The following is a 283,866-nucleotide window of genomic DNA, read 5'->3' on the forward strand; positions in this document are numbered from 1 at the left end:
CCCCAAAGCCCGGGGACAGGTGTTCTAAGTTATGCCGGGGGGGCATATAAGATTTCTGCGGAAGGAGTGATCGTATTGACTCTTTAGGAGGTTCATTTGATTGGAAATTGGAAGTTCTAGGCCCTTTTTAAGAGTCAAACGTGACCGGAAGGCATCTAGCCCTCGGAAGGCTCCATGCCCTCTTTTCCCAAAATGTATCCGATCGAAATTTTGACACAAAAATTTTATTCAAAATAGTTCAAAATCAGATAACAATAAATGTGGGGTTTACATCCCCCCCCCAGAGCACGGGTGAAAGAATTGTAAGTTATGCCCTGGGCCATATAAGGTTTTTATTGAAGGGATGGTAGTATAAACTTTCAAGCTCATGAGGGGAGGACTCACACTCACTTACTTAGACTCACTCACTCACACCGACTCACTAACTCACACTTAATCACTCACTCACACTCACTCACACTGACACTCCCGCTGATAATCACACCCAGATAGAAGAAGTGGACGTTTAAAGTTCGGAGAGGGCTCATTCGATTGGATATCAGAATTTCAAGGGGCCTTTTAAGAGTAAGAAATCGGAGGAAAACAAGGAACCACTATGTCTTCTTTCCCCAAATGTATCCTATAGAAATTTTTTGATAGCCCTTTTGTTCCAAATAGTAAAAAGATCAGGTAACTATATTTTGGGGTCGACAAAACCCCTCAGAGCCAGGGGGAAAGTGTCGTAAATTATGCCCCGGGGGCAAATAATTTTCTTATGGAAGGGATGGTCGTATAAAGTTTGGAGTAGGTTAATTTGATTGGTAATTGAATTTTTTAGTTCTCTTTTAAAGAGTCAAAAATGATCAGACAGCAACTATCCCCCCCCCCCAATCCTTCTTTTCATTAAATAAGTCCGATCAAAATTTTAAGATAGCCATTTTGTTCAAAATAGTTTGAAGATCATACAACAAAATAAGTGGGGCTGAAGTGCGGTGCATTCTGAAGAAGAGAACATAACTTGTACTTTACTGAAAACAATCCTTATTTCGAGCTTTATGTTCCTATTGGACGCAACATTATAGCTTTGCCTATAGTAAAGGCCATAAGGCTTTAATGTTTTATTATTTATCCATTATTTATCCAAGATCATAAGGAAGGGTAGTAGTGTAAACTTCGGAGAGGACTCCTTCGATTAGAAATCAGAAGTTCTAGATCCTTTTTAAGAGTGAAAGTTATTGGGGAGGGGGCACTAGACCCCCCACGCCCTATGTTTCTCAAATGCATCTGATTGAAATTTTGACATGCCCATTTTGTTTTTGATCAGAATATTCCGAAGACCATATACCAATGCGTTCAGGATTGACACAACCCCATAGAGCCCATGGGTAAGGGTTAGCCTATAAGTTCTACCCTGGGGGCACATAAGGTTTTTATGGAAGGGGTGGTCGCATAAACTTTGGAGGACACTCATTTGAATGGAAAATAAAATTTCTAGTTCCCTTTTAAGAATCAAAAGTGATCGGAGGACAACTATCCTCCCCAATTAATTCGTTCAAAATAGTCCAAGTATCATATAACAATGCCTTTGTGGTTACACATTGTCCAGAGCCCGGGGGCAAGGGTTTTGAGTTATGCCCGGGACATAGAGCCTAAGGTTTTTAATGAAGGGTAACTGTATAAAATCTGAAGGAGGCTTATTTGGTTGGAAATTGAAAGTTTTGGTTATCTTTTTTAAAAGTTAAACGTAATCAGAAGGCAAGCAGCTCCCATTGTCCTCTTTTCCCCAGATGAAACTGGTCGAAATTTTGAGATAACGATTCTGTTCAAAATGCCCCAAAATCACATAACAATGCCTCCGGAGTTGACACAACCCCGCAGATCCTGGGGACAAGGGATGTAAGTAATAACCTTGAGCATGTAATGTTTTATGGAAGGGGTGGTCCAATACACTTTGGAGGAGGCTCAATTAATTGGAAATTACAAATTCTAGTTCCCTTTCTAAGAACCAAAAGGGATCAGAGGGTAACTAGCCCCCTCCCCACACCCTCTTTTCCCCAAATGCATCAAGATGACTAATTCGTTCAAAATAACTCAAAGACCATGTAGCAATACCACTGGGGTTGGCACAACCCCTCAGAGCCCGATGGCAAAGATTATAAGTTATGTCCCGACGGTATATAAGTTTTTTTATGGAAAGGGTGGTCGTATAAAATTTGGAGGGTGCTAATTTGATTGGATATTGAAATTTATAGTTCGCTTTTTGAATTTCAAAACCGATCAGTGAGCAACTATCCCCTTCACGCCTTCTTTTCCCTAAATCCGCCCGAACGAAATTTTGAGATAGCCATTTCGTTTAAAATAGTCCAAATATCATATAACACTGCCTCCGGGACTGACACAGCCCCCAAAGCTCGGTGGCAAGGATTGTTATGTCCGGGGTATGTGAGGTTCTTATGGAAGGTTGGTCGTGAGTAGTGTAGCTATAACAGTTAAGAGCGGGCAGTCCCCCCGCAACACAACAAGACAGTCCCCCCACCATACAACAAGACAAGCATTGTGTTAATTAAAGGTATTTATGTTAATGTTATTTGATGGTTACTGTTATTATGTTATGTTGATGTTGTTATATGGTTATTGTTGGTTATGTTATGTTAATGTTGTTTGGTGGCTATTGTTGACATGTTATGATGTTGTTGTTTTATGGTTATTGTTGTTGTGTTATGTTGATGTTATGTTATGTTGATGTTATTTATTTTTTTTATATTATGTTGTTTGATGGTTATTTTATGATGATATTGTTTCACGGTTATTTTGATGTTAAGTTATGTTGTTTCATGGTTATGTTATGTTGATGTTATGTTGGTTATGTTATGTTAATGTTATTTGATGGTTATTGTTATTAAGTTATGTTGATATTATTTCATGGTTATGTTATGTTATGGTGGCTATGTTATGTTAATGTTGTTTGATGGCTATTGTTGTTATGTTATGTTGATGTTATTTCATGGTTGTTATAATGTTATGTTATGTTATGTAATATTTCTATTTGGGCGATTCTCAACTGTGTTCGGTATAATACACAACTACCATTTGAACAGTGTTGTAAGGTCCCCTACCCCAACCCCAAGGACCCCTCCCCCCAACTTTTTGCCCCCCAACTCCTGCCCCTAACCCCCTCCCAAACCCCCTGCTAATCCCCCCTCCAACCCCCTCCCTCCGACCCCCCTCCTCCCTCAGGCCCCCCCACTTTTTTTTAACATGATATATTTTTTCAACTTTTTTTACATCTCTTAGAATGACATGTAGCATACTCACTACATAAAAAAAATCACATTTATCATATTTATTATTTTCCGAACTCAAAATGTGAATCATATAGAAATGTTAGTCGTGACTTTTATTAATAGAAAAATAATGTTTGTATTGACCATTCTTTTTTTGACAGTTTTTTTTACAGTTTTTTCAACTTTTTTGCATGACTAAAAATCAGCACTCAACATGTTCCATCTACAAATTGTTTTCACGAGGAAAAAATAAAAAAAATCAATGCACAAAATTCACGAAGAAAAATAACAACATGCAATATGTTTCACGAATAAAAAAAATTAACAAGCAACAAGTTCCATGAACAAATCCAGTTTCATTTGGGTAAAAATCAATGTATAGGTTTGACAAAGATTAAAATCAACATGTAACAAGGTTCATGAAGAAAAACCAGCATGCAGCAAGTCACACATACAAAACAATCAGCGCGCAACAAGTTCCATGGAGAAAACCAGCTTCAAGAGGAGAGAAATCAATGTGCAAGTTTCTCAATGAGAAAAGTAAACATGAAACAAGTTACACGAACCAAAAAAAATATACAACAAGTTCCATTAACAAAATCAGCACGCAACAAGTTCCTTGAACAAAATCAGTTTTACGACGAGAAAAATCAGTGTACGAGTTTTGCAAAGAGAAAAAATCAACATACAACAAGTTTCACGCACAAAAAAAAACAGTCAGAAAACAAAAAATATCCACGATCAAAAAAATATGCATGCAGTATGTTCCATGAACAGAATTAGTTTCATAGGAGAAAAAAAATCAATGTACATGTTTCACGAAAAGAAAAAATCAACCTGCAACAAGTTTCACGAATAAAAGAAACAACAGCAAGCAACAAGTTCCACGAACAAAAAAAACAATCAGCACGCAACAACTTCCATTAATAAAATCAGTTTCCCGAAGAGAAAAATCAATGTACAAGTTTCGAGAAGAAAATAAACAAAATCACACGGCAACACGTTTTACGAACAAAAAATCATCACTCAACAAGTTCCACGAACATAAATCAGCGTGCAACAAGCTCCATGAACAAAATCAGTTTTATCAATGAGGAAAATCATTGTAAAAGTTTCATGAAGAGAAAAATCAACATTTCACATGGATAACGAACAATGAAATATGCATGCAATAAGTTCCATGAACAAAATTAGTTTCACTAGGGAGAAAAAAAATCAATGTACTTATTTCACGAAGAGAAAAAATAAACATGCAACAAGTTCCAGAAATAAAAAATCAGCACGCAACAAGTTCCACGAACAAAATCGGTTTAACTGGGAGAAAAATCATTGTTTAAGTTTCGCGAAGAGAAAAAAAATCAGCATGTAACAATTTGCACAAAGCAAAATCAGTACTCAAAAAGTTCTACAGGCATGAATTAGCACGGTCAGGTCCCATGAACGGAATTGGCTTCAAGAGAAGAAGAAAAAAAAATCAGTGAGCAGTTTCCACGAAGAGAAAAATCAACATGCAACAAGTTTCACGAACAGAAAACCATCATGCAACAAGTTCCTTGAACAAAATGAGTTTCACGAGGAGAAAAATCAATGTAAAAATTTCGCGAAGAGAAAAAAAGCAACATTCAACAAGTCTCACGAACGAAAAAAAAAATCAGCATGAAATAAGTTCCTTGAACAAAATCATTTTCACGAGGAGAAAAGTAAGTATACGGGTTTCGCAAAGAGAAAAAAATCAACATGCAACAAGTTTCACGAACAAAAAAAACTGTCAGCACACAAAAAATCCACGATTAAAAAAATGTGCATGCAGTATGTTCCATGAACAAAATTGGTTTCAGGAGGATAAAAAAGTCAACGTACATGTTTCACGAAGAGAAAAAATCAATCTGCAACAAGTTTCACGAATAAAAAAACAGAAATCAACAAGTTCCACGAACCAAAAACAATACGCAAGCAACAACTTCCATTAATAAAATCAGTTTCACGAAGAGAAAAATCAATATACAAGTTTCAAGAAGACAATAAACAAAATCACACTGCAGCACGTTTCCCGAACAAAATATCATCACTCAACAAGTTCGAAGAACATAAATAAGCGTGTAACAAGTACCATGAACAAAACCAGTGTTCTCAATGAGGAAAGTTATTATGGAAGTTTCACGATGAGAAATTCGACATTTAACATGGATCACGAACAAAGAAATATGCATGCAATAAGTTCAATGAACAAAATCAGTTTAACTGGGTAGATAAAAATCAATGTACTTGTTTCAAGAAGAGAAAAAAATAAACATGCAACAAGTTTCAGGAATAAAAAATCAGCACGCAACAAGTTCCACGAACAAAATCAGTTTAACGGAGACAAAATCATTGTTTAAGTTTCACGAAGAGAGAAAAATCAGCATGAAACAAGTTTCACGAAGAAAAATCAGCACTCAACAAGTTCCACAGGCATAAATCAGCATGGTCAAGTTCCATGAACAAAATTGGCTTCAAGAGAAGAAGAAAAAAATCAATGTGCAAGTTTCAAGAAGAGAAACATCAACATGCAACAAGTTTCATGAACAGAAAACCATCATGCAACAAGTTCATTGAACAAAACCAGTTTCACCAGGAGAAAAATCAGTGTACAAATTTCGCGAAGAGAAAAAAGCAGCATGCAACAAGTTTCACGAACAAAAAAAATCAGCACGCAACAAGCTCCATAACAACAAAAACATGCATGCAGCATGTTCCATGGACAAAACTAGTGTTAGGAGGAGAAAAAAAAATCAGTGTACATGTTTTACGAAGAGAAAAAATCAACATGCATCAAGTTTTACGAATAAAAAAAAGCATGCAACAAGTTCTACGAACTAAAAAAAAACAATCAGCACGCAACTAGTTCAATTAACAAAATCAGTTTCACGAGGTAAAAAATCAATGTACAAGTTTCGCGAAGAGAAAAAAAACAGGCTGCAACAAGTTTCACAAACCAAAAAAAAAATCATCCCTCAACAAGTTCCACGAACATAAATAAGCACGCAACAATTTCCATGAACAAAACCAGTTTTCTCAATGAGAAAAATCGTTGTAGATGTTTCACGAAGAGAAAAATCAACATGTAACATGAAACACGATCATAGAATATGCACGCAATAAGTTCCACGAACAAAATCCGTTTCACTATGTGGAAAAAAAATCAAGTTTAATGAACAAAAAACCATCATGCAACAACTTCTATGAAAAACAATCAGCACGCAACAAGTTCCTTGAACAAAACCAGTTTCACGAGGAGAATAATCAGTGTACGAGTTTCGCGAATAGAAAAAAAATCAACATGCAACAAGTTTCACGAATAAAAAAACAGCAAGCAACAAGTTCCATGAACAAAAAAAAACAAACAGCACGCAACAAGTTCCATTAACAAAATCAGTTTCACGAGGTGAAAAATCAATGCACAAGTTTTGCGAAGAGAAAAAAAAACAGGCTGCAACAAGTTTAAAAAAAAATCATCACTCAACAAGTTCCACGAACATAAATCAGCATGCAACAAGTTTCAAGAGCAAAACAAGTTTTCTCAATGATAAAAATCATTGTAGATGTTTCACGAAGAGAAAAATCAACATGTAACATGAATCACGAGAATAGAATTTGCATGCAATAAGTTCCATGAACAAAATTAGTTTCACTATGGGGAAGAAATCAAGTTTCATGAACAAAAAAAACATCATCCAAAAAGTTCTTTGAACAACAATCAGCACGCAACAAGTTCCTTGAACAAAATCAGTTTCACGAGTAGAAAAATCAGTTTGCAAGTTTCGCGAAGAGAAAAAAAGCAACATGCAACAAGTTTCAAGAACAAAAAAGATCAGTACGCAACAAGCTCCAGAATCAGAAAAATATGCATGCAGTATGTTGCATGGACAAAATTAGTTTTAGGAGGAGAGAAAACAATCAATGTACATGTTTTAAAAAGAGAAAAAGTCAACATGCAACAAGTTTCATTAATAAAAAACTGCAGGCCACAAGTTCCACAAACTAAAAAACACAATCAACACGCAACAAGTTCAATTAATAAAATTAGTTTCACGAGGTGAAAAATCAATATACAAGTTTTGCGAAAAGATAAAAAACAGGCTACAACAAGTTTCACGAAAAAAATCATCACTCAACAAGTTCCACGAATATAAATCAACATGCAACAAGTTCCATGAACAAAACAAGTTTTCTCAATGATAAAAATCATTGTGGCTATTTTACGAAGAGAAAAATCAACATGTAGCATGAATCACGAGAATAGAATATGTATGAAATTAGTTCCATGAATAAAATTAGTTTCACTATGTGGAAAAAAAAACAAGTTTCATGAATGAAAAAACCATCATGCAACAAGTTCCTTGAACATCAATCAGTACGCAGCAAGTTCCTTGAACAAAATCAGTTTTACGTGTGGAAAAATCAGTGTACAAGTTTCACGAAGAGAAAAAAAGCAACATGCAACAAGTTTCACGAACATAAAGAAAATCAGCACGCAACAAGTTCCGGAATCAGAAAAATATGCAAGCAGTATGTTTCATGGACAAAATTACTTTTAGGAGGAGAAAAAACAATCAATGTACATGTTTCACAAAAAGAAAAAATCAATATGCAACAATTTTCACGAATAAAAAACAGCATGCCACAAGTACACGAACTAAAAAAAACAGCACGCAACAAGTTCCATTAACAAAATCAGTTTCACGAGGTGAAAAATCAATGTACAAGTTTCGTGAAGAGAAAAAAAAACAGGCTACAACAAATTTCACAAACAGAAAAAATTATCACTCAACAACTTCCACGAACATAAATCAGCATGCAAGAAGTTCCATGAACAAAACCAGCTTTCTCAATGATAAAAATCATTGTAGATGTTTCACGAAGAGAAAAATCAACATGTAGCATTAATCTTGAGCACAGAATATGCACGTAATAAGTTCCATGAACAAAATTAAATTCACTCTGTGGAAAAAAAATCAAGTTTCATGAACAAATAAAAGATCACGTAACAAGTTCCATGAACAACAATCAGTACGCAACAAGTTCCTTGAACAAAATCAGTTTCACGTGGAGAAAAATCAGTGTACAAGTTTCACGAAGAGAAAAAAAGCAACATGCACCAAGTTTCACGAACAAAAGAAAATCAGCACGAAACAAGTTCCAGAATCAGAACAATATGCATGCGATATGTTCCATGGACAAAATTAGTTTTAGGAGGAGAAAAAACAATCAATGCACATGTTTCACAAAGAGAAAAAATCAACATGCAACAAGTTTCACGAATAAAAAACAGCATGCCACAAGTTCCATTAACAAAATCAGTTCCACGAGGTGAAAAATCAATGTGCAAGTTTCGCGAAGAGAAAAAAAGACAGGCTACAAAAAATTTCACAAACAGAAAAAATCATCACTCAACAACTTCCACGAACATAAATCAGAGTGCAACAAGTTCCATGAACAAAACCAGTTTTCTCAATGATAAAAATCATTTTAGATGTTTCACCAAGAGAAAAATCAACATGTAACATGAATCATGAGCATAGAATATGCATGTAATAAGTTCCATGAACAAAATTAAATTCACTCTGTGGAAAAAAAAATCAAGTTTCATGAACAAAAAAAGATCATGTAACAAGTTCCATGAACAACAATCAGTACGCAACAAGTTCATTGAACAAAATCAGTTTCACGAGGAGAAACATCAGTGTACAAGTTTCGCGAAAAGATTTTTTTGTGTGAAACTTGTTGTAGCCTGTTTTTTTTCTCTTCGTAAAACTTGTATATTGATTTTTCACCTCGTGAAACTGATTTTGTTAATGGAACTTGTTGCGTGTTGATTGTTTTTTTAAAGATCACGTAACAAGTTCCATGAACAACAATCAGTACGCAACAAGTTCCTTGAACAAAATAAGTTTCACGTGGAGAAAAATCAGTGTACAAGTTTCACGAAGAGAAAAAAAGCAACATGCACCAAGTTTCACGAACAAAAGAAAATCAGCACGAAACAAGTTCCAGAATCAGAACAATATGCGTGCGATATGTTCCATGGACAAAATTAGTTTTAGGAGGAGAAAAAACAATCAATGCACATGTTTCACAAAGAGAAAAAATCAACATGCAACAAGTTTCACGAATAAAAAACAGCATGCCACAAGTTCCATTAACAAAATCAGTTCCACGAGGTGAAAAATCAATGTGCAAGTTTCGCGAAGAGAAAAAAACAGGCTTGATGTTCCTTGAACATCAATCAGTACGCAGCAAGTTCCTTGAACAAAATCAGTTTTACGAGTAGAAAAATCAGTGTACAAGTTTCGCGAAGAGAAAAAAAGCAACATGCAACAAGTTTCACGAACAAAAGAAAATCAGCACGCAACAAGTTCCGGAATCAGAAAAATATGCAAGCAGTATGTTTCATGGACAAAATTACTTTTAGGAGGAGAAAAAAAAATCAATGTGCATGTTTCACAAAAAGAAAAAATCAATATGCAACAATTTTCACGAATAAAAAACAGCATGCCACAAGTACACGAACTAAAAAAAACAGCACGCAACAAGTTCCATTAACAAAATCAGTTTCACGAGGTTAAAAATCAATGTACAAGTTTCGTGAAGAGAAAAAAAACAGGCTACAACAAATTTCACAAACAAAAAAAATCATCACTCAACAACTTCCACGAACATAAATCAGCATGCAACAAGTTCCATGAACAAAACCAGTTTTCTCAATGATAAAAAGCATTGTAGATGTTTCACGAAGAGAAAAATCAACATGTAGCATTAATCTTGAGCACAGAATATGCACGTAATAAGTTCCATGAACAAAATTAAATTCACTCTGTGGAAAAAAAATCAAGTTTCATGAACAAATAAAAGATCATGTAACAAGTTCCATGAACAACAATCAGTACGCAACAAGTTCCTTGAACAAAATCAGTTTCACGTGGAGAAAAATCAGTGTACAAGTTTCACGAAGAGAAAAAAAGCAACATGCACCAAGTTTCACGAACAAAAGAAAATCAGCACGAAACAAGTTCCAGAATCAGAACAATATGCATGCGATATGTTCCATGGACAAAATTAGTTTTAGGAGGAGAAAAAACAACCAATGCACATGTTTCACAAAGAGAAAAAATCAACATGCAACAAGTTTCACGAATAAAAAACAGCATGCCACAAGTTCCATTAACAAAATCAGTTTCACGAGGTGAAAAATCAATGTGCAAGTTTCGCGAAGAGAAAAAAAAACAGGCTACAAAAAATTTCACAAACAGAAAAAATCATCACTCAACAACTTCCACGAACATAAATCAGAGTGCAACAAGTTCCATGAACAAAACCAGTTTTCTCAATGATAAAAATCATTTTAGATGTTTCACCAAGAGAAAAATCAACATGTAACATGAATCATGAGCATAGAATATGCATGTAATAAGTTCCATGAACAAAATTAAATTCACTCTGTGGAAAAAAAAATCAAGTTTCATGAACAAAAAAAGATCATGTAACAAGTTCCATGAACAACAATCAGTACGCAACAAGTTCATTGAACAAAATCAGTTTCACGAGGAGAAACATCAGTGTACAAGTTTCGCGAAAAGATTTTTTTTGTGTGAAACTTGTTGTAGCCTGTTTTTTTTCTCTTCGTAAAACTTGTATATTGATTTTTCACCTCGTGAAACTGATTTTGTTAATGGAACTTGTTGCGTGTTGATTGTTTTTTTTTAAAGATCACGTAACAAGTTCCATGAACAAAAATCAGTACGCAACAAGTTCCTTGAACAAAATCAGTTTCACGTGGAGAAAAATCAGTGTACAAGTTTCACGAAGAGAAAAAAAGCAACATGCACCAAGTTTCACGAACAAAAGAAAATCAGCACGAAACAAGTTCCAGAATCAGAACAATATGCATGCGATATGTTCCATGGACAAAATTAGTTTTAGGAGGAGAAAAAACAATCAATGCACATGTTTCACAAAGAGAAAAAATCAACATGCAACAAGTTTCACGAATAAAAAACAGCATGCCACAAGTTCCATTAACAAAATCAGTTCCACGAGGTGAAAAATCAATGTGCAAGTTTAGCGAAGAGAAAAAAAACAGGCTAAAAATAATTTCATAAACATAAAAAATCATCACTCAACAACTTCCACGAACATAAATCAGAGTGCAACAAATTCCATAAACAAAACCAGTTTTCTCAATGATAAAAATCATTTTAGATGTTTCACGAAGAGAAAAATCCACATGTAACATGAATCATGAGCATAGAATATGCATGTAATAAAGTTCCATGAACAAAATTAAATTCACTCTGTGGAAAAAAAATCAAGTTTCATGAACAAAAAAAGATCATGTAACAAGTTCCATGAACAACAATCAGTACGCAACAAGTTCATTGAACAAAATCAGTTTCACGAGGAGAACATCAGTGTACAAGTTTCGCGAAAAGATTTTTTTTGTGTGAAACTTGTTGTAGCCTGTTTTTTTTCTCTTCGTAAAACTTGTATATTGATTTTTCACCTCGTGAAACTGATTTTGTTAATGGAACTTGTTGCGTGTTGATTGTTTTTTTTAGTTCGTGGAACTTGTGGCATGCTGTTTTTTATTCGTGAAACTTGTTGTATGTTGATTTTTTCTCTTTGTGAAACATGTACATTGATTGTTTTTTCTCCTCCTAAAACTAATTTGTCCATGGATCATACAGCATGAATACTTTTCTAATTTTGGAACTTTTAGCGTGCTGATTTTTTTTTGTTCCTGAAACTTCTTGTATGTTGCTTTTTTTTCTCTTCCCGAAACTTGTGCACTGTTTTTTTTACCCGTGAAACTGATTCTTTTCAAGGAACTTGTTGCAAGCTTATTGTTCTTCAAAGAACTTGTTAAATGATGGTTTTTTTTGTTCATGAAACTTGATTTTTTTTCCACATATTGAAACTAATTTCGTTCATAGAACTTATTGCTTGCATATTCTATTCTCGTGATTCATGTTACATGTTGATTTTTCTCTTCGTGAAAAATCTACAATGGTTTTTGTCATTGAGAAAAATTGTTTTGTTCATGGAACTTGTTGCATGCTGATTTATGTTCTTGGAAATTGTTGAGTGATGATTTTTTTGGTGAAACTTGTTGCAGCTTTTTTTTTCTCTTCGCTAAACTTGTACATTGATTTTTCACCTCGTGAAACTGATTTTTTTAATGGAACTTTTTGCGTGCTGATTGTTTTTTTTTGTTCGTGGAACTTGTTGCTTGCTGTTTTTTTATTCGTGAAACTTGTTGCGTGTTGATTTTTTTCTCTTCACGAAACTCGTACACTGATTTTTCTCCTCGTGAAACTGGTTTTGTTCAAGGAACTTGTTGCGTGCTGATTATTGTTCATAGATCTTGTTGCATGATGGCTTCTTGTTCATGAAACTTGATTGTTTTTCCACATAGTGAAACTGATTTTGTACATGGAACTTATTGCATGCATATTCTATGCTCGTGTTTCATGTTATATGCTTTTTTTGCTCTTCGTGAAACATCTACAACTATTTTTCTCATTGAGAAAACTGATTTTGTTCACGGAAATTGTTGCATGCTTATTTATGTTCGTGGAACTTGTTGAGGGATGATTTTTTTTTGGTTTGTGAAACTTGTTGCAGCCTGTTTTTTTCTCTTCGCGAAACTTGTACATTGATTTTTTACCTCGTGAAACTGATTTCTTTAGTGGAACTTGTTGCGTGCTGATTTTTTTTTAGTTCGTAGAACTTGTTGTATGCTGTTTTTATTCGTAAAACTTGATGCATGTTGATTTTTTCTCTTCATAAGAATGTACATTGATTTTTTTTTCTCCTCCTAAAACTAATTTTGTCAGTGGAACATACTGCATGCATATTTTTCTGATTCTGGAACTTGTTGCTTAATGATTTTTTTTGTTCGTGAAACTTGTTGCATGTTGCTTGTTTTCACTTCGCGAAATTTGTACACTGATTTTTCTCCTCGTGAAACTGATTTTGTTCAATGAACTTGTTGCATGATGTTTTTCTGTTCATGAACCTTGTTGCATGTTGATTTTTCTCTTCATGAAACTTGCACATTGATTTTTTTCTTCTTCTCTTGAAGCCAATTTTGTTCATAGAACTTGACCATTCTGATTTATGCCTGTGAAACTTGTTAAGTGCTGATTTTTCTTCGTGAAACTTGTTTCATGCTGATTTTTTTTTCTCTTCGTTAAACTTAAACGATGATCTTCTCCCCGTTAAACTGATTTTGTTCGTGGAACTTGTTGCGTGCTGATTTTTTATTCCTTAAACTTGTTGCATGTTTATTTTTCTCTTCGTGAAACAAGTACATTGATTTTTTTCTACCCAGTGAAACTGATTTTGTTCATTGAACTAATAAGTTCAATGAACGAAATGTCGATTTTTCTCATCTTGAAACTTCCATAATAACTTTCCTCATTGAGAAAACTGATTTTGTTCATGGAACTTGTTGCAACCTTATTTATGCTCTTGGAACTTGTTGAGTGATGATCTTTTGTTCGGGAAACGTGTTGCAGTGTGATTTTGTTTATTCTCTTCTCGAAACTTGTACATTTATTTTTCTCTTCGTGAAACTGATTTTATTAATGGAAGTTGTTGCTTGCGTATTTTTTTTGGTTCGTGGAACTTGTTGATCGCTGTTTTTTTATTGGTGAAACTTGTTGCAGGTTGATTTTTTCTCTTCGTGAAACATGTACATTGATTTTTTTATCCTCCTGAAACCAATTTTGTTCATGGAACATAATGCATGCATATGTTTTTAATCGTGGATTTTTTTGCGTGCTGACTGTTCTTTTTTTGTTCGTGAAACTTGTTGCATGTTGATTTTTTTTTTCTCTTCCCGAAATTTGTACACTGATTTTTCTCCTCGTGAAACTGACTTTGTTCAAGGAACTTGTTGCATGATAGTTTTCTGTTCGTGAAATTTGTTGCATGTTGATTTTTCTCTTCGTGGAACTTGCTCATTGATTTTTTTCTTCTTCTTTTGAAGCCAATTTTGTTCGTGGAACTTGACCTTGCTTATTTATGCCTGTGGAACTTGTTGAGTGCTGATTTTTCTTCGTGAAACTTGTTGCATTCTGATTTTTTTTTCTCTTCGCGAAACTTAAACAATGATTTTTCTCCCAGTTAAACTGATTTTGTTCGTGGAAGTTGTTGCGTGCTGATTTTTATTCCTGGATTTTGTTGCATGTTTATTTTTTTATCTTCGTGAAACAAGTACATTTTTTTTCTACCTAGTGAAACTAATTTTGTTCATGGAACTTATTATATGCATATTCATTGTTCGTGATCCATGTTAAATGTTGATTTTTCTCTTCATGAAACTTCTACAATGATTTTCCTCATTGATAAAACTGGTTTTGTTCATGGAGCTTGTTGCACACTGATTTATGTTCGTGGAACTTGTTGGGTGGTGATCTTTTCTCCGTGAAACGTGTTGCAGTGTGATTTTGTTTATTCTCTTCTCGAAACTTGTAAATTAATTTTTCTCTTCGTGAAACTGATTTTATTAATGGAAGTTGTTGCGTGCTGATTGTTTTTTTTTATTCGTGAAACTTGTTGCAGGTTGATTTTTTCTCTTCGTGAAACATGTACATTAATTTTTTTCTCCTCATGAAACTAATTTTGTTCATGGAATATACTGCATGTATATTTTTTGATCGTGGATATTTTGTGTGTGCTGATTGTTTTTTTTGTTCGTGCAACTTGTTGCATGTTGATTTTTTTTTCTCTTCTAAAAACCTGTAGACTGATTTTTTTAATCGTGAAGATCTTTTTATTCAAGTAACTTCTCGCGTGCTTATTTTGTTCTTGAAACTTGTTGCATATTTTTTTTGGTTCGTGAAACTTGTTGCATGTTGACTTTTCTCATTGAGAAACTTCCACATTGATTTCTTTCCTCTTGAAGCTGATTTTCTCCATGGAAGTTGTTGCGCACTGATTTTTTTGTATGTGTAACTTGTTGCATGCTGGTTTTTCTTCATGAACCTTGTTACATGTTGATTTTAATCTTTGTGAAACCTATACATTGATTTTTATCCAAATGAAACTGGATTTGTTCATGGAACTCGTTGCATGTTAATTTTTTTTATTCGTGAAACATATTGCATGTTGTTCCCATTGCATGTTGTTTTTTTATTCGTGAAACTTATTGCATGTTGTCCCCTCCGACCACCCTCCCTCCGGGGGGGGGGGGCAGAGGTATGGTGGTTGAAGGGTGGGGGGTAGCATGGGGTTTGGGAGGGGGGTTAGGGGCAGGAGTTGGAGGGGGGTAAAAAGTTGGGGGGATGGGTTCCTTGGGGTTGGGGTAGGGGACCTCACAACACTGTTCAAATGGTAGTTGTGTATTATACCGAACACAGTTGAAAATCTCCCAAATAAAAATATTACATAAAATAACATCAAAACAACCATGAAATAAAATCAATATAACATAACGGCAATAGCCGCCAAACAATATTAAGATATCATCGCCACCATAACATAACATAACCATGAAACAATATCAACATCATATAATAGAAATAAACATCACATAGAATTAACATAACACAAACAACATAACATAACATCAACATAACATAACCATGAAACAACATAACTTAACATCAAAATAACCATGAAACAACATCATCATAACATAACCATCAAACAACATAACATAACCAACATAAAATAACACCAACATAACATAACATCAACATAACATAACAACAATAACCATGAAACAACATCAACATAACATGTCAACAATAGCCATCAAACAACATTAATATAACATAACCAACAATAACCATATAACAACATCAACATAACATAATAACAATAACCATCAAATAACATTAGCATAGCATACCTTTAATTAACACAATGCTTGTCTTGTTGTATGGTGGGGGGACTGTCTTGTTGTGTGGCGGGGGGACTGCCCGCTCTTAACTGTTATAGCTACACTACTGTCGTGGAAACTTCGTATAAATATCGGAGGAGGTTCGTTTAATTAGAAATTAAAATTTCTAGTTCCCTTCTTAAGATTCAAAAGGGATCGGAGGGCACCTAGCCCCCTCCCCAAGCCCTTGTTTCTCTGAATGTGATCGAGATTTTGAGATGGCCAATTTGTTTAAAATAGTCCAAAGAGCATGTAACAATGGCGTATGGAAGGAGTGGTTGTATAAACTTTGGAGGAGGTTCATTTGATTGGAAATTGAACATTCTAGTTCCCTTTTTAAGAGTCGAAAGTGATCGGAGGGTAACCAACAACAAATTTATTACATCAAAATTTTTAAATAGCCATTTTGTTCAAATTAGTCCAAAAGTCAAATTTTTTCCCAGAATTCATCCGGTCAGGATTTTGAGATAGTCATTTTGTTAAAAATAGTCCAAAGATCAAATAATTATGCTTCCAGGGTTTAACCCTACCCTCTCCAGCCCCCGGGGAAACGGCTACAAGTTATGCAAGTTTCTTATTGTTACTTTGGCACTTTGTTTACTTTGATGCTTTGGTTTACTGATTTATGGGCCAACTTTGATTTACGTGGCAAGGACTGTAGATTATGCATGCTGCTTTTTGTTACTTTGACACTTGGCTAGCTTTCTTATTTTGATATTGTTACTTGGATACCAGTTTTCATACTTTGAAAAAACTTTAATGTTAAAAAGAAATTGAAATGGGGAATGTTGAAAAACTTGAAACTTCGGCAATCAAAACCGATCAGAGATTAATTTAAAAAAAAAACTTTCCAAAAAAGAAGTTTTTCAAAAAAAAGTAAAGGCCATATTAAACTTAAGATCAGCAGAAATAAAAACCTATTATAATTCAAACTCAAAACAACCAGAAATTACTATCAAAGAATAAATGAAACCCAAAACGAACAGAAATTACTGCCCCCTTCCTAATTGGAAAAGTCTAAAGCCTACTGCTTCATTGGTGTTTTACTGAAAACTATGCGCATGTGTCTTAAACGATCTTGCCAAGAACTAACAAATTTAAACTTAAGATTTGATATATAATTATATTATATAAATATATTGATATATTCTTGAATATATCAACACATATTCAGCAACATATATAGAATATATTAATATACAAATATATTATATACAGCAATATAGCAACATATATAAATATATTTTATATAAATATATTGCTGAAAGCTCATCCGTTCAAGATTTTATATCAATGTAATTTTATTGTATTTTCAATGTTAAAATAAGAACAAAAGAAAATATTTGTAATATAATTCACTTTCAACAAAGCGCCAATTACGCAATAGGCTTCAGACTTTTACGGTTAGAGAAGTAGGCAGCAGCCAAACTCTTGTTTGTAGTGAAAACTATATGTGTCTTGAACAGTCTTGGAAAGAAATATCAAATTAAAATTAGCATTTGATAGATAATGATATTAATTGCCGAAAGTTCATCAGTTCAAGATTTTATTTTGCTGTAATTTTGTTTTTTATTTTTAATGTTGTAATAACTACATAAAAAATTATTTGTAATATAATTCGTTTTTAGTAAAGCGCCAATGACGCGGTAGGCTTTAGACTTTTGCAAATAGGGAAGGAACAGTAGCCAGACTCTTCTTTATCATTCATTCTTTAATAGTAAAATATTTTTGTTCGTTCTAAGCTTGGTTTGTATCTTTAATTTAAGTTTTACTCGTTTTAAGATCCATCTATTCATTTATATTAGTACCTGGTGTCTGTTTGTTTGCTATGATTGTTTGCTTATATCTGTTAGTTATAATAATGATAATAAATATTTTATTACCCACTATGAACAATAAGAAGTGGAGATCATCAAGAACAAAACAACAAAAAAGTAAACTCACACACTTAACAATTATCAGAGGCAACGCTATAGCGATGCCTATAGTAAAGACCATACGGCTCCAATGTTTTATTATTATTACTATTATTATTATTATTTTTTCCAGAGGCACTTCATATGGAAGGGGTCGTCGTAGAAACTTCAAAGGGGGCTCAATCGATTGGAAATCGAGAGTTCTAGTGCCCTTTTTAAGGATCAAAAGTGATTGGAGGGCTACTAGCCCCCCCCCACACACCCATCATACCCCCAACACATCCAATCAAAATTTTAAGATAGCCATTTTGTTCTGCGTAGTTGATTTCCAGATAGAAAATATTTTTTTGAGGAGGACACTCCCCCACAGCCTTCAAGGCAAGGGTTGTAATTTATGCCCTGGGGGGATATAAGGTTTTTTATAGAAAGTGTTTATTGAAAGACTAATTGTATTGGAAATTCAAAGGGCTAGTGCCTCTTTTAATAGTCGAAAGTGATTGGAGGGCAACTAGCCCCCCCCCACGCCCATCATTTCCCCAAACACATCCAATTAAAATTATGAGATATCTATTTTGTTCAGCGTAGTTGATTTCCAGATAGAAAATATGTTTTTGAGGAGGACACTCCCCCATAACCCTCAGGGCAAGGGTTTTAAGTTATGCCCTGGGGGTATATAAGGTTTTTGTAAAAGGCGTTGTCATAGAAACTTTAAAACAGGCTCATTTGATTGGAAATTCAAAGGGCTAGTGCCCTTTTTAATAGTGGAAAGTGATTGGAGGGCAACTAGCCCCCCCCCCACGCCCATCATTCCCCCAACAACATCCAATCAAATTTTTGAGATAGACATTTTGTTCAGCGTAGTTGATTTCTAAATAGGAAATATGTTTTTAAGGAGGACACTCCCCCACAACCCTCAGGGCAAGGGTTTTAAGTTATGCCCCGGGGGAATATAAGGTTTTTATAGAAGGCGTTGTCGTAGAAATTTCAAAAAAGGCTCATGCGATTGTTAATTCAAAGGGCTAGCGCCCTTTTTAATAGTCGAAAGTGATTGAAGGGCAACTACCCACCCCCCCCCCCCCGTCACGCCCACCTTTTCCCTAAACACATCCCATCAACATTTTGAGATAGCCATTTTATTGAACGTAGTTTTAACTTCTGGAAATTAGGTCTTTGAGGATGACCACCCCCCCACAGCCCTCAGGGCAAGGGTTTTAAGTTATGCCCGGGGGGCATATAGGATTTTGTATAGACAACTTTTTTGTAGAAACTTCAGAAAGGGCTCATTCATTTGGAAATTTAAATGTCTAGATCCCTTTTTAAGAGTCGAAAGTGATTCAAAGACAACTGATACCCCTTCCACGCCCACCATTTCTTCAAACACGTCCAATAAAAACTTTAATATAGCCATTTTGTTCAACGTAGTTGAAATTTCCGGAAATTATGTGTTTGAGCAGGACATTCCCCCTCCAATCTTTAGGGGTAAGGGTTATTACCTGGGGGCATATATGGGTCTTATGGAAGGAATGCTCGTATAAACTCCAGAGAGGGCTAATTTGATGGGAAATTGAAAGTTCTAGTTCATTTTTTAAGCGTCAAAAGATATTGGAGGGTAACCAGCTCCCCCCCCCCCAAAAAAAAAAGACCTTTTTTCCTAAATGCATCCAATAAAAATTTTAAGATAGCTATTTTGTTAAAAATAGTTCAAAGACCATATAACAAAAGTTCCGGTGTCGACACAACCCACCAGGGCCCGGTGGCAGACGTCGTAAGTTATGCTCTGGGGACAATGGATCTTATGGAAGGGATGCTTGTATTAATTTCAAAAAGATATCATTTGATTTGAAAATGAAATTTCTAGTTCAGTTTTTTAGAGTCAAAAGAGATTGGAGGGCAACTACGCCCCTTTTCCTCCAAATGCATCCAATATCAATTTTGAGATAGCCATTAAGTTAAAAATGCCTCAAAAGTCAGATAAGAAAAACACAGGTGTCGTCACAACCCCCCAGGACCTGGGGGTAGGCGTTGTAAGTTATGTTCTGGGGCATATATTGTTTGTATGAAAGGGGTGCTCGTGTAAACTTCAAATAGGGCTCATTTGACTGGATATTGAAATTTGGAGTTCACTTTTTAATAGTCAAAAGAGATCCCAGTGCAGCTCCCCCCCCCCCTCCCCACGCGTTCTTTTTCAAACCCCATCTGATGACAATTTTGAGATAGACATTTCCTTAAAAATAGTTCAAAGGTCGGATAAGGAAAAACTTGGTGTCAGTAGAACCGCCCCGGACACATCAGAAGGCGTTCTAAGTTGTCTCCTCCGGGCATATATGGTTCTTATGAATTGCGTGCTCGTATAAACTTCACCGAGGGCTCATTTGATTGGAAATTGAAAGTTCTAATTCACTTTTTTAAGAGTCAAGGGAGTTAAACTAGCCCCCCCCCACGCTTTTTTTCCCCAAACCCATCCGCTACAAATTTTGAGATATCCAGTGTTTTGGAAATTGTTCAAAATTAGATAACAAAAACGCCCCTAAAGCCCGAGGGTTAGGCATTGTAAGTGTTGTCCTGGGGGTTTATATGGTTCTTATGAAAGGAATGCTCGTATAAACTTCAGAGGGGGATCATTTGAATGGAAATAGAAAGTTCTAGTTCAATTTTTAAGAGTCAAAACATATCCGAGGGCAACTAGCCCCCCCACACACACACCTTTTTCCCCAAGCCCATCCGACAAAATTTTTATAAAAGCCATTTCATTAAAAATAGTTCAAAGGTCAGATAAGAAAAATTACTGTGTCGACAGAATCCGCCAGGGCCCGGAGGCAGGCGTTATAAGTAATGCTCTGGGGACATACATAGTTCTTATGGAACGGAATGCTCGTATAAACTTCGGAGAGGGGTCATTTGATTGGAAATTGAAAGTTATTGTTCAATTTTTAAGAGTCAAGAGAGATCGGAGGGCAACTAGCCCCCCTCCTCCACGCCCTAAATGCACTAGATAAAAATTTTGAGATAGACATTTTGTTAAAAATAGTTCAAACTTCTGATAACAAAAAACTCAGGTTTCGACACAGCCCCCAGGGCCCGGGGGTAGACGTTGTAAGTTATGCCCTGGGGGCATATACGGTTGTTATGGAAGGGATGCTCGTATAAACTTCCTAGAGGGCTCATTTGATTGGAAATTGAAAGTTGTAATTCACTTTTTAAGAGTCAAAAGTGATTGGAGGGCAGCTAGACTCCCCCCACACTCCATTTATTTTTTTCCCAGAGCCACTTCATATAGAGGGGGTCGTCGTATAAACTTAAAAGGGGGCTCGATCGATTGGAAATCGAGAGTTCTAGTGCCCTTTTTAAGAGTCAAAAGTGATCAGAGGGCAACTGGCCCCCCAAGCCCTTATTCCCCAAATACATCTGATAAAAATTTGAGGTAGCCATTTTTTTTTAAATAGTTTAAAGATCATGTAACAAAAACTCCTTTACGTATGGTCAATTCGTTAAAAATAGTTCAAAGGTCAGATAAGAAAAACTCCTGCGTCGACACAACCCCCCCCTAGGGCCGGGGCAGGCGTTTGAAGTATTGCTCTGGGGGCATATATGGTTCTTATGGAAGGTATGCCCGTATAAACTTCAGAGAGGGTTCATTTGAATCGAAATTAAAAGTTGTAGTTCATTTTCTCAGAGTGAAAAAATATCGGAGGGCAACTAGCCCCTCCCGCCCTCCACGCCTTCAGGTGTATCGGATGAATAAACCCATCCGATAAAAATTTCAGGTGACCATTTTGTTAAAAATAGTTCAACCATCAGACATTAAAACTCCAGGGTTGACACAACACCCCAGGGTCCAGGGACAGGCGTTGTAAGTTTTACTCTGGAGATATACATGGTTCGTATAGAAGGGATACTCGTATAAACTTCAGAGAAAATTCATTTGATTGAAAATAGAAAGCTGTGGTTCACTTTTAAAGAGTCAAAAGAGACCGAAGCTTAATCTAGTCCATCCGATAATTATTTTGAGATAACAATTTTGTTGAAAAAAATTCAAACATCAGATAATAAAAACTCCGAGATTGACACAAACCCACTTTTCACTTTGATATTGTTACTTTGATATCAGTTTTGATACTTTGATGAATATTTTGATGAATTAAATAAACAATCATAGCAAAAACATATAACAAGTAATAATATTGATGAATAAATAGATCTTAAAGCGTGTAATGCATAGATTGAATGTTAAAATCAAGCTTAACACGAAAAAAAATTCCTATTGAAGTATAAATGAAACTTAAAACGAACAGAAATTAAATAAACAATCAATGCAAACAAACATGCAATAGATATTAATGTAACTTAATAAATAAATGAAACTTAAATTGTTTCATTTATTGAAACTTAAATACAATGACGCATTAGGTTTTAGACTTTTACAGTGAGAGAAGGAGGTCATACCCAAACTCTTGCTTGTGGTGGTTTTTGTTCGTGTCAAGCTTGATTTGCATATTCAGTATAAGTTTCATTCGTTTTAAGATTTATTTGTTAATTTACATTAGTATCTATTGTTTGTTTGCTTGCATTGATTGTTTATTTAATTTCTGTTCGTTTTAAGTTTCATTTATACTTAAGTAGGAAAATTGTTTTTTCGTTTTAAGCTTGATTTTAACATTCAATCTAAGCATTACTATTTATTTAAGATCTATTTATTCATTTATAGTATTACTTGTTGTATGTTTTTGCTATGATCGATTATTTAATTACTATCCATTTCGTATTTCATCTAGTCTTTACCAAAAGTTTCCAGTTGCTTCGATTTTGAATTTTAACAGTAGTGTAAATAATTTTTGCTTAAGTTTAAAACGATGACTACCTCTATTTGGAAAAAATATTTTTCGTAAAGTTTTGATTTAATTAGTTCACATAAAACGACATAAATTATGGTGCGCAGTAAGACCTGCAGATAACGACAGCTTCGCAAGGACAGTCACTTTTTCCCGTAAATCAGGGAGGCCGAATCGCGATATTAGATGCCGGTTCCGGAACCACGGAGGGAGGCACAAAAGGTACCAAGAAAATTTAAAATAATAAGTCCGGATAGATTTCAGATCTTTAGTCTTCAGAATTGGAAGAAAACCAGATAAAAAAAAGAATAGAATGATTGCAAAATGAAGAATACAATTTTCCAAGTGCTTTCCTATTGTACCTCCCTCTATTTACAACAATTTTTGAATATCGTATCTGATTTTTTTTTTTTTTTTTTTTTTTTTTTGCATTAAAACTGTCAGAGCCCGAAGTGTTTTTAGATTATTAGTAATGTTAAGACCAAGCCACCGAAAAGAAGAGACACAGGGAATAGATAAAAAAACACAGTTAAGAGGGAGACTCACACTCGACTTAAATGAAGTATATTCGCACTTATCAACGTTCAACATAAGCCCAGTCCGTCTGAACTGGTCTGAGATCCAGCTGACAGAATGTGAGAGCCCAGCCCTAGAACGACTGACAAGGAGAAAATCGTCCGCATAAGCGAGATACTAGACAGCAATTCCATCAGAAATAAAAGTTGAAAGCAAAGATGAAAGGTTCGGAGTAGTACATAACTTAAAAATTGTTGGAGAAAGCACACCACCTTGACAGACCGCACATCAAACAAAGACCTTTTATTCAAAAACTACTCCGTCATATTTTACCTGAAAAAAGAGTTAGAATACCAGTACCGTAACAAAACAACAATAGAAAGGTTAATATTATTGGAAAAAAGTGAATAGAGTACATGTGAGTGGACTATACTATCAAAAGCTTTTGAAAGATCAAGAGCACAGATATGAAGAGGAGATTTATTATTAACAGATTACAACAGGAGGGAAGCTAGAACACGATGTGCGTGCTGACATCCCAGCCTTTTTTTAAAGCCAAATTGGTTTTTACCAAAATTAACATTTTCTGAAATGAAAGGGAGAAGAATGTATTCAAAAATTTTGCTAAGATTGCACGAAACAGTAATTGGTTGATAAGAACTACACTCTGACGAAGTTTTTCCACGCTTCAAAACCGAGGTGACTGTGCCACAGAGAAAACTGTCGGGAATCATAGAAGTAGATACTGAAAACATCTGAAACAGTAGCTGAAGGTGATCTATCAAAGTTGGGCAAACTACTTTCAAATGATAAGAAGAAATTCCGTCTTAATCAACAGAGCTAGATTGCATGTTCTTAATAGCTTGACCAATATCAACAGTAGAAACTGGTAATACATTACTCAGAGAAATACGATTAGGCAAACACGACTCAAGAAGATTACCAAAAAGCTTTTCAACTTCCCGGTTCACCTTGACGAAAATATCATTATAATACGACACCCAAGTATGAACTGCTATAGGACTTTCAGAAAACTCACTACTAAGCTTATCTGAATTCAGAACATGAGACCACTCCTTTCTCGACGCAGGAAAATCTAAACCAGATACCGTAGACTGCCGTAAACGTTTTTTATAAGCACGCTTGGTACTTTGCTTCAGATCAAAGACAACTCCTCGATTTGGCCGACCGCAAGACACCCATATATGTAGCCAAAACTTAGCTTTATTCTTTACAACTTTTAATTCTGGGTCCAAAACCCATTCTGATTTTTTAGTTTTAACTTTAATCTTTTCTAGAGGAACAGCATTCGCCTCTGCTTGTTTTAAGCACCAAATCATTTTATCATAATATTCATTTAGAGACTGCTTATCATTTGAAAAACGGTCAGTAGCTTGAAGCAAATGGTAAGGAACTTTAATAGAACCCAATAACGCGGACAACGTAGTAATATAAAGTGCAAAATTAGCTCTACTCCAGTTATTCCTGTAAAACCGCTTAGAACTTTGTGTAAATGGTCTAGTAGAACGGAAAGCGACTAGTGAAGCAGAGATAGAAATCGGGAGGTGGTCAATATCACAATCGTCTTCATGAACAAGAACAGTCGATACATTAATATTTGGCGAGGAAACTACATGGTCAATATTAGACAAACTTCCAGATTGATGAATACATGAATAATTAGCACTTTTCTTTACTATTTTATAAGCAGAAAAAGCATCAAGTACTATATCGGATCGAACTGACTTATTTGTAATATCTGTGTTGAAGTCACCAACCACTATGAAATCATAACCAGTCGATACAACAGAAGGAAGAATAGTCTTAAAATTTGCCGAGGCTTTCATATACGCGTTTAAAGGGGAAATATTTTTTTTGTTATACGGGAGATACACATTTATCAGCTCAGTATTGCCAAACCGAACCGCAAGGATCAATTTATCACTATGAAAACACACTGGAGAGAACAAACTCAGGTTAATCTTAACAATGCACGCGAGGCCTCCAGAAGGTCTACCAAAAGTGACCTCAGCATTAGTTGTAAAAACGGAATGATTACGACTCCTTTTTAACACGTTAATGCTAGTACAAGTCAGGAGGTGTTCTTGAAGGCATACTATGTCAAACCGGTCACACAATTCATCAATCATGTATTCACAATTCATAATCATTTATGGGTTTCTTTAATAGTAATTTCTGGTCGTTTTGAGTTTAAATTATTATAAGTTTTTATTTCTGCTGATCTTAAGTTTAATTTAGACTTAACTTTTCTTTGAAAAACTTCTTTTTCGGAAAGTTTGTTTAATTAATTATGCAGAAAAAAATTGTGCCCGTGCAAAGTGGTACTTTCGACCATTTTGCAGTGCGAAACGAGAATTTGGTCCCAAAGAGTGCCAAAAAGCCATCTAGTGAAAATTCAAAGACAATCAATCGATTTAAAATTATCAAAATACTAAATATTCATATTTCCAGTTTTAATCAACTAAAGCCGTTGGACGGCACATTCGCAACAAAAGATGAACGTAGTCCACACAAATAAACCGTTAAGATATGCGTTTGTTTTTAAAGTTCATTTAATTAACTTGATTAATATGAACTGTGATAAAATTATGGTCAGTGGTATATAATTGTGCATCAACTATTATGGATAAGGGCTGGTGGATCTTCGTGTAGGTTGGGAATCGTGCTTGAAGCCTCAAAAAATTAGTTTTTATGCCCAAACTACCTAAGTCTCAGTGAGCCTTCTGGTAAATTTAGAAGAAGGTCTCTTTTTTTGGACAGAGGGGAATCCAGTAGCCATTTATAACTGTTTCCCTTGCTTTGCAGTAATTTTTCATGACTACATCTCTTATGTTTGTATTGCTGTGTGATAGCCAGGGGCGTAGTTTGGGAGGAGGGGGCATGGGGAGCAGTATCCCCAATAATATTAAGGAAAAATTATTATATTGCCCATGCCCCTTGACTATCCAGATATGGACCCCTCTTTCCCCCCAATAAAAATGCTGGAGTGACGCCCCTGATGATACCTACCTTTTTACTGCAGACAATATTTTTCTGGGCAATATAAAAGATTATATTCACATATTTAGCGACAGAAAAGGCGGAGAGGTGACGGTAGTTGTCGAGAGTATCGCCCTATGGTTTCCTGCTGGCCTCCATCGGGAGTATGGCTGCATGTACGCACCAACAAAATCTACTATAATACATTATACGGCGCGAATAATTATTAGCTCCGGTTCTAAATAAACGGAATATTAACTGGTTTTGTATTTTTTTTTTTCATCGCATTACTTAAGCGCATTAATTAAATTAACATTGAGATGTTTCGCTTATTTTGAATCGGAGCGAATAATCTATTATATTACGTTTGGTTGGTTCATATATTGTAGACAAAATATCGTATTTCAGAGTGTTATTTTCTATTAACAAGATTTACTCTTTACTTACTGTTTGTTCCTACGAGCGGTTTGATCCAAGGTATACTGTTAAATATGAAGGAGGCTGCTACTCCCTCTTTCAACCCCGTTTACGTCATTTAAGTTTAATTTGTGTATAACTATGGTTTGGTAATGAAAATAATCGCCCCAGAAAAGATACACCTTTCCAAATATTGATTGGGGAGGATGGGTCTGAAATATCAAAAATTGATAATAGGGTCATCATTTCCAGGGTCTTCAAGATGAGTCCTCCGATCCAATATTATTTTTTATACAGGGGTGTGCCTCATGGGCACTAGCATTGCACCTGGGGGTCATACTTCCGGAAAACAAAAGACATTAAGCAATGCGTAAAAATAGAAACATGAGAGATATTTCAATTTAAAACTCAGTGCAAACAAAGCTCCAGTGAAAACAAAAAAGGTGTGTTATTCAAGCCCATATATTGGACTCTTTGCAAATTCTATCTAATTAATTTTCGGCTGCATTTTTTATTGAGTGAGGAGAGGTAGGCTGCAATTGGAAGCTTTTCGGGAATACTTGGTGATCAATTAAATATTGATAATATTTTATTTATATCTCGGAATTAAGAAAAAACTGGCAAAACAAATCCCCTTTTACTTTTTACACTCTTATACCTCTTCATAAAAAGGGAAATGACGATTTCAAATAAAAAGGATTTGTATATCTCAAGCAAAATTTGTTCGATTAGAAATACACCATTAAGTTTTAAGCTAAACATTAAGTTGCATCCGCAATAGGCTACTTTTCCATTTCCCTCTCCATTTTCTGGACACTTGTCTATGAATAAAAATCTGTCTTGGTTTTATTTTCTATATAACGGCTTTTTACGAACTTTCATTTTGAACGGGAAAGGTTGGGAGCTTTCAATTTTTTTTTTTTTCGGTTGATTCCTCCCATATCCTTCATCTGTACATAAACCAAACAATTAACCAGTTTAAGTAGTCTCCCTGGGCGTCATGAGCTAACTGGAGAAGGAAAAGAAAAGGAGATAGATAGGGGAGGCCTTTTTTTTATCTAAGACAAATAAGTGCAAAATCATTCTTCACTTTGTAAAATTACTTCCATATCAAATTTCTAGGAAAGGAAACAAACTGGGAAACATTTAATAGGGCGAGCTAATTGAAACAAATTCCTTGCAAAAAAAGCGTCGTGTTTTCCAAATATTAACAAATTATATACTTGCTGGTTTTCATGGGGAGAATGGCTTTAGACTCTTCCCCTCCCCCCTTGAATGGACTTTTGTCCCTTGATGAAAAAACAATATTGTGTGTCTTAAGCACAATTTGTTACGGAGGAATTCTCGCCGTTTGATAACTGAACATCAACTTGCGTCTACATTACCTAGCGCATCCTTTTTACCCTATCTTAACGATATTTCCCTTATCTATAGAAACTCATATGCTACATTTTCGAGAAAAAAAAGAAGAAACTTGGGATTGGCCAACCAAACCATTTCCATAGAATGGGTTATAGCTCCTCCCCTAATAGCGGGCCGTATTTTCAGATTCGACGATTCCGGGAATCTTCTGCGCCGCGTCATGTTTTTTTTTTTTCGGCGGTACGGAGGTTTCTACACTGTTTCTGAGTTGATGACACAGTCACTGTTCAAAAACAGAAAATGGTGTGAATATAAGATAGAAAGAACTAATAAGGAATTATAAAACTAGCAACAACTACAAATGTTTTTTTCAACACAATTGTAAGTGTAAGACATATTTATATGATGTTGATAAGTATTGAATACAATTTGTACCTCACCTTGATGTTGGGGTTATACCATGGGTGCCCATAAGCTGAGTTTTAGGGGGGGGCTTACCTTGTCAAATCGGGGTAAATATCTACCAAATCATATTATTGACTTACGCATAAAGTGAATATACCACTCGATGCCTTTTTTTATGCTGATTGCAAATATAATAATCATTTCTATCGGAAATGAATTTCAGCCCCTCCCCCTATATATTCCAATTCAGGGTATATATTTCTACATTAGGGGGGTAGGGGAAAATTTTGTTTCTTATGTAAATGAGAGGTAAGTTTAAACTTTACCCCCACCCCCCCCCCCCTAAAGTATAAATATATACTCTGAATTGGCATATATAGGGGGGGGGCTGACAGTAGTGTCCGATATACATTCTTACTATCTACGTAATCAGCATAAAAAAGGCAACAAGTAGTATATTCACTTTATGAATAAGTCAATAATATTATTTCGTAGATATTTACCCAAATCAGTACTTTCAATGATGTATAATAGAAATCTCAAAACAAAATATGAAAATATAAGGTAGCACCATTCACACTGGGGGGAGCCCCTCAGGTTAATATATACCAAATCATATTATTGAGTTTCAAATAAAGTGAATACACCATTCGATGCCTTTTTTTATGCTGATTACGAATATAATAAGCATTTCTATCGGAAATGAATTTCAGTCCCCCCCCCCCTATATAGGCTATACCTAACCTAACCTAACCCTGAATTGGCATATATAGGGGGGGGGCTGAAATTAATTTCCGATAGAAATGATTATTATATTCGTAATCAGCATAAAAAAGGCATCGAATGGTGTAGGCCTATTCACTTTAATCCTAACTCAATAATATGATTTGGTATATATTGACCGCCCCTCATATGGGCGTCCATGGGTTACACGCATATGCTTCCTAAAAATATCCAGGCGTATAAGCCTGAAAATTGTTTTGAGGGTAAGAGGGGGTAAGGTTTTGGGAAAATATTATTTTTCCAGAAAAGTGCCATAATTTTCCCATATTATATTAATTTGTCATTTTTGTATTTATTGGCCTCCTAAGGTGAAGGGGAGGGTGGTGAAACTCAAGATTTGACCACTTGCAGATGAATACTTGCAGTTGCGCCATTTATTTTCCAAATTCATGGATTGTATTTGAAAACTAGGTTTTGCTATGAAAGAAAGACTGGAAAGTCCACTTTTCACTAAAAACATGTTTTTATATTATTTTTGAAGCCTTACAAGTTGGTAATGAGTAAGTATGGGAGTTTACAAATACTCTGCCTTACCTTAATTATCAGGCCCATTCCTGAAAGTTTTCAATAACACCTTGCAGAAAATTTTCCAGATTCGCGAGAAACACTATTCTGAAAATATAAGGGCTAAGGTTCGCTGGTGAAAATGCCGTCTTATCTCTAAGTTGGGATTTAGATTCTATTTTGGCGCAGTAGTGTCAATTTACAGGAGGGGGCGCAATTTGTTTTTCATAATGTAGGGGGTGAATTTGCCGTATTTTCAATTTTGCCGATAGAAATACGAAAAAGAAACAATTTTTCAATGAAAACATCTCGCAAAAGAGTTTTTTTTTCAAAATCTAGTTGGGAGGGGGAAACTTTTGGGTGCATGCTCCTCCTTTTTTTTTCCAACCCTGAAGCATTTTTTTCCAACATTGAATTTTGAATTTTTGTGTTTTGTTCAAGTGGATATAAAATATGACTTATCCGATGCGTAAAAAAGCGGTGCCCGGAACGCTGTTTTTTCAAATGTTGCAAAATCCGTTATCTATAAAATAAATTTTGTTTTGATATTGCATTAATATTAATTGTATTGATAAAATATTTCATTAATATAAAGTTACTATCCTCGATATTGCCTTATAAACTTGATATCCAAACTGTAGAAAACGGAATTTTGATACCAATAGATGCATCAAAAGAATCAGATTTTAATGCTGATTTCAAATATATAAGTTTCATCAAGTTTAGTCCTAGCAATCAAAAGTTACGCACCTGAGAAAATTTGGCTGATTTTCGAAAAAAGGGGAAAAGACCCCCTAAAAATTATAGAACCTTAATTAAAATCACACCATCATATTCAGCGTATCAGAGAACCCTACTGCGGAGATTTCAAGCTCCTATCTACAAAAATGTGGAATTTTGCATTTTTTGCCAGAAGAAAGATCATGGATGCGTGTTTATTTGTTTGTTTGTTTATTTTGTTTTTTTTTCCCAGGGGTGATCGTATTGACCCAGTGGTCCTACAATATCATGGGAGGGCTCATTAGAACGGAAGGTAAAAGTTCTAGTGCCCTTTTTAAGTGACAAAAAAAAATGGAGGGCAACTAGGCCCCCTCCCACGCTTATTTTTTCCCAAAGTCACCCGATCAAAATTTTGAGATAGCCATTTTGTTCAGCATGTTCGAAAATATAATAAATATGTCTTTTAGGATGACTTAATCCCCGAAGTCCCCGGGGGGAGGGCTGAAAGTTATGAACTTTACCCAATGTTAACATATAGTATTGGTTATTGGGAAGTATACAGACGTTTTCAGAGGGGATTTTTTCTGGTAGTGGGGGGGAGTGGGTCGGGGGTTATGTGGGAGGATCTTACCATGAAGGAAGTTTTCATGGGAGAAGAGACATTGCTATGAAGGGGGCGCCGGATTTCCCAGCATTATTTAAATAAAGATCAGAAATTATATATAAAAAAAACAAGTTTTCCAACTGAAAATGAGGAGTAACATCAAAACTTAAAACGAACAGAAAATATTACGTGTATGATTGGGTTCACCCCTTAGTCAATACCTCGCTCTTTAAGCAAAATACTTTTTATTACTTTCATGATATCTATTTATTATCAATAACGGCCCTTGTGATTAAGGGCTAATTTTTAAAGTAATGGACCAAAATTCAAGCTTTAGATTTAAGAGCGACGTATTGACTAGGGGGCGAGCCCTCTAATATACGTCTTGAAGACATATGGATATATAAGTTCGTTACGTAAGTTAATTCGTAAGTTACGTATATTTATTAATAATAAAAACGATCGTAAACAAAATTAAAACTTTCGAGAAAGCCATTTAACCAAAAAAAGTAAAATCAATATGCACATTTTTTTTTAATTTTTCATGTACGGGGAGCCAAAATCAAAACCTGTATTAATTCAAAAACGTTCAAAAATTAAATAAAAAAAGCAAGTTTTTTTTAACTGAAAGTAAGGAACGACGTTAAAACTTAAAACGAACAGAAATTATCCCGTATATAGATAGATAGATAGATAGATTTATTTTCCATATATCAGTAAAATAATTACATAACAATCTACAAATCCCCACAAAGGCTCCATGGCCTGTAGGAGGGGGATTATGAAAACATCAAATAAACATTAAACATTTAAACGCTTAAAATTTAAACAATATAAACATAACATTAATATTTAAACATATAAACATAATCATTTGAACTTTTAACATGTAAAGCATTTGCTTAATAAAACGAAAAAAGAAAAAAAAGAAAAAAAGAAAAAAAGAAAGAAAAAGAGAGTTCACTAAATAAGCTTTATCAAACTACAGTGAATCACAACATATATAAAAAAAAAGGAGAGTTCACTAAATAAGCTTTATCAAACTACATTGAATCACAACATCTATATATATAAAAAAAATAATAAAAAAAAAAAAAAAAAAAATTAAATGAATAAAACTATTGGCAGCAGACAAAAGTAAAGAAAATTAATCACATGAAAACAAATATTTTTTTACTAGTCTTTTGAAGGTGCCAAACGAGTGGCATTCTCGAGCCGAATCGGGAAGGGTGTTCCATGTCAAATGACACGCAACAAGAGGATTAAAATCGGATCTTATTGTTGGTGTATGGGGAATTTGGATATTTAGAGAACTACGGAAATTTTTTTTTTTCTTTTTCCCAGGGGTGATCGTATCGACCCAGTGGTCCTAGAATATCGTGGGAGGACTCATTGGAATGGAAATTAAAAGTTCTAGTGCCCTTTTTAACTGACCGAAAAAAATTGAGGGCAACTAGGCACCCTTCCACGCTCATTTTTTTCCCAAAGTCACCCGATCAAAATTTTGAGATAGGCTAGTCATTTTGTTCAGCATGGTCGAAAATATTATAACTATGTCTTTTAGGATGACTTAATCCCTCAAAGTCCTCAGGGGGAGGGCTGAAAGTTATGAACTTTACCCAATGTTAACATAGTATTGGTTATTTGGAAGTATACAGACGTTTTCAGGGGGAATTTTTTCTGGTAGTGGGGGGTGGGGGTGGGTCGGGGGTTATATGGGAGGATCTTTTCATAAAGGAAGTTTTCATGGGGGAAGGGCAAGGGCGGATCCAGGATTTTTTTTTTCGGTGGGGGGGGCTTACTAATTTTTGACTTTTTCGGGGGGGGATTTACTAATTTTTGACTCAGTTTTCGACTAATTTTACTGATTTTTACCTAGGTTTTACTAATTTTCGACTTATTTTATACTCGGCCAAAAATTCCGGGGGGGGGGGTCAAACCGGGTACCTTAAGCTTAAGGTACGTTAATTTGACGTCATAAACGTCCCTATTAATTTGTGAATATTCATTGAAACAATCAGGAAGTGATTTTAATAAATTACCAAATAATACTGTGGACTATATTACCACAAGTACTGTGGTCTGGTTGTGGTTATTTATATTTGATGCATTAACAATTTGTGGTAGCTAATTACATCATCATGGTACAAAATATTGAAGCGAGCGTTTATTAAAATGTTTCAATCATGGAACCGGGATTATAAGTCAATGCATAGAAGCATATTATATTAAAGAAAAAAAAATCTCAAATAAGAAACGTTGTTGTAATTGATTCGAAGTAAATCATGATCTATGAATATGGGCCTAAGAGCCTTACTTCGGGCCCTCAATCAAACATATTCAAAACCCTTACGTGACACTAATTTCAACAAATATTAACATGCACACCTTTATTTTAACACAAAAATGCATTTGTGCCTCTAACACAAAAATATTTTTATATTGCATGGTTTTGGGCCCGTGCCCCCGGCGCTCCCCTTATCATGTTGCCCCCTTGCTACAGTGTCTAGAATTTTCATCCGTTTTAATTGGTTCTGAGGGTATATGTTTGATACATTTGGGTTCTTTAAGAGAACATTCGGCTGCTCTCCAATCGGTTTTGGCTCTTAATATTAGATAAAAACTTTCATATAAGAAATTTGGTTACACGTGATTGATTTGGAATTAATCATAGGCTATATCTCTAGTTTATTTCGCAAACTAAAAATTCTTCCCAATTAAAGGAAAACTAATAGAGCTATAACGAGGAAATTAATTAAGGAAAACAATACCTGATACTTATCTAAAATACTGAAAGCACAAAAATGCATGTTAAGGCAATTCAGCTTTTCCATTTATTATTTTCTTCATTTATCATAATTAGTAGGCATGAAAGTACACCTGACAATAGAGGAACATAATGATCCCCCCTCCCTCCAAAAGAACTCAGTTTCTGTATCAAATTTCTTTGCGTGAAAATTCAAATATTTCAGCATAATGGGTCAGATCCTGACCTTCTTTAGGTCCCTCGATGTCCTCTTTAAGTTCTTTAGTGTTCACAACTAAGCACAATATTTTTTTTCTCCGTTTTCAAACAGTTCATGGCAACGAACTGTAAGTAAGGAGCGATGCAGCTCAATATTAACCGAAACTCTAAGAAATAGACTCTTGATAACAATATATGCACCAGAAGAATCAAATTTTGATGCTTATTCAAAATATGTAATATTTATCAAGTTTAATGTTACTCATGAAAAGCTACGAGCCTGAGAAAATTTGCCCAATTTTATAAAAGGTAAAAACATCCCCCAAACTCAATTGATCTTAATGAAAATCACATAATCAGATTCAACATATCAGAGAGCCCTACTATAGAGGTTTCAAGCTCCTATATACAAAAATGTGAAATTTTGCATTTTTTGCCAGTTTATTTGATGATGGATGCGTGTTTATTTGTTTGTTTTTTTCCGGGGTGATCATATCAAACCAGTAATCCTAGGAGATTGGCAGAAGGCTCATTTGATCAGAAATCAAAAGTTCATGAGACATTTTCAAGTGACCAAAAAGATTGGAAGGCAGTAAGCCCCCATCCCACGCCCCTTTTTTCCCCAAAGTCCTCCAAAAGAATTTGGCGATAGTCATTTTGTTCAACATAATCAAAAGATCTAATAACGGTGTCTTTGAGGATGACTTGATTCTCAACAGCCCCCAGGGGAAGGACTGCAAGCTATTAACTTTGCCCGTTTTTTACCTACAGTATTTTTGTGCAATTACGGTCAACGTTACATAAAGTTTTTAAATAAATCACGGAATTTAGGAAAAAAAAATCTCGTCATCTGTTTTTACGTTGTGTTCAAAATTTTTATTTTTCTGTGGAAAAAGGATAAGTTGATCGTCTCAAATAATTCATATCATCTTCGATTGTATTAGATCAATCTAGACACTCAACTTTCGAAAAGCAAATAAAATTGGAAAAAAAATCGTCAAAATTAACCCACAGCTTATTGACCTTAGTGGCCTGCGCTAAATTTAAAAATCTAATTTTTGAAAACATTCTGTTTCAAGCAAGAGCTTGAAACATTGCGTCTTTGGAAAAAATGAAAACACCTTGTTATTGTAACAGTCGTTCGTTTTAACGGTTTAAGAATCAAAGTTGCAATAGTAGAGTTTCACCAATCAAAATTTTTGGAAGTGCCATTTTATGAATATCCTGTTGAAATGCTTATATTTCAGATGTAGCTGAATCGAAATATTCGATAATCGTCTTCATTCTTTTAAGTTGTTGATCTGTTTTGTTGGTCAATAATAGTAGAACTTTCGTCAATAAGTAAAAACTTTGTAAAAATTATTGGAAATTCTGCTTTAAACCAGCATGTCTGCAGTAAGTTGATCTACCTAAACAGATGTTGTCATCGGCAAAAATTAGCCTTAAATAGTTGAATCTGTACCGTCTGTCACACACACTTGTGCCGCAGAAAGCGTCAAAATTTTATCGTCAGTGCTAATGGAATCTAGATGCTTGTAATTTTTCAAGTTCAAATAATTACGGATGTAACTATGGAAATTAGCTTTTTTAATTTGCGGCCATGTGAGACGGTACGTACTAGCGCGAAAAAGGTCCCAGAAACTTATAAAACCTAACGTTACAAAATTGCCTTGACGTAACAAACAGAAAGAGTAAAACAGAGGCAGTGAAACGTCAAAAGTATGGATTTCCTTAGGAATTGTTCAAGGAGAGGATAGAGTCAGGCACTTACGCAGGATTTTGTTTTTTTTTTGGGAGGGGGGCACAACAAGGGCGGATCCAGGATTTTTTTCCGGGGGGGGGGTTTACTAATTTTTGACTCAGTTTTCGATTAATTTTACTGATTTTTACCTAGGTTTTACTAATTTTCGACTTATTTTCGACTCGATCAAAAATTTCGGGGGGGGGGGGTTAAACCGGGTAACCCCCCCCTCCCCAGGATACGGCCTTGGGGGCAAATCCTTCAAATCCCTTATTCTGTGAGAAGTATCAGAAAATTATTGGGAAAAAAATCGTGAGATTTTGGGGGCGGGGGGCCTCCGTACGTGCCAGGAGTCAGCCGTCAGGATGGCACATAAGAAAGTGCAGTTTAAGGAAGTCAGGGGAAAATCGCGTGATTTTGAAACAACCCCCTCTCACATATTAAATACTTTACGTTCGTTTTAAGTTTAATGTTGCTCCTTATATTCAGTTTTAAAACTTCGACTAAAACTAAACCGACGACTAGTCCAAGCAATTTCAAATTCAAGTAGTAATTCTTCTAACCTGTGAAGTCATTTACGTGTCATCAGTTGCTATAATAAGCAATTGACCTTATCGGACTGAAAAAAATAATAATAAAAAAAACAACAAACTGCTTTCCATGCAAATAACTGCTTTCCATGCGAAAAAGTAATTTTTCTTGTTCCTCAAGATGGGGGACTTTAATTCTCATAAAATGTGTCTTTTGCTGTGGTAATTCCATTGGTGGTCTTTTAGTTTCAATCCGACACAATTTTAGGCTATTTTTTTTAATTCCCATAAATTTCGGTTTTGCAATACACTTTACAGTTAAGAATAATCAGCTTCGAATGGGGATTCCTCCTCACTTGATAGCGCGGTGGATGCCACAACCACGAAGCGATCTTGGGATGCTCGAAGGCACTAAAAGAAACTAGAACGGCTTTACGTTGCCCTGGCTTCAAGAGGTTTCGTAATGCGGTAGGTTGTTACTAGCAGTAGCAGTAATATTCTATAAAATGTATCCTACAGGACGAAAAGGTTGTCTGAATCAAAACAATGAAAATTTATATACTTAGCTTAAATCTGGTAAGGCAGTATGCAGCAGCACAAATAGAGGCACTGGTACGAGTTGCCAAGCTCCTTATTCTTGTCTTTGATTACTTTTGCTGCAACAGGTTTCTTAGTTGTTGGTGTTTTATTTTAATCAAGATATTCAAAATATGTTTTTAGCTTGATTTAGTGAAACACAGTGGCGGATCCAGGAATTATTTAGGGGGGGGGCAAAATAGGTTGATCCAACAAACTTGCGTTACGAGCAAGTTTAATTTACGCAAAGTTGCGTTAATTAAATTACACTACTTTAGACAATTTTAGGGGGCACGCGCCCCCCTCGCCTCTCTCCTGGATTCGCCACTGGTGAAACATTGGCTGACTTTGTATTTGAATCCTTAGATCAACCTAAAGGAGTTTGAGAATAACAAAGGAGATTTCAGATCTTTTTAGAATTTTGTTTTGCCCAAATAAATAATTCACGAACAACTATTTATGCATTGTGTTTAATTAAGCAGTTTTAACAATATTAATGGCATGTCATTCTAGTCAATACTCATGCTTGTTGTAGACAATCCTGTTCAAAAGTGTCATAAATTAGGATAGTAGTTTCTCAATCTTAAAATTAGCCAATAGGATAATCATATGATGCAAATATAGTAGATACAAAATGACTCCGACTGAAATTGTCCATCATTGAGTTTAATTTAAAACTACCAAAAAGGAAGCGAGAAAAAGGCCTTTCGTTGGACTTGTTGAGTGACTGAGACTGATCATTGTGGTCTGCCAGTAAGTTTATTTGGCCACACACTTCAGAATCTTGTCACATCTAGAGTGTTAAACAAAGGAAGTGGAATCGCTTAGCAAAGGTGGTATAATTATGAAAAAATATTCATATTCCAATTGAAGTGGAATATAGGTTTGTCAAGAAAAAAAAATTTACTGTGTCTTGCGCAGCTGGGATTGTCAACGACATAAAAAAAATTGTGCAAGACATTGTTTTTTCGAGAAAAGGGTTCTTTTACACCAATCTGAGGAGTAATATCAGTTTTCAATTACCCTACAATAATCTGAAAATTAAATCTCAAATTTGTATGCTGATTTGCTTTTTTTTTATTTTCATTCATAGATATAACGAAATCCAGACTTCACTCTGAGGGGGGGGGTCTCAATTTCCAGTTCTGATTTCCATAAGTATTAGCGGTAACACAAAATGTGCTAAGTTTTAAGATGAATTTTAAAAAAGAAAGAAGGGTCAAAAATGACAAATGATAGTTTGATGTGGATGCTACCAGATGTACAAATATCTTATCGTATTAAACGGACAGTAATTGTATATATGTACATTTGTTTATTTATCTGTAAATTTTTCTCGAAAAAAGCACTATAATTTTTTCTAAAGATTGGCACACTACCATTTTCCGGTGGGAAAACAATTTAGGTAGGTCAGGACTTTGAGAAAATTCGTTTAGGACCTCAAATTTTAGAAAAACAATTTTTTTATGAATGACGTCACAAATACATTGAATAGTTCCAGTAGATTTTGATAAAAATGAGTGTATGCTAGATATTTTAAAATCCACATTACTATTTAGTTTGTTTATCCATAGAATAGAATAACTTATCGGTTTAAATATGTAAAAAGTTTTGCCGGATGAAAAAAGTGAAAATAAAAATTTTCAGTTGAAAAAAAAAACAAACAAGTATATGTGTGTGTGAGTACGTATGCTGTGTATATGTTATAGGCTATATCTATTGCTTACTCTCTGACGAAAAAACTGCAAATACATCAAATAGAAGGTATGCAGTTTAGGTATCTAGGTAAAAGTCTAAATTGGAAAAAACATATCCCCAGACGGTTTTTGAAAAAAAAACGTGGGTAGCCTACTTATGCATTAGATGATCACTTCTATATACTGCTAAAGAAGTCAAGTTTGTTTAATGCTAATGAAATAAAATAGTATGAATACATAAAAGTCTATAAACAAATTTTGGCTATATATTTGCACATTAGAGGGGTTGAGGGAAAATTTTACCATAGATTATAAACATATCCTAATCTTGGTACCTTTCCCCCCCCCCCCCTAAACCCCAAAAATCAACAGTTTAAATATCGTAAACGCAATGAAAACCACTCTTTGCATTGCATTTCCCTATAGCGGTCTCTTGCAGTTAACTCGTCTTGCGGGTTTTTCGTGACTGGTTTCCTTCCACAATATATAAAAGTGACCATGTAATGCATAAGTACCAAAACGTGTGTCTATGATGCCGCGGACAGGCATAACTTTTTTTTTGTCTTACCAGATATGTACCTGTGGAAGAGTGTACTTTTTTTCAACATAAGTACAGTGGTAGGTACTAAAAGAGCAATTATCAAACAGTTCGTGGTAACGAACTGTAAATAAGGAGCGACCCGGCTCAATAGCAACCGAAACTCTAGAAAACGGGATTTTGATACCAAAAGATACATCAAAAGAATCAAATTTTAATGCTGATTTCAAATATATAAATTTCATCGAGGTTAGTCCTACCCATCAAAAGTTACGCGCCTGAGAAAATTTGGCTGATTTTCAAAAAAAGGGGAAAGACCCCCTAAAAGTTATATAACCTTAAGGAAATTCACACCATCATATTCAGCGTATCAGAGAACCCTACTGTAGAGGTTTCAAGATCCTATCTACAAAAACGTGGAATTTTGCAGTTTTTGCCAGAAGAAAGATCACGGATGCGTGTTTATTTGTTTGTTTGTTTTTTCCCCAGGGGTGATCGTATTGACCCAGTGGTCCTAGAATATCGTGGGTGGGCTCATTGGAACGGAAATTAAAAGTTCTAGTGCCCTTTTTAAGTGACCAAAAAAATGGAGGGCAACTAGGCCCCCTCCAACGCCCATTTTTTTCCCAAAGTCACGCGATCAAAATTTTGAGATATCCATTTGTTCAGCATGATTTAAAATATGCTAACTATATACTTTAGGATGACCCACTACCTCAAAGACCCCGGGAGGAGTGCTTAAATTTGTGAACTTACCCAGTGTTAACATATAGTATGGATTATTGGGAAATATACAGACGTTTTCAAGGGGGATTTTTTCTGGTAGTGGGAGGAGGGGCATGGGTTGGGGGTTATGTGGGAGGATCTTTCCATGAAGGAAGTTTCATGGGGGAAGGACATTGCTATGAAGGAAGGTGGCGCCAAATTTTCCAGCATTCTTTAAATAAAAACAATAAAAAAAATTGTTTATTGTTTTAAAAAATAAAGTTGTAAGACAGAGTCAAACTTTAGCGTAAAGAGCGAGGCGTTGAGGAGGATTATTTTGATTAAGACGGTTTTTAGTCATGTAGCTAAAGTATTCGCTTAGTTTGTATTTTAGTAACTGTCGTCTAGGGGCGTAATTTCCTATAGGGAAGGGGAACTGCCCCCTCCATGATCCAAGTTCCCCCCTCCTCAAGTTGAAATTTAGTTTATTCAAAAATGTTTGCAAAACTGAGACAAGCGTTCATAATTCAACTATCCACAGAAACGGGTCAGTTTTCTTTATTATATCTTTGCCTTTATGGTACTATATGACTCACTTTTCAGTTTTTACTGTCATTTTCTCTTGATTTGGGAAAATTGACTCCAACTTTGATCCCCTCTCGGGGTTTTAACAAAATTACGCCACTGCTGTATACAGAACACTCTTATATTTTGTGCTATCTAAAATTATGCACATTAAACATAAAACTACACGTCAATCCTAGTTTTCTAGACATTTAAGGACCTGTCGTTCTTTAAAAAAAACGTCTTCTTAGTGTTTTTATTTTATTGAACACATTTTTTTTTGTTTATACATTTCACTCCCTTGCCCTATTGAAAGAGTGAATATAATTCCGTTAGTGCTGCGCAAGGCCGTACCTCGAACAGGGTTAGGGGGGTTTGAACCCCTCCCGAAATGTTTTTTTAGTCGTGAAAACGCAAAAAAAAATGGATACAAACAAATTGTGTATGCTTTTTTGAGGTTTTTTCATGTAAACCCCCTCCCCTGAAAAAATGTTCGTGTAAAACCCCCTCCGAAAAAAAATCCTGGGTACGGCCTTGGTGCTGCGTGAAAACAAATTTGTTGCCACATTAATGTACAGTCCAGACGTTGAGTTTCTAGCCCCTTAAAAGTTTACGAGCGAAACAAGGAAACGAGTGAAAAGCTTGAGTTGAATAAAAATCAACACGAGATTAAATGCATTAAACATTGTTTCCCTAAATTATTATCTTGAGTAGAAAAGGCTTCCTTTAGTAAATATTAGCAGGTGTTCGTTTTTTTGAAATGTCTAAAAAAATAAGTTAAATCCAGAAGTTGTGTCTCTTGGATTGTGTTTTGATTTTGAAAAGGCGGAAAGTTTGAAGATCTGTTTGATTTACTAAATGCAACTATGCTAGGAGTGACATTAAGAAGATTTAAAAGATATAAATTCTGGAAAGGAAGGTAGATTCAGACAGGAAAAATGTCGGTAAGAAAAATATTTCCGAAAAAAAAGTGTTTGGAGTGCAGTATCTAAGCAACTTTTAAGCATCTATCATAATTCATCAGATTTCTGGTAAAAATAATTATGATGGGAATTTTCATTAAGAATTCGAATTCCAGACAAGTAATTTCGCCAGGCCAAGGGAGATGTGTTAGGTTTTAAAAGTCCAGTAAGTCCAGAGAACTCAAAGAAAAGCATTCTTTTAAATATCCGCTGTGAAGTGTGGCCGAACAGGAAACAGGACAAGGTGGAAGTTTAACTTCAGGTCACTGCTGGCTCTAGATGAAAAACAAAGAGAAGTCATTTTTTTTTACCTCGAGTAAAAATTATATGCAGCTTTCAAAAATATAATGATATTTATTGGCGGGACTTTCACACTTTTCGTAATAACAGCAGAGTTGAAATCATTACCACTTTCTAGCAATGAATCAAAAATAGGAGCATAAGGAAAAAGAAGAAAGAAATGTACCTAAGTATAATGAAAATATAATACTTTAGGGTACTTGTCTGTTAAACGGAACGCACTCAAGAATTTCGCTTCGTAAAATTTGACAGAAACCGTTTTCCCTACCTGGATCGGTTATGATTTGCTTATTTTGAGTGAGAAAACTTCGATGCACGTAGATTTTATTAAATATTTAATATATAGAGGTGGTTAGGGGTTAGCTTAGGTTTGGTGGGACTTATCTGTTATAGCGCTTATGTTAAGTTTTTCATATTCTTCATCGATTGATTCACTGTAAAATCGGTTTCTTCGTTGGTTTCTTTCAGCTTAGCGTAAGACAAGACAAGGAGAAGTAAGAGAATAGATGGGAAATATATAATTTGGGCTATATATATGCACACTAGAGGGGGGGTAAAGTATTTGGACAGTATGAAGTTAGAAAGCAATTCTTACTTCATAATATGCAGAATAATTGTGTCTAACACATTTTGCATGCAAACCCGCTATAATTTACCCTCACCATCCCTAGTGTGCAAATATAGGCCTATAGCCCAAATTCGTTTCTAAAGTATTATATTTTCATCATATTTTGTGACATTTCATTAAGACTAGACAGAGAAACAGGTTTTACTTTGATGAAAAACTTAATATAGGCGCTATAACAAATAAATACCGGTTTGGTATTTAATATAATGTGTTTTGCATGGCCTATATTAAATACCTAAACTAACTAACTCTATATATTAAATATTTAATCAAAATATACCTGCCTAGTAGTTTATCTCACTCTGACTAAGCTGATTATCTGAGAGTGCAAAGAGAAAAACCGGTTTTAAAGAGATCAAACTTCTTGATTGTGGTTGGGATAACACGTAAGTACCAAAAACAATACTCCCGAAACATAACTAGTGGCTTTCATTTGCCATGTTTGATTTTTACCAAAGAGTTATGAATTAAATAGTTTTTTTTTTAATTAGGAGTACCGAGGGGGGTGTGGAATAAATGACAGACTTAGAAGTGAAACCCCTAACACGTGACAACACAGGGATGTAGGCATCCAATCACATTAACCCCCACCAGATAATCCCCATCTTTTTTATTATGTTCTGCAAGGCAGCACCGGAGGACATCTTTGTAGAATTTTAATCCCTCCCTCCAAAATATAAGAAGTTAAGTAGAATTGCACACTTCACGGCTGGGTAATGGCTTTCAAACCTTTCCTATTGTTGAGCCGTCGCCTCTGAATCGACTTGACTACCTCCTCCCCCTATATCAAATTTGAGTATTGGCTTGGTATCTGATCAAAATAAGCCACCAAGTTATGTATTTGATCGTCGTTTCGCTGCTTCTATATGATTCTTTTGTAGCAAAAGAAGAAATAAATTAATAAGCTGTATGTCTTAATAATGTATATAATTTCAGAAGGACAGGAGGAAGAGATGAAAACCAAGGTCAAAGGCACTAAATCAGATATATATCCATGAAACAGGTCATAAGATAAGATTTATATATCATGAAATACGCATACAATATTACCTTTTACTATTTCCCCAAAAGCTCATTGATCTGTTATACCTTATTGAATTACGCAGTATTAGTGCCTTTTCAGCTTTTATACAATTTTTTTCGGATAAGGAGTATCTAACCCTTGGTTTCTCTTTTTTTGTAAGATGTAACAATGTCAAGAATTATTTTCCGCCCTTTCCTGCATTTCAAAATCCCATTTTTGACATGTCGGAAACAGACAATTTTGCCAGATTAAGAGAGAATCTCAAGTTATTTTTTCTCTCTTTTTGATTGCTGTTTTAAACTAATCATATTCCGTGTGCTAAAAGGAAGTTGAAGATTATAAGCTATCTTGCATTTTATCAGCTAAAATATGCTATGCTGCTAACTGCTGATCCTTTAAACAAATTAAAGTATTTCCCATCCCTCAAATATTCCGACTAGACAATTTCGAGTTGCCTTTTTTTTTCGAATAAATGCTTCAACCTTTGTTGTCGCTATTACGCCTGAAAGTCCTTTGTAACACTTTCACATTACCAAATCCGTTTCCTAAGATGTTCTCATAGGGAAGATCAGCAGGGCAGTCTATCGCTGCACTGGAATGAAACTATTCTACTTTCAAATACTATCCGATTGAAACTATCCTACGCCCAAAAATGGCGTAATGGTCGTATGGCGCTGAATCTGAATTTGCAGTCAGAATTGGCACCACGTCGTCAGATGTCTCCCAAATCGCCTTTTTCTTTCTTATCCCATGTTGCAAAGAAGCCTTTGTCACACCCTGAAACTTTTCAGGGTTTGAGTCATTATTTGGACTAGGGATAGTTCCATAGTTACATAGCCAACTATAACAAAAGAAACTCTATAGTTCGATCGTTCCCCTTAAACCTCTTTTTGAAGTACGGTACTAGAAAAACAATCTTAAAAACTTCAAAAGCTCTCTTGAAAAGTAACGGTTTTGGACATAGGATAGTTTCAATCAGAGCACATTAAACCGAGCTCTCCTCAAAACTGAAATTACCCTGTTGTTAATGTTACAAATATCAACCCCCCAAAAATAAGCAAAAAAATTTGTGCATGAGCTTAGTGGTGAACTTAAATCTCCAGATTTATGAGGGTATACTTCAGTTGAAAAAAAGAATAAAAATGTATTGGCTGAGTTACGCCTGCACCAAATAAAAGAACTGTACTGAAAATGCTTAGAGCACAAATGAGACATGACAGAAAAGGTATTTTTGGCGTAAAAGAGTAACGATGCATGCTTCTCCTCCAACTAATGTATATTATTTCTCCATTATTTTGTTTTTCAGATACAGCACAAAAGCTATGCAAAGTGTGAGACACACCTATGCATTGTACTAGACATGAATAATAATGAGCTTTAAACTTGGATTCCTTCGTCTATGTTGCGTTTATCGAAACCATTTCTAGTTACACATGCAAATGACCGCGCCTTTAAATTTTTTGTATTTAAGATTTCTCTTATTTGTATTTTTAAGGAAACTCTATCTGTAGGCAGTCAGATCTGATAAAAAAAAGAAAAAAAAAATATTCTGTCTGCGTGAGAGCTTTACCAAGTTCATCGAGATTGTGACAAGTTTTTAATGACACATAAAAATCGAAATGGGGATTATTTAGTTAGACATATAATGGAGATTTTCTTCCGTCATTAAATAATAAAAAACAAGTTTTTTTTTCAATTGAAAGTAAGAAGCAACAATAATAATAAAAAAGTAACATAAATTATTCCGTATATGAGCCCCCTTCCTCCTCAATTCACAGAATAATTTCATTTCGTTTTAATGTTTAATATTTCTCCTTACTTACGGTTGAAAAAATAATTTTTTTAATTGAATTTATGATCGTTTTCAAAATCTTGTCGGAAAATCTGCCTTCCACCTCCGTTGAAAATTTCTCCCAAAAAATCCCCTGATGATGAAAAATTCTCCCCTTGGAAAATTCTATAGTAGAAAAATTTTCCTTTTGAAATTTCCCCTGGGATAATTCTTTCCTGCCTGAAAACTCCCCCCAGGAAATTTCCTACAGAAAATTTTCCCTGGAAAATTCTTCTTACTTTCATCTGAAAAAAAACTAGTTTTTTTATTTAATATCTGATAATTAAATAAAAAATGCTGGAAATCTCTCCCCTCTGTTTAAAATTCCACCTGACCCCCCCCCCTCAAGGAAAGTTTATCCTGCAGAAAATTCCCCCACAGAAAATTCCTCCCGAAAAAATCCCCCACGAAAAAATCCACCCAGACAATTTCTTCCCCGCTGAAGAATTTCACGGGACAATAGTAGAGTAGTAGGTACCATTTCTAACATGCGTATAGGAATTACCATGCTATTCTAACAGACGTATAGGAATTACCATGTCATTTGCTTGAAGCTATAGGAAAACATTTCAATGGAATCTATACACCTTTTCAAAGAGAGTGAGTACTCCCTCACATGGCCTTATACTTCTAACAGACGTATAGGAATTCCCATACTATTTGCTTGATGCTCTACACCTTTTCAAAGAGAGTGAGTATCCTCTCACAAGAATATACACTACAGTTTCACGTGCACATTGCAAAAAGTGATTAATCCTTTACCTATAAAGTGGTCAAACACGTTTTGAAACTATAATTGTGATTGTATAACACAACCAGACTGGTTTTTTGCTATTGATTGAAAGTACACAAGGAATTTCACAAGAATATTACAATCAGAATTGTTTGATTGGCATTTGCAAAAAGGGATAAGGGATTTGCCAATCGGACTGCACGAAAAATCTTATTTGAATAATAGGGAAAAAAACAGAGCTAGATAACATTTGTGAATTGGATCGTATGAAGGTGGAGAAAAAAAAGGGTTAAACTGATTAGCAGTTAAGGTAACCCCGAAGGGCTTGTTAACTCAGACAATTTGTTATAAATTTGAGACCACATCAATCTATGAAAATGGTTAATGATGATAGAATGACATTGTGAGTTGACCTAGCTTTACCTCTCCGATGTGTTCTGTGTAATACACAAGTGGTGTTTGAACAGTGTTGTCAATTTTAAATAGGATCTAACGTTATATTATACTAAAAAGTTGATACTAAGAGAGATGTAGATGGCAAGAAAAGAATTTTAATAATGAAATACAGAACAAACCTTAGAAATACTTGCAAATCAAGTAGTAAGATGTATGTGAGTACGAACCATCAAGGATCATAAGCACCAACGCCCCTAACCAGCAGAGACATCAACCCCCCAAAGGTCCCCTATCCCCAAACTCGAAGGGCGGCCCCCCCCCCCCCAACTTTTTGGCCCCCTCCCCCCGTTTTTTTTTTTTTTTTTTTTTTTATTTTAAAATATTTGTTTAACGTGATATATTTTTTCAATTTTTTTTTTACATGTCTTTGAATGAGATGACACACTTAAACAAAAAAAAAAATCAAATTTAGTATTTTCTTAAGTCAATGTAAGAATGGTAGTCTTTTGTTATGCATGACCTTTACAATCAGAAAAGCAATATTTGTAGCAGCACTTTTTTTTATTGGGCTAGAAAATTTTTGGAGTTAAAAATCATACAACTTTTTTTTTAAGCATCTTAAAATGACATAAAATATGCTTACGGCTCTAACAGTTGTACTCTATGCTTGCTCAGAGACACGATGCAGCTTTCCCACTGGTGCTTTATGGCGGGTTATCGACACTACCTAGTTTATTGCATGTATTAAATCATTGTTTTTCTACGCGATGGAAAGATAAATACATAAGTCATATCTTAAAAAAAATAGTGAAGATGGAGCATTTTAATAAAGTGTGTTCACATGACAATGTTATTGTAGCATTGAATGCCGACAAGGAGAAGTATTTAAACTATGAAACAAGTACAAGTGGTAGCACTATTGAAAATGTATGCATGCATTGTCATGACAGCGAGGAATTAAATTTCTTTGGAGTACCGAAAAAATTCAACTCTTATGTTGGTGGATGTTCAAGATTGAGATCTCCAGAGATGATTTCACTCAAAGAGAATGCCAACATAAAAATAATTATTGATGTTAGATGACAACTCCTTCCTATTGTTGCAGGTAACACATTACCTGCTGATACATCCTATCATCAACTTTCGGGTATTAGCATTCAACGGAAGATCAAAAACAGAAAGGCCTACTCTTCTACTAATATCATAAACCATATCTTGTCTACAGGCCGAAACTGTTGCATGTGTAAAAATAATGTGATAATAGACAGTGAAATTGCCAGAAAAATAAAAAGGGCATTGGTAGAAAATATCACTATGGAATATAAAGATGAATCGATGAAAAACAAAGTACCAGCAAACGTTACTGCCATTGATCAAACAGTCAATGAACCAAATAATACCAAAGAAGAAAAACATATTGAGTCTTTCGATGACACACCAGTAAAAATTGTGTATGACTCAAAATAGTATAATGATTATTCTACTGATTACGAAGTAAGAGAAGACAATAACTACAATATTAATAGAGAAAATGCTAAACTATTTTATGGAACGGATTCAAAATGTGCATCCTTTGACGGATATGCTGGATAAAATTGACAAAATCTAAGTATCAGATTGAATAAGTGCTTTATCAACATCATTTGTCAGATATGACGGATAAAATTGACAAAATCTAAGTATCAGAGTGATTAAATGCTTTATCAGCATCCTTTGTTGAATATCTCGGATAAAATCTAAGTATCAGAGTGATTAAACTCTATATCAACATCCCTTTCTCGAATATATGGGATAAAATTTATAAAATCTAAGTATCAGAGTGAATAAATGCTTTATCAACATCCTCTAAATGCATTATCAACATCATTTGTCGGGTATATTGGATAAAATTGACAAAATCTAAGTATCAGATTGATTAAATTCTATATCAACAACCCTTTCTCGAATCCATGGGATAAAATTGACAAATCTAAGTATCGGTTTGATTAAATTCTATATCAAAAACCCTTTCTCGAATACATGGGATAAAATTGAAAAAAAATCTAAGCGTCAGAGTGAATAATTTTTTTTTATATCAACATCTATTGTCAGATACATCGAATATAATTGACAAAATCTAAGTATCAGAGTGAATAAATGGTTTATCAGCATCATTTGTCGAATATATCAAATAAAAGTGAAAAAATCTAAGTACCAGAGTGAATAAATGCATTATCAACATCATTTGTCGGATATGTCAGTTAAAATTCACATGTCGGATAAAATTTACAAAATCTTAGTGTCAGAGTGAATAATTTTTTTTCAACATCTTTTGTCAGATATATCGGATAAAATTGAAAAAATCTAAGTATCAGACTGAATAAATGCTTTATCAACATCATTTGTCGGATATGTCGGACAAAATATTTTTTATCAAGGAAATATGTGAATGCGTTTAAGGTATATTACGAATGGCTTGGAAAAAACACGAAAATACTATCAGAATGATTAAATTCTTTATCAACATCCGTTACGTAAGTAAGTAATTAAGTAAGTAAGTAACAAACTCTTTCTTGAATTCACCTCTTGGATACACAATACAGAAATTTAATTCAGGAAATTATGAAAAAAAAATTGAACAAATTCTTTATTAACATTCATTATCGACTGATGTCGATTCCTAGACAGACAATACAGTAATTTCACAAAATCTAAGTATAGGAGTGATTAAATTCTATATCAACATCCATTTCTCGGATACATAGGAAAAAGCTGACAAAATCTAAGTGTCAGAGTGAATAATTTTTTTATCAACATCTTTTGTCAAATACATCGAATATAATTGACAAAATCTAAGTGTTAGAGCGAATAATTCTTTTGTTTCATCAACATACTCTGTCAGATACATCGGATAAAATTGACAAAATTTAAGTATCAGACTGAATAAATGCTTTATCAACATCATTTGTCGGATATGTCGGACAAATTTTTTTTATCAAGGAAATATATGAATGCTTTTAAGGTATAGTACGAATGGCTTACAAAAACACGAAAATACTATCAGAATGAATACATTCTTTATCAACATCCGTTGTTGGATATTTCATTATGAAAAAAAATGTAAGTAAGTAAGTAAGTAATTATGTAACTAACAAACTCTTTCTTGAATTCACCTCTTGGATACACAATACAGAAATTTAATTCAGGAAATTTTGAAAAAAAAAAATTGAAAAAATTCGTTATTAACATTCATTATAGATTAATTTCACTTCCTAGACAGACAATAAAGGGATTTCACAAAATCTTAGTAAAGGAGTGATTAAATTCTATATCAACATCCATTTCTCGGATACATAGGAAGAAGTTGACAAAATCAAAGTGTTAGAGTGAATAAATTTTTTTTCTCAAAATCTTTTGTCAGATACATCGGATAAAATTGACAGGATCTAGGTATAAGAGTGAAAAATTTTTTGTATAAAAAACCTTTGTCATAGACATCAAATAAAACTGACAAAATCTAAATTTCAGAATGAATAAATGCTTTAACAACATCGTTTATCGGATATCTCGGATAAAATTGACAAAATCTAAGCATTAGAGTGGTTAAATTCTATATCAACAACGCCTTCTCGAATATATGGAATAAAATTGAAAAACTCTAAGCGTCAGAGTGAATAAATTTTTTTAAACCAACATCTATTGTCAGATACATCGAATATAATTGACAAAATATAATTATCAGAGTGAATAAATGCTTTATCAGCATCCTTTGTCGAATATACTGGATAAAAGTGACAAAATCTAAGTATCAGAGTGAATAAATGCATTATCAACATCATTTGTCGGATATGTCAGTTAAAATTGACATGTCTGATAAAATTGACAAAATCTAAGTGTCAGAGTGAAAAATTTTTTTCTCAACATCTTTTGTCAGATACATCGAATATTATTGACAAAATCTAAGTGTTAGGCTGAATAATTTTTTTTATCAACATCCTCTGTCAGATACATCGGATAAAATTGACAAAATCTAAGTATCAGACTCAATAAAAGCTTTATCAACATCATTTGTCGGATATGTCGGACAAATTTTTTTTATAAAAACCAAAAAAGAGAAAAATCTAAAAAAAAACAAACAAACGAGGCTGTGACTAGTGGAGAGAAAAGAAAACACAAATGCAAAACAACGCGGATATTTCTTCACCATCCAAACAAGGCGTCTTCAGCACGAAAGAAACACAAAAAGAACAGGATGAAAAAAAACAAGATCAAACTAAAAATATTGAACAAATTCCTTATTAACATTGATTATCGATTGATGTCCCTTCCTAGACAGACAATACAGCAATTTCACAAAATATCAGTATAGGAGTGATTAAATTCTATATCAACATCCATTTCTCGGATACATAAGAAAAAGTTGACAAAATCTAAGTGTTAGAGCGAATAAATTTTTTTATCAACATCTTTTGTCAGATACATCGGATAAAATTGACAGAATCTAAATATCAGGGTGAATAATTTTTTTAATCAACATCCTTTGTCAGATACATCAAATAATAATGACAAAATTTTGGATATGTCATTATGAAAAAAAAATTGTAAGGAAGTAAGTATGTAAGTAACAAACTCTTTCTTGAATTCACCTCTTGGATACACAATACAGAAATTTAATTCAGGAAATTATGAAAAAAAATTGAACAAATTCTTTATTAACATTCATTATCGATTGATGTCGCTTCCTAGACAGACAATACAGCAATTTCACAAAATCTAAGTATAGGAGTAATTAAATGCTATATCAACATCCATTTCTCAGATACATAGGAAAAAGTTGACAAAATCTAAGTGTTAGAGTGAATAAATTTTTTTTATCAACATCTTTTGTCAGATACATAGAATAAAATTGACAGAATCTAAGTGTCAGAGGGAATAATTTTTTTATCAATATCCTTTGTCAGATATATCCAAAAAATTGAAAAAATCTAAATTCCAGAATGAATAAATACTTTAATAACATGCTTAACTGGATATGTTGGATAAAATAGATAAAATCTGAGTATCAGAGTGACTAAATTTTATATCTCCATCCTTTTCTCGGATACATAGGATAAAATTGACAAATTCTAAGTGTTAGAGTGAATAATTTTTTTTTATCAACATCCTTTGCCAGATACATCGAATAAAATTGATAAAATATAAGTGTCAGTGTGAATAAATTCATTATCAACATCCTTTGTCGGATATGTCGGATAAAATTGACAAAATCTAAGTATCGGAGTGAATTTTTTTTAACAACATCCTTTGCCAGATACATCGAATAAAATTGATAAAATATAAGTGTAGGAGTAAATAAATATTTTTAACAACATCCTTTGTCAAATACATCAAATAAAATTGACAAAATCTAAATTTCAGATGAATAAATGCTTTAACAACATCCTTTATCGGATATGTCGGATAAAATTGACAAAATCTGAGTATCAGAGGGACTAAATTCTATTACTTGTGCGCACGTAAGCTAACCTAACCTAACGTATGGTTTAGATATTTCCGAGGTGCTTTCCCAGTGGCACTGCTGCCATCTATAACCGGTCTAACCTCAATTCAACGTAACGACGCATGAAGTCAAAATGAATAGAACTTGGATTTTATGACTGTTATCTGATGTATCCGATAAAAACTTTGAAAACAAATTTATTCTTTCTGGAGCTTAGATTTTGTACTTTCATCCAATGTTTCTGACATTTGATGTTGATAATGCATTTAAGGGATATTGATAAAGCATTTATTCACTCTGATACTTAGATTTTGTCAATTTTATCCCATGTATCCGAGAAAGGGATGTTGATATGGAATTTAATCACTCTGATACTTAGATTATGTCAGTTTTATCCGACATATCCGACAAAGGATGTTGATAATGAATTTAGATTTTGTCAATTTTATTCAACATATCCGACAAAGGATGCTGAAAAAGCATTTATTCACTCTGATATTTAGATTTTGTTAATTATAATTGTTGTAACTGATAAAAGATGTTGATAAAAAAATAGATTATTCACTCTGATACTTAGATTTTGTAAATTTTATCCCATGTACTCAAGAAAGGGATGTTGATATAGATTTTAATCAATCTGATACTTAGATTTTGTCAATTTTATCCCATGTACCCGAGAAAGGGATGTTGATATAGAATTTAATCAATCTGATACTTAGATTTTGTCAATTTTATCCGATATAGCCGACAAATGATGTTGATAATGCATTTAAAGGATGTTGATAAAGCATTTATTCACTCTGATACTTAGATTTTGTCAATTTTATCCCATGTATCCGAGAAAATGATGTTGATATGGAATTTAATCACTCTGATACTTAGATTTTATCAATTTTATCCGACATATCTGACAAGGGATGTTGATAAAGAATGTATTCATTCTGAAATTTAGATTTTGTCAATTTTATTTGATGTATCTGACAAAGGATGTTGATAAAAAAAAATTATTCTTTCTGACACTTAGATTCTGTCAATTTTATGCTATGTATCCGAGAAAAGGATGTTGATATAGAATTTAGTCACTCTGATGCTTAGATTTTGTCAATTTTATCCGACATATCTGGTAAAGGATGTTGTTAAAGCAATTATTCATCTGAAATTTAGATTTTGTCAATTTTATTTGATGTATTTGTCATAGGATGTTGATAAAAAAATGTATTCACTCTGACACTTATATTTTATTAATTTTATTCGATGTATCTGGCAAAGGATGTTTTTAAAAAAAAAATTCACTCTGAAACTTAGATTTTGTCAATTTATCTGACATATTTGACAAAGGATGTTGATAATGAATTTATTCACTCTGATGCTTAGATTTTGTCAGTTTTATCCGATGTATCTTGCAAAGGATATTGATAAAAAAATTATTCACTCTAACACTTAGAATTTGTCAATTTTATCCTATGTATCCGAGAAAAGGATGTTGATATAGAATTTAGTCACTCTCATACTTAGATTTTGTCAATTTTATCCGACATATCCGATAAAAGATGTTGTTAAAGCATTTATTCTTCTGAAATTTAGATTTTATCAATTTTATTTGATGTATTTGATAAAGGATGTTGATAAAAAAATTTATTCACTCTGACACTTATATTTTATCAATTTTATTCGAAGTATCTGGCAAAGGATGTTGTTAAAAAAAATTCACTCTAATACTTAGATTTTGTCAATTTTATCCGACATATCCGACAAAGGATGTTGATAATGAATTTATTCACTCTGATACTTAGATTTTGTCAGTTTTATCCAATGTATCTGGAAAAGGACGTTGATAAAAAAAATTATTCACTCTAACACTTAGAATTTGTCAATTTTATCCTATGAATCCGAGAAAAGGATGTTGATATAGCATTTAGTCACTCTGATACTTAGATTTTGTCAATTTTATCCGACATATCCGATAAAGGATGTTGTTAAAGCATTTATTCATTCTGAAATTTGGATTGTGCCAATTTTATTCGATGTATCTGACAAAGAATGTTGATAAAAAAAATTATACACTTTGACACTTAGATTTTGTCAACTTCATCCGAAGTATCTGGCAAAAGATGTTGATTAAAAAAAAAATTATTCACTCTAACACTTTGATTTTATTTACTTTTTCCTATGTATCTAAGAAATGGAAGTTAATATAGAATTTAATCACTCCTTTACTTAGATTTTTTAAAATTGCTGTATTGTCTGTCTAGGAAGAGATATCAATCGATAATGTATGTTAATAAAGAATTTGTTCAATTTGTTTTCATAATTTCCTGAATTAAATTTCTGTATTGTTTATCCAAGAGGTGAATTAAAGAAAGAGTTTGTTACTTACTTACTCACTTGCAATTTTTTTCATAATGAAATATTCAACAAAGGATGTTGATTAAGAATTTATTCATTCTGATAGTATTTTCGTGTTTTTTGCAAGCCATTCGTACTATACCTTAAACGCATTCAGATATTTCCTTGATAAAAAAAATTTCACCGACATATCCGACAAATGATGTTGATAAAGCATTTATTCAGTCTGATACATCAATTTTGTCAATTTTATTGAAAATATCCGACAAAGAATGCTGAAAAAGCATTTATTCACTCTGATATTTAGATGTTTTTAATTATAATTGTTGTAACTGATGAAAGATGTTGATAAAAATAAATTATTCACTCTGATACTTAGATTTTGTCAATTTTATCCCATGTATCTGAGAAAGGGATGTTGATATGGAATTTAATCACTCTGATACTTAGATTATGTCAGTTTTATTTGACATATCCGACAAAGGATGTTGATAATGAATTTAGATTTTTTCAATTTTATTCAACATATCCGACAGAGGATGCTGAAAAAGCATTTATTCAATCTGATATTTTTATTTTCTTAAATATAATTGTTGTAACTGATAAGAGATGTTTATAAAAAAATAATTTATTCTTTTTCAACTTAGATTTTTCTAATTTTATCCCATTTACCCGAGAAATGGACGCTTATAAAGAATTTGATCAGTCTTATAATCAGAGTTTTTCAATTCTGTCCCATTTACCTGAGACAGAGGCGTTGATATAAAAATTAATCTACCTTATACTTAGATGTTTTCAATTTTATCTGATATAGCCGACAAATGATGTTGATAATGCATTTAAAGGATGTTGATAAAGAATTTATTCAATCTGATACTTAGATTTTGTCAATTTTATCCCATGTATCCGAGAAAATAATGTTGATATGGAATTTAATCACTCTGATACTTATATTTTATGAATTTTATCCGACATATCCGACAAGGGATGTTGATAATGAATTTATTCATTCTGAAATTTAGATTTTGTCAACCTTATTTGATGTATCTGACAAAGGATGTTGATAAAAAAAATTATTCACTCTGATACTTAGATTTTGTCAATTTTATCCAATGTATCTGGCAAAGGATGTTGATAAAAAAATTATTCACTCTAACACTTAGAATTTGTCAATTTTATCCTATGTATCCGAGAAAAGGATGTTGATATAGAATTTAGTCACCCTGATAATTAGATTTTGTCAATTTTATCCGACATATCCGATAAAAGCTATTGTTGAAGTATTTAGTCTTCATAAATTTATTCTCTTTCGTTTATGTTTGACTTTTCGGAAACAAAATGCTTATAAATCAAATTTCATTAAGAAGATACTGTTATGTCAATTTTATTTTATATGTTTAGTAATGATTGCCGTTAAAAAAAATATTTAACTCTATACTTTTATTTTGTAGATATTATCCGACATAACTGACAAAGGAAGATGATTAATAATTTATTCATCCTAATACTTAGATTCTGTCAATTTTATCCTATGTATCCGAGAAGAGGATGTTGATATAGAATTTATTCACTCTGATACATAGATTTTGTCAATTTTATCTGACGTATCCGATAAAGGATGTTGTTAAAGCATTTATTCATTCTGAAATTTGGATTTTGTCAATTTTATTTGATGTATCTGACAAAGGATGTTGATAAAAAAAATTATTCACTCTGACACTTAGATTCTGTCAATTTTATCCGATGTATCTGACAAAAGATGTTGATGAAAAAAATTTATTCAATCTAACACTTAGATTTTGTCAACTTTTTCCTATGTATCCGAGAAATGAATGTTCATATAGAATTTAATCACTCCTATACTTAGATTTTGTGAAATTGCTGTATTGTCTGTCTAGGAAGCGACATCAATCGATAATGAATGTTAATTAAGAATTTGTTCAATTTTTTGTTTTCATACTTTCCTGAATTAAATTTCTGTATTGTGTATCCAAGAGGTGAATTCAAGAAAGAGTTTGCTACTTACTTACTCTTTTACTTACTTACAACTTTTTTTTATAATGACATATCCAACAACGGATGTTGATAAAGAATTTATTCATTCTGATAGTATTTTCGTGTTTTTTGCAAGCCATTCGTACTATACCTGAAACGCATTCAGATATTTCCTTGATAAAACAAATTTGTCCGACATATCCGACAAATGATGTTGATAAAGCATTTATTCAGTCTGATACCTAGATTTTGTAAATTTTTTCCGATGTATCTGACAGAGGATGTTGATAAGAAAATTATTCACTCTAACACTTAGATTTTGTCAATTATATTCGATGTATCTGACAAAAGATGTTTAGAAAAAAAAATTATTCACTCTGACACTTAGATTTTGTCAATTTTATCTGACATGTCAATTTTATCTGACATATCCGACAAATGATGTTGATAATGCATTTATTCACTCTGGTACTTAGATTTTTTCACTTTTATCCGATATATTCGACAAAGGATGCTGATAAAGCATTTATTCACTCTGATACTTAGATTTTGTCAATTATATTCGATGTATCTGACAATAGATGTTGATATAAAAAATATTTATTCACTCTGACGCTTAGATTTTTTCAATTTTATCCTATGTATTCGAGAAAGGGTTGCTGATATAGAATTTAATCACTCTGATACTTAGATTTTGCCAATTTTTTCTAATGTATCCGATAAAGGATGTTATTAGAGCATATTCTGAAATTTAGATTTTGTCAATTTTATTTGATGTATATGACAAAGGATGTTGATAAAAAAAAATTTTCACTCTGACACTTAGATTCTGTCAATTTTATCCTATGTATCTGACAAAAGATGTTGATAAAAAAAATTTATTCACTCTAACACTTAGATTTTGTCAACTTGTTCCTATGTATCTGAGAAATGGATGTTGATATAAAATTTAATCACTCCTATACTTAGATTTTGTTAAATTACTGTATAGTCTGTCTTGGAAGCGACATCAATCGATAATGAATGTTAATAAAGAATTTGTTCAATTTTTTTTTCATAATTTCCTTAATTAAATTTCTGTATTGTGTATCCAAGAGGTGAATTCAAGAAATAGTTTTTAACTTACATACTTAGTAACTAACTTACTTACAATTTTTTTTTTCATAATGACATATCCAAAAACGGATGTTGATAAAGAATTTATTCATTCTAATTGTATTTTCATGTTTTTGCAAGCCATTCGTACTATACCTTAAACGCATTTAGATATTTCATTGATAAAAAAAAATTTGTCCGACATATCCGACAAATGATGTTGATAAAGCTTTTATTGAGTCTGATACTTAGATTTGGTTAATTTTATCCAATGTATTTGACAGAGGATGTTGATAAAAAAAAATTATTCACTCTAACAATTAGATTTTGTCAATTATATTCGATGTATCTGACAAAAGATGTTGATAAAAAAATTATTCACTCTAACACTTAGATTTTGTCAACTTTTTCCTATGTATCCGAGAAATGGATGTTGATATAGAATTTAATTACTCCTATACTTAGATTTTGTGAAATTGCTGTATTGTCTGTCTAGGAAGCGACATCAATCGATAAAGAATGTTAAAAAAGAATTTGTTCAATTTTTTTTTCATAATTTCCTGAATTAAATTTCTGTTTTGTGTATCCAAGAGGTGAATTCAAGAAAGAGTTTGTAACTTACTTACTTACTTACAATTTTTTTTTTCATAATGATATATCCAACAACGGATGTTGATAAAGAATTTATTCATTCTGATAGTGCTTTCATGTTTTTTGCAAACCATTCGTACTATACCTTAAACATATTCAGATATTTCCTTGATAAAAAAATTTTTGTCCGACATATCCGACAAATGATGTTGATAAAGCATTTATTCAGTCTGATACTTAGATTTTGTCAATTTTATCTGATGTATCTGACAAAAGATGTTGAAAAAAAAATTATTCACTCTGACACTTAGATTTTGTCAATTTTATCCGACATGTCAATTTTAACTGACATATCCGACAAATGATGTTGATAATGCATTTATTCACTCTGGTACTTAGATTTTGTCACTTTTATCTTATTTATTCGACAAAGGATGCTAATAAAACATTTATTCACTCTGATACTTAGATTTTATCAATTTTATCCCATGTATCCGAAAAAGGGATGTTGATATAGAATTTAATTACTCTGATACTTAGATTTTATCCGAGATACCCAACAAAGGATGCTGATAAAGCATTTAATCACTCTGATACTTAGATTTTGTCAATTTTATCCGTCATATCCGACAAATGATGTTGAAATAAGCATTTATTCAATCCGATACTTAGATTTTGTCAATTTTATCCAGCATATCCGTCAAAGGATGCAGTAGGATAATCATTATTCCATTTTGAGTCATACACAATTTTTACTGGTGTGTCATCGACAGGCTCAATATGCTTTTAGTCTTTGTTATTATCTGGTTCATTGACTGTTTGATCAATGACAGTAAAATTTGCTGGTACTTTGTTTTTCATCGATTCATCTTTATATTCCATAGTGATATTTTTTGCCAATGCCTTTTTTATTTTTTTGTCAATTTCACTGTCTATTATCATATTATTTTTACACAGGTTACAGTTTCGGCAAGTAGACAAGATATGGTTTATGATATCAGTAGAAGAGTAGGCCTTTCTGTTTTTGATCTTCCGTTGAATGCTAATACCCGAAAGCTGACGATAGGATGTATCAGCAGGTAATGTGTTACCTGCAACAGTAGCAAGGAGTTGTCATCTAACATCAACGATTATTTTTATGTTTGCATTCTCTTTGAGTGCAATCATCTCTGGAGATCTCAATCTTTCATATCCACCAACATAAGAGATGAATTTTTTCGGTACTCCAAAGAAATTTAATTCCTTACTGTCATGACAATGCTTGCATACAATTTCCAATAGTGCTACCACTTGTACTTGTTTCATAGTTTAAATACTTCTCCTTGTCGGCATTCACTGCTACAATAACATTGTCATGTGAACACACTTTATTAAAATGCTCCATCTTCACTTTTTTTAAAGATATGACTTATGTGTTTATCGTTTTATCGCGTAGAAAAACAATGATTTAATACATGCAATAAACTAGGTTGTGTCGATAACCCGCCATAAAGTACCAGTGGGTAGCTGCATCGTATCTCTGAGCAAGCATAGAGTACAATTATTAGAGCCGTAAGCATATTTTATGTCATTTTAAGATACGTAAAAAAAAAGTTGAATAATTTCGAAGTCCAAATTTTTTTTAGTCCAATAAAAAAAAGTGCTACTACATACATTATTTTTCCAATAATACAGGTCATGTATAATAATACTAACATGTCTATACCATTTTCATTTTGAGTTTGTAAAATATTAAATGTGATTTTTTTTTTTTAAGTATGTTTTATCTCATTCGAAGACACGTAAAAAAAAAGTTTAAAAAATATATCATGTTAAAAAAAATAATAAAAAAGTTTAAAAATTCAAAAAAAAATTCAAAAAAAATGGGGGGAGGGGGCCAAAAATTTGGAGGGAATGGGGGCGCCCGTCGAGTTTGGGGATAGGGGACCTTTGGGGAGTTGATTTCTCTGCTGGTTAGGGTCGTTGGTGCTTATGATCCTTGATAGTTCGTACTCACATACACCTTACTACTTGATTTGCAAGGAATTCTAAGGTTTGTTCTGAATTTCATTATTAAAATTTTTTTCTTGCCATCTACATCTCTCTTAGTATCAACTTTTTAGTATACTATAACGTTAGACTCTATTTTAAATTGACAACACTGTTCAAAAACCACTTGTGTATTATACAGAACACATCGGAGAGGTAAAGCTAGGTCAACTCACAATGTCATTCTATCATCATTAACCATTTTCATAGATTGACGTTGTCTCAAATTTATAACAAATTGACTGAGTTAACAAGCCCTTCGGGGTTACCTTAACTGCTAATCAGTTTAACCCTTTTTTTTCTCCACCTTCATACGATCCAATTCACAAATGTTATCTAGCTCTGTTTTTTTTCCTATTATTCAAATAAGATTGTTCGTACAGTCCAATTCGCGAATCCCTTATCCCTTTTTGCAAATGTCAATCAAACAATTCTGATTGTAATATTCTTGTGAAATTCCATGTGTACTTTCAATCAATAGCAAAAAACCAGTCTGATTGTGTTATACAATCACAATTATACTCTCAAAACGTGTTTGACCACTTTATAGATAAAGGTTTAATCACTTTTTACAATGTGCACGTCAAACTGTAGTGTATATTCTTGTGAGAGGATACTCACTCTCTTTGAAAAGGTGTAGAGCTTCAAGCAAATAGCATGGTAATTCCTATACGTCTGTTAGAAGTATAAGGCCATGTGATGGAGTACGTAACTTCTTCAAAAAGGTGTATAGTTTCCATAGAAATTTTTTCCTATAGCTTCAAGGAAATAGCATGGTAATTCCTATACGTCTGTTAGAAATGGTACCTACTACTGTACTGACAATTCCACTGGAATATTCTCTCCACGCGTAAAATTGAGCAGCCAATGGGAAAGTAACACACATAAAAAATATTTTCGTATATGAATTCCAAAAAATTATCCCCGTGGAAAATCCCCCCCCCCAAAAAAATCAATATATTTCCCAATAATAAACACTATATCTAAACAATGGACAAATTGAATAGCTTACAGCTTTTTCCCAAATGGCCGTGGGGGTTGTATCATCCCCCGAGGCATAATCGTTGGATCTTTCAACTATGCTGAACCAAATGGCCATCTCAAAATTTTGATCGGATGTCTTTGGAGAAAAAGGAGCATGGGAGGAGGATAGTTGCCCTCCAATCCTTTTGGTCACTTAAAAAGGACACTAGAACTTTTAATTTCCGTTCAAATGAGCCCTCTCCTGATCTTTTAGGACCATTAAGTCAATACGATCACCCCTAGGAAAAAATAAAAATAAAACACGCTTTCGTGATTTTCCTTCTTGCAAAAAATATAAAATGCCACATTTTTGTGGATAGGAGATTGAAACCTATGCAGCAGTGTTCTCCGATATGGTGAATGGGATTTTCCAGCCCCTAAGATGAGTTTACCTGTTTCGTTTGATAATGATCAGACTATCCTTAAATTAGCTCATAACAAATTCATTCGAAAAACATTAGCGTGCAGAATAATTTTAGAATCCTTCAGCATTGATGAATAATGTTGCTGTGACTCATCAATATTGATTCGTTTCTTCTATATACTGACGGGGTAATTTTTAAAACTTAAAGAATTTTTGCACTGTCATTCTCCTCAAGATGTTTTTTTTTTCTTTTACATGTGTAATTTCAAAAACTCAAAACGCGTTTTCAAACGAGTGCATTATCTTACAATAAAAGGAATTCGGCCAATAAATGTCTATTTAAAGGACGTTTCGAAAAACCAAAGAGTTGGACAATGTATTTGAATCAGAAAAAAAGTTGGGTACGCAAGGGGGGATCCGCTCCCCCCCCCCCCGAAATTAGAATTTTTTTTGAATGTCTGGACACTTTTTATTCTAATTTTCAAATAAGATTATTTGTTTCTAGAATTCCTCCCCCCCCCCTCCCTAAAAAAATCCTTAATACGTTCCTGATTTGAATGTCTCCTCAGTGTCACACAGATAAATGAACGAATAAATCAATAAATTAATTAATGTATTATTCTACATACGATAAAATCATGGGTACTTCAGTAACGTTTGCGTTGCAAGTTATAGACAAAATTTTGGAAACTTTTAATCACCACAAGAATCTTGATATATTGGGGTAGGTCTGAGTGCTCCCTTCTTCCTGGATATACTTTCAGCTGCGGGTATCCAGCAATTCGGATTACAAATCAATCTGACAAAAAAAATCCCTGGAAATTGTTTGGCAATAATGAACATATATTCGGCAAGCAAATCCCTCTTTGAACAAACATAATTGCCATCATGGTGTGTAAGGTCGTATCCTCGTTTGACTCTATTCGCAGAATTCTCCGCCAATTTCCAGTTTTTCTTTTAAATTTTCGGTGGATCATTGAAATGTTTCCATTTCTGGAAACAAATTTGACTTTCTTGAACTTTGAGTTTGAAAGTTCAAGTGCAAGATTGAAGTTTCTAATAACTTTCAACTAAATTTGAAATTCATATTTAGACGACTTTTGCGGTTATCACACAGTTCATGGTAACGAACTGTAGGTATGGAGCGCATCGGCCCAATAGTAACCGAAAATCTAAACACGGAATTTGGATATCAATTTTTACATCAAAAGAATTGAATTTTTATGATTCCAAATATATAAAATTCTATACGTTCAATGTTATCTATCAAGTGCTTCGAGTCGAGGAAATTTGCCTGATTTTCAAAAAAGGAGGGAAAGACACCCAAAATGTAAATTAATGGAATCACAATATCAGATTGATAATGGAAATCACAATATCAGATTCAGCATATCATAGAAACTTGCTATAGAGGTTTCAATCTATTATCTACAAAAATGTGGAATTTTGTATTTTTTTTTTTGCATGAAAAAAATCACGTATGCGTGTTTTGTTTTCCAGGGGTGATCGAAACGAACTAGTAGTTGTGGAAGATCAGGAAAGGGCCCATTCGTACAAAAATTAGAAGTTCTTGCGTCGTTTTAAGTGACCAAAAATACTGGAGGGTAACTTGCCCCCCTCCCACGCCCCTTTTTCCCATTGGCATCTAATAGAAATGTAGAGATAACCATTTGATTCACCATTGTTGAAAGATCCAACAGCTATACCTCGGGGGATGCAAAGCCACTCCAAGATCCCTGGGGAAGGGGCTGTAAGTTATGCATGTTGCCCATTGTTTACGCATAGTGTTTGTTATTCGGAAACATACGGAAAAATTTCGGGAGGAATTTTGAAAGGGGGATTTATTCTAGGGGTAATTTTACGCAAGGGGGAAGAAGATATCCTGGCATGATTTGAAAAACGATCTGAAATTAAATATATAAAAACTTCAACTGAAAGCAAGGAGAAACATTAAAACTTAAAACGCCCAGAAATTATTCCATATATTTGGGGGGCTTCTCATGGGCGTAGGGAGGGGGGCAGGGGGGCAGCTGCCCCCTCCCCCCCTAGACCTTCAAATTTACATTAAATATGGCTGAAAAAGCAAATGGTTTGGAAAAAGCAGTTGATAAAACTCCATCACACTCTCGACTGCCCCCCCTAGACAATATCTGACCCCCCCCCATAGACAATATCTGCCCCCCCCCCCTAGACAATATGCTGCCTACGCCCATGGGGCTGCTCCATCTTCATCCCTCGCTTCTCACGCTAAAGTTTGACTTTGTGTCCCTATTCTTTAAGAATGACCCTTGAAACAAAAGGGTGTTGAATTTGAAAGATAAGTATTTTTAAAGAAATTAGACTTTAGCGCAAAGAGCGAGGGTTGAGGAAGGGGCGGACACCCTTATATACGGAACAATTTCTATTCATTTTTAGTTTCAATCTTGCTCCTTACTTCGAGCTGAATTTTGTTTCTATTTATTTATTACTTGTCAGAGATCCTTTCTTTTCGACTTATCCTAATGAAAAATTGAAAATCCATTAATACATGAAAAAATAGGTCTCATTTTGGATTCTTTTGAACTTCTGGGCAAGCAAAACGGATGTTGTTCAGTCCCTACGAATAGCCACTTGAAGACCCAAAACTTGGAGCCCCGTCTTGCGTAGGTCTATCAATTTCTATGATACCAATTGTCTTGGCCACGTGCCGACGACTACCTGTTACTTGGGTAAGCTCTTAAGGGCGATTTTATTATTCATTGCTCATTCTCAAAGTGCCTCTGTATCGGTAGCAATAAGGATACCCTCTTATTCTATTCACTTGACACCCTCATTTTTGGGTGAATTAAGGATTCCGACCCAATCAACCTGTTGTGGGAAATTGTCAAACAGGTTGCCCATATATTTGGAGCTCGATTGGAAATAAGTACGTGACAATTCGAATAAGATTAAAGCTTGGATGCCACTGGAATTCTTATCACCAGCAAGAAAGACAAAAATTTAACATATTATTGACTTTTTGTCGAGTTGGCAAAAAATGTTCCAATTATTGTTTTTATTTGACTTTTTACGAAGCAAAAAATAACTGCAAAACTGAGTTTTCTTTTATAATTATAGGATTGTTATATATATATATAACAATATAGTATATATTATATTAACTTATATATTAAGTACAGTATATTTTTTAAGATTTATTAAGATTTAAGGTTTAAGTATATATTAACAATATATTATAACAATAATAACAATATATAACAATCCTATATTATAAATATAGGATTGAGTTTTCTTTTATAATAAAGTGGGTCGTTGAATGTTTGCAGCAGCATCAATCTACAAAATTCAAACGAAGAGATACATTCAACTATTGTTCAGAACAGTTTCTACTGTGGGTGGCAGCAATGTCATAATTCTTTTGCAATTGAAGTTTACCTTCGATTGCTGTATATCAACAAAATCCAAAATTGTCTCTGACATTTTACACAGAAATTTTACATTTAACAAATCATGTATCTGCATAGCTGGGGAGAATACCTCTTCCTAAAAAAAAAACATTTTCATTAGAAAAATCCTCCAATGCGAAAGTACTGCTAAACTCTGTAAGAGGATGGTAAATTTGCCTTTTCCCCTTATAAAAAAACTTTAGCTAATACCTTTACAATCATGAGCTCCATGAAACTCTAAGTAAGGCCTAATTTAGTCTGCGGTAGCTGCATGATATAAACTAAAGAATGAACAGGCTAAATATTTTGAAAACTTTTGTCACTATTTTATTGTTCAAATGCGTAGTTCATCGGACGGTCAAAATGACAAAACCGTATATACTAGAACATGTTTTCTATTCTCTTTTATTGAGGCAAGTAAGGAAGCCGCTTCTTGAGTCCAGAACAGATCCTGACACCTAGACCGTTGAATTGTCTTCCCCGCGTGACGCTCCGATATGCACACCAGTGATGCAAAGTGGGTGATGCACTCGGAAATCGCTATTATAAAAAATCCTTGACTGCAGGTTCACAGTTCTCTGCAGGTTTACAGTACAGCATCAAAAATCACGTTTTTGCATTTGTTGCACCGATATGTCTCCGTTTATACCGTTTCCCCCCGGGTTGTTTTACTCTAAAGCCAAATTACACATCATAAAGGTCCAAAAAAGAACAATCCACAATTTTGCACAGTAAAAGGCGTCCTTGGCTTGAAAATAATGACCCTAAAGTTCAAGTTAAATTGCCGATTTTCCAAATTTGAGGAAGAATTTTTAACTAATTTGTTTGCAGGTGAAGCATAATGAAAAGGTGAGCTATTTAAAGATGTCTGAGGTTTTGGCTAACGGTGTGACAGGTGGAATGAGCCATCCGACTTTGTTGCCGATCCGTAGTGGAGCCATTATCATGAAAGGAGCTGACAATGATGACCCACGCATACCTCCAATAAATGGTATTGCCCTTTTCTATTTTACTTCTTTCAGTTTTACACATTTTAATGTTGTTGGTTAGATTATTGAAATAAAAAATCTCTATTAAAAGTATTAAAAATCCCGATGCTCAGTCTAGCTATAATTTTTATAGCCAAAATAATCGTAACAAAAAGGTAAAAATTTATGCATGCATGCATGTTAAGCAAAAATAAATCATTTTGATGCCAAATCTAAGTAAAATGCTCGTAAATAAATTGGTCAATACGTATTATAAACTCATAAGTAAAGACCACGTGATTTCTTTTTTTTAATATCTAATTTTGGACAAATTCCAAAACTAATGTTAGTTGAAATTACTCTCGGCAGGAATGTATTTTCTATTATATGGCGTTCAATTCGAGTCTGTTACGTGTCTAGACACGTGTGTGTCTTAAAATCGTAAAATTCGGAGCTTGGCTGCAACAACTTACTTAGAATCTAGAATTACCGTATCTAAAGTTTGAGGCACAACCAATAAGGAGGCACCTTTTGTTACTATCTATACTGTACATCTTTGTCACTGGCTGTGCTGGCTGCATGTCTAGCCGTGCTGGTTTGTGTAATCGCGGCAACGCCAGACATATAAGTCTTTAGTCATGGAACTTGATGAAAGTCCTGCTTGACCTAGATGTGATCACAGCTTTAGCGAAGTCTTGAAAAATTCTTAAATTTTTATATAATCCTTTTTAATATTTTTATTTAAAACTTTAAAATTCAACTATTTTGAATAACGTGAATCTGGTTTATGCAAGAGTAAGAGTCATTTGCCTTTCAGACCAGAACACTCACTGAGAATTAAACAATATGCCGGTATTGCCTTGTAAACAATTTTAAGGCTTAAAAACAATACGTTAAATAATAATAATATATATACTTATAGTATCCTTTTTGAGGTTTTTATTTAATATTCGTACTTTTCCCATGATCCCCAGACCAAGAATGAAATCCCAAGGAGTAGCAGTCCTAAAACAGACCGTTGTCATTGTATATGCAAGGAAAAGACAGTCTCTGTTTTGGTATGCGTGTCGAATACTCGAGTATGATTTTGTCACATATATATTCTACGATACTCAGTTGTTCCAAACAATTCATTGTAAAAGGGGACAAAGAGCAAACTCATTCTCTCCTTTAGAGAGGAGAGGAAGGTTTTTAATACATTATTTTCTATTAATTTTTCGGCTAAAAAAATAGAATAATGAAATACCAAATAGTTATAAATTTGGTTTAAATAGTATCAAATTTGCAATCTACGGGTATTTCTTTTCACTAAAAGTGGAGTTGTTATTAGTAGACGGCGAGTAAAGAAAAAATATTGTCAATAATTACTGAAACTCCAAAAAGAGGAGTGCCACAATTGACCGCTTTTGGCCCTTTTGGCAACGAAAAACAACAGTTTTGGCCTGCAAAGGATAAAATACAATGTATTCAAAGTTCTGATGCTATAAATCGACATAAATTGTCGAATATCTATGCACAAAACCGGTCATTTCTGAGCATATGCTGCAGCTCAATGGCAAGTTCGTCTATAAACAAATATGCAGTCCATTGAAAAGGAGCGGCAATTACAGGCAATTTGCTATAAACTTCATTTGGACAGAGCATACTTACTAATCTGAGCCTTCAATAATTGATTTATACTATTACATTGTTTCAGGGGATCACAGGATCAGTGATCCTCTGATGGCGAGAAGATGGCCTCTTATGGCCTGAAGTATTTTCAACTGTTTTTTGAATTGTATATGAAAGGATGGAATTATTTACATTTCGATTGAAGAAGTATGTTTGGACTAAGTACTCAATATGGGTAATAATGGGGTGACTGCTTCCTGACATTCCAAAATATGTTGAGCGGGACATGAATGATTGTATTTAAACGCTTACTTTCATAAAGAAAGGGGCTGAGACATACACCAGGAACAAACTTTTCTGAAAAATCCCCATCTTTGCAAAATTAGATAATGATGATCTGATTATTAATTCTGAGTATTTTAGTCCCCTTGGTTGCATAATCTTTCTATGCGATGATTATTCTACAGGTTGTTTCTATCGACCTGTAGGTTGTGGAACATAGATAGAAGGCTCATTCAAATGAAATCCTTTTAATTCCAGAACCCTCTTTAAGTTGCAGAAAGGGCTAAAAGTCTTTTTAAATCAATTACGTTTCCTCGTAATGACACGGTATTCAATGCTAAAATATAATGATAGAAAAGTTTAGCTTGTGCGCAAAGGGTGGCGGAATGGAACCGAGGCATCCTTCCTTATTTACCCAAAATTTATATGCCTAATATATCAAAACGAACAAAAATTGAATATATTTGAACTTCTTCTGTGGCATACAAAAAAAGAGCAGCATTAAGACATAAAATAAACACAAATTATCTTATACAAGTGAGGGGGTTAATACCACCCTCCTTAACTCTCTAATATCTAAGCCCGAAAGTTAATTTTTAATTTGTCGAAACCATGTTAAAGTGCTACAAATATAGCCAGTTTAATTGCTACTAACTACTACTGTAATTATTAAACAGCAATTGCAACTTTTTTTTTGTTACCGATTGCTTTCCGAAACACATTAGAGCCGAAAATCTTATAGAAATAAGAATTTTATAATTTATGTTCATTTTATTGTTTATTGCGACTTTCTGATTATTGCGACAAGTCTATGGCTTTCTCCTGTATTGAATAAAATAAAATACATAAAATAAATAAATTTTAAGTTTATGCGACACCCTTTATTTTTATTTGTATTTTTTTTTTTTTTTTTTGCACCAATTACAAAACCAACTACGACTTATGCGGATGGAAGAGACGCTTTTGATCAAAATACAGAGAAAAAATGAAGTCGAAAAAAAGTTCCCAGGGACTACAAGAGACTACTAGTTGTTAGCAGGTGTCATCGCATAAAAAGCAAAGATGGTTGTCATTCTCGACAATCCCTAATTTGATTGCAATTAATTATTTATTTCCGTTATTTTTTAGTCTAACGTTTTACGTGGATATGTATTTTCTTTTCTTTTTTTTTATAGATGAAACCTCAGTTTGGTTCTTTTTTAAAATAATGCAGTCGGTAATTTCACTTTTGCTGCTTCATTTTCATTCGCGGGTTAAAAAGGGTAATATATCTGTGATCCCTCTGAACAAAGGATGGCACAAGGGCTCTTTATTCAACGTGGAAATGCACTGTCAGTGTCATATCTTATTATTGTATATTTTCAACAAAATTTCGCTATTTATTAATCACGGCTATTTTGTCTCCGAGGGGACGAATTTTGCGACTATCATTATGTTTTGGGGTCAAACCTATTTTTTGACATAGGGAGAATATGCCCTTAATTATTTTCTTTACATTCGTTATTTAGAATATAAATATTAATTATAAATTTTTTGTAGGGTCTGGGGAAACTGAACACTGTGGCCCTGGTGGATCCCAAACTGCCATGAACTGGACTCTTTGGGGTCCCAGCTCCTTACAACAGTCAAAACGTCTAGCATTGGATGATTGTGAACGGAGACCGAATAAACGGAAAAATTTTAGGCCTCGAAACATCCGTGTTGCCGAGTTACCCGAGTGCGACAGTGACCAAGAGATAAATGACCATTTTAGACGGACACTTCTGCCCCCAAAGCCGTTAGAGAGGTCAAATGATTCTGACCCTGTCGACCTGTCAATCAAAAACGGCATCGGGAATGATTCTGACGATGAATCGTCCGTTAGTTCCCCCCCTCAGTGGATGGATACAAATGAATGGTTGAATAATGATTCCAATGATGAGAATCAGAACAAACACGGTGCAAATTCTGACTATGATCAATATGTGAATGAAAATTGTCCAAAAAGTGGAATGAGTGACCTTTTGAATATGTACGGATTACAAAGGCATGAAATTAGTCAAATAAGCGAATCTCTCAATAGAGAAGAAGGTAGGCTTTCAACCTTGATTCCAAAAAAGAATGTTTTTTCCTTCCATAAAAATTTTACTATGGAGATATAATTTTCTCCTTTTTACTGGGACTTATAGAAGTGTAAGGCATTGATACGTATGGGGCTAAACTATTAGGTGGGCAAGGGGTCAAAGAATTCTTTCAGGAGAAGGGGCTCAAGATGTGAAAAAAGCGCGTTTTCAGGCCATCATCTTTCTTAAGGAGAGTCCTCACATTTATATGACCTTGCATGCTATATGATATGCGGCATAACATGTATATTTAATTTATATGATGTCCAAGTTCGTACATGAAAAAAAAAACAGTATTAAAACATTTGAGTAAATCCATCACGATTCGACAGCTTTATTTCTGCTTGATAATGCTCAGGATTTTTTGGCATAAGACAAAAAATTAGAATATTGCTGGGAAAGCAAAGGATGCCCTTGACAATACACACCAAGGAATTTTTCTTTTGTGAAGGAGGGCTAATTAGTAAAAATAGTTGAACTAAATGGTTTAAATCGAAATTTTTGGCAATCTTGGGAATATTTTGTGAAAGACCTAATATTTTCGGGAGTCTAGAACTATATTAAGCTGTATCATAGGGATACACAGGTCCATTCGCTAGGAGTTCGTTAAAGGCTTTTCTGATGGGAAAATACAGCGTTCGGTTGCAGAGGTGTATCATATTAAATCTTTTATACAGAGATTAATAAAAAAAACTTGTTCCATAAAAAAACGTTTTTCAAAGAAAAGTAAAGAACTCCATCAAACCAAAAATGAGCAAAAATAAAATCAAATGCGCTTTGACTCCCGGGCTTCAGGTTTGTTCTCTTTTTAATATTGTATGTTATTTGGCTATTGTTCTCTTTTTTTTGGTTGTTGCGTATATTGTGTAATTTTTTCCCTTGTATCCCTGGCCATGGTGCCCTTCGAGGGGCATAAAGGTATTATATTTCCATTTTGTATTTGTTGGTGAATAAAAACTGAATTCTAAACTCATCTGAAATAATCTACCAAGCGTGAAACTACCACAAATCAGCATCGATAAATAAATGAAACCCAAAACTAACGGAAATTACAATAAATAACCGAGTCAAACTCAAAACGAGCAGAAATTAACATGAGTAGGGCTAAAAACTCCTATGTCATCCCAAGGCAATAAAACTGAAAAATAAGCCATTTGGTACGCCCCTGATTCAAGGGAGGATCAGGTTGAAAACTTTAAATTTAGAGAATTTTCTAGGGAACAAAGACGTATTATTCTGAGTCTAGAAGAATGAGGCAAATCTTTTCTCCAACTCTTACAAATTAATATGTCTGTTCTCCGATTGGAATTTTCGGGCTAGTTTTAAGAGGCCTAAATAAATAGTAAACCGGTTGGTATATATCTTATTTATTGAGCTGTTTTTTTCCTTCATCCAATTTATTGATTTTTTCCGTTTCGAATTTTTCTCCTTATAAAAAAATTTCCATCGAAGTAGAAGCAATTTTTTTATAAACTGCAAAGTATGCCCTGTCTTCCGATTTCTATTTATTTTTTTTCTCTCTCTCGGATGTGGAACTAATTCCCTTTTACTAAAGCCACGATTGTTTTCCCATAATTTTCAACAAATTCATTTAATTGACTTGTGTTTTACTGTTGTGACGATGTAGCTCTCTCTGGAGGCGTGGGCTGAGCCGAAATAAAATTCCGTATACATGTTTGCGTCGGAAAACCCTTCCTCTGGGATTGATAGGAAAAGCAAGCAAAAATATACACAAACTTGAATGATTGGGCTTAAAACACCCATTTTTAGGTATTAGAGCCACTCCTGGATTTTCTGATCATCCCTGAAATTTGGTATAATTTGGTAACTTAAACAAGAAGTTCATAGAAATTCAAGAAAGTTTGCCCCCTCCGCCTCACGTACGTCACTGGGTAGATCATAGAAGCGTTTGGAAAGATAGGAAAAAACATCAAACTTCGAAGGCACCTGACTTGGAACACATTCCACATTTCACGAGCCTGATATGCGTCTTTAAAACCATAGCCATCTCTTATATACTGACAAGTGTTCATTTAAATTTCTTCCAGTTAATAGGTAGCATTATTCAAATTTCGGAATAAGGCTTTTACAATTTCGCCATCTAGCAATTTACCGTGAAAAGGAAACAATGTATTTTTTAAACGCTTTAATTTTGTTTTGTAATGAAGTAAGTTTTATATCATTTACCTGCTGAACAATGCTGTTATATGCATATACGTTGAGGACCATCTGGGAGTTTTAATTAATCGCCGTTTCTAAATTATTATTATTCTTTTTTTTGTTCTTTCAAAGAATTCATCGGCTCAACAATGTTTGAGTCTGCCAATCCAAGAAGAATAAAGTATTTGATGACTGGTTCCTCAATTAACTGTTTTTCAAGCGAGGGGTCGCTCCCTCTAAAAAATCACGTGCACCAGGTGGTGCGTGCCACGCATGTCAGAACTATGTCCAAGCGATTCGGGAAGTGTGCCAAGCCTTTTTGGGACTGTTCCAAGCGCGTTTGATATGTGAGGCTCACATGGCCTCCCGAGATCTACACCAGGTGGCGGGACGTCAGTGGACCTCATTTTTAAGTGGATAGGTTGGGGTGGACAAATGGGGTTTATTTACCAAGATCACCGAAAAATGAAGGGTATAGGATCATGTTTCAGTTTCATTCTGCTCCTCCACGGCAAGATGACTCACAAAGACCTATTATGTTTCTACGTAGCATAAATGCAGGTGCCAAGATATTGGGCCGTCTATGAACTGAAGAAAGAAAAAATCGTGATTTTTTGCTGCGGCATGTTTAATTGTTTACGAAAAAAAAATGTGTCTCTTTTCCTCAGCCAACAACCCAGGATTTTGGGGTTTGGGGGATGGTGCTTACAGGGGAGGTTAATTTCAAGAGGATGGGTTTTGGTTTTTCTGTGTAGTACATACAGACAAATTATAGGCTATAAAATAAGCATTGGAAAAATTCTTAGTAACACTAATGTTTTGGAGGGTGTCGGACCTGGAAATCCCTTTTGGCGTGTACTTATGCCTTCTCAATATATTGACAAATAGATCGCGCTTGTATACCTTTGACACATGTTCTTTGTCTGACTTATTTGATATTACTTATCAATCCTAGCAATAGAAAAATTTTGCTGGATTGTTCTTTTTTTCCTACTTACGCTTATTCTTTTTCTTTTATTTATAGAACTATAACAACAACGTTAGGCATGAACTCAGGGATGGATCTAAAACAGAATCTGGAGGGGGGGGGGGCAATATGACAAGGGCGCCAATAATGACCAAATTGACAAATTTATTTAAAAAAAAGTGAAAAAAAAGTGAAGAGAAAAAAAGAACAAGGAGTGAGGGGGGCCAGAAAAGACCTTGGGAGGATCCCCCGGCCCTCTGGATCCGCCAGTGCATGAAATAGCAATATCAAACGCTTATTAATTTCTTAAAGTATCATCTTCTGTAAAGTGCATCCTTTATAAGCAGCAGTCAGATCAATTCTAGTTTTTAGCATAACTACTCCTGAGCTTATTTGCCTTATTTGTGCTAAAACAGGTAAGGGCTTAACTATATTTAAGTGAAAACGCGGACTTTCCCTGAAATTGGTCTCACTCCTTCCGCAGGAAAAATGCACGATTGTTTGTTGAAATTTAAAAATTTGAAAAGTCGGGTCCGGGCCGAAGATTCTGTTTGTGTACAATTCTGGGTTTCCGCTTTCATTAATTGAAATCCCTAGCGACTCCGCTAGAATCTATTTATGTCTTAAAATTTCTTAATTTGCCAGGTTAAGCAGGCTCCTACACTAAAATCTATTTTAAGGAGTGGATAATATTTCGAAATTACTCAAAGTAAAAAAAAAAAAACACAGAAAATAAGGTTGTATAGGCCTAAATAATGTGGTAAATTATAGAAAAATTTGAAAACAAATTACCGTACTTTTCCTGGAAACAAAAAGAGATATGGTGTTAAAAAACAAAATTTTTGAGGGGTAAAATTTCCTTTAAGCCATCGGGCTTACATAGCCCCTACGTGAAACATTATTTCAAGGAGGGACTGCAATTTAAAACGCCAAAAAGGATACAACATGGATCTGGATACAACATGCTAAATTATTGGAAAAGCCCATTTTTTTGGGGGGGGGAGGGGCAAGTGAAAGCATTTTTGCGTAAGTATCTTGATACCATTAAACTTAAGGGTTGTCAAACAGTTCGTGGGAACGAACTGTAAGTAAGGAGCGACCCGGCTCAATAGTAACCAAAACTCTATTAGACTGAATTTTGATACCAGTAGATCCATAAAAAAAATGGACTTTTATGCTGATTTCAAATATATAAGTTTCATCAAGTTTAGTCTTACCCATCCAAAAGTAAAGAGTCTGAAAAAATTTGTCTTGTTTTCGAAAAAAGGGGATAAACTCCCCTTAAAAGTAATAGAATAAAACCATCATATTCAACGTATCAGAGAACCCTATTGTAGAGGTTTCAAGCTCCTATCTGCAAAAATGAGGAATTTTGCATTTTTTTTGCCAGAAGAAAGATCACTAATGCGTGTTTTTTTGTTTTTTTTGTTTTTTTTTAGGGGTGATCGTATCGATCCGGTGGTCATAAAATATCGCAAGAGGGTTCATTCGAACGGAAATTAAAAGTTCTAGTGCCCTTTTTAAGTGACCAAAAAAATTGGAGGGCAACTAGGCCTCCTCCCACGGTCATGTTTCCCCAAGGTCACCTGATCAAAATTTTTAGATAGCCATTTTGTTCAGCACAGTCGAAAATCTAATAAATATATCCTTGAGGATGACTTAATCCCCCACAGTCCCCAGGGGAAGGGCTGCAAGTCATGATCTTTTCCCATTTTCTACATATAGCCTAGTATTTGTTATTTGGAAGTATGCAGACGCTTTCAGGAGGGATTTTTTCCGGTAGGGGGGGGGTCGGAGGAGAGGGCTACGTAGGAGGATCTTTCCATGTAGGATATTGTCATAGGGGAAGGGACATTTCTACGAGGGGGAGGTGGATTTCTAGACATTATTTAAAAAAAAGATCAGAAATTAAATAAAAAAACTAATTTTACAACTGAAAGTATGGAGAAACATTAAAAATTAAAACGAACAGAAATTATTACGTATATGAGGGGTTTTCCCCCTACTCAATACCCCGCTCTTTGCACTGAAGTTTTCGTTTAATAGTTTCAATGGAGCTATCTATTCTAATGAAACGGCCTTTGTTATTCAAGGGTCATTCTTAAAGAATTTGAACAAAATACGAACTTTAGCGTAAAGAGCGAGGTATTGACTAGGGGGAGAACCCCTCATTTACGTAATAAAAATATACAAATATGGAAGTTTGTTACGTAAGTTATTTCGTAAGTTACGTCAGATCAAAATTTCGAAAAAGTCATTTAGCCAAAAACAGAAAATCAATATGCAAATTTCATTTTAATTATTCATATACGGTGAGCCAAAATCAAAGCTGCGTTAATTTAAAAAACGTTCAAAAATTAAATAATAAAAACAAACAAGTTTTTTTTAACTGAAAGTAAGGAGCGACATTAAAACTTAAAACGAAAAGGAAATTATTCCGTACATGAAAGGGGTTGTCCCCTACTCAACGCCTCGCTCTTTACGCTAAAGTTTTTTATTGTTTAAAAAAATAAAGTTGTAAGACAGATTAAAACTTTAGCTTAACGAGCGCGGCGTTGAGGAGGGGACAGCCCCTTTCATATACGGAATAATTTCTGTTCGTTTTAAGTTTTAATGTCGCTCCTTCCTTTCAGTTAAAAAACTTGTTTTTTTTTATATTTAATTACTTAAAAGGCTATAGAAGAAAAATAGGTGTTATAATGGGATAAAAAAAGGGTATGAATTTATAGTTAAAATGCAATGAAAATGCTGAAAAGCAGATACAATTTTTAATACTATAGGAACCTTGAAAAAAATTGCTTGAAATTGCTTGTATAAATGATACTAAAAGTCTAAATATTTCGGCTTCACATCCGGAAGCCTTTTTCAACGGCAAAAAAGAAAAGGGGGAAATTAGAAGAAATTTTTGCCTAGGCTAAAAAAATTATACACATATATAAAAGAAGATAAAACTATGTTATTTAAAAAATAGCATCTTAGTTATAGACTGTTTAGAGCTTTAAATGCTTAAAATCTTAATTAAAATATGCTGCTTCTCAAATAAAAATGACTGTAAACTTAGTATCTTTTGATTTTGGACAGCTGATAAGTATGCCCTAATTACTTGTCCATATTTGGTAGAAGAAATTCCGGATTGAGTAAGAAGTCCTACTAAAGTGGACAAATCCCTGAAATTGCAAATCTTTTTGTGTACGCTATTCATTTGGTTTTAGCACTGAATATTCAGAAAGTACTCGGGTCGGGTCTGTGAACCAGACCAAACATTAAGTTTAAAGCTCATTGCCACCGTCTAAAAAAGTTATTTTTCCGCCATGTTTGGATTTTCTCTGGCGAAGGCATCTAGTAAGCGGGGTGAGTTATAAAGATAGTACTTGTAAAACCTTGACCCAAGGATTTTTAAATATTTTTTAGTAAAGATAGAAAAAATACTTTTCAAAACCTAGCGGAGGGAGGGGGTAACTTCTTTTCAAGGACAATACCAGAAAATGTATTTTTCAAAATATTTCCAAAGGTCTGCCCCATATGTGCGTTTTTTTATTGAAAAGCGCAGTTATGATTATAGATGGTAGATGGTACAAAGTGTAAGCAATAGTGAATGCTGGTTCGACGACTTTCTTCGCATTTTGTTCTACGCCCTACAAGGAGTATTCAAGATTTGCAATTTCGCAATTACTCTTTCTGCAATGATAGCTATTGGCCAGTTTAACTGGCTTCGTGTTTTTCTATTTAAATGTTGACCAATAGCTACCTTCAACATTTTTATTAGACAATAAACAGTTAGTATTTTGCAAGTAAAATAAGCATAATTTCAAAGTGTTGCTCAAATCGGCACAAAATTATCATCAATTTGGAGTGTAATTGTTTTCTTGTACACACTCAGGTTTTAGTAAATTTCGTTCGACTAATTTTCTACTGGCCACTCTAACGCCAGCGTGATCTTTTGACCGTTGGGTATTCAAAAAACGAATATTCGTCGTAATTGCATATTCTCTCTGAGATAGTGGTGAATTTGGCTAAAGGGCTGTTTTTAACTATTCAAAGATAATTAAAGTTTTGTTCTCGAATTTTAGTTATGTGACGGACAAACATAAATTTTGTTCAAAATTTTCTTTGCTTTGTTTTGTGTAAGTACTGACTTTTTGCCAAACTTTTTAGGTCACTGGTAGTGTTGCTATCTCCTCTTATTATACAGCTTCTTGATTGCTGGCTCATTTTCTTGACTTTTTAAGTATAATTAACATTACCTAGAAATCCAGTTGAAACTCAACTTTGTAATTATCTCTAGCATTATCAACTTGAGATAAATGAATGAATAACAGAGACCAGTTGAAGAAGTCTGTTTTACTTGTAATTAGGGAGAAAACAGATTTACTTCTGAAGCTGTGGTCGATATTTCAGATTCTGAAGTAAGACGAAAAGTCATCCCAAGGCTGAGGCTTGCCTATTCGAGTTATAAGGCCATTCATACGTTATCTTGGACCATTGTCGTTTCCACGGGGGGGGGGCTACCGGATTTGAACCTTCCTCTAAATTTCGCTTGATTCGTAATAAAGCAACAAAAATGGATATAAATAATTTTTCGTGCGTTTTTTAAGTTTTTTTGTAACCTTAACACCCCTCCAATAGAAAAATCCTGGATAGGTCCTGTTCTTGGACTAATGTAGCTGCCCAATATCCTTTAAATTGAGTTAATAGCATTAATATATTCTAGAGGCCAAATTTTAAATTGATAAACTTTTTATTTTTAAAGTCAGTATAAATAGTGATGCCTGTTGATGAATTTATTGTCAGAAAAGCTTCGTATTTTATAGCTTCGGTTTTTATTGACAAGGATTGCTTTTTACCTACAGTTTTTTTTTTTTTACAAAAGTCTTTTGATAGGCAGCACTTGAGAGAGGCCGCCGCTTGATAGCCAGGTATATGTCCTAGATTTTGTTCCAGTAGTGTGAAAGGTGGAAGGGGGGGAATCCAAAAAGGATTAAAAAAATTGGCGAATCGGTAAAAAGGTGTTTGGATAGTTAAACTGGAAGTGACTATTAAAATGTGATAAATCGAAAATTTCTGAATGTATTTAAGTAAGATTTTCGTTATTACAGTATTTAGTTCGGAAAGATACATAAACTAGACTTCAACCTATCCAACAGGTCGTTTGAACCTATTTGATCCTGAAAAAAGGAATTTGACAACAATTAATACATCAAAAAAATTGTTTTATGCCTATTTCGAATATATAAGATTTGTTAAGTTAATGTTACCCATCTAAACCTACGCGCCTGAGAAAACTTGACTGATTTTCGAAAAAGGGGAGAAAATTCCCCAAAAAGACAAACATCTAAAAGAAAGTAACACCATTAGATGCATATCAGAACCGTACCGTGAAATCAATACAACCTACCCCTGCAATCAATAGAACTAGAAGGTCGGTTGAGGGCTCATGTGAAAGGAAGTTTAAAAGTTCTGGTGCCCTTTTTAAGTGACCAAAAAACTGTAGGCTACCGCCGAGAAGTGGTGTTCTTGCATTTTGTTTTTGTTTTTCCCCCCAGAGGTTCCTAATTAAATTAGCACTAGCGAAATCTTGGCATTTGTAAAATCTCATTACGAATATAGTCCTTTAAAACAACGAAAAAAAAGGCCAAACCTTAGCATTTGAGCAACCAAAATGTTTTTGGCCCCAAAATGTTCAGAAAAATCTGCTTAATAAAACATAAAAAAATTGGTCACAATTGACCGTGGAGAAATACCTCTTTTTTTCAGGGAACAGAGGAAAAATATATAGCCTATATAAGACATACTTATGTCTTATAGCCTAAGTTAGGTTAATCCTAATGAAATACACCTAAATATGATGAAAATAACGTACTTTAGTAACAAAATTATGGGAACTATACAACAGAGAATTGTGGAAATCAGGCCGCCCAGAACACATTATATTAAACGGTATTTAAATGGTTTCTAACCTAACCTAACCAAAATACCAACTCACAATATAAAATATTTAGTGGAAATATACCTATATTTCAGTTTCTCTCTCTCACGCTAAGCTGATTATCACGGAGTACATACTGAAATACAGAAAGAAACCGGTTCTACTCAGACCAAGAACTTGAGTGTGGTGGCTAATAAGACATAAGTACAAAAAAATACCTTTTACTCCTTCCCTACTGCAACATCATGAATTGGCCACCCTGTGTCTGAGGAGTCCTAGAACTTCGTATGAAATATAAGAAGTGAGCCATTATTTAATATCTGCTATAGCACCCTCCAAAAATTGAAAGTCGTTTGGATTCGTTCATTTTTGGTAAGTTATTAATTTAGGGGAAAGAAGTTAAATTGTCGACATGTTATTTTCAATAGCACAATTCCTGATAAAGCAACTGATAAGCAACGAAGTGACAAGTTTTATCCATCCGGCTTTTCTGGTCTCAACGTAATTTCAGCTTTGCAAATAAGCCCTCTAATTTATTATTCAAAGCCTACACATTTCAGGGATTATCATTTTAGTTCTTAAAATAATTTGATGCTATCTGAAATGTGCTGATGAATTTCGTTGACGTGTATAGTATTAGTGCTGAACTTTTCGTTTCCTGATATTTTCATTTAGTAGTATACTTCTATAGATAGATAGATAGATCGTGTATTTCCAAAGCCCAAGAGCCATATACACACTAAATTTATGAAAAATAAAGAAATCACAACAGAACAAATTACGAAACACACATTAACATGATACATAGCAAAAAATACCTTATGGTAATTCATCGAGAAAATAAATGTAATTCTATATAATTAATAATAAATAATTGTAAATACTTTTCCTTCTTTCTAATCCCTTCTCTATGTACGCACCAATATGAAATATTGTGGTTGGATTACTACTTTGTAGAATATCAGGAAGCAGCAAAACAATCCCATGTAAGTAAATTTCCCTTAAATCAGAGAGCACCGGGCACTTTCGGAGAAAATGGCCCAAATCTTCGTCATCATCTCTACAAAGGGGACACACATACCGACCATCAGGATGTACTATCCCCCCTGTTGAACACCATTTGCCTGCTCTGGATTGGAAGGCAATTCGCCCTAAGCTGAATCCATCGACATAAAATCATAGCCGGTAAATTAAATTTAAAATAAATTTCCTCTCCAAAACTAGGTTTAGCCTGATTAAAATGATTCAATGTGGCAGGATTTAAAACCAGCCCTTGCCAATACTGAATTTCTTAACCCTCTAAGATAAATCGTACCTGGCTTACTAAATTTGTTGGTAGATCACGGGAACCAAGACCGTCATTCCATAAGTAAGGCATTCGCACTCTTTCTAGTAATGACATAATTTGGAATGGCCACGACGTTTTCGAACCATAACTCAACATCTTATAATAAGCTGCTCTTACTAGTCTATCTTCATTACACCTAATGAGCTTCAACCAAAATCTAAGCATCAAAATAGACCTACGTAATTTTAACGAATACAGGCCCATATCACCTTTCAGAATCTGTGAATGAGTTGGCTGATGTAATCCAAACAGTCTTTTATAATACTGGAGCTGGAGGGACTCCAACTTCTGTGCTGCTTCTCCGCCCCAAATCTCTGCTCCATATTCTATTACTGGTAAAATTTTTGTATTAAATATTCTTTTATGCATTTTTAGGTTTTTAATTCCCATTATCGTCAGATTTCTAAAAATTGCAGACATGGCCACTTTGCCTCTATTAATTATTTCATCAACAGGACTCTTGAAACTTCCATTTTCCGATAAAACAAATCCTAAATATTTTATTATTTTACTTACTTTCACTTCCTTATAATTAATTTTAAATCTATAATTATCTTCTCCACTTGTTTTCCTTTTTTTAAAAAAAATAACTCTCCTCTTTTCAACGTTTAGTCTTAATTTTTTCATCTACAAATATTCTTCTATGTGACTCAAAAGTGTCCACAGATCTTGCGATGTAATAGACACCAAAGAAATATCATCTGTAAATAATAAAATTGATAGTTTATGGGTCCCTAGACTAACTTTTGGAGCCCATCTATTCTCTTGAAAACCAACAAAATCATTTATAAAAATATTAAACAATTTAGGAGAAAGAGTACTGCCCTGTTATACTCCAAGCTTAGTATTAAAAACCTATAAAACCTTATACCAACTAACACGATTCCACTCACACAAATATACATACTCACTATCAGTCTCACAAACAAATGAGGGAGGCCAATTCTAAACAGGGCATCCTTCAATAGCTCTCTGTCGACACTGTCGAACGCCTTGTGGAGGTCCAGAAATCCCACATAAAGATAAGTTTTTCCCTTTCCATATTTATCAATTAATGCCTTTAAAGTGAATATTGTATCTACCGTCCCGTAACCTGTCCTAAAATCTACTAGATCTTCATGTATTATATTATTTTTCTGTAACCATTTAGAAAGCCTGGTATCTAATATTTTCTCCATTACCTTACTTAAAGCAGGGACAAGCGCTATTAAACGATAATTCATGTGCAACTTAGGGTTTCCTCTCTTAAAAAGTGGCATAAGTAATGATCTCTTCTACTCATTTGGCCATTGTCCTGAAGTTAACACCTTATTACAAACAAAAACAATTATCGACATAAAAATTGAAAGAAAATTCTGAAATAACGTTATTGGTACACCATCAACACCCGTAGCCAAACCTCCTTTTAAATTCTTAAATACAAACTTAATGTCATAATTACTCACTTCCCATACTAACTCATAATCATGTTCCTTCATAGGATAAACAGCTATCTCTGTCGTACGTGTTACTTCTTGTATTTCTGCACAATCGCCTTCCAAGCTTTCTAGCTTTATATTACCTGTAGAGCAATTACAGAAGCCGGATATATTCACAAGACAAAATAGAAAAATAATGAATAGCAGGGCATCAAAAGCTCAGACTGTGAGGATGTGCTACTTACAAAATATAGCTATTGGTATGTTAGATACAAAAAAACAAAGATTTAAAATGATGATATAGATATGAGAAAATTAACAATAATGAACGTAGACTCCCCCCCCCTCGATAACACATCATATGGATTATTTTGATGGACTTTGTCTTAAGGAGCACAGGAAAGGCAATGGGAGACCACGGAATCAAATGGGTAGGAAAAAGTCTCCTTGACTTAGATTATGCTGATGATTTAAGCATCCTAGATGAAAGTGTCAGCAAAATGAATGAAGTTTCAGAGGTTTTGCGAGTTCAGGGTGCTAGAATTGGTTTGAAAATTAATGTTAAGAAGACTAATTCATTGAGGCTAGGAATAAGTGAAGGTGAAAAGGTGAAGTTGGGTAATGAAAAGATTGATCAGGTGGACAGTTTCACTTACATTGGTAATATTATTGGTAAAGATGGTGGGAGCAGTGAAGATGTCAAAAGTAGAATAGCCAAGGCTAAGGGTGTTTTTCTTAAGTTAAAAAAAAGTTTGGAAGAACAGGAAGATAAGTCTGCAAACCAAGATTAGAATATTAGAAGCTACAGTGATGACAGTGGTCAAATATGGCTCTGAAGCATGGGTGCTCCGAAAAGCGGTTCAAGATTTGCTAGTTGTTTTCCAGAGAAATTGCTTAAGGATTGTTCTGGGTACCCGGCTGACTAACCGTATTTCAAACAATAGGCTATACGAAAAATGTGGTTCAATTCAATACCGCTCTCTAGGGCTATAATAAAAGAAAGGTTGAGGTGGCTAGGGCACGTTCTGTGGATGAAGGATGACAGATTGCATAAGATTTTCCTTTTCGGCCAACCGTCTAGGGCTAAACAAAAAGCAGATCGTCCTCGTCTGGGGTGGGAGGACGTCATAAAGAAAGATTTAATGAAAATGGGAACTTCAGGGGCGGGTGTAAAAAGGGAGGCTTTGAATAGATTGAGACGGAGGAGGAGCGTGCGTAGCTGTGTTAGCCTCAGGCGGCTTGGTGCTGCGGTGATTTGTTATTAGTAGTAGTAGTAGTAGTAGTATATTTAAATACAGCATTAGGAAAAATCATCCGTTTCTTCCTTGAGGAAAGAAAATGCCAACTATTTGTTCGCTAAGAAGTTCTTTATGTTCAGTACACTTAATCTTCATTTAATCAATTCGATATTTAACACTACTATTTAGCATTTACCAGGTAAATCTGCCTTGAAAAAACAAGTTTTGGAAAGGGCGGTTTTGTTGAAACAGCAGAAACAAATGAACGGTACAAGCATTAAATGTAAACACTTGTTATTAAATTTTTGAGAGGGGGGGGGAGGTCTCACCCCTCCTGCAAACTATCGTCTCTTGGCTCATTTCAAAGAATGGATAGTTTTCCAAACTATTAGGGTATTGAGATTATTTGAAGGGAATTACAATATACTAATAAGGAGTTTAGTTCGAGCATTTACTTCTAAGTAAATGATTTATGACGATCAGGGGCATGGAACTTGATGGTGATTATCCTCTTGGATCCTGAACGTGTGACATTGAATACAACAAAGTTAAGAGCAAGCATAGAAAAGAGAGAAATTGAATTGGATGAATTTCATGCTCTATTATTGGAACCAATCTAGTCCTTGTAAGCAGTATTTTGAACGTAACCGTCATTGTCACGGGCTGTAGAATGTCTTCTTAGAAAATGAAAATATTGAGTTGCCGTGTGGATGAAAAATACTAGTAGAAGCACTTTTTTCTAAGCACCTTGTGAACGTCGCTAGAATATAATAAGTACATGTATGTAAATATTTTCAGATTCCCGATGTTCATCTCCTACTCCAAGTCAGCCTCCCACACCTCCGGAAACTCCCAAAGATGTGTCGTTTCAACCAAATTATAGAGATGCAGCACCTCCTGTGCTGAATTCTGAAAACACTCTTGCAGCTCTTCACGCACATATGCAATCAGTGTTGAAGTCTGTTGGGGCTCCAAGGAGTCCAAGTCCCACCTCAAGCTTATCAAACTCAGAAGCATCAGATTTTCTTAAGCGACCAGGCTCACATATTCCTCCAAATTCAACCGTAAGTATGTCTACCGTTTTATCTGCAGTTGTAATTTAAATTTTATTTCAAGGAATTAACCTTTTTTAGAGATAACCTGCAATTTCGTATGTAAATTTTTCGTGTTTTACAGGAAATCTATGGGGGTTAGTTTTTCATCAAATTTTTTTCCAATTTTTCGAAATTTTTCAATTTCTGGCACAGGGGCAGATTCAGGATTCTTTTTTGGGGGGTGGGAGGAGTTGGCGCAAAATAGGTTGATCCGATAAACTTGCGTTAGGAGCAAGTTTATTTAACGCAAACTTGCGTTAATTAAGTAAATTACACTACTTTAGACTACGTCAAATGGGCGCCCCCTCGCCCCCTGGATCCGCCACTGTTATGGCAAGGTACAAAAGTGATATTGTACAAAAGGTACAAAAGCATAAATTTAATTGCCAATTTTTTATATCAGTGTGTATTAATTTTGGGTAATTCGAGTTTTGGATTTTCATTCCTAAACCACGCTGCTGCTGTGTTAAATGAAAATATTGGCTATACCTAGATTGTTTTTGCTGAAAATTCAGATTGTTGTTTCTGATTAGAATTGGCTCATAGACAATATATTGTCAAGAAAAACTGCAACCAGAAACAAATTCGGGTTATAATTTTGAATTTTATTTCCGTATCATTTATGTTTGGGGGGCTGGATGACTTGTATTTCTGCTACCAGCTTGTGATTGCTCACCAACGCAAACAGTAGACAGTTCAGCCGAGGCAATCCCACAGGCGTTATATTGCAACAGATAAATTTTACTACAGATAAATTACCAATCGATATAACGCACTGATTTAGAAATATTGGCTATAATCTTGCTTCAACAAAGAAATTCACATAGAGTTTTTTGGATTGTGCAATCAATTTTTTTCTATATATTTACGTTTGGGCGTGCTTGCCTGCGAGAGGGGTCGTGCAGTTACCCCTTGTTGTCATTATTTATGTGTATTCAAATATAATAGGCTTTCATGTGTACATTTCATTTTTTCTAGTCAAGTAATGGATCTGATATGCTGGCATATTTGCAAAGTCTTTCAATGTCGACTTCATTTCACTCCTCGAGTCAATTCAGGTCTGAGCTGAGTAATTCTAATCACCGAATACGTGAAGGTATGTTCAGTTTTCTCGTCTTCGGTTCTACTGTCAATAATTAATTTATTTCTTTTTTTTATGTAGGCCATCCAATGACCTACAATTTGGCCTTTTCAAGCCCGACTAGATACAAACCATAAATGGTTTTATGACCAAGACAAAATATAATAACAAACAAAACATAAGCTAGTCCTTAGGATTTTGAAGGTTCAGGAACTTATGGTTTATCTCCATGGCCGTGATTCTCACCTTACTATCCAGGCGGCAACCCTTCTCTTTCATTTTGTTTCTGATTAGCAGTAAGAGGAGAGGGTATACAGTCTAAAAGTTTTCTCCTGAACCAGGAAAAATAATTTTCCGTGGTATTAATATTCTACTTTTTACCATGTAATATGATCTACCTTTCGTGTGTTTTTTACTGATTAGTGCTGGTTAGGCTAGAACGGGAAAAGGCCTGAGGTTCAGACCACCTAAGACGTAAAATCGTATTATGGTCGTATAATTATTTTATGAAGGTTTTTCTTAGCTAAAGTCCCCCCCCCTCCAAAAAAATGAGTTGAAAATCTTCGTAAATGGGATTTTTATTATGTAGGACTCTGACTGTGGTTTCACATTAATGAAGTAGGCTTATCACACTGGTTTTACTAGCTATTGGTTTTACTAGACTGTTTAAAAAAAAGAAGAATTGTCTGACTCGTAAAAACGTATCAAAACAGCATATAAACACATTTTTGATGCGTTCTTTGAAGCGTTTTTTTGCAACCATCCACCCCCATCCGAAAAAATACCCCCTGGACATAATCCTGAATAGGTCCTATTGTTAGGGAGAGATAGATCCTGTGGCATGACCTTTACGTTTAGTTTTTGTCCTACCTCATAAGTAGACACTCATTAAATATTATCAGTTACAACAAAACACTTTAAAGAACCGAGAGTATAGGACACAGTAGACAGAATATACTAATTATATAAACTGTGGTATAGGAGAAGAAGGCATGTCTAAAACTAGCATTCAAAGTAAACTATACTTATTACATTGTTGCGGATTGTATGAAATTACTGCAAAAAAATTATATAGTTTTGATTAATTTCCTTTTGAGAATGTTAACTGCTAGAAACATTTCTAAAGAACTATCCCTACTACTACTAATTGTAGTAGAAAACGGGGCACGTTGTAAATTTGATTACGACAAAGAATTTTTGTTTCATTTCATGTTCGATTAAGCATTTGTATCAAATTTTTTACTGTTTATAATAACTTAGAAACATGTTTAAAAGAGCGGGTGGCATCCCCACTACTATTAATGATAGTAGAAAATGTCCTGTTAATTTTAATTGTTTCCCTTCTCCATTGCAAACCCACATAATTCTGTCATTTTTTGAATTCCTACAAAAAAAAATGTTTAACATGCCGTTATTTCTACCAAAATAGAAAGGATGAGTGACATATTCTTGATGGAACATTTTGATAGGAACTTCCGGCTATCCATAGATGACACAATTGTTCACATATTTATGGATCTTTAATCATTGCAAGAAAAATGTCAGCTGTAACTGAAATCACCGTTAAACGTTTTTTCTACGAAAAATGAAAGGTTTAAAATTATCTATTTTAACATTTAATTGTATGTTTATTATAGCAGCTTGTAATGTCCATAATTTTTGTGTAATTGTAAATTCATTCCCCCTCCCAAGAAAATTATCTACATTTTTAGAAGTTAGCTTTACGAAGACAGCTCTCTGTCACTTCACCTTCAACTAATTTATATGATTTTTGAAATAAGAAAATAAAATGAAATCTCACTCCCCTCCTCAAAGTTCAGGTTTGATCTACGGCTACCAAATGGAAAATCTTTGAGAATGCCTGTCTCGTGGAATTTTGTGGGTAGAATTTCCTCCTTCCCTATTCTTGAGGCCCTTTCCCCCGCAAATTTTAACATTTTTTGAAATTTTAGCCGTGATTTCAGTTATTTGAAATATAATCTGCCTGTTTTCGGTATTTTTGGAATTCGTCAAAAATTAAAAATATGTTCTCATTTCGAGTTTCTCAAGTTTGTAAATTATCAAAGAATTTAGCTTTAGATTTTTGGTTCATGATTTACAGCAAGTAAATAAAAAAAAATAAAAAAATAAAAAATAAAAATGGCCTGCGCGCGAGGATGGAAACAGAAAAAAATTTCTCAAACATCTCTTCTGTCTTCCTACTTCAAAGCGATAGCAACATTCAAAATTGCTTTAAGTGGGTAAATAAAAACGAATCTGTTTCAATACTCCAATCACCCCCTCCTTCCCAATGAAAGGATCAACGATCTGTAAGGCGGGGAAAGACAAGTGATATTTTAATACACAATTATAAAGAAAAGAAGAAAATCAAAATGAAAACCAAGCTAAAACCTCACATTTATAAAAAAAAAAAAAATTATGCAATAGGTTAAACTGAAGGAGAGAGGGAAATAAGGAAAGAAACATTAAACGAATTCACCGAAATAATTCAAAAACTGAACATCTGAAAAGAAAAAAGAATCAAGCAAATCGAAATAATTTTTCATTGATTCTTTGAAGATCCCTAGTGAGTTTCAATCCTTAACGTACCTAAGGCAAGGAAAGCGAAATCTGATTTCCTTTTCTAATTTTTTTTTTTTTTTTTTTTTTTTTTTTTTTTTTTTAATTGGCTAAGTGAAAAATTACCCTGCTAAAGTTTTTAAATTAATTTAAAATAAAGAATTCAATTTTTGATGAAAAGCAACTCTGTATACAGCTATGCAGTTTTTGGTCGTAGCTGACGACCGGTAAAAAAACGAAAAAAAAGGTAAAACCACTAAAAAATAACGGGTAACATGGGGCACTAAACAGTTTAAGAAGCTGTGGTTTTCATTGGTAGGCGTAGTTGCCTTGGGTAATCAACAGATTAAACAAGAATATTATGATATTAATAATAACAATTACGGCCTTCAAAAGCGTTGGCACATTTGATTCAATTTGGTGATACTGTCGCGATTGTGGGACTGCCCTACAAATTTCACAATTCTGTAACAACTAAGAGTAAAATCTTTGACAACCGTGGTTTTGAATATGAATCCAGGTTTTGAGGATGGGTCCAGGAATCTAAAAATGAAATTATTTTAATGTTCTTGGTACTTAAATATTGAAAGGCAGTGATTTCCAGACCTTACTGTACGAATATAGAAGAACAGAAAAAAAATCGACGGTCTTTTAAACTAGAATAAATTCGGGTCGCAGAGGATTGGAATATTTTCTAAGTCTAAAAAAATAGACTTAAAAAATTATAACAGGATAGTAAATAAAAAATCTGGAGCCAAAGAGGTTGTACCAGTGATTTATTCGACTTTATGCCTAACTAAATAGAGTTTAAATAAACTAGAGAGATGCTTTACCAATCAAGAGGATTGTATAACACAATAAATAAAAGTTTATATAGACTTGAATAAGAGAGCCATAAAGAAGCTTAATATATGACTTTGCAATACATGCATAAGTTCACACATTATGACTAAATTCATAGATAGTTTTATTTAGAGGAGAAAACCTGTGGTTTAAAAAAGAAAATATTCATTTACAGTATTTAATCTTTGTCTTCCCATAAATATCTATCCATATATTTATATTTCTCTCCACAAAATTTAGTTGTGAAAAACCAAGGGAACGTGCATGTGGGCTATTTTGTGATATCTAGGTTTCCAACTTGCATTGTTCTTTTTTTAAGCTCGGTTAGGAAATTTATTGAAGTATTCTTCACCCTTTTTGAAAAACCGGAAAAGCCCGCATATATGCTTTCTCAGAGTAAAAGGGGTAAAAAAAACTAACCCCCTTCATTTCAAAGAATAGAATTTAAAATTTAATTCACGATGAACTATAGCGCTTGCAGCTGGTCAAAGGATTTTTAGCTAAAAGGGTTAGTGGAAGGGGGAAAATCGTATATAACCGATTTTGTGTCATTCTTTTCAAAAGGGTGGTACTTTGGATGCTTTTAAATCCTCAGATTTGAAATTTGACAAAAAATCGATTTTCCGAGTTTGAAAAAGCTAAGAGGGATTATGTATTGAATTCTAGGTTGTTAGTGTCGGGTGGAACATAGGCTTATCACAATTCAATTGATTACAGCTCGCAAATCTAAATTTTCTCTTGTTGTTAGGAAACGTCATTTTGAAGAGTTGATCGATTTGAAATAAATCCATAAGGATAAGTCAAAATTGCAGTTAGTTCTGTCTATAGAAATTCAGCTAATTAACGAAATTTGTAACTCGTGCACTTAAAATGAAAATGTGACAGTTATTGCGGGTAGGAAAGTTTCAACGAGCCAGAAAATAGCCAATAATAAATCCAAACTTAAAAGATGGTATTCGCCTATTTTCGTTATAAGTTCATATCAGAAGCCTAAGGATAATATTTCACATGTCCTTTATACAAACATAACTATATCGGAAGAGAGCGAGGGAATGCATTCATTCCCAAAATTCCCAAATTGAAAAATTCCCAAAATTCCCAAAATTGAAAAATACTCTTACATTTCAGCTATTCGAACCTATAAAGATTTTTAAACAACCAGTGAAGTCATTCCACGAAAATATAGGAGTGCGGACAAGGTCTGTTTTAAATCTTTAAAACTGAAGATGCAAAAGAAAGGCATCTTTCAAAATATACGGGGTATATACTCCTCTTTTCCCGTTCTTTCTAGTCAGTGCCTATACGGCCTTTTCAACTATCAAACTCCCTTTTCCGCTTTACTGGTCCAATCACCCCTCGATTAAAATACTGGGTACAGTCTTACCTTAAACCCAAAAATAGCTGATTTGTTTACTTTCAGTTTTATCAAAGAACTATTATTGCTAAGCTTTAATTTCCTGAAAGACGACTGCAGTTCGAACAGTTTATTCAGTTGGAACTTTAGTTTCATCTCTTACCATGGACGCCCATATGGGGGGGCAGGGGGGGCTCCCCCCCCTGGCTGATTGATGCTGCCTTATTTTTATATTTTTGTTCTGAGATTTCTATTATATAGCATTAAAAGTGTCAATTAGATGAGGTTTGCCCCCCCCTGGAATTCAGCTTATGGGCACCCATGGCTCTTACTCTGATGCTGGTTTAATTTATATCGGTGAATATTGGGAAGTAATAATTGATGTGACCCAGTTACTTAATTTTTGGGTCTATAAATTAGTAGGCTGCTGTTTCAAGGCCGTATTAAGCCAGAAATTTTTTCTGACTCGCAAAACAAAAATGCATATAAACAAATGTATTATATATTTTCGAAGTATTTTATGTAACCCCCCCCCCTGAACAAAACTACTAGATACGCTGTTACTGTATGTATATTTATACGATGAACAGGGTTCCTGGCAGCAGGAGAGCTAATTAATGCAAATTTAGGAGGGTCTAAGGCTTCCTGTCCAATTTTTAATGAATATGCACAAAAAGATATTTTTCAAAATCTAGGAGAGCAATTTTTTCATTGAGAATAAAGAAAAATTGTTTAAAATCTATGGAGACAAAAATCCAGAGGTAAGATTTCCCCTCCTAATTTAGCACCCCATGCCTGGCTGTATGTTATTACAATAATTACGACTACTATAAGCTTAACTATTGTCTATAAAGTACCCCACACCTGTCAACCAAAACTGAAGTGACATTACTTTTTTTAGTAATATGCTTGATTTCTCTAACTCTTATTTGGACATAAAGACTTCGTTCTTGCTTCATTTTCATGCCATTTTCAAACTCGGTTAAGACCAGTGTAAAGAAAAAACAAAAAATGGAGATTCAATATGATAATTTCTTTCCAATCGGCTTTTTACTCGGGTACCCTAATAACGTGTAAAAACTGCTGTCGTGCATGAAATCTATCACCAATTTCCAGGTATTTTAATTCTTTCCAGGTTTTTCGTATTTAGTACGTTTTTAGTGTTTCGGTTTCGTAGTCTGTTTGTTGTGCGCATAAAATTTCATTTCAGAAATAAAATTTTCAACTTTTTTAAAGTGCTTCCGTGAAGAAAAAAAAGGATACAGGATTTAAAAGGGAATATTAAAAAAAAACAAAGGTTTTTTGTTTAGTATGAAAGGGGTAATGTTTACCCCTACTATAACCTTAATTATTACCTGGAAAATTCACCCCAGTCCCCTTCTATGGGCCAGAATTTGAATAAATTTCTTAAAAAACAAAATAAATAGAAATTTAAAAAAGTCTGGAAAATTTCAGAGTCTCATTTCGACATGAAAATTCCGTTCTTGTTTGTTTGTTCCTTTCGAAAGCATTATAAATCCGTTCTCGAAATTCTTGAATTGTACTTTGACTTTATAATTTTGATTCCAGGCTCCTCAATATCATGCAGTGTCAAATTTCTTGAATTTTATCTAACGCCAAGGTTTTTGCTGATTAAAACCAGATCACAAAATAGAATATTTAATTAGAGTGATTGATTTATTTGCACATATGTGAGAACCGGAGGAATGTGGTTTATGATTGACCTGCTAAGCCTGTAACTTGATATGACTAAAGATTTTTATGCTATAGTCTGTGATTATATTAATGTTTTTTAAGAATATTTTTTCATATGAAATTCTATTCGTCGCAACATAAATAAATCAACAGTTATGGGGCTGTTTAGGCTTTGAAGCTTTATTTAAGACATTTGACTTTCGCAAAAATATCTTAAGACTAAAGTCTACCTTAGTAGAGTATTATTGATTACTAGTAGCTAACATAAAATTATGCGAGTTAGCATAAAATCTACCTTGCACGGTAGATTTGTATGTGGCTTTCACACTACCTACGTAATTGTCTTTGCTAAGCGGTATTACGTTAAGTAAGATGTTTTATATTTAAGTAAGTCCGTTCAAACTTGAATAACGTAACATTTTATTAAAAAAAACAGCATAATAATCGTTAAAATCATCACATGCAAACTGTTAAAAAATTGAAATGCCGGATTGAGATTCAAACTTTGATCAAGCGCGCAAGGAAAAATTTGCCAATTTAATTGATAAATTTTTAATTGTTTGTCCCGAATTCACATTTTGTTGCTACTATTAACTTTCCCAAAATATAACATAAACTGATGTATCGTAAAATTCTAAGTAGAGTCTACTTAGCAATGCAATACGGACAAAGTTCGCTCAATAAGATCAAACAGTTCGTGGTAACGAACTGCAAGTAAGGAGCGATCCGGCTCAATAGTAACAGAAACTCTAAAAAACGAAACTTTGATTTCAAATATATAAGTTTCATCAATTTTAGATTTATTCATCAAAAGGTACGTGCCTGAGAAAATTTGCCTTATTTTCAAAAATGGGGGAAACAACCTCTAAAAGTCATAGAACTTTAATGAAACTCGCCCCATCAGATTCAGCGTATCAGGGAACCCTACTTTAGAAGTTTCAAGGTTCCTCTCTGCAAAAATGTGGAATTTGTATTTTTTTTTGCCAGAAGAAAGATCACGGATCCGTGTTTATTTAATTTTTTTTTCCAGGGGTGATCATATCGATCCAGTAGTCCTAAAATATCGTTAGAGGGTTTATTCAAACAGAAACTAAAAGGCCTAGTGCACTTTTTAAGTGACCAAAAACCTGTAGGGCAACTTGGCCCCCTCCCACGCTCATTTTTTTTCTCGAGGTCACCCAACCAAAATTTTTAGATAGCCATTTTGTTCAGCAAAGTCGAAAGTCTAATAAATGTGTCTTTAGGGATGACTTAATCCAACACAGTTCCCGCGGGAAGGGCTGCAAGTTATGAACTTTGCCCATTGTTTGCCTATGGTATTGGTTGATGGGAAGTATACAGACGTTTTAGGAGGGATTTTTTTCTAGTGGGGGCGGGGGGTCGGAGGAGGGGTTTACGGGGGAAGATCTTTTCATGGAGGATATTTTCTTGGTGGAAGGGGCATTTTTATGAAGGGAGCGCTGGATTTTCCAGCGCTATTTAAAAAACGATCAGATATTAAATAAAAAAAATAATTTTTTTCAACTGAAAATAAGGAGCAACATTGAAACTCAAAACGAACAGAAATTATTATGTATATGAGGGGGTTCGCTCCCAAGTCAATACCTCGCTCTTTACGCGAGGCATTGTATTTAAAGTTTTTTTTTAGTAATTTCAAAAGAGCTAGCAATTCTAATTAACCGGCCTTTGTGATTCAGGGGTTTGGGATTTGAACAAAATTCGAACTTTAGCGTAAATGGCGAGGTATTGACTAGGGGGCAAAATCCCTGATATATGTAGTAAAAACATACGAATATAAAAGTTCGTTACGTAATTTAATTCGTAAGTTACGTCAGAACAAAATTTTAAGAAAGCCATTTAGCCAAAAAAAGTAAAATTAATATGCAAAATTCATTTTAATTATTCATGTACGGTGAGCCAAAATCAAAGGTGCATTAATTCAGAAACGTTCAGAAATTAAATAAAAGAAAACAATTTTTTTAACTGAAAGCAGGGAGCGATATTAAAACTTAAAACGAACAGAAATTATTCTGTACATGAAGGGGCTGTCTCCTCCTCAAAACCTCGCTCTTTACGTTAAAGTTTGACTCTGTCTCACAACTTTGTTTTTCAAAACAATAAGAAACTTTAGTGTAAAGAGCGAGGCGGTGAGGAGGGGACAGCCCCTTTCATATACGGAATAATTTCTTTTCGTTTTAAGTTTTAATGTCGCTCCTTACTTTCAGTTACAAAAACTTGTTTTTTTTTATTTAATTACCTAAAATACTCGACATGTATTTGGTTAGGTAATGTGAACGGTTCCACGGCGTAGTGTGAAAGAACCATTAAGAGTTATGGAGGCCATGACAAAATATTTCGTTAAAACTTCCTTTCAATGCCATTGTGGTAATGTTATTAGTTAGCTGTTATTTTGTCGCTTTTCTTGTTCTATGGATGGTTTGTTACAGAACATAAAAAAGCTGCGATGTTATGGTTTCTTTTTGTTACATTCTCTGTAATGTCCGTAGAGGGTACTTAAGAAACACCGATATTTGGGCTGCATAGAGATAGTGTTGCACGGGGAAAAGGTTGAAGTTCATCATCCTCTCAAATTAAAAAAAAAACTGAAAAAACCTACTTTTTATATTGTATAATGAACATAAAAGTGACCCCCCCCTACCGGTACATATTCTCCGTATAGTCCACCTACATCAGTTGGTTTTTATTCGAAATCACCCCCACCCCTCTGGCTCTCAAGAAGAAATACATGAGTATGCACCTTCACCTATTTACAGATCCCTACCGCCGAATGAGCTTGAAATCCAGAACAAAATTATGGCTATGTCTCCTCATGTATAGACTCGTTAATAAGTAAATCTATTAAGTGTGAATCACCAGAATTTTTGTTTTCAAAACCCTATTTTATGTGTCATTCCTAATACTCTCAATTTTAATTAAGAGCATTTATAGCACAAAAGCGAAAATGAGGCAGACCGTCCAATTCATCCTTTCCAACCGTCCCGAGCTCATCGTCCAACTTCGATCTTTCGAGAATTGCATTTGTTAACACTCGTCAATATCCTCTACAAAAGTTTTGATTTCCCAGCGCAAGTAAAACTAAATTCTTGGCAAATTCATAAACTCAACAAATCCATTTTTAAGTGGCAAAAACCGTTGAAAAGCAAAATAATCTGTGGGTGACATGATTAAAACATTTTCCAATTGATTGGAGAATGTCTCCAGTGATATGTTTGTAGACCAAAATTCAAGAAATGGGAACAACTGGAAACGGATCTGTATCATGAATAAATTTGAAAGACTTCTTGACACAATTAAAAATATAAAGGAAGTCGAATAAATAAATAAAAAAATTTATCTAGTAAAAACTGTGAGCCTCGACTGAAAGTATAATTAACTTGGAACTTAAATGTTTAACTGAATCATGCACTTTAATTAACTGGAGTTAAATAATTTAAAAGAAAATATATTCCAGCAACTTATGTTTCAAGTGGCAATGACAAGAAGATAAAACATAATTACTGGAACTGGTTTAGATGATTCCACTGACATAATTCAAAAAGTGATGACATATTTTGTTACTAATTTATAAATTAGGCTCTTATTGTTTTTATCTTGTTTTATCTTTCTATTAGTTTATTCCCTGTTCTTCTAAAGTCCAGAATTAGCATCCTAAAACCCCAAATGAATGTGAAATCCAAAGAAAAGTGGGTATATAGTAAAATGGGTATAAAGAAAAGTGGGCTTATAGGCAATAGTTTTTACAAACATGTTTTTACAAATTAGGAAAAGAAGCATATCTACGCTCAAAGTCGGGTAGAGTGTATCTAGAGTTCACAGGTCTTCTACCAAATATTGCTCAGTCTAAAATATAGGCCTATACTTTTATATTTTATCATGCCCTAAAAATTCAATATCCACAGAAGCAACAGACCCCCACACATCCGCCAAATATGGTCCTGGCCACACCTATGAATATATTGATTTAAATAGTTCCAGTCCCTCCTTACCGAGAAATATCAACCTCAGATTTTTTTTTCATTTTTATATATTTTAACCCCTTTATTATAGCTGTACCCGTCTACTCTGCCACTAAAATTCTTCATTTATTTCTGTCATTTCAGTTGTAAGTGACAAAGATACGTTCTTACCCAAGAAACTTGGTTTTCAAAAAAAAATTATCTGATTATGCTTCTAAACCCTTTCAATGTAACTCCACCCGTCAATTTCGATATCCTCTTGCTACCTCAAGTTTTCCGTTAGAATTATAATTGAATTCTCGTGTACATTTTATCAGTTTTCCAAAGAATTCAAAAGAACATGCGGATTATCATTAAGAGCAAAAAATGCTGAAACCACGAATTCTTGTTCGATTTACCCTTTCTTGAGTTGTATCATCTGCCGGATTTTGTTGAAAAAACCCTTTGAGTTACCCCCTTCCTGCCGTGGGAGAAAATCTTTTCTGAAAGAAGAGTAAAAAAGAAAGAAAAAACGCTCGCCTCTTACAAGAGAGAAATTTACCTCTTTATTTCCTCGGATGAGATAAGATCACGGGCAGCTGTTTGTGCTACGGCAAGGGTTTAAAAAATGTGAATAATTGGTCGAAAATACGGGCATATCATGTGAAAATTCACACGGGGCTGTTGATAGAGGGTGTTGCTCAGTAAGTGATTGATAGTGTATTTTGGGAAGGTCATAAGGTTATTGTAATTCTAGCGGAAAAAAAAATTGTTCAGTGTTGTAACCAATAGCTTTAAAATGCATATAAACCTAAACGGGAAAAAAAGAAATTGAATAAAATTGTTATTTAGGGTAGCAATTTATCTTTTAATTCAATTTCTAAAGCTGTTAGCGCTAAATCAAGTAAAAAAAAATCTATGCAAAATGGTTTAAATGTTTAAATTATGTACAATGCTGGTTATTTGAAACTGCGGTGGAATCACCCATTCTTTCTGCAAAATCGCAGGAATAGCTTACAAGATTTTCTTTTTTGAGACATTTTCGTGGTAAAAGAAATATTTTCATAAAGAAATCAGATTTTTAAGCATTTTATATTGTCTAAAGTCCAAGTTTAGTAATTAATGATGGAACAAAAAGTCATATTCGACTTTTAGCAAGCTGTTCACGAGTATTTTCAACTTCTGTAGTGAGACGGACAATTCAGGAAACCTGCATAGAAACAAACTTGAGAGATATAATTGTTGGCTTAAATACGAAGAAAACTGAAATAAAAACAAATACTTTTTACCCTTGATCCGTTGTTAGATCTATTCCTGCCTGGAAACTACAATTTTTTTAGTGTTTTTCTTTTGGCTGTTTCAAATTATGAAGTTTTTAGGATATAACCACATTTTCGGTGGTGATATCAAATTGTTTCGTGAAAATGAGTAATTTAAACCTATCAGTTAAATTTGACAATGCTTTTGTCCTTAAAAAGTTTGTTGCCACACGTTCCGCCCATTTTTTTGGCTGATTTTTCACCCATTTTTTTTTTTTTTTTTTTTTTTTTTTTTTTTTTTTTTTTTTTTTTTAGTTTGAACCCGCTAATACCTAGAATTGTATAGCTGCAATTGAATTTATTTTTCATGAAAGTTTGATTTTCTAAATTTTGAAAAAGAATATGCATCTACGAGTTTCTGCTTAGCCCACTCAAACAATCAGATTTCCTTTTCACTGTCCTTGGTAATTTCGGGAAATTGGATAAAAATACTAGATTTTATTTACAAAAAGGAAACTCCTCTACATAACAAGAATCGTGTTTTCAACCTTGTCGGTTGACAGCGCCGTTATAAATGAACGTTAATCCTCGAGTTTCAAAGAGCACAGGAGGCTTATATGGCCGAATGTGAGGCTTATAAGCAGAGAAAGAGACATTGCTAAGTAAGCAATGAGGCCAAGTTTCTCATTCTCTTTGTCTAAGTTTTCAAAATAAATTTTATTATATCGGTCCTTTTTTCGCTTTGAAATTATTTTCAAAAAGTGTACAATATTAGGTACAATTAAATGGGAAAGCTCTTCCATTCTAGGTATATAGCCTACTCTAATTACCTGTGATTTTAGTACAAATACTATTTTTTATACAATTCACACTTCGCCACTCAGGACCTTTTTTTTGCAAATTTCGGTACTGGTGCATTATGTGGGCATCGCTATATACTATATCAAAGAAACCAGTCACGAAACCCGTCAAATTGCTATTTCATTAGCAGACAACGGGTGATTTGCTAGATAAATTGATGGCAAAGCGTGGTTTCTCATTATTTAAACGATTTTTTTTTGGGGGGGGAGGGGTTTAGGAGGGAGAGAGGTACCTAGCTTAGGTTAGGCTAGGCTACGTATTTAATATATGCTATGCTTTACCCCCCATCCCTCCCTAATGTGCAAATTTATTGCCCAAATTTGTTTCTAAAATATATATATATATATATATATTCATCCTATTTTATTTTATTTCATTAGCATTAACCAAACTTGACTTCTTCGCGGTGTCTGCATAATGCATCAGTACCCAAATTTCTTTCGAAAGAATATTCCTACAGGATATAAGAGTACATTCCTTGCAGGAGAGAGGAAGATAAAAAATCTGGCAAAAAGTATAAATCTTCAAGCCTCAATCAATTAGGTCCTTTGAGCCGTTCCATGTTCTTCGAGCAGATGCACTATCCCCCAATGCGAGAGTACATACAGTGTCTACTTGACTTCTTTGTGGTGCCCGCATAATGCACCAGTACCCAAATTTCCTTCAAAATAATACTCCTACAGGATATAAGAGTATATTCCTTGCAGGAGAGAGGAAGATAAAAAATCTGGCAAAAAGTATAAATCTCCAAGCCTCAATCTATTAGGTCCTTTGAGCCATTCCATGTTCTTCGAGCAGACCCACTATCCCCCAATGCGAGACTACATACAGTGTCTATACAAAGTCAGTATTTACAAATCCAGCTAAAATAGATCTTCTCGACAAGGACTAGACTATTCTCAAACCTTGTAATGTCAAAGTGTGTTTAAATTTCGAGATAAGTCGCATAAAAAAGGAAAAGATCTTTTGGAGCCATCCAATACGAGTCTGAATTTGGATAAGCTTCTTTTCGATGTCCCTCTTTTTAAATTCATTCACAAAAAAACAGAAACTTTGTCATGATTTAAGATAGTGTGCGATTCAAGAAGAATTTGATATGCGTACAGGACTTTTCTATTTAATAGGCTGTATGAAAAACACACACAAAAACGAAAAATAACAGGGTATGCTTACCAAACCGGGGTCGGGCGTAGGGGAGAGGAATCCTCGGGTCCCAGGTCCTTTCTCTCCCAAAATCCTTAGTTTCCCGGAGTTCATAGACACATCTTATTCAAATCATCAAACTTTTTTTTAATTTTAGGCACCCCCTCTTTTCCAAAAAAAAAAAAAAAAAAATGAAGAGCCTGTATTATATATGCTACGGCTCAAAATCGCATTATTTCTGTTAAACAACCGCTTACCGTTTTTTATTGTTTTGTTTTACCATGCGAATTAGTCATGCTTTAGGTCAATTAAATAAAAAAAAAGTTTTTTTAACTGAAAGTAAGGAGCAACATTAAAACTTAAAACGAACAGAAATTATTCCGTATATGAAAGGGGCTGTTCCCTCCTCAACGCCTCGCTCTTTAAGCTAAAGTTTTTTATTGTTTTGAAACATAGAGTTCTGAGAAAGAGTCAAACTTTAGCTTAAAGAGCGAGGCATTAAGGTGGGGACAGCCCCCTTCATATCCGTGGAATAATTTCTGTTCGTTTTAAGTTTTAATGTTGCTCCTTACTTTCAGTTTAAAAAGCTTGTTTTTTTTATTTAATTTCTGAACGTTTTTGAATTAATGTAGGTTTTTATTTTGGCTCACCGTACATGAATAATTAAAACGAAATTTGCATATTAATTTTACTTTTATTTCTTTAAATGGCTTTCTCGAAAGTTGTTTAATTTTATTTACGAACGTTTTTATTAGTAATAAACATACGTAACTTACGAATTAACTTCCGTAACGAACTTCTATATTCATATATTTTTAATACGGATATTAGAGGGTCTGCCCCTTAGTCAATACCTCCCTGTTTACGCTAAAGTTCGAATTTTGTTCCAAATCTTTAAAAATGAACCCTTAATCACAAAGGCCGTTAATTAGAATAAATAGCTCTTATAAAAGTACTAAAAAAAACTTTAGCGTGAAGAGCGAGGTATTGACGACAGAGCGAACTCCCTAATATTTCTGTTCGTTTTAAGTTTTGGTGTTGCTCCTTACTTTCAGTTGAAAAACTTATTTTTAAAGTTTAGTTTATGATCGTTTTTTTAAATAATGTTGGGAAATCCGGGGAATCCTTCATAGCAATATCCCTTCCCCCATGAAAACATCCTTCATGGAAAGATCCTCCCACGTAACTTACGTCCCCCCCTCCCACTATCAGCAAAAATCCCCCGTAAAAAAAATTAGCGCAAAATACAAAATTCCTCATTTTTGCATATAGGAGCTTGAAACCTCTACCGTAGCGTTCTCTGATACGCTGGATCTGATGGTGTGATTTTCATTAAGGTTCTATAAATTTTAGGGGGTCTTTCCCCCTTTTTTCGAAAATCAGCCAAATTTTCTCAGGGCTAAACTTTCTCGCGTAACTTTTGATGGGTAGGACTAAACTTGATGAAACTTATACATTTGAAATCAGCATAAAAAACCGATGCTTTTGATGTATCTATTGGTATCAAAATTCCGTTTTTTAGAGTTTGGTTATTATTGAGCCGGGTCGGTCCTTACTTTCAGTTCGTTACCAAGAACTGTTTGAAAACTACCAATACCAATGGAGCTAGGGGTTTTTAAATAGCTACGTAAATACAAACATATGGTGTCAGACAGTTTAAGAAGATGTAACTTTCCTTTGAAGGTGTTGTTGCCTTTTTGATTCAGCGGATTGTTGCTCTTAGAGTTTTAATGAATGAAAGCGTTGTCAAAATTAAATCACTAGTTTTACCTGGAAACGCTGACAAAAATGTGATAATGCCCAAAAAAATCCATAACTTCGAAACAACCAAAAAAGACGATCTTAGGAAATTGTTTTTTTTTTCAGGTGCAAATCGACTTAATATCAGTCCTATTTTCTAACTTAAATCGCCTTCCACTTTCCACTATAAGTAAAAAAAAAATAGTTTAAAATGTTCACTGAAAGCAAGGGTTAAAGAATTTACTGTATTCTTCATTCCTCCAAGCACAAACTGTCTTTTTTAAATTAGTAATGCATCATGATGGTTCTGGCCTCTTTTGCGAATAAAATAACAAATAAAATAACTAATATACATCAATTTCGAGTGCTTAATTTTTTCCCACAGTTTTTATTAGCTTATATAATATCTTTGAATTCTTAATGTGTCAAATCCAGAACAGCTATAAAAAAAAAACTTGATTATAACCCTTGGGGCTTTCTATAAACTTAAAATATCTCGTCCTTAATTGCTTCAACATCCTTTTATCAACGTAAATAATTCTTTGTTATTCAGACATAAGAATATAGCAACACCTAAATTCCAAAATTAGGGGACCACCTCCTAATTTTTGACATTATACATCAGCCGTATCGCTCTGGAATTTCTGATTTACGGCATTATTTTACGACAAAAAACAGGCTGTTCTTCTCGTATGCACAACATTGATCAGAGCTTAAAGCGCATATATGGGATGGAGCTAAACAATTTATTTTTCTGCCAAAACTTTTTTTTGTTCTTTTTTATCTTGACCGCAGGTTACAAACTTATCTCATTTGCATATGAGTTTTTAGCTAGTTATAGTGTATAAGACTGGTTAAAGAATTTATGAACATAAATTCGTATGAGCTTTGATGTAAATTGCATGCTATTATTCATGCTATGTTTAACGTCTGCTGAATTGGAGAATATTTTAGGCTGAATACTTTTAATGGGACTGATTTTTTTTCTCAGTACAGAATCGCAATTTTTTATGAAAGTTATAAATAAGCCTGCGAGGGATTGGGTACATCTGCAGATAGTTTTCATGCTAAATTATTTTAGTTGACTTATATTTAGCAAAAATAAATTGCAACATTTAGGACAGTTTCTTAATATGTATTGGCACAAACAGCCTAAAAATGGGTGTCAAAGGGTTTTTACAAGCATGTAAATTCCGAAGCCGAAGAAAACCTTTCGGCCTATTTTTTTGACATGGCTTAGCCGGATCCTTGCCCCCTCCCGCCAACACAAAAATGACAGACTTTACTGTTAGTTCTAAATGAGCTGGATAAAGGTTGTTAGAAAAGTAAAGTGTACAGGATAAAAAATACTTGCTCTTTAGGATGGCTTCAGGTACCTGTTGTATCTCGTCAAATGCTTTTTTAGAGCTAAAAGTTATATAAGACAAAACAAAATATATAAGACTAGTCGGGATGTAAGAGCTAGTGTCCCACTTGTGATTTCTCGAAGTCATAGAGCCGGTCCAACTTTTCTAGGTAATGGAGAAGGGAGACAGTATAAATTCTTGTAATTAGGATATCTTCCCGAGTTGGTAGTTGGATTTCAAAAAAATTTTGAAAATGAGAGCTGGTTTCCAAGGCCGTACCCAGGATTTTTCTTCTGAGGGGGTTTTACTCAAAGATGTTTTTTCGGGGGGGGGGGTCAAACCCCCTAACCCTCCTCTGGGTACGGCCTTGCAGGTTTCTATGTTGTTTATTTTTTAGTCCGAATGCTATCCTGTCCCTGTAGGGGAAATTCTTTAATTCATGCAACCAGGATATTTTCATCACGACCAAACTTAAGGAGGAATAAAAACTGATGTTCAACGTTTGCTTCTTAGGGTTTGGGGCCAATGTGAAGATGGTGGACAGTTGGGGGGGTGGCTGGTACCTAAACTTTAGTCATGGTATCTGCCAAAATGGGTTGTTTGATGTCAACTAAAGTTAGTTAGAAGAAACAGTTGGTGCCCTGGATTTTCCTTTTTAGAGTCCACTTGTTGCTGCAAAAGGGGAAGGGATACCGAAATGTCGTTCTGTTGGCCTAAATACTTGTCAGACTGGTAGAATTTCGATCCACAGCCGCAGTATCGGTTGTCGGTGCTCGATATTGGACCTGTGTTTGGGAGGGGTTAAGCCCAAGCCACACATGTTAATATAAGATTTGTGAATGATCTGTATTATTTGTTGATTTCAACGTCAAACCCCGTTTTGAAAAATTAAATGGTAAAACATTGGTTTGAAAAAACTTATATCAAATTAAAATGTTCCCAAGTACTGTCTACAAATATTTGTTGGCATAGCCATCAAACGTTCGTGGTAAAGAACTTAAGTAAGGAGCGACTCGACCCGGTAGTAATCGAAACTCCAAAAAACGGAATTTTGATTACAATATATACATAAAAAGAATTGATTTTTTATGCTGATTTTAAATATACAGAATTTATTATGTTTAACGTTACCTATAAAAAGCTATGGGTCTGAAAAAATTTGCCTGATTTTTGAAAAAAAAGAGTCACGGAATCTTAATGAAAATTGCACCATCAGATTCAGTGTATCTGAGAAGCCTGCAGTGGTTTCAAGCTCCCATCTGAAAAAATTGGAAATTTTGAAATGTTTGCCAGAAGATTTATTTTTATTTATTTATTTTTTCTTTGTTCTTGCAAAGGGTGATTTTATCGAACAAATGGTCATAGAAGATCGAGAGAGGGCTCAATTGGACGGAAATTGAAAGTTTTAGTACCCTTTTTAAATGATAAGAAATGTTGGAGGGCAACTAGTCGGCCCCTGACGCCTTCTTTTCCCCCAAAGTCTTCCGATCAAAATTTGAGAAAGCCATTTAGTTCAGCATAGCTGAAACGTCCAAAACTATGCCTCTGGGTATGACATTACCCCCCACAGTCCCCGGGGGGGCTGCAAGTTATGAAATTTGCCCATTGTTTGCATATAGTATTCTTTATAAGGAAGTTGACAATTTTCGTAGGGGGTGGTTCTTCTGGGGAAGTATTTTCTACGTCTTGATCTTTCCATTTTGATCATTCTGGGGAAGTTTTTTCTACGCTTTGATCTTTCCATTAGGAGGGAAATACCGGGGGGGGGGTAAACTTTCCAGAAGAAGTTCTACACGGGAAAATATTCCAGAATTCATGTTTTATTTGTCTTGCTTTCTTGTTGGTGACTCCATTTAACCTGTGGACATTTTCTGGGGGGATTGTCCGGGGGGAATTTTCAGCGAAGCTGGAATTGTATGGGGGACTTTTGAGGGGGATTTCCCTCGGTAACAATTCTCCACGGGGGAATTATCAGCAGGAGAAGTTTTTCCATGAGGCAATTTTCCACGGGAGGAAATTTATATTGGGGGGAAGGAGGAATTCTAGGAAACATTTTCCACATACATTGGATTCTGCTATGACCGTCAAAACGATCAGAAATTAAACAAAAAGAAGTTTCTTTTTCAAAAGTAGAAGTGACCCTATTGACACTGTCCCTCACCCCTGCTGCCATCTACAATTTAGTCTAACTCTGTCAGTACACCAAATAAGGGCATAGAGTCCCTGGGGAGAACACGTGGTTAATGGGGTCAATGACCTAAATTTCCAAGTCAACAACAACAACAACGACCTTGACATTCGCTGAAAGTGTGCACTTACAACAACAACAACATCGACCTTGGAACACCTGTGCTGTCGACCTCAATTCACCTATCGTGAATCAATAATTCCCCTTAGAAACAACAAATTAATTCCCCTTTCTTGACAGATCAATCAACCAATGACATCATCTGTCAGACTTTAAAAATTTTCGCATAGAAACGATTCTCCAGGAATAGATCCAAGTCATTAATTTCATTGCCTCGGAAACAACTCTTTTGGTCGAACTCCAAAGGATATTAATAGCCAAAGGCCAAGGAAACAATTCTCCAAGAAACATCTTAGCGATGAATTGTTTTAGCGCGGGAATCAGGTTTCTTATTAATTTGAAATGCATTAGCGCAGAGATGCCAAAAACAAAAGGAACACGCTGAATTACGTTTAGGGATTATTTGGGCGAAGCTGTTTTAGACAGGTTATGGAACTATTTCGGCGAAACAGTTAGAGACATTTTAAAAGATGATTTTTGAAGAGATTTTAGAAGAGAATTTGAGGGTGAAACTCTGTGGTCGTTATAATACACAAGTTCCATTTGAACAGTGTTGTGAGGTCCTCTAACCCAACCCAAAGGGTTCCAATCCTCCTACCCCAACCCCGAAGGAAGCCCCCGGTCCTCAAAGGCCCCCCAAGCTCCCAAAGGGCCACAGGCGCCCCCAAAGGCCCACCCAGACCCCCAAAGGCCATCCCCGGGCCTCCCAAAGGCCCATCGAGCTCCCAAAGGACCAACGGGGTCCCAAAGGCCCTCCACCGGTCCCCAAATGTCCCCCCGGCCCCCAACTGCCCCCCCGGACCCCCAAAGGCCCTCCCTGTGCCCCAAAGGCCCCCCCTGTGCCCCAAAGGCCCACCCTATGCCCCAAAGGGCCGCCCCCGGCCCCCAAAGGACCCCCCGACCCGAGAAGTGCTGCCCGGCTGTGCCGGGGGCCAGGAAAGCGCCGCAGGATGCGCCGCAGGGATGCGCCGCGGGTCAGGAACGCACCGCAGGGGATGCGCCACCGGGATGCGCCGCAGGAACGCGCCGCAGGATGCGCCGCAGGGGTGCGCCGAAAAAAAAAGTAAACTAAAAAGTAAAAATTTCGAAATGTTATCCTCCAAACGCCCTCCTCAGACCCCCAAAGGCCCTCCCCTGATCCTCAAAGGTCCCCCGGGCTCCCAAAGGGCCAACCGGCCCCCAAGGGTCCCCCGGGCCCCCAAGGGTCCTCTCCCGGTCCCCAAAGGTCCACAGGGCTCCCAAAGGCACTCCCCCGGTCCCCAAAGGTCCCCGGACCCCCAAACGCCCTCCCAGGGCCCCCAAGGCCCACCCCCGGTCCCCATACATTCACCCAAAAAATTACACACACACAAAAACATACACACACACACAAAAACTTACACACACAAAAGAAAACATAAACACACACACACGAAAAAATACACACACACGCAAAAACTTACACACACACACACACAAAAAATTACACACACACACACACAAAAACTTACACATGCACACTAAAACTTACATGCACACAAAAACTTACATGCACACGAAAACTTACACACCCAAACATACAAAAAACATAAACACACACACACACACGAAAACTCACACACACGCAAAAACTTACACACACAAAAAAAATTAAACAAACACAAACACACACAAAAACTTACAAATGAACAAAAAAAAAACTCACACACACACAGAAACATACACACACACACACACACACACAAAACTGACACACACACACACACTAAAACATACACACACACTCCAAAAATTACACACAAAAAAACTTACACACACACACACAAACACACACACAAACTTATACACACACACACACACAAAAAACTTACACACACAAAAACTTACACACACACACAAACAAACTTACACACACACACACAAAACTTACATCCACATACAAAATCTTGGACACACAAAAACTTACACACACACACACAAAAAAACTTAGACCCACACGCAAAAACTTACATGCACACAAAAACTTACATGCACACAAAAACTTACACACACAAAAACTTACAAACACGCACAAAAACTTACACAAACACGCAAAAACTTACACACACACACACATGAAAACTTACACACACAAGCCAAAACTCACACACACACACGCCAAAACTTACACACACACACACACACAAAAACTTACACACACACACACAAAAACTAACACATGCACACGAAAACTGACAACCACAAAAAAACTTACATCCACACAAACACTTACACACACACACACAAAAATAACACACACACACACACACGAAAACTTACACACACACGCAAAAACAAAAACAAACACAAAAACATACACACACACACACACACACACAAACTAACAAATGAACACAAAAAAAACACAAACACACACGCACAAAAAAAAGAACAAACACAAACACACAAACAAAAAATACACACACACACACGAAAAAATACACACACACTCCAAAAAATACACACACAAAAACAAACACACACACACACACACAAAAACTTACACATTCACACTAAAAATTATATTCACACAAACACTGACATTCACACAAAAACATAAACACACACACACACACACAAACAAAACTTACACACACAAACACACGAAAACTCACACACACAAACGCAAAAAATAACACACAAACAAAAGATTAGACACACACACACACACACACAAAAACTTACACATTAACACAAAAAAAACGCACACACACAAGTACAAAAAATTACACACACACACACTCACAAAAAAAAAAAAAACAAACACGAACAAATAAACAAACACGCCAAAACTGAAACACACACAAACTAACACACACAGGTTAAGTGGCGCGCCACTTAACCTGGTGTAAGTTAACCTAGAAATGTTAGGTAACTTAACCTAATCTAACCTAACCTGACCTTGGTGGTGAGGGTCCTCCCCGTGTCAGGCTTTCGGTCCCGTGGCCCCGGGGGTGTGGGGGGGGTCACCTTGAAATGTTAGGTAAACTAACCTTGGTGGTGGGGGTCCCACTCGTGGTAGGCTTTCAGGCCCCGGGGCCCCCGGGGAGGGGGGGGGGGGGGCCGTACGTAGGCTAAGCTAGTCTAACCTAAATTAACCTAACCTAACATAATCTAACCTAACCTAACCATACACCTAACTTTTTGTTGAGGGGGCGGGAGCCCCCCCCTCCAAAATAAAAAACCTTAACAATAGAGGCTGCCGTTAATTAACCTAACCTAACATAATCTAACCTACCCCGACCCCGACCTTGGGGTCGGTAACTTCCATCCGGCCAGGTTTTTCACGAGTTAGAGGTGAGGGAGGGGGGGAGGGGGGGATAATTAGGCTAAGCTAGTCTAAACTAAATTAACCTAACATAACATAATCTAACCTAAACTAACCATACACCTAACTTTTTGTCAGTCTCTAACCTAATTCAAGGGATTTCAGGAGCGATGGTTGAGGCGGTGGGGGAGCTCCACACCTAAGAACTTTTCTGTCTCGCACGTAGTCTAAGCTAGTCTACCCTAAATTAACCTAACCTAACATAATCTAACCTAGCCTAACCATACACCTAACTTTTTCTCTGTTTCTTACCTAATCTAATCTAACCTAAGTGATGCATACGTAGGTAAATATTTAAATATGTTGAAAATACGTTCCTAGAAATTTTCACGCCCCATCCTGTGAATTGAGTGCTAGTCACTTTAATTCCCAATCAAATGAGTCCTTTTCAATGTTTCCGTGACGAGTCCTTCTGTGAGTACTTAGAAAATATAAAATGATATATCCAGGATATTCTTAAACCTGATTCCCCCTCCCCTCGTGTCATTTAAGTTGTAATAGCTATGATTTTGGAACATATTTCAAAATAACTTTGATCAATTTTTCTTCTTTTTTTTCTGATTATACAAGAAGTGTGAAATCAAAGAGTTGATCAATCTTTGATAGTTTTACAGAAATTCTCACTTCCCATTGATGCTCTCCTATGTCCAAAACAAAATCGAACGTAACAATTAATTAATCTGCATTGAAGATGTCTCTTTTGACACAATTAGTCTATGCAATGTAAGAAGTATTGTTTTGAAACCATTCTCCGCGAGTGAAAAGTGGCAATTCTAGTGAGTGTTAATTGATATATAGAAAGGTAATTATTGTTCTAAATCAACAGTTTGCACGATTTCGTAAATAAATAACCGTTAGGTTAGTATATTTAAGAGCTTTGAAAAGCTTTAAAAGTCAGTATATGCTTAAATAGAGGACAAGATAGAAAATAATGGAAGGTTCTTCAAATGCAAGCACGGCAATGTTTGATGTGAGTTCAATAATATGTCTTTTAAGTGTGTTTTCCAAAGAAAATAAGCAAAATATGACAATTTTTTCCTGAAATTGAAACCTCTTAGTTTAACTCAGGTATTGAACCTTTGGTAGATATAATGGTTCGAAAATGAACTATTCCCGTAATACAGAAAATTTAAATTTGAACAATTATTGGTTATTATTTCATCATATCTTTGGTTTAGTCTGGTAGCTCTTTACTTTTACTCGAAATGTGTCCTTTTGTGGGAAATGCAAAATACGATGAAATTATGTTCCCATGGTTCTAATTCATATACTTCAATTAGGGGGGTGAGGACTTGGTGTTAAAAGTAAGTTTTCATTCAAAGACTCTTAAATATATCTCTTAATATGGTTTTTCAGTGTTTTTTTCTAACGAAAATAAGCAAAATAAGACGAAATTACGTTCCCATGGTTCTAATTCATATCCTTCAATTAGGGGGGTCAGGACATGGTTCTGAAAATGTGTATGAATTCTTCATTTCTAGTCGTATTGCAGATGTAATACTTGAATATTTTGTATTTTTTATAGCTTTTTTTTTTTTTCTAAACAGAATTTCTCATCAATAATAAAATAAAAATTAGATATACTTATTTGTGTATTAAATATAATGATTTAGAAGTATTTAATTGGTAATAAAGTACAATTTTTTATTTTTTATAACTTTTGTGTGTTTTCTCAATATAATGGCTCATATTTAAAACACTTACCCTTTAGCTAGTTGAAAATGTGTATGAATTCTTCATTTTTAGCCGTATTGCAGAGGTAAAAAAGGAACATTTTGCATTTTTTATAAATTTTTTGTGTTTTCGCAACAGAATGGATAAAATTTAAATAACTTAAAATTAGCTAGTTGATAATTTTTAATTATAATTCAATTTTATAAATATTTATTTTGTAATAAATGTACTTATTGGCATTTTTTCTAAGTGTTGTGTGTTTTTGCAACAGAATGGCACATATTTAAAACATTTACCTTTAGCTAGTTGAAAATGTGTATGAATTTTTCATTTTTAGCCGTAATGCAGAGGTAATAAAGGAATATTTTGCATTTTTCTAAATTTTGTGTGTTTTAGCAATAGAATGGCTCATATTTAAAAAATTTACAATTAGCTAGTTGAAAATGTGTATGAATTCTTCATTTTTAGCCGTATTGCAGAGGTAATAAACGAACATTTTGCATTTTTTCTAACTTTTGTGTGTTTTCGCAATAGAATGGCTCATATTTAAAAAATTTACACTTACCTAGTTGAAAATGTGTATGAATTCTTCATTTTTAGCTATTTTGCAGAGGTAATAAAGGAACATTTTGCATTTTTTCTAACCTTTGTGTGTTTACACAAAAGAATTGCTCATATTTAAAACACTTACCCTTAGCTAGTTGAAAATGTGTATGAATTATTCATTTTTAGCCATTTTGCAGAGGTAATAAAGGAATATTTTGTATTTTTTCTAACTTTTGTGTGTTTTCGCAATAGAATGGCTCATATTTAAAACACTTACCCTTAGCTAGTTGAAAATGTGTATGAATTCTTCATTTTTAGCCGTTTTGCAGAGGTAATAAAGGAATATTTTGTATTTTTTCTAACTTTTGTGCGTTTTCGCAACAGAATGGCTCATATTTAAAACACTTACCCTTAGCTAGTTGAAAATGTGTATGAATTCTTCATTTTTAGCCGTATTGCAGAGGTAATAAAGGAACATTTTGTATTTTTTCTAACTTTTGTGTGTTTTAGCAATAGAATGGCTCATATTTAAAACATTTACCCTTTAGCTAGTTGAAAATGTGTATGAATTCTTCATTTTTAGCTGTATTGCAGAGGTAATATAGGAATATTTTGTATTTTTTCTAACTTATGTGTGTTTTCGCAACAGAATGGCTCATATTTAAATCTCTTACCCTTAGGTTGTTGAATATGTTTATGAATTCTTCATTTTTACCCGTATTTCATAGGTAATAAAGGATTATTTTGTATTTTTTCTAACTTTGTGTGTTTTCGGAACAGAAAGTCTCATATTTAAAACACTTACCCTTAGCTAGTCGAAAATGTGTATGAATTCTTCATTTTTAGCCGTATTGCAGAGGTAATAAGGGAATATTTTGTATTTTTTCTAACTTTTGAGTGTTTTCGCAAAATAATGGATCATATTTAAAACACTTACCCTTAGCTAGTTGAAAATGAGTATTAATTCTTCATTTTTACCCGTATTGCAGATGTAATAAAGGACTATTTTGTATTTTTTATAACTTTTGAGTGTTTTCGCAACAGAGTTTGTGTGTAAGTTTTCGTGCGCCTGTGTATGTTTTTATGTGTGCAAGTTGTGGCGTGTGTGATTAAGTTTTCGTGTGTGTGTGTGTGTATGATTTTTGAGTGGGTGTGTGTTTTATATTATTTGTGGGGGTTTGTTTGAGTTTTTTTTTTGTTGATGTGTAAGTTTTTGTGTGTTTGTGTGTGTGTAAGTTTTTTTGTGTGTGTTAGTTTTTGGGTGTGTGTGTGTGTTTTGGTGTGTGTGTGTGTGTTATTTTTGTGTGTGTGTGTGTGTTTAATTTTTTGTTTTAATTTAAGTTTTTGTCTGATTTTTAGTTTTCGTGTGGATGTTTTAGTTTTTGTGTGTGTGTGTGTGTGTGTGTGTGTAAGTCTTGTGCGTGTGTGTGTGTGTAAGTGTGTGTGTGTGTGTGTGTGTGTGTGTGCAATTTTTTGTGCGTGTGTGTGTGAGTTTTTTTTGTGTTCATGTGTAAGTTTTTGTGTGTGTGTGTGTTTGTGTGTGTAAGTTTTTGTGTGTGTGTAAGTTTTGGCGTGTTTGTGTGAGTGTTCGTGTGTGTGTGTGTGTAAGTTTTGTGTGTGTGTGTGTGTGTGTAAGTTTTTGTGTTCATGTAATTTTTTGTGTGAATGTTAGTTTTCTTGTGCATGTGTAAGTTTTTTTGTGTGTGTGTGTGTGTGTTTAAGTTTTTGTGTGTGTGTAAGTTTTGGAGTGTGTGTGTGTAAGTTTTGGCGTGTGTGCTTTAGTTTTCATGTGTGTGTGTGTAAGTTTTTGTGTGTATGTGTAAGTTTTTGTGCGTGTTTGTAAGTTTTTGTGTGTGTGTAAGTTTTTGTGTGAATGTGAGTTTTTGTGTGCATGTAAGTTTTTGTGTGCATGTAAGTTTTTGAGTGTGGGTCTAAGTTTTTGTGTGTGTGTGTGTTTAAGTTTTTGTGTTTCTTAGCTTTTGTGTGTTAATTTTATTTTTGTGTGTGTGTGTGTATGTTTGTGTGTGTGTGTGTGTGTGTAAGTTTTTGTGTTTTTAAGTTTTTTGTGTGTGTGTGTGTATTTGTTTGTGTGTGTGTGTGTAAGTTTTTGTGTGTGTAAGTTTTGGCGTGTGTGTGTAAGTTTTCGTGTGTGTGTGTGTGTGTAAGTTTTGTGTATATGTGTGTGTGTGTGTGTAAGTTTTTGTGTGTTTTTGTGGGAGTTTTTTTTGTGGTCATTTGTATGTTTTTGTGTGGGTGTGTGTGTGTAAGTTTTTGTGTGTGTGTAAGTTTTTGCGTGTGTGTGTGAGTTTTCGTGTTTGTGTGTGTGTGTAATTTTTGTTTTTTTGTTTTGGTTTTAGTTTTTTTTTTAAGTTTAGATTTTTTCTGCGTTTAATTTTTATTTTTCTTTTTTGATTTTTTTTTTGTTTGTGTGTGTGTAAGTTTTTGTGTGTGTGTAAGTTTTGGCGTGCGTGTGTAAGTTTTCGTGTGTGTGTGTGTAAGTTTTAGTGTGTGTGTGTGTGTTTTTGTGTGTGTGTGTAAGTTTTTGTGTGTGTGTAAGTTTTTGTGTGTATGTATGGGGACCGGGGGAGGGCCTTTGGGGCCCAGGGAGGGCGTTTGTGGGTCCGGGGACCTTTGGGGACCGGGGGAGTGCCTTTGGGAGCCCAGTGGACCTTTGGGGACCGGGGGAGGACCTTTGGGGGCCTGGGGGACCCTTGGGGGTCGGTTGGCCCTTTGGGAGCCCGGGGGACCTTTGAGGATCAGGGGAGGGCCTTTGGGGGTCTGAGGAGGGCGTTTGGGGGATAACATTTCGAAATTTTTACTGTTTAGCTTACTTTTTTTTTTCGGCGCACCCCAGCGGCGCATCCTGCGGTACGTTTCAGCGGCGCATCCCTGTGGCGCATCCCCAGCGGCGCTTTCCTGACCCACGGCGCATCCCTGCGGCCCATCCCGCGGCGCTTTCCTGGCCCACGGCGCATCCCGGCGGCGCTTCTCTGGTCCGGGGGACCTTTGTGGGCCGGGGGAGGGTTTTTGGGGCACAGGGAGGGCCTTTGGGGCACAGGGAGGGCCTTTGGGGGTCCGGGGGGCAGTTGGGGGCCTGGGGGACATTTGGGGACCGGTGGAGGGCCTTTGGGACCCCGTTGGTCCTTTGGGAGCTCGATGGGCCTTTGGGGGGCCCGGGGGGGGCCCTGGTGGGTGGGGGTGGCGCGGGGGGGGCGCCGGGGGCCCTTGGGGCGCTGGGGGGGCCTGTGCGGCCCGGGGGCTTCCTTCGGGGTTGGGGTAGGAGGATTGGAACCCTTTGGGTTGGGTTAGAGGACCTCACAACACTGTTCAAATGAAACTTGTGTATTATAACGACCACAGAGTTTCACCCTCAAATTCTCTTCTAAAATCTCTTCAAAAATCATCTTTTAAAATGTCTCTAAATGTTTCGCCGAAATAATTCAATAACCTGTCTAAAACAGTTTCGCCCAAATAATCCCTAAACGTATTTCAGCGTGTTCCTTTTGTTTTTGGCATCTCTGCGCTAATGCATTTCAAATTAATAAGAAACCTGATTCCCGCGCTAAAACAATTCATCGCTAAGATGTTTCTTGGAGAATTGTTTCCATGGCCTTTGGCTATTAATATCCTTTGGAGTTCGATCAAAAGAGTTGTTTCCGAGGCAATGACATTAATGACTTGGATCTATTCCTGGAGAATCGTTTCTATGCGAAAATTTTTTAAGTCTGACAGATCATGTCATTGGTTGATTGATCTGTCAAGAAAGGGGAATTAATTTGTTGTTTCTAAGGGGAATTATTGATTCACGATAGGTGAATTGAGGTCGACAGCACAGGTGTTCCAAGGTCGATGTTGTTGTTGTTGTAAGTGCACGCTCTCAGCGAATGTCAAGGTCGTTGTTGTTGTTGTTGACTTGGAAATTTAGGTCATTGACCCCATTAACCACGTGTTCTCCCCAGGGACTCTATGCCCTTATTTGGTGTACTGACAGAGTTAGACTAAATTGTAGATGGCAGCAGGGGTGAGGGACAGTGTCAATAGGGTCACTTCTACTTTCAAATTATGTTCTAAGGAGAATTTTTTAGGTGGAATCGTCCGCAAGCAATTTTCTGGGGGAGATTTGCAGCGAGAATTGACCAGGGGAATGATTCTGCTCGTGAGGAATTTTTTATGGAGGAATACTTCGAGGGGGAGGGGGAATTTTGGTTGAAAGGGGAAGGTGGATTTCCAGGGATTATCTGAAAGACGATCAGAAATTAAATAAAAAAAGTTGTTTCTACAGAAAGTAAGGAGCAGCATTAAAACTTAAGACGAACTGAAAATATTCTGTATATGTGGGGAGGGGATGCTCCATTTTCAATACTCTGCTCTTTAACGCTGAAGTTCGACTTTCTGTCTTAGTTATTTAAGAACTATTCTCGAAATGGAAGGACCGTTTAATTAGAATCAGAAGGTTTTTTTAAGTACTAAGGATTTTCAGCGTGAAGAGCAGGGTATTGAGGAGGCCTCCCTCATATAAGGAATAATGTTTAGTCATTTTAAATTTTAATATTGCTCCTTATTTTCAGTAGATGAAACTTTTATTTTATTTAATAGATAGATAGATTGACCTTTTAAGCTAATGTTTTTTCTGATTTCAAACAGTTATACCTCAAATATTCACTCCAATTGACAAGGGCGGATCCAGGATTTTTTTTTGGAGGGGGGGGGTTACTAATTTTTTACTCAGTTTTCGAATAATTTTACTGATTTTTACCTAGGCTTTACTAATTTTCGACTTATTTTCGACTCGGTCAAAAATTTCGGGGGGGGGGGGGGGTTCAAACCGGGTAACCCCCCCCCCTCTCCTGGATATGGCCTTGCCAATTGATCAATCGGAGACATTTCACTCGAAGGTTGAATATAGTGCAACTTTTCAAATTAAGCACTAGAAGGGACACATTATTGGCAATATATTTTTCCCCGATGTTTATGGTTTATGGTAAGTATTCGAACTATGTATTGACTCTGCTCATTTTCATCCCATAAGAATGGGATTTTAGTTAAATAGCAGGTTTAGTTGTGCTGTTTTTTTAGAGGATTCAAGTCCAATGTTATATGCATTGTCGTTTGTGTTGCTTTGCAACTGTAAATCATGGATACCTTTGCAACAACGTTTTATGGGGTCATGGCACGGGAGTTCTAGTTTAAGCTGACTTTTGACTTCAAGAATTCTGCAACTCCTTGCAGTATATACCCAGCTAAAGTATAATCATGATTTCAAAAGGAAGATTGTAAAACAAAACCAATTAACGACCTGTATATGCAAATCATGTACAACTTTAACGCTTTTGTACATAGGGCCTACTGAGCGTAAAACACTGTTCAACCTAAAAAGGCATAAATCAGGCGGTTTTTAGGCTCGACATAAACTAAGAATCATGTAAGTAATGTAAATTGATTTTTTTTTCATACAATGATGGAAAAAATAGGGCCATACATTTGACAGGCGGAAAGAAACCGGATTGTTTTTTGATTTATCGGTCGATACTTAAAATGAACGAATTCAAAATTGAGTGCTGCTATCTGTTGTGCAACAGTGTCTAATTTGCATCCAATTTTAAGCTTGAAACTAAGAATATCAGATACAAAACAGGATGTCATGCTATGAAACCTTAAAACTTTTTGACGATGAACCACTCCCAGATTTCAAGAACTGATCGTTTTTTAAAGCCATCGAACGAAAATGACGAAGGCAAGTAGATAATTATTAAAAGCATCTGTTTTACAACATTCCAATCGAAAACTAACAAAAAGACGTGATAATTGAGGAAAGGCGTTGGCAAACAGTGGTTAAACAGAATTCAAATTTAAGCTTAAAAGATATAGCGCAGCTTGATTGGCATTTTAAATTTAATTAGGAAACTTTTTTCAAAACAACAATTGAGTGGTTCAGAGACCAAATCGACTAACTCTATCCTTGCCATTTTTGAAAACTCTGACTTGAGCAACTCATTGACTCTAAGTCTTATTAAGTTCACATGAAAGTTCTCTATGGTTAGGCCAGAAATAATACCCTAAGCACATTCTTTATATAAACAAACCCATTTTTTCCCATCAGATGGTTGATATATTACAATCGAACTAGCAATGTGACTCATCTGTCAATTTTTTTAGATGCTTTTTTACGAAACCAGTTGATTTAGGATCTGATCTGACATGTAAGCTTTGCAATATTTGGGTGTGGGGGTGAATTATTTAAAAAAATAAGAACTTATGGGAAAATCATGAGATTTCATACGAGTGTGGTTCCTTTGGTCAAACGACCACCCCAGGACTTGTTTCCAACCAGTGTCAATCAATTGTCTTATGGTGTAAAAAGAAATAAAATGTGTATTATAATCTTGTCCAGTTCAGATCATTCTCATTTCAATATTGTAATTTTTTGCTAAATGTAAAAAAAAGTATGGTAATTATGCATTATACACCCAACACTCAAGTTAACGCTTGTAAAACTCGAGAGCAAACTGGTTTTATCTGTCTGTATTAAGAAACAATTAGCTTACGCTCAATGGGAAACAAGGGGGTGGGGGTCAGGTTAGGTTATCCCCACCCCCTAATTTGCAAGTATGTAGTTCAAATTTGTTTCTAAAGTACTATATTTTCATCATGTTTTGGTATTTTTCATTGGGATTAATCGTACTTAAATTCTTGAGTGTTGGTTGTATAATACATAAGTAGCCTACCAAAAGGATTTTTGCGCCGAAATTTTAGGCATCTGAGTAGTTACTATTAAGCAACATATTAAACTATCAAATTGCCGTGCTTGAAGTCATATCAATTGGGGTATGGGAGCTAATAGCCCCCTTAATAATTGCCCCCTTCGCCAAATAATGCGTTTTGATATTTTTATAGAAAAAAAAAGAAAATACAACAAACGTTACCCCCTGTCATAGATTTTGAATACTATATTTTCTGTCAATTGACGCCACCGTGTGTTTGTACTATGGAGTATGCAAACAAAACGACATAGTTTAATGTTTTTATGCAAGGTTTTTTTTTTTTTTTTTTTTTTTTTTTTTTTTTTTTTTTTTTTTAACTGACTCGAAAAAAAGCCATAGATCTCATTTTAGGCTTGTTACTAGTTTAATCTTAAAATAAAAACTTTTGAAAAAGAAAAATGGAACAGCTGAATATGCTGGCAAACTCAAATTTTCAGTATATTAGAATTAGTTTCAATTTTAAAATCGACTTCAGTTTGAAAATCATAGTGATGGCAATCTTATCAATGCACTGAATAAATCCAATATGGCCAATGTTTTTCTTTACGAGTAAAAGAAAAACACAATAGGTTTATGTCGTCCCAAATACATACGCCCAACTTGATGTTATTTGAACGATTCTTATCCATGATGTTTTTCTCGGTGCAGTACCAAAATCTACCTTACAGTACCAAAAACATCAAATTTTTTTTTTCCTCCTGAACCCAGCTTTTGTGAATTCATAACTGACAACCGCCGATATTCCAAAGTGTTTCTTTTGGTTGTTTAAAAATAGCCATGTTCTTATGGCACTACCTTACTTTTGTCAGCGTTGCCAGTTGAACATTGAAAATAAATACGGGAAACTAATTAGTTAAAATTAGCAACGCTTTTCGTCCGTAAAAAATTAGATATAATCGGTTTATTGATCCCCAAAGACAACTGCACCCTCAAAGCTAAACCTTTTTAAGCTGTTTGATGCAATATGTTTTTGGCTGATTTTTGCTGATTTCTCATCCACGTTCCTTGTTTTTAAATTTGACACTCGCCATTACCAAAATCTGTCTTACTGCATTTTAAGGACTTTCTGCTGAAAATTGAAGCTGCAATTTGCTTAGTTTTTCTTCTGAAATTTTTTAAAGAAATCACATTTCATTCTCACTGTCCTTGGTACTCAAAATAGACATCAAATTGTTTTTAATTGACGGCTCTATTTTTTAGCACCTGTAAGAAGCTCCTTTGGAGTGCCTGAATCAACCAAACCTTCAATTTCTAGTCAAACATCTGTCGGATCGTCTATAGGAAATAGAATAGGAAGCTCAACAAATAAGCAAAATGGGCCCGTAGATTATACACGATATGTTAAGCGGTTTTCAAGTGCTTTAGACTGTGGTAACAGTCACTGTAAAGATCTCAATTATAGGTAAGTCTCTTTATACTGGATTTAATGAAAATAAAACAACATTTTTTTTCAACTGAAAGTAAGGAGTGACATTAAAACCTAAAACGAAAAGAAGTTTTTCCATATATGAGGGGTTTCACCTCTCCTCAATACCTCGCTCTTTATGCTAAAGTTTGAATTTTTGTCCCAGTTCTTTAAGAACGACTCCTGAAACAGAAGGGCGTTTTAATTATAATACGAAGAAGTTTTTCAAAAGTAAAAAAAAAACAAAAAAAACATTAGCGTAAGAACGAGACATTGATGAGGGGAAAATTCTCTCATGTACAGATTAATTTCTGTACGTTTTAAGTTTTAATGTTGCTCCTTACTTTCAGTTAATTTTTTTATTTAATTTCTGATTGTTTTTCCAATGATGCCGGAAAATCTGTCCTCCCCCCGTCATGATAAATTCCATCCCCTCATGGGAAACTCCTCCTTTGAAAGCTGCGACGTAAAATGCTCCCCCCCTGTAAAATTTCCTCCGGACCATTCCATCCTCGTTGACAATTCCCCCCATAAAAAATTCTTGTGGACGATCCCACCCAAAAAATTCTCTCTAGCACGCTTTCATTTGATAAATACTTTAATTTCTGATCGTTTTTCAAATAATGTCAGAAGTCCCCCTTCCATAGAAATTTTTTAACAGAACTCCCCCCATTCCTTCCCAGTGGGAAGTTGCCCCCACTGGAAATCCCCGATCCAGAATTTATCCTGTACAAAATCCCCACGACAACAGAAAAATCCTCCAGAGAATTCTAACCGCGTTGAAAATTCTAACCCCGGGGACAATTCTAACCCTGGAACATCTCCCCATGAAAAATTGGGTTCTAGGAGTTTACCTCTTCTCCCAGAAAATACCCCCTCAAAATATCCCTCGCGGGAAATACTCCCGGAAAATTGAACTGTCTAGAGGATATTTCCATGGGGAGGAGGATTTCTCCGTGAAGGTGGGGCCAGATTTCCTGGCATTATTAAAAAAAAAGATCAGAAATTATTACGCATATGAAGGGGATGCCCCTTCCTCATCACCTCGCTCTTTACGCTAAAGTCTGGATTTTGTCCCAATTCTTTAAGAACGACTCCTGAAACACAATGGCCGTTTAATTAGAACAATAAAAAGCTTTTTTAAAGTTCCTAAAAACTTCAGCGTAAAGAGCGAGGTCTTGAGGAGGAGTCAATACCCTTCATATACGCAATAATTTCTGTTCGTTTTAAGTTTTAATGTTGCACCTTACTTTTGTTTGAAACATATTGTGTTTTTTTTTGTTTTTGTTTTTTGTTTTTAATAGCAATGAGAAGCGATTAAAAATTAATACCTTATCTAGAATAGAATTTTTGACTCAACACATTCTTGGTTAGTAATTAAATAAAAAAACAGGTTTTTTTTAACTGAAAGTAAGGAGCGACATTAAAACTTAAAACGAACAGAAATTATTCCGTATATGAAAGGGGCTGTCCCCTCCTCAACGCCTCGCTCTTTGAGCTAAAGTTTTTTTATTTTTAAAAAAAGTAGAGATGTGAGAAAGAGTCAAACTTTAGCGTAAAGAGTGAGGCGTTGAGGAGAAGACAGCTCCTTTCATATGCAGAATAATTTCTGTTCGTTTTAAGTTTTAAGGTCGCTCCTTACTTTCAGTTAAAAAAAACTTGCTTTTTTTTATTTAATTTCTGAACGTTTTTGAATTATTGCAGGTCTTGAAGATTGTTTGCCGTACGTGAATAATTAAAACGAATTTGCATATTAATTTTGCCTTTTTTTAAACTAATATTCTGTAGTAACCTAAGTTTGATTTTTGTTCCAGTTATTTAAGAACGACTCCTGAATCGCAAAGGCTGTTTAATTAGAATAATAACCTCTTTTAAAAGTTAAAAATACTTTAGCGTAAGAGCGAGCTATTGAGGAGAGGCAATCCCCCTCACATACGTGATATTTTCTGTTCGTTTTAAGTTTTAATGTTGCTCCTTACTTTCAGTTGAAAAACGTTTTTTTATTGAATTTCTGATCGTCTTTTAAATAATGTTGGGAAATCCGGCACCCCTTTCATGGAAAATTCCCTTCTCCTATGAAAAATTCCTCCATGGAAAGATTTTCCCACGTAACCTTCTCCCCCCACCTCGACACCCTCGCCACCAGAAAAAATTACCCTGAAAACGTCTGTACATTTCCCAACAACCAATACTATATGTTAACAATGGGCATAGTTCACAACTTTTAGCCCTTCCCCAGGACTTTGGCACTTCTCTCCGGGACTTTGGGGATCACGTCATCCTCAGAGACATACTTATTAGATTTTTCGACTATGCTGGACAAAATGGCTATCTCAAAATTTCTATCTGGTGACTTTGGGAAAAAAATTAGCGTTGGAGGGGGCCTAGTTGCCCACCAATTTTGATCACTTAAAAAGGGCACTAGAACTTTTTATTTCCATTCGAATGAGCCCTCTTGCGAAATTCCAGGACCATTGGGTCGATACGATTACCCCTAGGAAAAAAAAAAAATAAAAAAAAAAAAAAATAAACACGCATCCGTGATCTTTCTTCTGGCAAAAAATTCAAAATTCCACATTTTTGAAGATATGAACTTGGAACCACTACAGTAAGGTTTTCTGATACGCTGAATACGATAGTGTTATTTTCATTAAGATTATATGGCTTTTAAGGGATGCTCTTCCCTTTTTTCGAAAATAAGGCAAATATTTTCAGGCTCGTAACTTTTGATGAGTAAGACTCAACTTGATGAAACCTCTATATTTTAAATCAGCATAAAAATCCCACTCTTTTAATGCATCTATTGGTATCAAAATTCTGTTTTTTAGAATTTTGGTTACTATTGAGCCGGGTTGCTTCTTACTAAATATATATACAGTTCGTTATCACGAACGTTTGATTCATGGTAACATCGTTAACAAGATGTTTGATTCTTATTTGTGCATTATTTAAATCTGTATGGATATTTTACCTTTTAATATATCTTTTATATACTATCCATTCGCAAGTTAAATAAAATATTTGTTGACTGAAAGCAATAAACACTTGGATAGTCTAAAGCTTAGAATGGCATTAGTAATATTTAGAGTAACAAAAATAATGAATTATAAAAGAAACTTGAAAAACTAAAATAGATCCCTCAATATGACTTGTGCATCTTTGGCAGGTGTCAGAAAGTGAATTACTTTTTGTTCCCAGACAAAAGTTAATGATGTTAGGAATTGGAAGAGTTTCTACCTGTTGTTTCTTAGTATCCCCTCTACTGGAAATGTTCTTAGAAAAATAAGAGAGGAGGCTTTTATGAGTGACAAAAGAAAAAGACAAACAAGTCATCTATGCTTTGCTTTTCCAAAATTAAAGCTAAAATTTGTTCAGGTTTATACCTGAATGTAGGGCTTGCCTAAATTAAAGAGAGCAATTCAAATCTTTTCATTCGTCGAAGATCCAACTCTTGTTTATTTCTTATTCTCTTGGCATTATAGTTGCACGTTATTGTATTTCTTTTTGCTTGTGGCAATCAAACAAAGTATGTTAGTTACAAAAATACCTTAAATATTTTTTTTTTACTCAATTTAGTTACATCTGGATTTTATTCCAGTTTTTCTTTCGGAGGTCAACACTCGAGAATTCTTGAGTGAGGACCTCCAAAAGTTGTGTCATGACATTGTCCTAAATTTTAGGCCCAATTTTTAGCAAATTTAAAACCTTAAAAATGGGGAGCATTTTCAAATCTACAAATATGAAATAATTTTTTAGTCTGCGGGATAGGATATCAAACAGAAAAGCACTGGGATATTGAGAAAATTTGCGAGAAATCGTAGATTTGTTCTCGTTCCAAGATTTCGGAAAGAGTCGGTTCCACGGGTTCACCCCACTGCACAAGCGTCTCGTCATGCTAATTCCGATCCCCCTCTCCCACCCTCGAAATGATGTCCCTGGTTGCATGCGTTTATGTAATTCTTCGGGCTCTGAAGCTATAGAATTACGATCACTTAACAAATGCATATATCTGTTTTTTGTTGTTTTTTTTAGTCGGGTTGGATAGGTCTGACTATAGGACTTTGGAAGTATAGGAAAGCTATTTTCGTAACCTGCAAAAATTTTCCTTATACATTTAATTATAATGAACAACATATTTAATAGTCAGGACTTAGCTCAAATTGAAAAGCAAATGCACAAGCGGCCTTCAGATAACAAATAACATTTCAGTTAAAATTTCTGTTCGACATACTGATCTCTCTTAGAGTAACAATGAAAAGAGATTGATGGATTAACTTTTTTTTTCGTCTTTTCTTTTTAGAGAGCATTTTCATTGTGTTGATTGTAACCCCAGAGTATTTGTGAAAAAAGAAGAGATGATACGTCATTTCAAATGGCATAAGAAAAGGGACGAATCTTTACAACATGGATTTATGCGATATTCGCCAATGGATGATTGTTCGGATATGTTTTCTCAATGTACTCATAATAGAAAGCAGACGCATTATCATTGTTTAAAGGCAAGACTTTTGTTTGCTTGTTATTTTGGGTAAACCAAGTTGTTAAAATAAAGGTGCTGGTGCATAATACGGACACTTCTAAAAAGTCAAGTTTGGTTAATGCCAATGAAATAAAATAGGATAAATATATAATAGTTTATAAACAAATTTGGGCTATATATTTGCATATTAGGGGGGGGAGGTAAAGCATAGCATACATTAAATAAATCCAACCTAACCTAGGTACCTTCTCCCCCCTTAAACCCCAAAACAATCGTTTAAATATTATAACTCATTGAGAAACCACGGCTTTGCAGTCATTTAGGTATAGCGGTCTCTAGAGAATAGCCTGTTTGATGGGTTTTTCGTGACTGGTTTCTTTGTACAATATACAAAAGTGTCTTTATTACGCACCAGTACCAAAATAAATTTATACTGGGAAGTTGCAGGTGAGTTGTTGCTGATTCTGAGTTTGGATTTCTGGCCCCTTATGAGCGTAGGTTTAGATTGATTTGCGAAGTTGCCCAATTACTGTTCACCTGTGAAATACATATTACCGCTATTATTACCAAAATAGTGTAAGCAAAATAAAAACCGAAGATGGATCAATACTACTGCTACTAACAACTAACCACAGCATCAAGCCGCCTGAGGCCAATACAGCTACGTACGCTCCTCCTTTATCACAATCTGTGTTCAAAGTCTCCCTCTGTACACCTCCTATGAAGTTCCCATTTCAAATAAATCTTTTCTTGCAATATCCACCCACCCCAACCGAGGACGACCTGCTTTTTGTTTAGGTCTAGCGGTTGGCCAAAAAGTACCTATTTGTACTCTCCTCCCTGATCAACTCCAGTTTAAAGCGGAAGATCTATTCTTGTGCCACATGTAACCTTACGTCGCATGATATGCTAAATTCCCCGGTACGCGTACTGAATAGCGCCTAACTTCTATTTTTAATTCTAATTATAAGAAGGAATTGTCCGTTTGCTTTATTTCTGTTTTTTATGTAGTTTTTAAGAAGAAAGAAACAAAAAGAAAGCAAAAAATAGAATAATTCAGCGGTGCCCTTGGGTTCGCTAAACTTAAAATATGTCTTTTTTAGTTAGAGCTTTTACTCTTAACTTATTTCTATTTAAAGGATATGGCTCACCTAATAACTTATGCGATGTTAACGGGCATTGCCTAGAATTTCTCCTTAAAGGGTTAAGAGCTTTTTTAGAAATGAAAAGCTACTTTTAAGTGTTCTCGGAACTATAGGTTTTATAGGTGAGTTCCAAGGGGCTATAAAAAGGGAATCTCTTTGCTTTTACTCATAGAACTTGAAGATTTAAGAGTCCAACTCTAATTCAGACATTTCCCTAGTTTTCAGAGGAAATCATAAATTTCAGCCGAGCGCGAAAATTACAACATAAACTTCTCGAAAACGATACGACATAAAAAATTTAAACCCTTGCTTTCAAATTAGGGGAAAGGCAATAACATTTTTTATTGTTTTTCATAAAATCCTAGAACAGAACAGCCATACTGGCTAAGAGAGAAAACTTCTAATGCTTATCCGTCCGTATCCAAATAGAAACCCATTAAATGTTTCATTTTCCTATACGAATAAAGCTATTATGTGTTTACCAGTCTCTCAGAATTTTGGTGCAAAAAACACAGACAATTCGTTTTCTATTTTTTTGCTGTAGGACACAATGTATTTAAATTTTGACGTAAAGAAAATGAATCACCTTGAAAAACTAGGGAACGGTAGATTAGTCGAACAATGTTTAAATTAGTGTTTCGGTAGGGATTATTATCTCGCGTTTTTGGTGTTACAATCCATGAGAAAAAAAAACAGGATTAAAACGATTATTTCCGAAAATAACTTGACTATAATCTTATTTTTGAAGCCGAAAAAATATGAAATAAAGTATAACTTTCCAAGCTTTGGAGGAAAGAGGAAATACGTTGTTCAAGAATAAACACAGAATAAACTTTTAATTACAGAATAAACAATTCAGGCATTTTCCCAAGAGTAGGGTCTTTGTACCCTGCCCGCCCTCCTGATACCTCGATGTTGTTAAGATTTTCCCTAATTTTTTATTGCGCTGTTAAGTTCTCTCGGTGATTTTTTTTTCTCTGCAAAACTACTCTAAAAGAAGTGATATTTTGAATATTGAGCCTAAATAAGTTCTGCTTCTAAGCAGTAGACCTTCGCATCCTTCAAAACAAATTAGTTCAATCAATCAATCAATCAATTTATTCAACCAATAAATTTACGACAAAAACAATTCAACATAGAATCCTCCGTAAGGCTCTATGACCAGGAAAAAAAAAACAGGGGAAAAAGAGAACTGACACAAATACTAAAAAAAAAGGAGAAGAAAAGTATTTTCAATATAATATATGTCAACCTTTCAAACTCAACACACACACACACACACACACACACAAAACAAAACAAAGAAAAAAAACAGTATTTAAAAGATCCAAACAATATGGGATTTTAAGAGACCCCCCCGCCCCCAAAAAAAGGATATAGGATTATCCAGTGAATTTAACAAAATTCCGAATATAGATTTGAAACCAAGCCACAAGAAATGTTAAACAAACTCAACACCCCTCACAACAAACATTTCTAATCCAAGCTAGGGTCAACCGTCCCCCCTTCAAAAAATATTAAAGAAGAATTTTAAACATAAAACATCAAGACATTAAAAAATTTCTTAAAATTCTTTTGAAACTACCAAACGAGTGACATTCTTGAGCTGACTCAAGTAGGCTGTTCCAAACAATATGACAAGCAGTTAAGGGATTAAAGTCAAATCTCACCGATGGAGTAAATAAAATATTTATATTCCTTGAATTGCGAAGAGGATGCGTAGACCTATCAGTGACGAAAGAAGGAGTAGTTGAATGGTTGTGGGAACATCACATAAAATTTGACATCAGTTGACCCTTAACCGCCCGTAAAATGTTCTCTACATTAGTCTATGATCGTAAGTGCATGAATAGGAATTAAGAAATGCCCCCTTTCTTATTGACACCCAAGAAAATTTGACTTAAAAATATATCGGGCTTAAAAAGTCATTTGTTTCGTTTTTAGTCTATACAAATAAGCAAACCTTCATATAGAGGGAGAGAAGAAAGCTACACCCAGCCCCTCTTCTGTAGAGATAAATAGTTAATCACTAGAAAGGAAATCACTTAAAAGTAAAAACACTGTTTATTGGGAATACGTGGATATTGTCAAACCAAAGAGAGTATAATTGTGATCGAAATTTTTATGACCAAATTGTTGTCACATTCTGTGATAAATCTTATTTCAAAGTGGCTTGTGTTCAGAAACTGAGAGGCTTTATGAAGGGCTTTCACAGAGCTTTGAGTTCGTTGGGCTCCTCAAAATTGTCGACTTATAGCAATTTTTTTTCGATTTGAGCCAATTTTATTTATTTATTTTAGACACAGAATGGTCAAACGTGGGACTTTGTTGGGGCAAAATCTGTTTTATTAATAGAAAACAGCACAAAACTCTACTTCCATTTGAATGAGCCCTCTAATGATATTTTACAATGATATTTCCACAAAAACACCAACAAAAGAAGCAAAAAAAACGTATCCATAATAATCATTCTTAGAAAGAATATGCAACTTTGTATTTTGTCGATTGAAGGGTGAGACCTTCTCTCTGGGGTTTTTCATCAAAAATACACCAATTTTAGGGATTTTTCTCCTTTCCTTCTTCCTCAAAGATTATGCAGATTTATTATATATCAGTAACTGCTCATGTAACCTTAAAACTTGTTGAAGCTTAAATTCAAGATAGAAATTGAGTTCTTTTGATGTAAGTATTCATTTTAAACTTCAGTTTTACTGTTTCAATTGCTTTTGAAAAAAAGAATAATTCTGAACTCGCTATTGACGTTGAATTAAATAAAAAAAACAAGTTTTTTAAACTAAAAGTAAGGAGCGACATTAAAACTAAAACGAACAGAAATTATTCTGTATATGAAAGGGGCTGTCCCCTCCTCAACGCCTCGCTCTTTATGGTAAAGTTGTTTATTATTTTAAAAAATAAAGTTTTGAGACGGAGTCAAACTTTAGCGTAAAGAGCGAGGCGTTGAGGAGGGGACAGCCCCTTTCATATACGGAATAATTTGTGTTCGTTTTAAGTTTTAATGTCGCTCCTTACTTTCAGTTTAAAAAACTTGTTTTTTTTATTTAATTTCTGATCGTTTTTTAGTTAATGCAGCTTTTATTTGCATAAAAATTTTACTTTTCTTTTGCTAAATGGATGTCTTTACAAATTAACTTACGTAACTAACTTCTATATTCGTATATTTTTCTTCTGGCAAAAAATACAAAGTTGCAGATTTTTGCAGATATGAGCTTGAAACCTATGTAATATGGTTTTCTGATACGCTGAATCTGACGGTGTGATTTTCATTAAAATTCTTTCACTTGTAGGGGATGTTTCCCCCTCTTTAAAAAATCGAGTAAATTTTCTCAGGCTCGTAGCCTTTGATGAGTAATACTAAACTTAATAAAATTTATATATTTAGGATCAGCATTATAAACACATTCTTTTGATACATTTACTGACATCAAAATTTTGTTTTTAAAATTTTCGATTACTATTGAGCCGTATCGCTTGTTTTTTTATTGTTTTTTTTTATTACGTATATGTTATTACTTATATGAAGGGGTTCTCCCCTTAGTCAATACCACGCTCTTTACGTTAAAAGTTAAAACAAATTTTGATTCACAAACCCCTGAATCACAAAGGCCGTTTAATTAGAATAGATAGCTCTTTTGAAAGCACTAAAAAAAAAAAACTGTAGCGTAAAGAGCGAGGTATTGACTTGGGGGAGAACCCCCTCACATACGTTATAATTTTTGTTTGTTTTAAGTTCTAATATTCCTTCTTACATTTCAGTTGAAAAAACTTATTTTTTTTTAATTTAATTTCTGAATGTTTCTTAAATAATGCTTGGAAATCCGGCGCCCCCTTCATAGAAATGTCCCTTACCCCAAAGAAACATCCTCCACGGAAATATTATCCAGAGTAACCCCCTCCTCTAGCCCCTTCCCCCTCCCGAAAAAATCCTTCCTGAAAATGGTTGTATACTTCCCCATAACCAATAAATAATGCTGGCAAGTCCGGCGCCCCCTTCATGGCAATTTCCCTTCCCCCATGAAAACTTCCTTCATGAACAGATCCTCCAACATAACCACCGACCCACCCTTACCTCCCACTACCAGAAAAAAAAACTCCAGAAAAATTATGTATAATTACCAAAAACCAATACTATATGTTAACATTTGGTAAAGTTCATAACTTTTAGCCCTTCCTCTGGGAACTTCGGGGGATTAAGTCATCCTAAAAGACATATTTATCATATTTTCGACCATGCTGAACAAAATGGCTATCTTAAAATTTTGATCGGGTGACTTTGGGAATAAAATAAGCGTGGGAGGGGCCTAGTTGCCCTCCATTTTTTTTGTCATTTAAAAAGGGCACTAGAAATTTTAATTTTCGTTCCAATGAGCCCTCCAACGATATTCTAGGACCATTGGGGCAATACGATCACCCATGGAAAAAAAAAAAAAAAAAAAAAAAAAAAATAAACACACATCCATGATCTTTCTCCTGGCAAAAAATGCAAAATTCCACAGTTTTGTAGATAGGTGCTTGAAACCTCGACAGTAGGGTTCTCTGATACGCTTAATATGATGGTGTGATTTTCATTAAGGCTCTATAGCTTTTAGGGGGTCTTTCCCCTTTTTTTGAAAATCAGCCAAATTTTCTCAGGCGCGTAACTTTTGATGGGTAGCACTAAACTTGATGAAAGTTATATATTTGAAATCAAAATTGAAATCTGATTCTTTTGATATATCTATTGGTATCAAAAACCCGTTTTCTAGAGTTTCGGTTACCATTGAGCCGGGTCGCTCCTTACTTACAGTTCGTTACCACGAACTGTTTGATATTTTGATCAGTTCTAGGAAAACATTTTTTGCCTTTGCATTTCTTCCATGGTTTTTATTTGATTGATACACTGTTTTGGTAATAGTCAAACGTTTTTTTTATCACTATTCTATTTCTTTGTACATGCAACACGTGCACTGCTGAGTAAATAATTAAAAATAAAGCTTCCTCGCGGAATTAAGCATCGCAGTTGAAACTGCAAACGAACCAAATTAATGCTTTGTAATTTTTCATTATTCAATATTTATCTTTAAAACCGACTCTGGTGATTTCTTTTTCTATGTTTGTATAATTTGAAAGCCAGCAGCGTTATAGGGATGAGGAAATTAACGCTTTGCAGCCCAAAATGACAGATAGCTAAATCCATCACAAGAATTATAATGGATGTGATTATCTCCTTCAAAGTTAGGTTTTGATGAGGAAAGAAATTTGGCGCGTCCTAATCCTGTGTTTTTTAATTATTTGTTTGTAAGTCTAAAATTCGTCTCAAATTGGAAAACTCAGGGTGTCCCTGAACTTTAGATAACAAATTTGGTATGAAACTTGATAGCTTCTCAAATAGTATATTATAATTCAACCAAGCTTGTTACATCAAAGTAAGAGTTTTTTTGTAACTATAATACTTTGTATGCAATCTTGATATGGCCGTCATTTCTGACACGCTGTTTATTTTTAAACAAGCCCCTGCTTTGCATTTCAGGTATCTTGAATATTTTGTTTCTCGCTTTCCCTCTACTTTATAATAAAGAAAACATTTTAATTTTTTTTATTAAAAATAAAAGAAGCTCTATCACCCGGTGGCTCAATCGCTCAGTATGTCCCTACGCATCCGAACGGAGTCGCTCAAATTGAAGGTTTACTTAGGCTATAGTCTGAGAAATTTAATTGAGTCGGTGTGCGCTGGTGTAAAATATCATAGAGGCAAACCTGTACTCAGAGGGGGAATTGAAGATTACCCACCCCTCTCCCCAATAAAATAAGGAATAGCAATTTTAAGATGGTTGGTTTGAAATGGCAAGCAGGCTAGCATAAACCTATTGAACTAAAAAAAAAAATAATAAAAAAGGCAGCTTAGGGATTGTTGCAGCTTTTTTACGGCAACTTACAAATAAAAACTTCCTATCAGTTATTTGCGTACTCAGAAGGCCCGGACCTCCCATAATCTTACTAACTTACTATAATGTTTATCCATTCGTGTTTTTTTTGTCAGTGCAATATTATTTTGGTAGGACTTCGTGTGCAATCTTGGTATGAAAGTCAGTTTACAGACCGAGTTTTAAATTAATCAAGTCTTTCTATAAATCCCATCAGGAAATCTCCTAAGGGGAGGGAGTGGGAGGGGATTCTACTGTGAGCAAGTGCTTACAAAACCTGACCAATCAAAATGAAAATAAATGTAATATTTCAACAGCACGTAACGACAGACTCTTACCCAAAGGTTATAAGCTCTTTAAAAAGGACGATAGGCTTCTCAAAATTGCCAGATATATTAAAAAATAATCATGATCAAACAGTTCGTGGTAACGAACTGTAAGTAAGGAGCGACCCGGCTCAATGGTAACCGAAGCTCTAGAAAACGGGTTTTTGATACCTATAGATACATCAAAAGGATCAGATTTCAATGCTGAATTCAAATATATAACTTTCATCAAGTTTAGTCCAACCCATCATATTCAGCGTATCAGAGAACCCTACTGTAGAGGCTTCAAGCTCCTATCTGCAAAAATGTGGAATTTCGCATTTTTTGCCAGAAGAAAGATCACAGATGCGTGTTTATTTGTTTTTTTTGTTTTTTTTTCCAGGGGTGATCGTATCGATCCAGTGGTCCTAGAATATCGTGGGAGGACTCATTGGAATGGAAATTAAAAGTTCCATTGTCCTTTTTAACTGACCAAAAAAATGGAGGGCAACTAGGCCCCCTCCCACGATCATTTTTTCCCCAAAGTCATCTGATCAAAATTTTGAGATAGCCATTTTGTTCAGCATGGTTGAAAATATGATAAGTATGTCCTTTAGGATGACTTAATCCCCCAAAGTCCCCGGGGGGAGGGCTGAAAGTTATGAACTTTACCCAATGTTAACATATAGTATTGGTTATTTGGAAGTATACAGACGTTTTCAGGGGGGATTTTTTCTGGTAGTTGGGGGGTGGGTGGGTCGGGGTTATGTGGGAAGATCTTTCTATGAAGGAAGTTTTCATGGGAGAAGGGACATTGCTATGAAGGGGGCGCCGGATTTCCCAGTATTATTTAAAAAAAGATCAGAAATTAAATATATAAAAAAACAAGTTTTCCAACTGAAAATAAGGATTAAAATCAAAACTTAAAACGAACAGGAAATATTACGTGCATGATTGGGTTCACCCCCTAGTCAATAACTCGCTTTTTAAACCAAAGATTTTTTAGTACTTTCATAAGAGCTATTTATTCTAAATAACGGCCTTTGTGATTAAGAGGTCATTTTTAAAGAATTGGAACAAAATTCGAACTTCAGCTTAAACGGCGAGGTATTGTCTAGGGGGCGAGCCCCCTAATATACGTATTAAAAAATTTGAATATAGAAGTTCGTTACGTAAGTTAATTTGTAAGTTACGTATATTTATTACTAATAAAAATGTTTGTAAATAAAATTAAACAAGTTTCGAGAAAGCAATTTAAAAAAATAACAGTAAAATTTTTACGCAACTTTTTTTTTGATTATTCATTTTCGGTGAGCCAAAATCAAAATCCGTATTAGTTCAAAACGTTCAAAAATTAAATAAAAAAAAACAAGTTTTTTTTAACTGAAAGTAAAAAACGACGTTGAAACTTAAAACGAACAGAAATCATTCCGTATATGAAAGGGACTGTCCTCTCCTCAACGCCTCGCTCTTTACGCTAAAGTTTGACTTTCTCACAACTCTTTTTTTTAAACAATAAAAGACTCTAGCGTAAAGAGCGAGGCATTGAGGAGAGGATAGCCCCTTTCATATACGGAATAATTTCTGTTCGTTTTAAGTTTTAACGTCGTTCCTTACTTCCAGTTAAAAAAACTAGTTTTTTCTATTTAATCTTTTTAAGTAGACTTCATTTTACAATCAGTTGGCTTAATATACGTTTAAAGAACGCAAAAAATAATGCTACGAGACCCTGAGATCGAGAAATAGAGTTTTACTGTTAACAGGTCAGAGACACTACAGGTTTTGAAAAATAAAATAACTTTTTAAAAAAAGAGTTTTACTTTGATTTTGAGCTTCCGGGAAAAATACTAAAAAAGTTGGATAAATTCCGTGCTAATTGAAAAAATGAAGCAAAGAATGGATACACATATAGGCACTTAGATTCTCGCCCGTGTGGTAATGATATTGCCGATGTGTATCATTGAATCCTTGCCTTGAAACTTGTGAAAATTGTGAAAAGAGGGACCGAAAAATAAGTGCTGATTCCGATTCCGAAAAGCTTACCGCTCTAGCTCTTTCACAAATTTTAGTTTTTGAGGTTGAATTCAAGGTTGAGGCAAAAAATGTTGATTGAGTAAATACCAGCTAATGTGATTAGATATGTCATTTCTACACTCTGTTTTTGATGATGAACATGAAACTAAATTTTTAAAGTCAAAAGAATTGTTTGGGGCTTAAAGCTTTGAGATAGAGTGAGGTTGGAGGGGGGAGGTTCTAGGAAAATTGTGAAAAAAAGGGGTCAACCTCAAACAAATTGCTATACAAATGATTCTTTCACTACCCGACCCAAAAATATGTGCTGACTCCAAATCCGAATAGTTTGCCGGTCTAGCTCTTTCACAAGTTTGAGTTTTTGAGGTTGAATTTGAGGTTGAGGCAAAAAATGTTGATTGATTGACCAGCAAATTTCATTATATATGTCATTTCTACGCTTTTTTGTTGATGAACATGAAATTAAATAATTAAAGTCAAAATAATTGTTTGGAGCTTAAAGCTTTAAGAGAGAGTAAGGTTGGGGGAGAGGTTCAGCCTGCAGGTTATATTAATCTTGGCCTATGGCAAAATATTTGCAGCCTCGAGCCTTGGTAATAATCAAGACTGGGTCTAGGTAAAGTCCGGTATGCCTGGAACCTCAGCTTTGTGAAAGTGAGTAAGAATGAGGAGGAGGGGGGAAGTTGAAACGCATATTTGGCAAAAACAAAAAAACATTCTCTCATAGAGCTTCCCTTAGCTGAGACAAAACTAGTTCCAAAAAAGAGATTAATATACTCAGATATAATGCAACACAGAGATCACTTACATAAGGCAGTCAAAAAATCACAGTAACACAGAGATTCATTGGATAGTGGCAATGCTATTCAAAAATTTGGCCTTCTTCTTCACTACCATCGTCTTCAAACCACATTTGAGGTCAAGCCACACTTTTACTAGACTATTACACTCTTTTTAATATCATATACAGTGTAAGCTAAATATTAGTGGAAGGGAATGATCATGAATTTACTTATAGCATTTTAGTTAAGCTTAGATTAACTCTAGACTACTCTAGCTTGCATTAACTCTAGCTTGTATTAACTCTAGACTGGCCAGTCCGGGCTATAGGTTATTGTAGCTCAATAGTTTTATGGAATACAAAATTTGGGAATTCAAATGTCAAAACACAGACCTAGTTTCTGGGTCTCATTTTCCAACAGCTAATCATTTATGTTAAAGTGAGATTTCAGTAAAAATTGGCGGAAGAAGTGATTACAGTGTTTTAGAAATGTCTCCAGTAGTTGAATCTGTTTTAAGCAAAACAAAATAAACCAAAACTGGTAATTTGACATTCCGCGTCTTCAGCTTGTTTTTTGGCAAACATAAAAAGCAGACGAAACTTGAGCCGAATCTGCGGCTTGTCCTGCAGTTTTTCTTGAATCCCACTCGTGAATTTTCTTTGATTTTGAATGTAATTTGGCTCCAACTTTTCTTTTGTCGTTTTGAAATGATTAAATAAAAAAACAAGTTTTTTTTAACTGAAAGTAAGGAACGACGTTAAAACTTAAAACGAACAGAAATTATTCCATACATGAAAGGGGCTGTCCACTCCTCAAATCTTCGCTTCTTAGGCTAAAGTTTTTTATTGTTTAAAAAAAATAAGAGTTGTGAGGAAGTCAAAATTTAGAGTAAAGAGCCAGGCATTGAGGTGGGGACAGCCCCTTTCATATACGGAATAATTTCTGTTCGTTTTAAGTTTTAACGTCGTTCCTTACTTTCAGTTAAAAAAACTTGATTTTTTATTTAATTTTGAACGTTTTTGTATTGATACAGGTTTTGATTTTGGCTCACCGTACACGAATAATTAAAACAAAAATTGTATATTAATTTTACTTTTATTTGGTTAAATGGCTTTCTCGAAACTTGTTTAATTTTATTTACGAACGTTTTTATTAGTAATAAATATGCGTAACTTACGAATTAACTTACGTAACGAACTTCTATATTCATATATTTTTAATAAGTATATCAGGGGGCTCGCCTACTAGTCAATACGTCGCTCTTTAAGCTAAAGTTCTAATTTTGTTCCAATTCTTTAAAAATGACCCCTTAATCACAAAGGCCGTTATTTAGAATAAATAGATCTTATGAAAGTACTAAAAAATCTTTGGCTTAAAGAGCGAAGTACTGACTAGGGGGTGAATCCAATCATACACGTAATATTTTCTGTTCATTTTAAGTTTTGATATTACTCCTTATTTTCAGTCGGAAAACTTGTTTTTTTTATATGTAATTTCTGATCTTTTTTTTAAATAATGCTGGGAAAACCGGCACCTCCTTCATAGCAATATCCCTTCCCCCATGAAGACGTCCTTCATGGAATGATCCTCCCACATAACCCCCCAACCCACTCATCCTCCTACTGCCATAAAAAATCCCCCCTGAGAACTTCTGTATACTTCCTAATAACCAATACTGTATGTTAACATTGGGCAAAGTTCATAACTTTCAGCCCTCTCCCCGAGGACTTCGGGGGATTAAGTCATCTTAAAGGACATATTTATCATATTTTCAACCATGCTGAACAAAATGGCTATCTCAAAATTTTGATCAGGTGAATTTGGGAAAAAAATGAGCGTGGGAGGGGGCCTAGTTGCCCTCCATTTTTTGTGTCACTTAAAAAGGGCACTAGAACTTTTAATTTCCGATCCAATGAGTCCTATTATGATATTCTAGGACCACTGGGTCGATACAATCACCCCTGGGAAAAAAAAACAAAAACAAATAAACACACATTCGTGATCTTTCTTCAGGCAAAAAATACAAAATTCCACATTTTTGCAGATAGGAGCTTGAAATCTCTACAATAGGGTTCTTTGATACGCTGAATCTGATGGTGCGATTTTCATCAAGGTTCCATAGCTTTTAGGGGGTCTTTACCCCTTTTTACGAAAATCAGCAAAATTTTCTCAGGCGCGTAACTTTTGATGGGTAGGACTAAACTTGATGAAAGTTATATACTTGAAATCATCATTGAAATCTGATTCTTTTGGTGTATCTATTGGTATCAAAAACCCATTTTCTAGAGTTTCGGTTACCATTGAGCCGGGTCGCTCCTTATTTACAGTTCGTTACGACGAACTGTTTGATTTAATGTAAGTACACCATAGCATAAAGTCGTATGTCTATGCTTTGTTACATTTATTCTTCTTTATTTTGATAACCGAATTGGTGCGGAACTTTCAAACAGTTCGTGGTAACGAACTGTAAATAAGGAGCGACATGGCTCAATAGTAACCAAAACTCTAAAAGAAACAGAGTCTTGATAACAGTAGATACATCAAAAGAATTGTATTTTCATGCGGATTTCAAATATTTAAGTTTCATTAAGTTTAGTCTTATTTATCAAAAGTTACGAGCCTGAAAAATTTGCCTTATCTTAGAAAAAAGGGGGAAACTCCCCCTAAAGTGATAGAGTCTTAATGAAAATCAAACCATCATATTCAGCATATCAGAGAACCCTACAGTAGAGGTTTCAAGCTCCTACCTGCAAAAATGTGGAATTTTGCATTTTTTTGCGAGAAGAAAGATCACGGATGCGTGTTTATTTGTTTGTTTGTTTGTTTTTTTTTACCGAGGGGTGATTGTATCGATCCAGTTGTAATAAAAAATCGGGAGAGGGCTCATTCGAACTGAAATTAAAAGTTCTAGTTCCCTTTTTAAGTGACCAAAAAGATGGAGGGCAACTAGGCCCCCTTCCACGCTTATTTTTTTCCCAAAGTCACCCGATACAAATTTTGAGATAGCCATTTTTTTCACATAGTCGAAAATCTAATAAATATGTCTTTGAGGATGACTTAATCCCCCCCGTCCCTGGGGGTAGGGCTCAAAGTTATGAACTCTGCCGATTATTTACATATAGTTTTTGCTACTTGGAAGTATGCAGACGTTTTCAGGAAGGATTCTTTCTGGTGGGGGGGGGGTTCGGAGGAGGAGGAGGTTACGTGGGAGGATCTTTTCATGGAGGATATTGTCATGGGGGAAGGGACATTTCTATGACGGGGACCGCCGGATTTCCCAACATTATTTAAAAAAATATGATCAGAAACTAAATAAAAAAAAACAAGTTTTTTCAACTGAAAGTATGGAGTAACATTAAAACTTAAAACGAACAGAAACTATTACATATATGAAGGGTTCTCCCCCTAGTCAATACCTCGTTCTTTAAGCTAAAGTTTTGTTAGTACTTTCAAAAAAGCTATCTATTCTAATTAAACGGCCTTTGTGATTCAGGGGTCATTCTTAAAGAATTGGAACAAAATTCGAGATTTAACGTAAAGAGCGAGGTTTTAACTAGGGGGAAAACCCCTCATCTGCGTAATAAAAATATACGAATCTAGAAGTTCGTTACGTAAGTTTATTTCGTAAGTTACGTCAGACAAAAATCTTGAGAAAGCCATTTAGCCAAAAAAAGTTAAATTAAAATACAAGTTTCGTCTTAATTATTCATGTATGGTTAGCCAAAATCAAAGCTGCATTAATTCAAAAACGTTCAGAAATTAAATAAAAAAATAAGTTTTTTTTTAACTGAAAGTAAGGAGCGACATTACAACTTAAAACGAACAGAAATTATTTCACTTATGGAAGGAAATGTCCCCTCCTCAACACCTTGCTCTTTACGCTAAATTTTTTATTGTTTTAACAAATAGAGTTGTGAGAAAGAGTCAAATTTTAGCGTAAAGAGCAAGGCGTTGAGGAGGGGACAGCCCATTCCATAAACGAAATAATTTCTGTTCGTTTTAAGTTTTAATGTCGCTCCTTACTTTCAGTTAAAAAAAAACTTGTTTTTTTTATTTAATCTATACCTATAACGATGTGCCGTTGAAAGTTCAATACCACAACAAGAAATTATTAATTAAACATTCTATTGCCAAAAAAAACAAAAAAAAAAAACAAAAAAAAAAACAACAGAAAGTTGACGAGAGTTGTAAGGATTTTTTCCCCCTATACGTTGTTGCCAAAGGTACATAAGTATTTTCCATGGATATTCAGTTTGTATTTGAAATATTGACTAAAAACATTTTGAAGTGTTTTTTATTCGTTCGGCTATAACAATTTTTATTGTTATTATAGTCTTCACTTTTCCCCTTTTTTTGTACAAAAATATGGTAGTTCAGAGGCTTGTCGACAGTCAGAAGAATATCTTTTTTGGTACTTGGGCATTTTATGGGCAGAAATGAGGAAACCAGTCACGAAAAACCCGTTTTTGACGGGTTAATTCAAGACACCGCTATAAAGTACTGGAATGCATAGCGTGGTTTTCATTGCGTATACGATTTTTAAACTGTTGTTTTTTGGGGTTTAGGGTGGGGGGGGGAAGGTACATAGGTTAGGTTAGGTTACGTATTTCGCTAAATATTTTGCTAGATTCAAGGTGCTTTTGCATGTAAATTTACAACAACTTACATTTATTGATGACGAATTTTCATGGATTTGGACATTTCTATTTGGTTGATGGTTTGGTTACACTGTTTGGTCCTAGGTAGTTGGATTGATGAGTAAGGTTAAAACCTTGGTCAAGTGCACATTTGTCTCAATTGCTGGTTTAGGATTACAGTCTTTTTCTTCTTCTTCTCTCTCTCTCTCTCTTTTTTTTTTTTTTTTTTTTTTTTTTTTTTTTTCTTGCCAAGTAATTACCTCTAAAACATTATAAGAAATAACGGTGGCCGGCGTTCACCCCCGGAAAATACCCCCACAGCGGAAAAATACCCTCCGGAAAATCCTCCCCCCCTGCGGAAAATTTTCCTCGTGGAAAATCCTCCCTCGGAAAGTACCCCCTGGAAAATCCCCCCCCCCCGCGCGGCTGGTTAATCTTTAATGAGGTTCTTCCGTGAGGCTAAAAAAGGTATTTTGGCTTGAAATTTAAAGAAGCTGAAGGAAACCCATTGAAGACCTGGCAAACAATAAGTAGCGTTATAAGTCAGAGCCCTAGTATACTACCATCTGAAGTGATAGTAAATGAGGCCATAGCTACAGACGATTTTACGATTTGTTATGAGTTTCACAATCATTTTATTTCAGTAGTTTAAAAAGTAGCCGATATGATTTCTTCATTTGCGGAAGATCCACCTTTTGGATCCACTTTACCGTCCCCTATTTATGTATCGTTGCATCTAAAGAGGATTACCGTGGACGAGCTAAAAGATATCATGTATGCCATGAAAAATAGTTCGTCTGGTAATGACTTGATGAGTTTAAAAATTCGAAAATGTATTTTTCCATCTATATCTAGCATTCTAACATCATTAACTAATGACTATTTTAGACAAGGTAAGTTTCTAGATTGTTTAAAGCATGCAAGAGTGACACGGGTTTATAAAGGGGGTGTCGGAAATGATCTTAGTAATTATCGCCAAATATCAGTTTTGCCAATTATTTCTCGTCTTATTGAAAAATGTTTTAGTTCTCGGTTAAGCACATTTCTTGAGAAGTTTAATCTTTTTAATATGAATCAGTTTGGATTCTGGAAGAATAGGAAGACGGAGGATGAATTGGTATTTTTGACAAGTATTATTAATGTGGCTTTAGACAAAGGAGTTAACGGTGGTGCAGTATTTCTAGACCTAATGAAGGCTTTTGATACAGTTGACCATGGTCAACTCTTGAAAAAGTGTGAAGTCTATGGGATTCGAGGTAAATTTCTCGATCTTATACGGAGTTTCCTCAGTAACCGGTGCCAGATTGTAGAGATGAATTGTTTAAAATATGAATTGCACCCAGTCAGTTGTGGTGCCCCACAGGGATCTATCATTGGCCTGATTCTTTTCCTTTTGTTTATTAACGATATGCCTAGTTGTATCCATAATTGTTGTTCTGGCGTTTGTGATATAACAACATGTCTCTGGAATAAGACTGTGTGATTGTTTGCAGATAACACAGTCGCTATCAGCGCTGCAAAGACGGAAGAACTTCTTGTGAAATTGATAAAAAACAACTTAAATAATTTACGTTTCTGGTTAAGAGTAAATAGGCTTAAGATTAATCTTGGTAAGTCAAAATTCGTCATTTTTTCCCGATCTCCTGTTTTTTATCCTTGGATGTAATGAAATTGTAACACACGGTGGAGTTTTATGGCGTGTTTTATCGATTAAGTACCGGAGGGGGGTATATTGATGAGATTTTTTCATTCAAGTGTCATGCACAGTCTATGAATACAATTTTGTCTCATAACCAAAGTATAATGAGCAAACTTAAGCATTTATTCCCTACATATGTCCTAAGCCTCCTTTATATGTAGCTTGTCCATCCATATATTCTGTATTATATAGTAGCGTTTGGCTTGGTACATTTGCTTCCGTTGTCCGGCCCGTACGTGTTCTTCAAAACAATGCTGTTCGTTTGTTGGTCGGCCTGCAAGCCCGGGATTCGATGCGGAACATCTACGAGCGAATAAGGATACTACCGCCTCTGGACTACGAGAGTTATATACACTTTTGTTTTGTTTTTAGGCTACATCATGGTAAAAATTTTTCATGTTTTGACAGTTTAGTTAATTTGATATCCATGATCCACAATTATGACACTCGTTCGTCTGAGAGATTAATATTCCATTGATTAGAACTTGAAATCATCTAGATCAGAGTTTTAAAAATAATAGTGATATTTCTTTTTTCAAAAGAGAAATAAAAGAAATCCTTTTTACTAAACATGAATTTTAGTTCTTTTGTTCTTGCTTTTTTTTCGGGAGGGGGGGGGTGGATGTAAGTATATAATTGAGTACCTTATTTTGGTTTCTCAGGTATGATTTTAATAGTATTGTTGAATCTGTTTGTTGTAAGGTCTGTGCTGCCGATCAGGTCGTACTGTTGGTTTTAATTTGTTTTTTCTTTGTTCTGTATTATTTTCTAATGTATTTTTGCCACCCCCTCGGACAAGTTATTTTACTTCTCGGGGTGGCTGTTATTACTGTTTGTTTTTTTTTGGGGGGGGGGGGTATATATATATATCTTTCTCTCTCTCTAAAAAAAAATAAAGTCACTTACGACTTGTAAGAAAAGGATTTGAACTCTCAATTTCTGATCTAATGAGGACCTTTAGAAGTTTCTGCAACCATGAGATGAAGGTGTGGATAAAGAAGGGACAGTCCCCATCCTGTACGGAATAAATTCTGCTCATTTTTGGGGTTTAATATTACTCTTTACTTTTATAATAACAGCGTAGACCAGAAATATTCCCAGAAATCATAAGGGAATAGATATCCATTTCATATTTTTTATGCGTTTTTTAAAGTTCCTTTTATACCCCCCCCCTACTCCCCAGAAAAAAAATCCTGGTTACGGCCCTGGGGATCATACATCAATTTCTACCTCCATCCTCCCCTCGTCTCTCCCTTACAACTAATTCTATATTTATCTGATGGCTCAACGAGAGCTGGGGTGTTTTGGCATTAACATGCACACGTTGAGGTATCTCCAACCCTCCCAAACTAAAAAACAATCAGAGAAAATCATTGTAGAAGTTTGAGTGCCTTTTAAGTTTTGTAATTTGTCCATTGCTTATTTGTTATTGGGAAACATACGGATATTTTTTGCGGGGGAGTTTTCTGCAGGGGGGGCGGGATTGTCTGGGGGAATTTTCAGTGGGGATTAAATTTTGCCAATAATTTCCTTTCAGCGAGGATGCATTTTTCGGGGATTATTTTCCACGGGGGGTGTTTTCCGGGGGTATTTTCTGTGGGAAGTATTTTCCGCTGAGGGAGTATTTTCCGTGGGGAGATATTTTCCGGGGGAGGTTTTTTTGGGGTGGGGAGGGGGTATTTTCGGTGGGGCCATTTTACGCAGGGCTTATTTTTCATGGGGGAGGGGGTTAAACGCCTAGAACCGAAATATCATTTAAATAAACAGAAATCGAACGAAGCAATATTTATATTTCAACGTGGAACAACTTAATCCTTACACATCTTCCATATAACTGAGCCATATAGCTGGGAATTGGGGGGGGTAGGGGGTTTAATTATGTCTTAGATTTCAAAAAATTCCTTTATTTTAAGTTTTATTGAAAATATTTTTAGTTTTTTCAAAAAAAGTGACAAAATCACCCCCCCTCCTAAATTTCCAAAAATGCATTGAGTCCCACCTACATTTTTTACATGAGTCCCTTTGACATGAGTCCGAAAAAACACCCCAAATATATGATTATTTACACTTGTAGTTGCACCAGGACCGAGCATTTTGCCCCTCACCTGCCATCTGAATTAAGATGTTACCTCGGAATTGTTTAAATAGTAAGTTCCCCAGACTCACAACAATCATAAACTTACCTACGACACAACTTCCCTCAATGGAATTCGCCGTTATATTCCTTGTCATTTTACTGAATATCAATATAACTTATTAGCCTTTTTTTTTTACAAGATCAAGACTTTGGGGTGGGTATTTGTGATTTATTTGGAGTCACCTACACACCATGCAATGTCAGGCGAATATTTTCACATTTTTATAGGAGTAATCTGGCGTGGTGAGAGGTGTGAGAAGTATCCCCTATATTCATTTACTGATGCGTCCATAAACTTTATAGTACAACTTGAATATCTATTTGCTTCTGGAATAAAAGGTTAGCCTTTTTTAAAATGTGAACAACACCACGAAATAAACTGGCCAAGAAAAAAAAATCCTGCGCTAGAAGTGGGCATGATTCATAACCGGTCACTTTTTTTCATTTTTTTCAATGCAAAAGAAATGTAGTTGGCTCAATTTACTGAGATATATTTAACTAAGGGTCTGGATGTTTGTATTTTTGAATTGTTTGTCCAGCACGCTTTTTTTTTTTTTTTTTTTCGTTCTTCTAAATTTCATAATTTTTTCTGTTTGGAAGAAGGGGACAAAATATGCGTTTCTGGTCATCACAAAAAAGTAGATGCTGCGCTATTTTAAATAATAGCTTAAATAAACTTGGGAACTTACGATGAAATTTTGTTTTTCTGTCAAAGTTTCTTGAAAATTACCTCTTTTCTATTCCCGTTGTTGTATTTAAAGGATACATAAGGGGTCATATGTGATATATAATGAAACAGGAGATGGTATAGAATGCATTTTTCTTTCAAAAGCCCTCGTTAGAAGGAATATTTAGCCGTTTTTAATAAGCGAATATAAGACAAAGCTATATAGGCGATTGGACACTAACGAAAACGGTGCATTTCTAATACTATGCTTAGCAAATTATGATAGACCGTATTCAATACAATATTTAGCTCCTTTTTTAAACTGAATTTGTTTTCAAACTGCTTGACTAATAAACGGAAAATGCTGGCTTTGAAAAAACCGCAGAGAAGATAGAAAAACCAGTAAAAGTTTTGTAGACTCAAAGATGATGATTTACTGTCAAAGTCTGGGATGCCAAATGGACACTTTTAGTGGCTTTTGGACACCTTTTCACTCTGAGAGGCACGGGAACACTATTGGGTCAAAAAGGCAGCTTTTTGACAAAAAGGACACTCTTCCAAATCAAAAACCAAATGTCTTTATTTTCTTCTGTTTTTATAAATACGACTGCTTTTAATTTGTACTTAACTTTTAAGCTTTGGTAACGTCTTGGGGATTTTTCTTATAGATGTTTTCGCGCGTATTTTTCGGCACTTTTTTCACAGGCTTTGAAATTTCATATTGGCAACCCTGTATATTGGTTAATTTTCTAGAGGGACACAAAAATGTCCCTTTTTGGTCGATTTGGACACTTTGTCCCTAAAAGTTTTGGCAGCCCTGGTCAAAGTATTCATACTTCCATGAATTAGGGTGAACGTTCTACTCTGGGAAAATAAAAATATATAATCATTAATCTAGTATATTTAAAATGCTGAAAATACATATGGCACATTTACAATATACCTTATTTTTTGATAGTTTCGCATTTATTGTGGGAACCGCAGAAATTGTTTTAGTCACTGTTAGAAGTGGCTTTCTCCAACGACAGAGAAACAATAAAAATGCTACACAATGTCTTGCAATTGTACACCAGAGGTGCAAAGGGTAAAAGCTACTGGCAAAGGTTGCAGAACAGGGGCAAATGTGGCTATCCTCCCTCGAGAAAAGAGTTTACCAACCTCTTTGGTGGTTGTTTCGAAGCTGCCATTGGCTTTGACTGACAGCTTTCCTTATCATAGTTGTTTGCCTAACTTTAACTTTGCCTATACTCTTAAAAATCAAGCAGCGACATCAATTCACAAAAATTGAGGGGGGGGGGGACAAAGAATATTTTTCATGTTTCGTTGATTTTTTTCAATTAAAATACATAGAAAAGAAACGTTTTTTCCAGTTTGAAGAAATACCAAACAACGGTATTATTCAAAAACGAAGAGGGGGGGGGTTAGGCAAGGGAAGTTCTGGCCAAATATGGCACTTTTAAAATGTAGATGTAAATTGGCTTTATGCTGGAACAATCATTACTTTTAGAAAAAATAAAAAACATATTAAAAACCTGTATATTCGTGTTAAAAAGTGTGTTTTAATTGAATTAGTTTATTTTTGCGACATCCATAGTCTCTTTTTTTGGCCGTACATGTTTTTCGTTAAGCATTTATTGGAAAGGGAAACCAAATAACTCATCCTTTTAGCCTGTTGCTTCATTTACACCTACTTCTTTTAACATGCTTTATTTGATTGCTGCTTCTTTTAAACGGCTGCTCCATGTTGCAATGTCAAATTTTGAGCAAGTAAAATCAACACAAGTTTCGGTAGTTTTTTTTTAATGAGATTTAAGCTAGTAAATAGAAAAAAATTGTTTTGGGTCACAACATTTTTTAAAGTGATCTCTCTGGTTCTCTGTGGTCTTACTTTGTACTATGAATTTAAATGCTATTTTGAAATGTCTTTTTCATGGAAGTTATGATATGATATTGTTTAGCAATAAGTTATGATGCACACCCAATTAAAGGAGGGATACGTGCCAGGAGAGTTAAAGAGAATAAGAATTTTTCTAATTCTTCTAAAGTAAAGTTTTAAGATAAAGGCAAAGAACAAAAACAATACTTAGGCAATAAGCATCCGACCTCTAGAATACAACGTTTTAAGTATAAACTTTCAAGACGACAGGTACCTACGAAGGGTCGCCGACTTTCATGTATTACGTCCACCATGTGGCGCATTCTAAGTGTTGTGTTTGCAAACACATTTTATGTTGTCCAAGAGTGGCAGAACTTTGCCAAACGTAGCGAGGATTGCGCCATGCGTTGCAGAACAGTATCACGCCTGGCGGAACTGTTTGGCACACATAAAAAAAAAAATCAAGGTTCGATAAAAAAAACTATCAAATTGACGAACTGTAGTAAAATAGTGGTGCTCTGTGTCATACTTTTGTGGGCTCAATTTTTGTTTAACCAGTTATATACAATGGGGAGAGGTAAAACTCCCATCCTTCAAGAAATTATCGGCTAGTTCTTAACAAAACAAGAAAACCAAAAGCTCAGGGTTATACAACTGTGATAAATCGATTCTCTTTTTCGTCCTTATTTCAATTTAATTCTGTATTTCTTCTTTTCATCATCTTTATATTTACGATTGTCAATAAATTCATTAACTATTTTTAGATTACCATTTTTTTTTACTATTGTACTACTCTGTCCCATTAAACCCAAATTCAAAGTTTTAAATAACAAAAGAATATTAGATAAGAAAAAATATTACTCAACAGTATTGAAATCTTCGATGAAGACCAGCTTGTTTTGAAGACACAGCGTTGCCATTAATATTTACATACATTTGATTCAAATGTCTTGTCTTGGTCTATGTTTCAAAATATATTATTTATTTCCATGACTAATGAACGAATACAAAGAATTTTTGTGTTGTTCATGCCAACTGTTTTGCATAAACCAAAAAACGCCTGATTAACGCTTGATTAAAGCTGAATAGCCCCTAGCATTATGGGTGTACTTAGTGCTTTTTCTGAAATATGAGATTCTTTTCAAGATTCGTTTTTTCTCTCTGACTGCGATAACGCAACATGTATACTACATTATTCAAAAATATGCTTCGGCATACTCAAATGGGCTTGTTAATATCTCAAATTCTGCGACGGGAAGTTGCTCAAATTGGTAGCTTAAATCGTGTAGCTTTATGGAAATGTTAAGTACGGACAGAGTTTTTCCTTAATTAACCGGATTTTTAACACTTTTTTGAATCTGCGGAAAGAAAAAAAAAGTTAAATTATGTATGCAAAAAAAAAAAAAATGGCAGCAAGCATGATGCATGTTCCACACTGAGTTGCATTTAAATGGCAACTTTTCATGTTTTTTTCGTATCTTCCTCCTGCTGTTAAAATTTAGAAATATCGGCTTCGTAGTTGCCGAGCTTTTTATTTTCAAATAATGGTTCTTCGCCATTCATTTTCTCTTTGGCCAGCTGAGCCATGGGGGACAATTGGGAAGGGAGACATTTTCCACCTTCCAAGATCCCCCATAGATTTTGAAAAGTAGTACTTTTTGATGCTTCATCAAAAAGGTGCTTTTTTGCATTCATTGGACAAAAAATTTTGCACATCCTTTCTACATTTTCGTGAAGTGACGTCCCTGCGCTCAGTAAATAATTGAATACGTCAGAGAGTTGTATCTGCTGAGCCGTATTAAGCTCCACTCAGTTTGCGTGCGATTTTTTTGCAAAATATCAAAGAATTGGAAAAAAACATTGTCTAAAGAAAGTAAAATATACTAGCCTTTCTGATTTTTCAATAGTGTTTTTTAGATATAAAAATTAAATGTCAATGTTAAAATTGGACCGAAACTTCAGTGTGTGTCCCCCGAATTTCGGCACAGGCTACATAAATGAAAAATATGACAATTACTATGTGTTTCTTTAAAATGTTTCTGTTACCGTGAATGTCCGAAACCTGGTCAATGTCGACATTCACAGGTGAATGTCAAAATTCCTTTTTCTCTACAGAGGTTCAAATAGCTTTGTGAGTCAGATTTTCCAGTCCCGGGCAACCAATGATGGTAAAAGGTGAAGTTAGGTTAGATTGTGTTATCTTTGGATAGGTTAGTTTAGGTTAAATCTGATTCTAATTATCAGAAATGGGTTATAAATTTAACCTAAGGTAACCAAACCAAACCTAATCTAACATAATCTGTCATCATCAAACCGTGCATTAAATTAAAAAAAATTCACTGGCAACGCTGACTAAATCCAAGGAGAAGAAAAAAAAGGTATTTGGGACATTCACTAGTGAATGTCCACATTCACGAATTTCGCAGAGTCACCGTATCATTTCCATTGATTACAGTAGTTGATATTAAGAACTCAGCAATACCACCTTTATTGGCCCAGTGAGGCTTCATCGGCTTATCAATTTTATTTTCGATTTGATATCAATTTAGTTTTGCTTGGCTCCGCAACATTCGGTCACAATTGGTTAACAGGGAACTAATGAATTGTATTCAATTTTGGGATATATTGTTAAGTTCAGTCAAATTTCATTGAAACACATTTTATATTCTTTAATCTATGGCCAAGCCCATCAAATCTCCTGACGAGGGTGGGCTGGGCAGAAGGCTGGATTTGCCTCATTGGTGTGCCCCAGGGTGGCACAAAGACTCTTTCAACCGGAAGTCCAGGGATTTCTTGTCATTGAATAGCAAGCTGGCTTAAAAACTTTGTAGACTGGAGAAGGCGCTATGGATCCCTGGCCTGCAACTAAGGGAACCACTATTTTCTTGGGGCCCTAACACTTTAAATTTGTATGAGAATTGAGACATTGAATGTTGGGACGTTGGAAGACAGCTGCCTTTGACTGTTCTGACTGACGAACTTAGTTAACTATAACTATGCTAGTGAAAAGTTTTTGAAACTCATCTCTCAGTCTAAAATAGAAATGCTAAAATATGTAAAAGTAATATAATGGTATTAGCTTGATTTCACTGAAAAGCAAATTGCTTAGCTTAGATAGATAGATACTTTATTAGTAACTGAACCAGAAACTTGGTATTTCACATCTACAACTGCAAAAAAGAGTAAATAGGCACTAAAAGATACGAGAAATAAATGGAATAAGATACAGAAAAGAAAAATAGCTACGAAAAAAGACTATAAACTAAATAATAAACATATCACTTTTGAAATCAATTTCTAACATTGAGCAAATTTGGCCCTATCAGCGAGAAATTCGATCACTAAGGACCGAGTAAATTTACAAACACTAAGTAGATACAAGTTAAAGGAAGGAAGATTAACAGCTCATGTGAACGTTTCACCAAAACCGAGCGAGGAATAGAATAATTAGCACATTCAAAGAGGAGGTGGTAACAATTTTCAACACCACCATATGGGCAACGTGGAGTATCAATTTTTCCCCTTCTATTTATTAAGTAATTTAGGTGGTTGTAACCAGGGTTAAGTGAGGAGACGGGTTAAAATTTTCGAAAGACACAAGGTCATTCTTATTACGAAAAAAGTTCATGGTCCAGCTACTGACATAATTCTCAAACCTAGCATACCAATTGTGATATGATGCATGCGTCGAAATTGTACGGGGGATAGCAAGAGAGGGACTGGTATTTTTTGTATTATAATATTCGTGCCCAGAAATTTAGCAGCTACTACTTTAGTAAAGGAGCTATGATCAGCAGAATGGCAAAATAATGGAAAAACGGAGTAAAAATTTGACCAGGCACTAGGCCAGTTTTTTGTTAAAATGACATAACAAGGATATTCCAATAGCCCTATAATAAATTGGGAGCACGTCAGAAATGGCGACTATAACATCATTTGAAGCAGTATTAAAAGACGTGGGAATCAAAATCAGCGAAGAGTTGAGCTGAAAATAGGGATATCCTTATATGCGTTTTCTTGATTGTACTAATCCATATGGGAGCAGCATACAGAATAGTGCTTTTATCGCTTAGCATGCTACTATAGTAGGCTACTTATTATATTAAAAGATGCTCTGAATAAAGTTTTAAGACTAAGAACAATGCGGTTATAGGAACGGAAGAGGATTCGTTCACTAAATTTAAAAAAGTTAAAATGGTTAGGTCACATTTTATTACGGAAGGATGATGGGGCTGCCACCAATCGCACTTTATGACTCCTGTTTAAGAGCCTGGCACAATGAGGTTACCTAAATCATCTTTTCTAACAATTTGCAGTCATGATATAAATAGACTACTTATAGGCCTACTCTTTGAAACCCGGTTTTTTCCTTAAGTATTTCTGATTTTTAATTATAATAGTTAAACATTAATAACAACAAGAATCTTTAACACATAATAGCATTTAATATGATAGTAGTCATATACTTTTTTAATCATACATGGGCGTAGGGAGGGAGAGGCAGGGGGGGGGGGGGCAGCTGCCCCCCCCCCTAGACCTTCACTTTACTTGCAGAAGCAGAATCAATATTTTGATCTTCGTTATATTTTGGTCCTCACAAATGCCTTCATTCAGGCTAATAACTCCATAGGCCAAATTGCATTTACATTTATGTATAATGGAAATAATATAAATGCATCAATAATGGGTAGGGAGCAACGGCCTCCGCCCCAAGGCCCGAAGCTATATACACCTATGCTGACACACCTTCATCTCCCCCCTCCATCACACTATGGACTGTCCCCCCTAGACAATATGCTGCCTACGCCCATGTAATCATACGAGCTAACAATAATGCTCGTATAACAATAATGCTAACAATTTCATAAAATTTAAAACGATAATGGTCCAAACCGAATATAGCAAAGTTACGAGATACGTTGCGCAATGTTTACCCGTCAAAAAAATATCTGAAAGCAAGACAAATGGTTTTATCCCCAGTTCACTGTGTAGACATTAATACTAAGTCAAGTGAGGCAGCCACTATGTAAATCAGCATAAAAAAAGAAGAAAAATAAAATATGCAATTGTTTACGGAAAGGATTGTAAAATAAGTAACATTTTTTATTGCTTGAAAGCTTGTGAGACAAAGATTTTTCAGTATAGCTATTATCTAAGTTGAAACGGTACTTGCTTTTGATTCATCATTATGGCTACCCAGGGCAATATTAGCTACCCTAGAAAGTGCCATCTCTGGTAATCTCGCAAATGGAAAAGAACTTATTTCTGGGGAGGATATGCATATTGTGATTTCAACGGAAATAATAGAGGAAATAATCAACCAAACTGTAAAGTTTTGGTTTCAGGCCTGGATGCCCTCTTTATATTTGCCTGCGTTTAATAGTTTAAGAAAATGCTACATTTTCTCAGACCACACATTTTCATGAAAAGGATTAACTTGTTAAAGAGCCTTTGATCCCGTTCCCTCTAGTTTAAGTCTGACCAGAATTCGTTCAGCTGGTTTTGTTTTTACATAGCACCACAGGAACAGATCCTGCTAAGATTTTGCGCATTAACATACATTTAACTTAAAAAATGAATTAAAAAAAATGGAATAGAAGTGTGGCTGTGAAGAGTGAGGCTGAAATTAAAATTGCGAAAAAAATTATCACTTCGTCGCTTATAACTTATGATTATAGCCAACCAGCGAGTGGTATATCCTTGTAATTACACCAATTTTGAAAATTAGCACTTTACTGAAAACACAAATCAATGTAGAAAAGCGGGATATCTTTTTGGGAGTATAAAAATCCTTAAAACGCCAAGAACATCAAAACGAAAACATTTTTGCCCCCCAAGCTCTTCTTAGGTCTATTCATACTGAAAACTAAGATTTTTCTTGGTTGTTACAAAATTATGAAGATTTTTACTTTGTGCTGAGTTTCACCATTTTACCACACTGAAATGTGAAGAAAAGGAAACTAATTCGGTGATTTGACAATACTTTTTCGGTTTACAGAACAGGCTAGTCTATCCCCCAACGGGGTAGTTCATCCATAAAGCGATCAGTTTATCCTTCACTAGAAAATAAAGTTTAAACGCATCATGTCTGATTGGGTTCTCTCTCTTGAAGCCAAAAATTGACTTTAATACCTCTGTTTTACCCGGTACAAATTGATTAATAAAAGTAATACTTTCGGAATCAGGAGAAGATAAGGATTCTATTGATATGTGAACAAAGTCGAAATTCTAGAGGGATAAATATAACAAAATAGAATGAGTAATCTTTCCAAAAAGATGTTCTTGCAGGTAAGTCATTAACTAATAGTTAGAAGTGTTTAATCTCTAATAAATTTACTAATAAAGATATTAATCCATAGTTTAGATTTTTAGCTAGTCATTAATATATATATTTCTTTTCAATTCTATTTGGTAGCAAGATGTTAGGGTTATGTTCTTACATTAGTTTAATCATTCAGTAACTCTTTTTTAACCAGTTCACTGCCAATTAATGGCACTGTTTGTCTATTGCTACATCAATCAGGAATGTTACACATTCTGGACTACCATGATGATTTATTTATTTTTGCTCATTTTTTGCACATTTTCCTTATTTCAAACTTGGCACTCGCTAGACGTTAAAACTGCACAGAAACGGAGTGTTTTTTCACTGAAAATTGAGGTCCTAGGTTGACCCAATTTTCAAGATACGGCTGTATAAGTTCCCACTGTACCGATCTAAAGAATTAGGTTTTATTTTTACAGTCCTTGGTAAGTAACCTGCATTAAACAGAAGACCAATTTACAAGGCTCTCAAGGTTCTCTCACTAATCATGATATCGGTAACTTTTCCAATGTTAAAATATTCGTAAGTACTTAGGCAAGGTCAGTTTACAGTAAAGCGCTTGATTACCTAGCTTCTGCAAATATAGGTAAGCCCTGGAAGGTTGTAGGAAAACCAGACCTTAAGACTGCTATGAAACCATTTTTTTTTCAAAAACAAGGTAGATCTCACAAACCTTATATTCACATTGAAAACATCTTCTTGGTCCTTAATTTGGCTGTTTAAGAGTGTTTTATTCACCTTGCACGGATGCTTCTAAATTTAGTGAAAAGCTGCCTTTCTCCCCTTTTGCCGTTATTTCTTTCGCCTTTCTCCCGCCTTTCTTTCGCCTTTTGCCCTTTTGCCTTTCTCCCCTTTTGCCGTTATTTTTGCCGTTATTTTGCCGTTACTTATGCACAAACAAAATCAGATGCAAAATGATGCTTTTGAGGGCGTAAGTAAAATACTTTGGTGACTATCGTTGACCTAAGCTCTTTTTATTCAGCATTTTTATTACTATTATTATTAAGAAGAATTTAGTCAAAGTTTAAGAAATAAATAAGTTTAGGATGATTACCACTTTGGTTACAGGATGGCTGTGATAAAGTATATATAAGCACTTCAGACGTACAGATGCATGCTAATTATCATCGAAAAGATTCAGCAATCATGCAGGAGGGCTTTCAACGCTATCGAGGCTCAGAAGACTGTAGACAGCAACACTGCCCCTTTGCTGGGCAACATACAACCCATTTCCATTGCAGAAGAACTGGGTGCTTGTTCACCTTTAAGAATAAGGCAGATATGGGTAATTTTTCATATTTTATTACTTTTTTCCTGTATTTGTATGTAACTTTTTTTTAGCTGAGAGTCTCATAAGGCGTGTATGATTATTTTACAGTGATCTTGGATCCTATCCTCCTTGGATGAAGGTTTTTCAGGGAGTTTTTTATTTGCAAATTGCTTTTAAATTAGTAAGTTATTTTACTAAATTGTTAATTACTATTTGTTTGTTTATTATTATTTTATTAAAATAACTAATATTATTTTTAGTATTCTTCTTATTATTGCTATTATTGTTAATATTATTTACAACTATTGTAGTGATTAACTACTAAGTTTAATTACTTATAAAATGTATTATTTCAAGTTATTTTTATTGCCATTTATTTGCAAAACTAAATTGTGAAAATGGCGTTGATGGAGCATCCACAAAACTCCAGAACCTGTTTTCTTTTTGTTTTTGTTTTTTTGTCTAGAATACATCGGTAATAATAATTCATTGTCAGTTTAAAAATTTCGCAAGTAGCAAGATTTACATGGTGAATTTCTGTAAGGCCTGATTTCTGGGTAGTTCCTAGGGTTTCATATAAGTCGAAGAGATCCGTGCCATATGGAGTCTTTGCGCGTTAATTAATGGATTAAAATGTTTCTATATCGTATTTAGTCCTCGGGAGATGGGAGGGTGTACACAATAGACCTCGATCCACGAGTGGTATTATTTCATTTCTCCCAAATAAACTCCAATTGAATCTAGTAATCAAATATGCTGTATTAAAAAAGAAATGTATTTCTGAACTAACAAAGAAATTTTAGCCAAAACTTATACTACTTTTTATGCTGTAGTGCATAAACAGGAACTTTTTTCTTCAACTCTTCAAAATCCAGCTTTTCAATTACTTAAAAAAAATGTCGTTTTTTTAAATTATAGCTAAAATATCACATTGAGCAAAAATTAGGAATCAAAAATTTTTATATGGGTATGTCTTTATATAAATATATATCTAGAAACATAGAATATTATGGCGATGTTCGTTCCTATTTTGCTTATGTTTTGCCTCTAGATACTTTAAATTGTGGCGTTTAGTGTAATAAATTTAGTGATTTGACTCATTTTTTTAAATTTTATTGATAAAAATCCAGAAAATTCCATCTTTATTGTTGCAATCAAATTGTCATTTTTATGCCGGATTGCATGAAATAGGGACTTTTTTTTCTTGAACTGCTAAAAACCCAGCTTCGCAATTCCTTTAAAATAATGTCTTTTTCTTTTAAATCCTGGCATGAAATATCACATTGAGCAAAAATTAGGAAAATTTATATGATACTTCTTTATCTTTGTAACGCCAAATTTTAGGATGTTGGATATGGGTATGCCTTTAGATAAATAAATGTCTAGAAACATATAATATTATGGCAATGTTCGTTTCTCTTTTGCTCATATTTTGCCTCTTGTGGCGCTTAGTGCAATAAATTTTGTGATTTGGCTCATTCTTTTGAATTTTTATTGATAAAAAGCCAGAAAATTCCATCTTTATTGTTGCCAATCAAATTGCCATGGAAAATTTTTGGACTTAATTATTACCTTCCAGAAAATCGTAACATTAATATTCGGTCACCATGATTCCTTTATGTCTTATTTTAAAAGTAAAAATCAACAGACATATATAAAGATACTGAACAGATGCACGAGTCTTTGAGGCCATTGTCATTTGTTTCACTTATTCTATTCCAAAACTGTCGTTCTGATAAATGAGTGCTATCATAAATCCTTCCTCTACTTCTAGAGAAACATAAAACATACCACGTGAAAGACGAACAACTGAGTCGAGATGGATTCAAAAAATTTATGAAAACAGAAAGCTGTAATTATGAGGCGTGCAGATTCTCTAGGGTTTGTAATCATATTCACTGCATAAGACCAGGTTGCAATTACGTGCTGCACTCCAGTGGGCAGCTCTATTCTCACAAGAGAAAGCATGAAAGAAGAGACACGGAGATAGCTTATAGGAACTACAGAATGACACATGGTGGAATGGCTCGACTAGGAGATGGCGAGTGTATTCAGGCAGTGGATCAGGTAAACATATATTACTAAGTTGAATTATCTGATGTTAAATTAACCCTTTTTTCTTAGGGTTACATTTAACATCGAGCCAGTAGGACATCTATAAAAAGAGTTTGTTGGACCTTAACCAAAATTTATTATAGGCAAGTCCGTACCGAAGACTTTTTTTCGGAGGGGGTTTCACTCAAAGATTTTTTTCGGGGGGGGGGGGAGGTGTTCACACAAAACACTCAAAAAACGCATGCAAAATTTGTTTATATCCATTTTTGTTACGTTTTTACCAGTCAAACAAACATTTCGGGGGGTGGGGGTTAAACCCTCCTAACCCCCCCCCCCTCCCCTCTGGTGACGGCCTTGATTAGAGGTAATAACTAGTTACCTGGTTATATCTTTTAAAGGCACGGGAGCAAACTGAACTCTCAAGGGGAGAAGGAAGATGAGAGATAAATAAACTTTTAGTGACGAGGATATCTACCGAAATGTGTTTGTTCGAAGTAACAATTATTGTGCTAGTTTTGCCTTTTCATAGTCCGAAATCTATTTGACCACTGTGTAGGAGGAGTAAGAGGGGTTGCTAATTTTTTTTTTCGAGGCCCAAATTACCAGAAGGGTATTCTATATCCTTAAATAACCTGGCGGGAGTAAGAGCTTGGCTCCTAAATATGTGACTTTGAGGGTTTTCACCTGTACAAGCCTCTTGAAAGGCGGGAAAGGGAGTCAAAATTTCTTGTCATTTGCCTAATGTCTACTTGTTTGGTGGAATTCATCTACCCAAGCATGGTCTCTAGCTACAGATACAGATGGCACTGGTTCTTTTTGATTGAACAGCCCTCTGTGAGGGAAAGGATAGATTCTTATTATTCTCATTCATCAGACAGATTTGGTTGCTCCATCTCTATCAAATTTGTAGGAACTAGGAGCTATTGTTTAGCTGCATCCTTATGGGGCTTTAAGTCAAGTTCTAAAGCTTAAATGTCATACGAAATTTTAGATCTTGTTTGATTTTTGCTTAAGTCGTCACACATTTAAAGGTGCGTCTTCACATCCATAAGCTGACTTTTTTTTTACAGACTGTCTATAACATGAGAAGTGATCCAGGCCTCTTGGAACACAATTGTAAAAGCTAGTCTTCTGTGTATATATTTTATCTTTGACTGTTGCGCATAAAACTTGCTTTTGGAGATGTCTAACTCCATGTCTAACGTGAGACCGAAATTTCAAGTCCCCCCTTCTCATGGAACATAACCCATGTACTGCTGTGTAGTAGTGACCCATGCGTCACTGTTGCTGCAACTCTTCACGGGGCATAGGCTTGAGAAGTTTAGTTTTTTCTGTTCCTAAAGGCTGTGCAGAGGCCTCCTGTGTAGTTGCATCAATTTGTGCTCAAGGTGAACTAGATTATTTAAGATATTTTGTATTCTGAAACACATAAAGACGAACGTCAAGCGTCTTTATTATATTTCAGCTCCCGTTTTCTCCCGAGACAGATTTACCCCCTGGTCTTTCAGCAACAGTAATACACCAGGCAGCCATGGCTGCAAGTTTACATGCCAACTTCGAACACCAGATGGCCCTTGGTATGGGTGTGCTAGGTAGTGACCAAAATACGTTTCAGCTGCCTATGGGATTAAATACTCATCAACTTGCTCTTTTAGAAGCACAGAGAACTGCTTTAGAAGAGGTGAGTTTTTTCACTTTATGTCCTTGTCTTACTCTTTTTTGGTTAGGGTTGGAAGAACCCATAGCAGTCCTTAGATTTCCAATACCCTAAAATGACAAAAACAGCTAGTTAAGCAGCTCAAAAACCATATTACATCCCTGCCATAAGCGTGGTACAAAGTCACTGCTGGACAATGCTGTTACCAAGCACCAAGATCTAGATAATGAAGGCTGTCATTGTCCAGCAATCTTGACAATAGTTTAAATTAAAAATCTGTAATCTCATGGTCCTCCCTTAGATACACCCTCTTGAACTCTTTTTGTCTGTTAGTTGCCTATTTCATAGTTTTATAAAAAAAGAATCCATTTCAGATTTTTTTTTATCCTCTGGAGAGGATCGTTTATGATCTAAAATATCAAACTTTAAAAATTAAGGAAATTAAGTTACTAGCAAGATGGATGAACGACAAACCAAAATTTCTTTTTTCCAGAAATTAAGAGTCATTCTCCAAAAATGTTGTCGTTTGCATATTTTTAGAAAAAAGAGACGATTCCCAGAATGTAGACAGTTTCAAAATGCAAACCAGGCAATTTGATATGATAACAGAATTCAACTCTAAAATACTGTAAAACTTGCCGTTTTCAATTGCCGAATTTTACTCAGAATTTAGCCAAATTTTACTTTTGTGGGTGAGGGTTCAATAAATTAAACAATTGTCAGTACAAAATCAGTAAATATTAAATGCTTAATTTATAAATTCTTATTGAGAGGGGAGGATTTTTCAGAGAATGAACTTAACCCTTGGGGGAGGGGGATGTATTTCCCACACATGATTAGGCGACGGGTCACGAAATATGTTTACATATTCACGATTGTACTTTTCGTACTTATTAACTTAACTGTTTGGATGATTTAGCCTTATTAAAGATATCTCCGAAGTTGCTGTGTCATTTTGAATTGCTTGAAATTCAGAAAATTATAGTATTTTGGTTCTCCCAAGCCCAAAATCTACGTTTAATGTTTTTCTCTCTGCTATTTGTGGAGGTTTCTACCGGTACTATCATTGATAAATCAATAATTTATTGTTTGTTAAAGGTGCTACTAATGCTAAAGTAATTTTTTCCCTGTGCAAAACGATGAGTGAAAAGTATTCTTTGGTGTATACATTCGTCATTACTTCTTGTACATGAAAAATATTTCTGGAGATGTGTAATTCCATATCAAACATGAAATAGACACTTGACTTTTGTCCCCTGATACATATTTTGGTGTAATCCGTTTATTTTTCCGTAGCTGTGCATCCAGAAGGGATATTACATGGTTTTGAACCCCCCCCCCTCCGCCCCGAAAAAAAATTCTTTGGCCCGACTCGTAAAAGCGTAACAATAGTGTATATAAACAAATTTTTGATACGTTTTTTATATATTTTTCGTGCATGTTGTCTGTGACCCATGAATCGCAGTTCCTGCAACATTTTCTGGACCTTGGTTCCTGAATTCCAGTTTTCTTGGTTGTGGTAGGCTTTGTCCGGATTGTACGCCTCCTGTTTTTTTAAGTTAAGATATCTTAAAGTTAAACCGCAATATTGAAGATATTTTGTATATTTAAACCATTGAGGACGAGTATGTACCATTTTCATTATATTTCAGTTCCCGTTTTCTCCTGAGACAGATTTACTCCTGGTAATTCAACAACAGCAAAACACAAGGCAGCCACGGCTGCGAGTTTACATCTCATCTTTAAATATAAAACGGCTCTTGGTGTGGGTATGTTACGTAGTCACCAAATCTTGTCCAATGTTTGCAATTCTTAACCTTCCTGATGCCAATACAATGGTACAATTCCATCTCTATCCTACCTTGCTCAAAGACATAGTTCTTATATTTTCAACACAGCTTTTTATTTATTACCTTGCGGCCTGTCAGTAGAACTATTCTTGGCATGATGATCCTTCAGATTGAATTTGGTTTTGCTTTCTTCCCTTCACACTGACTGTCTTAACGTTAAATACCTATGCGCGATACCTTACAATAAACAAAAACTAATAAGTAGAACAATAGGAAATTTGTTTTCCGTAAGACGTGGAATTAAACTTTAAATGAATATTTCGACCCTATGCCCAAGGGCCGTCCTCAGCATAGCACAAATAATAATATAAAAGAGAAACTTACATTAAAATACGACCATTAAAACTATAAAAAAAAAAAATTAAAACAGCCCTAACATTCCCACTTCAACGAAGTTCAACCAGGACTGGTTTATTCTTTTACTTAATATTTTTATTCTATGATTGAAAGGCCGCGTGGTTCCTCGTCACTATTTACGTGATGCCACACGTAAACCCAACCTTAAGAACCAAGTGTTAGACCTTTGATGGAAGAACTACGCAGAATTCAACTTACTTCATATGTTAATTTGTGAAGAATGGACATAATTGATGAAAAAAGAGTCTGTGGAAGTTAGAGATTTTCTTGTGCACAATTCCCCTCGCCTTGAAGTTTCTTCGGATGATAGGGATCGCTGTCGACGATAACTTTGAGCTTAATTCAAAACAAAATTACCATTTAATTGTGAAAGGAACCGTTTCAATGTAAATGGAGGTAGCAACAAGAGCCACAACATGGAATTTAGTGACTTAAGCATTTAAAATAATGTAAAAGTTTGTAATTCCTTTATTCCTGAAATTCTCCTTAAACATTTTTTCGGCTAATCATTTGGTCTATAAGTAAACTTCTGGTACGAGTAAGTAAACCAGTGAAGAAGGAATTATTTATATAAAGACGCCATTTCTAAGCTATTTTTTCGTTTCTTATTTTTTATTTTGTGTCGATCATTTTTGGACACTTTCAAATATCAACCTACGACAATTAGGGGAATAAAGCCATTAAAAAGATGAAGGACGCATAAAACAAAATTTCTATTTTTCAAAAAGAAATCTCTTTCAGAAAATCACTGTCAACTCATTATGCTTATTTTTCAGTTTAATTATAAAAAGAACTTTTTTCTTCTGCTGAGAGGGTCATTTATGGACTTACTTCTGAACGACCTCAAAAGAGAATGTCTATTTTCCAGAAATTAAGAGTCATGTTCATAAAATGCTGTCGTATGCATCTTTCTATTGAAAAATAGACGATTCCCAGAACGTAGACAGTTTCAAAAAGCAAACCGGCAATTTGACCTGCATATGTAATTTACTTTTTGAATATTTGAAAAATATGCTGTTTAAAGTGCCAAACTGTATTTAAGAACGTAAGAATATTTTTTACTTAGGTTGGGGGGGGGGGGTATTAAAAGCCAATATCAGTGCCAAATGAATAAGTTTTAAATAATAAGTTTATTTATTCTGATCTATCGGGGGGGGGGGTGAAAAACCGCATGGGAAATGTGGTTTTTGAAAAGTTTAACAAAAATAAAAATGTTTAGCGCTTTACGATGTAAAATAGAAAACATTTTTTTTAAAATGTTATTCCTGGCGGACTGCTGGAGAAAAGAATAAAAGAAACGTCTTTGAAATCAATAAGCCTTATTTAGTGATGCCTGACGGCGCATCCAGGATTTTTTTTTTGGAGGGGGGGATGGATTGCGATAAAAACTTGAAAAAACGCATCATAAATTGTTTATACTGATTTTGTTATTTTTTATATTTTTTTGTCGGAGAAAAATTTCGTGGAGGGCGGAGGGGTCAAACCCCATAATCTTTGGATACGGCCTTGGTGATGCCATTCATTATTTGCTTGTAATTTAAATTCGCACGGATCTTATACTGTATGGGTACATTTCTTCAGCCTTTGTTCAATTTTACAGGTAATTAATTAAAAAAAAAACTTTTTCCACAAAAAAAGTTTTTCAAAGAAACGTAAAGAACTCCATTAAACAAAAAATGAGCAAAAACAGAATCAAATAATCTACCAAGCATACAACTACCTCAAATCAGTATTAACCGAGTCAAACTCAAAACGAGCAGAAATTAACATAAGTTGGGCGCAAAACCCCTATGCCTTCCCAAGGCCAGAACAAAATTTGCACTTTACTGAAAAAATATAAATGATTTTACTTTTATAACTTTAATAAATCGAATAATATTAATATTTTGATTACTATATATCAGTATATGTATATTAAACTGACAATGCACATTCGTTTGTATTTTTTTCAGTAAAGTGCAAATTTTGTTTCTACGACAAAGATTTCAATAAAAACCTTATATGCCCCCAGGGCATAACTTATAATCCTTGCCCTGAGGGTTGTGGGGGAGTGTCCTTCTCAAAAATATATTTTCTATTTGGAAATCAACTACGCTGAACAAAATAGCTATCGCAAAATTTTATTGGATGTGTTTGGGGGAATGATGGGCGGGGGGGGGGGCTAGTTGCCCTCCAATCGCTTTTGACTATTAAAAAGGGCACTAGCCTTTTGAATTTCAAATCGAATGAGCTTTTTTTGAAGTTTCTACGACAACGCCTTCTATAAAAACCTTATATGCCCCCAGGGCATAACTTAAAACCCTTGCCCTGAGGGTTTTCGGGGAGTGTCCTCCTCAAAAACATATTTTCTATCTGGAAATCAACTACGCTGAACAAAATGGCTATATCAAAATTTTGATTGGATATATTTGGGGGAATTATGGGCGTGAGAGGGAGCTTGTTTCCCTCCAATCACTTTCGACTATTAAAAAGGGCACTAGAACTCTCAATTTCCAATCGAATGAGCCCCTTTTGAAGTTTCTACGAAGACCCCTTCCATATGAAGTGCCCTGCTCTGAAGGAAAAAAAATAAATGGTACATTGTGCCAAAATCGTTCTTAATGATCCTCAGGGCATAATGTAAAACCCTAGCACAAAGGGTTTAGGGGGGGGTTTCTTCTCAAAAACAAATCTTCTATCCATAAATCACCAACGCTAAACAAACTGTCTAGGTAAAAATTTTGACTGGATGTGTTGGGGGGAATGATGGGCGTGGGGGGGGAGGGCTAGTTGCCCTCAAATCACTTTCAACTATTGAAAAGGGCACTAGCCCTTTTAATTTCCAATCGAATGTGCCTTTTTTGAAGTTACTACAACACCTTCTATAAAAACCTTAAATGCCCCAGGGCATAACTTAAAACCCTTGCCCTGAGGATTGTGGGGGAGTGTCCTCCTCGAAAACAAATTTTCTATCTGGAAATCAACTACGCTGAACAAAATGGCTATCTCTATATTTTGATTGGATGTGTTTGGGGGAATGATGGGCGTTGGGGGGGGGGCTAGTTTCCCTCCAATCATTTCCGACTATTAAAAAGGACACTAGAACTCTCAATTTCTAATTGAATGAGCCCCTTTTGAAGTTTCTACGACGACCCCTTCCATATGAAGTGCCCTGCTCGAAGTTTCTACGACAACTCCTTCGATACGAAGTGCCCGGGTGGAGAAAAAAAAACACATTGTGCCCACATCGTTCTTAACTTAGGCAGCGCTAGCGCGCTGCCTATGATTTAGAATTTGTGGTGTTTCACAGCACCCGCTTTTTATTGGAAATAGAGACAAAACTTTTACTTTCAAACTAAGTGATACGCAAAGGAAATTTTTATTGTATAACTAATTGGGATTATATTTTTTCTCTAAAGCCAAAATTTCCTTTGTGCCTACTTCATTCTCTATTATTTGGTGATTAATCTGGTCAGAGGACTGGTCATTAATCTGGCCATATGTGACCAACTGTCATAGGAGTTAGAAATGAGGTTGTTTCTCTTTTTTTGCAGTCGATAATTTACAAATTATAAACGAGATGAAACATAGAGAAAAAAAGTTGTATAGAATGAAAGTGAAAAGTGAAAATTTCACATTGGTGAAATTTCTAACCCCTCCACCCCTACTCTCTAAGCACGGTTTAATTAACGCTTTACTGAAGCTCATTTAGGAAGGGTGAAAAAATATCCTGAGCTCCATATTGATGGAACTCAATAAAAAGATTCGATGGTAAACACTTGAAAATGTTAGTGCACATTTTCAAGTCGCTCTGTAGATTTACTGGCAAAAATGTTGTTAACCACAGCTGCCTGAATGTTTCAATTTTGTTTTCTATCTTGTTTTCTCCTTTTTCAGTCCTACGCCACAGCGTATATGAGAAACCCCTTGTTTCTAGGACAAAACTAATTTTTTTTATTTTTAGTGTTAAAAATTGTCAGTCTGTAATAGAAAAGTAGTGGATTTTCAAACGTCTTTTTAATTGAATAATCAAAACTTACATAGGAAATGTGCCTTTAATTAGATCTCCAAATTTTCTCAAAATAGCTCATGTGTTCAATTAACTTTTGTATGTAATGTCTTAAGATTCTGGAAATAATACTTTAAATTTTTTTGTTTAATAATTCAACTAAACATTGCACCCTTCAAAATACTCCCCCTGGACTGTATTGTACTCCTGTATTTGGCTTTTTCAGCCTTCGAGGTCTAGCGAAATTGTTCCTCTGTTATCCCCGATCAGGCCCGTATCCAAGTGTTTTGTTCAAAGGCGAAGGATACCAAACGAATTTTTTTTCTAAGGGGGTTACCAAAATCACGAAGAAGAAGGGGTTGAACTCCCGTGGAATTTGTCTAACGGTCTCAAATAAGAGTGTTTTTTACCCCACTTTTTAAAGTAGTTTAAGAGGCTGAGGAATATTTTTTTCTAAGGACTGTAGTTTTTTCACCTGAATTTTTATCACCAATTAACCAGTCTAGAAAATATTTCTTTGGTGGAGAGGTATTATGGACTGGAACCCCTAGATACAGCCCTGCCCCTGACAACGCCTCTAATGTTGATTATTGAATGGCATCCAAAGCCTGAAGAGGGCTGTATCTGGTAAATATAGGGGGGTGGGTAAACTATTTTTTTGCCGTTTCGGCTAAAAACAATTGATGATGATAGATTTGAGAGAGGGTGTATTGGTGGAGCAAAGCATCTACGACTGATTTTGCCACATATCGGGCCCCTTTCTGCAAATTCTTTCGCACAGAAGCTTCATTACTCTCAGGTAATAAGCAGAATAACCGCCCTGTTCTGAGGAGCCCATTCTTGGAGCAAAATTCTGTACGAGTCAAAAGAAAACCATCAGTATGGCCTGGATTTATTATTTTAACATCTTCTTTTTTTAAATCCATGGCTCATCTGTTTTTTTTGTTTTTTTCATTCCATAGTATGATTCTTGGTCTCAAGACTCTTTTCGTAAATCTAAGTTTCGCTTCCCGTTATCATGTTTTGGAAGATATCTGAACTCTCCAACCAATCTTGACAAACACGCAAACGCTTTTCCTTTTGTTCAAAAGACAAGTTTTTGGGAACGATCTTCGCAAAAATCTTTGACATTCCTAACTCTTGTGTGAAGATGAGATACGCTTTTTCTTGGTTGATTATGGAGACTTTAGCAAAATCTCTGATCTTGAGGCGATATTCCTTGCTATAATAATAAAATAAAAATAAAATAATAAATATATATATAATAAATAAAAATATGTAATAAATAAAAAACTTTAATATGTAATAAATAAAAAACTTTAATAAAAAACTATAATAAATAAAAAACATGACGAACAGTGGAAAGGAGCCCCGAAAAGATTCTGACCTCTCTGAGCAATCCCAATCATGTGAACTTTTTTTCAGAAGTCAGTCATCGTAAACTGATTTCATCATCTCAACAATTTCTTGTTTTCACCGCTTTCAAACAACGTTCTGTCGATACTCTTAAAAATCACGATCGACTTCCTTCGTCATAATAGCAAAATACAAGTGCTCATGAACAGAGCTACTTCCAAGACGACTCGGTCAAAAGGACTGAAAATACATGCCTCGCTGCGTGAAATCATAGGCAGTGCAATTGCGCTGACCGATTAACCGATTGCGCTGAAGTAAAGACCGATGCTGGCACAATGTATTATTTATTTTTGTTTTCTTTTTCCGTACCAGGGCACTTCGTATCGAAGGAGTTGTCTTAGAAACTTGGAAAAGGGCTCATTCGATTGGAAATTGGAATGGATAAGCCCAAAACGAACAGAAATTACAACAAATAACCAAGTCAAACTCAAAACGAGCAGAAATTAACATGAGTTGGGCTCAAAACCCCTATGCCTTCCCAAGGCCACAACATAATTTGCACTTTAGTGAAAAAAAAAACAAATGTATGCGCATTGTCAGTTTAATATACATATACTGATATTTAGTAATCAAAATGTTAATATTATTTGATTTATTAAAGTTACAAAAGTAAAAACATGTATATGTTTTCAGTAAAGTGCAAATTATGTTCAGGCCTTGGGAAGGCATTGGGGTTTTGAGCCCAACTCATGTTAATTTCTGCTCGTTTTGAGTTTGACTCGGTTATTTGTTGTAATTTCTGTTCGTTTTAGGTTTCATCTTTTTATTGATGCTGATTTGTTTTAGTTTCACGCTTGGTAGATTATTTGATTTTATTTTTGCTCATTATTGGTTTAATGGAATTCTTTACTTTTCTTTGAAGAACTAATTTTGTGGAATTTTTTTTTTAATTAATGTAAATAAACATTAGGTCACTGCTATCACTCATCAAATTTGCAGTCACTCTCATAACAAAACAATTTTGCAGATTTATTGTAAAACTTTGACAATAAAACAAATTCTCCATTCGAAAAAAAGAATTTTCACGCTTCCAAACATTTTATTTCAAAATGTAGAAAATATGTCTTTCATAAGCATCACCACTTTTGTCCAAAATTTCAAATTTGACAAAATAATTGATGGGCTGCGGTTTTAAAATACATTGGCTCTCCTTTTTTATTTAGATATAAAGGATAAGGATCTGACAGAAAGGAAAAAGATCAAAAGTTACATCTGCACATGGAAACACATTACCGCCACTTTGACGAAAAAAATAAATACAAATTAACACAAAAGAATCTGCCTACTGCACGCACATACTGCTTCTCAAATTTATTTTTACCTTATAATGCATCAGTGTTTCATAAATGCTAGTTCAGTCTTGGTTTTCTTATTTTATCTTGGAAGTATGAGTGCAAATTAATTGGAATTTATTCTTGATTACGACATTTTTTTTTATAAAAAAATGATTCTGAAATAGGGTTTAGGGTTGGGACAGAGGGGACCCTTACCCCGGGGGCAGAAATTCTAGGGGTGCAAAATTTTAAATGAATAATCTAACGGTTATAATTATTTACAATTTTTGAAATTTTAAGTTTATTACAATACATTAGAGGGCGCAGTTAATAAATGAGATAATTAATAAATTAATAATTAATTAATAAAATAGAAAAAGTTTAAAAATGAGAATAATCAAACAATAATAATTAGATTAAAATAATAAATGATAATTAAATAATTTAAATAATGAATAAAAACTATGAAAAAATAAATTATTGATTAATTAATGAATTGAAAATAATTTTGTTAATAAATAAAAATTTTGTGGGAGACAAGGGAGGATGCTAATCAGATTCTTGTCTCGAGACCAACAGAGGCCAGAACCACCACTGCCTCCCCCCCCTCCCCCAAAGAAGAATTTACGCAGGGTCTCTGAACACCGTTTCAGTATGAGCTATACCAAGCGATTAAAAGTATTTAAGCATCTTCTGGTTCATGTCAAGCCTTGTTTGTGTTTTGGTTTTGTCATTTGTGCATTTTCAGAGAAAACACTTCAGATCAGAAGCAGATGATCCAACTGAGTCTCCAGAACCAAAAGTTGAAAGCGCCGGAGAATATCCAAATGAAATTCATCAAATTGAGCGTCCAGGTAAGAAATGTCATTATTGTGGAATTTGACTTATTGTTCTTTGGAAGAAAAATGTCGATTTTGATGAGCAGTGAATGTTTTTCATAGTACCTTAAAAAAGCTGTTAAAATTCCATTCTAATTCCCCAATGGATTGAATAATTACATATAAAACCATTATATTGTTGAATATGTTTTTATCGTTGTAGATGAAAGAGTTCATGTCGTTGCATAGGTGCATATTTATATTGATTTATAAATGTCGAAATGGGAATTTTACTACCTCCTAGTTTAAGAAAACAGACTTTTGCGCAGTCGCGTATTTGTCCCTAAAAAGAGTACGTAGTCAATATAACCAACAAGGGTTATCATATACCGTTTATTATACGTACAAAAAAAAATAGTTGGCATCCAATTCTTAGAAGAGAGTATACGTTTTTTATACCTGTCCCCCGAGGCTATTTGCTCTTATATTTCAGTTTCGTTGGCTTAATCCAGCTTTCAGAAACTCTAATTGGTAATAATACCAAAAATTACCACAAGGCAGCAAAACGAGCAGAAATTACCGTATATAAGAGTGAACCTGCTCTTGTTTTTTCCCATTCATACCCTTTATTATTTTTGTAGTTTATAAATTGATGTTTTCCTGCGTCTCCAGCTGTAATATAGGCTACATTTGACAACGAATGATTAGCTAACGTAACGGGCTTTTAGAGCCCTAGCTGGTATAAGCTATCTTCAAACTGGCAAAAGCTCCCTTAATAATAATAAAAAAAAATTGTTTCTGATGAATAAATTTGACTTTATCTCATTCGAAATTGTGCTTTTGCTTTGAAATTACCAATTTTTTATATGGCGGAAAGAAGATCTGAAATACTTGGCAGAGAAAATTTTCAAAATGTCATCAAATACCATTAGATTTGAATTTTAAATGACCGATAAAAATAAAAAAGAAAATGCATATAATTTTTTTGGCATTATGAAACAAAGTTATTGTTTTGGGCTAAGTAGGTAAGTGAATGTACTTTTTCTTACTGCTTTTTTTTCTTCATAACACAACTTTTGGTAGTTTTTGGATGAGAAGAGTTGCATTTGTAAGGATTTGAGCGTTTAATAATTGAACCTGGTAATCCATAACGCTACCGACAAATAATTTGAAAATGTTTAACTCTTTTTTAGTGCGATTATAGTGCAATATTAGCATTTAATTTGGAAAAAATTCGTGTAAAATAAGTCTTTAGTTATAAATAAGTACTGTAAGTGTAGAATGCACCGTTTTGTGAACGCTTGTGGCTGCAGATTTTGCAGATGTCAACCACATATTGTTTACACGGCCAGATCTTATTATCAGAGCTCAAAATTGACTCCAAAGTCATTCATGTTTTTTCAAGAAGAAATCTCTAGATGTCCAGATAATTGCTAAATTCTTTGGAAGGTCTATAATATAGAAGACCAGCAGACAAGAAAACAAGTTTTGGAAGACCCAGGACAGATCTTAAAACCTTTCGTAGATGTTCTGAAGAATCTTTGTCTATAACTCAACAAAGCGGAGCAAGACTGAGTAGACCCTAATAGAGTCAGTTTCACATTCCTGCATGTAAAGAAGAAGAGTCATAGCAAAGCCTTAGTCTTACAATTACTATTATTTTTTTTTTTTACTTCGATTTTAAAGCATTATAAAGTGACCGTGTTAAATTTTATCATTAAATTCCAACTTATGAACGTTTTTTATCGGTAAAAAGCAAAAGCATTTCTACTACTTTTATATTACTCCATAATAATGGAAAGTAGGGTCACTTTTGATATGACGCTGCCCGTTGGGGCTGCTACCATTTCGAACAACCGTCACAAGTACTAAACGTCATTTCGCCGACAAGGGAAATCCGTCAGAACCACTAACCGTCAGAACGTCGACAGTCATAACATCGACAGTCACAATTGTTACCCATCAGAACGTCGACAGTCATAACATCGGCATGTTATAACATCTAAAAATTTTTAGATGTTATGACATGTCGATGTTATGACGGTCGATGTTCTGACGGGTATCGATTGTGACTGTCTATGAACTGACGTGTCGATGTTACGACTTCAGATGTTGTGACGGTTAGAGGTTCTGACGGATATTTTGTCGATGTTATGACAGATTTTGTCGAAGTTCTGACGTCTGACGGTTAGATGTTATGACGTCATCTCTGCCCGTAGAGGGTAGATTTTCACTTGAAAACTTCATAACTTTGCTTGTTTTCATTTGCCGAAAGATATAGTCATTTATTCGTCAACGTGGGGTGTAATGAAATCTTACTCTGATAAGACCCAGTCTTTTCAGTGAGTCTTAACATACCAACGACAATTAAAATAAAATTTGATTGCTTGAAATAGTGGAAACTTATACAATTAAATATATCTTACAAAGTTAGGACACTTCGGAAGATTTATTTTTCATGAAAAATATCCCCTTTTTGCAGTTCTGCATTTTTAGGTTGCATTTGGCGCCAAAAGCAACAGAAAAAGAACCATATGTGAAAAACCAGCAAAAAATAGGCTGAAAATGCTTGACATCAAACAGCTTAAGAAGGCGTAATTTCGCGTTGAAGGTGTAGCTGTCTTTTGGAATCAACAGATTATAAATGTTTTGATTTTTCCTGGAAAACCCCTGTAGAAATCTACCAATTAGTTTTGCCTATTTAGTGTTTCGGCTCAGCCTAGCAACACTGACGAAAATGTTATACTGCCCTCAAAACTTCATAATTAAGAACAATCAAAAGAAAAAAACTTAGAAATTATGGTTTTCCGGTGTGAATAGATAGGTCCAGGGGGTAGTTTTTTTTTATTCTGATGTCCCTTGCATTTCATGAATTTCTGAGGAAACTTATACTTTCAGAGGATTAAACAGTCTATTTGTTAGAGCTGTGGCAAAACGATAAGCGATGAGGCTACGACTCTACCTCATATGTGGTATCTAAAAACTTGTGTCCTCTTCCCTCTTTGAGATTACTTACAATCGACTTGCCAAAGCTTCGGTTCATATAATAAGAGCGAATCTCTTGGCACCCATATTTCAAACTTTTCGTTTTGCTGATTATATTTATCTTTTATATATTTATATATTATATATTTATCTGGAAAAGCCATAATGAGATGGTTATGATCTCTGCATCCATTAGTAATAGCATAAGAAATGGAGGATTTGTTAGTTTCCAGATCTCCGTATAATTGTCAACAAACCTTTGGACAAAAAAATCAGATAAACTATCTTCTACACCCATTTCCTTCTTAGAAAAAAAATGGCAAAGTGAAATTTTTACGTAATATTTTCCATTATCATTTTCCTCTTCAGACCGAAAACAAAAATTCTAATGCAGTGAAATAGATGATCCATAACTAGGATTAGATGTTGAGAGAGGGGGCGGGTCACAGCCCATATGTAGTTATGTGGTGGCGGGTTCGTCCTAAAGGAAAACAATAAATTAAAAATGGCAACTATTGGTGGTATTTTTGCACCTACCTTTTCTATAAACCAGTGCCGTGCTCAGGATTTTGTTCAAGAGGGAGGGGGAAGGTTATCAAAATATATCATTGGAGGGGGTTAAGGGTATTTTTATCTTTATTTTAAAACCGAACCACGAGTTGGAGAAATATCTTTTAACCTTTCAGAGAAATAGTCTTTACTTTATTTTTACAACCATTCTACGAGTCAGAAAAACATCTCCGGGGAGGAGGGTAAACTCGTAACTATTCTCCTGACTGCACCCCAGCTATACACTGTAACACTATTTGTTATATTTTCGTACTCTTTTTCTGTTTTTTTTTTTTTTTTTTTTTTTTTTTGTAAACAACATTTCATGGCACATCTTATCCAACTTTTTACGCCTAATCTGAAAATTAATTATTTTCTTTTGCAAATTTGAGCGTTTCATTTTTTTAGTTTTAGATTTGTGAAAATTATGCTTAAGAAGGTCATCTAATATGTTTTGTTAAGCTAAACACAGAATTCTATTAAGATTATTTTCTAGTTTTTATATTTATATATAGATATCTAGTTTTGTATTTTTTATATTTCTCTATGATTTGGAATTTTTTTGTTAGTGGGTATTATATTGAGTAAACTTATAAATCACTACATAGAACTGCAAACAAGAGAAACGTTCTTAGTAAATTTTAAAATCTAGAATAATATTTAAATTTGTTTTCTTTTTTTTTTTTCGTTTTTTTTTTTTTTGTTTTTTTTTTTAACAGAAATATTTAATCCTGATGCTAGCTGTATGTAAGAGTTTTATTAGTACATATGATTTTTCCAGATTTTTTTTTTGAAATTTTTGTGTTTAAGACGGGAATATTGCCAGTTTTGGAATTTCAAATGTACTCCCCCCCATTCTCCTGTGAAATTTTGCATACTTGAAGTCTGCAAGGAAAAACAATTAGATTTTGTCTATAAAACATCGTAAAAGTAATTTTGACTCTTAAGATTTCATAATTTTTTATAATTATTCTCCTAATTTTGAATGTAAAACGTACTGTTTGAATTTTTTGATTTTAATAATCGAGCATTTTAAATAAGTCAGAAGGTGCCATGTGAAATTCTGAAGCTATCCCTTCCCCTTCCTCCTGAATTTTAGGTTCTTTTCTGAAGAATGAATGCCCGCCTTTCGTAAGGTTCGAAGAATTTAGGGAAACTTTTGGCCTTTTAAGACTGAAAAAATCTTGGAAAGTTTTTAAGCTAGGTGAATGAAACTTTGAGGAATAGGTCTACGTCATATTCGAGTATGAAGTACACTGTGCTTTCATAATTTTTCTTTCTCTAGGCCTTGATAAAAAAAAGAGAAAACAGCAACAACTTTATGTTTGACCAAGTGACTGCTTTTCTCAAGTGACTGTGACATATACAAGAGAAAGGAAACCCTTTTGACTTTATCGATTTTTAAAATTCTAGATCCTCCTTATTAACTATGGTAACACACATTTTTAAAATTTATTCTTAGCTTTTATGGCACTATTTCGTTATAATGGTTAAATACAATGAAGACTGGTTTTTTCACCCGACCATAAAACCCAAAAACATGATGAGAAACATGAATTATTTTGTTATAAAAGCCTTTACAAAAACCGCATCCAGATGTGAGTGAGATAGCTGCTCTTTGCATAATTACAAGTCAAAAATCAGCAGGGTAAAATAATAAAAATACTTTTTGAAAATTTGCAACTTAAGAATAGATTCAAAATTCTTGGTTAGACATTTTTTTTACGATTAATTGTTTCGAAATTCGTTTATTGCAAAGTAGCTTTTTGAATTACTATCTTGGAAGTTGATTTAAGCCGGATATAAAATTAAGACATGCGAGGCTACAGATGGACCAGACATTCGGCTACACCCTATGAAATTTCTGGAAGGAGCTGAGGAAGGCCAATTTTATGGATATTAAAGTGGGAATTTTACCCCTTGATTTTTTGCCCCACCCCTAGGTATTGAAAAATATTTTTTTGGTATTTGTAATAAAAATGTCGTTTTTTAGTATTTTTGTTAAAGACAAAAAAAAAGTAAAATGGACCCTCTGATATTTTGAAGATTTTTTTCTGGCCCCAACGCCCCTATGTTCTTGTAAATTGGCGCCTCTGTGGCTGATGCAACGAAAATAGAGTCAAACAGAAAATAAATCAAATATTTTAGAGTGAATTTCTAAACAAAATATAAAGCATCGAACATGCCTTTTTCAAGCATGATTCCAAACATATAAATATATTAGGTCACCCATCAAAAGTTATTAGCATGGGAAATATCGAATGACTTTGTACAGACAGAAAACAAGACACTATACTGAAAAAGTTGTCAAACATTAAGGATTAAGATACTGTCGTGGAAAGCGTATTAATCCCGAGTTGGATGATCATAGATGTGTGTTAATTCGTTTTCTGTTTTTTTTTTAGCTTGTTTTATTATTCTTTTTTTAGTTGGGGAAATCACGTCAAACGAATTTTGGGAGTGGAATAATTCAAACAAAAATTTTAAGTTTTGGTGGCAAAGCAGTAGTCTTGGTCTAAATAAGGCCAAAACACTATCGAGCCAAGATTGGAAGCACAGTTCATATAATTATCCAGTAAGCTTATCGCAGATCATTTCTGGTCTTTGTTCTCGGTGCGAACAAAAAGCTCCTCCCACTTCTTTCTGCATTAGCGGGTTAGTCTGTTTCCGATTGTTTCCAACAAACTGCATTATTCGTAATAGTGGGTTTCCACTTGTTTCCGATTAGATCACAGTCTGACTTGTCTACCCGTGAAAAGATCTGATGCCGCCTATGTTTCTATCTGCAAAAACGTTCTCTGGAGCACTCGCACTTTGGTCCGGGTTTTTATAATGGGTGAGATAGGGAAAGATCATACTGGATAATTATATAAACTGTGATTGGAAGTCTCAAAAAGTATCTTTTGATGCCCAAATCCCCAACCTTTCCACAAGAAGACGCTTCGACTAAGCGAGTACTAAGGGGACTAAAGAGATAACAATATTCAATTTTTATAAAAACGATTGTTTTTCACAAAAATGTTGGTTTAAAAATTGAAGCCTAGTGATATGTTTTCGTCTCACTAGGCTTCGTATCACAGTGTTTCATGTAAAGGTCCAACGATTCAAGAAGCAGCAGCCCTTTAACATTTTGGACAACCCTGAACATGATCTTTATTATAAATAAGTGGTCTCAATTAAAAGAATATATACGTTTGATATTTTTTAGAGGGCAGCCTGAAGCGTCAAAACACTGTTTTGAGGGCAAAATTTCCGATATTTTTGTAAACGGTCCTTTTCTTCAGAAGAATCCCATTCTTCAGAAGAATGCGTTCGAACTAAGCATGCAATATTGATGCTAAGGGCATATCAGTTCTTTAAATTTTGAAAATACCTTTTCCTATCTTCATTTAAAAATAATTTACAAAATCCTTGGCCCTCCTATATTTTCGTGAATTGGTATCCCTGTTCATTTGCTTACCTGTACAAAAACCAGAAAGGGTGAGGGGTACTCCCCAATAGAAATTTCTGTCAAAATGAAACTCATCCCTTGAAAAATTTAATGATGGCGGCCAGAAAAATCGTTTCCGGCATTTCAAACCATCATCTTCCCCCCTAAAATAAAATCTAAAGAGCACCTCTTTGGGTTCTGACGTATTTCCTCGGGAAAATGCACCTCACAGAATATTCCCCCTCCTCGCGAAAAGTTTCTCTCCAAAAAATCTGCCCCCCTGATAATTCCCCACAAAATTAAATTCCCTAGAATTGAAAGTTCTAGAGCCCATTAAAAGTGGCATCAATTACGATTCTTCCCCTTGGAAGATCGAATTACTATTGATCAAAATTCTGAGATAGGCAATTGATTTAAAAGCATAAAAAAAAATCTATACTGAGCTTCTCAGTTGTGAAGAGAGTAATGACTCAGGGTCGCGCATTTGTTCCTGAAAAGACTCGTAGTCCATGGAAGCAAAGGTACATCAGATGGCAAACATTCTTATGTAGGCCTAGTGAACGCGTTCTCGATCACAAGCAGTGAACTAGTATAATTTACTTTAGTTGTCTGCAGGGGCATCATGTATAAAGGAAGTTAGGATGCCCTTCCCAAAATGTTTTCAGCCTATCAGATACAAATTTGGGGGTCGGGTGGCACGAAACGCCTTACTGTCTCTCCTTTTTTATAATTTTTTTTTAGGGCAATTGACTGATGGAAATATATGACGTAAAATCAATGAAAGAAGATCAGTCTCAGTCGATAAAAAAAAAAAATGATGTAATTTAAATAGCAATGTCGCCCAAATTAACCGTTAAAAATGACCAGCCAGTCGGTAAAATCCACTACCTTCCCTAAAGCATTTTGGCTTGTGATGCCTTTGGTAGGTACCAGATCAAATCCCCGGGAAGTAATTGCTCATATTTCTTAGTCCCAGCTATCTCCGTGAACTTCCATCGCAGGGCAACGCTTCTACAATTGCCATTAATTTCGTATTTCCAGGTTATTTTCTTTTACCTTAATCATACCCTGCTATGATATCCTAACTCAATTCTACACATAGATTCTGCCTATATTTTGGAATATATTGGTAGAATATTTCTAAATTCCTCTTTTTTTTGTTATTATTATTTATCATACAGTTCTTTGGCTGCTTAATTTCTTATGTTTGGGGAATTTTATGTTGGGGTAGGGGGGGGGGGGGTTGGATTTTCTGTGGGAATTTTCTATGGGGAGATTTTCAACGGTGGATATTTCACGGGAGGAGGGTTTGGGGGATACGCTTAGAACCCCTTTGCAAAGGTGATTTTCATTTTCGAAGCATTGTAGTTCGAAATTTAGCCTTTTGTGCACGATTTGGGAGGTGTCAGCTCCAATTAAATTCACCATAACACGGCACTAAGACTCGAAAAAACAACATCAGAAGTTTTATTTTAAATCGTCAAAGTGAAGACTAACACTAAAACATGAAAAAGACTATTTTAAGACATATTTTTTCAAGTTTTATAAGAAGAAAGGGGCCCCTCCTTCATTCTTGTAATTATACCTTGATATACACCAAAAATAGGATGAGCTGGGCAATTGCTTTAAAATATTAGCAAGACTTCTTATAGCAACGAAAGCCAGAAAACGTCAAAACTTCAAATAGGGTATGAGATAGGGCAAGATACTACTGCAATACTTCCGAATTTGGCACGTTTAAAACAAAACAACAAAAAAACGTAAAATCAAAAATGAAAAAACAATTTTTTTCAACTGAAAACGAACAGAAATTATTGCATATTTGAAGGGGTTACGTCCTCCTCAGTACCTCGCTCTTTACGCTAAAGTTTGATTATTTGTTCTAATTAGTTAAGAATGACTCCTGATACACAAGGACCGTTTAATTAGAATAATGAGATTTTTTACAAATTCAAAAACACTTTAGCGTAAAGAGCGAGGTACTGAGGAGGAGAAAATCCCCTCATTAAGTTTTGTTGTTGCTCCTTACTTTCAGTTGAAGAACTTGTTTTTTATATTTAATTTCTGACGAGTTTGTAATTAATCCTGGGAAATCCAGCTCCACCTCCCATTGAAAATTCTCTCCCCCCCCCCGCCCCCGCGAAAACTCCTCCATGGAACGATCTACCCACGTAAGCACCCCTACCAGAACCCCCCCCCTCCAAAAATATCTTTATACTTCCAAATAGCCAATGCTACATGTAAGCAACTGGCAAAGTTCATAACTTGCAGCCCTTCCCCGGGGGCTGTGGGGGGTGGTCAAGTCATCCTCAAAAACATAGTTATTAGATCTTCCGACCAAGTTAAAGAAAATGGCTATTCCAAAATTTTATTGAATAATTTTGGACAAAAAGGGGGGTGGGAGGTGGACTAGCTGCTCTCCAATACTTTTGGTTACTAAAAAAGGGCACTAGAACTTTTGATTTCCGATCAAATGGGCCCTTTCCCGATATTCTAGGATCATTGGCTCGATACGACCATCCCTGGGGAAAAACAAAACAAAAAACAAATAAACACGCGTTCATGATCTTGCTTCTGGTTAAAAATTAAATAAAAAAAACAAGTTTTTTTAACTGAAAGTAGAGAGCGACATTAAAACTTAAAACGAACAGAAATTATTCCGTATATGAAAGGGACTGTCCTCTCCTCAACGCCTCGCTCTTTACGCTAAAGTTTTTTATTGTTTAAAAAATATAGAGTTTTGGGGAAGAGTCAAACTTTAGCGTAAAGAGCCAGGTGTTGAGGAGGGGACAGCCCCTTTCATATACGGAAAATTTCTGTTCGTTTTAAGTTTTAATGTCGCTCCTTACTTTCAGTTATAAAACTTGTTTTTTTTATTTATTTTCTAAACGCTTTTGAATTAATACAGGTTTTGATCTTGGTTCACAGTACATGAATAACTAAAACAAAATTTTCATATTAATTTACTTTTATTTGGTTAAATGTCTTTCTCGAAACTTGTGTCATTTATTTACGAACGTTTTTATTAGTAATAAATATACGTAACTTACGAATTAACTTACGAATTAACAAACTTCTATATTCATATCTCTTTAATACGTATATTAGGGGGTTCGCCCCCCAGTCAATACCTTGCTCTTTAAGCGAAAGTTCGAATTTTGTTCCAATTCTTTAAAAATGACCGCTTAATCACAAAGGCCGTTAATTAGAATAAATGGGTCTTATGAAAGTACTAAAAAATCTTTGGCTTAGAAAGTGAGGTATTGACTAGGGGGTGAACCCAATCCTATATCTAATATTATCTGTTCGTTTAAAGTTTTGATGCTGCTGCTGTTGCAGTTGAAAAACTTGTTTTTTATATTTAGTTTCTGATCTTTTTTTAAATAATGCTGGGAAGTCCGGCGTCCCCTTCATAGCAATGTTCCTTCCCCCATGAAAACTTCCTTCATGGAAAGATCCTCCTACATAACCAAAGACCCCCCCCCCCACTGCCAGGAAAAATCTCCCCTGAAAACGTCTGTACTGTATACTTTCCAATAACCAATACTATATGTTAACATTGGGTAAAGTTCATAACTTTCAGCCCTCCTCCTGGGAACTTCGGGGGATTAAGTCATCCTAAAAGACATACTTATAATATTTTCGAACATGCTGAAAAAAATGGCTATCTCAAAATTTTGATCAGGTGACTTTGGGAAACAATGAGCGTGGGAGGGGGCCTAGTTGCTCTCCATTTTTCGGTTATTTAAAAAGGGAACTAGAACTTTTAATTTCCATTCCAATGAGCCCTCCCACGATATTCTAGGACCACTGGGTCGATACGATCACCCCTGGAAAAATCAAAAAAAAATCAGGGATTAAATCATCCTAAAAGACATAGTTATAATATTTTCGACCATGCTGAACAAAATGGTTATCTCAAAATTTTGATCGGGTGACTTTGGGAAAAAAATGAGCGTGGGAGGGGGCCTAGTTGCCCTCCATTTTTTTTGGTCACTTGAAAAGGGCACTAGAATTTTTAATTTCCGTTGCAATGAGCCCTCCCACGATATTCTAGGACCACTGGGTCGATACGTTCACCCCTGGAAAAAAAAAACAAAAAAAACAACAAATAAACACGCACCCGTGATCTTTCTTCTGGAAAAATCCCAAAATTCCACATTTTTGTAGATAGGAGCTTGAAACCTCTACAGTAGGGTTCTCTGATACGTGGAATATGATGGTGTGATTTTCATTCAGGTTCTATAGCTTTTAGGGCGTCTTTCCCCCTTTTTTCGAAAATCAGCCAAATTTTCTCAGGCGCGTAACTTTTGATAGGTAAGATTAAACTCGATGAATATATTTATATATATTTGAAATCAGCATTAAAATCCAATTCTTTTGATGTATCCATTTGTATCAAAATACCGTTTTCTAGAGTTTCGGCTACCATTGAGCCGGGTCCCAATAACCAATACTATTTGTTAACATTGGGTAAAGTTCATAACTTTCAGCCCTCCTCCTGGGGGCTTCGAGGGATTAAGTCATCCTAAAAGACATAGTTATAATATTTTCGACCATGCTGAACAAAATGGCTGTCTCAAAATTTTGATCGAGTGACTTTGGGAAAAAAATGAGCGTGGGAGGGGGCCTAGTTGCCCTCCATTTTTTTTGGTCACTTGAAAATGGCACTAAAATTTTTAATTTCCGTTGCAATGAGCCCTCCCACGATATTCTAGGACCACTGGGTCGATACGTTCACCCCTGGAAAAAAAAAACAAAAAAAACAACAAATAAACACGCACCCGTGATCTTTCTTCTGGAAAAATCCCAAAATTCCACATTTTTGTAGATAGGAGCTTGAAACCTCTACAGTGGGGTTCTCTGATACGCGGAATATGATGGTGTGATTTTCATTCAGGTTCTATAGCTTTTAGGGGGTCTTTCCCTCTTTTTTCGAAAATCAGCCAAATTTTCTCTGGCGCGTAACTTTTGATAGGTAAGATTAAACTCGATGAATATATTTATATATATTTGAAATCAGCATTAAAATCCAATTCTTTTGATGTATCCATTTGTATCAAAATACCGTTTTCTAGAGTTTCGGCTACCATTGAGCCGGGTCCCAATAACCAATACTATTTGTTAACATTGGGTAAAGTTCATAACTTTCAGCCCTCCTCCTGGGGGCTTCGAGGGATTAAGTCATCCTAAAAGACATAGTTATAATATTTTCGACCATGCTGAACAAAATGGCTGTCTCAAAATTTTGATCGAGTGACTTTGGGAAAAAAATGAGCGTGGGAGGGGGCCTAGTTGCCCTCCATTTTTTTTGGTCACTTAAAAAGGGCACTAAAATTTTTAATTTCCGTTGCAATGAGCCCTCCCACGATATTCTAGGACCACTGGGTCGATACGATCCCCCCTGGAAAAAAAAAACAAAAATAAATAGACAAATAAACACGCATCCGTGATCTTTCTTCTGGCAAAAAATGCAAAATTCCACATTTTTGTAAATACGTGCTTGAAACCTCTACTGTAGGGTTCTCTGATACACTGAATATGATGGTGTGATTTTCATTAAGGTTTTATAACTTTTAGGGGGTCTTCCCCCATTTTTTCGAAAATCAGCCAAATTTTCTCAGGCGCATAACTTTTGATGGGTAAGATTAAACTTGATGAAACTTATATATTTGAAATCAGAATTAAATCTGATTCTTTTGATGTATTTATTGGTATCAAAATTCCATTTTTTAGATTTTCGGTTACCATTGAGCCGGGTCGCTCCTTACTTACAGTTCGTTACCACGAACTGTTTGATTAAATAAAAAAACAAGTTTTTTTTAACAGAAAATAAGGAACGACATTGAAACTTAAAACGAACAAAAATTATTCCATATATGAAAGGGGCTGTGCCCTCCTCAACGCCTCGCTCTTTGCGCTAAAGTTTTTTATTGTTTAAAAAAAATAGAGTTGTGAGAAAGTCACACTTTTGCGTAAAGAGCGAGGCGTTGAGGAGAGGACAGCCCCTTTCATATACGGAATAATATCTGTTCGTTTTAAGTTTTAACGTCCTTCCTTACTTTCAGTTAAAAAAACTTGTTTTTTTATTTAATTTTTGAACGTTTTTGAATTAATGCAGGTTTTGATTTTGGCTCACCGGACATGAATAATTGAAACAAAATTTGAATATTAATTTTACTTTTATTTGGTTCAATGGCTTTCTCGAAACTTGTTTAATTTTATTTACGAACGTTTTTATTAGTAATAAATATACGTAACTTACGAAATAACTTACGTAACGAACTTCCATATTCATATATCTTTAATATGTATATTAGAGGGTTCGCCCCCTAGTCAATACCTTGCTCTTTAAGCTAAAGTTTGAAATTTGTTCCAATTTTTTTTAAAAATGACCCCTTAATCACAAAGGCCGTTAATTAGAATAAATAGCTCTTATGAAAAAACTAAAAAATCTTTGGCTTAACTAGGGGGTGAACCCAATCATATATGTAATATTTTCTGTTCGTTTTAAATTTTGATTTTGCTCTTTAATTTCAGTTGAAAAACTTGTTTTTTTTTAATTTAATTTCTGATCTTTTTTTTAAGATAATACTGGGAAATCCGGCGCCCCCTTCATAGCAATGTCCCTTCCCCCATGAAAAATTCCTTCATGGAAAGATCCTCCCATATAACCCCCGACCCACAACCCGCCCTCCACTACCAGAAAAAATCCCCCTGAAAACGTCTGTATACTTCCCAATAACCAATACTACATGTTAACCACAGTTTATATAATATACCAGTAAGTGTACCGCAGATGATTTCTGGCTCTTCATTCTCGGTGCGAACAAAAAGCTCCTCCAACTTATTTCTGCACTTATTGTCCACTTATTGGTTGAGCCGGCCAAGTGGTTTTGTCAGTACTTGTTCCGTAGGTGATTATTCTTTGTCTACCCGTGAAAAGATCTAATGCCGTTTATGTTTATATCTGCAAAAACGTTCTCTGGAGCACTCGCACCTCGGTCCGGGTTTTTATAATGGGTGAGATAGGGAAAGATCATACTGGATAATTATATAAACTGTGATATAAACATTGGGCAAAGTTTATAACTTTCAGCCCTCCCCCAGGGGACTTTGAGAAATTAAGTCATCCTAAACGACATAGTTATCATATTTCGACCATGCTGAACAAAATGGCTATCTCAAAATTTTGATCGGGTGACTTTGGGAAAAAATGAGCTTGGGAGGGGGCCTAGTTGCCCTCCATTCTTTTTGGTCACTTAAAAATAGCTCTGGAACTTTCAATTTCCGTTCCAATGAGCGCTCACACGCCATTCTAGGACAACTGGGTAGACACGATCACCCCTGGGAAAAAAAAACAAAAAAAAAAAAATAAACAAGCATCTGTGATCTTTCTTCTGGCAAAAAATGGAAAATTCCACATTTTTGCAGATAGGAGCTTGAAACCTCTGCTACGCTGATTCTCTGATACGCTGAATATGATGGTGTGATTTTCATTAAGGTTCTATAACTTTTAGGGGGTCTTTCCCCCTTTTTTCGAAAATCAGGCAAATTTTCTCAGGCAGGTAACTTTTGATGGGTAGGACTAAACTTGATGAAACTTATATATTTGAAATCATCTTTAAAATCTAATTCTTTTGATGTATCTAATGGTATCAAAATTCCGTTTTCAGAGTTTCGGTTTTCATTGAGCCGGGTCGCTCCTTACTTACAGTTCGTTACCACGAACTGTTTGATTCAAAATTCTACTTTTCGTAAATAGGAGCTTGAAACCTTTACATTAGAATTTTTCTGATATTGAATCTCATGGTGTGATTTTCATAACGATCAATTGATTTCTTAGGGGTCTTTTCCCCTTTTTCCAAAATTAGTCAAATTTTCTCAGGCTCGTAACTTTTGACAGGTAACATTAAACTTCATGAATTTCATATTATTTGCATAAGCATCAAAATTTGATTCTTTGATGTATCTTTTATTATCAAGAATCTTTCTCTTACAGTTTCGGCTACTATTGAGCCCCAGCGCTCCTTACTTACAGTTCTTTACCACGAACTGTTAGAAAGTATATGGAGTCCATACAAAAGAGAACGGTGATTATAGACCGTTTACTCAGTAATTTTAATGGCTAAAAATAGTATTATATACAACAGTTATTAGGAAGGTTCATTTGATCTTTTTGTGGGAGGTGGGTAGGGGGGGGGGGGGGGTAACAAAATCATGAAGAAGTTAAGTTCAAGACAAAATTTTCAAACATCCCCTGAGAGGTCAGAAGAACTCGACCTTCAGAGCAGATCCAGTGGGATCTCGCCTTGCAAAAGTTTCCATTAGAGATCATTCATAAAGTGCGAAATTGGGCGCGAAATCGATTATGAACAAGAGAAATGGGAACAAAAATATTTCTTTAAAAACAAGCAGGAAGAGGAGAAGTCCTGAATATGGTCCTTACAATGGCTGTGCTCCTGATTAGCGCATGTGCTCTGTTTACCACACTAAGTTTCATTTCATTTTCCAGATACTAATCGGTACTTATTTTAATCGCCTGGTGCACCATCCCTAGTTACTAGGACCAAGGACATGATGAAACCCCCTTCAAATCATTATAAAAAAGTGGTATAAATCCAGCATAAATGACTATAAAAAAAGATCATAAAATGTTAATTTAGTCTTGGCCATTTTAGTAATTTGTATGCGTGTATCCTGTAGATCTTGGTAGTAAAGGAAACCAAGGGCTGAAATATTGGCAGTAAAATTTTTTTATGAGTTAAAAACTAATCATAGCCAAGTAATAACAATAATAAAGTCACTCATTCTTTTGGATAAATCTAAGCAGAGATGATCATTATTGAACTGGTTCTTGCCTGGGATATATTTTTTACTTTTTTTTTATCATACTTTCTTACTTCAAAGCCTCCTATTAATGGGAAAGTTATTTTTTCGTCAACTGTTTTTACTGATGCCTTGGGGTTAAAGAGTAACTAATTAAAAGAGCCTTATTAGCTTTGATAGCAAACCTGCTTTAGAATGTAAATGAAACATTTTTTTTAGCATGTTTAATGATGTTTTGCTTTTCTGCAACTACAGCAGTGGTTCCTAGGGTGGACAGTAATCCCTTCCTCCAGATTATTTTACATACCTGTATTTCTAAAAGTATCTTTTTTTCTTGGTATTTTCATCGAAAAAGATCCTTTGCTCTCTAGATTTTTTTTTGCCCCCTCGAATCGGAAAAATACCTAGTTTTGGTGCGTTCATTAAAAAATTCCCTTTTTGAGTGTTTTTATAGGAACAATTTCGTCCCTGCTCCCCCTAGATTTTGAAAAAAGCTCCCCCCCTCCAAACTTTTTGTGTTATGGCATCTTTGAGTGGAAGGTTGCAAATTGGTTGTTCAAATCAGGAATTTACGTTTACATGTTTCAAGTTTACAGTAAGGGCTAGCTCATTGTTCTGAACTTCAAATACAGAGTAGGCCTATCTGGTAGTTGTGCACTTAAGTAGGCTACATATCCTTAGGCTAAAAAATGAACAATTAAGTACAAGTACGAGTGTATTAATAGACTACACGACAAGTTCTTTTTATATTTAATCTAAATATAATACCATTTAATCAATATTAATTAAATCTTGATTTAAGTCTCCCTTTGGAGTACAACCTCTATGAACCTCTGGTATCCTTCTCTGCTTATGGGTATTATCAAGGAGGCAAAGAAAACGTAGTTTTTCTCAAATAATGTACAAAATACAGCGAGATATACTACTACAAGAAGTTTCCACACATGAAGAGTAATTTACGAATTATTCTTTGAAAATCCCTTAATTACTGTTTTCAGACAATCTAGCCTTTGGCCAGTAGCTGAGTAAAGCATAAAGTCTGACCCCAGCATTTAGCCAAAGAGATAATCTTGAAATAGCAAAAAAACAAAACTAAAAAATTAATAGCATCACATGTTACATTTAATATTGTTTAGTGCCTATATTTGGTGGTACTAATTTAATCAGTGAGCCCTTTTAGTCCCTTTGAAATAATGAACGAGAAGCAACATTAAATTACATTTAGTTAGAAGGGACATTTGCTTAAAAATATGTGACAATTACACTGTTAATTTTAGTGTTTAGAGAAATTGCATCAATAATTCGTACAAAGAGAACACGTGTCTCATTTCATCCATCTGCTACCCACTATAATAGATAATAGCCCAGGCTGAATATTTTGCTCGCTTTGAACTAAAAATTCCACCATCTTTTATCATATTAAATAATAGTTTATGTGTCAGAGTAAAATGCTGGTAATATAAATAGGGTTTTAAAACATAAGTATGTGGACAAGACAATGGAGCATAACGGTTCGGTAATTGGGAAAAACAGCCGTGACAGTTTGATTTTACTTAATCACTAATAGGTTTTACATGACATCAAACCTATTTCTCCAAAGAAGAGAGACAGAGACTCGCTTGTCTTTTGTTTTGAATAACGATTCTTATTTGTTATATCAGTACTTTAAGTCGTCAGTCATGACGATCCGTCGCCTAATCTTCGTGCCATATACGAAACAGAGGCCCCAATCCACTAAAGGGTAGGGAGCGAAAGGGACAAAAAAGGCTTTTTCTAACTTTTTGAATCAAAAATGTTTTTGAAAATCTAGAAGGGCATTTTTAGTTTTTTGAAAGGAAAATACAAAAACTATTTTTCCAAAATCTAAGGGGGGAGGGGGTATTTCTATTTTTTCGATTGTTTTAATGAAAATAGAAACAGGTATTGTTCAAAATCTAGGGAGGTGCAACTGCTCCCCTGTCCCATAATCTGTGAACCTGATACGAAAGTGCGTATATAGCATTATCATAATTTTGCAGAAAAGTGAAAATAAGGTTAGCAAAATTGTAGGAACTAGGGTTTAAACTGGAGTTTGGAAACTCAGAGTTTTACTCTAGCCTCGAAATATTTTTTAGCAGTTTAAATTTGAAAAGCTCATCACCTCAAGTTTTTTCTTAGGAAGTAGAAGCTCAAACGATTGCTAAGTTTTAAAGCGCTAGTGAGAAGTGTAATGAAAAAGTTTATATTTACTACTTATTATAGTTTATATTTACGATTACTAAGTTTTAAAGCGCTAGTGAGAATTGTAATGAAAAAGTTTATATTTACTACTATATTTACTACTTATTAGTAAATATAGTCAGACGTTATTTCTATGAAGCTAAACACATACAGTAACAACCATTTTATAAAAATAAATGTATCAAACGAAACGATGTATCAAACGATAGGCTTTGTGATAAATTGTACCAGTTTTCCGACCAAATTTGTACCACAAGGTCTTAATCTGTACCATCTCCACAGTAGGTTAAAAATTCGCCGCTCGCGTCGCAAAAGTAGCAACCTCATAGCTTGAAATACGAAAAATGCTTTTATAGACTTTCTCAGCTTACCAAAATAGCAGTCCCAAACCGCTAAAAGCATTTTAGAAGGACATTTCAGTAAAATTTTTTGAAAGCGTTATCGAAGCTGATTTTTTGGGTTAATCCTTTCTTTCGAAATTTTGAGTATTAAGGCAAATAATGGATAAAATAAGAAAGCCAATAACCTAGTGTAAACAACTTATTATCCACATATAGGATGAGTTAGAAGGCGCCAGAAGCTACAAAAAAAACATATCAGCAATCACGCCATGAAAGTGGCTAACACCACATATTCCCATATGTCCACGGACTAGGCTACCCAACAGCGAGTTACGCGTTGAGCACGTCATTCGACATAAGCTCCTGGTCGATTCTACTATTTAGAACTAAATTAATTTAACAGAAGTATTTCGACCATATTGCACAAGAAATCAAGTTAAACCGTACAAAGGTGATCGAACTGTAACATTAAAACAAAAAAAGAGGAACATTTGTGCTAGTTGGTCATTTTTCTGCTGTTTCTTTTTGTAACCCAGCTGTTTCATATTCCCTTCCATAGTTTTCCAAATTGGATGCCTAACCATTTTCAAGGGCGGTTTCCAATTCTAAGAGACGATCCGTTTTGCACTGAGAGGTGAAACCGTTCAAGGTGGTGAAACCGAGATGATTTCTAATGCTGGTTTTGTTCAGATTGACAGCAGAGAAAGTTTGCTCACCAGCCGCGAAAGTGCGTAGGAGAACAAATGGGCTTAAAGTGAAACGCCCGAGCAGAGGAAAACGTTTCGATCCATTAACATCTTTTTGCCTGTAACCCCGAGTCCAAAACACGGTTGGATATGAGTCAATCGAAGTACCAAAGCCAGAGCTAAAGGGTAATCTCTTCTACTCTTGGAACATATCTTCCAGGTCATTGTCACTCAGTAAATTCAGAAACTGAGCCACAAGTGGTTCCAGGTTTTGCTGATTTTACTCTACTCCCATAGCATAGCGTGGATGAAGCATATCGACATTTCTTACCGATGAATACCTGGGGTTGAAAAAAACGCTTTCTCATCTTATCACAGAGCACAATCAAACATTTCCTATACTGTTTTTTAAACTCAATTCCAGCACATAGAGATACCTTTTCTTTGGCAAAAATCACTTCCACTCGGCCCGCATATTCCACCTACTTGACATCGACGTAGTAGTTGGTGTCATGTGGGTTTCTGAAGCGGGTTTTTATGAAACCCGCTTCAGCGGGAAAGTTTATGAAACTTTCTTTGATACAACTAGGCAACAAAAGGTGGGATGCTATTGTCTTGTACACTTCAAAAAAACGATTATAGACAAGATGAATCTGGGCGTATTCTGCATGAAATTGCTGGTTAGGTCTGCGATATATTTCAAAATATACACCAGGAAGGCAAAGTAAACCTTGAAAACCGCTGACAGCAGATTTTTTAGTATGGCAGTTGCCTTCCCTAGATTGTTGGCCTCTTTAAGACCTTCTGCACGGAAGAATAAAGTCAAGCAATCCCAATGCTCCAAATATCGATCTACAACGGCTTGTCCAGACAACCATCGAGTTGCTATATGACTCAAAACTCGATGTTCTTTCAGTTCCATTTACTTTTGCAATTCTGCAATCTCACTGGCCCGTTTGGAGCTGAGACAAATATATTCGTATATATCCTAACAAGAACCTTCAATTTCTTTTGGCCATTGTTTGCCGGCAGCACTAGCACATATGTGAATAGAATGGCATGAACAACCAAGTACAAAAAAACTTGAACAGTCTTCTGACAGTTTTGTCTAATCATCTCCTTGCTCTCCCATCCCAACCAAAACGTCGTTTGCGGCAAATCGTGTTATGTGTGCCTTTGGATCTCCAATTCCTTGAAAAAGTAGTTCACTTATGCCCAAATAAATATATTCGGCTTTAAATTGCTAAGCTTCTATAAGACACAAGAAGGAGTTTCTTACAAGAAAACTGTCTTCTCGATGAACACCATTCAGATCAAGATGGTGAACAACTATAACCAGGCTCATTTTGTTACTCAAGTCGTGCTTTCATCAACTACTATCGAGAATTTCTGCTTCTTGATGATTTTGAACAGATCTTCGAAACCAACTTCACCAATAACATCGTTCACGAGATGTGAACGACGTTAAAATTTGGATTGTACCAAAAAAAATTCGAGTGTACCGAATTGTACCAGGACCTCTAAATTGTACCAAAAACGGTACAATCGTAAAGCGTTGGCAACGCTGGTGGAAACCTAGAAAAATCTTTACCATGTATTTCTGTACCCAAGGCCTTCAAGACCTCTGTCTGGACCTGGACTGTTTACCACAAAAGTTTACGCGATATTTGCACCCCAAGCGATCGATGCTCTTTAACTTCTCAGAGAATTATATTAAGAACATTCGTATCCAATTTTAATCCGCAACAAATCTGTTGTAGCCTACATAATTACGTACAAGGTTTGTTTGTGTATAATAAAAACAAAATTCATCTCTTCTATTGTTGTTTTCTTATCACACAAATGAATGTGTTTCTATGATATTTAAACATTGCAATGGATCTATTATTTAAAATAACTATTTTTAAAAAATAATTTAAAGAAATAATAAAAAAATCGTATTTTACTCGAGTTTAAAAATAGAGACCGAATAAAGGCTCAAATTTAGATTTTTCAAGTTTTCAGAATCCTAGTAGAAACAGTGTTTGTTCGAGGGCTTAATTATTGAAAAAACAAAAATACAGTGGGTACCAAAGCAATTTTTCACATTTCATATATAATACATGTAAGTTATGTTTGGCATTTTTTTTCAGCTGAAGGCAATGTGTTTGAATTATGTTTAGTCTCTACTCTCTCTATGAAGTAAATAGGCCTGGAAATGCCACCAGAGGAGGAAGATCCACAAAGGAATTCTTATCACTTTCTGAAGAAGCGCTTGAAATCCTCCTTTTGTTTGCAAACGACAAAAAAAGGAGGCTCATCTACCAGATTATTGTTTCTTCCTTAGAAAACAAAATATGCAAATATGTTTAGCGACAAAAATACCGATTTCAATCATATTCAAAATACTACCATGCATACCAGGACGATGGAGGCGGTAAGCCATCCCTTTAGAGAACCTGAGAGAGAAGTACATTAAGATTTACGTAACTGGAACAATAAGAGGAGCCTCTGCTTTATTTCAACATCTCATAAAAGATTACCAGATTTATTCTTCCTAGATTTTTTCCTCAAATGGTCTGTAATGCTTTGACAACTTGTACGTTACATGATTTCCTCCTGAGCCTGTAAATTGTATCAACATTACAACGTTACTGAAAAGGTTTTGAAAAACCATCTAATACAACTGCTCTCCTATACTACTACTACTAACAACTTACTGCAGCACCAAGCAGCCTGAGGCCAACACAGCTGCGCACAGTCTTCCTCCATCCCAATCTATTCAATTTCCCTCTTTACACCCACTAAAAAGTTCTAATTTCCCTTAAATACTTTCTTAGGACCTCTCCTAACCCTATCGGAGATTAACCACTTTTTGTCTGGGCTTTGATGGACGGCCGAAAAGGACGATCTTTGGTAGTCTGCCATCCTTCATTCGAAAGACGTGTCCTAACCATCTCAACCTTTCTATCAATATAGCTCTAGAGCGCTGGAGAGAGTCACATTTTGATACAACTTACTGTTTGAAATACGGTCAGTCAGACGGGTATCCAAAAAATCCATTAACAATCATTGTCGAAAACATCTAGCAAATCCTCCCCCTTCTTCCGAAGCACCCACGTTTTAGAACTATAGTTGATCACTGACACCACTATAGCTTTCAGTGTTCTAGTATTGGTTTCAGATTTATCTTCCTATTCTTCCAAAATTTTTCAACTATGAAAAAACGCCAATCGCCTTGGCCATTCCACTTTTGACATCTTCACTGCATCTACTATTTTACTAATGATACTATCCAGCTAAGTGAAGCTATCCGCTTGACCGATCTTCTTGATACTCAACGCCACCACTTCATCTTCATTTATTCCTAGTCTAAGCGACTGAGTATTCTTAAAATTCATTTTCAAACCTTTTCTTAAACCCTGACCTATTGAAACCTCCAAAAAAATCATATCCTTTTGCAATGTTTTCATCTGGGACACTCAAATCATCGGCATAATCTAAGTCTTGAAAAGTTTTAACTTCCCATTTGAATCCATGCTCTCCCTTAGCCTTTGCCATGTTCCTTAGGTCAAAGTCCATCAGAATGATCAATATGAATGGGGATAGAACGCAATCCAGCGTAACTCCTGTTTCAATACAAACAGCTACTAACCTCATTTCCTACCTTATCAATGGCAGCAGTGTTATTCTCGTACATAGCACTAATTCCTTGAATGTTTTCATCTGGTATACTATACAAAGATAGGACTTTTGATAAAGAACTTCTATCGGACGAATCAAACGTTTGTTCATAATTTATAAAACCGAAGACTAAAGGGGCCTGAATCATCTGAGGACTTAGGCATATCTCAATTATTAATCTAAGAGTAAACATTTGGTCAAAGCATCCTCTCCCCCTTTCTGAAACCACACTGTTCTTCTCTTAAAACTTTATCATATCATCTCTCAGTCTAAAAAGTATCATCATACTAAGTATACATCACAGTTCATATAATTATCCAGTAAGCTTATCGCAGATCATTTCTGGTCTTCGTTCTCGGTGCGAACAAAAAGCTCCTCCCACTTCTTTCTGCATTAGCGGGTTAGTCTGTTTCCGATTGTTTCCAACAAAGTGCATTATTCGTAATAGCGGGTTTCCACTTGTTTCCGATTAGATCACAGTCTGACTTGTCTACCCGTGAAAAGATCTGATGCCGCCTATGTTTCTATCTGCAAAAACGTTCTCTGGAGCACTCGCACCTTGGTCCGGGTTTTTATAATGGGTGAGGTAGGGAAAGATCATACTGGATAATTATATGAACTGTGGTATACACCATACTATTGAAATAAAGTCAATTCCTCTATAATTACCATATTCGTACAATCTTCATTAATTTGTCTCTAACTTTACAAACAAAATATTTAAAAAAAATGATTTAAAACTATGTCAGCACCTGAGGCCTTATTATTTTTTAGTTCTTTTAGTACTGTATCTAACAATTCCTTGCAAACTAAATCTTCATTCACTTCCAAAGTTTCTCATTCTTTATTGTATCATTTGCTGTAACCTTATCAAAGTTTAACATATTCTCAAAATGCTCTGACCATCTTCTCTTTAACTCCTCGCTTATCGATAATCTAGGCTTTGTTCCTATCTTTAATTAGGATAAGTCCAGATTGACTACTCCCTCTCAATTTTTTAACATGCCAATTCATCCTATTTATTTGGAATTTTCAAATAGTTTCGAAGCAAGGCATTTCTTTTATACGTAGACATAACATTAACTCTCTCTTTTAGGTCTCTAGGGAGAGACCTAGAGTCTACCCCTAGGGGGAGACATTTTAGGAGTCTCTAGGGGGAAGAAAAACAATCCAAGGAATGAGATACACGGTAGTACTCGAGAGTAGCACGCTCATTTCTAATCATGTTACGTGCCCATCTTACAGGTAGTCACGGCTCCCAAACGGCTTCTCGACCTGGGTCCCCTGCCATTAGAGACGAAATTTCATCACCTGAAGCAATGGATTTGACTCAAGGAAGCAGCCAGCCAGAAGGATATGAGAATAAGTCCGACTGGAAGGCGTCCTTCTTGTGTGCCACGCATACCACAGAATGCCGAAGCGACTGTTCACTTTCTAAAAGTGGACACTTTCACTGTCTTGAGGAAGATTGTAGGATGGTCTTCAAGTAAGTTAGAATAAATAATATTATATTTTGATTGATAATAATGATACTAATTTACAGTTTGAAGTAATAACAGGAAATTAATAATAATGTAATAGAAGTAATAATTATTATATGCATTTTAAATTAGTTAATTAGACGATTAGAAAATAATAACAGTTTAATCTAAAATATATGGAAAAGGTTAAGAAACGTGAAAATATTTGTGCTCTGGCTTCAAAGAGAGGAGACAATTTATTGGTAGAATTTCAAAAGTCAGTAAAAGCAGCGTAAGGACTCTTAAGGTAACTTGAAAAATTAAAGCAACTCGTGCTGTAGTTCTTAAGCTTTGGCTGACTACATAAAAAATCCTCATGTGTAGTTTTTCCAAACACTCCCACATGTTTGTCCTATATTGCAAATACATTGGGTCGGCAAATAGCTCATCAAAACCTAAAAAATTCTATAAGCATTCTTGAAATAAACTTTTTAAGACTTTCAGACCAATTCTTTCACGGCAAGAAGACACTCATAATTCATGGGCCCCAAAAAGACACATTTGGGTCTTTTATTCCTGAGACCGCTCCACCAGAATAATTGAAACAGAGAACACTTGTTATGATTTTTAATACTCAATGCCGTACAAAATTTCGTATGACCAATCTAATGTACCAGAATTTTCTCCATAGACTTTCTAACAGGGAAATGGATCAGCCTCTTTAAATATTCCTGTTAGTGCGATTTTGTAAAAATACAAGCAAAAGAAACTCAAATAACAAAGCAAAAACAAATCTCAAAAGTGCCACAAAATAATTAAGGTCAAAACTTGCATAAGTAACAAAGCAAAATACTAAACAAAAACCAGATGTTTTTGTTTTCAACAAAAACTTTTTGAAACGAATCTTGTTCTTTCCTGCAATAAAAATGACAAAATTCTTACAAGATGTTTTCATTTGATGAAAATATTGTGACACTTTCAGCAAAGTTTAAAGCTTCTTCCTTATTTATTGCTTTTTTGCATAGCAATAAATTTTAGATTACTGAGATGCAATCTTAAATTAAAATTCAAGATATTTATAAAACAAGCTTCAGGAATTATTTATAGCCTCCTAAAAAAACTGAAAATTTACCCAAAATAGGCAAGTTATATTAGTGGAAAATATCGATTTTTATAGCAGGCTGTGGGGGCCAAGTCAAAATACCATAAGTCTTAAGTTTTCTAATAGCGTCCAAGTAGTTTTCTGACTCTTATCCCTTTTTTATTCTTTTTTTTAAAGTGAAATCCAAAAAAGTATAACCGTAAATAACCTACAGTGGCAAAGAAAGTTGCATTCTAGGTAAGTATTAATTTTCAATAATAACATCAGCTTATCTTAAAACCAATATAATCCGTTGCTTTGGTTAACCAGCCTAGGATTTTCATCATTTAAAAAGTCTTAACACCTCTTCTTTCTTGGAACGAACTGCAATTGTATATGAAATTGGAAAAGGCCTTGTTCTCAAATCTTGCTATCCTCCGAATTTGATTGAAGGTAACATTTTTATCTTTGAAGATAACACTTAAAAATTAGTCTGGGGCCGAAAAGTGGCATTTTCTAATACCTTAATTAGTTCTCTTTAGAAATAAGGGTTCTGAATTTACTATCACTTTGAACCATTTAAAGACAGATTTGCCACCTTTTTGAAAGTCAGGATAGCTACATCAATACGTATAATAAACTAGCCCTTAGGTTTTATTGGTCTCCGAATAAGAAAATGAGAATATGCTATCTTAAGAAAATCCGAAGGCTACCGATAGAAACTGTTAAATATTTTCTATACATGACGATTTTTTTTGTGAAACAAAAGTTTTGCATGATGATGATAGAGGCTGATTTATGATGATTCCCAGATCAATACACAAAATACGCTAGCCCTTGAGGTTTTAGTTGCATCTGAATACGCAAATAGACAAACGCTATCATTCGAAGATTCAGAGGCTACCATTAGATTTTGTTAAAAAAGTGTTGCACATAATCAAATTTTTCTGTGAGAACTATTTTTTTTTTGTAAATTTGAATTTTCTTATGTGAAAATTACCCTAGAGCCGTAAATTAGCCTTTGTAAGAACTTGCTTACAAAGCGAGCAGGATTAAGGATGCTAAATCTTTGATCATCGATCACCTTCAACCCTCTAGAAACACATTTGCGATGGCTCCTAAAAAATTATAATGATCAATGCATGTAATAATCCAGTCCTTGAATTTTTAGCGGCTTTTGAATAAAAGATGGTCCAAATGCTAGTATTACAAAATGCAAACACCAACACTAGAAACTGTCAAAAATGCGTGACATATAAATTTTGATTTTTTTGGGGGGGAGGGATTTAAACTTTTAATTAGTTAAAATTAACCCAGGGCTGTAAAGTGGCTTTTGATAGGGATTTCCTTGCATGTTTTTAAGATTGGGCCTCCTGAATCTATGATGCCTTTGGACCCTCTAGAGACAGATTTACGACCTTTTTAAACGTTATTGTCATTAATAGGTATACTAAACTAGCCCTTGAATTTTTAGCGGCCCTTGAATGGGCTAGCATTATGAATTGCAAATACCAACACTAGAAATCGTTTGAAAATGGGCGATGTATAACGTCTTTTTTGGTGAAAATTTAAACTTTATATTAGTGAAAATTAGCGTAGGGACGCAATGGTGGATCCAGGCGAGGGGCGCCCCCCAAACATAGTTTAAAGTAGTGTAATTTACTTAATTAACGCAAGTTTGCGTTAATTAAACTTGCTCCTAATGCAAGTTTATTGGATCAACCTATTTTGCACCCCTTCCCATAAAAAAGTCCTGGATCCGTCAATGTAGGGACGCAAAGTGTCTTTTCATAGAAGTTTGCTCACCTCTCTTTAATATTAAAGTTAAAGCTCCTAAATCTATGATCACTTTGGACCCGCTAAGGGCAAATTTACAACCTCTAAAAAAGTTAAGATGTCAAGATCAATATGAACAATAAACTAGCCCTTGAGTTTTTAGTGGCCTCTGAATGAAGAAATGGGCAAATGCGTCGAAAGCTATTATGTTGCAGAATTTTTTTATAGAATTCAAGTAAATAGAGATGAAAGAAACTAACATTTTTATGACAAAGGCTTTGAACTATCATAAACCTCTATTTTATGAGTACTAACTTGAAATAAAGTTTCGATCGTACACCGGACAAAGTGCCATTTCTGTTTTTACAGAAAACTGTAAACTACTCTTTGGCAATAAAGAAATTATGTTTATTGAGATATCAACTATTTGGCTTTGGTGAAAATGCGGTAAATATTGAAACTCAGAGAAGGAATAAAACGCAAATTCAAAAGACCTAAGAAACATGAATTTTTATGATTCCGGGGATCTTGATAGAAATGCTAATTTCCATGGTTATAAAAGTTTAATAGACTGCATATAATTTAATGTCGTCGCAAAATTCTCCATGTTTTCATTTCCAAGCGATTCTGCTATTTGAAAAATCCATAAAACCGTAAACGGAGCTTTTCCGACGACTAACAAAATGATTTCTTGTTCAAAATTTGTTCTTTATGAAATGTCTGGTATTTTACCTCCTTGATAATGTTGCTGTAATAGTGGCTGTGAGTTTTAGATCTCTGTCAGTTGTGTCCAATAATAGATGTTTCAAAAATACCACTGTCAGTATATTCATTGACGTCATTTCTTAGACTACATTTCCTTTCCATTTATACTTAAAGTGAAATTGATTTTTTTTTTATTTCAAAATATTATTTATATTTTCACACTATCTTAATTAAAATGTTTACCCTTTATTATATATTTTGTTTTCTTCTTTTCAATAAAAAGTTTTCTTTTGTACTCTTCTCCATTGGATATTATAAAATTATTCAATCTTAACTTTTTGGAGGCTTTATTTTTGGCGAGGCATGTGATGTTATATTAATGACGTCAAAGTGAAGGCCTCACAATTGCGTCACTAGTTTCTATTCTATTACCGGTTTGTCTTTTGATGTCTTTTATGCGTCATGAAAATATATAAGTTCGCGCTGAATTCTTTTTAGAACTCGATTACTTTTAGAAAAAGTACAACAAAACATGTACATATACAGAAATCTGGTTTAGGGGAGGGGGGCATGAATTCGAGAAAAGCCAAAGACAGATGAATCGCAGAGAACTTCGTAAAATCTGGAAACTTTAAGATGACTTGTATCAAAAGCTGTCAATTCTTCTGCGTACATACAAGATGAAAAGTTCACCTTTATCTAAATTCAGTATTAAGTCGAAACTCTTGTCTTTGGGGGGAGGGTGCAAAAAAATAGTGTAAATGTGCAGAAGGCGGCAATAGTGATCGTTATTACAAAGGTAATCGCAACAATCCCCTTGTCCCTCTTCTGCAATTTTTTCTTTATTATGTCGCATACTATAGTACAGGGTTTTCTGACCTTCAACCAGCAGGGGCTATTGGTCAGTTTATCTTACAGACTAGCGGTCATTCAATCACACTAGTATGTCCTCCAGCGACTCCAGAATCGAGTGGTTAGCTACATGCTTGAAGTTTACTGTGTGGTTTTGTGACCCACAGAGAGCTGTTGAGGACTTCTTAAGGAGGGTACAGTTTCAGTTGCGAAAGAAAATTAAAGAGGCTCAGAAAATGGACAAAATAAAAAAAAACTTATAAATGAAGGCCTTGTGTACAAACAATAACAAGTTAATAAGTATAGAGAAATGGTGGACGTAGCTTATGATAGTTACTTTACAGACATTTTGGGTAATTTGCAATGCTATAATGGAGACTCCAATTCTAATAATAGAACCACTTAAGTAGTATTGTCAAAAGTTTAATATTATAAAACAGCGAAAAGCAATTCTTCTTCTTCTTGATTTGGTGCTCAAAAGACAGACTGCTTACGTAATTAATTATGGCTTAGTTATTAACACGCCTTCTGCTTTGAAAAATCCATTGTAATAAGCCATTTTCGAAGTCAAATTTAAAATTCTTGATGAGTTCTTTGGCCGCGTTTATAACAATATTTCATCATTCAGGCATATACATAGACAAGCTGTAATTACTGGGTGTGTGTTTTACATTCTTTTTATAAAATGCCTTAACTATCGTTGAAATTGTATGCCAAATTGATGTGTCCTATATATGTGCTAAGTTGTGCCGACTAAAAAAACAAGTTTTTTCTTATGGAAGTAACGAACGACATTAAAACTTAAGAAGAATCTAATTAATTCCACACTTGAGGGAGGCTGCCCTCCTCAACTCCCCACTGATTCTTTACGCTAAAGTTATATAGTGCTTTAAAAATGCTTCTTATCGTAATTCAATGGGCCTTGAGTTTGAGGGTTATTTCTTAAGTGGGGGGTTGAAGAAGAGGCAGCCCCCTCATACAAGGAACAATTTCTATCAGTTTTAATTTTTAGTGTTACTCTTCAATTTCATTTGAAAAAACTGTCTTTTTTTAATATCATACCCGGGGTCGCCCTAAATGTGAGAAGGGCTACTTCATTCTTAAACACGATTCTTTGAATTAAAAAGTAACTTTTGTACGGTAATGCTCTAAGAAAAGAAAGAGCTGATTTATTATGTTTAATTTTATGAATGAAGCATTATTATCCAAAATAAACCATCCTTTTCGCAATGAGAGGGGAGCTTTCGCTTCTTTAGTCCTCAAACTGCACACTTCTTCCTATGTTCATACCAAATAAGAAAAACAAGTTTTTTTCTACCAAACGTAAGGAAGAACATTAAAACTCAAAACTAAGAGAAATTATTCCAAATATGAGGGGGGCTGCCCCCTCGAAACTCCTTGCCCACTACGCCGAAGTTTTTAGTGCTTTAAAAAAGCTTCTTGTTCCAATTCAAAGGCAGTTATGTTTCATCAGTTGCTCTAAAAGAATTTGAACAAGTAATTTATAATGTTATTTCTTCCTTTCAGTTAAAAAAACTTTTATATAGATTTTTTTTTATATATTTAACTTCTTTGTTTCTCAAATCATAGCGAGCGTAGCAAACATTCAGTAGGGTTATCTAATGCGCCGAATTAAATGGTGTGATTTTAATTAACATCACTTGTCTTTTTGCGTGTGTTTCTCCCCTTCATAAAAAGTTCGGCAGTTTTTTTTTTAGGCTCGTAGCTTTTCAAGGGTAAAACTAAACTTGAGGAATTTTATTTATTTGGAAACAGCATAGAAAGTGAGCTCTTTTGATGGAGTAATCGTTATAAGAGTTTCGTTTTTTAGAGTTTCTGTTACTTTTAGCCCGAATCAGTCCATACAATCCGTTACCACGAAAAAAAAAATTAAAAACAAAAAAATCAAAAAATTCGCATTTTATACATGTTACTTTAGGATTCTCATATTGACTTTTTTTGCATGTTTTCCATCAAAATTGCACCCTTTTTTGATGGATTGAAGTCCATGTTTCCAAAATTATGACAATTTTTCATGCACTATTATCAATGATGAACAACTCTAAAATTAACGCATTTTGCCTATTTAGAATCAGCATAAAAATATAATTTGTTGTTCCATGTATTGTAATTAAAACTCGTTTTTTTAGACGTTCAGTTTCTTTTAACAAATGTTGGTCTTTATTTACAGTTTTCTACTACAAGCTATTTGATCCAAGACTCTCCTGTCAAAAAAGTTACTAGTCCCTCCTTCAACCGTTGTTTTTACATTCAAGGTTAATATTTGATTAGTGATACTTCGAGAATGATAATCATTTCTGTAAACTTCTAAAAATTTATTAGGAGGGGGGTCTGAAGAATAATAAATAATATATAGAGGTATAGAATTGATTTCTCCAGTTTTCACGACTAGCTCTTCGATCCCCCCTCTATCTGTGACACTTCATGACAGATAGGGTTTCCTAATATTCTGAACTTGATGGTATAATTTTCATCAAATGACGCTCGGGGGTCTTTCACCTCTTTCAGAAATGAAGCATGTTTTGTCAGGCTCGCAACTTTTACAGGGTAACTTTAAAAACGAATTTTAAAGTTAACCCCTAATATTTAATATCAACGTAAAAATCAATATATATATGTATATATATGTATATATGTATATATATATATATATATATATATATATATATATATATATATATATATATATATATATATATATATATATATATATATATATATATATATATATATATATATATATATATATATATATATATATATATATATATATATATATATATATATATATATATATATATATATATATATATATATATATATATATATATATATATATATATATATATATATATATATTCTTGATTTACTAAATAATATACCCTGAAATAAAGACTACAACTTAAAACCTGGGTATTTGCCCGTCAAAGGTCAAACACTAAAAATTTTTTAGTAGGCATTCTGTCTCTCTAAAAAACCACCTAGCTAGTGTTTTCCATTTTTGAGCACAATGGTAAGCACCAACAAATTCTGGAGATTTCTTACACCAGATACTGGGGAGTTATATATCAAAAACAAGGATAAATATCTCCTTGAATTCTTTCCTCTGTCTGTTACATGGTTTTGACTATTTGACCTCTAAGCAGCTCAAACTTACAGAGTAAGTAACTCTACTTATTGTAGAGGCACTCAACCCTGCCTCCCACATTTACAGCATATACAGATTTGCCATTCTAGGAAAGATGTGCGGGTATAATTGCATAAAAAAGTACATCAATAATATTATAAACTCTATAAAAAGAAGTTCAATCTTCTAATAGTTTTCTTGATTACTCCTATCAGGATGTGCAAATTGGACTGTAATAATATTTGAATAGGTCATAAACACCCTTAAATTCAACTTTTAAGACCCTCAAGTCGTAATCAGCGCATTAATATTCGTGAAAACATTAGAGCCTGGAATTAGACACAAACCAAGATTTAGTCTTCGGGATGAAGACCTTCTCCCAAAATCTATCGAATTTTGGGTTTTTCTTCTTAATGTTAGTCTCTATATAATTTGTATTTTTGTCGCTTTTCTGCCCAAAATGTGCTCACAGGAATAATTCAAATATTCTGAATGATTTTAGATTATTCACGCATGTTTATCCTGATTGCGAACCTACATGAATAATTGAGATATTTTCTAAATCCCTAGTATATATAACCTGGCATATTCATGCTTTGACATCTAGAAATGAATGTTAACTTGGTTTCTTACCTCCTCGATAGTTGATTTACGGAAATTTTACTGTAGGTTTCAAAGTCTTATTTTATATAATTTGTTAGTGTCCGTAGCTGCCAGCCAATCACTAATCTGAAAACAGTCACATGCTATAATACAATGGGTAAAACAAGCATGTCTTGTTGTGTGATCAGATCAGAGTCATTTGTTTTCCATACTTACACGTAAATGTACACCTTTGTTTTATGTCTTTTGCCTTTTTCAGGGGGGGGGGGGGTAAACGCCAGCCCCCTTGCTATTATACAATGAGATAAACGAGTATTTCTTGTTGTGTGATCAGGTCAATTGGTGTCCATGCTAATGCTTACACGTAAGTGTACACCTTTGTTTTATGTCTTTTGTCGGACTGGCTCTTTAGCTAGTTAGCTAATAATGAAAATTATATAATACATATTGATGTTTCATTTCAGGTCAACTGATGCTGCAAAAGAACACCATGATAACCATCGACACCAGGATTTGATTAGCACAATGTTCTATGTGACAGTGAGACTTGGACAAATAAGATGTCCCTATTCTCAAGACTGTCAGTATATGAGCAAGCCTGTTCACTATCACTGTCTGTGGGTAAGTCGTACAAGCATGTTCACATCTAAAATCATGCTCTTATAATGGCTTTTCATAAACAACATTGGATCAAATGCATCGAATGTGCTGGGCCACTGGCCAATATTGAATATTTATTTCACCTTTTTCTGTACACCTCAGTAACAAGAAGTCAAAAGCTATCGAAGTTACAGCCAAAAGCTATTGTTTCGCCCTTTTTTGTATGCTGTAAATAAAAAGAGGTCAATGAATCTTGTTTCTAAATAAAAAAGAAACAATACCTCCCCTAGAAACGTTCCAAAAATTACCAACTGAATAAGATGAATTTTGGGTGGATTCAGTACATATTTTCATCAACATAACTGTAACCGCAAGCTACTTTTTCAACCTTTTTTTTATGCCACCCTGGTTCAAAATAAAAATCCAACCTCCATTAATAAGATTCCAAATTATGAACCATATAAGATAAATTTTAAGACATTACAGTTGGTTGTTTCATCATCGTAATCATCACCAGAAATTACTGTTTTATATTATGAACTTTGCAGGCTTAGGAGATCAACATGCAATTGATAGTCTTTATCTTGCGTTTGGGGAATTTCTTTCCCCAAAAACGAATCCGGTTGCGTAATGCGTTTCGGGTTTAAGCTGGGTCATCAGTAGCCTTACACACATGGGTGTAGGCAGCATTAGGCAGCATATTGTCTAGGGGGGGGGGCAGTCGATAGTGTGATGGAGTTTTATCAACTGCTTTTTCCAAACCATCTGCTTTTCCAGCCATATCTAATGTAAATTTGAAGGTCTAGGGGGGGGGGGGAAGCGGCCCTCCTTGCCCCTCCTCCCTACGTTCATGCTTACACATCTTGGGACGAAGGAGTCAACGTGTAGTTGACCTCAAACTTAAGCTAAAATATTGATTACTTGAAATCCAAGCCTGCACAGACAGCTATTTCCTTCCTGTTATTCTAAGCCAAATACAAATAACCTTACATTCTAGAACATGAGGAACATAATTCCAAAACATTTGGGATGTTTTCTCTACTAATACGGTGTTAATGTTTGATATTAGAAAATATTGATTCATCCTTGGCAAATGTAAATAGAAAAAGTACTCTTAAATAATTTACTACTAAACACTACATGACAGAAAAATATAAAAAGAGCCTTAACATCACCCATCAAAGAAGGTTTGGCCAAGACTGATAAAGAAGCAACTCATTCTGAACTAAATATCGATTCTGAAAAGATTTTCGTATTGTTTTATAAGTTGATCCTTTTATAGGATTTTTGACAAGTTAATCCTCTTTACTCCGTCACGTAGATAATCGGTAAATTTGATCTTTGGTATTAAATTATTTTTATTGTATCTTATAAACCTAAAAAAAATTAATTCCACCTACTGGTGCTGAATTATATTAGAAATAAATAAAACATATTTTTAGACTTAGCCCCTTTTGAAATGGTGCAACCGAGTTAACCTAAGTCTCTTCAAGAAATGTATTGCTTTTGAAACATTTTCTGTGGCAAGATATTATGCCTCACTGAATATACATGAAAATTTTCCTCTAGAGCACTTTCATATTTTAATTTCTTTTTATGGTTTTCCTTTGCCATGGAAAAATACATTGGAAATGTAATCTTAGAAAAATTATGTATAAATTGTGAAAAACAGATTTTGTGTCGTCCTTATTCGTGTAAATGACGACTAGAAGAGACTAAATCTTCGTTTTCTTTATTAGCAAATACAATAAGATTAGAAGAGCCTTCCTCTTCTTCCAAAGCAATACCCCCTCAACCTATAACCGGATATTACTTCAGTACTAAGATGAACTAAAAAATAGAATGATTAATCGTACTTAACCGTTTTTAAATAGTTAACATCTCATTAAAAAAATAATCTTACTGTTAATAATAACCATAATCCTTTTTTCCCAAAAGTTGCCATTATTACCGTTATTCGCCAAATAAGATAAGCCACTACACCAATTAAGGTGAGGCTTTATGCACCTGATGATTTGTCATCGACTCTTTTACCACTTGGAAAACTGAGTGGAAAATAGGTTACCAAATTAATTAGAAAAGTTTATTTTTGTACACATTTGCAGGAAGTGTTGTCCCTAGATTTTCATGCTAAATAGTTATTCCAAAAATAGGGAGCTCAGTTGCTATACATTTATAAGCGACAAGGTGCTTGACTTTTTAATTAAAAAAATGAATTGCGATGCTTCAAAGATAACCAGTATTATCAAATAAAGTTGCATGAGTTGATCCAAAAGCAGGCTGTCATTAGCACTTTTATGTTTCATAGGAAGAATGTTCCCAAGTTATAATGTCTGGAGATAAGCCCTTTCGTCGGCTTGATCATTTCAAAATGCATGATTATGCAAAACGTGCAAGTATATCAGAGTTGCCAAAAGAAACTACTAGTCAATCACCGGAAAATTTTCTTGATAGCATGTTTCGGAGAAAAAGAGGTAGACCGCCAAAAAATAGAGTGATTGAGGTAAGTTACTTTTGTTCCCCAGTATTGGTAATTTAGTGCAGGGTATTTTTCGTTCGTTTTAAGTCTCTATTGCTCTTTATTTTTACTAAATTGAAATATGGACTCTTTATTTGAAAATAAAAAAGCGAACATAACACTTAAAACTAGAAAAATTTGTCTAAATAAATGCCAAAATTAAAACGAGCATTAATTACTATGACTAAAGAAATTAAATTCAAAATGAATAAGAGTTACTTTGCACCATAAAGTCAAACTTAATCAATAAGTTGCTCTTTATTAGTACTAGCAGTGGGAGCACTGAGGGGTTCAACGTTATTCATTTTTTCTAAGTTCTGAATTCCTTTTTCCAAGGTATATCAAATATTATTTCACGCAAGAATGTCTGAAAGTGCATATGCATATTACTGTTTGGAAAAATTGTTTACTGCGTTTCTTGACACTCATAGCTCATTTCCCAAAGAATAAGTTAACGAACTCCCGACTGTAACCCTACTAAACCTTTTCTTTGCTACATGTAAAATATGGTAAGCTAAAGGCTTGCTTCTATGCTTGAATGTTTTGCTTTTTAATTTATTTGCCTTTAAAGTTCGTCAAAAATCAATTTTTATTAGCGAATGATTTCTGACGCATGCTCTGGAGCAAATTAATACAAAAATGATGTTGTAGGGGAAAACGACTGCAATTCTGCTCGGCAGCATTGCCACTTGAGTTTTGGAATCAAAGAGAACTTATAAGTGTTGATTCTTGGATGATTTTACACAGAAAGATGGGAATCAGGAACTAGTGTTGCTTTCCAGTGTAGCGGCTGAAGACTTCACAAAAAAGTAGAAATTTTCGAACAAAATTTGGATATTTGATGTAACTAATCTACCATGCAATAGGATTTAAACTTAAATTTCATAATTGGCGAGTGTTCCTCATTTTAAGATTTTATTTTATGTCAAAATCCAGCCTGCACAAAGTAGACCTAGGTTAGATAATACATTTTCAAATGTTTCTAGAGCTTTCAGGTGTGTTGTAATTTGATTTTTTTTGTTTGTTGTCTGTCCCATTCATACTAGTTTATAGTGAGCAATTTATAAACTTCATAATAATGTTCTTCAGAACAAAACACACGACACTGTGGGAGCGTGCCCTTAGAAACTTATTCAAAAGACTCTTCAGCATTTTGCATAAAATTGGCTATATATAATTTTTTTTTTAAGCTTCTGGGCCCAAATAGCAAAAAACAAAAAGATCTGTGCCAATAAAATACTAGAATAGAACAGAACTTTGTTTGAATTGAGAACTTTTCTCTATTTCCTGTAGCTAATGGTTGAACATGGATGATCCTTGAAAAGTTACAGCTATGAATGTAGGTCTTATAGGCCGGATCTTAAATGCCAAAAAGGAATTCCAGGACTTAACATAATAATTTTTCAAGGGGTCGGAACTTTTTCGGAAAAATCTTGCTCTTTGAAAATGTTCATTAACACTCCCTTTTCTTTGAAATAAACTTGTGAACTTAAACTTCCATTTTTGGCTCAAAATCTTTCCACAGTATTGAAGGAGGATACACTCCCTCAGTATTATGGATACACATAATCCAAATATATCCCTTTACTCAAAAAGGAGGTTGAACTGTTTGGGGCTAAAATTATACTTTTTGTTGCTTCAGGCACCTCGAAAGCCTGCCACAGAAAAATACACTACCTTGACATGGGACTATCCAATGGTCTACTACGTGAATGAATTAAGTGCCTATGTCCTTACTCTGGTCAAACGAAGCTTACGCATAACTATCTATACTAACAGTTTACTTTGCAAGAACTGCGTACTTGTTCAAGGATAAATGCGCTACAGCACGGTGGTATATCATCAGGAGTTTGTGCATAGTTTTCCAGAAAAAGGTTTTTGGGTTTTAAACCAAATGAGTATCACAAAACTTTCCCTCGATGGTATTTTGACCCTATTTTGAATAAGGTTTCTGTTTCGCGGCACAAAATAGCTGAAAGCAGTACTGTATGTGGTATGATCCCTCTTGTTGCTTGAAAAGCACGCTAGAGCTCTATATTTTTGATTGGATGAGCCCCTTTTCGATATTACGTGACCATGGTTTGATACTTTCTCCCGTTGGGAAAAACTACAGATAAATACGTACTTGTGACAAATTTTCTCAGGGAAAATACTAAACCTAATACTACTACTACTACTGACAACTCACCGCAGCACCAAGCCGCCTGAGGCTAACATGACTACGCATGCTCCTCCTCAATCCTAATCGATTCAAATTCTCCCTCTTTACACCCTCTCAGGAAGTTCCTATTTCCCTTAAATCTTTCTTTACGACATCCTCCCACCCCAACCGTGGACGACCTGCTTTCCGTTTAGCCCTAAACGGTTGGCCGAAAAGTACAATCTTCGGCAATTTTTCATTCTTCATCCGCAGAAAGTGCCCTAGCCATTTCAACCTTTCTCTCATTCTAGCTGTAGAAAGCGGGATTGAACCACACTTTTCGTACAGCCTACTGCTTGAAAAATACTAAAACCCATATTTTAATTGATAGAGGGCTAAAATCTTCGACAGTAAAACTTCGTAAAGATTAAATTAGACTATTGGGGGACTTCAAAATAACATAGAAAATCACAAGAAAGAAAAAAAGAACTGGATTTCAAACTTCCGGTAAAAAAAACGACAAGTACACTTAAGGGAAGTGCTGTACCATACAGGGAGAACGTAAACGCAATCCCACTTGAGTCAATTTTTAATTATGTGATTCTATTATGATAACGTTATTGAGGCACTGGCCCCTCAATGACTTTAAATTTCTCTCCATTTCCCTCTGAGACTTTAGTTTCCTTTCCCCCATAACAATAACACAGTCTCAAAAACCATAATTTTAAAAATACACTAATTTTACACCTTTAAAAATTGCCCAGGTTTGTTCAAATTTTCTTTGAGTTTATGTCTGTACCACTGATTACAAATATCTAAACATGTTCTAGCCCTAGAGAATTTCCTAGAATGTCTCGTAAATCAAAAATTTTTCACGCAGCAATAAGATGATATTAACAGAAGCTTAGATTCATTATTTTTGGCAGGCTAATCAAAAAGAAAAAAGAAACATTCTTCAAAATTGATGGTCAATGCAAAGATAATTTGTTCTCATCTTAAGTTCATGCTTGATGGTATTTTATTGCCTCTTTAAACAAAAATGGAAGACGTTTATCAATCATACAAGACAATGCTTTTTCTTGGTGGAAGATTCGTTCAACGAAATGTCACCTTTCTACTCTATTAATAAATTTTTAGAATTGAAATTGGAAAACTGAGTTTTATTCTTTTTATAGGAGTTCCAGTTATCTAGTAATAGTGTGGAAAGATGACATTTAATTGACTTTATATTAGAATGAAATTATAAATTGACTGGATAAAATAGCTGTTTTTCTGGAGTTTCGTAATTCGATTTTCTGCTTCTGTAGCACGAGTTCTGCTTTCATAAAAAAAAAAAAAAAAAAAAAAAAAATGCTGTTTGAATTCAGACAGTTTTCTCAGAAAAGGAGATAGCAAAAAGAATTCAAGAACTACAAAAGCAAGGTTTAAAGAAAAATCATAGTGACACGAGGTATCATAAATAATTTGCAACGACATCCCTAATAATCACTCTCCTTAGCCTATAATCACAAGATATACTGCATGGAGGAACGAATACGTTATACCAATATAGCTGTACAAACTAACATATTGATACACTAATACAACCCCACAAATATACTAATAAGTTTTCTTGGTTAAAAAGTCGTTAAAATCTTTCAACATTATTAATCATTAATTTAACAATATTTAATATTGGCACTAAAAAAAATCGGTTTCATTTTAAACATTCTTCAGTTATTTAGTAATAGTGTGGGAAGAGACAATTGACTCTTCCACAAAGCAATAGCGACACTATTGTCAATTGTCATAGTGATACAGGGCATTAGAAGTATTTCCAAGAAACGCAATTCCTAGCATAATTTTTGACGACCGAGCCTCATATCATTAGTTACTCCATAAGCAGGTATAGAAAAGACACACTGCAACATACTTGTCGCTATTGAATTTGCATAAATGTAAATAAAAACGGAGAAGTTTTACACTGCTAAGTGATGTTCTCACCAAATACAGAATCAGCGACAGTAACACGGTCTTTGGGCTATAACTTGGAAATATTAAAGGTGAAAAGAGGATAAATTATAATTTCGTAAGAAAATTAGTTGATAATATTTTTAACGGACGTTCTTCGTGAAAATGGTCGCAGCTATAGCAGACTTTCTTTCTATATGGTTAAACATTGATTTTTTTTCTGTCACAGTATGTTTGTCAAATATATTATTTTTTTCTCTCTTTTTAAAAGCAAGCTTTGGAATTTTAGCGGTTAAGCTCCAGTTGTTCAAGTATGTTTGTTAAATAAAAAAAACAAGTTTTTTTTAACTGAAAGTAAGGAGCGACATTAAAACTTGAAATGAACAGAAATTATCCCGTATATGAAAAGGGCTGTCCACTCATCAACGCCTCGCTCTTTACGCTAAAGTCTTTTATTGTTTAAAAAAAGTAAAGTTGTGAGAAAGTCAAACTTTAGCGTAAAGAGCGAGGCGTTAAGGAGGGGACATCCTATTTCATATACGGGATAATTTCTGTTCGTTTTAAGTTTTAATTTCGCTCCTTAATTTCAGTTAATGAAACTTGTTTTTTTATTTTATTTTTGAGCGTTTTTTTATAAATACAGGTTTTGATCATGGCTCACCGTACATGAATAATTAAAAAAAAATTTCCATATTAATTTACTTTTATTTGGTTAAATGGCTTTCTCGAAACTTGTTTCATTTTATTTACGAACGTTTTTATTAGTAATAAATATACGTAACTTACGAATTAACTTACGTAACGAACTTCTGTATTCATATATTTTTAATACATATACTAGGGGGTTCGCCCCCTAGTCAATACCTTGCTCTTTAAGCGAAAGTTCGAATTTTGTTCCAATTCCTTAAAAATGGCCGCTTAATCACAAACACCGTTAATTAGAATAAATAGCTCTTATGAAAGTACTAAAAAATCTCTGGCTTAAAGAGTGAGGTATTGACTAGGGGATGAACCCAATCATATATGTAATATTTTCTGTTCGTTTAAAGTTTTGATGTTGCTGCTGTTGCAGTTGAAAAACTTGTTATTTTATATTTGATTTCTGATCTTTTTTTAAATAATGCTGGGAAGTCCGGCGTCCCCTTCATAGCAATGTCCCTTCCCCCATGAAAACTTCGTTCATGGAAAGATCCTCCTACATAACCCCCGACCCCAGGCACGTACGCAGGAATTTTTTTTCGGGGGGGAGGGCAAATCCTTCAGACCCATTATTCAGAATTTTATGGGAAAATGAAAAAAATCGTGAGATTTCGGGAGGGCCCCGGCCCGGAGGTCCCCCCTGCGTACGTCCCTGCCCGACCCCCCCCCCCCACCACCCGTAAAAATCTCCTCTAAAAACGTCTGTACTGTATACTTCCCAATAACCAATACTATATGTTAACATTGGGTAAAGTTCATAACTTTCAGCCCTCCTCCGGGGAACTTCGGGTGATTAAGTCATCCTTAAGACATACTTATAATATTTTCGAACATGCTGAACAAAATGGCTATCTCAAAATTTTGATCAGGTGACTTTGGGAAAACAATGAGCGTGTGAAGGGGCCCAGATGTCCTCCATTTTTTTAGTCACTTAAAAAGGGCAATAGAACTTTTAATTTCCATTCCAATGAGCCCTCCCACGATATTCTAGGACCACTGGGTCGATACGATCACCCCTGGGGAAAAATAAAAATAATAAACACGCACCCGTGATCTTTCTTCTGGCAGAAAATGCAAAATTCCACATTTTTGTAGATAGGAGCTTTAAACCACTATAGTAGGGTTTTCTGATACACTGAATATGATGATGTGATTTTGATTAAGTTTCTACAACTTTTAAGAGGTCTTTCCTCCTTTTTTTGAAAATCAGCCAAATTTTCTAATGCGCGTAAATTTTGATAGGTAGGACTTAACTTGATGAAACTTATATATTTGAAATCAGCATTAAAATCTGATTCTTTTGATGTATCTATTGGTATCAAAATACCGTTTTCTAGAGTTTCGGTTACCATTGAGCCGGGTCCAAATAACCAATACTATATGTTAACATTGGGTAAAGTTCATAACTTTCAGCCCTCCTCCTGGGGGCTTCGAGGGACTTAGTCACCCTAAAAGACATAGTTATAATATTTTCGACCATGCTGAACAAAATAGCTCTCTCCAAATTTTGATCGGGTGACTTTGGGAAAAAATGAGCGCGGGAGGGGGCCTAGTTGCCCTTCATTTTTTGGTCACTTAAAAAGAGCACTAGAACTTTTAATTTCCATTCTAATGAGCCTTTCCATGATGTTATAGGACCACTAGGTCGATACGATCACAGCTGGAAAAAAAAACAAAAAACAAATAAACACGTGCCCGTGATCTATCTTCTGGCAAAAAATGCAAAATTCCACATTTTTGTAGATAGGAGCTTGAAACCTCTACGATACGGTTCTCTGATACGATGAATATGATGGTGTGATTTTTATTAATGTTCTATAGCTTTTAGGTGGTCTTTCCCCCTTTTTTCGAAAATCAGCCAAATTTTCTCAGGCGCGTAACTTTTTATAGATAGTGTTAAACTTGATGAAACTTATATATTTGATATCAAAATTAAAATCTGAATCATTTGATGTATCTATTAGTATCAAAATTTCGTTTTTTAGAGTTTCGGTTACCATTGAGCCGGGTCGCTCATTACTTACAGTTCGTTACCACGAACTGTTTGATCAATGTTTGATTGTACCATATGTCTTTTTGTCTAAAAGAGGAGATTAAATACTTTTTTTTACTCTAAAAAACTGTCTCGATGGAAAAAAAAATAACGGTGTTAGATGAGGCCATTGTTTGGGTATTTATTTGATTATATATTTGCGACTCACAAAAATACTGGAGATAGAATATGACAGAGAGAAAAGAAACACACACACACTAAAGAGAAGCTTAATGATTCTTTCTTAATTTCAAGATGTCGTTACCTAGCGGCTCTAGCAAAGGTGAAGGCCCTCAAGCGATCTATGCCAGTTTTAAGCTTCCAAAACCAACGACGGTATCACCAACCAGAGACTCTCCACTTCCCATTGGTTCACAAAGGTTCCAAAGTCCATCTCCTACAAAGATGTTATCTGTAACGAGGCCAGAAACACCAGTTACCATTGGGGCTAAGAAATTGGTATGACTCATTTTAGAAAGTGTAGTGTGATTTTTTTTTAATATAAAATAAGTAACATTTTTCCAATAATTATTATTTTTTTGGCCTCACATTACATAGTATTCGAATGAAAATTTATAAACAACAGCAAACGATGTTTTTCTAGTGGTTTTAAATGATTTTTATTGGTTCCAGGTGGCATCACTTGCCAAAGTGTTAGACAAGGAAGCACTAACGAATTTTACCTGCTGTGTGTAATGATTATCGACAAAGACCAGCGCTTTGGTGAAATAATTAATTGGTGGCAGTGTAGGATGGCATTTGCTCCCTCCCTAGATTTTTACCCTAGACCCACCCCCTACATTTAAAAAACTTTTTTGGTAGTCTCTTAAAAAAGTTTCTTTCATAATTTTTGTGAATTTACACCTCTAAAATTATAGCAATATTTGAAAAATCACAGTAAAGTTGGTACTATAATGATGATTTGTGGCAGAAGCTTATGGACTCGCCATTTTTCCTGACTGGCTTAACACTCTGGTAGTTCAGCTGCCTTCCTTCATGTGTGATATCTCCATATTTTCTATTTTGCAGTTTTCTTCAATTTTTCATTTTGTAGATTTTATTTCTGGGTTGCACCCTTACAACATGGAAATATTTAGAATTTGCTCTATTACGTATCTTAGAGCAACGTTACAAATTCACAAAAACTTGTTTTAGGAAGGGTAATTGAAAATCATATTTCTTGGCTTCTTTCATTCCAAAAAGTATATCCTTTTTTCAAACGGGCCAATACGCATGGAGGCTGTATCCTGGGGAATGGGCGTAGGGAGGGCGTGGCAGGGGGGGGGCAGCTGCCACCTCAATAGGCCTAACAGTCAAAATAATATTTTTTGTAATATAGTCATGTAACACCTCCTTTGAAAGCTCCTGACAAAGTAATTCCAATTAAATTGAATTGAAGTTATCAAGTATTTTGCAATTACCCATGCCCCAGCCAGTTAAACATTTGCCTCTCAATTACTTGGACTATCTGTCTTGGCTTTTCTCTGTCTACAATTACCCACCGTCTTGATGCAACCAATGCAACCTATTGCAAAATACTTGATAACTTCAATTCAATTCAATTTGAATTGAAGTTATCAAGTATTTTGCAATAGGTTGTATAGGTTACATCAAGACGGTGGGTAATTGTAGACAGAGAAGAGACCTTCAAATTTACATTAGATATGGCTGAAAAAGCAGATGGTTGGAAAAGCAGTGGATAAAAGGCCCTCCATCACACTATTGACTGCCCCCCCTAGACAATATGCTGCCTATGCTCATGTCCTGGGGACATATTTCTCTCTTGTACACCCCAACACCGCCTCTTATCCTTTCCAATACCTTGCTTAAAATTATTATATTTACCAAACAGAGCTTTTTTGTGTCAGACTCTTGTGCATGTTCTACAAGTAAGCGAAATGTTAGCATAAGAAAAAATCTTGCTTTAGCACTGTTTCCAGAAATAAAAGTATGACGCCCCATTTGTTTTATTGTACCCCTACATGACCTTACTTATAGATATTGGAAAAATACGTGAATGGTTTGCTTCAGATTAATTTAAATGTATTATAAGAAATCAATATTTCTGAATTAATAAAACCTCGCTGTTCCATTATTATTTCGAATGAAGCTATAAATGACATCACTTAAAAGTGGACTGTTTAAGCGAAAAAAGTTTTAAGACCACCAGAGAGATGACCATAAATTTCGACATTTTTGCGTGACAAGACAGCATACAGAACGCTGAACAAAAGAGAATAGCCTAATCAGGAGACACACCAAGAATTGCATCTTCATGTAAACAGAACATGTATGAAATACATGATGGATGAAATGGGATGACAGCTTCTAACAGAAAGGATTTACCAAAAGTGCAGTAATTCTAAATTATCTGGCTATTATGCCCAATTTTCATTTCAGTTTGATATGAATTAAATGTAGAATAATTGAGAAAGGGAAACTTAAGCCATTATCGAAAATGTTGCTAATTTTAAGTCGTATCTTCTTATCTAAAGTATATATGGTGAGTAATTTATAATCTCAATAATTTTTGTTTGATTTAGCGTTTGAATCGATCGTTTGCCTTCCCCCTCCCTTATAGGTTTAGGCCCCTTTGGGGGATTATTACCGTTTATTTGTGTTGTGTTTTTTTTTAATGATAAATAGATATTACCTAATCTTGTCAATAAAAAAATGAGTTTACTATACTATGTTATAAATATTTGAAATATCAACATCCCCCCACTTTTAATAAAATAGCATTATATTATCAAATTTAAATGAGGAATCGAAAGAAAAAGACTAAAACTTTGTTACAGTTTTATATGCCAAAGTTTTACAATGTCAAGAAAATTTTGACCCAGTGTCAAGATTATCCTAAGTCTGAACACCCTCCTTGAGTCTACATGAGCTATAGCCTGGCCATATGGCGATAGCTCTCTCTATTGTGTGCCCTGTTCGCGTTGCAGAGAGCCGTCAACAGACCAATTGGCCAAGTTGACCCCCTTCTTTCCTCGTTTTTCTTTTCTCACGCTATCTCTCTGGACAATAATACTTGGTTCTTTGACAAGACACGTATAAAACTAAGAGACAAGCCTGTTGTCTTGGCCCATGGACAGTCAAGCTCCTTATGACAAACACTTCTTTCCATTCAACTCAATAAAATAGGAAGAATGAAGTATGAAAGTTTTCCCAAAATATATTTACACCTGAGATGCCAAATGGACACTTTTAGTGGCTTTTGGACACTTTGTCACCCTGAGAAACACAATTGGGTAAAAAAGGCAGCTTTTTGAAAAAAAGGACACGTTTTGTACATTTTTCCAAATCAAAAACCAAATGTCTCTATTTCTTCATTTTTTTATAAATACGACTGCTTTTAATTTGTACTTTACTTTTAAGCTTTGGTAAGGTCTTGTGGATTTTTCTTAGATGTTTTTGCGCCCTGCGCGAACACTATTTATCAACCGAAAAGGAATAGGACCTAAAGTCTTAACCAATTTGGTATGCTAGAACTATCGGATCCATTTTTTTCTTCTATCTTACGGTTGACGTTTGTCATCAAGTAGGTCAACTTCAAGGACTCACCTACTGCTGGTGGCAAAGTCACCAAGGCCGCTGAGAAGGCTGGAAAGAAGAAGCGAATGGCCATTCCATGCTGGCGCGCTCCGCGTAAATCCCTGTGGCGTGTAGCCGTGTGCATATGGCTATTATTACACTGCTGTCATAGAAAAAAAGGAGTTTCGCAGAAAAGCTGTGTTGGGGCTCAATTCTATTTATAGCCGCTAGCGAATGTTTCTGTTTTATATTCTACACTTTCAGCTGTGATTTTTTGTCAAATGCTGGTCGCCAGTTTCTATCGAGTATAATTCAAGCGAACTTATTTCAATTGGCATTGTCTCGTTACTTTTTTAGTTCTCGAAAACGTCATTTTTGCTCAGGGCTGCTTCTAAATGTTCAGAAAATGGCAAGATAGAGCTGCTGTTAAACAGTTTTACTACTTGACCAACCAGTTGGCTGAGTGGTTAAGGTGATCGACGTCTTATGTTTAACTTTAAAACCATGTAAGTCAAAATAGACATCTCGTTGCTACAGCCGTTCGGACCTTGTCGCACACAAAGATCCTTAATAGCAGCCGAAGATCAAAGACTCGCATCTTTTTTGCATAACTTATGAAAATGCCAAAGTGAAAATGAATTTCTATGGTTGGTTCTTTTCTTTTTGACTAAGATAGGTAGCAGTATCAATAATCAATATATCATTTTGCTCTGTTGACATTCTCATGACGATTTTTTTCTGCCATCTCTACAAATTGAACTAGCACTAAACTTAATTAATAAGTAGTGTTAATGTCAAAGCTGGAAATAACTGCAGAACTCATGCAGGTAACAGACCGCTAGGTAGCAAATCTAAGAAGGACGAATTTCACATGTTTTTCGGCACTTTTTTCACAGGTTTTGAAAATTCATAGTGGTAACCCTGTATTTTGGCTAATTATCTAGAGGGACACTAAAAGTGCCCTTTATTGGCGGATTTGGACACTTTTGTCTCTAAAAGTTTTGGCAACCCTGATTTACACTGACAATTGGACTTTTGAATGCTGAATTATGGACAACACTCTGAATCCTGAAGATTTGCGTTGTTAATTCACAATCTGACAGTCCAAAACAAGTTACTGGATTGTCAATGAACAAGTCTCATAAATTACTTCTAACCATTTTTTCGCTCTTGCCTTGCGTATAACTCAATGAATGAAATAACACCTAATTGAAAATATCGTATGCTAATGAAATGGCTTTCAGCAGGTTTAGAAAAAAAAGCCAAAAAAGCCTGTGATCTTTCGTTATTTCGGAGTGTTTGACCCTTTAATTAGCTTAAAATGTCTAACCTGTATACCTGGATTTTCAAGTTTCTTTTTTATTCAAAATTTGAATGCTGAGTCAACAAAAAAACTGTCAAATTTACCAGAATACCCGCAACAGCTTGTTAAATACCTTATAATGATGTCTTCTCAAAGACAGAAAATTCAACATTAAAGTCGAAGGTCGTCCCTGTAATTTTCAAAAACCTATCCATTATGCTTAAAGTTGATTATTACTTTAGTGAAGGAAAATAAGGTTTTTGACAACTTTACATTGATAATTTGCTACGTTTTTTTTTCACAGAAACAATGGTTAATCACCCTTTAAAAAAAACTTGATAAGATACAGTAAAAATAAAACTATGAGCTATCTAGGCCATTTGCTTTCTTCATCTTATTCTTCGTATTAAATAAAAAAAAAAGTTTTTTAAGCTAAAAATAAGGAACGACGTTAAAACTTAAACCGAACAGAAATTATTCCGCATATGAAAGGGGCTGTCCCCTCCTCAGCGCCTCGATCTGTACGCTAAAGTTTTTTTATTGTTTAAAAAATAGAGTTGTGAGAAAGTAAAACTTTAGCGTAAAGAGCGAGGCGTTGCGGCGGGGACAGCCCCTTTCATATACAGAATAATTTCTGTTCGTTTTAAGTTTTAACGTCGTTCCTTACGTTCAGTTAAAAAAAACTTGTTTTTTTTATTTAATTTTTTAACGTTTTTGAATTAATGCAGGTTTTGATTTTTGCTCACCGTACATTAATAATTAAAACAAAATTTGAATATTAATTTGACTTTTTTTTTGTTAAATGGCTTTCTCGAAACTTGTTTAATTTTATTTACGAACATTTTTATTAGTAATAAATATACGTAACTTACGAATTAACTTATGTAACGAACTTCTATATTCATATATTTTTAATTCGTATGTTAGAGGGTTTGCCCCCTAGTCAATACCTTGCTCTTTAAGCTAAAGTTCGAATTTTGTTCCAATTCTTTTAAAATGACCACTAATCACAAATTCCATTAATTAGAATAAATAGCTCTTATAAAAGCACTAAGAAATCTTTGTATTAAAAAGCAAGATATTGCCTAGGGGTAGAACCCAATCATATACGCAAAGTTTTCTGTCGTTTTAAGTTTTGATGTTGCTCCTTACTTTCAGTTGAAAAACTTGTTTTTTTTTATATATAATTTCTGATCTTTTTTTTTAAAAAATAATGCTGGGAAATCCAGCGACCCCTTCATAGCAGTGGCCCTTCCCCCACGAAAACTTCCTCCATGGAAAGATCCTCCCACATAACCCTCCACCCCCCCACTACCAGAAAAAATCCCCCCTGAAAACGTGTGGATACTTCCCAATAACCAATACTATATGTAAACATTGGGTAAAGTTCATAACTTTCAGCCCTCCCCCGGGGACTTTGGGGGATTAAGTTATCCGAAAAGACAGTTATTATATTTTCGACCATGCTGAACAAAATGGCTATCTCAACATTTTGATCGGGCAACTTTGGGAAAAAATGAGCGTGGAAGGGGGCCTGGTTGCCCTCCTTTTTTTGGTTACATAAAAAGGGCACTAGAACTTTTAATTTCCGTTCCAATGAGCCCTCCCACGATATTCTAGGACTACTAGGTCGATACGATCACCCTTGGAAATAAAACAAAAAAAAAAACAAATAAACACGCATCCTTGATCTTTCTTCTGGCAAAAAATGCAAAATTCCACATTTTTGTAGATACGAGCTTGAGATCTCTGCAGTAGGGTTCTCTGATACGCTGAATATGATGGTGTGATTTTCATTAAGGTTCTATAACTTTTAGGGGGTCTTTCCCCTTTTTTCTAAAATCAGCCAAATTTTCTCAGGGCTAAACTTTCTCGCGTAACTTTTGATGGGCTGGACTAAACTTGATGAAACTTATATATTTGAAATCAGCAATAAAATTTGATTCTTTTGATGTATCTATTGGTATCAAATTCCGTTTTCTAGAGTTTCGGTTACCATTGAGCTGGGTCGCTCCTTACTTACAGTTCGTTACCACGAACTGTTTGATAACTGAGAAGGCACACAATCGCTTTCCGGACACTACTCTCTTCAGTATTTTCAAGAAAGGATTTGAGCTAGATAAATGAAACTTTCAGAGTTCTTCAGAAATTGGTATTTGAGGCAGGGAAGTCAATTCTTAATAATGGAGAGGGGGCAAGGATTTTTGTAAAATGAAGACAAAAAAGAAGTTTTTAAAAGTCTAGGGGGAGAAGGAAACACATTTTTTCGATTTTTTCAATGAAAGAGCCAAAAACGGCATTTTGGAAAGTCTGGAGGGGGAAATAAATCTAGAAGGCGATCACCCCCCCTGTTCCCAAACTGGAGCCCTTGATTTGATTTCTGAATATTTTATTTGTATAGATATATAGGTCATATTGTAAATAAGAAGTTTGAAATTCAAAGGACAAGCTGTGAATATGAAAATTAAATTTATATGGCTTGCCTTTGGGAAATATACAAAAGGCAAAGTTGTAACAAAGAAGCTAAGTAGAGCTACTTGCGATTCCTGGAGAATGGAACAAAGTGGCTTGGTCAAGTGTTGGGTTTAAACTTTAGATTTAGTCCGTATTAATTACAAAAAAAGTGACAGGTACGGGCCAAGTCAGGTTAAAAAAGCCGAGCTGCAATAGGACCATTTAGTATTTATCAAAAATATTCAAAAAGGAAGTTGTTAAAGGAAAAAGTCGACAATACCAAATGAAAAGAAAACAAAACATAAAACAAAACACAAAAAACAATAGAGCTCGAAAAGAATTATAAAGGGAATAACAAGTCAAAAAATAATAATGAAAATGTTTAAATAGTAAAGGGCTTTCAACAGAGGAATCAAATTTTAGTGGGTTTTGGTTAATAGTCTCTCCCATCCATGGCTGAGGAAGTGTCTGCCACAATAATTGCCAAAAGGAAAGATTTTAATTAAATAATTAGGATATGCTGGAAGACAGAATTAGAACTTTGTTTAGATCGCCTAAAAGTTCATTTTTTAGATATACCATATTATTGCAATGAATGAATATCAGAAGAAATCTCTTAATGGAAAAAAAACCCTTTAGTACAAACATAGACTAATGCTGCTTTAATGAAATAAAGGAAAAATACGAAAGGGTAATTCTAAAATGAGCACAGAAGGAAATAGATAGAAAATTAAAGGATGTACCAGAATTAAAAACTCACAGAGCTTTTAGAAGGTACTAAAAAAATACTCATACCGACCGAAAATTTTTATTTTCATAACTCCGAAATATAGCTTTTTATTTGATGAAATTTGGGTAAAAAGAAATAAAACTAACAATAGTTCTCTGAATGTGCAAAAAAAGTATACACAGTGCAATCCAAAATGTTTATATTCTTTTGTGACCAACGAAAATTTTTTACCAAAACTTTTATTGTTTCAGGGCGAGAGATTTGACCCAAACATCTTCAGTGTTCCAGACATGATGGATTGTCCTTTAGGTCCTTGCCAGTTGTCAAAAATGTTGCACTTCCACTGTGTTTTACCTCGATGTGGCTTCACTACAAGTGACAATGAAGTGGCATCTGCACATCGTCATCAGCCTTTAGAAGCTTTTGCAGCTTTTAATGACTCTCTTGAGTGCGGTCACCCAAAATGTTTAAGGTAGTTAACATGAGGAAATGATAACAGACATGGTGCATTATCCTTTAGGTCCATACCAGTTCGGAAAAATATTTCACTTTCCCTACGTTGTCCTTAGTAAAATAAAGGTATAATTTTTTCAATCCACTTTTTTAAAAAAGGCCTAAAGTACACACAAAAAAAGAAAATTCAGAAAACTACTTGAGTATATAATTCTCATAAAAACGCAAAATGACCGGAGTAAATAGTACTAAAAACCCTCCAGACAGTTTCAAAGACACAAAACGACAGTCTCAGTGCCAGGACTCATCAAAACATCCGCATACCAGGATGAAATGACCATCACCGTAAGTAAGATTCATCCTTCAGCTTTAAATGCAACTTTTCATGTGAAGTCAAAATATCGGTTGCACCAAACTTGCAAATAATTTTATGTTTTTTTACCACCAAGTTCAATACAATAAAAATTTAGAATAACGGAAATATAACACTCTTATATCCCACATTCACCAGCATTTAGAAATGGATGTGCACATGACGGAAAAAGAATGGAATGGTCACAAAAAATGGTATGGCTTCATTAAAAATAACATTGTATACATCTAAGCATCAAAATATATCTGCACATTAGCTTTTACATGCTTTTACGGCTCGTTAAATGTGCCATAAAAGTTTTTTGCGGTAAGCAATATAAGAAAAAAAAATGTAATGATCAACCAGTTCATCAATTCAAATTTCGAATTCCTTTGGAACTGTCCTAGAAGACCCAAATGCCAATCTCTGTGAGGTCAATGCTCCAAACTGAATTGGTGTAAACCAATTAAAGACTCATAATGATGCAAGTGTTGATATATACAAAATGATAGCCTACGTTGTTCAGTTACACACTGTTATTTCCATTTTTTTTTTTAGTTAAGTATTGTGTTCCTCGGAAGCTCTCAACACCTTATTCTCACTGTCTTGCAATAGCGATTTCATATAAATAAAAAACGAAATTCAATCCGTACAAATTCTCAAACTAGACAAGCCACTCAAAGTATCAAGGACATTATTCGCTGCTTGGACCCAGGCTACCCAAAGCCACTTTCCATAAATGAATCATATACTGAAGAAAGCTTCCAACCATTTTCAATTAAAACTGTGTCTTAGTTTAATCTTTTATTTTAATCTTAGTATCACCATGCTAGCTTGACTAGAATTAACATCTAGTCAGTAACATGAAGAGAGAGTTGGTATGTTTTCAGATGCTCAGAAAAGTTAATTTTCACGTAATACTCATTGCCTGCTACGTGACAAAATTATCAGAATGCCTTTTTTTGCTTGTATTTATTGTACATTTTGTTTATGAAAACAAATTACATTATATTATTGGTATAAATAACCTAAATGCTGATCCAATTTTTGTTTTAGAAAAATTATATTTGAAGTACCAAGGACATCAAAATGAAAACATTTTTTACTTCTGGATGAAAACCCCGATTCTCTGAGATTTTTCCCCTGTTTTTCTTTCAAAGCTATAAAGCTGTTAAGGAATTACAATTTTATTATGTGTTTGAAGGATGTTGAACAACATTGAACGATGAAAATAAATAAAAATAATTAGTCGAATTTGGCAACATTTTCCGTCGGTAAAAATTCAAACATTAATATTTTTATTTATTTTAAAACCCGTCACATAAAGAAAAGAAAAAAACAAGAAAAAAACAAGAAGACGGAGCAATGAAAGAAAACAAAATAATACAACTTCAGAGACAACAATTAAACACTTCACAAAATACAACACAATATCTGAATGTTTACGGACAAAGAACGCTGCCAAATTGAACTAATTACTTGTGACTGTTTATTTTTACAACTCAACATGGTAGCACTGACGAAAATGTAATACTTCCCTAAAAAATTTGCAATGTTGAAATAACTGAAGAAAAAAAAGAAGAAAATTGTGATTTCTATTATGAAAAAACCTAGGATGGGGAAAAATTCTAACATTATTAAACTGTTGATTTGTGAAGGCAACTAAACCTTCAAAAGAAAGCTACACCTTTGTTATCGGTTTGGTGCCACGTGTTTTTAGCTTCTTTTTTTCATTTATGTTTTCATCTTTTTTGACTTTGCGCCTACTACCACCTAATTGTATTAACGCGTACGTTGGTCTTCTTCTTTCAAAATTTAATTTTCGATGTTTCCTAGTTTTAAAAGTATATGGTGGAGTAAGTTTCCACTTAACCAACTCAAAAAATCCGAAATCATGTCTATCGTCCATTGCACTTTAATGAACCCATTCGTTTCTTTGTCTGTTTCAAATTGTATTAGAACCTAAATTACATATTTTAATTTATTGATAAATTTCACTAACTGTTTTTAAAGATTTTCTTTATTTCAATTTATTTACCTTTCTTTAGTGCCAAGATATCACAACATTTTCATTGCTTACGTACTGGTTGTAACTTTATTTCTGTAAGCGCTGATGCCATGTTAAGCCATGATCGTGAGCATTTTACGGATCGCTCAGAAGCACAGGATGGACGAAAGTCAGCAACTCCTTCAGATGGAAATGAGCCAAGGGCACCGAGTCAAAGTGAACATGATTCTCCACACAGAATAACAGGTAAAATATCTCCTAAAAACTGTTAAGTAGTCTGTAAATCTAATTGACTAACATTTGAAGGTAGACAAAGGCGATCGGTGAAATATTTAAACAGGCCAATTTTGGATTTTTCTAATACGCTTCTTAATACGAGCGCTACCTATAAGAAAAATTTGCAGATAACAGTAAAATATTTATAATACCATGTTTCCTTTTTCAGAATATAATAAACCATTAAAATTTTATTTGTTTTGATTAGATAGATTCTAATGAGTTATTTTTGTAGGCCTATTGTGCTGTTTCCCTTTTCTTTTCGGTGTATCATCGCTATGTTCGATTTATTACAGTTTTTTTAGCTGTATTTATTTACTTGTCTATTATTAATTTATTTGTTTTATTATTTATTTACATGTTTACTTATCGTTTATTCTCATTCATTTTCAGGAAAATAAAACAGATTAATATTATATATAAGAAAAAAAATTGCATTGGTTTCTTCCAAATTTAAAGGGAACCAATGAATGTACTAAGTTAGGCTTCCAAAGAATTTGACATTAAGCCTAAAAACGTAAATCATAAACTAGCTATTATTGCACTGTTACATTATAAATTATTATTGATTATTATTATACAATTACATAAATGTTATTACAAATTACACAATGGTAAAAATAATGTAATTTATGCGGAATTATAGCTGACGTCAAGATGTATGAAGCCATGTATGGAAATTCTGAGGACCAAGGTTCAAACCTCCTTGTCGCAAGACCTTCTGTTTCAGAGATTGACATAAATAGAACCAAAAAACAGACAGTTTTTTATATGTTGGCCTGAGGTAGCTTTGTGTTGTGAGGAGCTATTAGTAGTAGCAGCAACTGCCCCATTATTAAAACTGATCCTTGGACATTATAAACTATTCTTCTGTTGCAAAACTTCGCTCGGGATATTTGCTTAATATTTTTACATTGTTTCTTGTAGGTTTTAATGGAAAAAATCTTCAAGCCCATTTTCAAAGTGTATATGTTTTCTTTTTTATTTTCCCAATATCAAATATTTTTACTAATTTCTATTATTTATATTTTGAAAATGGCCGTTTTATGCCTTTATCTTTCATGTCTATGTGCAATTTACAATCGAAAAATTATACCCCTTGCATTTATTTTCGCAATTAAAAAAAATGTATGCAAAGTATTTTTATTTGTAAGTATTTAATGCCTTTTGTTTTTTATCTTAATCTGTAATTTACTCTGGAAAAATTATGTCTCTCTCCTTTAGATAAAAAAACAACAAAAAAAACAAGAAATAATTGCTATTTATGTACAATGTATTTCTTGTGTCTAATTTTTGGGTCAGTTTGCAATTTACCCCAGGACAATCATGTCTCTTTTCTTTATTTTTATAATTTAAAAAGACACGTATACACTATTATGATTTATTTTTTAAGAATAAGTTGCTTTATTTACACCTTTGACTTTTGTGTCTGTGTGTAATTTATTATCAAAAACATGTAAAACTTAGTTTAACAAGTTAATCTCTTTCATGAATTTTTACATAGAATTGAAGTAAATAATGTAGATGGACCCTAAGTAAAGGATGTATTTTATGTGAAATTATTTCTTAATATTGGGCCAGTTTCTTTTCTTCATTAAAGCTATGTAAATAATCCGTGAGAATTGCTCCATGCTAAAGCAATTTCTGCTCCTTAGTCACCTAGATGGCTCCAAATTATTTAGTTAGCCTCTGTAGATGGGGTTACAAGAACTATGTAAAGGAATCTAAAATTTCATGGGAGGGAGAAAAGGGTGAACTCTTAATAGAGTGGTTACCAAAGAAAATAAAGACATGGACTAAGAAATGTGTATTTGTTGGGGCCCTCTTGAGCTGTAACCAGTTGTCTTAATAGTTGTAGTATAATAATGAAGCTAATTAAATATAAGTAATTAATGCCAAGGGATAAAAGTGTTTATTGCCAAACTTTAAATACTTATAAACATATCAGCACACAGGGGGAGGGGAAACCCAGAAATTGTTAAATCATTCTAATTTCTGCTAATTTTTTTATATTCCAAAAATAAAGGCAGGTTACATAAGATTTCCGGAGTAAATTACAAATTGATATACAAATGAAAGGTGTAAAATAGTTATATTCAAAACATAAATCATAATAATTTATGTCTATTTTTTTGTATTGTAGAAAAAAAAAGATGCACAAACATTTTGAAATTGGATTAAGCCATTTTTTCTAAATCTATAAGAAACAATTCCAAAACATTAAGTAATAATCCCAACCAAAGTTTTGCAACAGAAGACTAGTCTACGGAGTCCAAGGATCACCTTTAGTTTGCAAAAGAAAGAGAAAAGAGGCAACCCTAAAAAATATATCTTTCAACATTCAAAGGAAAAAGGAAACACTACCCAACTCAAATTTATATCAAATTAAAAAAAGTATCTTTCTAAATGTAAAGATCATAATTAACGAAAAAGAATTGCAGAATCCTAATCAACTATTTGCAATTTCCCTTAAAAAAATTTAAAATTATGTCTAGCAATTGAACATTTTGTGAAGTATATATTTAACAATTAATTCGTTCTATCAGCTGTTTTTCTGCTACTACTCTTACTAATCAAGGAGGGGAGGGGGAGGCACACGCCCGTCTTCACAATAGTTTATAAGAATTGTCTGAAAAAATCTGGTATTTCAAGGGCAGGAGAAAATAGGGATGTCGAAATAGAGTGGTTTGAAGGAAAGAATTATGCATTTGTGTTGGCTATGTTCTACTGTCATAATTTGCTTTTAAAAATAATTAAGGCTATCCAATATATAATTGGTGCCAGAGCGGAAAAGTGTTTTTAGCCAAACTTGAAATGCTTACAATTAAACAAGCACACAGGGGGAGGGGCAACCCCCACCCTGATATCTGTCTCAATCCCCTTCTTCCAACCCAGAAAAATATGCATTTAAAATCGTACTTTTAGGTAAATTAACCATTCATTCTTTTCGAGGCTTTTAAAACTTATAATTTAGCACTTTTAGAAATTTTGTTACTTCTCTTTATTCAGGAAGACATAAAAGGGCCCTTCCCCTTCTTAAACACCCAAATGTGGAGAAGTCAGAGAAAGGAAAGAATGGGATATAACTTGACATAAGAAATCTTGTAGCCTCACTTCATGGAGGCTCCACTAATGCTAGATCACAGTCTGGTTTGAAAAGAACAGCATTAGTTTAATATAGAATTTAATTTAATAACGACAGCAACTAATTAAATAAAACTAGTCAGAGTACAACTATCAATTTAACAAGTTCATTGTTTCATTGCTGATACTAAAAAATTTGTTTGTAATTGACTCATTTATCATTGAGTATCTTACAGTGGTGAGAGCAGCTGGAACTTTTTATCCTGTTCTTACACCGGGTACATCTTCACCAATCCAACGACAACTTGACCATTTCCAAGAAAAAGAAAACAAGGTCGTCATTGAGGAAAAACCTGTTGCATTTGGTCCAGACCAGTCCTGCGGTCGACCATTCTGTAAATTAAAAAGGCGTGAGCACTATCACTGTGGTTTGTGCAACCAAGCTTTCTCAGACCCAGAAAAATTAAGACCTCATATGCAAAAACATAGTGGCAGTGCTTTGAGTCCTAGTACAGCACCAAAGCAAGAGCCAGAAGATGAAAGATCATCCGACATCGATTCAGAAGAAGACTGTGGTAAATCTGACGATCAGGGACCTGAAAGGAGTGATGAGTACGTTCAAGGTTAGTTGATGCAACAAAAAATATGTTTTATATCTCAATTTTCAAGAAAATGAAAATACTATTGTCCCAAAATAATATTGAGAAAAGCCCGTTTAAGATTTTTTCAATATTTGATAAATCACAGAGAACAAGCACGTGTTGCATGTTCAGGAATTCAACTCGTTGAAAAATCTTGATTTTCAAGTGAGCTGCATATTTGATAGTTGTCATAAATTTATCCAAAGTTTCCTTTCAGTTCAGTGTATGGGTCTGCTGATATAAATGCCCATTAGTTTACTTAGGTTTGCGAGAGAGGTCAACTACTTTGTGCTGCATCTGATAAGGTAGTTTAGCATTGTCAGTTAGTTAGTCTGGCCTAAGGGTTAACTCAGGCTACTGAGATTAGACTATGTAGGCCTATAATACGTTGACATAGACAGGGTGCATTTGATATAGAGGGCTTCATGTAAGCTTCCCATTGTGAACCAGTTTCACTATTAAAGTCAGAGACACGAGTTTAAAGAATCTTTTCTTATAATACATCATTCTTCATTTCCCGGTAGATTCTGCTTAGCCGAGTGGTGCTAAGTCACGAAAGTTTGGACGGAGGGAAAAATATTCAGTTTTTGAGAATTTAGGGGGAATTTTTTTTCTAATTTTGATTTAAATTTAAATTTTTTATTGAAATTTTGGAATTCAATTTGATTTCAAATCTTTCTATTTTAAATTTTTTGTCTCTTTGTTTTCCTCATTTTTGTGAATCGATATAACGCAGCGATCGATGGCAACTAGAGCAGTTTAGTGTCAATTAACTGCTTCAGTAAATATCCTATTGCGTAGATCTTATTTAATCAGGATCCACCATGCCTTTCAAACTAATTTTGTCAAATCTACATTCTTCTGTTCTGTTTTCATTTGTCAACCAGACCTTTCAGTTTGACAAGTCCTTTTAGTGTGGGTAAACAAAGGGCAGCTCTCTATTTCACAGGAACTATTTCGCAGGTCTTATTTCACATCAAATTATTTGTCCTTCTTCATCAGTTAAAACAGGCATATATTTTGCTCTATAATTAGGTTCAAATTCTATTTCCCTCTCTTCTCCCATAACACTACCATTGGAGTTCCACTGGATATTGCGCAAGTTCTAGGATCCATTCACGCATGAGCCAATAACACCATGCCTAGTAGAACTTGAAGGAGTTGTTTTGACCCTCTCCCCTTTGTATACAGCCAACATAACTGCTAAATATTCGTGTTGAAACGATTTTTAAAACCTTAATTTAAAAAACTAATAGAGAAAACCCCTTTTCAGTGACAAGAGCCATGGAAAGTATGCAGAAAGTACCTCCCAGTGCAAATATTTTGCCAGAAGATGCATATGTGTCAATTGGGAGCCACCCTCTTCAGTCGTTAAATGCTTTTGTTGCTCCAATGCATCCGTATGGCTACATGGGTCCCCCTTTTATGGGACCTCATGGATTTAATCCAATGCTTTTTGGTCCACCTGGTCAAGGTATGATTTTTTCTATTCTTTCATTTGATATGCTTCTTTGGATAAATGGAAAAATTAGTTCTATTAAAAAAAATTAGAGCAGCAGAAGGAAAACTGAAGAGTAAAATTGAAAAATCCAACGCAGATATAGTAGTATTACTCGGTGTTTTAGCCGAAATCAGACTCTTTTCGGTGACGTATGACCAACCATGTCAATCATCTTTCTTGAAAAGTTCTTGTTGCCTAAAATGTCACAAAAAGACACTTATAATTAACCTTAAACGAAGAAGAATCAGTTAGGTGTAAAGGTGAGACTTTTTGTGTTAATGCCTCCGAAAATAGCTAAAGGTTTTCTTAATTTTCTTATTTAGATGGTTTTTTTTCATGGGCATAAAATGGGTTATTCTTTGTATTATACAACGTATTGATTTACCTAAATGTTATCTGTGCAGCAATGTATTTGTCGTGTATAATGCACTTATCTTCAAAGATGTTTGTTTATTTGAAGATTTAGTTTGGATCACTCACCAGTTCCTGTGAGCGCAGCAGCACTGATTAAACAAAGTATAAATGAAAAATAGAATTTAATTCATTTTACTTCATGTAAACTATTTTTCAAAATGTATTTTATTTCAATTCACACAAAAATTTGAGTCCTGTCCGAGTCTTATGATTGGACATGGTGTAGTTCACTTCCTATATACCTTTAATTTTTCGGAGCTCTAATTGCCTATCAAAAATTAATACTACAGTATTAATTAACTGTAATAACCATATATATTTTTTTGATACAATAAATCTGATATGCTTTATTCGTTAAAAATATTTTTCGTTTTATGTATAGAAAATAAATTACTACATCTCTTTTGCATTGTTAAGGAAAAAGAACACTAATACTTCAGGTTAAAATTATAAAATGTTCTTTGTTATATATGTTCTTTTAATTAGGATACATGCTACATGGCCCCCCTTTACCTTTTCCACCTTCAATGCTGCAACCCATTCCCACTAGTCCAATGGATGTCTGTACACCGCCCCGGAAACCTGCAGACCCACCTACCCCAAATACACCATCTACACCAGAAAGCCCTTGGGATCAAAAGAAAATTAGGCAGCCAACAAATACTAGGCTGCTCAAGGAAGAACCAGTACCTGATGGATATGTTAGATTTCGGTAAGTTTTCATTGAAAATCTGTCTTCAGGTCTTAATTATAATCCTTTTCTATTAATTTATTTTTCTGGTATATTTACATTTAACATTGACTTGTTCACTCTTTTAAATGGTACATAAAAAATGGAAGCTTTTACTGGATTATTCAAAATTTTTATTTGGAAATACCTGTTTTTAGGTTTGATAAATCCAACCTCCAAAATGAAAGGGTATGTACATATTTTCAAAATTCTAAACATGAGCAAAAATATTTGTTTTGAACGTCTTACGAAAAAAATTATTTGAATATTTAAATGAGTAGAATATATAAATGGTTTTAGTTTTATGATGAGACTTCATTTATAAGGTACATAAAACTACGTTGAAAGTATTTCAGCTACAGGTACTAAAATCCTTTCGTCCAAATTGCGCCTAATTTATTTATTTGTTGGAAAACCGTCTACAACAACATAGAAATAGCGGAGCTTTAAAGAAAAAACTAAAAATACACACACAAAAATACGACCTTCTACATAAGCAAAACAACAGCAAAACAAAACTACAACAAACATAAAATAACAAGACGAAACATAATAAAATAAAAATAGACAAAAAGCAACATAGATAATAGAAAACACACGAAAAATCACTGACATGAATGAAGAAATTGCTGCCTCATTACTCGTACCCATTCATTTTAGCAAACTCAACTTTTCAATTATGTTTTGCAATTTGTCTAGCAGCTGATACTGCAGAGTGTGCTACTTTAAACCCACTAACATTTTGTGAGTTCCTGTACCAGAGAGGCAGGCGAAGCAGATAATTAGTAAATAGGCAAAATCTTAATCTTATTGTAAGCTATTAAGTTTTGCTAACATTTTCCGAAAGAGAGTGTCATACAGAATGTGAGGACGTGAAATAGCATTATAAAGGATTGTAAAAAGCAATCAGTCACGCCGAAATTTATAGGAAAAAGGCGTAGGATGCTGAAATTCAACTACTACTACTACTACTACTACGAACAACTCACCGCAGCACCAAGCCGCCTGAGGCCAACACAGCTACGCACGCTCCTCCTCCATCCCAATCTATTCAAAGCCTCCCTTTTTTACACACTCCCAGGAAGTTCCTATTTCCTTCAAATCTTTCTCAATTACGTCCTCCCACCCCCAGATGAGGATGACCTGCTTTCAGTTTAGCCCTAGACGGTTGGCTGTTATCCTTCATCTGCACAACGGGCCCTAGCCATATCAACCTTTCTTTCACTATAACGCTAGAAAGCGGGATTGAACCACTTTTTTTGTAGAGCTTCTGCTTGAAAAATGATCTGTAAGCCGGGTACCCAGAACAATCCGTTGGTAAGTTCTTTAGAAAACGTCTAGCAAATCTTTATCCGCTTTTCGAAGCACTCATGCTTCAGAGCCATATTTGACCGCTGTAAACACTGTAGCTTCTAATGTTCTAATCTTGGTTTGCAGACTCATCTTCTTATTCTTCCAAACTTTTTTTTAACTTTGAAAAAACACCCTGAGCCTTGGCTATTCTACTTCTATCATCTTCACTGCTCCCATCGTCTTTACTAAAAATAATACCAAGGTAAGTGAGGCTGCCCACCTGATCAATCTTTTCATTACCCAACATCACCTTTTCATCTTCACTTATTCCTCGTCTTAATGAGTCAGTCTTCTTAACATTAATTTTCAAACCTATTCTAGCACTCTGAACTAACAAAACCTCTAAAAGTTCATTCATTTATTTTGCTCACACTTCCTCTAGGATGCTTAAATCGTCAGCATAATAAAAGTCCAGGAGATTTTTTCCTCCCCATTTGATTTCGTGGTCTCCCATTGCCTTTCCTGTGCTCCTTAAGACAAAGTCCATCAAAATGGTCCATATAAAGGGGGATAGAACACAACCCTGCTTAACTCCTGATCTAATACAAAACAAGATGCTAACCTTATTTTCCTACTTAAACCGCAGCAGTGTTAATCTCGTACATAGCACTAATCACTTTAATGTGTTTATCTGGTATACCATACAAGGATAGGACTTTGCTAAGGCTCTTCTACCAACAGAATCGAATGCTTCCTCATAATCTATAAAACTGAGGACCAAAGGTGTTTGAAAACTCAGGCACTTCTCAATTATCAACCAAAGAGTGAAAATTTGGTTGACACATCCCCTACCTTTCCTAAGACCACGCTGTTCTTCTCCTATAACTTTGTCTACAGCATCCCTTAGTCTAAAAAGTATCATATTACTAAGTCATTTACTACCTACAGAGACCAGGCTAAGGCCTCGATAATTACCACACTCACTCTTATCACTTTTCTTATGCAGTGGTTTAATTAAGGTTTCCTAAAATCGTTAGGTACTTCCCCTTTTTCAAAAATTATATTCATAATCTTCAGTAACTTATTTTTAACCTCAGAGCCACCATATTTAAGGAACTCATTTACCACACTATCAGCACCTGGAGCCATACTATATTTTAACCCTTTTAGTACTGTCGCCAATTCTTCCTCATAAAACAAATCTTCCTTCACATCCAAGGTATAACAAACTTTTTCATTTTCCTCTATATCTTTCCCTGCAACTCAATCTCGGTTTAGCACATTCTCAAAATGTTCTGCCCATCTCTCTTTAGCTCTTTCCTTATCACTAATTGTGGCCCCGTTCCTATCTTTAACTGGGACAAGTACGGATTGACTACTCACTCGCAATTTATTAACATGCTTGTACAATATTTTACTATCATGCCGTCTAGCTCCTTCTTCCAGATCCTCGGGAATTTTATCCATGGCCTGCACTCAACACCTACTTAGTTCATATTTTAATGCTTTCTCCACTTTCTGTACATTCCTTTTGTTTTCATACTATCTATTGCTCAGACAATTCATGTAAAAGCCCCTTCTCCTCTATTAAACATAAAGCCTCTTCACTAATACTCCTAGCTGCAGTTCTAACTTTCTACCCTAAGACACCATCAGCAACTTCACAAATTGTTTTTATAAAGTTATTCCAAATATATTCTACATTGTCAAATTTTAAACTCTCTAGTTTAGTATTCAACTGTTCATGTAAAGTTTCTTTCAAATTGTCATCCTGGAGTCTACCAACATAATAACTTCCCGAGAGGTAGTTAACTTTTCGGAAATTTTAGCTTGAAATTTACCCTAGATACTACTAGATGGTGATCTTCACTTTTGACATCAATAACAGCACTCCTATATACCCTAGTATCTTGTATTGATCCTCCCAGTCTTATGTTTAGTATATCATAATCAATAAGGTTTGCTGTTTTACCACCACGTGAGTACCATGTTAATTTGTTAACTAGATTGGTTTTAACTAGATTGTTATTCCTACAAAATTGCAATAGTCTGTAGCCATTACTGTTTTCTTTTCCTACACCAAATTTACCTATTTTAGGATACCATCTATCCCTATTTCTACCGACCTTGGCGTTACAATCTACTAGTAAAAACATAATATTTCTACCTGGGACCCTGTCTATTTGCTCTTGTAACTGTAAGTAAAATTCATCTGAGTCACTAGTATCTCCGTCAGTCGGCGCTACAGGGGCATATACTACTATAACTGATACCCTGAACTTTTTAGTCATAAAATGAGCAATTTGTATTGTATTATTCATACCTTCCCAGCCTTAACAAAACTTAGCAGCTTCCTTATTCATCAAAGCCCTACTCCCTGTCTATGTACCCCATCCTTCCTGCATGAGTAAAAAATTCTATATCGCCTAATTTCATGCTTCCTACCCCTGGGAAATGAATTTCTGAAAGTCCTAATAAGTCCAGTTCGAATCGTCTGAATTCGTCAGTCATAATGTAGATACGATAGTCCTATTTTAACGTCGTAACATTCCAAGTTCCAATTTCCATGTTCTTTAAATCATTGAAATTATTTTGGCCTCAGGAAAAGCAATGATCCCGGATACAAGTGTAGGACCAGGATCACATATCTTCTCAAGTACACACCGAATCACTAAGCCGGCTTAGAACCAGACAGCAAGAAGTTTCTGGGACCTCCAGTATGAATGGAGGCTTTGTGCAAATTGTGAAATTCAACGTTTGAGCTGATCAAGAAGAAGCTTAAAAGTGTGGCAGATAGAAGATCCTAAGGGAGACCGGGATAAATTAGGTGGTCAACTGAGTGGTCACAACTATTCCCAAGAATTACAAATGGAAGTGTGTTACACATTTTCAATTCAAAAAAGATTATCTCGGATTTTGTAGAGATGAAGTGTAATCAAACTTTCTTGAATTCAGCTTGAGTAATTTCGAAAATTTCTTTGATCCGTTGGAGGGTCTGGCTAGTGTTCAAAATATTGTCAACTTAGTATGCCAAAGAAATATTGATTGAGGATGAAACCAATGACAATGGGCAAAGATCTTGAGGATCAACGAGGCAGATATTTAAAAAACTGGGTGTCGTGACTGCTCCTTGATGGGTCCTTCTTTAACTACGAAAAATCTACTACAAGGAACAGTAACATGCCTTTAAATGGCGGTAGTTTCAGGTGGATAGGTAATCTAAGAAATAAACAACAAAGAGAACGGAAGACAGTGGTGTTTATTCCGAGTTAGTTCATCTTACCACTTATGAACTAGTTTCACTTTCCTTCTTTTTTCACAGAATTCCTTCATTGATTCGTTCTTGATTTTCTCAAAATCTTCCTCACTTTTTGATTTGGTTTTGAAAAATAATGTAAGATAAACCCTTTCGTTTTAGACATGGTTTTATGCTGCTGCAAACATGACTGTACAATTAATAGCTGGGGGTGGAGGTCAGAGGACATTCCAATTTTGGGTTTAATACCCAAACATATTAGAGGCAGGAGTCCAAATCTTAACGTATGGGAGGAAACATTGGCGCACTTTTACTCACGTGTTTTGTTGTGCCTAATACCCACAATTTGGTGTATTTTAGCTTGTTCTGCCACAAAACCTAACCAGGGAAGGCGAAAATGAATGGATAAACTTTAGACGTGGACAAACTTATATCTTTCGCACAAAAGGTATTAAATCAGAAGTTGATTTTTGTGCAAAACCTTCTCCTTTGTTTCTGTCTAATCCTCATTTTAAATGCTAAAGCTATAAATAAACATTAATAGTTTTCTGTACTTTTCCAATTGATGTTATGTTGTCTATTATTGTTACAACCACGTAGTAGGACTAACTAGGTCTATTCACAGTTTTTTTTCGGCTTGTGAATATCAGCTCAAAGATTTTTGGGTTTTAGTGAAGATTTTACTTCTGGAATGCATTGTCTTTAACAATGCATATTAAGAGCAATGTGTCTGTTTCAATGGGTGTCACTTGGTAAGTTGTCTTATCATTTATTAAGGTAATTACCATTGTTTATTCATAGGAAAACCCGTCTAGAATAGCATAAAAAGGACTGTGCAATAACTGAGAAAAAGACACAAGAAAAAACTAACCTTGAAAAAGCAATGATAACAACATAAAAGTATTGGCTTATACGAGGAGAAAGAACCAGGAACTCAACATCAGCAACTGAACTATAACTAAAACGAGAATCCAATATTCAACTGTGTATCATCAGTGGTGCGTGCGGCAAACATTTGGCGAAATAGAAAATGGCAGGCCGGGATTTTGGCTTAATCAGTTTTGTTAATATGTTCCAGCAAGACATAAAATACAGGATCTAAGTCTGCGTGACAGCCTTTCAAAGAAGACGAGGGAAAACTGGTTGAAATCACAGACAAAGCATATGTAACACAGACGCCCAACTGAAATAATTTAATGGTACCAATCAATTTGGTGCTTGTGCTCGTTTATCCTCAGTTTATCAGGCTTCGAGCATGCATGAACGTCATCATACATAGTCTAAAGACACCCAGATACCCGACCCTTTTGTTTAATATTGGAAGACAGGGCACGTAGACATCTATATCATATTCTTTTTGTCTGTGGTGGAAATAAATTTTCTCAGAAAAAATTGAAGCATAGGAGGTGGATATTTAACGAGCGATTGTGGGAACGATCACAAGACTGCGGATTTTGCAGATAGAGACGTCGATAGAGAGGCTACTGAATGGGAAACGGTAAACTGTCAAAGCAATCTTGTCGTATGTCCTCTGTCATAATCAATGGAATATCCATTAATGTGAATCTTACAAATGTGGGAGAACTTACAATCAGACTAATTTGTAGGTCGCGCAAAAATGTTTGTATTTCATCATTATTTTTATCCCCTTGGAATGAAATAATATAATATACAGCTCATTATAATCTTGAAAGATTTAAAAACCGAATCAAACTTTTTGTTGCTCTTATAAGAAAGTAGCTTTTCTGGTCATTTTGCAACCTTCAAGTATTAGTACAAACTTCAAATTATTGGCAATTATAATATTCATCGAAATAACCGCTAAGTTATTGGTGATATTTACAAGATGGTCAGCTAAACTGGCTTTACTTGCCATTAATATTCCTGGCAATGGGATGGCTACCATGTCACGTTTTATAGGCTATTTCATCTAATTTTTTTTTATTCTAATAGCCATGATCAATTGAGCAAAGATGAAGATAACTTAAAAGGATTCACCATAGCAAAGGTCCTTGAATGTTCCCATTGCATGGGAATGATGATGAATATCCTATCCATCTGTTGGTTGTTTCCTTGAGGAGTTGATGTTGGACGTCTATGGGATAAATGATGGGGAGGATAGGCTGGTTGAAAATCTATGGAGCACCAGATGTTTTGAGACTTTATAACGTGTGTGTTGGTTTCTCTGGACAGCCACGAAATATAGAGGGGGATTTTTATAAAGTGTGTTAACGTGTAAGTGCTATTTCTGTTTTAACTTTTCATGTAGAGTAACATCTTCTTCGTTTCTGTGGCTTAGGGTTATTTATTGTTTATTATTTACTTGTTATTTATATCTTGTAGCCATGACCAATGGGGAATCTGTGCTAAATAAACATATCTGCATATCAGTGTTTGTGTCTTGGTCAACATAATCCATTTTCTAGGTTTAATGAAGATTGTCGATACCCTCAGTGTGGCTACAGGGAGCACCAAACTCATTTTCACTGTACGCGAGTCGATTGTGGATATAGTTTCTGTGACAAAACAAGGTTTGTTCAACACACAGCTAGACATGAAAGACTGGACACTCTTATGGGTGGAGATTTCCAGCAATATCGGGCAAATATACCATGCGGACGTCAAGGGTGTCTTCACATTGCTAGTTTAGGTGAGTGTAACTTTTGACATGGATTGTTGGTCATAAAAAAAATCAATACAGTAGGGCATGTGCGTTGGTCAAATCTTCAAAAGAAAATTCAGTGCCGCCATCTATCTAAATACATTTCTATTTTATGTTATCTCCGAGCCAAATTACCATTAAAATTGTCGATAAAATCCAAGTTGTGCACAACGTCAGGACCAATTATGTATTCAGTCCGTAATTCCTCGAGTTAAGCAATGTTCAACTATGAAGCCTAAAATTTGTGACTGAAAAATTTGTGATTGACTGGCATTTTTTTAAAATTAAAAAAATGGAAAATTGGAACGGCACGTTTCCTTTTTGCAGGATGGGTCTGGCGATAGATACAAAGATACTATGTTAGTATTTACTATTTGGAAAGAATATAGTGTTGTTGATACGAGATTTTCGAAACTGTGTCTTGCAGTTTCAATATTCAACTTCTGTTGTACACTATTGTTCATAATCTTGGCTTTTTTATAGATAAGTATAATTATGCTGGGGTTTGGGTATTTCTTTACTATTGTAAGTAGTGATTGTGTCAGAAAGGTTTAGTGAACAGCTGAACTTATTTTAGTTTCTTTTGAACTGAATAACGCTAAACAGGGCAAGAGATATGAAAGTTAGGGTAGCTCAAACTGGCCCAAGATAGGAAGTATTATCTGTAGACTTTGAACTATAAATATAGTCTCATCTAGAGATTACATATCTTTAGACTATGGAATAGAATAGGATTAATTCTACTGGCTCAGTCATAAGGATTCGTTCCCATCGCTTAAAAGCAGCTTAGCTTATTTCAGATTTTTTGGATTTTTATACCATCAAGAAGAGCAAATGACTTGCAGACAGTGGCGGATCTGGCCTCACTCTTGCTCAGGGAAAAATATTGATTTGCACGCCCCGCCCCCTTTCTCTCGAAACTATCACGCCAAACTTTAACAAAATTATCATTTATAAATGAAATTTTCATTTATTTAAATCTAATTTGTTTACTTTAGCCTCTGCAAAATTTACTTGTCTCGATCCAAATAATTGCTTCTAATTCTTCTCGTTCTATGCTCATTAAACCTAAATCATTTAGTGACTTTTGCCCCATAGTCGATCTGACCTTTCTTCCTAGTTGACATAAGTTCTGACCCCGCGCCCCATCCCCGAAGAAGTGATGACAACTGTGAAAAGGTTGAAAAATGGACATATATCTGAAGTGGGTGGGATCAAGGAAAAGATGTTGAAGACATCCCTTTGAGCCTATATGACCGTTTGGACTGCTCTCCTAGTGGTCATCTGGAATAAAAAAACAGCCCCAAAGGATTGGACCAGGGACATACTGGTCAAACTCTTCAAGAAGGAAGATGTACAAATCTGTGACTACTAGAGGGGCATCAACTTGACGTTTGAGTCTGTTAAAATGCTAGCCACACTTATATTACAATGCCTAAGAACTTTCCTAGACTCACACCTCAGGGAAGAGTAACACGTCTTTTGACCAGGTAGGTCTTGCTCTGATATTTTGCTTGATTTTAGTTCTTAGACTGATGGTTGAAGAGTTCAGGGACTGGAAAACAAAAATATACATGCTCTTGACTGTTTTTGAAAAGGCATTCGATTCCTTTGATAGAAGTAATTTAGGGAAGATTTTAAATTATTACAGAGTACCTGTTAAAGTCATCAAAATGATAATTGTGCTCTATAAAGATAGTGATTGTTGTGTGCTCACGAAAAATAAGGATATATGTTTCTTCAAGATAATGTCTGGTGTCAAATAGGGAATGTATCCTATCCCCGTTGCTGTTTGTTATTGTTATGAGCTACACTCTAAGGCAGTCTTCAGGCTCTGGAGTGAAGGTTAAGCAGCCGATAGATCTCTGACCTAGACTTCTATGAAGAAGTTGTTCTTCTCGAAGAAGCGAAACAGCGACTGCAGCTGCTACTCGATGCCATGGATGAAAAGGCCGAAAAAGTGGGGCTTACAGTGAATGTCAGTAAAGACAAAGAGCAGGGCTACATCTGACTCTCAGATGACACTGAAATGAAAAGATAAGCAATTGAACAGGTCGTTGAATTTAAGTACCTCGAAAGATGGATTGATTACAATGGTGAAATAGCCAACGAAATCAAGAGATCTAGTTGGAAAAGCTACATCACCTTTTAATAAGTTGAAACCAATCTGGTGCAGTAGGAAATACTCAATGCGCTTGAAGCAGCACCTCATGAATAGCAAATGACGTCCATTCTCCTTTATACAAGTGAATGCTAGAAACTAAATGTCTAACTGAAAAAAACGCGTCCCAAATTTTGAAAACATATGCATTAGAGGAATACTGAACATATCGTGACATGAAAAGATAGTAACACAGAAGTTCACCGGCGAACCAGTTAACCATTAGTTACAGACTTTCTGAAACGAAGGAGATCAATATAACTTGACCACGTCTTTCCTATGCCAAAGGTTTAACTCCCATGTATATTTTATGAGTGGTTCCTGAAAAGAGGCGCAAAAGAGGTCGACCAAGACGCACCTTGCAGCAGTACTTTGAATAGGATCTAAGTGGAGGGGATATGTCTCTTCAACCCCAGTGGTAGGAACTAAGACTGTAGCTCTGCTCCGTGATGTCTGGCAAGGTTTCGTAGACGCCTCATGCACCATTCATTTTTATATATATATATATAAAAAATATATATATATATATATATATATATATATATATATATATATATATATATATATATATATATATATATATATATATATATATATATATATATATATATATATATATATATATATATATATATATATAATAGGACATGAAAGGTTTGAAAGAGTTGTGTGTAAAAAATGGTTCCATTACAACTGAAAACTCTGGAGCATCTAAAGTCTAAGGTAAACGACCGCTCATTACTGGCCGTTGACACTGCAATCGCTAATAATATTTGATAGGTAACTCTTACGTTTGCAAAGATCCCTTCAGTTCCGTATTGCACAATTAATTTTAACACATCTGTAGGTTTCTTTAAGGAGGTGTGACGATGTTGAATTGTTTTTTTCATATCTTGGAGTTGGTGGAACAACTGAATGGGGTTGGTGGAACAACTGAATGGGATCTAAATTACCGCAATATATTACTTTTATTGCTACTTACTTTTATTTTCAAGAAATGGTGATAAAGATATGGGAAAATGAAAATTTGGATTATACTTACTTATACTTACTGCCAGGTGTGTCCTATACTTTATTTTAATAAAAATTAAATTTCAAAATTACAAATTGATTATCGATAGATTATTTAAAGGAAATTCTGCGCCCCTAAAATTCCTGCACCCATGGCAAATGTCCCCTCTGCCCCTCTAGAACCACCTCTGCTTGCAGAACGCCACAATCATCAAACTGATAGATCAAACCTCCGACTAAATTTTTCTTTTTGTTTTTTAGGCTCAGTTCAGAATAAGGCATCTCACTTTCACTGTCTTAAATGTGATTTTGTCTGCACTGATACAAACAAAGTTGTTGCACACAGACGTCAACACCAAAAACAGGACTCAATTCTAGCTGCGGGATTTGAGAAATTCACACCATCCCAATCTTGCAGGAATGAAAGTTGTCCGCACAACAGCAAACAGACCCATTACCATTGCCTTAAATGCTCCTATGCTGTGTTAGGCCTATCGCAAATGTCAGCCCATAAATATCGGCACATGGATTAAGTTTAAAAGGTTTTCAGGGGTTTAATTCATAGTCAAATATCCTTCACTTTTTTACAGTGCTTCGAAAATTCGGTTTTTTGAAAATGTAGGTATCAGAAATGCAAAGATAAGGAATATATAACAGTGATTCAAGATAAGCATAATCATGAAAAAATTTTTTATGGATTTTTGGCTATGAGGTTATTTCTTCCCTGAAATATTTTTATTTTTAAATATGTGATTAATTGATTTAGTCTAGTAAATCGTTATACATTGCTACGTTGGTATGCTAGTTCTGCTTTGCCAAAGTTTTATATTCGCACCAAGTGCGGTCTAGATTAGTGTTTTCCTTTCTAATTTTGTTCTTCTATCTATTATAATTCCTTTATGGAAATAGCATCATTCAACCCTATTTGTCTTCTCGTTGATTAGTCACTGTGAAAGACGTTCCTGCGCTTTAAGCTTTTCTTGGAACCTTAGATATTCATTTTAAATTATATGTAAAAAGGCTAACCCAAAATGGTGGTATGCTTAGCCATGTTTGACCCATTAGCAAGGAATTTGGATTTGAACCCTTTACTCAAGACCGTTTTTCTTGAACCCTTTTCAGCGTCATGGACCTCCTTTTAAGGCAGGTAAAAGTGAATTCAGTCACCTAATGCCCTTATGATAAATAATAACTTGACCTTAATTATCTCTTTTACCGTTTGAGTTTAATTATTTCATTAGCTATCATCTCATTGATTCAAGTTTATTCATTTTTCTAAGATTTATTTTTAGTTTGTAGTTACATTTAATTAAAATCTATTAATTAACTAGTAAATAAAAGGTCATTTAGTCAGCATTGAAACATTGAACTTTTTCGGATCCACTGCGAGCATTAATTAATTAGATCGTAATCCGACTGCGAGTCGTAACTCCTGGGCTGATGAACGATGCACTCATTATTTTCCAATGCTGTGCCTCGAAGATGTTTCACAGCTTTTAGAGCGTTTTTAATTTCATTTTTAAATTTCTAGAGAATAATGCATTTTTGTAGAAAATCATGCCTCGCTTCAAAACGATCTAAAAGTACTAAATAAAATAGTTTTATCACATATATGTGATGATTAGTTTTTAGTTTTAATGTTGCTCCCAACTTTCAGTTGAAAAACTTGTTTTTCTTTATTGAATTTATGATCGTTTTCTTAAATAGTACCCGGAAATTTGTTTCAACTTTCATGGAAAAATCCCCCCTTTTCACGGAAAAACCCTCTGGACAGTTTTAAGCCGGTGGAAATTTACCCCGGACAATTACCCTTAACATCTCGCCGCGTAAAATTGATTTGGCAAAGAGAAAGTTAGACATATAAAAAGAATTTCGTATAGGAATTCATGGAAAAAATTCCCAGTGTAAAATTTCCTCTGCAAAGTTCACCTCCCTGAAACCTCCCTCCCCATGGAAAATTCTCCCCTTGGAAAATCCACCAGGATAAATAATTTCTGTTAAGAGAAAACCAGTAGAAACCCGAACATACATCTTCTTCTTCTCCAGGTATATTTGTATATTTGAGAAGCCAATAGCTTATTAAGGTAAAGAGACGCAATTACTCGAGCAATGTAAGGGCTCAACCAAGTAGTTAATGCCTTTAGTATTTGTCATTCCATTGTAGTGCATTGATGTTTGCAAGTTACGTAATGCAGTTTTGTGATATTTATTTGCCATATGCCTATAATACTTGTTTTTACCCATTGTATTTTTTCTTTGTTTTTGTTAGGCTATTTATCACCAGTGTGTGTATTCAAGCGACCAAGGAACCTTCAGCAAAAAAATCTGATAAAACGAATTTTCTTTCTTTATTTTTCAATGATTCTTTTTAAATATTTTCTTACAATTCAGAGTAACAGTTAGGATTTAGACTTTTTTTTATTGTTCTTTCAATTGCTTTTCTTTGCTGCTTGAAATTACACCTGACTTTTGTCAATAAAAAATAAAATGTCGTTCAACAAAATTTAGTTGTGAGATAAAGATGGTGCCAAAACTTGAGAAGTACTACCAGTGAAAGTGTACCATGCCAGTGATTTTTTTTTTTTTGCGCCATTATTTTGCCCGTGCCTTAACGTTTGAACTGTTTATAATACTGCCTATAGTTTTGTGTGCCTTTTTTTGTCTTTTCAGTGCCAAATATTTAGCCTCAGATCACACAGCCAGTCTATCAGAAATTGCGGCGGTATTCACTCGTTCGGTTGTGCAATCTATAGAAAACAATTCTTAGCACGCCATTTTCTCGATAGTACGGTGCTTATTGTATAAAATAAATTTTTTATTTGCAATCTCAGTTTCTTTTATTTGGTGATAGCACTCAATTGGTTTAAACAATGAATAATTGTCTGCTTTAACGACAAAAATCGAACTTCAGATGGAGCCTTCTTCAGTGCTATTCTGATTTTGACTGCTCAGAGAAGCCCATTAAACATGGAATTTGTCTTAAGCTATTTGATTTATTTTTATAATAAAGATCCTCATATTTCGGTTTAGCTCTTGGGTATTCTTCGGGTTTATGTTTGCACCACTAGCCTAGTTCAATACAAAATAATCAGTGACACCAGAATCTGAACCCCAGCCCTTACAGACACAGGATTGCCAATTCAACGCGCTAACTACTTGGATAGTAAGGAGTTTCGCATGAACGGACTTTCTGAAAGTTTTCTCGAAGATGATTTCTAGCGTTAGTCTTTTCATTCGAAATTTTGGGTATTAAAACGAATAATTGATTAAGTAAGAATATGAAAAACGTAACACAAGGAACTTAGTCACCTATAGGATAATTAGTGAGTACCAGAACCTCCAAACAATATATATTAGCCATCCAGCCAGTGACTTGACCTCCAGACAGCCAGTGACATCCAGTGACAGCCAGTGACATCCAGAAAGTGACTTGACTCAGTGGCAACAACCCAGATTCCTATTACTCCATAAACATGGCTTCCCACCAGTGCACCATCGAATTATACGTTTACCACATAATTTGTCGGTCATCCTATATAAATTATAGGTCGTGCCTTCTAAGCAGAAATAAACTAATCTAACAGTATTATTTTGAATACATTGCACAAGAATTCAGCCTTGTTTGCAGCTAATAAAGTTTGCACAGCAGCCGTGGAAGCGTGCGGAAGAACCAGTAGGTTTAAAGTGAAATGCCCAAGCAGAAGAAAACGCTTTGACAAATTAACATATTTTGTCTGCAAACCCACGTCCAAAACACTACTGGATCCAAAAAAACTCAGAGTAAAAGGATAGTCTCTTCCACTCTTGGACTGTTTTTTTTCTAAACATTGTCAATCTGTAAACTGGAGACTAGGGCAAGTGGTGCCAAGTTTGGCCAACAACACTCTAATCCTACATCATAGGGTAGATGAAGCCTATTGAAGTTTCTTACAGACGAATATATGGAGTTGAAAGAAACATATTGCATCCCATTACAGAGCTAACGAAAGTAAATTTATTGACTCAACTCACTACATCACTACTACAAAATAATACTACACGCCCAATGGAAAGCAGAGCTCGTCAACATTTCCGAAGCACGATAAAATTCCCTACACTCTTTCTTAAACCCAACTACAGCAGACAAGAAACACCCTTTTTTTTATAAACTATGCTTCCACTCGGCCCCGACAATGTATATTCTTGATATTGACATAGTAGTTGGTATCATCTGGGTTTATGAGGCAAGAATCCTAAAAGATGAATATGGGTGTCTTCTGCTTCAGATTACCTGTTTAGCTTTTCAACATGCTTCAAAATGTACATCAGCAAGGGAAAGTTAGCCATAAAAACTGGTGAAACTAGATTTTTCGGGAGCAGCCTTCAGAGGCATGTTGGAATCTTTAAAATTTTCCATATAGAAGAATAAAGCTAACCAATCCCAATAGCTATGTGTCTAAAATTGTACGCGATGGCCTTTTCACGTCTCAGATGATAGTTGGGCTAGATAAATGAAATTTCCACAAATTGCTTCCGAACATAAATTACGCCCTGGGAAGCTTTTTCCAAGCTCCTACATCTATTCATGTCTTTTTTCTCAGTCGACCGCCGCTGAAGTGTCGCTACGCCGCCGGCGCACCATAGGAGCACCGCCGCCGGCAGAGGCGGTGGCGTTCGGCTGAATAAATTAATTTTGCGGCATTTCTTTATTGCGTCAACCGCAAAGTCGGAGCTTTTTTTTCGTGTGGTTTAGTATTTCAATTTTCCTGATTAGAAATCAAGCACGGCTTGCACTATCCCCGAATTTTCGGGTATTTCCCCGAAAATCTATGCGTCACCCCGAAAAAAAATTTGATTCCCTCAGTTCTCGAGAATCACGCTATCACGTTGACTTTCCACCCCTTGCGATTTATCACCGTTGAATTTCCCTGCCAAATATTACTTTGCATACTATAATTCTTCACTACTCTATTGTTCGTTAATTTTCGTCTCTTTTGTTACTTTACATAAGAACCAGACATATTTAATATGCAATTGCAAATATTTCATTATACACAGTTCTTCATATGTTGACAAAAAAAGTATAGCCTTTATGAAATGAGTTTAAATCATTTCGAATGTAGTTTCCCAATCGCTATTTCTTACATCATTCGTAGTCAAGAATTTCATTTTGAAGTTGAATAGAATTATAGAACGCATTCACTACTATACAACTTCAGCCTTTAGTTGGATTTTGAAATTGATAGCCGACATATTGTTTCTACAGCTGAATTTTAAGTTTGCTGAATTTTTTTTCTTTTGCTGTATTTAGATAAGATTTTCATAATGTTTAATACTCAATTGTTGAACGCCTGATAGATTAAAGAAAATACAATTCTCTTTCTGACAAAAATCCCCCCCCCCCCAAAAAAAACCCCTTGTATTGAGACAAAATTTGGCTATAGACTAAGCTATGTACAATGTTAGGGAATTAAAGACTGAAACGGAAGTTACCACAAAAATATGATTAATTAAAAAAAATTTAAATTATTGTCTATAGGGGGGGGGGATAGGGGGCTATCATTTTTAAATGATAATACCTCATTTTTTTTAATTTAAGATAATATTTTTTATCTTAACAAAAAGATAATATTTTTTTTCATTTAAAGTGGAGATAGAAGAAACTGATATCAAATTCCCTGGAAAATCGTTGAAATATTTTTATAGACCCAGGGCCCCCCATTGGGACTTGTTCATTGTCTTGGGTATTTTGCGATTTCTCATAGGCTACTGACCTAATTTTTGTGAAATGAAAAATTTTTAGTAACTTTATTGCGTAGATAGGAGAAAATCAGATCTAATGCTCTGACAAATTTATAAGTCGCTTCCATAGCAGCCGGGTGCCCATACATAGGGCCAGATATTTCCTTATGCTATATACAAATTTTCATAGAATTAGGGCTTTTCATTTGGGCTATTTTTGTGCTTTTTTCTTTTCGATCCCAAATATAATGCTAAGAAATAAATTCGCAAAACTCGTGTAGACAACCTATGAGTATATATGGTTTCATTTGAAAAATTGGGGGAGGGGCTGCAACAAAATCATGGCGGCAGTAATATAATATTTAGAAAGAGTATTGAATAGGGAATCAAGTAAAAAACTGTGTTCCCATATGATTCTTTTCTAATACAGTAAATTTATTAAATTTTTATTGTTTCGTCAAATTTTAGATAATAATTTTTCGTGCAATATTTTTAGCCCTAAAAATAAGGAGAGTAGAAAAAATAGATTGGAAATAACAACCCAAGACGAAGTTTGTGTCCTGAACTCAGTTTTGAAAAGTGTATTTACTTTTAAAGATGACAAAGGTTCGCTGTCAAGAACTACTCAAAACTTATAGTAAGTTAAAGTAGTCACCGTAGAGTAAAAAAAAAAATAAATATTGCAATTGAAGTTGATACAGATTTTCTGTATAACCTTCTAAACTAGACCCCGGCACCGCGCCGATGAGGGAAGACCGGCGGCGGCAGTGCCAAAAACAGCACACCACCACCGCGCCGCCGGTAAGATGTCGGCGGCGCGCCACCGGCGCGATCAATGTTAACCGCCAACATTAATGTTTTCATCAGGCTTTCTCAAATCACAGCTTAAATTTACAACAGATTCGAGCCTATTCATGAGTTCAAAACTTCTCAAGTCGCTGGTTGGAAACTGGTCTTCTTCGTTATTTATAAAGAGAAGTAGAATTTTGGTAGAAACGAAATGGCTGTGGTGTTTCAGAACCCTTGCACAATAGTTGAAGTATCTATTAGCTATGTTTTCTTAACATAAATAATTATCAAAATTAGTAGTTTTTTTTCATCGAGAATCACTGCATACAAAACTTCAAATACCGTATCACAAAATTCGTCAGTTATCTGGGTAAAAACTTTGAATATAAGTTTTAACTTAGAAGCTTAATTTTTTCAAAATGTCCTTTGCCTATATCTATTTTGTTACCTTTAAAATAGTTGAAATGGGCGACTTTGATTTTGGTTTTTTTTTTTTTTTTTTTTTTTTTGCTCTTTTGAATTCCTAAAAAGCCTTCCTTGTATTAAAAACCGGTTTTTAATAACAATTCAAAAAAAAAAATACATTTTTATGTTTTTTTGGCTTCTTTATAGAATATATGTCATGTAGGCTAAGGCTGAACTGCTGCTTTTTTTGTTGGTTTTTCTGCTCTTTTGGATATTATTCATTTTTTCTTTTGGGGATTCATTCCAAATTATAAACTCATAAATACCTAATATCAGCTAAATTATAAACTGCATCTAAAAGGAGTAAATTTATCAGAAACATTTTTCTGAATGATTGCATTTCTGAATTTTTATTTTAATCACATGGTGCCTTGTTTTTTTTTATGTAGCCTATCAGCAGAAAACAGTATGTTCTGCTGTGCATAACTGTTTAGAATTATTGAGTACTTTTGTCAACACGCCATAAAAACAGTCCCCTTTTCACCGCTTTTTCCTTATTTCTGATAGTAGCTGTTGCCCCTTTTCACTAAGTTAAAATAACATTTAGCAGGCAGAGAGGAACAAAGCTGAGGGCCATTACGTAAAATTCAACAAAATAAGCTGAAGTTTTTAAGAAGGCCGTTGTATGATTGCGCTGCTCAAGAAAAACAATACTGTTTGACAGATTTGGTCACTCTAGTATTAAATTGAATAAAAAACAAGTTTTTTTTAACTGAAAGTAAGGAACGACGTTAAAACTTAAAACGAAAAGAAATTATTCCGTATATGAAAGGTGCTCTCCTCTCCTCAACGCCTCGCTCTTTACGCTGAAGTTTTTTATTGTTTAAAAGAAAGTTGTGAGAAAGAGTCTAACTTTAGCGTAAAGAGCGAGGCGTTGAGGAGGGGACAGCCCCTTTCATATACAGAATAAATTCTGTTCGTTTTAAGTTTTAATGTCGCTCCTTACTTTCAGTTAAAAAAACTTTTTTTTTTAATTTAATTTTTGAAAGTTTTTGAATTAATGCAGGGTTTGATTTTAACTCACCGTACATAAATAATTAAAACAAAATTTGCATATTCATTTTACTATTATTTTGTTAAATGGCTTTCTCGAAAGTTGTATAATTTTATTTACAAACGTTTTTATTAGTAATAAATTTACGTAACTTACGAATTAACTTACGTAACGAACTTCTATATTTATATATTTTTGATACTTATTTTAGGGGGTTTGCCCCTTAGTAGACACCTCGCTCTTTACGCTAAAGTTTAAATTTTGTTCCAATTCTTCAAAAATGACCCCTTAATCACAAAGGCCGTTAATTAGAATAAATAGCTCTTATGAAAGTACTAAAAAATCTTTGGCTTAAAGAGCGAGGTATTGACTAGAGGGTGAACCCAATCATATACGTAATAATTTCTGTTCGTTTTAAGTTTTGATGTTGATTCTTACTTTCAGTTGAACAACTTTTTTCTTATTTATTTGATTTCTGATCGTTTTTTAAAATAATGCTGGGAAATCCGGCGCCCCCTTTATAGCAATGTCCCTTCCCCCATGAAAACTTCCTCCATGAAAAAATCCTCCCACGTAACTCCCGATCCACCTCCCCTCAATACCAGCAAAAATTCCCCCTGAAAACGTCTATATACTTCCCAATAACCAATACTAAATGTAAACATTAGGTAAAGTTCATAACTTTCAGCCCTCCCCGGGGGACTTTGGGGGATTAAGTTATCCGAAAAGATATAGTTATTATATTTTCCGACCATAATGAACAAAATGACTGTCTCAAAGTTTTGATCTGATGACTCTGGGAAAAAATGAGCATGGGAGGTGGCGTAGTTGCCCTCTAGTTTTTTGGTCACTTAAAAAGGGCTCTAGAACTTTTAATTTCCGTTTGATTGAGCCCTCCCACGATATTCTAAGACCACTGGGTCAATATGACCACCCCTGGGAAAAAAAAAATAATAAAATAAACACGCATCAGTGATCTTTCTTCTGGCAAAAAATACAAAATTCCACATTTTTTCTGATAGAAGCTTGAAACCTCTACACTAGGGTTCTCTGATACGCTGAATCTGATAGTATGATTTTCATTAAGGTTCTATAACTTTAGGGTATGTTTCCCCCTTTTTTCAAAAATCAGGTAAATTTTCTCAGGCACGTAACTTTTGATGGGTAGAACTTAACTTGATGCAACTTATATATTTGAAATCAGCATAAAAATGTCATTCTTTTGATGTATCTATTGGTATCAAATTTCCGTTTTTTAGAGTTTTGGTCACTATTGACCTGGGTCGCTCCTTGCTTACAGTTCGTTACAATGAACTGTTTCAAATCGCACGCAATAGCATTATGTGACCAAAAAAGAAGGAAAACAGCGAAGTTGAGACATAAAACATGAGCCTTTAGTCTACTTTGATTTTACTGGCAAGGAATTCTTGCTCATGAAAGCAAAATACAATCCTCCCACACCCTAATTCATACATGGAATAACATTTTGTTTAATTTCAGAGGCAACGTTACAGGGTTGTATATTGCATTTCTTAATTCTTAAAATTTTATCAAATGGTGCCTTGTTTGTCTTATGTAACCTGTCAACAGAACATAGTATTTTCTGCTACGCATAATTAGACAAGGCATTTCGCGTAGAAGGGTGGTTATATAAACTCCGGAGTAGGCTCATTCGATTGGACATCGGACGTTCTAGTGTCATTTTTAAGAGTAAAAAGCAATCGAAAGGTAACTAGCATCCCCACACCCTCTTTTCCCAAAATTCATTCGATCAAAATTTTGAGATAGGCATTTCGTTCAAAATAGTTCAAAGGCCAAGTAACTATATCTCGGGGGTTGACTAAGCCCTCACAGACTGGGGGCAAGGGTTACAAGCCTTGCAAGTCACCCATTGTTAACACATAAGGTTTTCATGGAAGAGAAGGTCGTATAAACTTTGGATTAGGCTCATTTGATTAGAAATTAAAAATTCTATTTCCCTTTTTAAGAGTCAAACAAACACAACTTAAAAACAATAGGGATTTTTTTTTTCCAAGACAGTGCAATTTAAATCGGTGAATATTTCGGCCCTATGTCCAAGGGCCGTCTTCAGCACAACATTAAAGAAAAATTATATATATATATATATATATATATATATATATATATATATATATATATATATATATATATATATATATAACTTACATTAAAATGCAAAGTTTAAAACTAAAAATGCTCTTAAAAACTTTTAAAACAGCCCCAGTATCCTTACTTCAACGAAGTTCAACCAGGACTGATAAATAAAATAATGAGAGTGGATGAATTCATTCAAACGAAATAAAATAAAATTATTAACTGCAAGTTTTCAAAGCTAATCCGGCCTTTTTAGCAGCTAGTCTCAAAGGCCTTTTTGTAACGGGTTCAATACTATTGTCAATTGGTTTAATAGAATATTTTGTTAGATCATTTTTAATTAGATTTGAGCATAAAGAATTCAGTGAATACTCTTTTAGGTCCCTATAATATAACAGTGTCTCTGGGGTTGACAACCGGCCCAGCCCCAAGGGAAAAAGTTATAAGTTATGCTAGTTGCCCACTGTTAAGATATAAGCTTTTTTGGAAGAGGTGATCTTAAAAACTTTGGAGGGGCTCATTCAATTGGAAATTGAAAGGTCTAGCGCCCTTTTTAATAGTTGAAAAGTGATAGGAGGGTAACTAGCCCCCACGCCCTCTTTTCCCCTAATACTTCTGATCAAAATTTTGAGATGTTCATCTTGCGCAAAATAGTCAAAATTCCAAGCAAATATATCCCGGGGGTTGACAAAAGCCCCCCACAGACTTGGGGCAAGGGTTGCAAGTTATGCAAGTCACCTATTGTTAACACGTATGGTTTTTATGGAAAAGGTGATCGCATAAACTTTGGAGGAGGCTCTTGTGATTGAAAATTGAAAGTTCTAGTTCTCTTTTTTAGATTCAAAAGTGATCGGAGGGTAATTAGCCCTCCCCTTGCCCATTTTTGCCCAAATGTATCCGATCAAAATTTTGAAAGTCATTTTGTTCAAAGTAGTCCTTAGGCAATATAACTATGCCTCTTGGGTTGACAACCCCTCCCCTCAGCCCCTGGGGCGAGGGCTATAAGTAATGCTAGTTGCCCATTCCTACCATATAAGGTCTTAAAAACGTAGGAGGGGGCTTTTTCGATTAGAAATATAAAGTTCTAGCACCCTTTTTACGAGTTAAAAGTGATTGGAGGGTAACTAGCCCCTCTACGCCCTTTTTCACAAGAAATATCTGATAAAAATTTTTAGATAGCTATTTTGTTCAAAATAGTCCAAATGCCCAAAAGACCTATGCCTCCAAGGTCGACAAAACCCTTCGAAGTCCCCAGGCAAGGACTGTAAATTATGCAAGTGGTAAGTGTTAATTAACAGTTTTATTTTTTTTCAAGTTTTAATGTTGCTCCTTACTTTCAGTTGATTAAAACTTGTTTTTTTTTCTTATTAAAAGATAAAAGTACAAGATTGTTATTCGTTTTCTTCGTTTTATAAGAATTTATCTGAAATAATTTTGTAGCACTAAAAATTTTCATGTTCAAAAAAATTTTAATGGGGACTTAAGATGTGGGAGGTACTGGAGGTTGTAATGATTTATTGTGGCTGCTTTTTATTTTTTGGTGCTATAAATTGATATATAGATCTATATAGGCTATATTTATTTTAGTCATAAATTGAAAAACAGTATGACCAACAAAATTGTTATGCCTTCAAGGTCGACACAACCCTTCAAAGTCCCCAGGGCAAGGGCTGTAAATTATTCAAGTGGTCAGAGGCGGTTATATAAACTTTGGAGGAGGCTCTTTCGATTGGAAATCGAAAGTTTTAGATCACTATTTAAGAATCAAAGTGATTGGATGGCAACTAGATTCCCCCTTCACTTTTTCCTCTGTCCATCCGATCAAAATTTGAGAGAGCCATTTTGTTCAAAATAGTCCAAAGGCCAAATAACTGTGCCTCTGGGGTTGACACCCCCTAACCCCTGGTTTAAAGGCTGTAAATTATGCAAGTTGATCATAGTAGTAATCTATATAAAGGTTTGATGAAAAAATACATGAAATTGCACAAGAATATACACTACAGTTTCACGTGGACATTATAAAAAGCTGGCAAACCTGTAAAGTGGTCAAACATGTTTTGAGAGTATACTCGAGATTGTATAACACAACCAGACTGGTTTTTGAGGCAACACCCATTTCTAAGGGCCAATCAGAGAGAGTGGAGGTTATTCCATATACGTTAACTTGATTGGTGATTGGATTTGAATAAAAGGAGTGATTTTTATTGCAATTCATATTAGTAAGAGAATTGAATTCAGAGAGAATAGTTTATTTGAGAGGATATTGGTAGAGAAAATGAGTGGTGCATTTACACTATTGGAGATTGATCGTGGAGCCGGCAGTAGCGACAAAGATATACGAATACCAAATGTGGCTGTGGAAATAAACGGAGGCGGTAGACTATGCCTTGAATGGGACGATATGTATGCTCGATACGTGATATCATCAAGCAAATTTTAGTTGGAGTATAAAATAAGTTTTACTGAAAAACTGAATATTGTGTATATACATAGACTTTGAGAAGTATTAGATGTGCTAGGCGAATATACTGATGAGAGCAAAATACATCAATAAATATTATTGTTTTAACTATACTCAATAAAATTGTTTCTAAATCAAAGGTATTTTTCTTTCTATTGTAGACTAGCGTATATTTTTTAGAGTAGAAAAAACTCTGGTTAGTCTGAAGTTGGTTGTGAGAGTGTTAAGACTCTAAAAAATGGATAGATTTGAGAAGTAGTTAATTATTATGAGTCTTACGTCTATGGAAAAACTTGTAATACTAGATTATTATTTTTTAGAGCTGTTATTCCAAAGGAAGATATTTTTTCAGGGAATGCTTGCCTGTATAGTTAAAACTGAGTAGACTACTGTACGAAGCTTCTACATCGTGGACCAAAGGTATTTACGCAATTTATTGACATATTAATCCTGGAAAGACAAAATGATATTGTGGATTTGCTTTTAAACATCAGGTTAGGAATTTAGGACTTTTTTTTCGTGAGAAAGATGGTGTTCAAGGATGATTTACTCCTCTCTCTCTCTCTCTCTCTCTCTCTCTCTATCTCTATCCGAGTCAATTTGTTGTTTTTGCTAGCTCAGTTTCATTGTGGCAGTGAGAGTGTCAACACATGAAAAAATGTTCCATACATGTCCACTATGTATGTACACACTGGGCAGCTGGTCATCATGTGAGAATTGCACAATGATTGATGAGTATGATGAAAAGTGTAGATTAAGCAACCCGTCTAAATTGCATAGAGGATATGCTGTGCAAATTAAAGGTTGTAATTCCTGTCTTGAAGAGGTGTGTAAACTCTCATCCTAGAGGGCACCTATGCTCCAATTGCCACTATGATAAATGTAATCAGTGGGAGATTACATATCCCAGTAAGATTGGAAAGAATCCTAAGCGTGATTTTAGTTTATTGCTACGAGATTGGTATCGTCGTGGTTTTAGATTGTTCTGGGAGGAGGAGCTGGGTCAGCGATGCAACTGTTGGAACAACAAAAGAATATGGTTTCTACGTCATCGTTGTGAAGACAATGGGTGTTATGATTATAAGCCCACTGATTTTTATTTGGCTGTGACGGAATATGATTCGCCACTTGAGGACACTGTTTGTGACATTGCTTCAAATAAACAAATTGAAACATGTGAATTCTATAGAATGAATGAGAATAGTATCATTGACTATACAAAGAGATATGACAAGAGTGAAGTTACACTCTATTGTAGAAAATGTGACCCTGCCATTGCAGTACATAAGGATCAGTATACTGTGAATTCAGACAATCTACCTGCATTAGTTGTTTTCGATAAATACCTAGACCTAGTAGAAAATGAAATCTGAAGCCTAGAAAAGCCGTTTTTATCATGTCCATACATTTTTTTTCTTTTACAAAAGAACGATTTAACTTAAAGTCTTATGACAATTCCCTCTTAGGGCACTAAAATTTACATTGAATACGTTTTGAAGTATATTTTCCAAAAGCAAGTTATTACCATGAGGTACGTCAATTCAGATGTTGAGTAACTGCTTGTAGGTATAGCCATGACATCTGAACATGAAAAAAGAGTAGTGCATGAAAGCCACATGTCTTAGTCGTTAAATCCTTTACTCTTCGTTGATTTTGAATAATAGTTTTCCCACTGCTTTCAATAAAGATGCTGATGTGTGGAGTGTAGAATTTATATGATAGGCCAAGAGGATCAAAAAGTTCAATATTCTTCGCTGTTTGAAAGATGCATAGCCAATGACCTGTCTTCAAAGTCGATGGACTGCTATTAACAATGATAAGGGTATTGTTAAAATATGGAATTTTTTCATCGATTTCCGGAAGTATGCAATAGGACATTTAATGGGACATGTATAGAGCTATATTAAATACGTGGAGTATTTGGTTTGTGTTAATGGTGCTAGGTCTAGCAAAAAACTGCCGTCGGGTGTGATTTCCCAATAGGTTTCAAATTCAATCAGTGATATTAGCGTGATACTCTCAGTCAGAGCATCGGCAAATGTACACTCTAAACGTACATTCCCTGTTCGTACTATGCTCATATCCTGAGACCCCGACAAGTCCAAAACAATTACGCCATCATTTTTTGAAAACATTGAAGCGGTTATTCCATTTTCAAATAGTTGAGAGTCATGATCTAGGGATTGCATGGTCAACTCGTACAGAGTTCTATAGCATTTTTTGTCAAATGATAGAGTGTACAGTGGAATACTATTCACTTTGCACACAAGGCTAGATAGACCAAAAAAAAATTGAAATCATGGCAGGATTCAGTCCAGGATCCAACGGCACTGTCACTCTCCACAAAGGCCAAAGCCAATTTTGACGGGATTTTTCCATTGATAAATGATGAATCGGTATAGCTACGAGAACCAGTGGCAATGTGACTTTGATTGGTGATCGTATGGGGGGCAAGAAGTTTAATGTTGTTGCCATTGGCTCTTAGCTTTTCCACTACCAATGCAACAGAGCTCATAACCGGTTGTTTTCGAACATGGAGAATTGCCGATTAGATAATGGATTTTGCATCAGGTGCTGCAGGAAGTGTTTTCTTGGAATGAAATTTGATGAGGCTAATTGCAATTTTATGTAAATCTTACCATTAGGGGGTTACTATTGAGATATCTTGTATAACTCACGCCTTAATTTTCCAACCAGATGATACTCCTGGGTCAGTGCAGTAGTCAACTCACCGTCAGTATCAACATTTGCTCGATATTCATAGCCCAATGACTGTCCTATCAACTCCTTGTATGCCTTTAGTGTCATCATCATAAATTGTATGTAGCTTGCATAGTTGGATAAATTATTGCTAGTGCTCACCAATGTCCCATTAATAAATTCATTAATTTGTTTGAACAGATTGTGTAGAATACAGTTTTCGTAGAAGAGACCGTCGGCAACATTTGGAGTTGTATTATCTGACTTTTTCTTCACCGCAACATTTAAATCAATAAATGTTGATAACAAATCAATGAAATAGTCTTCATTGGAAAATATTTGAAAGTGTATTTTTTCTGATAGGGGTTGTTGGGGATGAAATTGTTCATAGTAGCCATACTTAACACTGACATCAACATTTTCAGCATTGCATAGATTTAATGAGGAACTGATTGATGGATATGATTCCTTGTGGGGGAGATAAGTCATCTTAAGAGAAGAAATCCTTCTTTGATCTAACAGTCATTTCTTCTTCTTCTTCTGCTTATTGGTCTTCTTTGTTTTATTCCTCAAAGTCCTTGTCGATGTCCTTCGCTTCCCGCCTGGGTGGAGACTGATGAGTGAATGACGTGCACGCATCCTTTTCAATCCCTCCCCATTTTTCTGAGATTTTATTGCTCACCAACGGCTCTTGCTGAAGATTAACACTCTCCTTGAAATTCTTGACAGACCCCCAGTCCTGTAGTGTTGAGGCAGCAAAATTTTTATGCAGCAGGTACAAGATATTTTCTGGCAAGGGGTGGTGCAGAACGAAATAGCCTAGCAAACCAGCTACCAAGACCATAGCCAGACATTGAAGTACGCCCCTTGTAGTAGTCCAATCCATTGCCTATTTCACGTGGATCAGAGCACCAACATAGCAAACGATATCAGGACAGACAAAAGGGAATTCTTCTATTGTTCATTTTAGGTGATTGTGTCGCCGAAAATGGGTCGAAAATGAGATGTAATCACTACTAAGCCTTTTGTTATTGCTAGAGGATCACCCAAGTCACTTCTTAGTGTTAACTGACAGAGTTCCAAATACGAAGTGTTTACAAGAACATACTGAAGATGCTTTATATTATAGTGATGAACAAGTTCATGAGATTTTTTTCGTTCAAGAACAAGTAGGAGGGGGACATTTGAATTACCAACCATCGATGTTTCCACAAAAGATGCATAGAGAAATATGCAAGAGTCCGAGGCAAAACCAGGTGGATAATCAGAAAAAATAAATTGATCCATTCCGTAAACGGTGCCAGCATTTTCCCCATTGATCATATTCTGTTTAAAGCCAAGAATGTCTCACATATTATCATTGAGAATAATTATTTCAGTGTCAACAGGTGAGGTAATGTAAATCCTATCGTGTTCCATTGAATAATTAAAATGGAATGTACCATTCCTGCGATATGAGATTTTTCTATTGATTGTACGACACAAATCGGTCATATTATCGTATTCAATATATTTCATTTTGACAAGTGGATATTTACTAGATTTAAGTGCTTTAACCCATTCATACTCGACAAAGTGTGACCAATCAAATAGTAAAACTTTTATATCGTACACACGATTCTTTCTCAGGATGCCATATATATTTTTGGGAATACAGTCGACAAGAGCCACTTCATACGTGCCATCAATTATGATAGAGGGGGAGAGCTTTGCCCAAAAACAACTTGTCTTATTCAAGTCGTTGTAGAGATGATCAGAAACGTAGGACAAAAAAGTTGCATTGAAATCATTGGGCATTGTCAATATCCTCAACACCGATCCAAGAATCAAAATCAGAGTTGTATCCTAGCCACCGAACAAGTAACTTTTTCTTACCCCTGTGAGTACGAGTCTTTAATATCTTTTCAATTTGATAGATTTAACTATTATTTTTAAATTTCTGTAGTTCACAGTCCTAAAAACCACCGAGAATCTCTTTATCTTCGGTATCGCGCACACAATAAGTTATGAGTTTAGTGTCTAGGATTTTTGCCACTTTAAAAAGTTCTGTGGACCACAATTAATTCCCCTTTTCAAAAACATTAGTTTTTCTATTAATTCGAATAGTATCACCAACATTGAATTTATTTTTCTTCTTGACAATCATTTCATTGGAATATTGTTTAAGAAAGGTGTCAATTGTATCATGATAAGAATGATGAACTTCCATTGGGGTTGAGTTGGAGAATGATCGATGAGGTCGTTGATTATAAATCAGAATGATTTTATCTAAATCCTGAATAAAAGCAGATGTATTTTTCAATGTACAATATCTTGAAATTAAAAGTCGAATAGTTCTTATCAACCGTTCGGCCAATGCAGCCTTTATAGGACCATGACTATGATAGAACAGTGTATTATATTTCACTAGTACTTTTGCAACATGGGAAGTAAAAAATTCACTACCACGATCCGTTTGAATTTTTTTATACGAATCCTGTTCGAGCATACTTTCTATAGCCTGAGCAACTTCAGCGCCTCTCTTTGACCACAATTGAATTGCATATGCATAAAGACTATAAACACTGATTGCAAGTAGAATGTACTTGTACAGTGAATTGTGACGTTGTTGAATCTCATCTAGAGTCAGGAGATCTGCTTGCATTATATGCAATGGGTAAAAGGCCTTAGTTTTTCGATAATGATTAGCACGAAGTCTATGATTTCTATGCAGAGTGTAACTTGATTCATTTTGTAGATAGTCTTGTACACTTTTAGTGTGAACACCAGTAACTTTGGAAAGAGTGGTGGGGGAACTTAAACTCCCCGCTTCACCAATATTTTCATAAACACCTTTCAGACCTTCAACCATTTTGAACGTAAAAACGTAATGTAAAGTCCGCTACCCTTTTGTATACTAGTTGCGGTTGGTGAAGGGGGTGATGGTGACATGATACGTTTTCTCTTTTGTCTAGCTATCAATGGTGTGCTCCTCCTCGCCAACATTGTCAAGTTTCCACTAGGTGTGCTAGTATTTTCCAAGATTGATTTAAAATCTTTTTCTTCTTCCTCTTCATATTTTAATAGTGTTGTTGTTGTTGTTGTTGTTGTTGATGACGAGGGTGTATGTTCATTTAATTTTTATAGAATTTGTCTATTGCTAATAAGGCTTTTGGGGAAGTTTAATGTATTTAGAAAGTTGTATAGATGTGCGTCAAATTATAATAGTACTTTACGATTTGTAACCATATCATAGATTAAATCAAGTAGATTATAGCTCTTGCCCTGAATTATAATCCCTTTCCCATTCCTATCAACCTGAATATGATCTTAACCACTTTCCATGAGATAAGTTAGGAGTCGTTTAATTTTTTCACCATATTGGTGGGGCATTAGATTTCCAATTTTCGACACAATTGAATCCAATCACTCCTTCTTTAATTGTCTTCCAGCAGCAGAATCCTGAGGAGATGGTTCTTTTTGTGATTAATGCCACTGGCCTTCGCACGATAAGGCTTATGTTTGTCCACTCGGCAAAGTGTATCTTGAAGTAAAAGCAGTTTTTTATCATCCTCAATATTCTCTTTGTCAATGAATTTACTCAGATTGTTCTCAAAGTGTTCCACGGGTGAGAGAGCGAGTTCTATTGGAGTCAATTTGTAGGGTTTTGCCATTCTTTAGAGAAAAATATTTACAAGTCCTGCAATTATTGGCAGTAAAAGTGTGAAAAAGCTGCTGCCCACCTGAAGAAGTCGTTTCTTTTTAAACTTCTTTCCTTTCTTTTTAGAGGCCAATGTACGTACAATGGAACGATGTTGCTTTGCCTGTTGCCTAACTACTTCTGGCAGTTGAACACTACCCTCGGTCAAATTTAAACAAAGTTCAGAAATTAGATTAATGAAATCATTGTCAATGCCATGTTTGAGTATGGCTTTCCTAACCGAGGGTATTGAAGTGCTTAGAAATGAAAATAAATGTCTATATTCATGTTGTTTCTTCAGTGTCATGATAGCAACTAATAGGTCTTTTTACTGTTCACGGGGAGATATTCTGTATATTCATTGTCAAAAATATCTGTGACAACACGCAGATCCTCGGGTGTATTTTGATTAAGATCCAATAGGATATAGCCGTAGTGTTTATTAGTTGCCTGATTGTATTCTGAGAGCAGAAATTTAGTGGCGCCAGGATATATTTGCTTATTGAGAGTTATTAGCGAGCTAGAATCACAAACAACTCTGTTGATGATGTAGTAAGTGCAGTTCAATGCAAGTGGTCGCATACATTTGCTCTGATGAAAGAGATTGTGTAGAGCCAGAGTAACGGAAATTTGTTCATGATGAGAGCGAACAGTGAAGAAGTGTAGTATTTCCTGGGACCATTGTTCAATAGATTCAGCCAGATCGTCAATAATCAGCCAAGAATTTGGTTCAATAATGCCGAAAACATTCAGCATTATTGAATCAGCATTAAATTGAATCAGGCAAATTGTATTAAGTGAAGTCTTTGGTTTTAGAGTCCAAGCGTGTTTTCCCTATCCCTGTATGAATTGTATCTGCACCAGTCCCGCCGTGCCAATTGCTTATTTTTTATCGTATGACTCCTGCCAAATACTGTAACAATATTAGATTTTTTTCGGCTTTTCCTCAAAAATTTTATCGCAATTTTTAATTATTTTAGTTAAGAGTGTTGTTTTGCCTGACATTGATGGCCCACACAGAAACGATCTGAATTGTGTTTTAAATTGATACATGTTCACTTCAACAGTTCACCTAGACAATTAACTGTGGACTATACTTGTCTAATGACTAAATAATTTCCCTATTACTACCACTCCGTTCAAGAATAATGAGAAGAAGAAGAAGACGAATAAAGAATCATATTTTCTTTTATTATACGCATAAAAAAGTAATAGCACTTTACAAATACTACATTGAACACATGAAAGCACATTAAACATGAAAAAATACACTTTTTTAAAAATTTATTTATAATAAAAAATACAACATTTACATAAGCACTAGAAAAAAAAAACACTTTAATAAACACACTTTTTTTTAAATTTATTTATAAAAAATAAAAAATTTATTCGAATATGCACATACACTTAAAATAATATCACTTTTATTTACAGCATTTTAAATTTGAAGTGGGGCTCCCCCCCGGGGGGGACGGCCGCTGCAGTGGCCGAGAAGTGCCACGGGGCCTTCGGCGGCGGTCCAGGAAGCACCGCAGGGCCCGCTGCGGCGGGCCGGGAAGTGGGGGCCCACTGTGGCGGGCCGGGCCGGAGGGGGGTATTGAATAGTGGAAATTGATCTGCCTTGCACACACACTCACACACACCCACCCGCACACACACACACACACAAACACACACACACATTGAAAATTGTTTGATAAAAAAAAAAGAATTTAAAAAGACCCATCATCCAAAAAAAAACCTCCCACCCAATGTGTACTTTTTTTTAATGGATTTAAGTTAATTTTTGTAGACCCGAATTGTTTTCTGTACTCTACACATTCAACTCGGTCTGAGATTAAATAGTGACCGTGTGGTAGTACCTTCACACCATCCTCAAGTACATAGACTTTATCCGATATGGCCGACATGGCGTTTTTCTCAACTCTAACTGTGTAGTTTTTATATTGTAAAGAGTAATTCGCCATGACTTTCGCTCTTGGAACTAAATTATAGTTCCACAGAGTTTCTATACACACTCATGTTGAAATTATTTTTTACAAAGTGTGTAGGTACCCCCTTGCAAACTTGTTTGATATCCTTGTTGTGCGTTTCCACACAGTATACCTTCGGCCCAGGAAACACACCACTGGATATCAGATCGATACCCGTTTCAGATTTTAACATTAACAATTGATTTGGTGCCTGGCTTTTCACTAGCTCTGGGTAGCGGGATTCATCCTAATTAGTGTAGTCCATTCGTGAGCGAATGTACTCGCCATTTTCCAAATCATTCAATAGGTTTTCAGTTTTGACTTTTAACAGGAGTGAATCAGTGTCCCCGTAAATCATTGAACTTTTCCCTCAATCGGCCAATGTACCTTGCATACATTATAATAAAAAGACAACATGAGTTTTTTAGATATTTCAGTTATTGTACTCCCGCCTACAATATCTTTATTTAAAACAATGTTTCTTTTCTTGCGGTGTAGGAGCACCATATCAGAGTCTATGATTGTGAACGATGTGAAGTTTGGATCCGCAATGATTCGAGCACAATCTTTGGGATTGGTTACAATGTCACATCGACTTCTGTTTCGTACGCTTTCGCAAATTTTACCAAAAGCTGAGTTCAAAATGAGTTTATAGACTTCTTTTTCAACTTTCGTTCTCGCTTGTGAACGCTTACTGACAAAGGTGTCAATAAACGTTTTCATGTAAGAATTTTGGTTAAATTGGAGGGCTCTATGAATCTTTTTGACTTTGAAACCATTGGACACCATCCATTCCAATAGCAGGTGATGAACAACGATATTCTATTTCGGGTTGAGGTCGGCAATTAGTTTTTGTTTTTAAGGTGCCCAGTGCATACTCCCATTCTCTACTAAAGATAAATTGTATGGGCTCAGAGAGTCCCTACCCACCGGTCTATTTATGCGCGGAAAAACAACGGAAAAACAAGTCTTTTACCGAGTCATGGATTTTCATGGGTATTTCACCGTCAATTTCAAAAAGCCATCCCTGTGCCCCATTCTCCTCAACACTAGCAATGTCGGGGAAATTCAAAGCACATGGATTGTCAAGCCATTTATAATTGCCACACGGCAAACAGTAGTGAGACATTGCCGATGGGTAAAGAGAATTCATATCCAAAAAAACTGCGTCCGACTTTTCATCGGTGTGCTGTCCGGTCGGATCAGTTTCCATGATACGGTCCCCGTGAAAAACATACCCTCCCCTCATGGATCTCTCTTCAAACAGATGCCGATCCACATCGGCGATCAGACCTATTTCTTCTTTGCTGATTTTAAGTATTAAGTCCATCACCAGATGAGGAGTGGAAAAATAATAATCTAAATCCAACCCAAATTCCCCAGAGATTTTATCCGTATTTTAGCACACAATGTCCAGAAGAGTGAGTACGTCACTGGCCAAGTATAGTTTACAATAATCCCACCCCTTTTTTACATCTGCCCTTTGCCCAAACCCTCTTAGCAAATTCATGGTCGCTAGTGGTGCACTCACTCTCAGTAAGCGAATTGTAAAAAGCTTCAATGGGCGGTAATGCCACCTCATCTAACCTCGAGCCAGAGTTGTAATAATCATATGGATATATGACCTTACACGTTAATAAATCATACATTTCATAATCGGGGAAACGCTGTTTAAGGAGAGGGAAACTACCAAAATTGTTGCTTTTCTGTTCCTGAATCAATTGACTTAAGGACTTGGGGAAGAAACTGGATGAGTCTAAGAAATAGATTTTATTCAGGCACGTGTTACACTTATCAACTGTTTGTCCACATGAATTCTAGCAGCAGTAGCTTCTCCGATGATTTGGATATGATATTATATGAAAAATAACCATCTATCCATGCGTCATCTACAGCTCCACCCTTGGCAATGCGGGCCAACGCCGGTAAAACAAACTTTAAGTCATAATTGGAATTGTGTATAAAAACAGGTACGAAATATTGTTGTCTAACGTTTAAATTGCACGACTGATGTGCTACCCCCCTAAAGTTACTCCACCGATGTAATTTCCTGCCACAAATGATCATGGTCGATCACCTTCCTCCTCCCCTCATTCCCAACACCATCATCAAATTCCCCCTCGCAAACCCAACATACTTTACGATTTTTAATGACTAATCTGTCATCTGGGGATAGGAGCATAGGATAGTTTGTGTAATGAAGGCGCGAAATTGCACCGTTCACTGATTTGATTAGACTAACCAATGCCGAGCACATGCAGTCTTCACCGGCACTAAACATCTCAACTACATCCAGCACTTGCATGGTATTATTGGAATCTCGTCGCACGTGAACGTAAGAGACCCCTATGGCTTCATGTATTTTAACACGATTTGGATTTGACGAATAGTACACGTCTGTGAGTTTCGCTTCGCAGTCCAAAACGATCTTATTGCTCTGTAGGAGCGTGTTTTGGAAATTTTTAAAACGCAAGATCGCTCTATCTCCGTTTACCATCTCCACAGCCTGGTATCCATGCCGTTTACAGTGTTTCATGTGATGCTTTAACTTTAAATCAGTCCAAAATCGGGACAGGCATGCTGCAACGTACATTCCGATTTTTGCCCTCCCCCAAAAATCAACTAATATCGGTAATTGGATTAAATGTCCAGTTGAATCAGGCTCTGTGGGTGGCGTGTATAGAAGTCACACCCAATGTTCCACTGATTCAATTGAAGGAGCACTCACTGGAAATAATTCGCCCTTCTTATCGGAACGTTGGCCATCCTCAAATTCGGTTTCATACTGTAAAACCGTGACACCAATCTTTAAATGTGCATTAGCCCGCTCAAAAAATCTATTCCTTTTAATGTCACGGAAAATTGACCATCTAAACAATTAAAATCTACTATGGGGAATTTTGATCCCTCCCTACCATTAACTGCCATTTCATCCAACTTTTTCTTAGATGCATCTATTCGAAGAGGTCTGTATGCAGCAATTAAAATGCATACTTGAAACACTGTAGCCTCGTATCAAAACAGATTCGTTGTATCCCCTGACATCCCTCTAAATCTGAATGATATTTTAAAACTATAGCCCTATCCCCAGCCCCCCCCCCCCTCTTAAAATAAAATCCTTTTTAAACCTACAAATATTAAGGTTTAAACTTTCGATAAATTAAACCACCGACCCACTACCCCCCTCGTTATAATTTTCCCACTTAGTTTGAATGCTATTAACCCAATTTAGAAAAACCTCCTCATAATTTGATAAATGCGGCTGATTTGCCAACATCTCTGTGTGCAAGTATTTCGAATACAGTTCGCTCACATTTTCATTAAAAAACTTTTTTTTAGTGCTATTGATGCTTTTAAACTGACCGCCTCATCCCACACCCCCATCTGTTGTTCAAGAATGGCTCGAATCTTATTAGTATATAAATGTGTAATGGCCAGGGGATCTGTTATTATATCCCCTGACACTAGAGAGTTAAAGGGGTCACCGACTTTGGCGCTGTAGACCTTTGTGTGGTACAAGGCATTGTGGGAAAGAAAAAAATCTGGAAGTGGGGGTATTGGTGATGTTGCTATATCGTTATTACTACTACTACTAGCTATATCATTAACCAGAATGGTGGGGGGTGGCATAGAATTGTCAATAGCACCACCCCCAGTCTGTTCAATTGCATTGGATGAAGGTGGCATGAAATCCTCTAAGCCTGTTAGTATGTATTCCAGGGTGTTTGGGGATAGCTGATCAAGCCAGCCTGTATTGTCCTGTGACGGAAATTCTTTATGAGGACTCGGTTTAGATGCACTGCTACTACTAACAACACCTAAATGCTCTCGCATAAATCCATCTGTCCATTCCGGGTCCTCCACCATGTCAATGTCACAAGTTAAGTCGTCTAGGCTGGCCCTGTCCCCAAAACAATCATTTAGAAAACCCCTATGCCACTCCATATTGTCTAGAACTAATGTAGATTCATGTCTAAACTCCATTGGTGGTGCGAGGATTGGTTCAGGTCCACTAAAAATTGATGCTTCATGACCTGATGAAGATGGCGCTGCTAATTCATTAATCTATAAAAAAAAGGTTTTCTATGTGAAATAACCATTATTTTATAAAGTTAAAAAACCATGTTCATTTTTCACCCCATCCTCAAAACTCAATTTCCCCCCTCCTAGCATTATTTAAACTAAATACTTGCCTCCACCACACTCCCCAGAAACTTCAGAAAGACGCAATACCCTATTTATGCTGAAGCATTTCTAGTCGTAAGTTTAACCTGATATTAAATAAGTGCCATTTTTCACACCTCCCTCAAAACTTAATTTCCCCCCTCCTAGCTTTATTTAAGTAAATACTTGCCTCCACCCCTTCCCCCAGAAAGTTCAGACAGAAGCAAAAGGGTGCTTTCTTTTACAATCAAAAAAAAATTACATTATATTTAGCTCTCTCTGAGGGGAGCAGAGAAATTTAAAAAAAAAGTTGGGGAGGGGGATTAATATTTTAATATCTCTTACACACACTCTTAGAGTGTAGAAAAAATGGCAAAAAGAAAGGACTAAAAAAGTTGGAAAGAAATAGGTAGATATTTCTATAATCAGGTAGAAGGTAGAGGTAAAATGCTCTCATTTCCAAATTCAGACTGCAGTTGAGTGCCGGATGGTCTTGGCAAAGCATGATGGGGGATAGATGTGACGGTGACATCCCTTTCTTGAATAGACGGGGCTGATGCATTATGAGAAGCCATCCACTCACTTTTCAATTTTTTGCCAGGTTGAATAGAGGTGTGCGCAGAGCTGACATTGGCGTGAGAGGCTCCTGGCATTAAAAGTTGTGTGGTCATTGGCTGGTCCAGAGCATGTGTAATGGAACCACTATATCTGATGATGGAAGGCCTTGCAGCTTGCATCGATGTGACATCGTTCCATCTTGCTCTCTTTTCAGGGGGAGAGTAATTGTAGGAATCCTCCTCCTTAAAAAAGAAGAAAAATTTAGATTGAAATAATGACCCCTCTTTTACAGATAAATTGCCCTCTAAAGTTGATTCTGATGATTGTAACGCTCTATATCTTAGCACTTTAGATATATTTAAAAAAGCTTCTAAAGTAAAATTTTGGAAAATTTTGTGTTTGGGGGGAAGGGGGATTTCAAAAACATCTTCCCATAATATAATTTGTCCTCTAAAGTTGATTCTGATATTTGTAACGCTCTATGTCTTAGCGCTTTAGAAATATTTAAAAAAGCTTCTAACGTAAAATTTTGGAAAATTTTTAGTTGGGGGGGGGGGAAGGGGGATTTCAAAAACATCTTCCCATAATGTAAATTGTCCTCTAAAGTCGATTCTGATGGTTGTAGCACTCTATGGCTTAGCACTTTAGAAATACTTAAAAAAGCTTCTAAAGTAAAACTTTGGCAAATTTTGAGTTTGGGGGGAAGGGGGATTTCAAAAATATCTCCCCATAATATAATTTGTCCTCTAAAGTTGATTCTGATATTTGTAATGCTCTATGTCTTAGCGCTTTAGAAATACTTAGAAAAGCTTCTAAAGAAAATTTTGAAAAATTTTGAGTTTGGGGGGGGGGAGGGGGATTTCAAAAACATCTTCCCATAATATAAATTGTCCTCTAAAGTCGATTCTGATGTTTGTAGTGCTCTATCTATTAGTGCTTTAGAAATATTTAAAAAAGCTTCTAAAGTAAAATTTTGGAAAATTTTGAGTTTGGGGGGAAGGGGGATTTCAAAAACATATTTCCATAAATATAAATTATCCTCTAAAGTCGATTCTGATGTTTGTAGCGCTCTATGTCTTAGTGCTTTAGAAATATTTAAAAAAGCTTCTAAAGTAAAATTTTGGAAAATTTGAGTTTGGGGGGAGGGGGATTTCAAAAACATCTTCCCATGATATAAATTGTCCTCTAAAGTCGATTCTGATGTTTGTAACGCTCTATGTCTTAGCGCCTTAGAAATGTTTAAAAAAGTCTAAAGTAGAATTTTGGAAAATTTTGAGTTTGGGGGGAAGGGGGATTTCAAAAACATCTTCCCACAACATAATTTGTCCTCTAAAGTTGATTCTGATATTTATAGCACTCTATCTATTAGTGCTTTAGAAATATTAAAAAAAAGCTTCTACAGTAGAATATTGGAAAATTTTGAGTTTGGGGGAAAGGGGATTTCAAAAAAACCTTCCCATAATATAATTTGTCCTCTAAAGTCGATTCTGATATTTGTAGCGCTCTATGTCCTTTTTTTGCGCAGTTTCAATTAGCTATGACTAAGTTTGTTAAAGGCGAGCTAAAATCCAAAATTAATACAAAATTTAAATTTCTTCCCAAGAAAATATTTTGAATACGATTTGGCTGTATATCAATTCTGAGTTTAGTGTACTATTCTTTAATTAACGATTTTAATATCAACTTTTTAGTATACTATAACGTTAGACCCTATTTTTAATTAAAAATATTACTCATACATCACTTGTGCTTTGCATTTCAAAGGATTTACTCTCGCCTAATTTAAAAAAATACAATCTCTATTTTCAAAGTGTCTTGAATTACAAAAACAAATTTGGCATTAATCCATGATGATAAGAGAAGCGTGTGAAGTCTTTTTCCAAAACCGACCCTTTTTGTAACATGGGTTATAAACACAGGTGGTTTTATTTAGGCCGAAAAGGAAAGTACACTCTAAATGCATGAAGGTGAAAATGATATTTTTTAACGAAAGAACTATTTCTAATGAATTAAACTTGTAAACAGAGGGGTGGGGGAAGATGGGGTTTACATATTTTAAAAAAGAGCGTATTTTACGTTTTCTAGCGACTATAATCATCATACTGTAGAGTTTTTATTGTTGGGGGGAGGGCTATGCCCCCTGAAATTTGAATTTACTGGAGAGATGACTATGTAAAACTGTTTTATTTGGAAATAAATTAAGAAAATTTACTAAACTGTACTCACATTATAAATCAAAGTAGCCATAGCTTCAACGTCAATAATATTTAATGTATTATCCATGGTATGTTAAAACATTATGAATCTACCATTATCCATTAACCATTATCCATACCATTATCCATGGTATGTTAAAACATCATATTAAAACATAATCGTAATGCATGGCCATTATATACAAAATCTCAAGGACGAATGAAAATCAATCCTTTTTATTTGAATCTAATCACCAATCAAGTTATCGTATATTGAGCAACCTCCGCTGTCTCTGATTGGCCCTAAAAAATGGGTGTTGCCTCAAAAACGACTCTGATTGGGTTATTACAATCTCGACTATACTCTCAAAACATGTTTTACCACTTTATAGGTTTGCCAGCTTTTTAAAATGTCCACGTAAAACTTTGTTGCACATTATTGTGCAATTCCTTGTGCAATTGATATCAATAGCAAAAAACCTGTCTGATTGTCTTATACAACCTTGACTATAGTTTCAAAACATGTTTGAACACTTTATAGGTTTTCCAGCTTTTTAAAATGTCCACGTGAAACTGTAGTGTATATTCTTGTGCAATTTCATGTATTTTTTCATGTATTTGTCAAACCTTTATATAGATTACTACTGATCATTGTTAATATATTAGATATGTATCACGACAAAAAGGCATGTTTGATCCTGGATTTCCAGAAAAACTTATAGTGTTGCGGTGAAATCCTAAGGAAATGTTGAGAGGGATGTCAAACCCGGAGCAGGTTCCTTAAATTGCCCCGGGGCAGGAATTGTAAATTATGCAATTTATAAATTGTTTAAACGCAGGGTTTATCATAAGTAAAACGGGAAAGTTTTTATTCTGGGCGTATCTGAAAAGTCCAAAGGCATTACAACTTTGAAAATTTCGTGGACGTTGAAATAAGGGTGAAATTTTGGAGAATATTGAGGGGCATTTTAAACTAAGTCAAAAGGACTGTGTGTATCCAATTGACCAAAAAGCGGATCTGTAACATCCTAAGAATGACTGAGGGTATGAAGTTAAAATTTTCAGGACACGTTGAAGGGGATGTTTCAAAGTTGATGGAGGGCTGCCAGCCCCTCTCCCATGCCCTCTTTAGCTTTCCTCTCTCTAAAAACATTCGATTTTGAAACAGCCATCTTTTTCGTAATAGTCTAAAGATCAAATAATTATACCAATGGAAAAGACATGACCTTTCACAGCTTTAGAGAGGCTGGTTACAAGTAGGAAGCTATCATAAGTTCCGGTACGAACACATGTGATGTCATATACAATGGAATCTAATTCTAAATTCTTAACTATAACTAAACTAAACTTCAGCTCTAACGAAAAATCTAAGCTAAGACTCAAACTAACTAGAAACTAAACTAAACTAGAACTTCAACAAAAATTTTAAGCTAAGACTCTAAGCTAAAACTCCAAACTCTTAACTAAAACTTCACTAAACTACAACTTTAACTAAGAATCTAAGCGAAGACTCTAAGCTAAAACTCTAAATTCTTAACTATAACTAAACTAAACTTCAACTCTAACGAAAACTCTAAGCTAAGACTCTAAGCTAAAACTCTAAACTCTTAACTAAAACTAAACTAAACTAGAACTCTAACAAAAACTCTAAGATAAGACTCTAGGCTAAAACTCTAAGCTAAGACTCTAAGCTAAAACTCTAAGCTAAGACTCCAGGCCAAAACTCTAAGCTAAAACTCTAAACTACAACTAAACTAGAACTCTAACTAAAACTGTAGGCTAAGACTCTAAGGTAAAACTTTTAACTCTTAACTGTAACTAAAATAAACTTCAACTCTAAGTAAAACTAAGCTAAGACTATAGGCTAATATTCTATGCCAATGGGTTAAAGAAAAAACTGGAAAAATGTTGGATAATTTCTAAATCTAAAAAATTCAGTCCGAAAAAACTTTAAAAATTCGAAAAAAGGAGGGAAGAAGGGAGGGGCTCGGGGGGTCTTTGGGGGTATGGGGGGCCTTTGGCGGCCTGGGGGTCTTTGGTGGCCCAGGGGGCCTTTGGGAGTCCGGGGGCTTTCGGGTGCCCGGGGGCCCTTTGGGATTGGGGTAGGGGACCTTACAACACTGTTCAAATGGAACTTGTGTATTATAACGACCACAGAGTTTCACCCCAAATCATCTTCTAATTCATCATCTAAAATCATCTTGTAAAATGTCTCAAACTGTTTCGCCCAAATCATCTTCTAAAATGTCTCAAACGGTTTCGCCCAAATAATCCCTTAAAAGTAATTTCTGCGTGTTCCTTTGTTTCGGCATCCCTGCACTGTCACACTTAAAATTCCTAGGAAACTATTTCCCGCGTAAAATATATTCAATCTGTCTTCATCTCGAAGGTGTTTCCAGCTAGACTATTAAAGTTCTTATAGAATATCAATTTCTCGCTGACCTAAGGATCAGAGAATCCATATTTAAAAATAGAATATCAATTTATATCGGTCAGTAAAGATCAGAGAAGCCATATTTAAAAATAGAATTTCTATCTCTTTAGAGTCCCGTATAATTCCTAGGAGACAAGTGATGTCATTTCTAATTCCATTAGAGGATCAATAATTCCCCTTAGAAACATCAAATAAATTCCTCTTTTATGGATCAATAATTCAAGATCTTTGCTTATGTAAACCAATTTATCAGAAATCCAGTTTCCCTCGAGTCGATCTTTGTCCTCGAGTCATTGTCCTGTTCATGCGCATGTGCAAACTTTGCCCCGGAGTCATTACACCAAGAAACAGCAAATAAATAGACCTTGAAAAGGGGGCATTGACCCCCTTAGACTCGATCGATAATCCTTGAAGAAATTTTAGTTTAGTTTTAGCTAAGAGTTTTAGCCTAGAGTCGTAGCTTAGAGATTAAGTTAGAGTTAAAGTTTAGTTTAGTCATAGTTAAGAGTTTAGAGTTTCAGCTTAGAGTCTTAGCTTAAAATTCTAGTTTATTTTTACCTAAGAGTTGTAGCTTAGAGTTTTAGCCTAGCGTCGAGGATGGGAACAATAGATATTGATGACAATACTAAACTAACATGACCACAAAATTCCACATTATTACTTAGAAATACCAAAACCATAGGTTAGATTAGGTTAGGTTAAGATGGAGGTTAGGTTTCTCCACGTTTAAGTTAGGTAGGTTAGGTTAGCTTATCATGAGCACTCATGATAAGCTAACCTAACCTAACTTATACGTGGAGAAACCTAACCTCTAACCTAACCTAATCTTATCTATGGTTTTGGTATTTCTAAGTAATAATGTGGAATTTTGTGGTTATGTTAGTTTAGTATTGTCATCAATATCTATTGTTCCCCTCCTCGACTCTAGGCTAAAACTCTAAGCTAAAACTCCAAAGTCAAAATAAACTAGAACTCTAAGCTAAGACTCTAAGCTAAAACTCTAAACTCTTAACTTTGACTAAACTAAACTTCAACTCTAACTAAATCTCTAAGCTAAGACTCTAGGCTAAAACTCTTAACTATGACTAAACTAAACTACAACCCTAACTAAAACTCTAAGCTATGACTCTAATCTAAAAATCTAAACTCTCAACTATAACCAAACTAAAAATTCAACTCTAACTAAAACTCTAAGCTAGGAATCTAGGCTAAAACTCTAAGCTAAGACTCTAACATAAAACTCTTAACTATTACTAAACTAAACTTCAATTCTAACTAAAATTCTAAGCTAAGACTCTAAGCTAAAACTCTAAACTATTAACTAAATTAAACTAAACTAGAACTCTAACTAAAACTCTAAGCTAAGACTCTAAGCTAAAACTCTAAACTCTTAACTATAACTAAACTTCAACTCTAACTAAACTCTAAGCTAAGACTCTAGGCTAAAACTCTAAGCTCTTAACTAAAAATAAACTAAACTAGAACTCTAACTAAAACTCTAAGCTAAGAATCCAAGATAAAACTCTAAACTCTTAACTAAAACTAAACTAAACTAGAACTCTATCTAAAACTCTAAGCTAAAACTCTAAGGTAAAACTGTAAACTCTTAACTATAACTAGCCATACTTCAACCCTAACTAAAACTCTAAGCTAAGACTCTAATGTAAAACTATAAACTCTTAAATATAATTAAACTAAACTAGGTACCTGACAAGAGCTACCCGCTCTCGATCAAAGGTAAAACTGTAGACTCTTAACTTAACTAAACTAGAACAATTGAATAAAGTATGAGCTAATAATTCAAGAAGAGAGTTAGCACACTTAACTAAAACTATACAATGATAGAAATATAACTTAAACATCTATCTTTTATTTTAAGGTTAAACTATAAGTTATAAATATACTAAACTAGAACTCTAACTAAAACTCTAAGATAAGACTCCAAGCTAAAACTCTAAACTCTTGACTAAAACTAAACTAAACTAGAACTCTAAGTAAAGCTCTAAGCTAAGAATCTAAGCTAAAATTCTAAACTCTTAACTATAACTAAACTAAAGTTTAACTCTAACTAAAACTCTAGATAAAAAATCTAAGTTAAAACTCTAAACTCTTAGTTAAAATTAAACTAAACTTCAACTATAACTAAAACTCGAAGCTATGAATCGAAGGTAAAAACTCTAAACTGTTAACTATTAATAAACTAAATTTCACCTCTAACTAAAACTCTAAGCTAAGACTATTAACTAAAACTCTAAGCTCTTAACTATAACTAAACTTAAACTCTAAATAAACTCTAAGCTAAGACTCTAGGCTAAAACTCTTAACTAACACTAAAATAAAATAGAACTCTAACTAAAACTCTAAGCTAAAACTATATGCTAAAACTCTAAACTCTTAACTATAACTAAACTAAACTTCAACTCTAACAGAAACCCTATGCTAAGACTCTAATGTAAAACTCTTAAATAAAACTAGACTAAACTAGAGATCTAACAAAAACACTAAGCTATGAATCTAACGTAAAACTCTAAACTGTTAAATATTACTAAAATAGAATTAAACTTTAACTAAACTCTAAGCTAAGACTTTAGGGTAAAACTCTAAACTCTTACCTATAACTAAACTTCAACTCTAACAAAAACTCTAAGCTAACACTCTAGGCTAAAACTCTAAGCTCTTAACTATATATAAACTAAACTTCAACTCTAACTAAAACTATAAGCTAAGACTCTAAGGGAAAACTCTAAACTAAAACTAAACTAAACTAGAACTCTAACAAAAATTCTAAGCTAAGACTCTAAGCTAAAACTCTAAGATCTTAACTAAAACTAAACTAAACTTCAACTCTAAGTAAAACTCTAAGCTAAGACTGTAAGCTAAAACTCTAAACTCTTAATTAAAACTAAACTAAACTAGAACTCTAACTAAAACTCTAAGTTAAGACTCTAACGTAAAACTCTAAACTCTTAAATAAAACTAAATGTTGGAACCCTTGGTCCCAGTTTGTTCAGATAAATTTCCCTCCCAGATTCATCTGTTTTGGCCCCTTAATTATTTTCCCTCCTCGAGTAATAAATATTAATTTTCCTTTTATTTTTTGACGCCATTTTGGGTCCTCTTATTTGCGTACGTGCTTAATAGACCACGAGGTAAGAAATTGCGCAGTTAGGGAGGTTGACCAGTAAATTAGCGAGTCCTAGGATCGGCTGAAAAAATTTATTTACCACCCCCTTACCCCATGTCCTAGCACGCGACTAGCGGAGCGGGCTGGGAGAAAGAATTCCCTTGTTAAGTCAGTTCTTTTATACGGCGTAAAGTGAATACAGTAAGATTATTTTTCTATTCTATGTACTCTTTTAACTTTTCAGCCTAGGTCGAATCTAAAGAGATAGTTAGAAATCTTATCGGTAAATCTTGGCTTTAAATGTGGCCCTAGACCATCCGATCACGTTAATATATACGGAACCGTTGGAGTAACCAAGGAAATCCCACTATTTTGGGCCGACGAGGGATCTCCCCCTCCAGTTAGTGGCATAGCAACTCTTTGCACCATTTCTGCCTTTAAAAGTGGCGACCTCCGCACTTTAGACCTCCAATAAGTGGTGCCAGCGGTACCCATACATCCAATAAGTGGTGGCAGCAATTTAAGGTCCTATCAGTAAATCTGATAATAACAGAATTCCACGTTTTCGAAGAGACGGGATAATTTGGCCTAGAAACTAGCCTATTTTGGGTACATATATAAAAAATCGCAACGAGATTTTTTTTATCTGACCTGTGCCTAGTCGGATAATAATAGGTAATAAAATTTAAGAATCAATAAATCACGTGAATAATTAACTTGTGAGACAAGGGAGGCTGCGCCACCCACGGATAATCGACAAATTAAAAGGAAATAATTTTTCACGAAAGGATAAAAAGAGACATTGATCAAAGGATTTTCATTTAAACGATAGACGTTAAATAAACCTTGAAATAATAGCGGACAAACGAAGAATTCGGACAAGATCTACCACGGTAAAACAAAAATCGGATTCAGACAGACAATTGTATGCGACTCCCGCCGGAAATATCCTAAGAAAAACACCATCAGATAGAACCATATATCACTCAACAGGTGAAGAAAAGAGAGAAAAGAGAGAAAGATAGAAAGAGAGAAAGAGAGGATAGCTAGAGAACGAAAAGAAGAGGCTGATAGGATAGCCAGAGAACGAAAGGAGGAGGAAGATAGAGAACAAAGAGAAAGAGATAGAGTAGCCAAAGAAAAAAAGGAGGAGGCAGACAGAGAGGAAAGAAAATACATAATGGAAATGATTGCAGGAAAGAAATTCCCAAGAGCCACAGAAATCGTCTATAATAGAGATAATGCAGGCAGTAAACCTTCAACCAATGAAAGAAAATGAAGATGTACATTAATACATATACAACTTTGAAAAAACGGCGGAATTAAGCGGGTTGCCGAGAGAAAATTGGGTGACAAGAATACAGCCCCTCCTTAACTACAAAGCACAATTTGCATATAAAGCATTACCAATGGAATACTTAAAAGATTTTGAAAGACTAAAACAAGCCATTTTTGAAAAATTTCAAATCTTCCCCGAGCACTTTCAAACAATGTTTAGAAGATAAAGAAAACGAGACAACGACACTTATAAAGAACACGGGTACAAATTGAAAGATATGTGTTTAAAATGGCTAGAGATAGAAAACTATACAATACTAGAAGACCTGGAAGAAATAAAAGATAAGATAACGGAAATTAGTGAATAAAAAAGCGATGGAACAATTCTTAGAAAATACCTATCCAAATATGAGAATGAATTTAAAAGATAAAAACCCACAAACAATTGAAAAAATGTCCGAATTAGCAGACAGGCCCACTGGAATTAGAAGGGAGGCATTCCCACAAAGAACAAGGTTAGGAGGAAATCATAAAAAAGAATACCCGTACACAGAAAATAAAAAGAATACTAGCCAAATATGGCAAACACAAGGAGAAGTAACATGCTACCACTGTAACTTGGGCGAACAGTATGACGTTACCTGTTATAACTGTAATAAACGAGGACATTATGCCTCAGATTGCTGAAGCTCGAAAAAAAATTACGACAATAATTACAGAACAAGGGACGATGGGGCAAACGGAAGACAGGACAATCCGAGAAAAGACCGATCCCGAGAAAATTGGAAAAAGTCTCAAACGTATAAGAGAACCGCTTGGGTTAAAAGCCCGGAGAATATGAAAACTTGTGCATTTGCAGAATCACACAAAGTATGTTGCAAACTAAATGGTAAATCGGTAGAAATAGCTATTGATTCCTGCAGCGACCATACCTATGTACGGGAAGACTTGATAAAGAAAACCGACATAAATTACAAAAATAAAGTGGCATCGCTATGCTACTATGGAGCAGAACATAAATGTCCAACAGCTCAGGTCATAATAGAATTAGCCAATAAAGAGGGAAATACGGTTAAAAAGGAACTAAAAGTAGGGGTTGTACCTACTCTTGCACTAGACGTTTTATTAGGGGGAGATCTCGGAAATATTGAAAACTTTCTTGCACTAAAAGCAACCTCCATGATAAAAAGATTAACTAAGGTGACACTAATTAAATAAAAAAATAAAAGGGTGTATATGCCCCAAAATAATTAAAAAGATAATCATAATATACGAAACCAATTTAAATTTAACGACGAGATGTTTATAAGAAAACCGAAAAGCCAAAAAAGGGCAGACAAAAAGGAATATAACCAAAAACAAGAGAAATTATTGACCATAGAAAAAGAAGCAGAGGAAACCAAAGATGAACTAACCGAAACACTCGGAATAACTTCCGTAAAATTCGCAGAATTACAAACAAATGATAAAGATTGCAGAAAAATAAGACTAGCACTAACAAATAATAAAAATCCGCAATCTAAACAGTTTCCCAGTAATGGAAATCTACTTTACAAAATAATGGAGACTGGGAAAAACCCTAGAAAATTACAACTTTTGATACCACATGAACTAAGGAAAGCAGTAATAAAGTTGGCTCACTCGAGCCCAACGGGGGGACACATGGGATCCCAAAGAACAAGAAATAGAGTCTTGCAGCGTTTTTGGTGGAAAGGTTTAAAAAAAGATATTATCAACTTTTGTAAAAGATGCAAAGATTGTCAATTAGTTGCATACAAAAAACCAAACGAAAAAGTTCCAATGAAAAAAAATGCCCATTTTCGGCAAACCTTTTGAGAGAATTTCAATGGATATTGTAGGTCCACTTCCGAAGTCTCTCGCGGGAAACAGATTTATTCTAGTTATTAGTGATCTGGCCACGAGATACCCAGAGGCTCTCCCAATACAAACAATAAAATCACCGAAAATCGCAGAAGAATTAGCGAAATATGTCTCGCGTCACGGAATCCCGAAGGAAATTTTAACAGATAATGGAACCAATCCGAAAATTATAGGAAATTCTCGGTATTAAACAAGTATTAACTACTCCATTCCATCCCCAAACTAATGGAGTGACAGAAAGATTTAACGGAACCCTAATTAGTATGTTGAGACGTTTTGTAAGAGATGATGTAAAACAATGGGATAAAATGCTTCCTTAAGTCCTTTTTGCATAAAGAGAAACTCCACACTAAGCTACAGGATTTTTGCCATTTGAATTACTATATGGGACAATCCCGCGGAGGGTGTTAGACACTTCAAAGGAATCATGGGATACTGAAGATAAAAATGAAGAAACAGTGATAACCCACTTGCTATCACTACGAGAAAAACTGCATAAATACCATGAAATTGCAAAGCAAGCACAGGGGGAATATGCAGAGAAAAAGAAAACATGGTATAATAAATCCGCCCGAATGCGCAAATTCACGGAAGGGGAGGAAGTCCTCATTTTATTATGGGACGGAAATAATAAATTGGAAGTAAGATGGAAGCGACCGTTTAAGGTGAAAAAGAAAAAGAATGATGTAAATTATATGCTAGAATTAGATGGAGCAAGAAAAAAGGAAGAAGTTTACCATGTGAATTTACTGAGGAAATTTAACAAGGAAAATGAAAAAGAAAACCTCAAGGATCCGCAAAAGCGCTGTCTCATGATTTCGACCTCAGAACATGACGAGGAAAGTGCCCCTTTAGGTACAATAGACCCGGCAGAAACTCATATAAACGCCATTGAAAGGGTTTCGGCAGAAACATATCTGAGCAAGGCTCAGAAATCCCAATTAAATAAGTTATTCACGGAATTTGCAGACGTATTAACAGACCAAATCGGAAAAACAGAAAATGTAGTACATAAAATACTATTAAACGACAAGAAACCAATACAACAAAACCCGTACCGAATACCGGAAGCAAAACGAAAAGAAATGAAAATAGAAATTGACCGAATGCTCGAGTTAGGGGTGATAGAACCATCAAATTCAGAATTTGCAGCACCAGTCGTATTAGTCCCGAAGAAAGATGGCTCCATTAGATTTTGCGTAGACTACAGAAAACTGAATAATATTTCCGAATCAGACGCGTACCCAATACCAAGAATGGATGCAGTTCTAGAATCAGTTGGCTCCGCAAAATTTATATCAATTTTAGACTTGAGAAGGGGATATTGGCAAATAAAAATAGACCCAGATGATTCACCCCAAACTGCTTTTATTACTCGATTTGGGCTTTACCAATTTAGGTACATGCCATTCGGACTAAATGGAGCGCTAGCAACATTCCAAAGGCTAGTAGATTATATCTTAATTGCTTTACCATATACAAGAGCCTACTTCAATGATAGTATAGTATTTTTGAACTCGTTCAATGAACATCTAATCCATATGGAACAACTATTAACCAGGCTGAGGAGAGCAGTACTAACTTTGAATGTAGAAAAATGTAAATTAGTACAGTCACAGACAGAATACCTGGGACACGAAATAGGAAACGGTATAATAGCCCCGTTAAGAAAAAAACAGAAAAAATTAGAAACGCAGCAGGTCCGACCACACAGAAACAAGGTCGGTTATTTTTTGTTTTTGAATTTAATTATGAAATAATATTATTAAAGATTGCATCCAGAGATACGCCTTTGACGGAGTTACCACGGCCTGTTTACGTATAAAAAATCACGGGTGCAAACATTTTCACCAAATATGGGTAGATTATGACGGATTCTATTTGTAGCTTAATGACGCGGAAAAATCCTGATTTTTCATTACACTTTTTGCTAAAAACTGACGGTTCAGATTATTGAGTAGCGGTTGCTCTATCCCAAAGTTTTGAAGATGGGGAATATCCAATCACATTTATATCCAGAAAACTATCAAAAGCAGAATTAAATTATAGCACAATTGAAAAAGAATGTCTTGCGATAATTTATGCGGTACAATAACTGGAATACTATTTATTTGGGCGAAAATTTACAAGAGCGACAAACCACAAACCCTAAAAGTAGCTAAATATAATGAACCAAGAAAACCAAAGATCATCGCTAGAGGCCCTGTGATCACACTAATACATTTATGAAATAAAGTCCTGACCGAGAGTAGATAATGGGACAGCTGACGGCATGTCGCGACTCGAATCAAGGGATATATAAACAATAGGGAGAAAAATAAAATGTTGGATGGACTGTGCCTTGAAAACATAGACAATAAGGGGGAAAAAGAGGTCAGAGACCCATGGGGAATAAAACAAGATGGTTACAAAATAGAGATGAATGACCTAGAACGGGCTAGGGGACAGTTGGGAGATATTAAATGTCGAGTCAGATTGGAAAAATTTGGAAATGAATCTGAGATTAGTATTATCAATTCAAAAGATATATCGATCCTTTATGAGGGGGAGGAATCCCTTGGGGAAGATCCCCTGTGGGAAGTCGCGAAAGATAGCCCTTTTCCCTCAATGCACAACTGGCGGGCAAGTTGCGATTCCTTTACCGGGATTTTGCATTTCTGGTCTGGAGTCCTTGGGGGATACTCTCTCCCAGTCACTTCATACTTCACCCAAACCTTTGTCCAGTAACCCTATTCAGAGTTATTATTCTTCATGGGAACCGACAATTATTTCCGGCAAATTGTATTCAGTGGGAGATGTACCCAAATTTCATTTTCAATTAGCATCAACGCATATTCTGCATTTGATTAACGCAGGTGAGGGAACCCAGAAAAAAGGGCGACTCATGGTTCGCTCAAAATTTTACTTCATTCCCAGTACCCTTATCTTTTTCACAGGCCTTTGCATTTTCGGCCTTAGACTATTTGAAATTATGCCAAGGGGCAATTTACTTTTTTATTGAGATGTGGGGTTGTTCCCACAGATGGAAATTAAGAGGCTAGTTTAGCCAATTTTTCACGATGGCTGGCATCATCGAAAGTGCCAGGAACTGATTCTCCGCTCCTCTCAAACGTAAATTCGTGAGAGCAAGAAAATTTTTGTTTTTGATTGTGCCGTGCACAATGAATTTCTACGAATCTTAGGGACTTCAACTTTGATAACCAAATGCGGATGTCACACGATCTAGACCATCGTGGTCCTAAATTAGAGCCGTGTTGAGGACAACTGATCCAGAGCTAATCGGTGGAAGCAGAGGCCTCGGTAGAAGAGAAGATAAACAAGTTTATTGATTTTAAGTTCGATGTTACTTATTCTATGTCTGAGTTCGCAGCCAATCCACCTGAGATGCAGGCCATTTATCTTAGGAGGGAGGTGTTAGAACCCTTGGTCCCAGTTTGTTCAGATAAATGTCATTCCCAGATTCCTTTCTTTTGCCCCCTTAATTGTTTTCCTTACCTGAGTAATAAATATTAACTTTCCTTTTATTTTCTGACGCCATTTGTGGTCCTCTTAATTGCGTACGTGCTTAATAGACCACGAGGTAAGAAATTACGCAGTTAGGGAGGTTGACCAGTAAATTAGCGAGTCCTAGGATTGGCTGGAAAAATTAATTTACCACCCCCGTACCCCATGTCGCAGTACGCGGCTAGCGGAACGGGCTGGGAGAAAAAATTCCCTTGTTAAGTCAGTTCTTTAATACGGCGTGAAGTGAATAAAGTAAGATTTTTTCTATACTATGTACTCTTTTAACTTTTCAGCCTAGGTCAAATCTAAAGAGATAGTTAGAAATCTTATTGGTAAATATTGGCTTTAAATGTGGCCCTAGACCATCCGATCACGTTACTATATACGGAACCGTTGGAGTAACCGCAGAAATCCCACTATTTTGGGCCGACGAGGGATCTCCCCCTCGAGTAAGTGGCATAGCACATCTTTGCTCTATTTTTCCCTTTAAAAGTGGCGACCCCCGCACTTTAGACCTCCAATACTAAACTAAACTAGAACTCCAACAAAAACTCTAAGCTAAGACTCTAAAGTAAAAATCCAAACTATTAACCAAAACTAAACTAAACTAGAACTCTAACTAAAATTCTATGCTATGACTCTAAGGTAAAACCCTAAACTCATAACTAAAACTAAAGTAAACTAGAACTATAACTAAAACTCTAAGTTAAGGCTCCAAGCTAAAACTCTAAACTCTTAACTAAAAACTAAACTAAACTAGAACTCTAACTAAAACTCCAAGCTAAAAATACAAGCTAAAACTCTAAACTCTTAACTATAACTAAAAGAAATTTAACGTTTAAATAGAAATCTAGGTTAAAACTCTGATCAAAAACTATAAACTCTTTGCTGAAGATAAACTAAAATTTTTATCTATCTAAAACATTATTGTAAGTCTCTAAGATAAAACTCTAAGCTCTTAATTATCGATCAACTTCCACACTTACTAAACTCTCAGAAAAGACTCTAAGCTAAAAATCTTAACTAAAACTAAACTAAACTAGAAATCTAACTAAAAACTCTATGCTAAGACTCTAAGCTAAAACTCTTAACTATAACTAAACTAAAGTTCAACTCTAACTAAAACTCTAAGGTGTTACTCCAAACTATAAACACTAAATTCTGAAGTGTAACTAAACTAAACTACAACAATGACTAAACTCTAAGCTAAGACTCTAAGGTAAAACTCTAAACTCCTAACTAAAACTAAACTAAACTAGAAATCTAACTAAAACTCTGTGCTAAGACTCTAAAGTAAAACTCTAAACTCTTAACTATAACTAAACTAAACTTCAACCCTATTTAAAACTCTAAGCTAAGACTCTGAGGTAAAATTCTAAACTCTTAAATATACCTAACCTAAACTTCAATTCTAACTAAAACTCTAAGCTAAGACTCTAAACTAAAACTCCAAACTCTTAACAATAGCTAAACTAAACTAGAACTCTAAATAAAACTCTAAAGCTAAGACTCTAGGATAAGACTTTAAACTCTTAGGTATAACTTAACCGACCTTCAACTCTAACTAAAACTCTAAGCTAAGACTCTAAGATAAAACTAAAAAGTAAAACAAAAATAAACTAAACTTCAACTCTAACTCTTAACTAAAACTAAACTAAACTAGAACTTAAAAAAAACTCTAAGCTAAGACTCTAAGCTATAAACTCTAAACTCTTAACTATAACTAAACTAAACTTCAACTCTATCTAAAACTCTAAGCTAAAACTCTGAGCTAAAACTCTAAACTCTTAACTAAAACTAAACTAAACTAGAACTCTAACTAAAACTCTAAGCTAAGACTTTAAGCTAAAACTCTAAGCTAAGACTCTAGGCTAAAACTCTAAGCTAAGACTCTAGGCTAAAACTCTAAGCTAAGACTCTAGGCTAAAACTCTAAGCTAAAAATCTTAGCTAAAACTAAACTAGAACTCTAACTAAAACTCTAAGCTAAGACTCTAAGGTAAAACTTTAAACTCTTAACTATAACTAAACTAAACTTCAACTCTAAATAAAACTAAGCTAAGACTCTAGGCTAAAACTCTTTACCAATGGGTTAAAGAAAAACCGGAAAAATGTCGGATAATTTCTAAGTTTAAAAAAAATTCAGTCCGAAAAAACTTTTTAAAAAATCAAAAAAGGGAGGGAGGAAGGGAGGGACTCGGGGGGCCTTTGGGGGCTCGAGGGTCCCTTGGGGGTTCGGGGGCCTTTGGGGGCCAGGGGGGCCTTGGGGGTTCCGGGGGCCTTTGGGTGCCTGGGGGCCCTTTGTGATTGGGGTAGGGGACCTTACAACACTGTTCAAATGAAACTTGTGTATTATAACGACCTAAGAGTTTCATCCCAAATCATCTTCTAAATCATCTTCTAAAATTATCTTCTAAAATGTCTCAAACTGTTTCGCCCAAATCATCTTCTAAAATGTCTCAAACTGTTTGGCCCAAATAATCCCTTAAAAGTAATTTCTGTGTGTTCCTTTGTTTTGGCATCCCTCCACTGTCACACTTCAAATTCCTAGGAAACTCTTTCCTGCGTAAAATATATTCAATCTTTCTTCATATCGAAGGTGTTCCGAACTACACTATTATGGCTTTGATAGAATATCAATTTATGTCTCTGACCTAAAGATCAGAGAAGCCATATTTAATTATAGAATATCAATTTATCTCTGTCACTAAAGATCAGAGAAGTCATATTTAAAAATAGAATTTCTATCTCTTTAGAGTCCCGTATAATTCCTAGGAAACAAGTGATGTCATTTCTAATTCCATTAGTGGATCAATAATTCTCATTAGAAACAACAAATAAATTTTCCTTTCATGGATCAATAATTCAACGTCTTTGCTTATGTAAACCAATTTCTCGGAAATCCAGTTCCCCTCGAGTCGATCAATACATTGTCCCGTTAATACGCATGTGCAAACTTCGCCCCGGAGTCATTACACCTAGAAACAACAAATAAATCGACCTTGAAAAAGGGGGCATTGATCCCATTAGACTCGATCTATAATCCTTGAATAAATTATAGCCTGTCAGCATTAGATTCAATTGTAGATGGCAGCACATGTGTTGGTACCGGAACTCATGATAGCTCCCTACTGTTACAATCAAAACATGCTATGTGTATGCTGTTTGTCAAAAGGGTGTATCAGTAATGTATAAGGAGCAAGAATTGATAAGGGTTAGGTGGGTGCTAAACATTGAATGTAGTAGCAGCCATTAGCAAAAATATGAGAAGAAAAAGAAATTTGAGACACAATAACAACATTTTGATATTTAAGGGGGGAAGCTTGAAAAACCCCTATGTAAGTACCTTAACTATTTTGTAAGATAAGTTTATTCTTCATTAAATACACATAGAGTATTACATGTTATTAATCCCTCAAAGGCTCATTGGCCTGTACAAAGAGGGAAGACATAAGAATTACATACTCAGAGATAAAAAAACAAAAGAAAATTTAAAATGATCACCTACTCACATATGAAGGAGAAGAAAAGAAAATATAGATAAAATGGAAACTATAGAAAAAATTAGAATAAATAAACTAAATTAATTAATTATATTAAATAGACTCAAAAAAAAAAAAAAAAATTAATATAAGCGAATTCCTATCGTCGAAACAGAATTATGTGTATTGTCAGGTAGAACCAACATCATAATAGCTGTTAGGATATTATTCATAGCTCTTATCCAAGATATTTATTTATCATAACTTAAGCCATGTACAGCCCTTGAAAAACCCCTATGTAAGTACCTTAACTATTTTGTAAGGATGTCACATAAACATTCCATTTTAAATTATTTAATAAAAAAACAGTTTAATCGATTCATGTTTAGTTACATCAAAAGAATCAGGCCGAGTTAAGACGAAACTAGTATGAAAAATAACCCTGCTAGGATGAAAGTCGAAATTATATCCACTGTGTTCTTGGAGCCACTAGTCAACTCAGCTGCCTCCTCAATTTCGGCAGTTGTTTCAGTATTTCCAAGTATAATACGTCGCTCAGTTCCTATCCAAATAGGAGAATGCTTTGAAACGTAACCAGATATTGCATCAAAGTCAAGAATACCTGAAAAAGACAGCTATTAAAAATAAATTGTTATTTGAGTGACATATCCATTTAACTATGGTCTGGGCTGCTCTAAATTTCCAAATAAGATTTACAAAGGCCGACAAGATAAAAACTCAATTGCAACATGCGTTTTCAGATTTTAAATAGGACTGAACGGCTATTAATCGTCACTGATCGTTGTGGTTGCTAAATTAAAGGAAGAAAACATGAAAAAAAATAGGAAGAAATCATCTAAAATAAAGAATTAAACGAAACAAATGTGAAATATTCGAAAAAATAAAGAGCGATATAAAAGTTAAGATGAGAATGAATTAACGCATATAAGAAGTTAGAATTGAACATAAAATTTAGTTACGGATAAGTGTATATTTTGTTAATCCTTTGTTATTTTTCAGAGTAACGGCAAATAATATGCAAATAGGCGTTGCGTGGACACAGATTAATCTAGACAAAATTAGCCTATAATTGTCTATGATTTTAAGCACACTCCATAATTGTCCTGATATGCCTCCCTAGTTGTCTAATAGCAGCATTTAAATATAATCCTTTGTTTCACATTAAAAATGTGTCTGTAATAATCAGGAAACTATTTTTTTCGATCATTCACAATGCACGCTCAGTCCAAGTCTGTCCTTTCAGTCGAAGGGAAAGTAAATCCTCTTTCCACATTTGTCAGAAGGACTCTTCAAGAAAAATCGAAGAATTTTACTCTAGTGATTTAACTATTGAATTTTAATTCATGTATTCCCTTCTCATTCTGCGCTCAGTCCATAAATATTCTTGAAAATTAAGATCTATTCTGCAAATTGAATTCCCACCACTTATTGACTTACAAAGCTCTTATGAACAGCTGGGAAACTTTATCCTAAAACGCAAGTTTTGAGGTTTTCTTAGCTTCCTTCCCACAAATACACCCGCTGATCCCATCCCCTCTCCAATAGCTGGAACGGGAATATGTAATAATTCATAACACTTAGTAATGCACGCAAAACACAAAACAGATGGTATACGTTCAATGCAGCGCTGACCTGTTGCAGTTGATAATGCCACTTTTTGGATTATCTGAATTATTCTGTTTTTTGTTTATGAACTTGTTTGCTGTGTGCTCAGGACAATTTATGGCTGGGTTTTGCAGAAATTTCCCGTCTTGAAATTGTTTTCTGTTTTTACCAGTGCCAAAACCTTCAATAAAGCTAGCAGGCATAGCGTGACTATGGCTTGTAATAAAACACTTTAAGATTTTTTTTTCCAAAATTTAATACATAAAATTACGCAATGCGTTAACGTGAGTCATTATGTGGTATTCTACAATCCATAACTCGATACTACTCCTTCTAGGGGAAAAAAATAATAACAAACATACAAATAATGATTCATCTATGACAAAAATTTCTCAGAAAAATGTATTTTTTTTAGATATAAGAGACAAAAAACCTCATTTAGAGGGCTCTTAAACCGGTCAAACATGATCGTCACATCATTGTTTCGATCAACCCTCCTTAGTTTGAAGCTTTTTAAAAGATGATGCTCCAATACTTACCATAGTAAGTTTTAAAGGTAACTTTAATGAATGTTGCATATTTAGAATAACATATTACGATATTGTTTTACAACGGTGATTTATGGTGGTGTTTTTTTATTTTATAAAAGATGCTGATTTGGCGTTCTTTATCCTTATTTATATGGATCAAAGATAGGCAATTAAAACATTCAAACACCCATACCTAACGCAAACCAGTCTTAGCTAGACCAAAGTTGGGAAGCCCCATTTTCAGCTTGTTCATTATCGAAGACCTGTAATATATATATATATATATATATATATATATATATATATATATATATATATATATATATATATATATATATATATATATATATATATATATATATACATATATATATATATATATATATGCGCGCGCGCGCGCGCGCGCGCGCGCATATATATATATATATATATATATATATATATATATATATATATATATATATATATATATATATATATATATATATATATATATATATATATATATATATATATATATATATATATATATATATATATATATATATATATAATATTATATCCTTTGCCAGATTCTTTTGTGCAAGATAATTCATTCTTCAACCACAGAAAAATGCTCCAAGTAAGTGACTACAAAAGCCCAGCAAGTTTTTCCGTTCTTATCGTTCACAGTTAGAAGATTGAATTTCGCCCCGATTTGAACCTTTTTACGCTTTCGCTGGCTAGCAAGGTTCTCCAAACTTTTCTTTTTTCTAAGGGTTTTGTCCAAAATCCTTAAAAAAAAACAAAAAAAACCCACAGACGAAAAAAGGTCGCAGATCAGATCGTATAAAATTTGGGTATGATATCAAACTTACAATTAAAATTTTTCGCAGAATTCTCTGGGCATTTGAGTTAATATAAGGAAAGAATGAATATGACATTTTAGTAAGATTCCGGTTTTTCATAGGTATTTTCTAGATTCTGTATCTGTGTTCTTTTGTCCTTAGACAAACATCAAATTCCCTAGATCTATGGACGAAATATGTAGCCTACAAGTGGTAACAGTTTCGTTCCTAGACATATTACGTAAAAAAAAGTTTTATTTTAAATGACAGAGGTCGTTGTAACAAACAGTAAGTACAAAACAGCCCATACATTAGTAATTGCTTCACAATTGTAAAAGCCTAAAATGCTTTTTATATTAGAAAAAGGAAGGGGAACTAAACTGAGAATCTCTGTGTTGCTGTTTGGGTTGGAATGGGATTTTTCAAAGGATGTTTAAATCCATGTTGAAATAATTAGATTGAAAAAGACAAATTGATAAACAGCTGATTTTGTTATTCCCAATCTCTAACATCTTTTTTCCTGCATGGGTGATCTTACCAAGCCAGGGGGTATAGAAGATTGGAAACTGCTCGTTTGACCGGGGAATTTTAAATATAATGCATTTTTTACGCAACGAAAATACTGTGTTACAGCAAAGAATTTTTCACATACTATACAACAGCTGTACACTACATTGCTGCTATGTAGTAGAGCCCCAGTTCAACTTCCGATACAGATTACTTTGCTTCATTGACTACTGTTTTCGATAAGGGACGAATTATAAGGTCACGTGTGTAACGAGGGATATTGAATTGGAATAGAAATATGTGCACGACACCCATTATTTTTTCACTTGAAATGAACATTCTTTTTGTTTTCACACATGTCAGAAGTCATTTGCAGTTGGGCGCGTAGATGTGTCACAGATGCAACCCACTAGCATCGGAACTAAATAACTGTTGACTTGTAGTAAAAGAAGTTTTGTGTAAAGAAGTTTTCAACTTCAAAAGTAGGATGTTTTTCGGTACAGGTGCATTATAACTAAACCAGCGCTATAGACTGTACAAGGAAACCAGATATGGAAACCCGTCAAACGGCTATTTGCTATCTAAATTGATTGCAAAGCGTGATTTCTCATTGTGTTTAGAATATTTTAACGATTGTTTTTTGGGGTTTAGGAGGGCGGGGGGGGGAAGGTGCCTAGGTTATGTTAGGTTACGCGTTTAAACTATGCTATGGTTAACCCTCCCCTCCCCTAATGTGAGTATAGCCCAAATTTGTTTCTAAACTATTATATTTTCATCCTATTTTATTTCATTAGCATTAACCAAACTTGACTTCTTCGTGTACAGCGCTGGTTTAGTTATAATGCACAAGTACCTGTTTTACTTTCTACTGTAAAAAAGTTAATATTTGTCATCTCTAGCTCCCTTGATACTCTGTTCAAAAAAGTGTTTCGCAACCATTACGAAAAAAACAACACAGCTAAAAAAAAAAAAAAATACATTTTCACTCGAATAAATAGGTCACTTAAAAAAAGGGACGCACCAGTGCTTTTGTGGCTAAGCTTTTCCTTCTGGATAATGCTGTAGCCATCGCCACCGTTTGCTAGAAAACTAAGTGTTGCAATTCTATATACTTCAGTTCCATTTAATGGGAAATATTCGGGTATGCGGCATGAACGGCACCTTGCAAAGACTTCCTTCACTCTAGTACCCCGAGGCTTAGTTGAGTCGTAAAACACTTGAATGCCTGTAAATTGTAAAATTTCAAAAATAGAATATGATTTTCTAAACACGCGTCTCATTTATCACGCGTCCCAATTAGGGTTTTCTTCCCTTTAAAAGAATTCACCGCGAAAAAACTTTTAAAGTGCTAGTTGTGTTTAACCTAAGGTTATATCAGTCCATCGCTTTCATCATCATAATCATAGGCAAGTTTTTAAACCATCAGAGCTTGGTTCTTAGAACTCTTAAGGATTTTCTGTGGTTTTTAGAGGGCCTAAACTATAAAATTTGTTAGGCGAGGAAATTAATTCAGTTGTGATGCAAGTGAATTTAAAAGGCTGCTGAAAAATGAATTGTTTTCTTAATATGATTTTAATGATTAAATTGATAGGATTAAAATTGATAAAATGTTGTTAAATTATGAGCTTTACAATGATAATTTTTGCACTTTAATATTGATTATGTGTCTTAAGGAAGGAGTCGAGTTTGAGCATTAAGGAATTTGGTAGCAGGATACATGAGGTTGTTGCAGTTATGTTTTTTTCTTTCAACTTCTTCTGAGGTGAAAGTATTTTTTATTTTGTTTGTGGATATGTTTGATTATCCTTCCTCCATATCACGTCCTGGTATTTGGAGGGGATTTGATTGTGTTAAGTCTTAATTAACATTAAGTAAATATTTAAATATTTTTTAATTATAATACACTTATTGAGTTGTATCATCATAATATAGGCAATTATCCTTATCATATAGGTTCAAATTTTGCTACAATTAAATTACCGAATTTTAGCTTGAATCAATCTAACAACATAGATTGAGCTAATTTGCTTTGCGTTTTTTCGTTTTTTGATTGAAAGATATCTTAAAGAATCTGAAAGACACAGAACAAAAAAAATCTCCACTTTTAAGCGAGTTTAAGTCATTTTTTTAAGAAATAGTCAAGTATCAAAGTTCTAGCTGGGCGAATGAATAGAAATGAAACTAGTGAATCCACCGAGATAAATATATTATCGTTTTTGTGTGTAGATGTAGCTGGGTGAATGAATAGAAATGAAACTAGTGAATC

The 283,866-nt window shown here is 34.8% G+C and overlaps 2 protein-coding genes across 3 annotated transcripts in view; one reads left to right on the plus strand and one right to left on the minus strand.

Annotated features, from left to right (window-relative positions):
* Positions 1 to 28,516: 28,516 nt before the first annotated feature.
* LOC148956699 (zinc finger protein castor homolog 1-like) lies at positions 28,517 to 235,878 on the plus strand. The gene is made up of 22 exons (XM_089086777.1): positions 28,517 to 28,609; positions 65,612 to 65,771; positions 69,181 to 69,711; positions 83,599 to 83,864; positions 84,873 to 84,990; positions 117,567 to 117,768; positions 122,072 to 122,270; positions 150,845 to 151,061; positions 152,821 to 153,113; positions 154,567 to 154,782; positions 164,392 to 164,497; positions 188,410 to 188,650; positions 197,254 to 197,410; positions 199,698 to 199,892; positions 206,984 to 207,187; positions 215,004 to 215,224; positions 217,606 to 217,811; positions 221,162 to 221,548; positions 222,840 to 223,040; positions 223,968 to 224,193; positions 231,187 to 231,410; positions 234,856 to 235,878. Exons 2-22 carry the CDS (start codon positions 65,645 to 65,647, stop codon positions 235,125 to 235,127), a joined length of 4,809 nt encoding a protein of 1,602 aa, XP_088942903.1. The 5' UTR covers positions 28,517 to 28,609; positions 65,612 to 65,644; the 3' UTR covers positions 235,128 to 235,878.
* Positions 235,879 to 278,395: 42,517 nt separating this feature from the next.
* The window catches only part of LOC148956700 (snake venom 5'-nucleotidase-like), a 117,692-nt gene continuing 112,221 nt past the window's right edge, over positions 278,396 to 283,866 (minus strand). The window contains exons 8-9 of one of the 2 annotated variants that reach the window (XM_089086812.1): positions 282,622 to 282,825; positions 278,396 to 278,732 (exon numbers count right to left, since the gene is read on the minus strand). In XM_089086812.1, the coding sequence (XP_088942938.1) occupies positions 278,524 to 278,732; positions 282,622 to 282,825 (413 nt within the window). In that variant the 3' untranslated portion in view covers positions 278,396 to 278,523. The remainder of the gene's footprint in view (positions 278,733 to 282,621; positions 282,826 to 283,866) is intronic. The other variant, XM_089086804.1, reaches the window with a different exon arrangement.

The sequence above is a fragment of the Artemia sp. Qi Xiang Cuo genome, chromosome 1 (assembly GCF_049724085.1).
Source record: "Artemia sp. Qi Xiang Cuo chromosome 1, ASM4972408v1, whole genome shotgun sequence".
Classification (NCBI taxonomy): Eukaryota; Metazoa; Arthropoda; class Branchiopoda; order Anostraca; family Artemiidae; genus Artemia; species Artemia sp. Qi Xiang Cuo.

Bases quoted from the DNA above. Each gene is read 5' to 3' on its own strand.
- LOC148956699 (XM_089086777.1), top strand. From the start codon at position 65,645: ATGTCTGAGGTTTTGGCTAACGGTGTGACAGGTGGAATGAGCCATCCG. The intron at 164,498-188,409 runs GTAAGAAATGTC...CCCATCTTACAG, and splicing joins TCATCAAATTGAGCGTCCAG to GTAGTCACGGCTCCCAAACG. The intron at 215,225-217,605 runs GTAGTTAACATG...ACCTTTCTTTAG, and splicing joins GGTCACCCAAAATGTTTAAG to TGCCAAGATATCACAACATT.